The sequence below is a fragment of the Schistocerca americana genome, chromosome 10 (assembly GCF_021461395.2).
Source record: "Schistocerca americana isolate TAMUIC-IGC-003095 chromosome 10, iqSchAmer2.1, whole genome shotgun sequence".
In the NCBI taxonomy this organism is placed as follows: domain Eukaryota; kingdom Metazoa; phylum Arthropoda; class Insecta; order Orthoptera; family Acrididae; genus Schistocerca; species Schistocerca americana.
In genome coordinates, this window is record NC_060128.1 from 80,045,418 (window position 1) to 80,333,775 (window position 288,358).

At 40.3% G+C, this 288,358-nt stretch overlaps 3 protein-coding genes and 1 long non-coding RNA gene across 8 annotated transcripts; 2 read left to right on the forward strand and 2 right to left on the reverse strand.

The window, feature by feature from the left end:
* Positions 1 to 30,785: 30,785 nt before the first annotated feature.
* LOC124552723 (ras-related protein Rab-11A) lies at positions 30,786 to 75,415 on the reverse strand. 2 transcript variants are annotated; one of them, XM_047127064.1, is made up of 6 exons: positions 75,143 to 75,415; positions 74,419 to 74,540; positions 68,976 to 69,049; positions 58,358 to 58,632; positions 54,304 to 54,443; positions 32,043 to 32,174 (listed from the first exon to the last, which is right to left on the reverse strand). In XM_047127064.1, exons 1-5 carry the CDS (start codon positions 75,180 to 75,182, stop codon positions 54,307 to 54,309), a joined length of 648 nt encoding a protein of 215 aa, XP_046983020.1. In that variant the 5' UTR covers positions 75,183 to 75,415; the 3' UTR covers positions 32,043 to 32,174; positions 54,304 to 54,306. The 2 variants fall into 2 exon arrangements, with proteins under 2 accessions (XP_046983019.1, XP_046983020.1); XM_047127063.1 differs by lacking the exon at positions 54,304 to 54,443 and having other exon boundaries at positions 30,786 to 32,174.
* Positions 75,416 to 93,057: 17,642 nt separating this feature from the next.
* Positions 93,058 to 136,779, forward strand: LOC124552706 (haloacid dehalogenase-like hydrolase domain-containing protein 2). Of its 4 annotated transcripts, none has more exons than XM_047127048.1 (5): positions 93,076 to 93,213; positions 103,232 to 103,391; positions 105,233 to 105,535; positions 121,445 to 121,655; positions 136,188 to 136,779. In XM_047127048.1, the coding sequence occupies exons 2-5, from the start codon at positions 103,381 to 103,383 to the stop codon at positions 136,359 to 136,361; spliced, it is 699 nt and encodes a 232-aa protein (XP_046983004.1). In that variant the 5' UTR covers positions 93,076 to 93,213; positions 103,232 to 103,380; the 3' UTR covers positions 136,362 to 136,779. The 4 variants fall into 4 exon arrangements, with proteins under 4 accessions (XP_046983003.1, XP_046983004.1, XP_046983006.1 ...); XM_047127050.1 differs by lacking the exon at positions 93,076 to 93,213 and adding an exon at positions 93,343 to 93,514; XM_047127049.1 differs by lacking the exon at positions 93,076 to 93,213 and adding an exon at positions 93,977 to 94,258.
* Positions 124,473 to 198,295, reverse strand: LOC124552708. Its single transcript, XR_006967960.1, has 3 exons — positions 198,213 to 198,295; positions 163,087 to 163,241; positions 124,473 to 124,727 (listed from the first exon to the last, which is right to left on the reverse strand). It is a non-coding gene; the product is annotated as an uncharacterized LOC124552708 (long non-coding RNA).
* A 130-nt stretch (positions 198,296 to 198,425) lies between these two features.
* LOC124552705 (dnaJ homolog subfamily A member 1) lies at positions 198,426 to 223,152 on the forward strand. Its single transcript, XM_047127046.1, has 8 exons — positions 198,426 to 198,635; positions 198,903 to 199,057; positions 202,364 to 202,658; positions 210,562 to 210,746; positions 211,229 to 211,383; positions 215,700 to 215,818; positions 216,171 to 216,336; positions 221,739 to 223,152. The coding sequence occupies exons 2-8, from the start codon at positions 198,926 to 198,928 to the stop codon at positions 221,887 to 221,889; spliced, it is 1,203 nt and encodes a 400-aa protein (XP_046983002.1). The 5' UTR covers positions 198,426 to 198,635; positions 198,903 to 198,925; the 3' UTR covers positions 221,890 to 223,152.
* The last annotated feature ends 65,206 nt before the right edge of the window (positions 223,153 to 288,358 follow it).

The window sequence follows — 288,358 nt, forward strand, 5'->3', positions numbered from 1 at the left end:
AGTTGCTGGAAATGACTGACAATAAGCTCCATTTAGTCAAGCCCTCAACACGTGTGTGGTGTACTTCCTTCCAGCCACATCGATGGGACGAGGTTCTCCTCACTTGTCTTATGACACAAGACCTCCTGCTCCGGCGAGAAGACCTTCCGTGTCGTACTTGTGGCATCCAGATCACTGTGCACCATGTTTTATTGGATTGCATTTTATTTTCTGACCAACAGGCCGCGACTGACTTGCCAGCAGATCTGCCAACTCTTGTAGGAAATACTCAAACGAATGTGGTTAAAGTTTTGTCCAAGGTTTTTCCCAAAATTTTAGGGAGAAGGTCTTAATTTGTTCACAGGGTGACTGGCTCGTCCATATTTTACATAAGTGGCCAGCCAGTGTCAATTTCCTGTGGCGTCCCTGATGCTCCTTTCTTGTTTTCCTTAGGTTTTATTTTCTTATACAGCATTTTTCATCTTTTCCCACTTTCTTTGCATGTATGCTTCATTATACTAATTTTGTCCATATTCAATTCTTTTAATGTGAGCCAGGGCACTGATGACCTCAATGTTGAGTGCCCGTAAGCCCCAATGTGCTCCCCCCCCCCCCCCCCCCCACACACACACACACACACCGGTTTCTCCAGGTCTTTTCCACATATACAACCTTTTTTTATAATTCTTAAACAATGATTAAATTATGTGCTGTGCAAAATTCTGCCAAGTGGCTTCCTCTATTATTCCTTTCCCCCAGTCCACATTCAACTATTTTTTCTTCTCTTCCTTTTTCTACTATCAAATTCCAGTCCCCCATCACAATTAAATTTTCATCTCCTTTCCATTTATCTCATCATACATTTCTTCCAAACTCGTCATCATCTGCAGAGCTAGTTGGCATATAAACTGTGGTTGGTGTGGGTTTGTGTCTTATCTTGGCTACAATAATGTGTTCACTACGCTGTTAATATTAGCTTATCTGCTTTCTGATTTTTCATTAATTATTAAACCTATTGCTGCATTACCCCTATTTGATTTTGTATTATAACCCTGTATTTACCAAACCAGAAGTCCTGTTCCTCCTCCAAACAAACTTCACTAATTCCCACTATATCCAACTTGAACCTATCCATTTCCATTTTTAAAATTTTCTAAACCACCTTCCCAATTAAGGGCTCTGAACGCCAGTTTTGTTTCTCCTGATAATGATGTCCTCCTGAGTAGTCCCTGCCCAGAGATCCAAGTGGGAGACTACTTTACCTCCAGAATATTTAACCCAAGAGGACGCCATCATCATTTAACCATACAGTAGAGCTGCATGCACTCAGGAAAAATTATGGCTGTAGTTTCCCCTTGCTTTCAGCCATTTGCAGTTCCAGCATAGCAAGGCGGTTTTGGTTGCTGTTACAAAGCCAGATCAGTCAATCGTCCAGACTGTTGCCCCTGCAACTACTGAAAAGGCTGCTGCCCCTCTTCAGGAACCAACAGATACCCCTCCGTTGTGGTTACACCTACGGTACGGCTATCTGTATTGCTGCAGCAAACACGCCTACCCACAAATGGTAAGTTCCGTGGTTCATGGAGGGTAGACCAACTGAAGATGCAGCTTTAAACTTTTTCTTCAGAGGAGAAGTGATGTGGTTCCATAGATTGTCGTTTTGTTTCTGGTTCGAAGTGATGAACCCACGTTTCATCGCCTGTGATGATATTCGACAAAAAAAATTGTTATGATCTGCGTCCACACAGATGGCCCTTTGTTACTCCTCATGGTCTTCTGTTAGGCCTTGAGGAACCCAATGGGCACACACCTTCCAGTACCCAAACTGGTGAATGAGTGTCGCACTACCAACAGATGTCCAGTCAAACAGCAATATGTTTGATTGTGATCTGTCAGTCACCTCACCTGATTGTGTCTCCACATTCCAATATTGCAAGATTGACAGCTGTGTGTGGCTGGCTGCCACATGAAAGATGAGACAGGCTCACACAATCTTCTTACGATGGTGACAGACACCCCACCTAATGACTCAACATTCTTTTGTTCACCCCCAATCTCTAGAGGGATTCTGCAAACGCCTACAAATAACTGCAGTGCTTTGGTTTTTCTGCTGAAAGAAACTCAATGGTAGTTCTCTGCTTGGAATGCACCTCCATTACAGACTCCATTTTAAGGGCTAAGTATAGTGCTGCCACCTATCAGAACTTCATAAAACTATTGGGGCTGAAATGAGAATATCCCACTAAGTCCCACAAAAATTCTGCATTTTTTCAACCAATACAGGCCTACAAAAACAATGTGTTGCATACTTATCGAACGCTTGTTCTATCTTAAAACTTACGAAGTTTCCTTGTATAGGTAGTCCAGTGATACACGTTGTGTGGAGATGAATTATTATCAACATTCATAGAAGGCTGAAGTTCGAAATTGTAATTTTTTTACCGTTTTGTTTCTGCTGTGCTTAGCTCTCTCTTTTCAGTTTTCAAAATACACTGTTTCCATATTAACTTCCAGTAGATGATCCAGTAAATCAACTGAAAAAGTTGCCGTATACACAGCCATGTACAACTTCGTTTGAGACCGCAGTAGTCATGGCTAGTCAATGTGCAGTCTAACTAGATAGTGTAAGGACTATTCCCTAGGAGAGAAACTAACAGTACATTGACAGACCTGATGAGCAAAGGAAGCACACTTTTTTAACACTTTGAGATTATGTACAGTGAAGAGCCAAAGAAACTGGTACACATGCCTAACATCACGTAGGGCCCTCCGAGCATGCAAAAGTGCTGCAACACGACATGGCATCGACATGTCTAATGTCTGAAGTAGTGCTGGAGGGAATTTACACAATGAATCCTGCAGGGCTGTCCATAAATTCGTAACAGTGCGAGGGCATGGAGATCTCTTCTGAACAGCATGTTGCAAGGATTCCCAGATATGCTCAATAATGTTCATGTCTGGGAAGTTTGGTGGCCATCAGAAGTGTTTAAATTCAGAAGCGTGTTCCTGGAACCACTCTTGACATGTGGGATGTCGCATTGTCCTGCTGGAATTGCCGAAGTTCATTGGAATGCGCCATGGACACGAATGGATGTAGGTGATCAGACAGGATGCTTTTGTAAGTGTCGCCTGTCAGAGTCATATCTAGACATATTAGGTGTCCCATATCACTCAAATTGCACATACCCCACACAATTACAGAGCCACCACCAGTTTGAAAGACCCCTTCTGACATGAAGGGTCCATGGATTCATGAGGTTGTCTCCATATTCGTATGCGCCCATCCGCTTGATACAATTTGAACCGAGATTCGTCCATCCAGGCAACATGTTTCAGTCATCAACAGTCCAATGTCAGTGTTGACAGGCAGAGGTGAAGCATAAAAGCTTTGTGTCATTCAGGCATCAAGGGTACACGAGTTAGCCATTGGCTCCGAAAGCCCATACTGATGATGTTACGTTGAATGCTTCGCGCACCGACACTTGTCAATGGCATAGTCTTAGACTCCGTTGAAGTGCGGAAGGCCTTCAATCCTGCTTTGAAGCTGCCTTCGATGAAGCAGAACCCATGGTATGTAGCTTTGAAATAGGGAAAAGCTTCAAGCCAGCTGAACCTCTACGGCCGTACAATGCAGAGATTTGCGGAAGGGTTGCACTTCTGTCACACTGAACGATTCTCTTCGGTCCTTCATGGTCCCTTTCTTACAGGATCTTTTTCCGGTTGCAGCAATGTCAGAGATTTGATGTTTTACCTGATTCCTGGTATTCATGGTACACCCGTGAAATGGTCATAAGGGAAAATACCCACTTCATCACTACCTCGGAGATGCCGATTATTACACCACATTCAAACTCACTTAACTCTTGATAACCTGCTATTGTAGCAGCAGTAACTGCTCTAACAACTGCACTAGACACTTCTCTTTTAAAGGCGATGCTGACCGCAGTGCCGTATTCTGCCTTTTTACAACTACATGATTACTCTGTTATTCACAATAAAGTGCCCAGCAGAGGGTTCACTGGACCACCTTCAAGCTGTCTCTCCACCGCTCCACTCTCAAATGGCACGCGGGAAAAATAAGCACTTAAATTTCTCTGCGCAAGCCCTGAATTCTCTTATTTTATCGTGATGATCATTCCTCCCTATGTAGGTGGGTGCTGAAAGAATGTTTTTGCTGTTGGAGGTGAAAACTGGTCATTGAAATTTCATCATAAGATCCCATTGCAACGAAAAACAATGTTTGCTACTCCAATTCACTTATCTTGTCTGTGGCACTATCTCCCCTATTTCGCAATAATACAAAAATGAGCTGCCCTTCTTTGAACTTCTTAGATGTCATCTGTCAATCCCACCTGATGCGATTCCCCTATCCAGGATAGGCCGGATAAGCCTGGTGTAAGTAGTCTCTTTAGTAAACCAGTTGCACTCAAGTGTTCTGCCAATGAATCACAGTCTTTAGTTTGCTCTACCCACAACATTATGTATGTGATCTTTCCAAGCTAGATTATTAGTAATTGTAATCCCTAACTATTTAGTTGAATTTATAGCCTTCAGATTTGTGACTTATTGTGTAACTGAAATTTAGAGAATTTCTTTTAGCACTCGTGTGAATAACTTCACACTTTTCTTTATTCAGGGCCAATTGCCACTTTTTGCACCATACAGGTATCTTATATAAATCAATTTGCAATTCGTTTTGATCATCTGATGGCTTTACGAGATGGTAAATGACAGCATCATCAGCAAACAATCTAAGATGGCTACTCAGATTGTCTCCAGTGTTGTTAATATAGATCAGGAACAATAGAGGGCCTATAACACTTCCTTGTGGGAATGCCAGGTATTACTTCTGTTTTACTCAGTGGCTTTCCGTCTGTTGCTAAAAACTGTGACCTTTCTAACATGAAATCATGAATCCAGTTGCACAAGTGAGGCAATATTTCATAGGCACACTGTTTGGTTAGAAGACGCTTGTGATGAACGGTGTCAAAAGCCTTCTGGAAATCTAAAAATATGGAATCAATTTGACATCCCCTGTCGATAGCACTCATTACTTCATGAGTATAAAGATCTAGTTGTGTTTCACAAGAACAATATTTTCTGAATCCGTGCTGACTAAGTGTCAATAAATCATTTTCTTCATGGTAATTTATAATGTTCAAACACAGTAGATGTTACAAAACCCTACCGCATATCGACATTACTGATATGGGTGTATTGGTTAATAAAAAAAATGGGAGAAGAGAGACCGTGAAAAAGGGAAAGAATGAAAGAAATGCAGATCGGACTTTGTATTACGGAAAAGCCATCGGACTTCGTTATTCGGAAAAGCTATTGTTGGGGTGGTCCTTGTGGCGTTTTTGAGCAAGAGTTAAACCAATTTTCATTACAAAAGTTATTGAAAAGAAACAGAGAATAACAGAATGTAACTGACAGGGGGAAGTGGCGTAGACGAGAGATCATCCTTTACCAGATTAATTTATCTTCTTTCGGGCGGCGTCCACGTCTTCAAAAATCTCCTTCATTTCAGCGTGAAAAAATCTGCTCCGAAATCTTGTAATAGTCCAGGGATCACTAATTTATACCAATTAAAATCATCTTGATACTGTATGCAATTTAATTCACTTTGCTACTTCCATCCACCGAATTTCTTAATAATTTCCACAATGTCTACACATTACAATCAGATCAAGATTAGCCATTAAGTTTTTACGTCAGCATCCGATCACGCCTGCCTTAAGCTACGGCTAACAAGAGACAATTGAAACGGAATAAAAAAAAACAAAAAAGAGTTAACAATTTTAGTATTTTCTCTCTGCCGTCGAGCGCTCATACCGCTGCGACGGGATATTTTTATCTGAGGGAACGAGTGTAGCGCGGCGAAATTCAAAGTCCCGCTACATCGCCCCCTCGACTGTCACGCTAAAACATTTAGCGTGGCAGGCTAGCAAACAATAGAATAGATATACCTAAATGTCTATTATACATATTTTCCCAGGAAACGCCACGTGCATACTTAGAAGATTATCTTTGTCAATACTTGGTTTCTAAATCTATATACTACATACACTTGTTACAGTTTTGATCCTTTTTAGACAATTAATATATATATGTTTACATAGTGTGTGTTTGAGCAAGCTGCTCACCAGCGCAGTTAATGTTGTGCGCTTCCAGCAATCGTTGGCTTCCAGCGTTGGTTTCCCAATGCACCTCTGGCAGCACGTAGGCTTTGCGCATGCGCAATAGCATCACTGAATTTCGCGTGCGGCAGTTTCAAAATCGCTGTGTTATGACAATCTTGCACAGTATTCACTTTCACATAGTGTTCATTACAAGTTGTTATTCCAGCATAATTGGCGTGTTAAGTCCGGTGACACCATAAGATTGGGCGTGTGCGTGATCTGAAGCAACGTCCATGTCTTCTGTTATGACACAACACTCCAGGTCCTTGTGCGTTTTCATGACTATTGTTCCCGGGGCATATATGGTCGATGTAGTTTTTAGCCTCCACATCGCCTACGACAGGTGCTGAGTTTATTGTCTCCAAGCATCTGAAGGCCGGCCAGGAACAACGGCGTCGATGTTCGCAAAGGTAGGTGTTTCACCACATTGTTTACACTTGCCAACAAACGTTCATGTGCAGTGTGAAAATCCTCATTATCGTCGAAGTAAATTGCAGTTTATATCGATTTACAAACAGTTATTTGGTTTATGCAACATAAGTTTCACAAACAACACAAAATTCGTCGTTTATAACGTTCACAGTTTGCAACACTTTTTGCCACATTTACATTTTAACAGTTCACTTTGTCCAAGCATGTTTACATCGTTAATTATGAAAGCTTACATTTCGTGGTCACGTTTCAAAATACACTCCTGGAAATTGAAATAAGAACACCGTGAATTCATTGTCCCAGGAAGGGGAAACTTTATTGACACATTCCTGGGGTCAGATACATCACATTATCACACTGACAGAACCACAGGCACATAGACACAGGCAACAGAGCATGCACAATGTCGGCACTAGTACAGTGTATATCCACCTTTTGCAGCAATGCAGGTTGCTATTCTCCCATGGAGACGATCGTAGAGATGCTGGATGTAGTCCTGTGGAATGGCTTGCCATGCCATTTCCACCTGGCGGCTCAGTTGGACCAGCGTTCGTGCTGGACGTGCAGACCGCGTGAGACGACGCTTCATCCAGTCCCAAACATGCTCAATGGGGGACAGATCCGGAGATCTTGCTGGCCAGGGTAGTTGACTTACATCTTCTAGAGCACGTTGGGTGGCACGGGATACATGCGGACGTGCATTGTCCTGTTGGAACAGCAAGTTCCCTTGCCGGTCTAGGAATGGTAGAACGATGGGTTCGATGACGGTTTGGATGTACCGTGCACTATTCAGTGTCCCCTCGACGATCACCAGTGGTGTACGGCCAGTGTAGGAGATCGCTCCCCACACCATGATGCCGGGTGTTGGTCCTGTGTGCCTCGGTCGTATGCAGTCCTGATTGTGGCGCTCACCTGCACGGCGCCAAACACGCATACGACCATCATTGGCACCAAGGCAGAAGCGACTCTCATTGCTGAAGACGACACGTCTCCATTCGTACCTCCATTCACGCCTGTCGCGACACCACTGGAGGCGGGCTGCACAATGTTGGGGCGTGAGCGGAAGACGGCCTAACGGTGTGCGGGACCGTAGCCCAGCTTCATGGAGACGGTTGCGAATGGTCCTCGCCGATACCCCAGGAGCAACAGTGTCCCTAATTTGCTGGGAAGTGGCGGTGCGGTCCCCTACGGCACTGCGTAGGATCCTACGGTCTCGGCGTGCATCCGTGCGTCGCTGCGGTCCGGTACCAGGTCGACGGGCACGTGCACCTTCCGCCGACCACTGGCGACAACATCGATGTACTGTGGAGACCTCACGCCCCACGTGTTGAGCAATTCGGCGGTACGTCCACCCGGCCTCCCGCATGCCCACTATACGCCCTCGCTCAAAGTCCGTCAACTGCACATACGGTTCACGCCCACGCTGTCGCGGCATGCTACCAGTGTTAAAGACTGCGATGGAGCTCCGTATGCCACGGCAAACTGGCTGACACTGACGGCGGCGGTGCACAAATGCTGCGCAGCTAGCGCCATTCGATGGCCAACACCGCGGTTCCTGGTGTGTCCGCTGTGCAGTGCGTGTGATCATTGCTTGTACAGCCCTCTCGCAGTGTCCGGAGCAAGTATGGTGGGTCTGACACACCGGTGTCAATGTGTTCTTTTTTCCATTTCCAGGAGTGTATGTTGACAATATGCAAAGTTTTAACACATATACAAATACATATAAATTTACAAGAATCTACACGTGAAATATTTACACTAAAGAAAAATTATACTAAGTCCCATTGGCTTTCTTTTATTGGGGTTTATGGTCAGTTTGATTTTCTTTATTAAGGTTTTGACGTGCCAAGGGATATAAGACTTAATGTTTAAAGCACGGGCTTTCCTTCATTTATTATTTCTCTTTTTTTTTTTTATTCCATATCTTGGCTAGTGGTTGACCAGGCTTGTAATGCCATACTCAGTTTTCTTCATGTCTTTTTATTCATACCTGAAAGTTTACTGTCACACAATATATTCTTACATTCCATAAACAAACAATACCCAGCTGCAGGAGGTGGTGGGATAATGGAGAAAGAAAGAAAGATAGAATGGAAGAAACTATTCACTACCTAAAAACTACCTAATCCTATAGCTAATACATTAAAAAAAAGAACATAATACATTATAACGTTTGCATCACCTTCAAGGGGTGTGTGAAAGGGGGTGCTTACAATTTACCAAATCATGGGTAAATGTAAGTGTCCTTACGTCACGTCTGTGTAGTGTAACATCATGACAGATTCTCTGTTTGTGTTCTGACTGTTCATATGACTTAGTGTATTATACCTTAACAAATCCTTGCATGAGTAAATCACATATCTGCTCAGTACATCCTCAATATCTCCACTTCTTGTGGATACCGTCTATACAAATGGAAAATGTATCTCAGAGATTGTCTCTCTCATAATGTGCATTACATGATAACATATCAAATTTCCTCTCAAGAGTTCAACCATGAACTTTCTTCTACTTTAATGAAGGTTAAACATTATGTACGTTGTGTGCATATACATCATTTCCATCTATAAATCATAAATAAAGAACATATTATTATAATTGACAGTAAAATGTCTCTTTCTAACTGTCCGTTGCTCGACGTCGGTTGCACGGGTGGTCACTGCTCCTTTGCACTTACCTTGCATAGCCTGAAAAGTCAAATGTCTTCAACGTAGATGTAATTTTGTCATTTGTTCGCTTAAGTGGAGGTGTTGTACAAGTCGCAAAACGGCCTTAATAACTCTCCTATCTTTTGCTTCCTCAGGGTTTTCTGTCATGTGTAAGTAGAATAAAGGCTAACATGGCACTAAATTTCACTTTCGTAAAAAAATTTTTTATACAAATGCATTCACATGAGGGCTGTGTACAAAACAATATTTCAACTTAAGTTCCTTAAAATATCATTCTCCTGTCTGAACACGAACTATAAATGTTTTCTTCCACACAGTGGCTTAACAAAACTTAACAAAAGGTTACCAAGTTACACTTCTGCCATAAATTAAAGCTAATGTGTTTCCAAGTTACATTCTTATTACACTTCTTTCCACAGCTGTAATCACCGTTATGTTCACTCTGCTTTTCTTACATTCGTTCATTTTCAAGGGCACTGTAAATAGATTCACTTTTAACGTCTTGTACTCACGTGTTCTAACTCATCACAAATGTTTTCTTTCAAACTGAAATTCTTGTATAATCTTAAAGATGTTGACTGTTTACTCACTTCTCTATGTAGCACAATATTACCAAAACATTCTCACTCATTCCTTACTCACATATTCATCATAATGTATATATCCTTATACATTAAACATATTCCTCATCAAACATTAATATATCACATACATGGGGCCATTTGGCACTTCCATTCTCATAAAACTCCAATAATATTTTCCTCAAATAATCTCTTGTCTCCAACTACTTCACAGTAACTTACCTCCTTATATTAACTTAAATATTAACTCATTCACACTGATCATTCGTTCTTACATCCTCATTCATTCTGCTACATACCTATGTCATTACTGATGTCAATAGCTATTATTTCCTCTCATTATAGTGCCTTGAAATAACTAACTAGTTGTTGATTCACCTTATAATTTACAATTAACAACAAATGTGACCTGCGTAGATCTCATTCCTATATGAATATACTTTCTCATTCAGTAAGTGTACTCACCTGAGTTTACATTCTCTTCATAATTATGTGTACAAGTGTAACTGCAGTATATAATTTCCATAAATGAATGTTTGTGTTCTTAGGCTGTATAACTTAATGTTCGTGTATTCAATACAAATATTTATGATCTCGTTTTCACAGCAACTTGCTCATGTTCAACTTAGTTATCATTATATTATGTTGTTTTAGTGCACAAAGGGTTTCAAATGTCTGTGGGGATGCAGCCCCCTCGGCTTGTGAGATAACGGGTATTCTAGGGAGTAACAACCTGGGTGAGGTATGCTTGCTATTCTGAAAGGACCTGAATATAATAGCTGTCATTTTGTCGTTGTACCTGAGGAAACAAACCGTCTCAGCCGTTGCGCTCTTACAACACCTCACGACCGAAGCACGAGCACTTAGCTCGGTCGTCGACTGTTTCCGTCGTCTGCTGTGTTTGGCCGGGTTCATTGACCAGCTCCACTATGTTTACATTCCGGCCGGTTGGCGCCCACGCGTCAGCTGATGGCACGCCGCAATTGTTATTGCTACTTTGTGGTGGGGAGTGCATAACTGTATTGGGAAACGGCGGCGGTTTCCGTGGAGGGTTATGATTTGTCATGCGTGAATTTTGTGTGTTCCACATATTCTGTCGGTGATTGTTGGGATTGGTATTGTTTTGGTGGTAATTATGTCTGTTATATGTCATGTTCCTGTCAAAGTAGCCCGGGTTGTACCGGTTATTCTCACGTCTCCTATTGTTGTTGTTGTTGTTGTTGTTGTACTGTCTGTAATTTTCATTTTGCTTGTAGTTATCATTTTGATATGGGTGATAATTATTGTTATTATTCCACGAATTTCTGCGGTTGTTCCTACCATCATACACGTTTCCATTTGAGTACGTTTCGCGCGCAGGCACCGTATTGTGTCGCGGCGCGGACGGATGGTTCCACCAACCACCGTCACTACGGTTCCTTTGGGGTGGGTGCTGGTTTTGGTTATTAATATGAATAAAATTTGAATGGCGTGAATCGCCTCTGTAAACTACGTCCATTTGATCTAAGAAGTTTAAGAAAGTCTTAACGTCATTCTCCGGTACTCCTATTAATCTGTCTCGGTATGGAAAGGGTAAGTGGCTCTTTAAAGTGTCAATTATCGCTGACAAGTCGGCTGGTTTGGACCAGTACAGTGTCTTGTCTAAGTACCTCTCAAAGTATTGTCTTAATGTCTCTTTTTTAGGGTCATAGGTCTCGGGGTTGCACACTTCTCTCCTTAGACTCTGTTGCTCATTCTCGGACCAGAATTCGTCCAAGAAGGCTTATTCGAACTGTTCAAACGTAAGGCACCGCCGTTTCATAGCGGCACCCCACTTAGCTGCTCGTCCTCTCATGAGATTGGTGACGTATCTGATTTTATCGACTTCTGACCAACTACGTGGAAAAACACCGTCAAATGATCTAATAAACACAATAGGGTGGACTTTGTGCTTGTCCTCACTGGAAAATGTCTGGAAATACCCATGTCTTACAAACGTGTCATCGGCCATGCCGGTTGGCATAACTGTATTGATGTGATTTAGGTCACTTGCTACTCTAGGTGTGGTAACGTAATATTGCTCGTTCGGTGGAAAAGAAAGCGGCACATTGTAATTTTGATTTGAAATAGGTGATTCCACAATAGGTGGTGTTCTGTCTGTGTCATTAGCCATGGTTTTAGCTGTTTTGTCGTTTCCTGACGATGCGTTTGCACCTATCGCCAAACACGGCACAACATTGTCTCGTAATTTTGTCACTTCGTCTTGTATGTGTTTTGTCTCGTCTTTAACATGTGTCTTTGTTTTTGAAAGTATGTTCTGTGTAATTGTTTCAAGTTTTTTGTCCAGGTAGTCGTCACACAATTTACATTCATGTACAATTCTCTCGGCCATGTTTGTGTCGTTGTTTAGTGACGCGAGGTCCGCTCGATCTTCTAACTTTTATATCTTTTCTTTGAGGTGGGTTTGTTCAAGAACTACCATTGTAAGTTGTTGGGTAATATTTCCCACTTCTTCAGTCAGCTTTTCTTGGGTGGAGCTAGCTGAAGTGTGGGCCTGAGCTAACTCTTCCACACGGGTGTTCACTTCCTGCTGCACATTAACTATTTGAGTTAACTGATTCTCACATCGGGTGATATTGTTTTTTGTTTCGTGTGTGAATGTAACCAAAGTTTCTTCCTGTTTAGTGACTCGGTTGGACAAAGTTTCAAATCTCTGGCTGAGCTTTTGAGTGGTGTTATTTAATTCTGTCATCTGTTTTGTCGTTCGTTCAAAATTTTCGGTCACAGTACGGTTTAATACGTCAAATTTTTCGTCGCTTTTATCTAGCCTTTGTTTAAAGTCCTGACCAAGTGCGTCCAGTTTTGCGTCAATTTTCTGACTAACGTCTCGTTTCATGTCTGCAAATAACTCTAATAGTCGGTCCAGTTTGTCAGTTTCCTGTGTCCGATTTGTGTCACATTGCTGAATTTGTCTCATATTCGGTTCTGACATTGATGTTAACAATGGCGCTGACGGTCTAGTCTCGCGTCCATTCCACATTTCGTCATTTAAAGTCGCCATCTGTGTATTATCACAAGTGTTGCGAGTTTGAGGCAAAATCATTGCATTGATCTGTGAACTGGTCCATGGAGGGAAACGCGGACTTTCTTGTTGGTTGAAAGATGAATCTACTTCACTTAACTCATCTGCCGAAACTATCTCTACCTTACCGCGTTCCATTGTAATAGAATGTATAATCGTAAGTCAAAAAGGAAATAATATAAGTCTGATTAATAAAAATTTGACTCAAATTTAGGTTGAAATATTTTCTCGTCAATGTAAATGATTGCTCTATTGCAAACAATGATTGAGAAAGCTGCAGCAGGGCGGACAAAATTTTTCGTAACAAATGACTGTTTGGCTGTCAAATTCACGATCTTCATATGCTACAACAATACTATAATTACCACAAACTACAATAGAGATAGATAATTTTAGAAAAATCTAGAAGAAAACTACAGGATGTGTGGAAAGGGAAAAATGGATTCTGCAGTTGGCTATTGAATGCTTGAATGAAACATAATTGTGTGACTCATCATTAAATTTTCTGTCCTGCAGCGGCTGGTCAAACACTTCTGCGTAAATCGTATTCGTCAAAATATGGATTTTCTTAATACATCTCCATCGGATAATCACCAAAAGTCCTCAAAATAAGTTTCGCATCAATATATGCCATGAAAAGAAAAACAGATTGAATTAGTTACAAAAATTCTTTACAATATTGTGGTATCATTTGCTTAGGTACAATAAAGTTTGTGTTTTAGTTACCATTTAAAGTTCAGGATTTTTTTATATTCTCTGTTGGGAAAAAATACAAATTAAAGTTTCAAATTTGCTCAAAAACGACACATCCGAAAATTGCGTCCTGTCACGGTCGCCAGTTGTATTGGTTAATAAAAAAAATGGGAGAAGAGAGACCGTGAAAAAGGGAAAGAATGAAAGAAATGCTGATCGGACTTTGTATTACGGAAAAGCTATCGGACTTCGTTATTCGGAAAAGCTATTGTTGGGGTGGTCCTTGTGGCGTTTTTGAGCAAAAGTTAAATCAATTTTCACTACAAAAGTTATTGAAAAGAAACAGAGAATAACAGAATGTAACTGACAGGGGGAAGTGGCGTAGACGAGAGATCATCCTTTACCAGATTAACTTATCTTCTTTCGGGCGGCGTCCACGTCTTCAAAAATCTCCTTCATTTCAGCGTGAAAAAATCTGCTCCGAAATCTTGTAATAGTCCAGGGATCACTAATTTATACCAATTAAAATCATCTTGATACTGTATGCAATTTAATTCACTTTGCTACTTCCATCCACCGAATTTCTTAATAATTTCCACAATGTCTACACATTACAATCAGATCAAGATTAGCCATTAAGTTTTTACGTCAGCATCCGATCACGCCTGCCTTAAGCTACGGCTAACAAGAGACAATTGAAACGGAATAAAAAAAAAAAAACAAAAAAGAGTTAACAATTTTAGTATTTTCTCTCTGCCGTCGAGCGCTCATACCGCTGCGACGGGATATTTTTATCTGAGGGAACGAGTGTAGCGCGGCGAAATTCAAAGTCCCGCTACATGGGCCTGTAATTCAGCAGATTACTCCTATTTCCCTTTTTGGGTACTGGTGTGACTTGAGCACTTTTCCAGCCTTTAGGAACAAATCTTTCTATGAGCAAGCGGTTGTATATAATTGCTAATCATGGAGCTATTTCAGCATACTCAAAGGAACCTGAATGGTATACAATCTTGACCAGAGGCCTTGCCTTCATTAAGTGGTTTAAGCTGCTTTGCTACACTGAGGATATCTACTTCTAAGTTTCTAATTGTGGCAGTTTTTCTTGATCGGAATTCAGGACTATTTACTTCATCTTCTTTGGTGAAGGAGTTTCAGAAAACTGTGTTTGTTAACTCTGCATTAGTGGCACTGTCATCAGTTACTTCAGCATTGTTAAGGTGCAGTGTAGGTGCTGATTGCATCTTGCCACTGATGTGCTTTATGTAGACCAGAATCTCTCTGGGTTTTCTGCCAGATTTCGAGACAAGAGTTTCATTGTGGAAATTATTAAGAGCATCTTGCATTGAAGCACGCGCTATATTTCGAACTCTTGCAAAACTTTGCCAACCTTGGGGATTTTGCGTTCTTATAAATTTGGCATGCTTTTTTCATTGCTTCTGCAACATCAATCTGACCCATTTTTTGTACCATGGGGGATCAGTACCATCACTTACGAGGGTGAGTCAAATGAAAACCTTAAATATTTTTTTAAATATTATTTATTGTGCAGAAGTGGTACAAAGCTGAATCACTTTTCAATCTAATCTCCCCCACGCTCAATGCAAGTCCTCCAGCGCTTACAAAGTGCACAAATTCCTTTAGAAAAAAATTCTTTTGGTAGTCTGCGCAACCACTCATGCACTGCGTGGCGTACCTCTTCATCAGAACAGAACTTCTTTCGTCCCATTGCGTCTTTGAGTGGTCCAAACATGTGAAAATCACTTGGGGCAAGGTCGGGTGAGTATGGTGGATGGGGGTCTGTGATTGTTACAACTGTTGTACGGGCAGTGTGGGGCCTTGCATTGTCATGTCGCAAAAGGATACCTGCTAACAGCAATCCACATCGCTTTGATTTGATTGCAGGCCACAGATGATTTTTTAGGAGATCTGTGTATGATGCACTGGTGACAGTGGTCCTAGGCATGTAATGATCCAAAATGACGCCTTTTTCGTCCCAAAACAGAGTCAGCATAAGCTTCCCTGCTGATGGTTCTGTTCGAAACTTCTTTAGTTTTGGTGATGATGAATGGCGCCATTCCTTGCTCGCTCTCTTCATTTCCGGTTGGTGGAATTGAACCCAGGTTTCGTCCCAAGTAACAATTCTAGTAAGGAAACCATCACCTTCTCGTTCAAAGTGCCGAAGTAGTTCTTCACAAGCATCAACACATCATTGTCTCAGTTCAGGAGTCAGCTGCCGCGGCACCCATCTTGTAGACACTGTGAAACTGGAGTACATCATCCACACTGTGGTGTGCTGACCCGTGACTAATCTGTAAACATGCTGCAATGTCATTCAGTGTCACTCGGCGGTTTTCCTTCACTATGGCTTCAACTGCTGCAATGTTCTGTGGAGTCACAACTCATTGTGCCTGACCTGGACGAGGAGCATCTACCACTAAAGTCACACCATTTGCGAACTTCCTACTCCATTCGTAGACTTGCTGCTGTGACAAACATGCATCACCGTACTGAACCTTCATTCGTCGATGAATTTCAATAGGTTTCACACCTTCACTAAGCAAAAACCGAATAACAGAATGCTGTTCTTCCCTAGTGCAAGTCGCAAGTGGGATGGCCATCTTTATACTGATACTGCGACGATATGTGTGGATCTGCATTATGCTGCCTCCTACAGGTCATTCTGCACGCTGTTTGTAGCACGCTTACCAACTTACAGGATAATGGCACAAAATTTCGATTTGTTACTACAAATTTATGGCAACGGCTTTGCCGCAGTGGATACACCGGTTCCCGTGAGATCACCGAAGTTAAGCGCTGTTGGATGTGGCCGGCACTTGGATGGGTGACCATCCAGCTGCCATGCGCTGTTGCCATTTTTCGGGGTGCACTCAGCCTCGTGATGCCAATTGAGGAGCTACTCGACCAAATAGTAGTGGATTTGGTCAAGAATACCATCATAACAACCAGGAGAGTGGTGTGCTGACCCCAAGCCCCTCCTATCCGTATCCTCTTTTGAGGATGACACGGTGGTTGGATGGTCCCGGTTGGCCACTCGTGGCCTGAAGCCGGAGTGCTTTTTTATTACAAATTTAAGGTTTTCATTTGACTCACCCTCGTATTAATTTATGTGGTACATATATCTCTCAATTGCCGTTGATACTATCTCTCTGAAATCGTTTCCACATCTTTTTTATGCTTACATGATTAGATCAGAAGAAGTGGAGACTGTCTCTTAAAAAGGCGTTAAGAGCACTTTTATCAGTTGTTTTAAACAGATGTTTTTGATAGTTGTGGGTGTTACGGTATTCAGCGTAACAGCAACTGCCTTGTGGTCACTAATCCCTGCATCCGTCATGATAATCCCTATTTGTCCAGAATTGTTTGTTGCTAACAGGTCAAGTATGTTTTTGCAACCATTTACATTTCGTGTGGGCTCATGAACTAGTTGCTCAAAATAATTTCCTGTAAAGCATTCAGTACAATTTCAGATGATGTTTTATGCCTACTGCCGGCTTTAAACGTATAATTTTTCCAGCATATCGAGAGTAGATTGAAATAATCATCGACTATAATTGTATGAGTGGAGTACCTATTTGAAATGAGACTCAAGATTTCTTTGATATGTTCAGCAACTATATCTTCTGAGTCGGGGTGTCAGTAAAATGAACCCATTAATAGTTTTGTCCGATTGTCAAATATAAACTCTACCCATACTGTTTTGCACGAACTATCTACTTCAATTTCACTACAAGGTAAACTACTTCTGACATCATATCTCTGCATTAGATTCTTGAGAATTGTAATAGATTTCTCACGACTTAAGACAAATTCCCATCCTGAAGTACTATACTTCCTGTCCCTACAAGAACGTTCCATCTTTGCAAGTGTTAGTTATTTTATTATCAAATCACGTATTCACTGTGTTTAAATTGTAAGCTGTTAGTTACTCAGTTCGAACAATATAAACACTCTGAACACAATGGGAAGCAATCAATATGAGTAAGGCAGGCAAGTGGAGCAGAAATGGGTAGGTGAACACAATAAAATGATCACATGCCATTATTGGCTGGTGAACACAGTAAGTCACATGACTATAAATGGCAGAATTTTTCAGTTGATCTGCCTGACCGTTCACACACAGCAATATGACTGCACTCACTGTGTATTCGTAAGACAAAAATGACAATGTAATATTGTTACCAAATGCCAAAGCTGGAACTAATGTATTTCAAGTATGTTAAATTTGTTTTTGTGGTTTTGTAGCATGCTACAAGACCACACAGATTGTTGTTGCAGCATCTTAAATTTGTTTTTAGTACTTTTCATAACAATAACAACTTCAGTGTTTCAGGTTCCAGAGGGCCATTACTGGAAGCCAGTTGTTACAGGCTGAAAAATTTAATGAACCTTATATTTTGATCCTAATGCACTGCTAGGTGAACTCAATCAATTACACACAAAGTACTGCCCCCTTTCTTAAATCCTTTTCACATAACATTATTACACTTACCTTACCTGTAAGCTTTTTGATGTTTTCTCCTATGAAAACTCTTCCACAGAAATAACTTCATTGTACAAAGTCATACCAAGAGTGCAGAACTCTGATGCAGCTGCTAACTGGCTCAACACACCTGGAGTCACAACGAAATTCAGTAAACTTCCAGGGACTGTGGTTTGCCATCGCCTCAAGTTTCAAGGTGGATGAAACGTAAAGGGCCGGGAAAATATTAACAATGAATCCTGCTCTAGCTGGCCCTTGACCAGTGAGAGTTATGAGAACATGTCATATTCGTACTCTCTAACATTGATTGACATACGAGCGTACTGACAACAGCAGAGACTCAGTATTCGAAAAACCACTGTGCCAATCATTAGCAACAAATTGGGAACCAGCTCAGTATACACCTTCTGCATAGTGAAATTATTAAGCAACACAGTGGTAATCAACTGAATTTTTAGAATGTGTGCAAAATGAACCCCATTTTGAACAACGTTATTATTAATGACAAAATGTCAGTCTGACTATATGATCCTCACTCAATCTGACAATTCTGAAAAGCACACTTCCGAGTACTCATGAGAGTGCAGATTAGCAAGTATACTGTGCCATGTAGGCAATGACGCCACCTATTTTATATCTTCCTCCTCCTGTAAGGATGAAGCTCGTGGTCAGCGCTGCCCGATGTCATGTGACACTGCGTGTGCTAGAGGGTGCAGTGTGAGGTGGAGCAAGGTGTGGCAGCCAGAATGGAGATGGACAATACCGAATTTGGCCATACTGTGGCTTTTGGGCTGTGCCCATACTGCTGGTCTCTGGAATCATGTGTCCAATCTGTCTATATGTCTGGGTGCTTTGTCAAAACAGCTCCAACAACCGTTTGTAACAGATGTAGTCTGAGGTATGCATTAGCCCTGGCTGAATATTGTTTATCTTGTGGAGCAATTCATTGTTCTTCAGACTTGAGTGGAGTACACATGTCATAGCTTAAAGTAAGACATCTCTAAAGTTGAGTAACTTCCAATAGACACAACCGGTGCAGACATGTTGTGATTGTGAGAGGCACTTTGCCTCTTGTCACCATGCAGAGTGCAAGGGAAGATTTGTTTTGTTTTTTAAATCTTAGGGTGCTTGTATGCCTTTTTCTGAATGGTCTAATTCATAAAGTATTCAAGGTGACTGTATTTGACAGAATCATTTTAATGCACCCATGTTATTTGCCTGTCATGGATTTTTGAAGCCGACACATTTCAAAGCATTGGTTGCAATCTAAAATTATTTCGCCAAGACTGATTTGCCGAGTGCTTGACATGATGATTTTCCAAAAATAGTCTTTCTAATGCACTAATGTTAATTATTAGTTTTCCACTTTGAGAACTGTTACTTTTCAAAACTTTCATTAAATTGATTTCTCATGCTTATGAAAGTAATCCTGTAAGAGGAGGGTGTAATTCTGGGGCCTGTTGGCTAGTTTCTTGTTAATGTCAGTTGAATAATTTTCTGCTGCGTGTGTCTCTTCTTCAATTATTAGTGCGCTACTGAGAAAACTTACTATAGATACATTGACAAACTGTTTGGATCTGCTATATTATTGATTATTAGATTATGTTTTATAATGGCTCAGGTACTCACTCTAATGTACACTATGTGACCAAAAGTATCTGGACACCCCCAAAACATATGTTTTTCATATTAGATGTATTGCGCTGCCACCCACTGCCAGGTACTCGATATTAGCGACCTCAGTAGTTACATTATACATCGTGAGAGAGTAGAATGGTTAGCTCTACAGAACTCACAGACTTTGAACGAGGTAAGGTGATTGGGTGTCACTCGTGTCATGCATCTGTAAGTGAGATTTCCAAACTCCTAAGCATCCATTGGTCCACTGTTTCCGATGTGATAGTGAAGTGGAAATGTGAAGGGACACATACAGCACAAAAGCGTACAGACAACCTCATCTGTTGACTGACACAGACTGCCGACCGTTTAAGAGGGTCGTAATGTGTAACAGGCAGACATCTATCCAGACCATCACACGGGAATTCCAAACTGCATAAGGATCCACAGCATGTACTATGACAGTTAGGCGGGAGGCAAGAAAACTTGGATTTAATGGTCGAGCTGCTGCTCATAATCCACACATCATGCCGATAAATACCAAACGACACCTGACTTGGTGTAAGGAGCATAAACGTTGGACGATTTAACAGTGGAAAAATGTTGTGTGGACTGACAAATCACAGTACACAATGTGGCGATCCGATGGCAGTGTATGGATATGGCGAATGCGCAGTGAACGTCATCTGCCAGCGTGGGTAGTGCCAACAGTAAAATTTGGAGGCAGCTGTGTTCAGGTGTGGTCGTGTTTTTCACAGAGGGGCCTTGCACCCCTTGTTGTTTCGCTTGGCACTATCACAGCACAGGCCTACTTTGATGTTTTAAGCACCTTCTTGCTTCCCACTGTTGAAGAGCAATTTGAGGATGGCGATTGAATCTTACAATACGATCGAGCCCCTGTTCATAACGCACAGCCTGTGGGAGAGTGATTACATGACAATAACATCCCTGTATTGGACTGGCCTGCACAGAGTTCTGACCTGAATCCTATAGAACACCTTTTGGATGATTTGGAATGCTGATTTCATGCCAGGCCTCACCAGCCAACATTGATACCTCTCCTTAGTGCAGCACTGCGTGAAGAATGGGCTGCCATTCTCCAAGAAACCTTTCAGCACCTGACTGAACGTATGCCCGCGAAAGTGGAAGCTGTCATCAAGGCTAAGGGTAGGCCAACACCATACTGAATTCCAGCATTACCTATGGAGGACACCACGAACTTGTATGTCATTTTCAGCCACATGTCCAGATAATTTTTTCACATAGTGTATCAGTGTGTTCCAAGTCTGATCTGTATTTAGAAAGTGCTATTTTATTGTTGTTTTCTTAAGATTGTCTGAACTTGGTATATCTGAATAAATGTGTTTCAAAACTGTATCCCAACTCATGCTCAATCAATCACTCTGCATCTTTACATCCAAATTCCCATTACAATATAGAGAAACCCATGTTAATTGTATGTTTCTACAGGATATGAGTCACAAAAAGCCTGTATTCTAAGGGAAAATTCCTGACTAGTGCTCAAAAGATTAAGAAAATGGGCTGTCCAAAAGTGAAAGCAAATTAGAAACACCTTTCAGATGCATGATGACAATGCTTGCAGCCACACCAAGTGTTCCTGACCGAGTGAGAAACTTGGCAACATTGCCCCATCCCACACTACGTGGCTGACATGGCTCTGGTGGACTTTTCCCTGTTCTCAGAATCAAAATCAGCCTGAAAGATGTTAGTCTTGAAATCGCTTAAGTTATCCAAATTGCCATGACAGAGGTTCTAAACAAGGTTCCTGTCTATCTTCCAGGATGCATACAGTGCAGGACACTTACTGCAAAGTATGTAGATGGAAAGGGGAATACAAAGAGCAATTTTGAACATTTACATCATCATGATGCCAATTTTGTTTTGAGTTTAACTGAATCAGTTCTTGCACTGTATACGAATAAACACCAATATTGTACTACGCATTAAGTACTGCACACATTTCGTAACTACAACAACATAGGAAATTGTTTCTCAGCTATGTGTGTAACAAGTCACCAGCATGCTACAGTAAAACTGCACTTGCCAGATAAACATCTAAATAAAAGTGACAGTGTCCAATAGATTAACATAGTCTGAAAGTCCATGAAGACAAAAAGGTAAAAAGTCAAAGATAAATCAGCAAAGGGATAGTGCCTTAAACTTTTCGTAAGTAGTCTTTAATGGCTGCTTCTGCCTCTTCACTTACAATTTGACTATTTCCACATTCCTGAAGACTCTCTTACATGACATGTCAATGAATGATTACCATTTCAGAAAGTTTTTAAGTTTTTACAGTTGCCAAAAATATGCAACATTACTGACTGTACCCCAATTGGCCCAAGGGCACAAAATGTTTCTATACATTTCTAACACTTCTGTAGCATACAAAATCTTAAAGCCTTTTCAGCTCAATGCCACTGGTACATTCACTGACAGAGCAAAGAAACTGGTACATCAGCCTAATAACACATACGGCCCCCATGAGCATGCAGATGTGCCGCAACAAAATGTGGTATGCACTCAACTAGTGTCTGAAATAGTGCTGGAGGGAACTGATACCAGGAATCCATAAGAGTACAAGGAGGTGCGGATCTCTTCTGAACAGCACATTGCAAGGTATCCCTGATATGCTCAATAATGTTCATTTCTGGGGAGTTTGGTGGCCAGTAGAAGTGTTTAAATTCAGAAGAGTGTTCCTGGAGTCACACTGTAGCAATTCTGGACGTGTAGGGTGTCACACTGTCCTGCTGGAATTGCCCAAGTCCATCGGAATGCGCAATAGGATGAATGGATGCAGGTGATCAGACATAATGCTTGCAATGCTTACCTACGTGTCACCTGTCAAGAGTCGTATCTAGATGTATCATGGATCCCATATCACTTCAACTTCACATGCCCCACACCATTACAAGCCTCCACCAGGTTCAACTGTCCCCTGCAGACATGCAGGGTCCATGGACTCATGAGGTTGTCTCCATACCCATACATGTCCATCTGCCCGATACAATTTGAAACAAGACTCGTCTGACCAGGCAACATGTTTCCAGTTATCAACAGTCTGATGTCAGTGTTGATGGGTCCAGGTGAGGCATAAAGCTTTGTGTCACGCAGTCATCAAGGGAACACAAGTGGGCCTTCGGCTACAAAAGCCCATATCGATAATGTTCTGTTGTATGGTTCGCATGCTGACACTTGTTGATGGGCCAGCATTGAAATCTGCAGCAATTTGCAGAAGGGTTGCGCTTCTATCACACTGAATGATTCTCTTCAGTTGTAGTCGGTCCGATTCTTGCAGGATCTTTTTCTGGCTGCAGTGATCTCGGAGATTTGATGTTTTACCGGATTCCCGATATCCATGATACACTTGTGAAATGGTCTTACGGGAAAATACCCACTTCATCACTATCTCAGAGATGCTATGTCCCATTGTTCATGCACAGACTGTAACACCAGGTTCAAACTCACCTGATCTTGATAACCTTCCAGCAGTAACTGATCTACAGACGCTTGTTATCTTATGTAGACATTGCTGACCACAGTGCTGTATTTTGCCTGTTTACACATCTCTGTATTTGAATATGCATGTCTATATCCGTTGCTTTGGCACTTGAGTGTATAAGAATCGTGGAAAGTCTGGATCACAAACACAAAATAGCTCGTTTGTGACAATGAACGCTGGGCTACTGCCAAAAATGCTTCCATTATGTCACTCATGCACAATTTGTTAACTACATGCTAAACTCCTGAAGCACACCTGACACTGAAGTGAAGACTACATGAGCTTCCTAATAACAATAAGGATTCAACTCCAGTTCACAAGAGAATACAGCTTTACAGCTACTGGAAACTTGTGGTTAGATTAGGTCTGTATACACAAACCTCTGCACTGAGATGATGATACACACAACAGTATTGTATTTAAGAGAGCAACACTGTGAGCACAAAAGAAATACTGGTTGCCAGAGCTATTACTAACACAGAAATGATCCACTGTAGTGCCCCCAGAATTTTATGAAAGTCTGGAGACACTTGTGTTCCAGCTGTTTCGAATACACGTTATTTTAAAGCAGGGTGTAAGGATGAGCATGGGATACTGCACCCATTTATTGTTTGTGCAGGCAAAACTGGAAGGGAGATAATTCGTTGGCGCTGGCAAGTGTTCAGCGCAACCTGCCAAGAATAAGGAAATACGGCCCGGAAGCTCCGTGTAATGTGGCATTGTATTGTTAAAAAACAAATGGAGAGACTTGAATTAGTGACTGTTTATTAGACGTTGAACTGCAGTTGAGAGTACGTGGATAGTCAGTCACGATAAAAGCTTATGCATTAATTGTGTTCAAAAATGTGTAATTAACTGATTCTGGGTGCCCAGTAATGTGTGGGCCTATGTCATAAAGTTACAAAGTGGAAAGAAATATGTTCTGGTGCATTGAATGATATTCCAAGAGTAGCGTATTTTTTAAATAACAAGAGAGAGAGCGAGAGAGTAAAATTTCCCCTTTCCAGCAGTGAAATCTTCGGAGAAGCATCCGGTGCTAGCAGAAGACACCGGCGCTGCAAGAAAGCAGAACCAGCATTCTTCAACAAGTAAGTCCACGAAAACGCTTCAGCTGTATAGAGAGAGCTTAACATTACACCAGGCCACCGCACCACATCGATTGTGAATGACAGGGATCTTTAACAGAACAGCAAGAGGGAAGGGAACATACATTGGTGTGTAAGCCTTATGAATGAAAGTAGCTTTGGCATGATGTGTCACTGCCAAGTAACACAGTTTAGTGAAACATGGGCCATGCATAGAAAAAACTGCTACAGTATAGGACAGAAGGAACTGAAAGAAAAGGGCAATGAGACAAACAGAAATGACACTTTTATTCAAAGACAATAATTACATTGGAGTCTTGACTCATTATAGTTTCCTGGATATTAATAATGGCAGAATATGGTTCTTAACAGAGTGTGTGATCACTAATTATGGCAATGTAGGCTCTGCAATGTGCTCCCATGCTGGCCACATGGTTGGTAAGAAATTCTTGTGGAAGGGCATACCATTTCTCCACCGGCAGGGTTGACAATTGCTGGGTGGTCATTGGTGTATGTGGACATGCTGGAATACAGCTCCCTAACACAGCCACATGTATTCAATGGGATTATCATCTGGAGAACAGGCAGGCCAGTCCATTCAACAAATATCCCTTCACTGTGATATGTCTCCTAGCGCTTCTCACACATACTTCACGGAACTTAAGTGAGGAGAACAGGCAGGCCAGTCCAATAGCCAAATATCTTCCTGTTCCACGAGCTGCTGCACTTTCACTGTATGACGTGATTGTGCACTGTCATCCATAAAAATTCATCCTTAACACGATGCAAATGGGGAACGAGCAATAACTCAATGAAGTTGACTGGAGAGTGTACCATTTTCAAAGATTTACGATAGTGTCGAGCATAAGGAATGGACCAACAAGCAGTGGCACTGAACACACTTTTGGAGGACAGCAATTTCAGTCAACACAGGCATTCTGGACATACACTCATATGGTGAAAGGTGAGAACACCTAATGCACCGAGGAACATTGTCAAACATGACTGTTTTTGTTGTCCAGATACTATGGCGTGGGGATGCATATTGTCACATGGGTGTACTGACTTCCAAATCTACAAACATTGCACACTCATCGGACAATACAGGCCAACAACCTTCGTTTGGACTCACACCTTTGGTCACTGGTCACCACGAGCACTGCATTCCAGTGGTCATCCACAGCCAGGAGAGTTGGAGATTCTTCACACTGCAGACTTGGGACAGGATGATGGCCTGCCATCACAACAGACTTCGCACACAGGGGGAATGTGCCCCCCCCCCCCCCCCACACACACACATACAGAGAGAGAACTTGTCTGCCCCCCCCCCCCCCCTCCAGGCATCCAGATGCTCCCTTCTCCATATCATCAGAGCCTCCTTCCTCGTTTTTACCACCACTTCTTACACCGAGCACTATCTTGCCTACATCACTGGATGGTCAAGCAGGTGCTGTACCAGCTGGCTCCCAAATCTCCCCCTCACCCCAATCCTCCAAACACCCCCATGTATCACATTCTGGTGTCAATGCCAGCTGAAGCTAGTGCCTCATCTGCAGGTGCCCCCTGCGACAGCTATCACCGCCGAGGTCATTTCCAACCTTACCTTCTGGCACCAACCGACAGGGGACTTCTCTCTTCTCCAGGAGAGCCCGCTGATGGTGCTCAGAAGAGATGGTAGTCATTTTTCTAGGTGTCATGCACCATCCCATGCTATGGGGGAAGTACATCAGAAGCACACGGCCTCAGAGTTGCCCCGGCAAGGGGTTTGTACTGGTAACTTTTTGTTACCATATCTACCACACAGGCCATGAGAAAAAGACTTGTGGCGCCAACTCATTACAACTCGACACAGCGGCACCTGGTGGCATAGTTCCGGTCACCGGGCAATGGCAGCATTGCAACGAAGTTGGCGTGCGCAGACCACAGACAGCACCACCTCACGAATCTGACTAGCAACCTACCTATTATAATCCCAGAGAGAGGGCTCTCTTCCTCATTCTGCTATGGTTCCACTTTATGCTCACTTTACTTTGCTCTCAGGAAGCTTGCTAGTTGTTTGGATGCGGCCTAGCTATGTACATGAAATTTGGATGGTACTTAGATTGCTGTTCTCATTAAAATGGTGTGGTTACTCTACACATACTTATTTGCGTAAACTTCAGTTACTCAAAAGAATGTTACAATCTCTTTAAAAATTTGGGATTGAACAATACACAGGAACTTAAACACCTAATGCCATAAACAATAAACAGAAAGTAAATAATGAATACTTACAGAAGAAATTTTAAGAAGCTGAAGAACAATACCATAGGAAAAGTAATGAAGCAAATGCAATGGTAAGATCAGTACATAGTACATCTTGAGAAGCATTTATAAGCAGAGTAGAATACCATATCCGTGGCAGACAAGAAATACCATAAAAATTAATGAAACACGTTTACAAAGAAAGAGATACCATAAATCTAAACATCTGACTAGATTACCCATCATAAATAATCAAGATACTACCCAGAAATTCAAAGAAGTAGATAATAAAGAACAATTGCAAGGAACAGGTTATATAGAACTGACGAAATTGATAAAGTTTTTAAAAAATGGAAACCGAAATTCACCTGGACTAGACAGGATAAATACCCAATTAATTAAACACAAGAATTATCATAGAATTAAGAATGCTACATTTCCTTAACATGGGCTGGGTAAAATATGAGACACCAGAGGAAAATAAGAAAGATGAAAGTAATAATACATATAATTACGGAGATATAAGTATTCTGAATATTGCTTACAAAATCTACAGCAAAATATTACATGAAAGGCTATGAAATATCTTGAACTTCAAATAATGGTGGAACAAGTGGGTTTCTGAAAGGGAAGATCACACATAGACGATGTTTTCACACTAAAACAGGCAATCCACAAGAGATGAGAATTTACTGGTAACTCCTCTAGCATTTGTGGATGATAAAAAAGCATTTAAAGACATAAGGTATGGGCTATAATGGGTAAAAGAGAAATCCCTAAACATCCGATCCAAGTCACAAAAAGACTATGTATAAACACTATAATTAGAATTGGCAGGGGTGCAGATATACAAACAAATCAAGGCATTAAAAAAGGGTGTAGCTTGTCACCAACATTATTCAATATCCACATAGATGAAATGAACAGAATATGACAAGAGAACATCATCAGACATAAATACTGGGAGAAATTAACATATTAACACAATGTTAACTGCAGATGATCAAGTTATCGTACAAGAAAGTGAAGATGGATAAAAATCTACTCACCAAGAGGCGGCAGAAAATACACATAAAAGAAGGTTATAATAAGACAAGCTTTTGGAGCCAGTGGCTGCTCCTTTAGGCAGAACGGTTGACAGAGAAGGAAAAGGGGTAATGGAGAAGGATTGGAGACGTCTGGAAAAAGGGGTAGATTTCAGGAAAATCACCCAGAACCGCAGGGTCAGGTGCAACTTACCAGAGGCGGTGAGAAGAAAAGAGCGAATGTTGGGGACTGCATCGGACAAGGTTTGAAAACCTGAGAGCTTAAAGGTGGAAGACAGAGTAATATGCAAGACAGAGATTACTGCTTAAACATTGTGAACTGGTTAATATGAGTGAAAAGCTATATGCATTGTACATAACAGAGTTGGGAGGGAGGGTGGCGAAAAATAAACAGGCAAGAAAATGAAAGGTGTAGAAAATTGTGTGAAGGAAGGAGTAGTTATGTGAAGAAATGCTGGGACGGAAGAAATTAACGTAAAGAAAGATCAGGTGTGTGGTGAGAACCAAGGTCACATTGTAATGAGAGTTCTGAGGAATTTGAGTGGGGGGTGGGGGGGGGGGGGGGGGGAGGGGGGGAGAAGACTCCAGATGGCGCATATGGTGAAACAGGCACAGAGGTCATGACTGTCATTTTGTAGAGCATGCTCTGCAACAGGATATTGTGTGCTGCCAGTATACATCCTCTGCCTATGCCCATTCATCCTAACTGATAATGTGGTGGTACCTATGCTGATGTATAAGGCCGAGCAGTGTTTACATAACAACTGGTGTATGACATATTGCTACACAGGTAAGTATATGTTTTGCCAGCTACAGGGCTGGTATATGTGGTGGTTAGAGGCTGCATAGGGCAAGTTTAGTAGCATGGATTGTCATGGGGGTAGTAGTCATAGGGTAGGGAGATGGGTGCATTAGAACCATAGGGTCTGACAAGAATATTGCACAGATTTCTTGCCTGTCTATTTTTCACTGCCCTCTCCCACCTCTGTTACGTACAAAGATTTTCACTTATATTAACTTGTGCACAATATTTGAGCAGTAAACTCTGTTTTGCATATTACCCTGTCTTCCACATTTAAGCTCTCAGGTTTTCAAATCTCACCCGGTGCAGTTCCCAACAATCAGTCTTTCCTTCTCATCGCCTCTGGTAAGTCTCCCCTGACCTGCGGTTCTGGGTGACTTTTCCGAAATCTACCGCTTTTCCTAGACCTCTCCAGCCAGTCCTTTTCCTTCACCCCTCTCCCTTCCCCTTCAACCCTTCCGCCTAAAGAAGGAGCCACTGGCGCCGAAAACTGCCTAATTAGAACCTCCTTTCATGTGTGTTCTACCGCCACTTGGCATTACATAAAATAAATGGGGAGTGCACACTACAATCCAACTATATCTATAATTAAAACTCGAATCAAACCATTGCCTTTTTAAATATTCACCCAGTATGAACAAAAATAGTCCTCAATAATAAAACAGACTGAAAATGTAGCCCAATGAAGTATTTTAAGATGTAACACATCATATGATCAAGATATGAATAAACAGGAAAAACTAATACTTACAAGCGTATACGTGGCACAATAAGGAAAACACTTAAGGGTAAAACCAGGAAGGAAAGACAGCTGAAATTTAATAAACTCAACGCAGTAAACATTTCATAACATGGGGTGGAAAGTTGGGACACTGAGAAAGAATGATTTATGGCAAACAGAAATGGAATTTCTAATATCTGTGAAAGGCTGCACTAGTTAAGACAAAATAAGAAATGGAGTAATAAGGGAAGAATCAGGGATACAACCAATAATACAAAAGGCAATCATCTACAAAGAAAACTGAAGAGAACATGTAATTCATATGTTGTCACAAAGACTTCATAAATTAGCAATGGATTATAAACCATGGGGCAAAAGAAGTGTGAGAATACTGAGGATGAGATAGTGAGACCGGAACAGGCCCTATGCCTAACCTTGGAGTGGCTGAAGAAGAAGAAACTCTTGTTGAATGCTGTTTTTTAACGAAACTGGACTAGGATAAGGAACTGTATCAGTGAAATCTCCGGAGCCTAGTGACCAGAAGCAGGAGACTGTTCTGTGAAGTGAAGTGAAGGGAAGTACAGTGCGAACTTCAAGGGCACCTAGGCCGCTACAGTAACTGGAGGACCACACACAACTCTGCACTTACTCGGTTCCTCATTCCCATTTTCAAAGCAATGAAGCAAACTGAAAATTAATAAGATCAGTAAATTTAAAATAATTATGTGAACTTTAATTTTATTTTGTATTTAATATTCCTTTTTTTTTTTTTTTCAAATATTCAAAGTAAGAAATGAACTGTCAAGAGGACAAAGTTTATACGCTAGCTTAAATCACACCAAGCAAAATAAGACCGAAAATGCAGAATGGTGCAAGATGGAACATAACAAAGAACACAGGTGGTACAGAACAACCACCTAAAAGTCTAGAGAAAACTTCCTGAGCAGTAAAGATCTTTTAGATACCATATGCAGTGCATCTAGACTCTCATTATTGTGAGCTAGACTTCACAACCTACGTCTGCTGTCTGCCCAAAACAAGCCCTAGCACCTGGCAACAATCTGGAGTAGAAAATTGGGAAATCCTTTAGATTAAGGAGCATAGTGGGAAAAACAAAACCATCTGTGACAAGATGGAATCAATGCTTTCATTTTCAGGCATATTTGTTCCCTTATTTTTCCCCATATATTTCATCATGTACCAGCATAACCAGTCAAGGCAGTAACATATACTCTTACCTTCAAGAGTGGTCACATATTTGTTATTTACTTTCAGTATGTAGTGACAAACTGACCCATGACCTTTGGCAAAAAATGCTTTCTAGTTTAAAAAGATTAGGCAAAGTTTAAAACATTTGTTTTTAATTTGAAGTACTTAATCTGTTCCACAATTCAAGTTGGTATATGCAGTTCAAATTGAATCTTGTCCAATGTGATTTAAACATGCTGAAACTATTTGTCACTGCCTGTAATTGCTATTACAAAGTCAATCGTGCAAAAATAAGAACAGCATTAGTTGCCATACCCAGCTGAAAACAGTAAGATATTTTTATGTTTCAGGTACATACTATCTGATGATTATCCCACCCACAATGAGGGTCTGTGTAAGGAAACACACTTGACGGAGAAATAATTACCATTCAAACCACCAGATATGAAACACTACTGAATAAGTAAATTTATTATGGCCATACTTTCAAATTTACAACGTAAGGACACCTTCATAATATATCAGCAGTAACACTTCAGGAAAAAGTATATATATTTTTTCATATATAATGTATAGTAATAATAATAATAATTATAATAATAAAGAACGAGCACAGCACAGGTGTTTGAAAAAGCAGCTCACGTCGAGTAAAGCAACCAGTGCCACAGGGGTGATCAGTCACCCACGGGCGAGACAGACAAGTCAAGACAGCGGTGCAAGGTGCATTTGCAGCAGAAAGTACATGGCACCAGGCAAAACAAAATTCTCATCTAGGGGGAATGGCTCCTTCACTGGGTCACATCACGGTCTGGCACTTACAGGGTGCCACCCAAAGCTTAAAAAATAGCAAATTAATGTCTCTCTCTTTCCCCCTTCAAAATGTCATTTCTCAATATACAGTTCACCAATCCCCCCCCAAGTCTATTAGCAACCACAATAACTTTTTAAAAAATGGAATTCACATCATCTCAATTTACAATCATCAAACAACTTACGTGCCTTAGTATTATTTAGACTATTACCTCTTACAACCATTTATTTAATGTTGAAAGCTCTCAACTTTTGAAGTCCGACCTGTTCTCAGTTTCCTTGACCCACGTTTAAAGTACAGTGTTCAGCAATTCATTCTGCCGAAGTATTTTTTGCGGCTCTACTATTATTTTAATATCACACGAGAACAGAGGAAAAAAACGAGTGAATGACATGTAAAACTAAAAATGTCAGTTTGTCTGTTACTCTTTCCAATCTAAACTATAACAGTACGAGTAAATAATACAACTAACATAACTTTGTTCACATTACTCACATTTTTTAAAAGTAAAAGAAAGGGAAAATCAGTAGTTCCTGCAGAAATAGAAATTCAACAATACAGTAAATCTAAAATGAAAACCAGAAAGACCTCTAAATTACTCGGGTGCATCGATAAATAAGTTACGAGACCACCTAGCCGGACATCGGGCACACGAGCGGCTAAAGTGGGATTACGCTACGCAATTAGGAATGTCACCCTGACGAAGACTGGTGTTTTCTGCCCCAGCACTGTAGATCCCAAGCCCCCTCTCCCCCCCCCCCCCAAAAGTCTTCCACGTCTTCCCGCTCTCGTGTTGCGACAGAGAGAGAGGCACACTCGAGGTGGGAACCTGACTCCGACTGCACCTCGGGAGCCGGGCGAGGCGGGAGATACACCTACGGAGTGCAACAGGCACGCTTCGCACCCGCCGCACTACTCTCGTCCGTAGGCTCCACGTGGATCGGCTTCATGTTGCCCGAGGGAGTGTTGTCCTCATCGGGGCTGTCTGGGATCTGTTTCTGGGAAACAATGCGGTAGATTTCTGCAACAAAGTAACACTAAGGTAAGTAGAAATTAACATTTATGTGCAATAACTTAAACACATCAAGTTGCTACCTTGTTTTCATTCACGTTTTTAAGCAAATTCTGGAGACAAAATATTGCATGAAATATCCAATGCAAATGAGGATTTTCACTCGTACGCAAACTTATTTTTACACTTCTAACGAAGCACTGACATGCCGACACCATACAAATAAAAATGTTACATTATTTGGATTGAAGCTGATAGTATACTTTCTTGAAACTTTTAATAGTACTATGTATTTGTTCCAGATGCCAATTTTAATTAATTATCCGTTTCTAAAAGTCCATAGCAGACTGTCCAGAAGAGGTAATTTTTGTTATTGTTAGAACTTTCACTGTTACATCTGTGTGAATGTTAGCTCTCAAACATTTGTAAGATTCTTTAAAATTGAATTAACTATGAATATATTCAACAAAATGACCACTATACATATCCCAGAACTCAACAGCAATGACTGTAAGTAGAGCCCTACATGTCAATTTACTCGGACAGTTTCATTCATGTCAGATTACAAAGAACCCTTATTTCATAACCTATTACCTTTCTTTCCAGATACGGTTCTCATTGTGACAGCCAATCAGCAAACAATTTCACTCCACCCCCCCCCCCCCTTTGTGACAGCCAATCAGCATACAATTTCACTCCCCCCCCCCCCCCCCCCCCCGCCCCCGCCCGTCTCTCTCTCTCTCTCTCTCAAGTATAATGTATAATGCTAAAACTGGATACGAACAAAACAAAAAACTTTATAATAAATTCAATTATCTGAAAATCCAAAATTTATTGAACTACGCAAGTTAAAATTGCATAAAATATTAATACTAAGTGGTTTTTGGACACCTCTTCCTACCTTCCATAACACTGGTGAACTAACCAAAGGACATTTATGCTACTAGTCACGTCGATTGAAAGAAGTCTATCACAGCAACAAAAAATGTTCAAATAATTTGATATTGAAGATACATTAAAGATTGAGACAGCAAGGGGAATCACCAAGGAACAGTCGGAATTACAAGTCAAACCAGTAGTGATCACAGATACTAAAAAGAAGATATGGGTGTCAGAGTAATGTAAAGATTACTACATGTTTTGTAGCCAGGTTGATAAAGACAGGAGGTTGTCAGCTGAAATGCATAATGAAGGCATGGAAAAATAACTTTCATAACCATGCATTAGTGAAAGAATAACACAGTTTACATACATATTAAAACGGGGGTGGGGGTGGGGGTGTAGTAGGTGTTCACGCACTTCAACAAGGAAATGGCAGCAGTTTATGAAGAACTACAAACATAATACATAAAAACTAAATGATGTTTTTGGAAAAAAAACGGTAAACCTCAACTCTTGAAAGAATCACTTTACACATGAGTTAATGTGGTGAACATTTGTCACTAAGCATGTATGTAAGAAGAGGTATCTAAAGGTTGGAAATCGTGGGTGCCCTCAATACGAAACTATGGATGAATATAAACTGGGTAATTTGCGACCCATTTTAGCATAAGATGCATCTCAATGTTTATTACATAGTATTGTCTGAGATACGTGTCTTACAATGACACAAGTTTGCAGGTACATTCAGTGATGCAGCATGTGTTGTGAATAGAATTAGTAGTAGTGAAGAAGTAATAAATTAGACTCATGCCTGATGCTGAAGCTTTACTGCACAAACAGCAAAATGTAGTAAGTGGTAACTTTTTTTCCTTTGATCATTTGCAGAGCTATCAGTGAGAAAAAGTTTCATAAGGAATGGAATCTTTATTGGAAGTCCTTGAGTGCTCTCACTCTCAGGTACTGGATGGATGAGGGCTATGCATTTGTACGCCATCAGTTATGCTGCCTAATGACAAACAAGCGGATTCTAACTGTAATACTTGTCTTTTAGTATTAAACTTCTAACACAAAATTACATCTCTGAATGGGTAGATTTTGACAGCATTTTAAATTTCATAAATAATTACATTAAATATTGAAAAATCTATTTTTGTTGCCCCTGCTGCAACACGTACCAGGTTCCAGGACAGTGTTTTAGTAATATAGATGGTGAAACAATATGTAACAGCAACAGATATATCACACAGACTGAAGCTTACAACTTACTTTAGAACTGCCAATAACTTCTCTGTATACACAAACACTAATTCAATTCACATGGGCACAAAGAGAAACCAAATTCTTAACACAATATACTGTAGCAAATAAGTAAACTGCAGCTAATACTTGCATCTGGTGTCTTTCACTAATGTCAAAGACACCAGATGCAAGTATCAGAGCAAATAATTTTCTTTCACAAAATCAAAATTAATATGCCAACAACAATGGGATCTTCTCTTTAAGCCAAAACCTAATTCCACAAACAAAACCTTCAAAGTAAACCATGAAAGAGATAAAGCGTTAGATCTTGGTATAACAACTCCAATAGTTATCTGAGAAGTAGTATGAAACAGCATGTATACGGCATCTCCACCACATAAAGCATCTGGAAAGCAGGTAAAATTATGTATAAAGAACAGGCTAGGAATACTGAATGATGATGCCAAAAAGAAGCTTATCTGAAATATTTAAAAAGTTTAAGACTGAGGATAAACAGAATATCAAAGTGCAACAGTATAGAATAACGAAAATAGCGAGCTGGGGAAACATATCAGATAAACTGTGAATGATCTCATGTACATCAAGATAAAGCTAATTAAATAACTGAATTTCACAACAGAAACAAGGAAGGCAAGGTATTCCTTTGATAGTGCAATATCAATAAAAGCATGTGAAAAATACTATTAAGAAATTTGGAGAGCAACTACAGAAAGGGACATTATGACCATGGAGCATGCCCCTTGTGCGGATTTGAAAGCTAAATGCTAAGTTTTGTAAGTTTTGGAAGAGATGTCAGTACAGATTATTAATACAGGACAGAATAATGATGCAACTTCTCCGTTAAGAAGACAGAAGGCAGTGCTCCATAACTGGAATGAAGACCTTGCTATGCCAACATTTAAAAAAGGAAACAAATGTGTGCGACGATTACTGACATACCAGCTTACTTAACTTGTGGGTACAAATCTACATCAAAATATCAGCAACAGATTAAATGTTGTCTCGGAAATATGTTATTAAATAACCAAGATACTACCCCGGTTTTACATTTAGTACAATCGGAAAACCAAGAAATTCAACACACTTTAATCTTTATATGCTAAGGGAAACAATGGAAAAGAAAGGAGTTCCAACTTAGCTACTAAATGCTGTTAAAACATTGAAGTGTCAGTAAATAACCAAAAAGCAACCTACTAAACGTAGAACAATGGGGAAGACAATGACATCAATCACTTACATTATTTAACTTTTGTACAGACAATACCGTAACTACAAAAACTATTTGGCTTCAGAGCCTTCAATTGGTTATTGGCAAAGAGCATTATCTTTGGTAGGTGTTTGTTGTATTTCAAAATATAACAAACATCTACCAAAGATAATGCTCTCTGGCAATAACTAATTGAAAGGGTGAGAATGATATAGTCCAAAGCCACATTTTTCTGAAAATAGGTTATTGTGTTAGTTCAATTTCTGTTCAACAGAGGAAGCTACTCGAAAATATTTTAACTTTCACTCACTGGATGGCAGAGCAGTTCACACTTGTTGTTATACAGTGAGGAAGTAGTCTTTTTCATGTGTGACAACTCACAGTAAAATGGCACTTGCAAAGAATAGGTTATTTCCAAGCGTAACAAAAAAAAAGAAAATTCTGAAACAGAAATGACCAGTTCTGAAGAAGATTATTCGTCCAGTGTAAGCAGTTATTGTGCCCCTGATGAATATTCATCCGAAAATGGCATGGTAAGTCCAAATTACTTATTTTAAAAACATTGAGGCTTAGGACTGTATCAGTAAAATATTATTGCATAATTATAACTATTATATATTCACTAATTAAAATTTGTATGTGTGAATCATGAACAAATTATACTTCTATCAATTACTGCATTATCGGTAATTTTAATATTGTAAGGCTATTTGTATAACATATTCAGGTATGTTATACGTGTTAAAGTGGCTTTGGTCTTTCTCATTCTGAATATTTTGTTTGGCTTAGGATGCTGAAGAATGTAAAAGGTCTCCCGAAGTATCACCTACTAAAAGAACCTGAAGACAGGGAAAAAAATGTGCAGTTGGAAAAGGGAAAAATGTAAATGACCTAGAAATTCTGGCAGAGTGCATATCTGATAAAACAGGACGAACTGTTGGTGCTAAAATTTGAGGTTCTGGATGTACATATAAAAACAAGTGTTGCAGCAAAATTCATGAATGTGTAGAGCAGATAATCCATTCTTTTTGGGATATGGGGGATTTCAATTGCCCAATTAATTACCTTCTGAGTTATATTAAGACGAAACCAGTGCAAAGGAGATCACTATAATTAACGAAAATCTGAAATAAATTTTTTACATCATGTACCTTTTATAAACAAAATATTATTTTGATTAATATATATTAGTCTTTTAGGTACCCAGAGGAAAGGAAAAGCACAGTTTCATGGCAAATGGTTACTTTTTTGTACCAGGATAAGGTTAATGGCTATTATATTTTGGTACGCAGAGAAGCATTTTCAAGTGTGCATGGGCTTCAGAACAATCAAGGACGTCTTAAGAGCTTACAAAAACACTCATGTGATGGACAATCCACTTCTCCAAAAGAGAGAAGAGGTAGTTAAAGATTAATTTACTCTTGCTACCCAGAAAAACCATAATTGTTCTATTCTACTTATTTATTCAGTGTTTTTCCTTTGAGTATCATATTCAAACATAAATTTACTAAATTTCTCTGTCCTGGGCATTTATCTTTAAAATTACTTTTATTCTTTTCCTTTGTTTCCAGGAAAAATGGGGAATAAATCAAGGAACATTTCACCAGAAGCAGTTCAGACGGTTCACAACTTCACAAATAATATACCTAAGTATGCCACTCATTATAGCTGCTCACAGATCTCTCTCTGCCATGACATGTCTATTTCTTCATTGTATCAGTAGCACTATTGAAATATTGTGAAGAACAAATTCACCACAAGTAAAAGTTTCAAAATTGAGATTTTTTAACCTTAATTTTAATATTGGTTTTGAATCACCTCGTTCAGACATGTCATGTATGTGATGAATTTCAAATTGAAATACAAAATGCACAATTGACCAATTTTGAAGATATGATTAGAAGATTAAAAATTGAAAGGGACCTATATCATTCCAAAGCATCTGCTGGACAACTTAGCTAAGGAAAATCCTGAGGAACATCTTACAATAGCCTTTGATTTTAAACAAATGTTTCAACACCAAGGCTGACATGTGGGCCTGCATTCTATAAGAGGAAGTTGTAGCCATAATTTCGGTATTCATTATTGTGGGTCTGAGCTCCTGGAGGTATGCAGCTGACTTGCATCCACTTGTAGCAGGGTTATAGCACAGGCTCGCAAATACTGGGACAGTGTTAGAGGGGTCAAAGAAATTCACGTTAAGGACAATCTCAGTTGCTTAAAAAGACCTCTCCATCTTCTGTACAACTAAGGCATTTTGCTGAAGTGAGGAGTTTCCCAGAGCACTAGACTATCAGGGTCCCTTTAAAGAAATCTTGAAATTATTGAGTGTCAAATCCAATTGGACTGTGACAGGCGACATTAGGCAAACAAGAGTGAATACGTTTCACACTGTTTTGATAAGATGTGCAGACTATTCGATTTCCGCTTTATAGTATCACTTCATAACCTGAATGATCGCTTTCACCTGCGAGAGCACAGAATTGTAAACAACATCATTGGCTTGTTAGTGTTCCGTGATTTTTAACACACTTGGGTATTCTGTGACTTTACTAATGATTTTTTCCTTCCAATAGTAGGCTTGACTACAGACAGACGTATTTTCAAAGGTGGTGTACTATTGTTAAAAAAGAACAGCAGCCATTGCTGCGAGATATAAGAAAATATTAATTTTTTTGTCAGTATATGCTCTTGTAAGAAGCTAAATGTATACTGCAAGTGTTGAGAACTGAGAAAAATGTTTTTATGAAATAATTGTCATCTTAAAAGGTAAAATTTTTCCCATATCTGAAGTGAATATTATGCTCATCTTTCCTCTCCTAGTAATTATGATACAAAGTGAAGCAAGCAGAAGACTTGGGATTTTGAGTGCTAGGTAGTAGTGTGCAATCCCTGTTTAAAAACACTGTCTTCTGGAATGAACAGATTCTCTTTTGTGAAAAGTGAAAATTTGTGGCACTTGCCCTACCGGCACAGGCTATCAGCTGTTCAGAATCATTCATCTGACTTGCTCTTCAATAACAGCATCAAGAATTTTCCAAAGCTACATTACTACACAGGCTGTTTCTTATGCTGGCTGCTAAGAAACTTAATCTTTAGTGCACTCGACTGCACAACAGATGCCACGCATTACTGAAAAATCAATTACTCTTTTACAGCTATCAAGACGGTAACTAAAATCCACAGTAAAATCCACAACACTGAATATTTTTGATGAAAAGGTCAATTTCATTATATTCAAAAGTAACACCAAAGGAAAGATTTATGTAAATCATTTAATACTAGGAAGGAAAGAGGACCTGGTAAGAGTAGGGAACAGAAGTTACAATTTTGCAGCAAAAAGTTTCCAGGCTGTCTTAATTCTTTTTGCTCTTATCAGGAATACTCAAATTTTCTAGCAGCTAAGAGCTTCTATCTGCAAAACCCTCAAAGCAGCTAAGAGCTATCTGCAAAACCCTCAAAGCAGAAGAAGATACTCAGGTGAACTCTTGTCCAAGAATATGTCACAATACAAAATTTGCACCATTAATGTCCTGTAATGAGGAGAGATCATTTTGCTCTTATAAAAACATTTCTGATCGGCAGCATTTTACAAGTGCCGATAATTTGGAGAAGTACTTCATTGTTCTCTGCAATTCAGACTGGAGGGTAAGGTAGGGACCGAGTAGGGTAGGGTAGGGTAGGGTAGGGTAGATGCCTTAGTAATTTAAGTGAAGATGGACATTTCAGTAAACACACAACAGAAAATAATTCTTTTATTAGCACAGTTTAGACATATTTTTACAACATATCTTCTTTGTTAACGTGTTTCTAGTACATTTAAATGCATATTAAGATAAAGTAGGTTACGAAGTTGATTTCAATAAAAATAGTTGTGTTATACATTAAGTAATATTTTTGTGATATTACATATTTGCTCATTTTCTTTACATAAATACAAACACATTCTGTGTGCTGATATTGTATGAAAACTTGTGCCTTAGGCATCAGTGAATGAAAACATGCAAAATATTTTAACTGCCTTCTATATTTCCAAAGTTGGCAATTATGGCACAAGCAGCTGACACTAAACAGATCTACTATACGATTTTTCCATATCAAGTTTTCAACAATATGCATACTAGAAACTCAAAACTTTATGCTGCTAACAAAGCCACAGCTTATGACTTGTAATCTTCTGGGCATCTACCCAGAACAATTAATGAAAACTGTAGCTAAATCTGCCTGTCATCCCCTTGTCATCAAAACATTGTACAAAATTTTAATGAGTTCGCAAAGGTAAAAACACACTGTATAGACTGCATATGGTTGATTTTAGTTCATACATTGCAGTAAATGAAATTTAGATAATGTATTGAAATTTTATTAAAATTGAGAGCAGGAGGATACCTCTGTTCTCACGTTACTGGGTTTTTATGTCCAAAGGATGGTAGCACATGATGCACCCATTCATGTCTTTTGGCACTGTGAATCCTGTAGCCACAACAATTGTCTACCTCGACTAATTCAAGGTGTCAAAATGAGGTTTTTGCAAACTATAGCACGTAATGAGGCACATTAAGTTGTATGATGACTACTCTATAAACTTTTTTTTTCACTGAAACATGGAAATAGCTCATCCGCAGAAGTGAGAGGTTGTCTGTTCACGATGCATTCAGATGACGTTAGCATAGTAGAAAAACCCAAGTGGGCCACATACACACGCACCCAGAACACCTGAGGGCCACTGTAACAGGAAAGGCACACATACCAGCAAATGGGTTAAGAAGCAAACTATTGTGAACCAAGGGTAACTTTTCTCCAGAACACGATTTAGTACGTAATTCTATTTGACCTAACAATAATGCTGGTACCTGTATTATTTGCAGTGAATTTCAGAAAATTTGGTCTCCAAATTTTGACAGTAAACACACTGCAATGCACAATGCCTCTCAATGGCTGCCACTAAAGTTGGATGAGCATCTCCATAACACACATAGACAACTAACTCTCCCAGATAAATGAGCAATATTCTAGAATCTGTTAACTGAAATTTATATAAGCTTTTCCTTCAACTAGTTTTAGGTACCCCTGAACACATACTGCAAGAAATTTATAGTTACTTTTTCAAATTGTTATGAATTGTGTAACCTAACAGTAATGGATGCTTGTTTAAGTTCAGTATGTTAAATTTATTTACACCGAGGGCCAAGTACCAGTGCCTTCACTGAAGGTCAATCCTCAATGTTACTGCACTTCCCAGAGTTTCTTTCACAGTGGAACATTTCAGTACGTCAAGAATGTTGTATCTAACTCTACAAGGAAGTCATTAACCATAACATAACAATATCCAAGTTCAAAATTTATTCATTTGGTTTGTTTGTTTTTGTTTTAAGGTGCAGAAACAACTAGAGTCACAAGCACTGATGTCTAAACTGTAGAACACGAAGATAAAGAGAGGAGTTAAAAACCACTACACACCAATCCCAGCCAACGGAAGGAAAGACAGCTAAAAACAGGGATGTGGAGAAATGTCTATACAATATGCCATAAACAGAGGTCCTGAACTAAAAAGTGAATGGCTATTGCCATATTGCTACAATGAATAAAAAGTAAAATGTGGTCGACAGCCCACATGTCGTTCACTGTAACTGCCAAAATTCAGCCAGCAAACAAATAGGAACATAATTGGTTGAAAAAAAGGGTATTCCGTCAGGAAATGGTGGACAATTAAGAGTTGGACACAATGAGCACAGTGCTATGAGCACAAAGTGGTGGGGGACCACCACTTAAATAGCGATGGCTAAAAAGACAGTGCCCAATATGCAACCTAGTTAACATTATCTCCCTTGTGGCAGAGGGGCAACAGGTGGTGGTTTAACTTGTTGGGAGAGGCTCAATAATCCAGAGCTTGTTCCCATGAAGGGAGGACCATTGGTGACACCAAAGTGACACCACCTTCATACACATGGCAACAAAGAGATCATCAGAGGGAGTGTAAGAACTACCAGGCTGAGGTAAGCGTCAGCAGCAACCCACATAAACACCACAGTGCCTCCATCAAGAGTAAGCAAATACAGCTTTCCTGGACCCGTTGCACTAAGGGATGGACGATGTGCATCACACAGAGGTTTTGAAAGTCACAGATGGCGAGCAGACGATCCAATTGAGAAGCCTGTGTCGCCAGATGTACTGCATGGCCTAATACAGGGCAAAGAGCTCTGCTGTAAATACTGAGCAGTGTTCCAGAAGCCAATACCGAAAAACAATGACGAAGGCACACCCTACATTACGATCAGTATATACAACAGTACTATCGCGAAATTCCATGTGAAAGTTGTGAAACTGAAGGCAACAGAGTGAGGCTGGAGTAGAGTCCTTAGGAAGTGAATGAAGGCCACGGGGAACACAGACTGCTGCATGAAGTCAATGTGGTGAAGGATTCACACCTACCACGAAAGTGGCAGGTAGTGTGAAGCTAAGCTATCAGAGCAAGAGCTGAAAGCAAACTCCAAGTGGTAACAAAGAAGAGGGATGCACCACTAACTGGTGATCAGACGAGTCATCAAAGGAGGCATAGGTTGGGTGGACACACATGTCAGACAACAGGCACACATATCTGCCGAGGAGAAGGTAACGGCAGTAGTTCAGCAGCTTCTGCATACAGACACTCAACTGGGCTAGTGTACAAGTTGCCAGTGGCCAGACGGATGCCACGACAGAGGATAGTATTGATACTGTGTAAGAGGGACGTTCGTGCAGAAGCATAAACGAAACATCCATGGTCTAGTTTTGAACAGACAAGGGACTGGTACGAACAGAGGAGGGTGCTTCGATCTGCACCCCAGGAAGTACCAATGAGGATGCAGACATTGAGGGACCAGGTAAGACACGTCTGAGGACCAAGAAAGTTTGCAATTGAGCATGAGCCCCAGGAATTTTTAGTTTCAACAAATGGAAGAGCAACATGCCCAAAATGTAAAGACAGTGGAAGAAACCAATTCTGCCACCAGAAGTTCTCACAAACGGTTCTTCCAGTGGAAAAATGAAAGCCACTGTCGATGCTCCACGAGCAAAGACGATTGAGACATCACTGAAGACACTGCTCAAGGAGACAAGTCCATGGAGAACTGCAATAAATAGTAAAATCGTCAACAAGAAGGAAACCAGATATGCCTGCCAGGAGACAGGCCATTATAGGTTTAATGGCAATAGGAAAGAGGATGATGCTCAGGACAGAGCCCTGAGGCACACCGTTTTCCTGGATAATAGTGCCCGACAAGGCAGAACCCACACATACCTTGAAAACTGTCCTAAACATTCCTGAAGAAAACCACACGTGTAGAGTGTACGGAGGATACCAGTCCTCCAGCAAGTGTCTTGGGCTTTCTGCAAATCGAAAAACATGGCCAGTCAGGGATTTCTGCAGAAAACCATTCGTGACATGGGTGGACAAAGGGAGAAGACTCAACTGCAGAATGGCACACTCAAAAGCCACGCTGTGCAGTCATTATTAAATTGTGTAGTCATTATTAAATTGTGAATCTGAGCCACCACACTAGCTGGGCAAGAATCACGCATTCCATCACCTTGCAAACTCAGCTGGTGAGAGAAATGGGGCATTGGCTAAAAGGAAGGTGTTTATCCTTACCGGGCTTAAGTACGGGTATGACAGTGGCTACACTCCAGCATTTGCAAAACATGCCCTCTGCATATATGTGGTTGCACGTATTAAGCAGAAAGTGCCTGCCCAGAAAGGTGTTGCAACATCTGAATGTTAACAGTGTCTGGCCCTGGGGCAGAGGATCGTGGTGAAGTGAGAGCATGATCTAACTTCCCCATAGCCACACTAACACTCAATTCTGAGAAGCTCAAGCTGCCTCCACCCATTTCCAATGGATGAAGGCAGGGTGATAGTGGGAGGAGCTCGAAATTGCCGCAAAATGGGAGTCCAAGGTGTTGGAAATAGCAATGGGGTCCACAATGACATCTGCTACTATAATGCTGGAAATTGGGGAATAGATCTTGGTCCCAGAGAGCCGTCAGAGGTTGGCCCACACAACGGAAGAGGAAGTGGGACTGCTAAAAGAACTAGCAAACTAAATCCAGCTAGCTATTTGGCTTTCCCAAAGAACGCGACGACACCGTGCACCCATTTGTTTACAATGAATGCGGTTTGCCGTCATATGATGACAGTTAAAAACGAGGAGAGCACATCTCTGTGTGTGTGTGGTGGTACACCTCAATCCACCAAGCGATTAGGACACGGTGCGGTAAAGAAGAAGTGCAAAGAATGGAACATTCTGCTGGGGTAAGGATAATGTTTATAAGATATTCCACCTGGTCATCATAACTGGGGAAATCTTGTTCATTGAAGTTTGCCAGGGAGTAGTATAGCTTCCAATCGGCCTTAGCAAGCTGCCATCTGGGTGTGTACGGAGGTGGGGTAGGTGTCAGCAAGCAGAGAGCACACAGCAAATGACCACTCGAGTTGTGTCAGAACGGACCATTCGAGACTGATGGCTTGCACAGCTGAACAAGGAGACAGCAATGCAACCTTGACATTGGGCAATTTCACAACATCAGAGCTGAATTTGAGATCACATGTCTGCATGGCCATTTTCTTCATGGAGTGAGACATAGCAAGAACACAGTACTGTAAGTGCCAGACAGTAGAACGCAGGGTTTGCAACTCGTTAATAACTTGCAAGTGACTGGGTAAGGTACTTTTTCCTTTAATCTCTTTGACAGCCCACCATTGACATATGTGGGCCAATCTCGAGATGAGGCAGCTTGGTCGCCGTTGCTATTTATACAGTGGGGGAGAAGGAGGCGGACCTTTGCCCTCATGCGCATCCCTACCACAGGTTACTCTCATGTTGACAACACATGAACGAGGTTGCAAATGACACAGGTAGCAGGGCATCTGGTTCGGAATGTACTGTGACTGATAATTCATATCCAGATTTGATCTTTGACGGAAGTACCACTACCAAACGTGATAAGAAAGTTCTTGTGGGTGCTCAGGAAGCATCCACCCTTTTCATCAACCAATGGACAGCAATGACGCCCTGATCAGAGAGGTACATTTGGATTTCGGCCTCAGTCAGACCATCAAGCAGCCTAGTGTAAATAACACCACAGGAAGAATTCTACGGGCATCGAGACGAACAGGACAGCCATGGAGAAGTGAATTGGCATGCAGTTGCACTTCAGAATCAGAAGTAGTCTCCAAAAACAAAGTGCCATAGTGTAAACGAAAGCAGGATTTTACAGGGGCGGCAACTGCATCAACACCTTTCTGAATTAGGAACGGATTTACCATTGCAAAGGACCGACTGTCTTTAGTACGTGAAACCACATGGAACTGTGGTGCAGCTGAGAGGGTCTCTGGATCAGGAGCTTCATTCCATTTATATCTGGTTTGGTAGACAGACTGCAATAATGATGATTGGTCATTGTGAGAAAACCCCCATGATTGCCAGCTTCTACAATGCTACACACCTTCCAACTGAAGGCCCCATTCACAAGGAGGTGCACCCACCTTGCATGATTGTTCACACTTCAGATCACACCTCCTGAACACCTAACAGAGGGACCAAATCATCAATTTGGGAAGGTAGCAGCTCAGGCAATCACCACACACTGTGTGTGCTGTGCATGTCTGACCTATAGAGGGGACCCTACATTTCTCACCCAATAGCAGATGCCAAGACAAATCACAGAACTTTGCTGAATAGCTTGGGCATTCGGTTCAAGCCCTGCACTTGACCCAAACCAAGAGTACCACCATCAGTCCTTGGAACTGATATACCAAATATTAAGCTGTTTTTTCATCTCTCACACAATATTAGCTTCCATTAACAGTTCAGTCAGCCATTTAAAAGGAATTTAGAACAAGCTGTGTACTCTGACATCACTTATGCTGAAACCAGCTACAATTTGTGCATTCAATATTCATTAGCAGAACCTTCTAATCTAAAAAGGAACCCTGAAAAAGTTGATTGCAGATTTCTTTCTTCTTGACCTGCCAGCTATTTCTCCGAGGGGGCTCTTACCTAAGAATTCATCTATCAAAGGTCAGAACATCCACCCTATACCTGTGTCCAGACTTTCCAGGAAGATCACTCAAGGACACAACAGGTAAGGCATCACACGCTGACTCAGGTGTGCACAATAGAGGGAAATGCCAATTAGTAGCTACGGCATTAGTAGAAAGCTGTGCAGTCAGTAGCCACACGAAACCTCTGGCCAGAGAGACCCTCCCACTGTCAGCTCTAATGCACTAAAAAGCACAGCGACAGCATTTCCGCAGCATTTTAGGTGTACCTCAAATGCCACAGCATTTGTTCCATGTCCCAAATTGCTGCAGAGTCTGTCAACCACACCCAGTGTAACAAACATCAGTTTCAGGCAGCAGCCAAATCATCCTGCATACAAACTCAATGAGCAGTCCTACCATGTATGAAGTTCATAAATAATTTAAGAGTAAAGGCTGGTTTTATTTTGCTTTAGGGCGCAAAAACACCTGGGGTCATACGCGCCCAAGTCAAAACTATAGAACACAAAGACAGAGACAGCAACACAGAGCTCATCACAGGGAGTATAGGTATTCGCAAGCTGAGGTACAAGAACGGCAGCTTTGTAGGCAGTGTCAGCACCTTCATTTCCTGGCAGATCGACATGACCAGGAACCCACAGAAATATACTGGCACCACCAAGAGTGAAGTCAACAGTTTTCCTGGACCCACTGCATTAAGGTACGGGCAGTGTACAGTGCACACAGGCTTTGAAGGGCACTGAGAGTGAGCAGAGAATAATTGAAAAGGCTGTGTCACTGGATGTACTCCGTTGCTTGATACAAGGCGAAAAGCTCGGCTGTAAATACTGAGGAGTGTGCCGGAAGGTACTATCTAAAGACACGGGTGCCAATTACTAAGGCACACCTGACCCCATGGGCAGTCCGAGAGTCATCAGTGTATACAAAGGTACTATCGCGAAGTTCCACGCGAAGGTCATGAAACTGAAAGCGATAGACCGTGGCTGGAGTAGTGTCCTTCGCAAGCGAATGGAGGCCAAGATTAACATGGGCCACTTCACAAAGCCAAGGAGGTGAAGGGTTCACACCCACCGAGAAAGGTGCAGGTAGTAGAGTGAAAAGCCACCGCAGCAAGTGCTGGAAGTGGACTCCAGGAGGTAACAGAAGAAGGACGAGCCCCATAACGATGATCAAAGGAATCATCAAAGAAGGAGGCACAAGATGGGTAGCCACGCAAAGCAGATGAACAACATACATACCTGCTGAGGAGAAAGTCAGAGCAGTAAGAAAGTGGTAGTTCAGCATACAGACTCAACCGTGTAAAAGGCAAATGGATGCCACAATGGTGGACAGTGTTGAGATGGCTTAAGAGGCATGGGCTTGCAGACGCATAAACAAAGCACCCATAGTCTAGTTTCGAACGGACAAGGGACCAGAACAAACGGAGGAGGGGGGTTCGATCAGCACCCCAAGAAGTACCATTGAGGACATGTAGGACACTGAGGAACCGCGTACAGCAGGCTGCCAGGTAAGATACATGGGAGGACCAAGAGTGTTTCCTATCAAGCATGAGCCCCAAGAATTTCATAATGTCAACGAATGAAAGGACAGCAGGCCCAAGATGTAGAGATGGTGGTAGAAACCATTTGAACCACCAAAAAATTCATACAGACAGTTTTGTCAGTGGAAAAGCGAGAGCCATTATTGACACACCAGGAGTAAAGGCAATAAAGACACCACTGAAGACACTGCTCAGTGAGACAGGTCTGTGGCGAACTGCAATAGATGGCAAACTTGTCGACAAAAAGTGAGCCAGAGACACTAATGGGGTAATGGCGATAGCAAAGAAGGTGACACTCAGGACAGAACCCTGAGGCACACAGTTTCCCAGGATAAAGGTGTCCGACAAGGCAGAACCCACATGCACCTTGAAAACTAGATCTAAAAAATGCCTGAAGGAAACAGGGCAGGCAGCCATCAAAGCCCCACGTGTAGAGTACAGAGGATACCAATTCTCCAGCAGGTGTCTTAGGCCTTCTCCAAATCAAAAAACACGGCCACAGTGTGATTTCCACAGAAAACCATTCGTGACACAGGTGGACAAAGTAACGAGATGGTCAACTGCAGAATGCCGTGCTCAAAATCCACACTGTGCATTCGTCAGTAAATTGATGGACTCTAGCCACCATACCAGTCGGGCATGAATCATATGTTCCATCACATTGCAAACACAGGCGGTACGAGAGGTGGGGGAGGTAGCTAGAAGGAAGGTTTTTGTCCTTGCCAGACTTAGGTACGGGTACAACAGTGGCTTCATGCCAGCATCCAGGAAATTTGCCCTCTGTCCAGATGCGGTTGTAAATGTTAAGCAGAAAGTGCTTGCCCGCAAGATAAAGTTGCTGCAACATCTGAATGTTGTTGGCATCCAGCACTGGGGCCAAGGATCAGGATGAACTGAGACCACAGTCAAGCTCCTCCGTAGTAAAAGCGGCATTGTAGCACTCACCATTCAGGGAAGAAAACATTATTGCCCGAGCCTCCTCCACTCGTTTCCGAAGGAGGGAGGCAGGGTGATAGTACCAAGAGTTCAAAACTTCCGTAAAATGGTGGCCTAAGGTGTTGGAGACAGCAATAACATCGCCTGCTACTGTGAGGCCAGAAATGGGGGAATGGATTTCGGTCAGAGGGAGCCGTCCGAGTTTGGCCCACATGACAGAGGAAGGGGTGGAACTAGTAAAAGAACTAGTGAATGAATTCCAGATAGCTCATTTGCTATCCCAAAGAACACGATGACACACTGCACGCATCTCTTTACAATGAATGCAGTTTGCCTTTGTAGGATGATTGTTAAAAACGCAAAGAGCACGTCTCCGTGTGCAAATTGCATTGCAGCATGCCGCAATCCACCAAGGGACTGGGACACGATGCAGTAAAGAGGAAGAGTGAGGAATTGAACATTCTGCAGCAGTAAGGATAACACTGGTGAGATAGTCCACAGTGTCATCCTAACTGGGGAAATCACGTTCTTCGAAGGTCGCCTGGGAGGAGTAAAGCGGCCAGTCAGCCTTAGTAAGCTGCCATTTGAGCGTGCACACGGATGGGATAGGAGTCGGCAAACAGAGCACACGCGAAATGGTCACTCGAGTAGGTGTCAAAAAGAACAGACCACTCAAGATGGTGGGTAAGCTGGGAAGTGCAAAAGAATAGGTTCAAATGGGAATAGGTGTGCAAGAAGTCAGAAAAGAAAGTGAGTGCTCCGTTGTTAAGGTAGAAGAGAGTTGGTAAGGAGGTCAGCCAAGAGGGCACCTCTCTGACAGGCCCTGGGAGAACCCCACAAGGGATTATGCACATTAGTCACCAAGTAGCAAAAATGGGGGAGGTAGCTGCCTGATAAGCTGAAGGAAGACTGCCCTGGTGACATCAAATGACGGAGGTACATAAATGTTACAGAGGGAAAAGGCAAACTGCAATATCTTTAAGGTGGATAGTCAGGGAGGTGGGTTGGGTTGTTTGGGGAAGGAGACCAGACGGTGAGCTCATCGGATTAGGGAAGGACAGGGAAGGAAGTCGGCCATGCCCTTTCAAAGGAACCATCCCGGAATTTGCCTGGAGCAATTTAGGGAAATCACGGAAAACCTAAATCAGGATGGCCGGACGTTGGAGTGAACCGTCGTCTTCCAGAATGCGAGTCCAGTGTCTAACCACTGTGCCACCTCGCTCGGTGGAGATGGGTCGACTACAAATGTCATCCCATAAGATCAGCAAGACACCCCCACGAGGTGGGATGCTGATCTCAGGGGAGGCTCAAAACGAATCAGTAAGTAATGTGAAAGTTCAAGCCAGTTGTGAAGGTGCAATTTCATTTCCTGAAGGCCGAGTACAAGGGGATGCTGCAATGCTAAAAACAGCTGTAATCCTCTTTGTGGGACCGAAGGCCACAAACGTTCCATTGGACGACAGTCACGAGCAGGAAGAGCTGCAGGGTGTCAACTCGGCAGCCCCCGAGTGACAGCCAGTGTAGAATCTTTACCACAGGGCACAGAAGCAGGAGGATCCTGCTCCGTGGGTCCACAGAAGCAATGGCTTGTTTGTGCAGTTGGTCTGTGGAGTCCAACACTGAAAAACGGTTGGTGGTGCACACCGGTAAGACAGAGGCCGGCCGAGCTAAGATACCACATGGCGACACCGTCGAACAGGATCTTCAAGTCGGCAAAGGAGAAGACTGTTTGCCTTCGGTGGACTTCTTCGAGCCTTTCCGGTTAGAGGAAGACTCGGGTGTGAGACGGAGGAAGTCTTCATGGGAGTACTCCTCCTGTCCTTTCCTGCCTACTGTTTGTGTAGCTGATGGTGCAGTGGGAAGTGTGTTCAAATCATTAGCCTCATCACATTTACATTTCATAGATGTCGACTGGGAAGACGATTGACTCATTGCACGAAAATCCCCACGATTGCCAGCGTCTCCGACGGCGCACTCCTTCCAAACTGGGGGCTCCCTTCACAAGCAGGTGCACCCGCCTGAGGTGATTGTTCACACCTCACATCACACCTCCCGGGCATCTGACAAGAGGGACCAATTGGCAATTTGGGAAGGTTGCAGCCGAGGCAATCACCCCTCCCTGGGCCTCGCCTATACCAGGGGGTTCGTGCGAACCCTACCTGACAACCCGGGGCTGGGAATTACGCGTTACCGAGTCACCTGTTAAGCATCAAACGTGTGGGCCTGCCAACATCAAACGTGTGGGCCTGCCTTCAGAAGTGTACAGGGAGGAAGAAGAAGAGAAAGAGGAACCTCAAACGCCATAGCAGAGGAAGGAGAGGAGGAAGGAAAAGGGAGCGAAAAACAGTGGTGAGCCTGTTCCTACATCAGCAAGACAAGGCAGATATTCCCAGTAACATCCTAGACATGTTTCCAAGGGAGAGGAAAAAGAACAGCAAGAGGATAGACAGGCAGCAAGGAAGGGAAAAAACACTGCAAAGACTGGGGCCCTTGGTAGCCAAGCACGAACCTGCCAAAGAGTGACGAGCCCCCTGGGTGTCGGAGTAAAGGGGACTACTCACCAAATGACATAAGCACTGAGTTATCAACAGGCACACACAAAGAGAAAGCAACCTTGGGAGCTTTCATAACACACACACACACACACACACACACACACACACACACACACACACACAAACTGCCCCTGGATAGTTCCAGATGTGCTCCGTTCCAAATCAAGAAAGGCTTTATTCCACAAGCTAGTAAGTGTCGTCTCTCTGTCTGTGTGTGTGTGTGTGTGTGTGTGTGTGTGTGTGTGTGTGGAGACTGGCACACGCACACATGTTCCTGTCAATGACAACACTTCTATTTGGTGAATGGTGGTCTTTATTTCTTAGTTCTTTACATTCTACCAATTTTCACTATATTCCTGTTAAGTTCAGTTTTACAATTAACATGAAAGAAGCAAACGTACTGAAAATGGGGAGACTGCCATAACATGGGATCACACTACATGTGGCAGATTGGTGCCCTACTGATTTAACAAGAAAATAAAAGTTAGTTTTGGCATATATACGCTTATAACTGAATTAGTTGTTCTGTATTGCTACAAATACTGGAATTACTGTTTTGTTGAACAGAACATTTTTGACTGATTCTCATTACTTAATGGAAATTAAAAATTCCTCAAGAGAAGAGTTTGATAGCAGCATTCAGGATTGCATTTTTCATGTTATTACAAATTTCTTATCTGTAAACTCTCTCATAAAAAGAGAAATACAAGAGCTATATGAAGAGTATGTCTAGCAATCAGATGCTAGCAAATGATGCAAACACTGACAGGGAAAAACTGGTCAACCAGAAACATTTGAGTAGCTGACTTGATCCCAAACAATCACCAACACAACTTAGTAACACTGCCTCTTTTGATAATCTCCCTCAGATGTACACAATGTAATGGTTTTCAGGTCTCTAAGCCAACTCACTACTGAAAGTAATTTTTAGGCTGGTTTATTATCAGCAGCTTCCTACCATATCCCTACTTATACACTGCTCCAATATCTGACAGGACAAAATGAATTGCCAATATTATGTAGAAATGTTAATTCACTACAAATAGGACAATAATGATTGAGTTCACTTGACAGCAGTTCTGGTTCTGGGCTAGTGTGGGGTTGCATTCATTGTATCATTTCATTTCAGAATTAAATACATAAAGACAGATTGTACTATGAGGATTTTTGAGGAAGTTTATTGGAAATACTGGAAACAAGTATGACATTTCATGTATCAGTGCAAAGGAAATGATATTTCACACTGCAACAACAGTATGAAAATTTCTGTCAGGTTGTCCAAATTTATTAGATTTCTGTCCTACTGAATAATCCACTGTTACAATATACAGCTAGAATGATACACAGTATTCCTGGTATTGACTTTACACATATCTTGCATATTATAATAATCAGATGTAAACCTCACCAAAAACTGTTTGTTCCCTCAGCTGTATTTGGATAAAAATGTACTGATCATACTATACACAAAATATAAAGCATTTTTGCTTTATGTCATACTCCAAATGGAAATCATTTGTGGAAACACACAATATTTAAAAAAATTTCAAGTGATACAACTTATGTGACCAAAATGAAACGCCTTTAATTGAAACCCACTAACACCTTCTCTATCTTGCTACTGAATAAGGTATTCAAAAATACGAAAATACGAAAATTTATCCTCAATTTCAATCATGTGGAAGTACACAATACAACTATAGTCTGATATCTCCAACCACTGTGGCCAGATGGCTGCAGCAGCTGGAGGTAGCAGCCATGTGCATAAGGGGGGGACGGGGGTAGGTGTTATGCATTAGGTATGCACATGCACACACTTTTCTTCAGAAGGCTTTGGCCAAAAGTTCAATGTGTAACAGTTTCTTTGTTGTGTCCGTCTACAACTCAACATGTCTTTATAGTCATTAGCTATCTATCCTTTTCATGACGAAGATGATATTTCAACCTCTACTTTACATTGTTTAATGGCAATAAAATTATCATGCAAGGAGGAACTATTCAGATGTGAGAAGGACTGACTTGTTTATAAGAATTTAATTTATCTGCAATTGCATACATGAATTTACAGACACTGTATAATCACAATTGCTAGACCAAGATTTAAATAGCGAACAATTCATAGCTGACTTGTGAAGAGCAATATTACAATTCAGTCGAGCAAGGGAATTTGTAATGATTAGCTCAACTATTATGTTCTTTCAATCTGTTAATGTTTACAGGAAACTTCTTGTATCCCAGCACATTGTAATATACACAACACAGTATTATAATATTGATCCTTAAACTATAAACACTTACGTGCTAAATTTTTAAAATAATCAAGTGACTAGCTTACATTCCCTCACATGAAAACAGGCTCCTGTCATCTTAAAACTAAAGTATGTGTAATATAAGAATAATTACAAGAAGGAAGTATTTAAGGGAAGATTAGGAGAGTGGAAATGGCTTCACTGACAAAGGAAACAACAAGACTTGTCATCTGACTTCCATATAAAAGCTAGTGGGCAAGGGCAAAGGGGAGGAGGGAAGGGGGGAGAGTGGGGGAGGGGGAGAGAAAGATGAACAAGGAGCTCAGGCAGTTTAAAAGTCCAGGTTTGAGTAACGACAATACGGACTAGAGATAGCTACTCACCACAGAGGAGGTACTGAGTTGAGACAGGCACAATAAAGAAAAAAATACGCTCTCTGATTAAGTTCTCCTCCGGAAGCAGAAAACATGCACATTCACACCAACAAAACTAACACATACATGGCCACTGTCCCTGGGTACTAGGTCCCAGCTCCACAGATGGTGGCCATGTATGTGCAAGCTGTGGTTATGTAAACTATACATGTTCCTTTCTCAGAAGGACTTTGTCCAAAATTTGCAATATTTTTCAGTCTTTTCATTGTGCCTACCTGCAACACAATGCCACCTCTGTGCAATGAGTTCAGAGGTTTTCAGATGACAAAGGATTAAGTTAGGAAAGATGAAATTAATTGCAAAACAAAGGTAAAGACAATGTAAATAGGGTCAAACAAACGCCAACAGAATTCCTAAATATTGCTAGTGAAAGACATGTGAATAATGTTCACAACCCAGTCTTCACACCAGGGCACGGCCTCCCCAGAGTGAGTGACAAAACTGTTCACAGCAGTGCAATCAGCAAGCTCAAATGTAGGTGTCAATTATGAGACTGTTTTCAATGAACAAGCATAAAATAGTTTCAAAATTTCATGGAACTCCCATCGAATGAGTAAGTGGCACTGAACTGCAAATCTCATGTACATCAGAAATACATTAAAAATATAAATCCCTTCAAATTATTATGAACTAGTAACTTTTCATTTAACTTGAAACAAATGAATTCTTGTTTTCTTACAGACAAATTAATACACATGTTCATAACTGACCAGCTTAGTTAGTAAAGAAATTGGCAAATAAACATCTCAAACCATTAACACCAACCAGACCCCATCAGGAGAGCAAAAAAATTATGTGCTTGGCTATGCAGATATTTCAACAGACAAAGAAATCACAAATTCAACATCTCATAGTAGTATATTTAATTTTTATAATACTGTATACTTTCACAACATGATGCCACAGTGCATAACATGATACAAAAACAATAGCTCTAAACCACAAGTCAATGCAGGCACATGCACATAAATCATGCAAAATTAACTACAACTGACTGGCCAACACTTAACTAGCATTACAAAACCTGTCTACTGACTTTTCACTGGCAGCATTGCTTGCGCACACTGTCAGGGTTGACTGTCGGCTTCACATCAATCGGTTCCACATTTTGGGGCCGAATTGTGTCTCCTTCGGGAGGATCTCTGATTTGCTTCTGGGACACGATCCGATAGATCTCTGCCGGGAAAGAACGAATCCAAAAACAAAATAAAAATGAACTGGCACACAAAGAAGGGTCTAGGACTGATTATATTCGAACACAAGGATGGGCTTAAACTGAGACGTTTTTTCATTTTAAATTAGGAATTTTAACACAAACATAAAAGTACATTAAATTACTATCTTATAGAAAAAAAATCTTTATTAACTGAATGAGAATATGTAAAGAATATTGTAAAAACACATACTAAATACTGTGCCCTCAAAGTAACTCAGTTCTCTACAACTGCTTCCACTAGTCCAAACGAAACAATAATGGCAGTACCAAAAGTAAAGTGTCACGTGTTTATACGTGCCTATTGACAGAACCAACATTTCACCAAACATATCTCAATTCACCAAGTTCTTTCCACCCCTCCCACTACCTCTTTTCCAAATTGGCAACAAGTGTGAGGTCAACAATTGGCTGTGATAAGTCATGCATTTCTATCAAATCTAACAGCTACACATCACATCAGGGTTCGATCACCTCTTACCATGACCTGAAATGGGGTCAGACACTCCAAATAATCTCCCAACTTTTCCAAAATGGTTTACTGCCTTACCCTCAAACCAAGAAATATACTGGGCCGGTATTATGTCATTTCTACTTCAAACACTACCATAAAGGGCATACACGCATCAGAGAGCCATACACAAAACCTTCTGCACCCATCCAGAACAGCCTGTTGCAGCACCATTTGAGTACATGTCAAATCGACAATCATCCCCACATCCACAACAGCAACTGTGTCATACACCGACAACACTATCATCACACAGCCTTTTACGTCGGCACGACCACTGACCGACTATTGCCCACCCCACAACCTGTGCCATCTGGATTGTTCCTCCAACTACAGCTTCCCTGGTCCAACAATGATCCCAGCCATTATCTTATTCAGTACGCCACCTTTTTACATCTTTATTTCCATCCCTTTGCTCCCCGACTCCACCACTTTCTTAATCCTCTAATAGTCTCCACCACCTCATTTTAGTTCGAAACCAATTACAAATCTTTGTTCAAATTGTTCTGGTAATCTTCATTTACTCTGTCCTGATCTTCGAAAATCATTACACCCAACACACCACTACTGCCACCTGCAGTAAACCAGTTCCTCCAGGGCACCTTACTACTAATCCTTTGACCCCCTTTTTGCTCTCACCTCCCTCTCCATCTCCTCCTCCCCCACCACATTTTTCTTTCACCCCTTTAGTTAACCTCAGCTTCTCTACCCCTCCTTACCTTCTAGTTTCTGTCGATGCCACAGTGTAAGGAATGTCTCCTATGAAAACCTATTTATTAACCTTAGTTACTGAGTTTCGTGTTTTTATACATCTTAAGCCTAAGCAATATGCTATGTGGTCTTCTTTAGCGATTTCACTGCTACAAAAACAGTGGCTAAAGATCAACCCACAAGAAATATTAGTGTTTATTATCTTGCCAATGATGAAACCTCTAGACTGAGCGAGATCTCACAATGGGAAAGCACGGGGAATGACTTCCGACAACTTTATCTTGGGTAATGAATTCAGACCAGTTTCTTTCAAAGGAACCATCCTGAGATTTGGCTTCAGTGATTTTGGACACGTGCATACCCTAAATCTGTTTTGTGACCTGATGGAGATTTGGATCATCCATCATCTATAATCTGAGTCCGGTCTCTCACCACCGCACCACTTCACCTAGGATTTCATGAACATGATTATCTACCACTAGCCATATAGGGTCAAAGGCACACACACTATTGACTGGAAATCAATTTTGCACTTAGTTCAATAATTTAACTGTTCAGGAATCTACTCTGCAATATGTGGGAGTTGCCTGTTCATAGATTTACTTACAACTGTGTATTAATAATATATTATTTACTTCTTTCCAACTTTTATTTGCACAAACCAAACTTGTCTTATGATGTCACTCTTCTCAACTGACAACTGCAGTGTTATACAATCAGCCCACAGCCTTATCGAAGCAATTCCTCACTATGAAAACAGGGATACGATCCTGAAGAGATACTTATCTGATCCTTCCACTCAGCAGGATACATGCCTACTATAGGGTAGAGGCAAGACAGAATGCAACCTCTCACTGAAACTGATAGGGATGCTACAAGAGATCAATTGTGCCATTCTGAAGATCCCACCTCAACATTTACACTATACGATTTAGAGATCTAGAAAAACTAAACCTGAATAGCCACAATGGGGCTTAAGGTCCCCTAAGCACCAACCTACTCTGTACTGTGTGAAAGGAAACAGAACTTGTGCTCTTTATTAGTTGGCCACAATATTATGGCACCTGGGAGTGAGGATGCTTCAAATGGCTTATTTTAAGCCACCATGTAATCAGCATTGATAGCATATGCACAACTGACCTGAAAGCAATGACAGTGCAATGTGTTTTCTTTATTCACCACTGTCCTTTTTCCTGCATTGTCACCACGTGTTTCCGATAATGCTCAAGTGCAATAATATTGTGGTTGAGTAGTAACCTGCAGTCAATAGTGTGTGTAATGATGAAAGCCACAGGCAGGGCTACATTTTGTCTGTGCACCTTTTTCCAGCAAAAATTTTTGTACAATAGGCATACAGGCATCGACATTCCCTTCATCATCTGTGCCACTAACAATTTAATGTATTGGTGTTCTGTGACAATACCTGCACAGATCAAAAGTGTAAAGAGTGAAAAGGATATGGACTATACTTTCCACAGTCTGTCAAATCACATTCAAGACAATCTCCAATATATGAAGCAGACAGCACCTATAAGCTAGCTCAGTGCAAATCTGGAACTTTTGTGTACAGAACTGCCAAACTGGTATGCTCCAAAGTGCTGTTTGACTACTATAATAATGTGCAAACACGTATGTAATGTGCAATAATTCTTGCAAAAGTCAAATGCCACCACACACAATACAACCATCTTGAGGAGGATATGGCAACTGATATTTAACTTATTACTCTGCAGAACTTTCGAAGAATTTGCACATTATATTCCACTTCTGCATTTCTCTAACCCAACGTCAGTTACACTAGCTAATTTATTTTCACAAGCACTAACAGAAACTAGTTGTACATAATGCAAAATTTCACACACACAACATCTATAAATGCAATTTACTTTCTGGACAAAGGTTATCTTTCAACTGCCCCACAATGTATGCTGATACAACACTACACTGACAATATTTTAACATACTTAAAATTCAAATATAATTACAGAACTCCCATGAATTTACCATTATTACAAAATGCATTGCTATATTCTGAGCACAAGTTTCAGTTAAAGACTTGCACCAGACTGCATACAGTGGCATGAAGAAAATTCCAGTTTCCACTAAATAACCCAAAACAACACTATTCTACTACCATTAACAAAGAATTTAACAAATATGCATCAACTCAACACAGCACTGCAACAACTTAAAGGCTACCATGCATGAGTGTTTTTTTCTTCACAAAACCTCTGAGATATTTTTTCAAAACATGCACAAAAGAAATATGCAAAACTATTTTCAACATGAAGGTAACATACTAGTTAAAAAGTCTTCACATATCTTTGATGCTAGAAAACTATGCAACAGTCAAACAGCTACTCATTACCCTCAGAAAATGGATAAATATGGTGATCAGCAGATTTTTCAACCACATTTACATTTTACCAAACCCACAACCACTTACAGATCACAAAAGCCTGTAAACTATTTAGAAACATCTTACGGCTTAACGACACAGTTTACAAATAAAGGAGTCCTTAGTTGACAGCTTAATGCAAGTGAATTATCTATAATAAAAAAAATAAAAAATTGAAAGGTAGAATTACGAGTCTTGTATTGAAGCCCAATAACACAAATTTAACCGTCTATAATACTATATACTAAAAAACAAACCTGTCAAAATGTTCTGGAAGGCAGTTTCAACATTAGTCGAATCAAGCGCTGACGTTTCAATAAAGGAGAGGCCATTGCGTTCAGCGAACATCTTCGCCTCATCTGTCGGTACTGCCCGCAAATGCCTTAAATCCGACTTGTTGCCAACAAGCATAATAACTATATTCTGGTCAGCGTGGTCACGAAGTTCTCTCAGCCACCGCTCCACATTCTCGTATGTTAGGTGCTTTGCTATGTCATACACCAACAGTGCTCCTACTGCACCACGGTAATATCTGCACAAAAAAATTGAGGCACAATTAGACACCACATCTAGGGAAGTTACAAAGGAAGTTAATATTTCTAATTTATTTAAATTAATATATGTGAACAAATATTTTAAATATTTGTGCCAAAGCTACAAACTGGCAGTAACTTAACACTAGCCAATTTGGCATACTGTAATACTGTGCGTTTTAGGGATAAGGCAATTCCACTTTCACCGGCCAAGTACATTACCAATGAATTTCATGCTGTTTTTTTCTTTTTTTTTCTAGTTTAGCTACTGATTGTCTCTCATATCTTTGGCGGCAGCAAATACTGGAACTAACCAAGCTGCCAATGGCTGAGGAAATACGAAATCGAGAGCTCTTACATGCAACGAACAGTGTGTATAAAATATGGTATGCCATTTATATTCCTAACAAACTTTTTGTGCTTTAGGTACATCAGGAAATGAATGCGAGCATTAAGAGTCCAGTGAATGTAACATTGGACTGTTTATCTCCCATGTTTAATTTTTACCACACTGTACTTCACTATGAATGCGAAATTTTCCTCTGATCTTGTGCCTTGTGTGCTTCTTAAGATGTACATTGGCTGTAAAAGAAATATAGAGAGATCACGTTTTTGCTTACATATTTGAATACTAGCAATCTTTTTCATTTTTTCTGTGATAACTGTTAAATTGAAGTTTCATCTGCATCTACAAGATTTAATACCAGACATACTGGAGGAACATACGTATTTAAAGTCGAAAGTATTATAAATCTAAAATGTTTCGAAATTCCAACTATGCATTTGTACACACGAATTATTAATTTAAAATAAAGAAGAAAAGAAATTTTATCCAGCCCACAGGTAATGGCAGCTATCTACAAGACCAGTACCATAAGTGTTGAAGTTTTGAGCTGCTTCCATTACTTATATGTCCACTTAACAAGTGGTGATAATACAAAACACTATTAGAGAAAGTACACAAAACAGAGCCTATTTGTGCAAACTTACAGGTGTTCAAGAATTCTCTAATTACAAAACAACTACATTAAGAATATGCTGTTCCTCATGTGACCAGTGGTTAATATAGGTCAGAATGTGAACAATGACCGAAGCAGATTTGAACAATCTGAGGGCATTTCAAAGGGAAATCCTGCAAAAAATTTATGGGTCTGTGAGAGACAGAGGGTTGTACAGTAAGGCACAATGAAATACAACAGCTTATAAAAGGGAAAGAGTGAAATTCATTAAATCTGAGAACATGTAAGTTAGGACATATGGTGAGGATTACAGATGACAGGATGCCCAAGCAAATAATGAAAGATTTTATTCCACCAGAAGGACAGGCCAACCATTAGCCAGATGGTTGGACAATATTTTGGCTGACTTTACCATGATGGTGAAAGATGGATAACCGTGGGTTGAAGAGAAAAAGCAGAACAGAGATGTATGGAGGAAGATTGTTGAGGTGGTCAAGGCCCACCAAGAGGAATACTGATTCCTAAGAAACATTTGTGTACACACATTTATACACACTTTGCACATATTGGCTGCACTATGATGAGTTAAAGCTCCTCACCAACGTGACACAGCCATTATAGCCAAGGCCATCTGACTGCAGCAACAGCCAAATGGGAGCTACCACTGCTGGAAGGCCAGTGCAGGCTACTGTCAACATCTGTGATGTTAAGCTGATAAGAAGAGATTTTTTGGCCTCGAGTTAATGTTTAAAGGGTGTGAAATTTAGGGAAATATTACACAGAAAATGTGGCTCACACCAAACTAGCACCAGAGTTGGGCAGCTGTGAGCTCAGCTTGCAACTTCCATTATTGCCATGAGATGTCACTCCAATTGCCAATTAAATATGCAACAGGTAACATTCATGCCTCCTGAGAACTAACATAGGGTAAACTGTTTAAGTTACATGAAAGTGGCAATGTTCAGTTACCCAATGTCTTCTAAATTTTTATCATAACTATGCAGTGACCCACAAGCAAAACTTCAAAGTCATCCACCCATAGATTCTCAGTGTTACCTGTGCGAAAACAGGACAGGCTACTAGTATGAATTACATTTCATTGTTACCAATCAGCGACCCAGTTATACCTTACCTGGTTTAGGTCTCATTCCATTAGTACTGACTATCTACATTTCTTCATGCAAAGAGAATGGGTTATCCTTCAATCCCTATAGTTGGTACCCCTGCCTAAAAATAACCAAAACTACTCTGTATTATAAAAATCCTTCTACAAATCCTATAATCAATTAACATTTCACTGTTTCCCCTACATCTGCCTTCTGTTACTAAACAACGGGGCTAGAACTGCTTCTCTAGCACTTCACTCTTGCTTTCAAAATAAAGTGTAACTTCAATTTTCTCTTCAACCCTCTGTCTGAAGCAACATTACAAGTACTTTCTATACATTACAGTGTGCAGTATGTTTTAAATAGAGCCACTCCTATTTTACTCAAATGTAGTAATTATGAGCACTGATCGACAAAGACTAAGTGATTTTTTTTACAAATGTTTATTATTCCATTTCAATATTTACACGATCTTTTTCAAATCACTTCCTCCCACTTCAATTAACTTTTTATAGCATCTCTGTTTGTCAAACGCATGGTACAGGGCTTTCTTCATCACATCCTTGAGAATTTCTTTTCTTTAGCATTGCTTCAGAGTTCTCAAACTGAAGGCCCCAAAGCTTTGCCTGTAGCAATGGGAATAAAAAAGAATGCAGAGTGCAAGATCAGGGCTATAAGGCAGTGTGGCACACAGGTAATATTGAATGGATCAGAAATAGCACGATCTGATTTGCAATGTGGAGCCGTGCACTGTCAAGAAGTCGCCACCTACTCCGAGAATGTTTTAGTTGTTTCCTTGCAATGTGTTTCCTCAGTTTAGCCAATATTGGTGTGTAGTGTGCTGCCTTAACAATTGTGCAGGGGAGACCGCATGCTGGTAAATCATTCCCCGACAGTCAAAAATGTGATCACTTCCTCTGCAGACGGAACAACTTCCACACTATGATGGCTCATTTTCCTTCAAAATTATAATGATGCAGCCACGACTCGTCACTGTTGAGGGTCAATTATAGAAATGCAACCCCTCCATCAGCAAACAGACACAGCTTGTCTATTCGCACAGCCTTTAGTTCAGAGTCCACAGACGTGGCATCCAATGGCCTCAAACATGGGTCATACAGAGATGACCCTACATAATCATAAAGGCACTGCAGTATGAAATTCAGTCACTGAAGAAGTCTATAGAGGCCCACATTGCTTAATACAGACAAATCCGCCTTCTTTGAAGTCCCAGAACCTCCTGAACACTCCCCAGTACAAATATGAAACTATCACAAAAGTTACAGAGGGAAAAAAAGTCAATCTCAGTCTTTGTTGATCAGCCCTCTAACACACCATTAAAATCTGATGGAACTTTAGGAGTTTTATGTATTTCATTCTCAACTATTATGTCTACTCTACATTAATGGCAACATGAGTTTGGCAGGTATTTCGCTAGTAGCTGGACATTTGTTCCTTCATAGTTCAACGCCTTTTGGAATTCCATGAATAGGATTTAACCGCTTCAATCATCATGACACCTATCCTCCATCCATTCTTTGTTCTGCAGAGAAGAGAAAAGGCCTTGTTACTCTTACAGAGACAAAAACTGATTATTTTGAAGTTTTGTACACCGAACTTTCTTGAGTATTATGAAGTACGCACAAAAATTCTTAAATTTATCTGTACTATTCTAGATGAGATATCCTTTGCCTTAATTAAATCCATGAGTTTTAGGTTTATACGGTGTAAAAATGCAAGCGCATGATATTTTCATGCAATGAACTGCATATCTGAACACACAACCCTGTAAATAAAAACTGACCTCACAACATACATGGTCAAGTTAAAGCTTCATACACTACCCAAATCATAAATAATTGCTGGCAGCATCAGCATGAGACTGGCAGCTATTGTGAATGAAATTACTAAGAGTTATTTTAATGGATGAATGGCCTGACCTGAAGTTCTCTGAAAGGGGAGGAATTTGTTTACCACATGAAGTGTCAATCTGACTACTACCAGTATGAAATGAGCAGTACAAAATACATTCAGTGGTTTGTATCTTAATATGTGCATTGTTGTACTTTATAATGTTCCATCTACATAGTTCAAACAGTGGTCACTTCGCTTTCCTGAAAAAATGTTTTTTTGGGTAACACAGTAATCTCTGCAACAAAGGCATGATCAGTCAAGAACTGCTATAACATTTTAAGGCATATAAGTGTAAGCCAGTGTACAAGTATTTTAAAATAATTATAAAGGAGGCTTGGGTTCCAATTTATAATTACCTTTCTACAACTACAATACAGATGCGCCCAAAACAGATTTGTAATGTAATTAAAGAAAAAGTAAAAGCAAGGAAAAACTTAAGACACTCATGCAAAGCTGTACACAAGAAATAGTAGTGTAAGAGTGGACAAAAGTATGTGTACAAGTTACAGATACCGATATTTCATTAATCGAGTATCATAACTGCTTTATTACAAGCTGGACTTATATAATAACTGAAAATGTTACCAGGACAAATCCATCAAAGCAAGTAAGTAGAAGCAGTTACACAGATACAACAACAAAGACTACTCACAACTAAAGAAACCATAATTTGAAGCTCAAGATTTACTACAGAAATTGCTTCTGCATTGAGTACTCAAAAGATTAATAGATAAACAATTTGTTTCTTCTAACAGCTCATAAGCACGCCTTCCAATCAATGGGGACAAGTTATATCCTTTTGTGTCTTTTGCCCTTAGACCAATCCTTATGTCAGTTATACAGATATGCAATTCATTGAGAAATTTATTTTTTTAATTATGCTTTTCACTTTATTAGGAACCCTTCAGACCAAATATTTCCTCTGCTTTTTTCCCTGATGGCAAGTACAGTCAAAGTGACCACACAGCATCACATGGACTCTACATGTTGGCTACACAAACTTTACAAGCATGTTTGGGCTATATGGAGAAGGGGTGATTATTTGTGCACACTTGTGCAAACTGACAGCAGCAATAATGTGTACTACCTTTAGCCTCTTACAATGCTGCACACGAGTTTCAGCGCACCTTAAAATAACCAGACTGCTTTCAGCAGTGGGCCTGATTCTGGTCACAATATATTGGCCACTTGCACATAGAGGGTGGCACATGCACACACTTTTTTCTTAAATTTAAGCGCGTAGTGATAAGTAATGATTTATTGGGATTTTTGAGAAGTTACTTCTTGCAGTAATGTACATGAAGATGACTTGTCCATCTAATCAGTTATCCAAAGTATACACAGTTTTGTAGATTCCCCTCAATCATGTCTGTAGCAGCCAGTTTCCCAAAACTCCCACGGTCCACACCAATCATAGAAATATCACTTAATTTATTGGTTACATCAAAATCTAATGGCCCAGTCTAAATCCTATGAAAATACTATATTTAAAAAAATTGCTTAGTACAACACTGCTTATTGTGACTTTGCACATAAAATAACCTATCTTTATTATATTTTTGGAGAAATATATTGGTTATAGAATACAATGCTCATTTTTGTTTGTTACAAACCTGGGGAAAACTAACAATAATTTAACACTTATCGTCTAACTCTCGTTTTCTCTACAATGCTTGATTCAAATCAGTGTGTAGGTTAAGCAGTCAATGCTGGCATCACTTAAAACATCTTTAAAAAAAAGAGAAAAGCATTTAATATTTAAGAAAAGTCACACATAAGACGGCGATTAGAAAATGGGGAGACTTCAAACACCAGCATCGCAAAGGAATTTGGCATCTTGACACTCATTTTCCAGAATCTGAGGAGAGTGAGAAAACAGTCTTTAAGAAAATTCTTTAAAAACCAAGCAGGCAAGATCATCTGAGCACAAAGAGATTGAAGTAGCTTTATTTACACAGCTTAAGCGGCAAAGATCAAACAATGTGTCTATCCGTGGATCTATTCAAGCGAAAACCAATGAATTCGCAAATCCGTTTGAAAATCAGAACAGTTTTTTGTCTTTGATACATTTCCCAACTAGTCATGATATCGCTGGGAAAATTTCTAGCGCAACTGCCAGTGTATCTGGCAGTGTGACAAGTTGAGTGGTCATCTAAGAAGTGGCCTGTTTTGTGTGTAGGCTACAAGCCAGACGATATATTCAATGCAGATGAAGCTGGCTTGTTTTACTACATGACCCCAGATAAGACACTGAAAATTGAAAGTTAACTGCGTTCAGGTGGGAAGTTTAAGACAAGGATCACAGCTGTAGTGCAGCAAATACAATGAAAAGAAAAGCTTTTGCTGATTGAAAAATATAGATTACCTAGATGTTTTTAAAACTGTTACTCCCTACCCATAGTTTATGAAAACAATGAAAGATCTTGGATGACTTTTTTAAAAGTGGTTGCGTAACTGACTCTCTGCAGAAATCCAAGAAAAATTATTCTCCTCGTTGATAACTGCCCTACTCATTTAGTAATCAATCTACACTGAATAAAGTTAAGTGTTTTTACCTCCAAACGTCACATCAGTTCTACAACCTATGGATCAGTGAGTTACAGAATCTCTTAAAACTGAGTACAGAAACTTCAGGTGATGAACATGTTACAAAAACTCTTAAGAAGGTACAGAAACTTCTCAATATTCTTGATGCAATTTTAATGATATCTGAAGCATGGGAAAGATTCACTCGAAAGACAGTTGCCAATTGTTTTAAACATGCAGTATTCACAACTCTTTCCTCACCATCCCATGGTGAAGGTTATAGGTTTTCAACAACAATTGATGGTGCTGACAATCATGACTACATTACTCTGCCAGAATCTGTGCAAGAACTTCAGACAACTCTTGTCAACTTGAGAAATAGACTACTTCATCCAGATGCACAATCTTACACTGTACCCCTCAGTGAGTACGTGAGTGAAGAAATTTTAGCTGACACCCAAAGCCAGCACAATCATTATCCTACACAGTGTTCAACATTACAGAACATTCTACATTGTTGCTACTTCTTTCTTCAAATATTAAAGGTTTTTATATTTTGCTGGCATATTACTGCTGTACATACTGCATAAACATAAGAGAACTTCCCTCAGTCCCTCTCCACAAACAATGTATAGTACATAATACACGTGTACTGTATTTGCCACTTTCAGTAGTTTTAGCTCTGTGGCAGCCAAAATTTTTTAATCAAAAACACAAAAACCCAGTTTTTGCAGCTATCGTCTCCAAAGACCATAAATCATTGGTCCCTTCGACATCATTATAACCAGTCTGGGCTGTAATTATGAAAGCTATGCAACATTACCTGAAGGATTCCAGCTTCCTTCCATTTTCATGTAAAAACTATTTTAACACCCATGAAACACAATAGTAGTAGTTTACTCGGCAGATCTTGCATCAGCTCCCTAGCACGCACCATTATGAGTCAGACAGCTAACCTGGAGGTGTTTCATATGTTGACAGCTCCGGTGAAATTTCCTTTTAATATCCTTAGAACACTACCTGTGTTGGCCAATCAGGACTGCTGCAGCATCTGACGTCACAACATGCAACCCACTGCAAGCAAAGCCACACTAGAGATGCATTTGGCTGAAACTTTTATGAAATGTGCCTCTTAATTGTTTTGCATGAGGAGTAAAGGAAGCATTACTGCTTTAATTTCTGAATATAGGGAAAAGTCTTTCCCATAAACAGAGAAACTAGCTGCCCTTTAAACATACACTGTGCTACCAAATATGACCACATATTGTGTGATAACTATGGCAGACAAATTAGACACCGCTACTGCCTGCTAAACATCGGTTGAGCCAGACATCAAATACACTTGTTGGGAAACTTCAATCTGCATGAAAGGCTTAAGGAAGGGACTTTATAATGGAACAGATGACAGCTATCAAAACATTAGCTAAAGTTGGCACTGATATTAGCAGATGATTTTATGGAGGTCAGAGAGATAAATGTCCAGAAATTTAGTTTCTTCAAGGACACTGAACAAATGAAATAGGTTTGGAAAATAGTGTTACAATTCTGGAGAAAAGATTAAGGGGATAAGAAATTTAAGATTCAGGGAGAATAGGAAAGCTCTATCTAGCACAAATAGTTCATTATAGGGAGGTGTTTTGTGTACCTGCATCAGTTCTCCAGAAATAGCCTTTGAGAAGTAATTCAGAGGCAGAATGAGAATGGCTACTCAAAGGAAATTGTGAATTTGGTATCAGGAGGCTGAAAATTTTTGTGAGTACTTAGTTACAATATACTCCTGATATCGACACTGAACATCAGCTAGACAATGTTATCTATCAAGAACAAACCCTGTGCATTTAATTCAACTGAGCCGGCCATTTTACAATTCTGTTGACTGTACATGCCACACCGCATAGCCACATACTTCATGCACACCATCAAATACTTGTAAATTGGCTGACGTGGTATGCATCTTGTTTAATATTTCTTCATCTTTAAGCTTTTCAGAAACAGTGAGATTATGCTTTAGATTATTCTTTTTGAACTGCTGCTTTTTCTCAACAAAATTTTGCCTGCATGTCATTAAATACTCAACAGGAGAACCTGAAAACTTATGTCACAAAGTTTAAAGAGTTCTTTTACTGAATATCCATATATATTCTGCAAGTTTTTTAAAAGATTTCATCTTGCTTTCAGCTGTTACAATTTTATTTTTACCAGAAATAAAAATAGATTTTAGCTTTAACCTTCAGCTTGGTAATTTGATGCAAACTTAAGTCAGATGCCAAATCTGACAATGAAAAGTATGGCCGGATAGGCATGTGTTGTACATTGATACCTACGATTACAAAACCCAGTTGATAACCAACAGTGCTACTGTTTTAATGAAATGCTGTACACCAACTCACTCGTAAACTAATTCACGTACACAAATATCTTCAGTCAACACCAAGTAATTTCATTATGTTGTTATTAGCAAATACATATCCACAACTTTCTTAAATAAATGTGAATGGTGCATGAAACAAAAAACTACACAAATTTTGATGTTTCAAGCATATTAAATGTCCAGAAAGAACACATTCACCACAAAATTCTCAACCACTGCACACAAATTTTGAAGAATGGAACACTAAGGTTCCTAGTATGCATTCCTCTATCTTTGTGTTAGAACTACTCTTTGAACACATGGAACACACAAAGTTTTTCACATATGGAGAAAATGTCACATGCAAATATAACAAAGGCAGTCTTATAAAACTGTTACTGATCACAATATGCATATATACTCAAAGATCTTTGACAGCCAGTGTATAATGCTGCTGCAAATAGTGGAGTTCCAATGTCAGAAAATTGGTATAAATGCAGGAAGAGCAACAAGGACTGACACCAAGTTCAGAATTGCTATTGAGCTCAACAAATATACTTTGTTGGATATAAATGGGAAGAGTGACTCAACATTCAATTCCATTATTGGCAGATAATCACTGGAAACACTTAGGAGCACCTGTTTGTAAAAAACTGAAATTGAAAGAAGTCTTATCAAACAGCCTTGTTTGACTTATTCTTGAATATTGACAATTAGTTCAGAAACTTTACCATATAAGGGAATTAGAAGACACATCACAAAAAATTATGTTATCACATATTTGTGTGCGTTTTCTCTCTCTCTCTCTCTCTCTCTCTCTCTCTCTCTCTCTCTCTCTCACACACACACACACACACACACACACACACACACACACACACCAGTCAGTTGCAAAATTTCAGTAAGAGAAAAGTTTTGCAAACCACATCACAGAGGTTTGCCATTAAAACTGCAAGAACAAACATTTCCAAAATATTTCGGCAACGTATCACTTCTTCCCACACACTTCTCAGAAGTGTCCATAATGTAAAATCAGAGATTCAAGCTCATTTTACAATTTACCAACAATTTTTATTCCCAGTCACAAGCCTTAGAGCAGGAAATGGGAGAAATAATAACAGTTCACATATGAAACCAGCATGCAGACCATGAACATAGATGTAAAACAAATCTAGTTCTCAGTGCAATAGTTTTCTCAAATTTACTCCAAGCCAACTTTCTGTCCACTTCTAACAAGTCTGTTCCACTTCATTTTCCTTATACACATTTGGCAACAGCAATAAACATATAAGAAATATTGTTTTTAACCTGAAAAACTTAACAACTGCCATGAAGCCTGTTCTAAAACTGCCATTATTTGTTAAGTACCCAAACAGTACTTTGTATCTAAAAGTATTCCTAGAAGTTACTTGATATAAAAAGACCCAGAAGAACTAATCAATTTAATAACAGCAATTCAACTAATGAATAGGTAGCAGTATACTTACGCCGAAGTGATAGCTCTGTATCTTTCTTGGCCAGCTGTGTCCCATATCTGTGCTTTGATTGTTTTTCCGTCAACCTACAAAGCAAGTACAATGTAAGAAAAATCTAAAAATAAAAGTATTTACAAAAATATTTTAAGTGTTTATAATTCAAATGAGTAGCAGAATAAGCAAAAGAAATTTCACCTGGAATTTGTCAAACCATATAACTGTACACGTGATTCCCATGACTACGAATATTTAAGAAACATTTGACATTAAGATAATGTGGCGCATTAGCACTGTTTGCCAAAGTCTGAAATTGATCTCTGGGAGTATGTTTCAGATAAAAACTAGAAATTTTCAGAAGACAGTTCCTCATATGAGATGGGAGGTAACTTAGCTCCAAATAAAAAGAAAGAATGAAATGATTATGAATAACCTAATGTACAATCTGAATTATCTATATCTGAGGAAATGAGCTGAATGGGTTTCAGATAATACAATACAACATAATTACACACAGTTCTTATACTACAGAATAATATGCATATAGCTAATGATATTCCTCCTGAATTCTATAGTTAGAAAAATCAAATGAAACTTTGAAAGAAATGAATTGCAAAAAGTATAACCATTCTTATATCAGTTTTAAAGAACTGTAAAGTGAAACTGAGTTTAAGGCTCACTGTTTAGGTTTATAATTTGCTTCTTAGGTGATGCCAAGAGATTGTCATATGCATGATGCTGCATACAATGACAAGGTTCTATATGAACCTCAAAATTGCATAAAATGAGGTAAAATAGCTTTGTACCTACCAAACTAACAATGAGATCAGACCATAGATGAAGCAATTTGTCCTTTGAGGAGGAACTACACTCCAGGTATGAGAACACAATAGCCCTAACAAGGGATACAACTATTTTAACTAAAGCTAGAAATTTTGTACAGATGATTCCACTTCAGCTCCACATCTACTCGAACTTGTTTGAAGCTACATGCTAAGTAAGTTAACTGGAGCAGTAATTTCATGGAATTCTAAAGAGCAACAAGCACTAGCGTTAACAGAAGCCGAAAAGTGGTGTAAGGAGCTCCATACCTTCAATGATTACGTGGTGAAATGTGTTTTAAACACAGTGAAAACCTAAAAAATGTTTTCTGTGATAATAGAGGTGACACTGCACTGTGTCTCAGTGGAGAGCATCACACTATTCCAGGATCAGACAAACAGTGACATCTAGCTGATTGCAGGGCCACTACCCCATCAATAGCCAATCAGAAAGCACTTTGTTGCACCTTCTGCTCCACACCCCACAGTAAAATCTCTACTTTGGCAGGTAGCACTACTACAGTCACTTGCAGATGATACTTTCAGTTAGTAACCTGAACAATTGTGATGCATTTCGTTGTGTGCTTTGTTTCTCAGTGAGCAAGTTTATTTTTGCTACAAAATGTCTGAAGCTTCTAGTGGAAGCATACATAAACGTGTGGGTGCTAACCTGAAAGTTCAGCAATCTGCTCATGTTTTGCACCACACTGTGTGTGGGTGTATTTTGGAAAGAAGAGAGATAATGTTATGACTATTGCCAAATGGAGGCAGTTGAAATAACTGCAGAGGCTTTGAAGATACTTAAAAACATTGCAATCAAAGTTCTCATGAAAAAGTATTGTGCAGAGCCTACAAACACCTAATGAGGACAGAATTGTGAGAAACTTGGACACATTCCTACAAGGTATTGTTTGTCACCACATATATGAATATTACAAGTGGAAATAACATCCAACCACAAAAACCTGTTACTCTTCATTAGGCAGAATTGTTCACTGGCAGCACGACAAATTTGTTAACACTTGCCGGAGCCCTAGTTTCCTGCATAAAAAAATTAATGGACAAAAATCAGAATAGAGAGAGAGAGAGAGAGAGAGAGGTGACATCATAGCACAACAGTGTATTTTTAAAAAACACAGATAGACTCCAGTCATTCTGTCAGAAAAGGTTGTACAGCTTATAGTATATGCGGAAATTTTTATGTTTATGTGGGAAAGGACAATTCTAGTCTCGCAAGGTGGAACTTCATCTGGTTTCACACATAACTGTCTCGTTGTCGACAAATTGACGAGAAAAGCAAGAGAGCAACACCAGAGTGTTAACCACTATAGTTTTATGAAGTGGTTCAGGGTAACAAACAAACAGCCGTCTGTCACTGCAATGGATAGTGCCCCACACCATTCAGTTATTAAAGATCTGAAAAAGACAATGGAAAAAGCTGATGTCATTGAATGGTTGAAACAATAAAGTTCAGAATGATTCATGTAAGGCAGAGCTCAGAAATAGTGAAAAATATAAGCCACTGGTTCAGCAGAATGTTGCAGGCTGAGATGGGTCAAGAACACGGCCTCAGGGTCGCAAGCTTCCACCATACCACTGTTGCTTCAACACCATTGAAATGGTTTGGGCTCAGATCAAGCATTATGTGGCAACAGATGAGAAAAGCTTCACTGAAATAATTAGGAAAAGCTTCACTGCAGAAGAAATTGAAGAACTGTGAGGAACCAATGGCACAAATGATGCCAGATACATGGAGTAATGATGAACACTGTACAGAAATTTATCTTTAAGAAACATGAAAAAGGGAATGTAGAACATAATATTGAAAACAATTACATCCTTCAGAAATTCCAGTGACACCTCCACAGACCGGAGCACAGATAATGACACTGCCAAGGAAGAAAGCGACTTCATTTACACTTTGCCACAAATCATCTTAATTTTTGTAAATCTCACCTCATTACTAAATAACAGTAGAAGTATGATGTACTACATGCACAGCGATTGTTAAGTAACTAAGCAGTTTATATTATTATAATGTTTCAAGATACTTTATGTACAAGAACAATTTGGATCAATCTCAGTGTCCACTTCATTAGAAATATGGCAACCAATATGAATCATTTGTAAAAGACAGTGCACTTCCTGCTGCTGTTATTGAGATATAGAAGAAACAGGAACAACACACGAGTATTGTGTTACGTGACAAGGATATTATGAGTCTGTAAACGTAATCAATATTTCACATTAAAAGGCAGAATGAGGAGGTAATTCATACAGAGTCACAGCCATAATGCACAAACATACACCAGTGAACTGACATCGCCCCTTCCATGCTTAACTGCATTTCACTGACAATCACTTTGCAATTTTGACTCAGCATAACATGCATCAATATGAGGTAGCACTACACTCATGAGCTAATTAATAGAATAGAAGGGGGAACCGATAGAGGTAATCAAGGTACCCTGCTCCACACACCGTCAGGTGGCTTGCGGAGTATGGATGTAGATGTATGCAGGGCAATTAAGTCTCAAGTCTATCAATATTAATAAGCAGCAAGCTACCTTTTTCAATCAAGCCAAGCTGTGGGACTTCCAGTGTCTGCAAATACATACTCCACAAGCCACCGTAAGGTGCCGGGCAGAGGGCATATGCACAGGGATGTTGGGAACTGTTTCTGCACATACAACTTCTAAACATTTGTTGTCTTCGTCTTCGATCCCTACTTTAATCACAGAATAAATAGTTTCATACTTTTGCTTCTGACAAAATGGCATATGATAATTTAATTCTTTACCAAGTCTACTTTATAATCTCCTAAAAGGACCTAACAGAGTTTATCCAGTAGCACTATAGAGCCAAAATTAAAAGAATACTGAAGCTCCAATTAGTCTTAATTGTCAATATATATCCACATATCATGCAACTGCATTATGGAACCAAACCCCCACCAAACTGTCATTTCACTTGCATGTTTCTATTGTCAACGTACCACAAGTTTGAACTAGACAACACTTAAGACAAAAAGTGCACGATTTGTGTGGGATACTGTCCCCTTCGAATAGATCTGTAATGAACCCGGGATCTACATTAGGCAGGAGGTGACAACCTAGTTCCTTGCTGCTAAAACCCAAAAGGGTGACTACAAAACAATATTTTGATTAATAAAGGGATGTGTATCAGTCTGAGGTCTACATTTAATGTACTATTCATTATAAGTAATAAAATTCATCACAAATAAAAAGGCAGTAGGAGGTACTAATCTGTTTTGTTAGCACGCATAAACAGCAAACCTAATACAAAGCAGCATTTATCATATTTTTCTAGATTATCTAAAGCATGCAATAATTGTGCCCCTACTAAAAGGAAATGCAGAAAATACTGAACACTACACACCAGTTGCCCCACACATTTGGTTACCTGAATACAATCTTCTCACCTCACTTGAGGCTCTCAGAAGGAATAACTGTATTAAAGACATGTTTAGAACTGTCCCAGACTTCGACGACCATAAAATATTCCTAAATAAACTAGAAATATAACTATGATAGTTACTGGCTGGTTCTAATCATACCAGTAAAGTAGGGTGCAAATGTGAGCTCCACTTCAGGCCTTCAGGCCTTGCATGAAAGTTCCTCACGGAACTATTAGGACCAGCTCTGTTTGCCAATAAATTTCAATGACATGGCAGACACACAGAAAAAATTCTCTTTGCTGATAATGGCAACACTAAAGTCACCAATAAAACTCCATAGCTCCTTCCTGATAACGCAAATGAACTAAGTGTCATGACTTTCCTACAGTACTCAAAAAAATTTCAGACTTTTTCAACACTACCATAGTCAAACAGCTGCCATCCCCGCGAACATGCACATACATTCCAACGCCTGTGTATGTGACATATGGCTTCCCTTGTATTAAGCTGACATACATCACTGTAAAATTACCCTGGGACATAATTACGAAAAATTTGGTTGGGGGGGGGGGGGGGGGAGGGGGGAATCAGACACAAAACTTAGGTTTAATCAGTAAGTTATTAGGGTGTAAGACAATTTAATGTCAGTGAAGTATGCTCAGAGTACTAAGCAATTACTGTAAGTCACAAACAGTAGCACCTTATAAACAAGTTAATACACATTTAACTAACTGCTGGGACTAGTATTCGTAAATGGAAGGTTTAAAAGTATAATGTACTTGAGAACTTACCGACATGCCTTTGTAAATATTGTTTCTTCAAGTTAACACTTTAATTAAATGCTGATTACAAATAGCCTATAATAATGATTGTCATTAGACATTACATTTGCTGTCCAGTACAATTTACGTTTTTACTCTAATTGCATGAAAGTTCATTTTTGTGGATATTAAGAAACTCCTGGTAGGCCATATACTAAGCCTATGGGCAGAAGTGCATTTCATAAGCCTATTGAGATGTGCAAGATTATGAACTAAAAAGAAGCTGAGAAGCTTTTGACTTTATACTGGCACACATGAACGTCAATTCAGGACTGAAGAATTGTTAGTAACTGGTTCGGGATTTATAACATGGCAATTACTTCAATTAGCTCCTGATGAAAATTTCACTTGCATTTAAAATCTCTAATTTCAGTGCTATATAACGATCCTAGTCTTACCTGGATGCTTCTCGTTGCAAACTCTACTCCTATTGTGGACTTCGACTCGAGATTAAATTCATTTCTAGTAAATCTGGATAGGAGATTACTCTTTCCAACTCCCGAATCTCCAATGAGGACAACTGTAAGAGAGAAGGGTTACTCGTGAAAAATACTATGTCTTGTCTTCGATTCGTTCACTGCCTGAACAGAAAACTGAGAACAATAATGAGCATATATTCGAAACTTCATTTTCTAATTCATGAATTCGGTATTGCGACAAATATGCAACTTTTAGTGCAGATTTATGGTTTTTAAACATTCATAATCATCTAATTGTATCCTAATACAGTAAATAAATCGGTCGAATATAACCTTCGAAGACTCTTTTGATATTCACTATCCCTGAATCATGCCACGTTAACGCATAGACCCCAAGACAAAATTCACTGCCGCAGCTAGCACCATAGCACGATCACTTTCAACGTACTTTCGTTGGTTGTTTAAAGCCAACGTCAGTAATTGTCCCACAAATAACACAAACTGGCAACGTCAATCCATAAAACGATTGCCTACGACAATGACACTCCCGCACTGCACAAACGTCAAATCCTAGGTCAAAGGCGGAAAAAAGTCTGCAGGAACGTAATTACAATGCGTTATAATAGTTTCTAGACAGTATCAATTCAAGAACTTCCACGATTAGTAACACACAAATTCTGAATCGTCTCCCATTAATCTTTACCTTTGAACAAATAATCGTATTCATCGTCTCGGGTACCCATCTTACTGGAATTTGCACTCTATGTAGACTGGTAAAAATCAATAATATTCAAAGATAAGACACTATGTATCACAGCAGTCTTGAACCCGTAGGCAAGAGGTGTCACGACACGGCGGCGCGGTATAGAATCTAATAAATTAACAGAAGAGTTGTGATTTGACGATGTAAAACGCCTGATTAGTCTGAACTAACAGGACAATATTGCAATATGGCTGCCACTCTTCTCCGCCCCTTCCATTGCGCATGTACATGACGTAATTCTGCGCCTTCTAAATATTTCGTGTGACGATGACAAGTTGACAACTAACCCAGAACGTGACGCTTGCATGTGAAAGAAAATTATTTTTATTGTTTAAAAGATATTTAAGGAAGAATAAAAAAAGTCTCTATATACTGTTCAATCAAAATTGATATGATAGCCGTTTAAAGAATGAATACCCGTCTGCATAACAGCTTTCCTAAACGCTAAAAACGGACGAGAACATTTTTGTGTTCTGTTCGGATGCTAGCCTCATGACTCAAATGTTTCTACGTTTCGTACCAATGAATGTCAGAGGTTAACAATATTGGCTTCGGAATATACATATACCATGGCGCTCCTCTCGTCTATGGCTTCCTCACGTGTGACGACCAGATAATCTCCATTTGCTATGCACTTTACAGTAGTTCGCAGAGAACAGCTGTAATATAGATGTTATTGGCACATTCATTAACATCCACAGCCACTAGACTGTAGAACAAAGGCATTGGCTTACTAACTCAGTACAAGGTGATCAGAGTCCCTTACCCCATCATACTCAACCTGAAAGCAACGCCATCCCTGAAATCACATTTGCTTTACCCAGTCACCCTTGGACACACTCATGTCTCCAGACTCATTGGAAGTGATCATCTCACCATCATTCTCATAATCACCTACACCACACCCAATAGACACTACCCTCCAAATATTTTCCTGAAAATAAAAGAAGCCTACTCTCAAACCAATTGGAACACCTACCAAGGTTTCGTACATACCCAAATTCAACCCCCCCCCCCCCCGAATCTACCCTGCAAAGCAAAGGTTGACATTTTGCTCACCACATTCTTCCTTCAAGGTATCATGCCTTGTTTCAGGTCGCATCCACTATAATATCTACTCACGTAATTTACCCCCACGAGGCCACAGTTCTCCCAAGAGAATCTTGTCAACTACTCTGATCCTTCTTCTCCTAATCGCAGAACATTCCCTCATGTCACTGGCAACTACAGCAACATAATTGTAATCTCCTTCACACACACAAACACTGAGACTGTCAACAGAAAGTACCACATAACATACCAAATTAACCATAAACTCAACAAAGTATTGAAAAGCTATCCACCATATCACTAATACGAATCCTTCACCACATTATCCTCTCCTCCACAACAACCCACTATTACCAAGCAACCTCTAAAATGCTAACCTCTTTGCTTCATACCTTAAATATATCTGACAGTTCCCACTGATCCACACTTCATGCCCCGTGTCCACATGTTTTCCGAAGTATTCATTCTGCCTCTTGGTCGCAGCTTGCAATACTTTTGCATAACGTCACAACTCAAATTAAGCACACCAACTGCAGCACAAGACATTAGAACATCAGTCTCCAGAAAACACAATACCATCCATAGTCATGACTCCACTACATACCCCCAAGCATTGCTGTAAGATCCTATCTGATATGCCGGTTTCTATCTGGAGCTAAGGAAGACATCCAAAATACTCCTGTTTCTTAAATCTATCAAACCTCCCAGTGAACTAGAATGAAATTTTCACTCTACAGCGGAGTGTGCGCTGATATGAAACTTCCTGGCAGATTAAAACCGTGTGCCAGACTGAGACTCGAACTCGGGACCTTTACCATTCGTGGGCAAGTGCTCCTCCAACTGAGCTATCCAAGCACGACTCACACCCCATCCTCACAGTTTTAATTCCGCCAGTACCTCACCTCCTGTGAGGACGGGGCGTGAGTCGTGCTTGGGTAGCTCAGTTGGGAGAGCACTTGCCCGTGAAAGGCAAAGGTCCCGAGTTCGAGTCTCAGTCTGGCACACAGTTTTAATCTGCCAGGAAGTTTCATATCAGCGCACACTCCACCATAGAGTGAAAATTTCACTCTAGAAACAACCCCAGGCTGTGGCTAAGCCATGTCTCCGCAATATCCTTTCTTCCAGGAGTGCTAGTTCTGCAAGGTTTGCAGGAGAGCTTCTGTGATGTTTGGAAGGTAGGAGATGAGGTACTGGTGGAATTAAAGCTATGAGGATGGGGCGTGAGTTGTGCTTGGGTAGCTCAGTTGGTAGAGCACTTGCCCACAAAAGGTAAAGTTTCTGAGTTCGAGTCTAGGTCTGGCACACAGTTTTAATCTGCCAGGAAGTTTCCTCCCAGTGAACTATCTTCCTGTCAACCCATTAGGTTCTTACTTACATCTTCAGCAACATCCTTGAATCTGAAGTCACAAGACTTACTCTGAGGATGGTCGGATGATACGAAGCCAAAATATCAGTGGAAGAAATTTTATTTATACAACTTGGCAAACAAATGATAATCAGATGGGGAGCTATTAATATCAATGGGGGCTACTCTGGGAAGAAGGTAGAGCTGGCAGAGGCTGCAAGTAAGATGGGGCTAGATGTTTTAGCTGTTAGTGACATTCGGGTAAGGGGTGAGAAAGAAGAGGAAGTGGGAGAATACAAGGTCTACCTGTCAGGAGTCAAAGCAGGAATAGTACAATGGGGTGTAGGGCTTTACATCAGGAAAGAAATGGAACCCAGCGTAGTTGCAATAAGGTATGTAAATGAACGACTGATGTGGATAGATTTGACAGTGTCTAGCAAGAAAATTAGGATTGTGTCAGTATGTTCGCATTGTGAAGGGACAGATCAAGATAAGATGGATAGTTTTTATGAGGCACTCAGTGATGTAGTTGTTAGAGTAGTGGACAAGGACAGTGTTCTGCTCATGGGTGATTTTAATGCCAGGATTGGAAATCGAACAGAAGGGTATGAAAAGGTTATGGGTAAATTTGGAGAGGATATGGAGGCCAACAGGAACGGGAAACAACTCTTGGATTTCTGTGCCAGTATGGGTTTAGTAATCACAAACTCATTTTTTAAACATAAGAACATTCACCAGTATACTTGGGAAAGCAGGCGAACCAGATCTGTCATTGACTATATAATAACAGATCAGGAATTCAGGAAGGCTGTGAGGGACACACGTGTATTCAGGGGATTCTTTGATGACACTGATCATTATTTAATCTGCAGTGAAATTGGGATTGTGAGGCCGAAAGTGCAAGAGGTCAGGTCCATATGTAGGAGGATAAGAGTGGAGAAACTTCAGGATAAGGAAATCAGGCACAAGTACATAACAGCAATCTCAGAAAGGTACCAGTTAGTTGAATGTAGTCAGTTACAGTCATTGGAAAAGGAATGGACAAGGTACAGGGACACAGTACTAGAAGTGGCTAAAGAATGTCTTGGAACAGTAGTGTGTAAAAGTAGGATGAAGCAAACAGCTTGGTGGAATGACACAGTCAAGGCAGCCTGTAAAAGGAAAAAGAAGGCGTATCAAAAATGGCTACATACTAGAACTCAGGTAGACAGAGAAAGTTATGCTGAAGAAAGAAACGAAGCCAAACAGATAATTGCAGCATCCAAGAAGAAATCTTAGGAAGACTTTGGAAACAGGTTGGAGACTTTGGGTCAAGCTGCTGGAAAACCATTCTGGAGTGTAATTACCAGTCTTCGAAAGGGAGGTAAGAAGGAAATGACAAGTATTTTGGACAGGTCAGGAAAACTGCTGGTGAATCCTGTGGATTCCTTGGTCAGATGGAGGGAATATTTTGAAGAGTTGCTCAATGTAGGTGAAAATACGATCAGTAATGTTTCAGATTTCGAGGTACAATGGGATAGGAATGATGATGGAAATAGGATCACATTTGAGGAAGTGGAGAAAATGGTCAATAGATTGCAGTGCAATAAAGCAGCTGGGGTGAATGAAATTAAGTCAGAACTCATCAAATACAGTGGAATGTCAGGTTTTAAATGGCTACACAGGATAATTGAAATGGCCTGGGAGTCGGGACAGGTTCCATCAGACTGGACAAAAGCAGTAATCACATCAATCTTTAAACATGGAAACAGAAAAAATTGTAACAACTACAGAGGTATCTCTTTAATCAGCATTGTGGGTAAAATCTTCTCAGGTATTGTTGAAAGGAAAGTGTGGGTTTAGGCCTCTTAGAGGTTGTCAGGACCAGATCTTTAGCTTACGACAAATAATGGAGAAGTGTTATGAGTGGAACAGAGAATTGTATCTATGCTTTATAGATCTAGAAAAGGCATATGTCTGGGTTCCTAGGAGGAAGTTATTGTCTGTTCTACGAGATTATGGAATAGGAGGCAAAATTTTGCAAGCAATTAAAGGTCTTTACATGGATAGTCAGGCAGCAGTTAGAGTTGACGGTAAATTGAGTTCATGGTTCAGAGTAGTTTCAGGGGTAAGACAAGGCTGCAACCTGTCTCCACTGTTGTTCATATTATTTATGGATCATATGTTGAAAACAATAGACTGGATGGGTGAGATTAAGATATGTGAACACAAAATAAGCAGTCTTGCGTATGCAGATGACTTAGTTGTGATGGCAGATTCAATTGAAAGTTTGCAGAGTAATATTTCAGAGCTAGATCAGAAATGTAAGGACTATGGTATGAAGATTAGCATCTCCAAAATGAAAGTAATGTCAGTGGGAAAGAAATATAAACGGATTGAGTGCCAAATAGGAGAAACAAAGTTAGAACAGGTGGACGGTTTCAAGTACTTAGGATGCATATTCTCACAGGATGGCAACATAGTGAAAGAACTGGAAGCGAGGTGTAGCAAAGCTAATGCAGTGAGCGCTCAGCTACGATCTACTCTCTTCTGCAAGAAGGAAGTCAGTACCGAGACTAAGTTATCTGTGCACCGTTCAATCTTTCAACCAACTTTGTTGTATGGGAGCGAAAGCTGGGTGGATTCAGGTTACCTTATCAACAAGGTTGAGGTTACGGATATGAAAGTAGCTAGGATGATTGCAGGTACTAGTAGATGGGAACAATGGCAGGAGGGTGTCCACAATGAGGAAATCAAAGAAAAACTGGGAATGAACTCTACAGATGTAGCAGTCAGGGCAAACAGGCTTAGATGGTGGGGTCATGTTACACGCATGGGAGAAGCAAGGTTACCCAAGAGACTCATGGGTTCAGCAGTAGAGGGTAGGAGGAGTCGGGGCAGACCAAGGAGAAGGTACCTGGATTCGGTTAAGAATGATTTTGAAGTAATAGGTTTAACATCAGAAGAGGCACCAATGTTAGCACTGAATAGGGGATCATGGAGGAATTTTATAAGGGGGGCTATGCTCCAGACTGAACGCTGAAAGGCATAATCAGTCTTAAATGATGATGATGATGATGATGAGCTGCATGCATGAAATTTAATGGAGATTCAAGGATGTTGCTAAAGATGGGAGTAAGAACTTAATTGATTTATAGAAAGATAGTTCACTGGGAGGTTTGACAGATTTAAGAAACAGGAGTATTTTGGATGTCTCCATTAGGCCGCAAAAAGATGAAAATGCATCCTTGAATCTGTTTTAAACCAGCACTCCATATAATTAAGGAACACACCTACTCCCCAACACACAATATGGCTTCAATCCAAAACACTCAACAGACAATGAGCTCCTCATCTTCTTTTTGTAACAGATCAAATGCTGTTATGACATCTTTGTTTTTCTTGACCTTATAAATGTCCTTCAGTAGACATGACACATTGGTCCCCTCTTCAAACTGCAAACATATTCTCCTCCACTGAATTACACCCACTTTTTCGCTTCCTTTCTGACATGCTGCCCCTGTTTTGTTACCATCAGCCACACATAATACTGTATCTTTTAACCATCTCCAGTAGAGTCCCAAAGATCAGTCCAATCTTCTCTCTTCTACCTGCTCTACACAGTTAAGATGCCCCAGCCACCCATCTCCCTCCATTTGCTGCAGTATGCCGATGACAGCACCTTCCTTGTCAAGCGCCCAACCATACAAGCTCGTCAATGGTCCTTCCAGACCCATTTCAATTGCTTTATTTCCTGGTGTAATCCCTGGCACCTCAAAATTAATTCTAACAAAATCAGGCAATAATTATAGGATGTACTCCCCACCACTTCTTGTCTCCAACTTTCACTCATCATCCATAACCATGCTATATTTAGTAATAAAAAACTGCCTTATTTTCACTTTACTATTCTACTCAGCATACTTAGCAAAAGTTCAATATCACTAGGCCTGTGATGGCACAATGACCAAAGGAACACATCACGGTTCTGTGTTCCCGGCAGTAATTAAGTTCACACAGTGAACGACTGGCATGAAACAGAATCCAAAATACAGTAAGATCATTGTAAGTGTACAAGATCAGCCCAGAGCAAATAATAAAAGAACAGAACAAAAACATACAAGAAGAAGTAGTCAAAAACTTCAATTAGTGTGGTCCAAAGGCTTCAAGAGATAACAGCAAGTAGCTGTATGTGGCTATAACATGTATTTAAGCACAGAACTCTGCACAAAAATAGTATACCTACAAAACCAGAGCCATCCTCACCTTTCACAGTACAGCCAGAATCACTGAACCCCCAAAATCTTACCAGTCCTTGCAAGTGCTAGAATACCATGAGCTCAGTCTCATAGTCCACACCCATCTTCCCTATCCTACACATATCCTACACCAGTTTATAAAACTCCCCCTCTCATATTCCTCGGACATCTTTGAATATCCTATACAGTGAGAAAACTCAAAGCAAACACTAATTGTCTCTTCAATACTCTCAAATTATGGGTGGCTGCAACATTCATACCATACAGCCCACCCTCCATCCATCTCCCCACTTTCAATATCCTTTCCCAAGGCAACTCTAAAGGCTATTTCTGCTTGATCCAGAAGTCTACCCTAACATACACCTATTCAACCCAGCTCGCGCTATTTGTCCACAAGACTCAGAGGGCCATAGACACAGGTTCCCAGGTAGATGCCGTGTTTCTTGACTTCCGCAAGGTGTTTGATACAGTTCCCCACAGTCGTTTAATGAACAAAGTAAGAGCATATGGACTATCAGATCAATTGCGTGATTGGATAGAAGAGTTCCTAGATAATAGAATGCAGTATGTCATTCTCAATCGAGAGAAGTCTTCCGAAGTAAGAGTGATTTCAGGTGTGCCGCAGGGGAGTGTCGTAGGACCGTTGCTATTCACAATATACATGAATGACCTTGTGGATGACATCGGAAGTTCACTGAGGCTTTTTGCGGATGATGCTACAGTATATCGAGAGGTTGTAACAATTGAAAATTATACTGAAATGCAGGAGGATCTGCAGCGAATTTACGCATGGTGCAGAGAATGGCAATTGAATCTCAATGTAGACAAGTGTAATGTTCTGTGAATACATAGAAAGAAAGATCCCTTATCATTTAGCTACAATATAGCAGGTCAACAACTGGAAGCAGTTAATTCCATAAATTATTTGGGAGTACGCATTAGGAGTGATTTAAAATGAAATGATCATATAAAGTTGATCGTCGGTAAAGCAGATGCCACACTGAGATTCATTGGAAGAATCCTAAAGAAATGCAATCCAAAAACGAAGGAAGTAGGTTACAGTACGCTTGTTTGCCCACAGCTTGAATACTGCTCAGCAGTGTGGGATCCGTACCAGATGGGGTTGATAGAAGAGATAGAGAAGATCCAACAGAGAGCAGTGCGCTTCGTTACAGGATCATTTAGTAATCGCGAAAGCATTACAGAGATGATAGATAAACTCCAGTGAAAGACTGCAGAAGAGACGCTCAGTATCTCGGGCTTTTGTTGAAGTTTTGACAACATACCTTCACCGAGGAGTCAAGCAGTATATTGCTCCCTCCTACGTATATCTCGCAAAGAGACCATGAGAATAAAATCAGAGAGATTAGAGCCCACGCAGAGGCATACCGACAATCCTTCTTTCCACGAACAATACAAGACTGGAATAGAAGGGAGAACCGATAGAAGTACTCAAGGTACCCTCCGCCACACACCGTCAGGTGGCTTGCAGAGTATGGATGTAGATGTAGATGTACATGCAAATTCTGCAACCACCATGATCTGCATGACAGAGGCGTGGCCCCATGGTACTATGTATTAGGGTTTCTTCCCATTCATATAGTGCAGGAAAAAGGAGTACTTAAATGCTACTGTGCAGATAGCAATTTCTCTAATATTGTACTGACAGTTCCTTTGGAGAGAAATATGTAGGAGGTAATAGCACAATCCTAGATTTCTTACATACTACTGATCCTTGAAACTTTGTAAGTAGGCTTTTGCAGGATAGCTAGTTTTTTTTTTTTTTTTTTTTTTTTTTTTTTTTTTTTTTTTTTTTTTTTTAGGATTTCCATGACATTCTCTCATTTGGTCAAGCCAACCTGTCATCACCCACGCTGCACCTCTTTGTATATTTTTAATGTCCTATGTTACACCTTTTGGATATAGGTCCTACACATCCGTGCAATTTTTTAGGCTGGGTCACATAAGTGTTTTGTAAGCAATCTCTTTTGTAGATTGACTGCATTTTCCCAATATCCTACATATGAATTCAAATGTACCACTCTTTTCACATATGACTGGGCTTATGTGATCATTCCATTTCATATTGCCACAAATTGTTACAACCAAGAATCTGTATGAGTCAACTAAGTTGATTTTTGAGGCACTGATATTATAGTCACAGGATACTGAGATTTGCATTTTGAAAAGTGCAAAACTTTTTATATTTCTGAATATTTAAAGCAAGCTGCCAGTCTCTGGACAATTTTGAATCCTTTTCAACATCTGAATGAATATTTGGCCAGTTTTTTTGGTTAGTAATTAATTATAGATAACTGCCTCATCATCAAAAAGTCTGAGGTTGTTGTTGATATCGACACCCAGTGCATTAACTCACAATATGAATAGCAAGTGTACCAACACATTTCTCTGAGGCACACTTGTGGTTACTTCTACATCCACCAATGAACCTCTATCCAGGATGACTTACTGCATCCTCTCAACGAAGAAATACGCAACTCAGGCACACATTTCATTTGATACACCATATGATCGAACTTTTGTCAGTAAGTTTTGGTACCACACTCAGTCAAATGCTTTTCAAAATCAAGAAATTCTGCATCAACACGACTGCTCTGACCTGTAACCTTCAGGATGTCATGTGAGAAAAGTCCAAGTTAAGTCTTGCATGACTGATGTTTTTAGAATCTGTGCTGACTGGCCTAGAGGAAGTTGTTCTGTTTGACGTAATCTATATTATCTCCTTAAATCAAAGCTCCAAAACTTCTTCAAGCCTCCTGACCCATCTCTGCCACTTCCTGTGCCAGCCATCATTGTACACTGCCTTCCCATCCTGATATCATCCTCCCACATCTCAATGTAGCAACCCATTTATCTGTATTCTTCTATTGCCCCTCAGCTCACCATCTTTCCATTTACTGGGAACTGACTGTGAGGAACTTGTCAAATGCATCATTGTCATTATCATCATCAGGATCACCATCAACCTAGAACCAGATACACCATTGCTGACTGTGTTTTATAGTAACCCACAAGGAGATATTGTTTTTAATTTTTTTAATCCCATCATTTCAATATTCTTAACTGTAAAAACCTATTTCATATATATATATTTTAACATTATTTTGTTGAAGAGCAGCAATGTGGTTGCTGCCAGCTTGCACCCTCTCATAGGGGGGGGGGGGGGGGGGGGGGCTGGAAACAATTAACAACAACAATGACAACAACCAAATAATTCTCTTCTCTTCCATGCAATGTATGGACTTCTTTAACTCTCAGGTAGCAAATTGTTATGGATTATTTTTCTTTATTCACACACATATATGTGAAAATCTCTTGTTATCACAGTAATTTACAGAGATTTATCACATCATCTTCTCCTGCTGTGGACAGATCCTTTTTGCCATAGTCAAATTGCACAAATACCAACATATCCATAAGCAGACAGCACCTAATATATTTGCTTAAATGACAAGGGCTACTGTCCACACATTACATGGTTAGGTGGACAACACAGTGAACAATAACATGTCAGACACATGCATGGTGCAACCCAATACATGTAAATCTCCAGATGGCCCTCAGTCATTTAAAAAAATATCTCATGCAAAGATTTCATTATAACAAAGCCTCAAATACACAACTCCCACAATTTCATTCATCACACATTTTAAAGTCCTAGCAGAATATAAATAATTTAGGAGCAAAGGTGACAACTCATTGAATAGTGGAGACATTGAGTCATTAACAGACACCTAAAAAAAGAACGAAAAATAAGAATGAAAGTTTTAGAGCATTTAAACTGTAACACTACTCAGTAGACCACCACCAAACTAACCAGAACTCTCCTCCTTCTCCCCTCCCCCACTTTCTCTGACCACTCACCCTGCATTAGCCACTAATATAATTGATTTAAATGATCCAAATGAAGAAATTAAAAGTTATTTGAAATAATAATGGATCTACCTACCTAAAAAGGATTTTTGGCATCACCTAACACCACTGAAAATTTTGATGAATAGTGGACCATAATAAATCCACAGTTGGACCCTTACAGAGTCATTAAAGCAACCCCATAAGCATATTCATGTCAGTGATGCCCTTAATATAATTTCCATCTGGCTGAAGAAGTAAATACCCACCAACCCTTGTTACAGAGAACATCCTCAACGCAAAAAATTTGACAAACACATATATTGGCCAACCTGCAACAGCTGCAGGAAAGCAAAAGCTACCTAACATAAATGCAAATCAAAACTGCCTCCCCAAAAGTTGAAGTGATTACCCCTACACATACAATCCACTCCATGGTAATGACTCAATCTGGCCTTCACCCACAGCTCAAAGTATCATCTGTTTCACCACCCTAATCCTCACATGAGAGGCTCACGTCCTACAATACGTATCTACACATACCTATATACTCTGCAAACCACCATGAGGTGCATGTCAGAGGGTACACCCCACTGTACCAGTTATTCTGTTTTCTTCCTGTTCCATTCACATTTGAAGTGCGGGAAGAATGATTGTTTGAATGCCTATGTGCATGCAGTTATTATTCTAATTGTGTCCTCACGATCCCTATGTAAGCAATACATATGGGGGTGTCATATATTCCTAGAATAATTATTTAAAGCTGCTTCTTGAAACTGTTAATAGATAGTAAAAGGATATCTTATTAGCTGCTGCTTCCATCTTGCAGTAGGGTTTGATTTGGGGGTATTAATGCTAGTCAATATTCATGTTCATATTAAACTATTATTTAAATTGAATAGTATATATACAGCTGACAGTGTTCAGTGTAAAATTACATATATGCTCAATACGAGCAAGTGCTGAAAAGTAATACCTCCGAATTGTTTTTGGACACCTTCTGTCAGGTAAATACTTCCAAAATAACTGTAAACTTTCTCAGTATACATTTGCAAGTTTACAATTATTTTGAAAGTACTACATTATTGAGTAATAGCGAGTTTGGCTTTCAATTTCAGCTATCAATAACAAAAGCAGTAGACTGTCTCCTCAGTAATATATGTGAAGGATTTGAGAACAAGAAACTCACTTCTGCAACGCTGTTAGACTTAAGTAAAGCCGCTTATTCTGTCAGACATTACATGATAAAAAAGCTAGAGCTTTATGGTATGATATTGCAGCGGCTGTGTTGTCCAGAGGTACGGTGCGGTGATGAACAGGCATTGTAGCAAGCATATCTGTTATGAAATACATGAAATGTATTGGCAGTCGTGAATATGGACAACAATCAGTTGTATAATGGAGTGACAACAGTGAAAATTTGTGCTGGACCAGGACTCTAACCTGGATTTCCCATTTATTGTGAGCAGTCAGCTTGCCATTAGGAGATCATATTTATCTGCCAACACCAGGTGAGAGACTATCAATTAAAATGTCTCCCCTGTATGGGAATATACGTAAGGAACATACAAGTGCAAAAGGAAACTATAGTCCAACATTTATCCGAACAAGCTAAGAAAGTAGAACAGGAATTCCAAGAATTCCTAACGGAATTCCAGGAATTCCTAACGGAGAAGGAATGTCAGATCTCAGAACAAATAGAGAATAAAGTGAAGACTGCTTTGCAGCAAGTAACTAACGGCACAGCTGTTTGTAAACAGAGTGCAGTCGAAGCGTGTCAGCTCGCAGGTGAAAAACAGAAGCGAACTACAAATCTCCAATGCCACTGTGGCGCGATCTCCAAGAGGTTCAAGATCCCTGGACAAGACCGGAGTAGCAAGAAGGACCTGGAAAAATGGGAAGTTTTCTTAGGAGCAAGAAAGGAAGTGGCCCGAACAATAAGATGGACCAGAAGACGGAAGATGAAGTAGGAACTGGACGAGACTGAGACCAACTTCAGGAAAATCAACAGCAGACACTTTTTTGGGAAATTCAAAAAGAGTCCGAGTGGATACAAGGGTAGAGAACTGTTTATAAGAGATAAGAAAGGGGAGCTGGTTGTTAGTGCAAAGGAGAACTGTCGGATTTTTGCGGAGTACTTCCACGACCTGTTGAACTGTGAACCACATGAAGACAAGCTGGAACTAGGGACTGACACAGAAGAGAGAGAGCCTCACCCTCCAACCAGGGATGAAGTCGCACATGCCATAAGAAGGGGGGCAAGAGAGATGCAAAGAATTACAGGTGCTATCAAAACTATTGCTCGAGAGAGTAGAGGAACAGGTAGAAAGTACAGTTCGTGTGGGATTCAGAAAGGGAAGAGGTTGTATAGAACAGATATTTATCCTGAAGCAACTGATCGAACATAGGGCCTTAAAAAACAAAGAGATGGTAATAACCTTCTTGGACTTCACAAAGGCATATGACACCATCGACAGACAGACTCTTGTTAGGATCCTGAAGAACAGAGGACTGGATGGAACTACACAAGAACTCATAAAAGAAATTCTGACAGACAGAAAAGCAAGGGTGAGATTTAGAGGAGCACTGTCAGAAGAATTTGAGATCAAGACTGGTGTTAAACAGGGAGATGGATTGTCACGATTGTTGTTTAATATAGCACTGGACGAAGTGATCAGGCAGTGGAGAGCAATAAATGAGGAAATGAGAATACCAAAGACCCATGTGGGGGACAAAAAGGACAACAGGGATCAAGTGGACTACCTAGCCTTTGCAGACAACATAGCAACAGTAAGTGAGACGGAAGAAGATGCAAAGACACAACTCGACAACTTAAGTAAGGTAGCCAAAAAGGTGGGACTGAGGATCGCCTATAACAAGACAAAGACATTAAATACCACTGCAGACTGAGAAACACCAGAAGGCACTGTGCAAATGGTGGACAAATTTAAATACCTGGGAGGATTTATAACAAAAAGGAACAGGAGCAATGAGGGAATAACAGAGAGGATAAAGAAGATGAGGTCAGCCTTCTGTATGACAAGAGAAATATACAATAAAAAGAACATATCCACAGAGGCAAAGATAAGCCACTACAAGGTAACAGTGAGGAATGCAGTATTGCAGACGATGAAGAAATGGGGCAGAACCACTAGAGAAAGAAGAGAGAAAAATACTGAGAAAAGTACTAGAACCCAAAAGAGGTGGAGAGAGGTAGATGCAAAGAACTAGGGAAGAGTTGTACCAAAACATGAGAACAATATCTGGGGAAATCAGACTCAAAAGGGCAAGGTTTGCTGGACACGTAGTTAGGATGAGTATGGACAGAATGACGAAGAGAGTGTAGGAAACAACAGGGAGGACAAGGGGAAAGACAGGAACTAAGTGGGTTGTTGAACTTCGGAAGGACTGGTTGGAATTGGGGATCAAGGTCGAAGGAAAGGAAAATTGGAGGAACAAATGTACACCGACCAATGTGCCGGAGATCAATGACAAAGAAGAATACAGGAAAAGATTAGAGTGTCACCAGTGGAGCCGATAGGAGAAAAGGACACTGAAGATCTCGGGAGAGGAGCAGGAGAGAAGAAGAGAAAGGATGAAAAGGTTCTGGGAGAAGAAGAGGAAAATGCAGTCCACGAAGGAGCTACCCGTGGTCCTACAGAGGCCGTAATGCAAGAAGAATAAGAAGAAGTTCAAGTTGTAGACACATGGTTGACGGCATATGGAAGTTTGGGGCGGGCCATGAGTTGTGCTCAGATAGCCTAATGGGGGTAAAGGAGCCACTTGCAACAAGCGGGAAATTTGGGTTTGAGTCTTGGTCCGGCACAAATTTTCACTGTCATCCTTCCATTATACAGCTGGTAGTTGTCTACATTATTAGCTGTGAATATAGTTCATGTCGACCATTATGATGTCATAAATATGCCATTACAACTATCTCAGCCATACCAAATTCAACACCCTTGAAAATAAACAGAGGAATACCACGAGGTTCAGTGTTTAGGCCTTTCCTGTTCATTGTGTAAATCAGTGACTTCCAAAATTACATGCTATGTGACAATGTACTGGATGCAGATGACATGACACTAATTCCAGACGGAGAAAATCTGCAAAATTGCTTACGCTACAACAAAGTAGTAACTGAAATTGGCAGTGACTGGTGCATAACCAATCTTTTATCTGTAAAGATAATAAAAACTGAAGAAATTCACTTCACCCTGGAGACATTCAAACAAAATACAAAAAAATGTCAGATTGTTAGGATTGCATTTATATAAAAATTTACAAAACCTATATGGGGTAAACACGGTTATTATCTATGCGGCAAACTTGCTTGTACTCTCTTCCTACTGCACAAGATGAGACACATTATTAGTAAAAATTTACTAATTTCTGCACACTTTACATTCTTTCAATCACAACTACAGTATGGAGTACTACTTTGAGGTAATTAAGTTGGTTCAAGCACCATCTTCAAGTGGCAGGACAAATGTGCTAAGGATGAAGACGGAGATGAGTTCAGGGTCAAGTACTAGATGGGATATGGGACTGGAGGTCTTTCTATGGTTGTAGCATCCCTGAACAACCTCTATAATCTCTGTAAGGTGCTCTCATTCTATAATGTAGTTTAAGGTACTCTTATTATGAGATTCCAATTACCTAAACTGCATGTTCCTTACTGATGTTCTTGCTCCCCAACAACACTGTCATCCTACTCCTGCCTTAGGATATCACTGAACGACAGATCCATCTTACTGCAAGTGAAACACGATTGTTCCCTATTCACCAAGTAAACATGACATGGTGTAGAGGGCCTGTTGTGCTGACATCTTCCAAATGCCACATCCCCCAAAACTCCTTCCCAGCATCCCACAAAACCTAGAAATAGTTGTTAATGTATCCTCTCAAAACCTCAGTCTGACAGAGTTTTCAGTGCTTTTCAAGGGCCCCAGCTATGTTCAGTAATACTGAGCTGATCAAAAAGCTAATTTCCTTTTCTACAGTGGAGATTCTTGTCACAAAATGCACTGACCATAACAGTCAGAAAGGTAAAGCAGAACACTGCAGCTCCTATTTCACACCTCCATGCAATTGTGACCCCCCCCCCCTCCCTTTCATTCACACCCACTAACACTGGTCACCTTCCAGGAGTTGCTTGTCTTCACCTTACGCTCTCTTTCCTTTCCTATGCCCCTTCTAAAGAGTCAGTACTCTTAGCAGAAGAAAATGTGATGCCACCATCACGTATACTTGACTTATTGTCCACTGCATTCCTTACTTTCGGACATTTCAGAAGAACAAATTCAAAGAGCCTCTATGCCATTCTACTATACCCCATCAAATAAGATGTTACAGAACACATCCTCACACGTAAACACTTCAAAGATATGGAGAAAAGGCAGGAAGAAATATTGGCGTTGAGCCTTCTATCAACAAATGCAAAGAAACTAAAATTCTGGTTCAGATTGCCAGTTTCTGGCTCGTCGAGGAAGCTATGAAAATCATGCTGCTCAAGAATGAATGGAAACAATAACTTCAAAATTTGAGAAGCTGAATAAAAATTATTGCAGATGCAGACACTACCCATGTCCAAGAATATATCCACAGTGGTGTGATGAACACCAGATATGCCTCCTAGTCTTCAAGGAACTGGATAGTGGATAGACTATAAGTAAATGTCAGTATTTGAAAACATACTTTAACTCTCCACTCTGATTATGTGTGGAAATACGAGTTATTTAATGGGTAGGCAACAAGGCAATTCCTCAAACTGGCCTTCCATAACAACCTACTTACATTGACTGACCTCACTGGGTGCACAATCAAGTATTTAGATTCACTTTACATGTACTGAGAAATTTCATAATAGTGAAACTCCACCAAATAATCCATCTCTAGGAAAACTATTGAAGATTAGTACTGAAGATCAGAAGGAGACCTAAAGTGTCAAAGAACTTGTACATCTGCAACCCGGTAACCAGAATGCAGTACCAGTAAGTGGCCCTACCTACATGTGAGCTAAGTTTGTTCTTTCAGTGTGATAATTTCAGATTAATTTACTCTCCTGAAGACAGAAGAGAGAAAGCCACCAAATTTTCATTGCCTGGTAACTCTTACGAAGAGATCAATAGGTTCAGGAATGAATGTCAAGAATTCCCAAGAGAGGTTCCAGGCAACACTTATGAGCACGAAAATCTTTGATGGTAGCACATTCATCTGGTACCAAGTTTGTGTATCACTTCCACACTTCTGTGTAACAGCACACTCAAGAGTTCATTCTCATAGTAGACAATTTTTACCATTTACATACATGTAACATTAAGCAAGCAGCAGTAAATTTGCACCAGCTGCATATTACACCTCAGAATACAGCAATTTTGTTCTGTTCATTGTAAAGCTGCATGACAAGTCGTAATATATGATACTGAAAATGTGCTTCTATTGATTTTTGTTGCTTTTACTACCAATGTTGTGTCATCAGCAAACAGAATTGTTCTATGCAAATCAATAAGCACATCCAGATCATTGATATAAATCAGAAAAAGAAGATGTTCCATTACTGAACCTTGTGGAACACCATAGATGACTGAGCATTCATCTGACAAATACTCCGTGACATCTACAAATATTGTTCCTACTTATTTTTTTGTTTGCGGTTTGTAATACATCCAGATAAAGTTTCTACAATAAGTTTTTTGTTTATTAAGATACACCATGACCCTTTGAAGATTTCTTGATGGTATGTATGGGGCATAATAAACGGCAGGAAAGCTCTGAGGAAAGAGGCATTACATATGATCTAATAAGACATCTAGAAAGGTTTAGTTGTTCCATGATGAGTTTGAAATGTCGTCGGTTTTTCCATATAAGTCCGAATCCCGCTTGCGGTGAAGGAAATTTGAAATTCTGACACAATCGTATTAATTTAGGGCTGCAAAATGAAATATTACAGCTATAGCTAATATTATAGCTAATATTGTAGCTAATATTGCTACATAACTTCCAGAAACGTACTTACGGCATAAAACTCGTCAACTTTTTATGAAACATGCGTTCCGAATTTCGTCTATAATTTTATTTGCTACTCTATTATTCGAATTCATATTTCCGCCAACATCGAATTTGGCGGTCTTCCTGTGTTTGGTGCAGCCAATCATTGTAACCAACTTCCCATAGTCAATGTTACTGAACGAGGAATAAATGACCTGAATTGAAACAGTAGCAGATCATCAGTTATGTGATACTATCTATGCTTTACTGATTATTGCCGTATATAATTCTACTGAATATATTTTGTTAAATGATGACTCACATTTTTTGTCATGGATGAGTGTGTCAAGTTGGCGGAAATGCAGAACACATACATCATAGATAAGTGGATTATGTATGGCGAAGACAATAATTAGCAAAATGGGGAAACGAGTGAGATTAGTATTAATCGATCTTAGTGGCACTTTACATATAGAAGATGAGCCTACTCCAGGAGCTGTGGACGCTCTGAAGAGGTGTGACGCTGAACAAAAACGATAAAAAGATTACGTCTTATATTATTTGTTGCAGGTCCCGAAGAGCACTGACTGATGTCAGTGCGTTCAACCTCTTACCCACAGTTACACTTGCGACGCTAATGATTCTTAATAAGAAACATGAGATTCACTCTTTAATTTACATGTCGATAAACACGCCGTAAAAACTTGCCTTGACCCTGTGATGAAAACACTTCGTATGCCATAGAAGCAAAGAAACGTAGCATCTGCAACAGTGTGTTCAGTTTTCGGAAAGTCTCGTCCGTTCATCGCATCAGAGGTTTCTAGTTTTATTTGATACACAACGAAAACGTTGTCTATGCACTTAAACATTTTCTCGGGAGGAGTGATCCTGTGGTTGGCCTCGTCGAAAACATTTTGGATTTACGCCGTTTTGAGTCAGGATGCACATATTACTTTGTACTTCAGTACTTTTTTCCAGTATCCTAGGCGACTGATTACTGGCTGTTACTGTTAGAATTGCTTCTTAATCACCAATTTGGCCGTTGGATAGGTTACTGTTTTTCCATCACACTGACAACATTCTGCCAAAAGTGTAAACCAAGGACAACAAGTTTTTTTTGTACTTCTTACATTTAAGATTTCTGCTTCCATGCCTTTCAAGGCAGATTATGACAGACATTTGTCGCGTTGTTGTAGTCACAATGGATACTGATACTGTTGTTTACAACCTATAAGAATTGGTGCTTTTTTTTCCCCCCCATCGTCTAGTAATTCATATAGTTTCACACTGACTTCAACGAAAACGTGGTATTGGTACCCACTCCCTCACCAGAAATCTGTTTTGTGATGCCACACTAATTTGTAACAATCCCCAAGTTCTGTGTCCGATCAAAAAGTGAGAATTTGCTTGTGAGTTGGCATAGCCAGTAAGTGTGAATTGCAAATAATCTTGTGGGAACAGACTGACCTGTAGAGTGTAGCCTAATGTTTACATCCACGCCATCCTGAAATACACTTTACCATATTTAGTACTTTTCAACAGAAAAACGAAGACTGTAAGGTAAATTCAGAAAATATGTGTTAGATAATAGACATGTCTCTGAGGAGTACTTTGATGCATTTATTGTATGTAAACTTGGAAAAATGTGAGGGAGGGAAAGGGAAATGCGGAGTACACTATTTAATTTTTACCCCTATTTGTAGTATAACATGTCCATATTGTGTATTTCTAGTACACATTAAATTTTTGCTAGCATTTTTTACTGGCTCTACATTTACGAAATATTAAGGTTTTTTCTTGTGTGTTACTGTCACAGAAAAGTTTTTGGTTTTAATAGAACTGTATCTTTAGTTTCAGCTTTTCGTTTGGTAATGAATAGTCCAGATTGTCAAAGTGTGCAGAATTTTGTGCATGAACTGACCTCTTGATTATGTCCCATAAATGTTCGATGGGATTCGCGTCAGGCGATCTGGGTGTTCTTCAAACCAATTGAAAATAATTGTGGCTCAGTGACATTTCACACTGTCACCTATAAAAAATCCATTGTTGTTTGGGAACACAATATCCATAAATAGTTGTAAATGGTCTCCAAGTAGCCAAACATCCGAAGGAACCAGTCCATTCCATGTAAACACAGCCCACATCATTATAGAGCAACCACCAGCATGTACAGTGCCTCGATGATAACTTGGGTCCGTGACTTTGTGGGGTCTGAGCCACTCTCTAACCCTACCATCAGCTGTTACAAACATCTAGCGTCAAATTGGTGTGGTCACAAGCCCAGGAGAGGCGCTGCAGGTGATGTACTGTTGGCAAAGGCACACTTATTGGTTGCCTGCTGCCATAGCCCATTAACACCAAATTTTGTCACACTGTCTTAATGGATTCATTCATTGTACATTCCACATTGATTTCTGCTGTTATTTCATGTAGTGTTGCTTGTCTTTCAGCTCTGACAACTCTACGCAAACGCCCTTGCTCTCAATCGTTAAGTAAAGGCTATTGGCCGCTGCATCATCCGTGGTGGGAGGTAATGCTTGAAATTTGGTATTCTTGGCGCATTCTTGACACTGTGGACCTCAGAATATTGAATTCCAAAATGGAATGTCCTAGCTCCAACTAAACTTCCTTGTTCAGAGTCTGTTAATTCCTCTCACGTGGCCACAATCACATTGGACACCTTTTCATGTGAATCAGCTGAATATAAATGATAGATACGCCAATGCACTGCCTTTTCTACCTTGTGTACACAATACTACTGCCATTTGTATATGTGCATATCCATGATTTTTGTCACCTCAGTCTAAATTGGACAAAAGACAACGCTGCATTTTCTGGCCTAGATGGGGCAATTGGGACCGACCGACCGCCGTATCATCCTTTGCTAATGGGGTCATTTGGATGTGGTGCAGAGTAGCACAAGACTAGCATGCCACTCTCCCAGCCATTGTCAGCTTTATAGTCCATAGAGCTGCTATTTCTCACTGGAGTATGTCCTAAGTTGGATCACAAGGCTGAGTGCTCCCCATTCCAATCCTTCCACCAAGGAAAAACCTCTGACAGTCCCAGGAATGGCACCGGGGTCTTTTGCGTAGCAGCTACCCACACCGACCACTCAGCTGCAGAGGTGGACTGATCATAAATTAGGAAACAGTTAATTCCTATATACTGACAACATAAGTTAAGAACATGACATAATCTTTTATTTGAGGTCCCTTTTGTCATTTTGCAACATGGAATTGGTGTTTTGCCTGCTATGTTGCATGCTACCTTATGTGGCGTAGAATGTGTAAATAAGTGTATTGAATGATCAGATATTAGTAACAAGACTTTATTTATGTAGGCAAAATGTCTAGCTGATGGTAAATAGTCAAGCTAAACTTCCTCATTCTCGCAGCCCCCACCACTCCTGCCCACACTCAAGACAGAGAGTGAAGTGGGGATGGGACTAAACGTGAAAGTTCTACACAAACATAGTTCTGCAAGGTTCACAGGAGAGCTTCTGTAAAGTTTGGAAGGTAGGAGACGAGATACTGACAGGAGTAAAGCTGTGAGTACCAGGCATGAGTCGTGATTCGGTAGCTCAGTCGGTAGAGCACTTGCCCGCGAAAGGCAAAGGTCCCGAGTTCGAGTCTCGGTCGGGCACACAGTTTTAATCTGCCAGGAAGTTTCATAATGAAATGAAATGTGCACAAGAAGAAAAACTGTTGTTTTTCATTTTTGTATCTAACAATTAATTTTTTTGTCTAAATATAAAATGAAGAAGATTAACAAAGGGAAGCACTTGTCGTAAAGTATATTGAAATTGAGCATAAACTATTTGTTTATTCAATGAAAATTTAGCACAGTAAAATTGGCAGAAAAATGGATACTTTGAATGAAACTACTGCTTCCTCAGTTACATTACGTAGACTCTGCTTATTCTTGTTGCTAACTTAATATGTACACAATCAGTGTGATATCAGAATTAATGTGTTTATAGTCAGCATTGCTGTTATTCATACAGTTAATAAATATCTTCAATCCATAAATGTAGATAATCAGGTAATTGGTTCCCCCCCCCCCCCTCCCCCCTCCAGAAATTTCCAAGTCTGTGTAATAGGAACTTTTTAAAATTTGGAAGCCCATTGTGAGCCTTAAATAGTGAGACAGTCTACATAGAAATTATTTTTGTAGCTTGTACTGTGGTTGTGTCAATCACAATCACTGATTTGTTACTATAGGGAACAATACAAATAAGGAGTAAATGTAAAGTGATCGTAAAAATTCAAATTTCTGTATACATCATAGAATTCAGTCTTGGCCACATTTGGAGAGTATACTAATTTCTTCTGTACAGTCACTATCGATTTATAGTGAAAAAGAAAGTAAAAATAAAGGTATTTCAGAATTTGTGAATTGATCATGAACCAATAAGTACAAACGTGGAAAAAACAAGTAAGCTTATTACATCATAAGCTAGGGGCACGAAAGACATGTATTAACTGAACTGACTAACAGTGCAGCTAGTGACTAACTTGTTTTCCTGTTTGCACGTATTAGGTTCTGAAATAGCTGTATTTTTATCTTTCTTTTGTAGATCTGATGAGAGATGTAAAGCTGAAAACAGTTATATGTTCAGGTAAAACAAACTGTGACCAAGACTGGAATATCTAAGGTATCATCACCAGGATCCACCAACTGCAAAAGTGAACTTTTTCATGTGAGAGTTCTTTATAGAGACTTTACAATATGTGTAATTACTTACTACGCCTTTCTTTTGCCTTTGGCACTGTTTAAAATCTCACCTTCATCTACTTTTTCTTCCCTTTATATAATATTGTCTTATAGTTTGTTTCCCTTGTGTAGGACTTCCACATATTTCCTTTCACCTTCCAGCCTCCCTTTCTTTGCTCAGCACTAGCTTGCCATCTGAGCACAAAATTCCTATATAGTCTCTTCTCACTTCTCCAAAAGTCTCTTTAATTTAGCAATACGTGACAGCTGTTTTTCCCAAAATAATGAATGCTGCTTCAGCTTATCCTCTAGCCATTCTTGATAAGTCATTGTACAATTTTTGTCAATCTCATGATTGTAGATAAGTATATTCCCTTCATTTGATGTATTTTTTAGCTTAACAGATCCATAAATGAGAAGAGAATAAGCAAGTTATTTGTTTGCCATTCTGTTAGGCACAATTCAAACAGAAGAGTCATGGTGCAGACGTCTGTGCGGACATGTTGTTGTTTAAAGCCACCATCGTGTTAATAGACGAAGCAGTTCAGAGGTGGTATGGAGGAGTGTCGCTTGTTGTCTTCATCGTGTCCAGTTGTAACCACCAGAGGCACACCAATGTGATGTGAGGTGGACATGTTCAAGTGGTGCGCTGTTGTTTTCTTTAATGTGAAATGTCAAAATGCTAGACTATTTAGAGCTACATTCATCTCTGTAGTTAGTTCCCCAGTGAAGCTTTTACTTTTCACACAAAAAATGAAAACCACTATTTTGTTATTCACACATGATCTGTGTTATGCAGTCTTTCTCATTCAATTCTCAGGAAACTATTTAATTTTTTTTTTATTCTTTCACATCTTATAGTTTGTTATCATAGCTTGATAATGAACGGTTTCTCATTTTGAGGTCGCTTGGTTAATTTGATATTTCTGAGTTAAGTAAGTATCGCACATATTTCAAAACATTTGCAGTGTAAAATGTAGTCACTGGCCAGTTTACATTTAGTGCATTTTAGAGCCGTCATTACTGCTTGCAAAATGAAGTTAACATAGCAAGATTGTTTTTAACACTGGAAGGAGAGCCATATCTCTTTTCAGTCCCAAGTAAATAAGTTTTGAGATTTGGCCGCGATGAGATATGATGTGCCACACTCAACGACGTGGCTGCACGCTGTGCGGAGTTGTGGCTCATGCTTCTCTCATTTATGAAGTTAGTTACAATAACGTTTTGAGGTATTATTGCATTAAGGGTTATTCTAATTTTAAAACTAGAGATAGACAATTACAGATCCAGTGGCTGAGATATACACCGTTTGTCAATTTTTCTTGTCTCCACTAATAGTTTCATTCACAAAACAGTCAGTAAATGTTTTTGTTCTCATGTTGTAAAAAAAAAAAAAAGAGAGAAAAGAAAAAAAATGTGTGTTCCAGTGAGCAATGAATGTAAAATGGGATTTTGTAGCAGATCGATGCATGGAGCACAGTAACACACAACAGAAAACAGCATTCACACTAGCTTTGAAGCACTAGCTCTTTTTCCAGCAATACTATACACATTCATACGCAAAACCACAGACACATCCAAACGCACACTGTTGCTGGGAAGATAGCTAATGCCTGAAAGCTAGTGTGAATGCTTTTTTTTTTTTTTTTTCTGTCATGTGTTACTGTGCCCCCACACATTGATCCACTGTAGGTGAGCGGTTGCCTTTACATTATTTTACATATTGCTCCATCCAGAAATATTCAGCATTATTATATGAAATGGGATTTTGCTATTGATGTAACTAAAGTTCTGGATGTTTTATGTTCACCTATTTTACTCTTACCTATTTGATATTTCTTGATGCAGGCATTGTATGTGAGCTAAAACACCATTTTGCATATTTTTGTTAAAGTTATTACATATTTATTTATGTCATCTTTGAAAAAAAGCACTCTTTTGTTTTTCCTTCCATGGATGAAAAACAAATAAAGCTGTGAAGTTACAATATTGTGCCACTGAAACAGACTGGTTTTTCTGTGTTACTCATTTCAGAAACAGAAAGCATATTTTGAGACAGTGCAACAACACAAGTCAAAACGCATAATGCTTATTGAAGTTCAAATCTCTACAGGTGACAGCAGAAAATATGGAAAAATTTAACACTCTTCCTGTTGCAGTTACAATCAGCATTACATTTTCTGTGCTCAGGCAATGAGTTTTGTCAGTCAGACCTGAAAGTCCAATATTCATTTGGTACTTGCTCATAAAAATTCAATTTTTTAGCTGAAATGTGCTGTCACATGTCTAGTAAACCTTTCTTCTTGGCACTTTTTACTGGCAAAGTTTATCATACAAGATAGAAAAAACTGAGATGTTATTTAGCAGCAGATTTCTTTTCCCACCACCTCTTGTCTTCCTTGCAATGCTTTGGCAAATCCACAGTTGTTGGATGTCATGACTGTTTTTTCTTCTTAGTGTAGTAGGGTTGTCAGATGAAATGTGTAGCCTGACATATTCTGTTATTTTGAATTAGCCTCTATACAACCCTTGGTCTAGTGTGCTAACATTCCTGAAATCCTGCAGATGATGAATCCATTGTCTTTGGCACTGCCAATTACTGGAATCCAGTAGTCTGGGTGATTGGATCTTTTGTTCCTCTCTACAAGGACAAAATCTCTATCACATGGTAGGAAACTATACCCTGTAATGAGGAATTTCTGGTCTACAACAGTCAAATATTTACAGATAATCAGGTTTTGGAAAAGCACCCTAATAATTTGAGCATCTCTCATATAATCTGCAGTATTTCCGCTTACATTTAAATCAAAAACAGGAATTATGATCAAAAAAATTCCAGTTCCAGTGCTTATCTGTGAATGCTGTCATTCACTTTGTCTAGTACAGTTTAGAAACAGTCTTCAGACATACTGTAAAAATTTTGGAAATGGTCGGGATACATGTTCAGTTCTTTCATTAATTTGAATATAAATAGAGATCATGAGGCATGCACTGGATGTGGCTCTATGGGTGAAGTTGCTGGGAATCCAGGTGAATTACAAACTGAGATGGCATCGCTGTTTGCACGAATTAATCAAAAAGCTTAGTTCTGCCCGCTGTGGTCTTAGCAATCTCTCTGATTGTGTTGCCCTGCAGACACCATTGATACTGTACCATGCATACTTTGACTTGATTCTGTACTATGGAGTAATCTTCTGGGGCTTTGCAGATAAGCTGAAAAAAGTGTTTATTCTAAAGAAGCATGCTATAAGAATATTTTGTAAAATGTCTAACCAAACATCTCGCAGAGCTAGGGATTCTTACACTCGTATACCAATATGTATACTCCCTAATTGTGTTTGTGATTGATAACAAGAGTGAATTTAGGATGAACTCAGCAATTCACAATTACAATACTATGAGGGCAGTCTGAAAAGTAATACCTCCAAATTTTTTATTTTGTTCTCTATATTGTTTGAGGTATTATGCATCATACATATTTCAGGGTCAACTTTCTCACTTTGCTGATGCAACCTGCAAGCCTGTGGCACTAAAGGGATCTGAATTGTAGTGTGTAACAGGGCAGTGTGACATAACTGTCAGTGGATGAGAAACAGCATGCTGTAAATGAGTTTCTGACCAAAGAAAACGTGCCTCCAATTGAAATCCATACAAGAGTGAGAGCTGTTTATAGTGGTGATTGCAGTGAAATTAGTAACGTGCAATGTTGAGTAGTTTGTGTTCGTAATGAAGGAAACACTGATGCAAACCTCAATGTTTGTGACAGAGCTCGGAGTGACGACTGTGTACGTCAACTGATGAGACTCATTGGAATCAGGTTCATGAACTCATTAGATACACACACACACACACACACACATACACACAGCTCTCAGGTAAGTTTGGCATATCACAAGAGTGTACAGGCCATCATTGCAGAACTGCTGTACAGAAAACTGTGTGCACACTGCCTGCCTCGAATGCTAACTTGCAGCATGAAACAGAGGAGACTGGACATCTCTCAGCTATTTCTTTTCAATTTTGAGCATGAGGGTGGTGAGTTCTTTAACTACACTGTGACGGGTCACCGTTTTGGCCCCAAAACAAGAGAGCATCGATGGAACTCCACCAGAAAGGATCACCAGTGCCAAAAATGTTTAAGAATGTGCGATCATCAGGTAAAGGCATGCTCACCATGCTCTGATATGCTCATGGTGTGTTGTATTTGGAGTTCATGCCTAAAGGCACCACCACAAACTCTGCAAGGAACTGCAAAACCCTCGGAAAACTGAAAGCACAAATTCAGAGAGTTCGTCCACAGGAGAAGCACCGTCTCCTTCAGCATGACAATGCTAGACTACACACGATTGCTGTGACACATGCAACAATCCAATGCTTCAGGTTCACTGTCCTCAATCGTCCTCCGTACTGCTCGGACTTGACTCCATCTGATTTTTATCTGTTTCCAAAACCTAAAGAACATTTTTGAGGACTCCAGTTTGATAGTGATGAAGCAGTGCAAGCAGAGGTGAGGTTGTGGCTCCATCTACAAAGCGAAACATTCTACAGTGATGGTATCAACAAACTGGTCTTTTGTTGGTAGAAATGTCTTTGTCGCCATGGTCAATATATTGATAAATAAATATGTAGACACAAAGAATAAAGATCTAGAATGTTAATAAATTTTGTTCTTTATTGAAAGCTTTAAGAGTTTTCACTTAAGAAATTTGGAGGCATTTTTTTTCAGCAGCTCCTTGTAGAAGTAGGAATAATTTTCAGATTCATTCTCTCTCTCTCTCTCTCTCTCTCTCTCTCTCTCTCTCCCTCCCTCCCTCCCTCCCTCCCTCCCTCCCCCCTCTCCCCCCCCCTCTCTCTCACCCCCCCTCTCTCCCCTCTCTCATTCACAGTGGAGTTGCTGCTGTTTTATCAAAAAAGTTGGACTTGAGAAATTAAATTTCACGTAATTCTAATATCTCAATTATATACTGATTTTGCCAGTATATAGAAAGTTTAGACAGACTAAGAGTAAGATGAAAGTTATGAGAAATAGCAGAGATGAGATTAGTAAGAATCAACATAAAAATTGGGGACTGCAAAATAACACAGGTTACTAAGCAACAAAGACATAAACAGCTTATTACCACAGGTAAAGAGGGCATTCTGGGCAAAGTCAATCCTGCTAGTAACAAATATTCGGCTTAATCTGAAGAAGTAATTTCTGAGAAGGGAGCACAGCACAGGGATTAACTTCTATGGTACTAGAGAAAGCTGTAGAGGATAAAAACTATAGGGCAAGAAGAGATTGGAATGCACCCAAGAAATAAATGATTGTGTGGGGGCAAGTGCTACTCTGAGATGATGATGGCACAAGAGAGGCATTTGTGGCAGGTGACAACATACAAGTCGGAGGAAAAGTTGATGACATTAGTCTGTTTCAAGCATTACATAAAAACAGCAGTAGAATTGCATAGGAGGTGAAGCTCTGGCATTTTTCAAAGTAGTATGATGTAATCTAGCAGTAGTTACAGAAGACAGAATGAGCAGCAGTAACTGCACTTCTGTCTGAGTTAGGCAACCAAGTTAGTACCCTAATAGTAATTAGAATACAATACTACAGGATTTGTATCACTTGGTAGGGCAATACCCATGTTGAATAGGATGCAATAATAGTAAACATGTTCTAGCTGATACATGTATGGTAGGGGTATTGTCACTCAGACACCTCACAGAGAAATGTGTTTAACAGTGAATAAACGTGTGTAAATGTAATTAAGAGTTCATCATCTTGCTACTGTGGCAGATTACCATCCCTGTCAGACACCTTTCTCCATTCCACAGAATCAATCTTAAGCAACAGGCAGCTTTACTCCCTCTTGACTCCACTATAAGGGCTGATCAGGAGAAACCTTACTCACAACAGAACAGTATTTTCATCAACGTCCATGCCACACCATCTCTATACTGGCGGATAGGAGCTTTACTGGCGCATGACAATAAGGTAAATTGTATAGTTCTTCAGTTAAGAGGTATTAGTAATGCGAAATTTGTAAACTCTTAATTCTGCAAAATTTCATAACAATCTGTTGACACTGCGTTTATCCCAGAACTTGACCAGTGTCAATAAGTAAAATATTTGTGTAACTATGATATGTTTGTGATGACATCATTCAAGAAAGAACTTTCTACTGTCACTGGTAAGTTATTCAGGTGCTGTATTTATAAACAGATGATTCTTTTGACTAAAGCACCGGTGAGTTTTTACATTGATTGTCTCTAGTTCCAGTGACAATTCTGCCCATTCATTCACGCATCGTGTTTCACAAATCCCATCACAAATGAGAGACTTCAGGGATGTCTATCCATTTATACATTAATAGTCAGAAGCTGCCACTGTTGGTTACATGTGTTAAGTAAACTAACAACATATTATGACTAGCACTAATCTACTCAAACTGATAATTGAGGGAACTGACGGACTCTCTGGCTTAATTCACAGGAAACAAATGCTGTGCAGCTACCTGTTCCCACTAACAAATAACTACTGAGTACTATCTTCTTGAGACAAAGACCAACTGTTCTTGTGCAACGTCAACTATGAAAATTTATCAAGTACTTGTAACATACTTTCTACCTGTCTGTCAGCAGTGTCTCCTTCACAGAACTGATACTGTCTTGTCGTAGATGAATTTCTACCAAGTCAGCTGTTCTGTAGTTACAACTGTAGCTACTGATCTCCAATGCCACTGGTCACTGCTCAGTATTTACTGACTGTTCCAGTTATTGCCATTCTTTTATATGCCTTTTGAAGATCTTACTCTTTCGCTACATTACCACTTTATTTTTCAGAGCTTTGGAATATTCTATCTTTCCATGTCTGTGTTAACTTCTTTCTAGAAGTCAGAGTTCCTGGTCAAAATTTCCCTACAATAAGCAAGCAATGATCCAGATCTCTTCTTCTAATATCTCTTGATGTTTACCCTCAGTGCAGCTGTTATTCACAGACGTCACACTTTCCCTACACGTTCCGGCTGCCTGCGTGTTGTCATATAGAACATGTGGATGTGCCTGCCTAGAGGTTTTGGCTGGATATTTTCCCTCCACATTGGAACTGTGTGGCGGACCGAGACTCGCACTCGGGACCTTTGCCTTTTGTAAGCAAGTGCTGTACTGACTGAAGTACTCAAATGTGACTCCCTGCACTTCTGCCGGTGCCTCATCTCCTAACTTCCAAACTTCACATAAGTTTCCCTGTGTCACAGTCTTGCAAGTTTCACAGGAAAACTTCTGTGAAGTATGGAAGCTATAAGATGAGGTACTGGCAAAAGTGAAGCTGTGAGGCACATTTAGGTATCCCAAATCAGTACAGCACTAGCCCATGGAAAACAAAGTTCTCGCCTCCAAGTCTCGATCTGGCACACAGTTTTAATCTGCCAGGAAGTTTCATATAAACACACACAATGCTGCAAATTTAAAATTTCATTCTAAAATATTCTATGGCCAAGCCAACATATTTAACAATTTATGTATTTTCAGTAATTTGTATTGCAAGTGAAGTAAATTGCTGTCGTTAGGTTAGGTGCAGCTGTTATTCACAGACGCCACACTTTCCCTACATGTTCCGGCTGTCTACATCAAAGAGTGTATTAGCAAAACAAATTTTTTTATATGTTCTCAATAATATCACATAAAGTAGTTTGTATATAATAATAGTCCTCTGAACTTTACAGGTACAGTAAAAATATCGATTTAAGTAATAAATGGAAAGTGCTCTCTTTTGACAGAGAGTAATTAGATTGTGTAGTCTTTGTACTTCAGAAAATTCCTCACTGTTCAAAACAGGTTGCAACAGAGCAGTTTATCATTGCGCTTCGTCACAAACACAACCAAGGAGTCGCGGGCACGTCTCCACGCCCGGCTCACGAAGATCGGGTTCACAGTCCGGCCCGAGGATATCCTGTCCAGCCTGTGGGCAGCCAGAGAACTGGTGGAGCGGCGGGGACTGCGGCCACTGCTGCTGCTGGACGCGCAGGCCGAGGAGGACTTCACGGGACTCGGTGCATCTGGGGAGGACGAAGCGGACTCCGTTCTGGTCGGCCTCGCACCAGACAAGTTCAATTACAAGGAGCTCAACACAGCATTCAGGTGAAAACTGCACCAAAGCTTTAAGGCAGGTTGCCTCTTTTAAATTTAGTTGGTCAGTAAAAGCTCTGAACTATGTATTGATGTATAATTTGGTCATCTCTTTCTGTAACTGTGTTTATAAATGTTTAAATGGATAGAAATTTTTAATGAAGTACAGTGAAGCCAAAGTCTGCGTAGATCAAGAATGTTGTTACATACACTGAAGTTCATTTACGAGGGCATGCTGTAAAGTAATGCCTTCGAATCTTTTTAATGTGAAAACTCTTAAAGCTTTTTAAATAGAACAAATGTTATTAACATCCTACATTTTTGTTTCTCATGTCTACGTATTTACAGCCCTCTGCTGCTAGAGGACTCTGGATTGTAGCATGTAACATGGCGATGTATAGTGTAACTGTATCAGTCTACATCTACATCTACATCTACATTTATACTCCGCAAGCCACCCAACGGTGTGTGGCGGAGGGCACTTTACGTGCCACTGTCATTACCTCCTTTTCCTGTTCCAGTCGCGTATGGTTCGCGGGAAGAACGACTGTCTGAAAGCCTCCGTGCGCGCCCTAATCTCTCTAATTTTACATTCGTGATCTCCTCGGGAGGTATAAGTAGGGGGAAGCAATATATTCGATACCTCATCCAGAAACGCACCCTCTCGAAACCTGGCGAGCAAGCTACACCGCGATGCAGAGCGCCTCTCTTGCAGAGTCTGCCACTTGAGTTTATTAAACATCTCCGTAACGCTATCACGCTTACCAAATAACCCTGTGACAAAACGCGCCGCTCTTCTTTGGATCTTCTCTATCTCCTCCGTCAGACCGATCTGGTACGGATCCCACACTGATGAGCAATACTCAAGTATAGGTCGAACAAGTGTTTTGTAAGCCACCTCCTTTGTTGATGGACTACATTTCCTAAGCACTCTCCCAATGAATCTCAACCTGGTACCCGCCTTACCAACAATTAATTTTATATGATCATTCCACTTCAAATCGTTCGGCACGCATACTCCAAGATATTTTACAGAAGTAACTGCTACCAGTGTTTGTTCCGCTATCATATAATCATATAATAAAGGATCCTTCTTTCTATGTATTCGCAATACATTACATTTGTCTATGTTAAGGGTCAGTTGCCACTCCCTGCACCAAGTGCCTATCCGCTGCAGATCTTCCTGCATTTCGCTACAATTTTCTAATGCTGCAACTTCTCTGTATACTACAGCATCATCCGCAAAAAGCCGCATGGAACTTCCGACACTATCTACTAGGTCATTTATATGTATTGTGAAAAGCAATGGTCCCATAACACTCCCCTGTGGCACGCCAGAGGTTACTTTAACGTCTGTAGACGTCTCTCCATTGATAACAACATGCTGTGTTCTGTTTGCTAAAAACTCTTCAATCCAGCCACACAGCTGGTCTGATATTCCGTAGGCTCTTACTTTGTTTATCAGGCGACAGTGCGGAACTGTATCGAGCGCCTTCCGGAAGTCAAGAAAAAAAGCATCTACCTGGGAGCCTGTATCTAATATTTTCTGGGTCTCATGAGCAAATAAAGTGAGTTGGGTCTCACACGATCGCTGTTTCCGGAATCCATGTTGATTCCTACATAGTAGATTCTGGGTTTCCAAAAACGACATGATACTCGAGCAAAAAACATGTTCTAAAATTCTACAACAGATCGACATCAGAGATATAGGTCTATAGTTTTGCGCATCTGCTCGACGACCCTTCTTGAAGACTGGGACTATCTGTGCTCTTTTCCAATCATTTGGAATCCTCCGTTCCTCTAGAGACTTGCGGTACACGGCTGTTAGAAGGGGGCAAGTTCTTTCGCGTACTCTGTGTAGAATCGAATTGGTATCCCATCAGGTCCAGTGGACTTTCCTCTATTGAGTGATTCCAGTTGCTTTTCTATTCCTTGGACACTTATTTCGATGTCAGCCATTTTTTCGTTTGTGCGAGGATCTAGAGAAGGAACTGCAGTGCGGTCTTCCTCTGTGAAACAGCTTTGGAAAAAGGTGTTTAGTATTTCAGCTTTACGCGTGTCATCCTCTGTTTCAATGCCATCATCATCCCGTAGTGTCTGGATATGCTGTTTCGAGCCACTTACTGATTTAACGTAAGACCAGAACTTCCTAGGATTTTCTGTCAAGTCGGTACATAGAATTTTACTTTCGAATTCACTGAACGCTTCACGCATAGCCCTCCTTACGCTAACTTTGACATCGTTTAGCTTCTGTTTGTCTGAGAGGTTTTGGCTGCATTTAAACTTGGAGTGGAGCTCTCTTTGCTTTCGCAGTAGTTTCCTAACTTTGTTGTTGTACCACGGTGGGTTTTTCCCATCCCTCACAGTTTTACTCGGCACGTACCTGTCTAAAACGCATTTTACGATTGCCTTGAACTTTTTCCATAAACACTCAACATTGTGAGTGTCGGAACAGAAATTTTCGTTTTGATCTGTTAGGTAGTCTGAAATCTGCCTTCTATCACTCTTGCTAAACAGATAAACCTTCCTCCCTTTTTTTATATTCCTATTAACTTCCATATTCAGGGATGCTGCAACGGCCTTATGATCACTGATTCCCTGTTCTGTACATACAGAGTCGAAAAGTTCGGGTCTGTTTGTTATCAGTAGGTCCAAGATGTTATCTCCACGAGTCGTTTTGTTTAATTGCTCGAGGTAATTTTCGGATAGTGCACTCAGTATAATGTCACTCGGTGCTCTGTCCCTACCACCCATCCTAAACATCTGAGTGTCCCAGTGTATATCTGGTAAATTGAAATCTCCACCTAAGACTATAACATGCTGAGAAAATTTATGTGTAATGTATTCCAAATTTTCTCTGTTGTTCTGCTACTAATGCTGCTGAGTCGGGAGGTCGGTAAAAGGAGCCAATTATTAACCTAGTTCGGTTGTTGAGTGTAACCTCCACCCATGTGTGTGAGAAACAGTGTGTTGTGATTGGGTTTCGAATTTGAAGAGTTCGGCCTCACATGGAGGGGACCCTCTCCTCCAGCATAACTGAACTGGACCACACATGGGTGCTCTGACATCTGTAACAATCTGATGGCTCGGGTTCACAAGCATAGATCATCCTCCGTACTGTACCGACTTGGCCTCACCTTAATTTAACCTGTTTGCAAAACTTAAAGAACACCTTCAAGGACTTCACTCTGATATTGATGGAGTGTCAGCAGAGATGAGGTTACGGCAATGTCAACAAAGTCAAACATTCTACAGTGACGGTATCAATGAACTGGTCACTCGTTTGGAGAGCTGTGTCCATTTGCAGGGTGACTTTGTTGAGAAATAAATATGAAGATGTAAAGAATAATGGTGTAGAATGTTAACAACATTTCTTATATTTAAAAAGCATTAAGAGTTTTCACATAAAAAATTCGGAGACATTATTTTTCAGCATGCCCTCATAATGTATGCTGCCTAAAAATATTTGGGAACGAAGATTAGAATTTTACTGTCCGTTCGACAGTGAGACCATTATACACAGAGCACTTTCTCGGATGCTGAAAGGCTGCCGGAAGGAAATCGGCCATCTCCTTTTCAAAGGAACCATCCTGACATTTGTCTGGAGAAATTTAGGAAAATCTCAGTGGGTTGTAACACTTGTTTGTTAATTTTTTATTTTGGTCTGTGGTAATATTTAGTAATAGAAAAATCAGCTGACAACGTTCTAACTCATGAAGAATGGTAAAGAGCAATAGGCACCATCTAGAAATACTATCTTGGAGCTAAAAAACTGCATAGTTGGATTGTAAAAACAGAATTTTATTCTGTTTCTCTGTGGTTAAAAGATTATGATAACACGCTGTTTAATATTTTATGAACCCAAAGGCAGTATTTGTAAAAGTAAAATTAAATTATCAATATCCTGTTGGTTAGAAGGTTATGATGACACACTGTTCATCATTTTATGGGCCCATAGTCACTATTTGTCAAAGAAAAATTTAATTATCAATATCCTTAGCATGTCAAAAAGTATCTTAAGTGAATTAATAGAGGAAAACATTCCACATGGGAACAATATACCTAAAAACAAAGATGATGTGACTTACCAAATGAAAGCGCTGGCACGTCGATAGACACACAAACAAACACAAACATACACACAAAATTCAAGCTTTCGCAACAAACTGTTGCCTCATCAGGAAAGAGGGAAGGAGAGGGAAAGACGAAAGGATGTGGGTTTGAAGGGAGAGGGTAAGGAGTCATTCCAATCCCGGGAGCAGAAAGACTTACCTTAGGGGGAAGAAGGACAGGTATACACTCGCACACACACTCACATCCATCCGCACATACACAGACACAAGCAGACATTTGTAAAGGCAAAGAGTTTGGGCAGAGATGTCAGTCGAGGCGGAAGTGCAGAGGCAAAGATGTTGTTGAATGACAGGTGAGGTATGAGTGGCGGCAACTTGAAATTAGCGGAGATTGAGGCCTGGTGGATAACGGGAAGAGAGGATATATTGAAGAGTAAGTTCCCATCTCCGAAGTTCGGATAGGTTGGTGTTAGTGGGAAGTATCCAGATAACCCGGACGGTGTAACACTGTGCCAAGATGTGCTGGCCGTGCACCAAGGCATGTTTAGCCACAGGGTGATCCTCATTACCAACAAACACTGTCTGCCTGTGTCCATTCATGCGAATGGACAGTTTGTTGCTGGTCATTCCCGTATAGAATGCGTCACAGTGTAGGCAGGTCAGTTGGTAAATCACGTGGGTGCTTTCACACGTGGCTCTGCCTTTGATCGTGTACACCTTCCGGGTTACAGGACTGGAGTAGGTGGTGGTGGGAGGGTGCATGGGACAGGTTTTACACCGGGGGCGGTTACAAGGGTAGGAGCCAGAGGGTAGGGAAGGTGGTTTGGGGATTTCATAGGGATGAACTAAGAGGTTACGAAGGTTAGGTGGACGGCGGAAAGACACTCTTGGTGGAGTGGGGAGGATTTCATGAAGGATGGATCTCATTTCAGGGCAGGATTTGAGGAAGTCGTATCCCTGCTGGAGAGCCACATTCAGAGTCTGATCCAGTCCCGGAAAGTATCCTGTCACAAGTGGGGCACTTTTGTGTTTCTTCTGTGGGAGGTTCTGGGTTTGAGAGGATGAGGAAGTGGCTCTGGTTATTTGCTTCTGCACCAGGTCGGGAGGGTAGTTGCGGGATGCGAAAGCTGTTGTCAGGTTGTTGGTGTAATGGTTCAGGGATTCCGGACTGGAGCAGATTCGTTTGCCACGAAGACCTAGGCTGTAGGGAAGGGACCGTTTGATGTGGAATGGGTGGCAGCTGTCATAATGGAGGTACTGTTGCTTGTTGGTGGGTTTGATGTGGACGGATGTGTGAAGCTGGCCATTGGACAGGTGGAGGTCAACATCAAGGAAAGTGGCATGGGATTTGGAGTAGGACCAGGTGAATCTAATGGAACCAAAGGAGTTGAGGTTGGAGAGGAAAATCTGGAGTTCTTCTTCACTGTGAGTCCAGATCATGAAGATGTCATCAATAAATCTGTACCAAACTTTGGGTTGGCAGGCTTGGGTAACCAAGAAGGCTTCCTGTAAGCGATCCATGAATAGGTTGGCGTACGAGGGGGCCATCCTGGTACCCATGGCTGTTCCCTTTAATTGTTGGTATGTCTGGCCTTCAAAAGTGAAGAAGATGTGGGTCAGGATGAAGCTTTCGTTTGGTAAGTCACATCATCTTTGTTTTTAGGAATATCTTAAGTGACATAGATACCTCACCTTGTATGTGATATTCGAGGTAGCAGTGCTACTTATGAACGTGGAGGGTAACTGTTAGAAATTTCCTCACTCCCTATTTAACTAGAGAAAATCTGAGGCTCCCACTGATATGGAATAGAGTTTCAACTCTAGAGAAAAAAAAAAAAAAAACTGGCGGTACTTCGTAGAACAGTAGGACTTACAGAAACTCATCAAGAATCCAGTTTCACTACACTGAAAGATCAACACCTGTTCGCCACAAGCCAGTGTATAGTTATGATGAAGAGTGTACATTGCATCAATTTTGTTTCCCTCTTCTTAATCCATTTGTGGGTGTGCAGGGAGAAAGATTGTCAGTGCCCATCTATGCAAACCCAAATTTTTCAAACTTTAGTGACACATTCATTTTGCGAAATATGCACTGATGAGCCTAAACGTGATGGGCCACTGCCTGCAAAGGGATTGAATGCATTCTGGTGGTGTTGCATACGTGTAACACAGTAAGGTAAGTGTGCAAGCGGAAAAGAAGCATAGCTACAATACGAGCCACCAGTGGAATAATTGGCAGACATAACTGACTTTTACAAAGGGCAGTTTGTTATGGTCTGGCTTCTGGGAATGAGCGTCTCCAAAACATACAAGCTGGTCGGTTGTTCGTGTGAACTGTCTCGAGCATCTACGGGCGTTGGTCAAAGGACATTCTAATGACAAGTGGGCGACAAGCTGTCGGACGTCCACATCACGTCACAGAAGTTAAAGGTTGAATGAGTATCTGCTCTGTAAAGTAGGATAGGGGGCAATATGAAACAGAACTGTTAACAGTGCCAGTGCAGAAACAAGCATTTCAGAGCACTCTGTTTAGTGCACATTTTTGAACATGGGAGTCCACAGCTAGTGACTTCCACATGTTTAAGTCTTGGCGCAATGACACTGTCAGTTGTTATTTCGGTGGGGATGTGTTCAATGGAAGCATGTCACCTAGTCGGGTGAGTTACATTTCGTGCTACGCTAGGTCAGTGGTCGTGTCCAGATACACCGTCATTTGTGTAACACGGCTGCTGAAAGTGTGCATTGTGCCACAGATGTGGGCCAGTGGGAGCAGTATAATGGTGTGGAGGACATTCAACTTGGCTTCTGTAGGACGAATGTTAGTATTGTGAGGCACTGTGATATTTCGGACCACCTACGTGTCGTGGTTCTCAGTTTTTCTCCAGCAGCATTGACATCTTCCAGCAGGATAACTGTTTGTGTTGCAAGACCTTAATTACTCTGCAGTGGTTTGAACCAAACCTGTGTCGATGTCTTGGCCACCAGATTTGTATGATTTGAATCTTTTCTATCTTTTCTGTTAACCAACTTCGTGTAATTCTTAGACTGATAAACGGTACTCAAGCCTCCCGCACAGCTAGATTTATGTGGTCGTCTCCCCTGGACAGAAATACCTGGATGCTAGAAGGTGGTGACTGATTCCAGTGATAAATTGCAGACCTTTTTGCCCATTTTGGTGCATTATGTAACATTTATTTATGTACAGGATGAGCTGCCAATCTTTGCATCAGGCATAGGATGTCTGCAAGTGTCTACATTTTGTAACAAGTTTCTAAAGCCAGTAATCTCATAGAGCTACAGATTTTATCCTGTGTGTCATTTGTATGTATTGTGAACAATAGCAGCCGCTCTTTGAGGTATACCTCTACTTCTGATGATGTCTCTTCATAAACAGTGGAAACCTGAGCCCTGTTTTCTAGGAAGTTTTCAATCCATTTGTGTACCCGGTTGAGTATTCTGTACCCTCATATTTTGTTTACTCGTTGACAGTATGGAACTGTACTGAAGGCTTTAAGGAGGTCAAGAAACGTGAGACTGACCCCAGCTCTGCCATCTACTGCTGCATAGATCTCAGAAACGAGAAGACTAAACCGGGTTTCACATAATGTGTGAAAACAAATACTGTGTCAAAACCTACAGAGGACTCATCCATTCTCTACAAACGTTATCATCTGTGAGCACAGTATATGTTCCATAATAGTATAAGAAATTCATGGCAGTGAGATTGACAAATACGTTAATAATGGTTTGTCATTCTTTACATATAATTGAGCTCCTCATTCAGACAAAGCATACTCATCATGCCACTGATTACTTCCATGTGATGTACAAAGAACATAGGGAAAGATTGCAATGATGTGAAATTTGATGTGTCAGAAAGTGCAGGAGCACTTCCATCACAGAAGCCTCAACTTACAAGTCTGAGGGTTTTCACCTGTTTCATATATTGTCCACACAAGGTCTAATACTTTTGTCATATTTGTCTCTCCCAAGTATCTTTGAAATTCTTCCAATATCAGTTGAGATATGCATATTACCCTTCCCCATGAACCATGGACCTTGTCGTTGGTGGGGAGGCTTGCGTGCCTCAGCGATACAGATGGCCGTACCGTAGGTGCAACCACAACGGAGGGGTATCTGTTGAGAGGCCAGACAAACGTGTGGTTCCTGAAGAGGGGCAGCAGCCTTTTCAGTAGTTGCAGGGGCAACAGTCTGGATGATTGACTGACCTGGCCTTGCAACATTAACCAAAACGGCCTTGCTGTGCTGGTACTGCGAACGGCTGAAAGCAAGGGGAAACTACGGCCGTAATTTTTCTCGAGGGCATGCAGCTTTACTGTATGGATAAATGATGATGGCGTCCTCTTGGGTAAAATATTCCGGAGGTAAAATAGTCCCCCATTCAGATCTCCAGGCGGGCACTACTCAAGAGGACGTCATTATCAGGAAAAAGAAAACTGGCGTTCTACGGATCGGAGCGTGGAATGTGAGGTCCCTTAACCAGGCAGGTAGATTAGAAAATTTAAAAAGGGAAATGGATAGGTTAAAGTTAGATATAGTGGGAATTAGCGAAGTTCGGTGGCAGGAGGAACAAGACTTTTGGTCAGGTCAATACAGGGTTATAAACACAAAATCAAATGGGTGTAATGCAGGAGTAGGTTTAATAATGAATAAAAAAATAGGTTTGTGGGTAAGCTACTACAAACAGCATAGTGAACGCATTATTGTGGCCAAGATAGACATGAAGCCCACGCCTACTACAGTAGTACAAGTTTATATGCCAACTAGCTCTGCAGATGATGAAGAAATTGAAGAAGTGTATGATTAGATAAAAGAAATTATTCAGGTAGTGAAGGGAGATGAAAATTTAATAGTCATGGGTGACTGGAATTCGAGAGTATGAAAAGGGAGAGAAGGAAACATAGTAGGTGAATTTGGATTGGGGCTAGGAAATGAAAGAGGAAGCCGTCTGGTAGAATTTTGCACAGAGCATAAGTTAATCATAGCTAACACTTGGTTCAAGAATCATGAAAGAAGGTTGTATACATGGAAGAACCCTGGAGATACTAAAAGGTTTCAGATAGATTATATAATGGTAAGACAGAGATTTAGGAACCAGGTTTTAAATTGTAAGACATTTCCAGGGGCAGATGTGGACTCTGACCACAATCTATTGGTTATGAACTGTAGATTAAAACTGAAGAAACTGCAAAAAGGTGGGAATTTATGGAGATGGGACCTGGGTAAACTGACTAAACCAGAGGTTGTACAGAGTTTCAGGGAGAGCATAAGGGAACAATTGTCAGGAATGGGGGAAAGAAGTACAGTAGAAAAAGAATGGGTAGCTCTGGGGGATGAAGTAGTGAAGGCAGCAGAGGATCAAGTAGGTAAAAAGACGAGGGCTAGTAGAACTCCTTGGGTAACAGAAGAAATATTGAACTTAATTGATGAAAGGAGAAAATATAAAAATGCAGTAAATGAAGCAGGCAAAAAGGAATACAGACGTCTCAAAAATGAGATCGACAGGAAGTGCAAAATGGCAAAGCAGGGATGGCTAGAGGACAAATGTAAGGATGTAGAGGCTTATTTCACTAGGGGTAAGATAGATACTGCCTACAGGAAAATTAAAGAGACCTTTGGAGAAAAGAGAACCACTTGTATGAATATCAAGAGCTCAGATGGAAACCCAGTTCTGAGCAAAGAAGGGAAAGCAGAAAGGTGGAAGGAGTATATAGAGGGTCTATACAAGGGCGATGTACTTGAGGACAATTTTATGGAAATGGAGGAGGATGTAGATGAAGATGAAATGGGAGATATGATACTGCGTGAAGAGTTTGACAGAGCACTGAAAGACCTGAGTCGAAACAAGGCCCCGGGAGTAGACAACATTCCATTAGAACTACTGATGGCCTTGGGAGAGCCAGTCCTGACAAAACTCTACCATCTGGTGAGCAAGATGTATGAGACAGGCGAAATACCCTCAGACTTCAAGAAGAATATAATAATTCCAATCCCAAAGAAAGCAGGTGTTGACAGATGTGAAAATTACGGAACTATTAGTTTAATAAGTCACAGCTGCAAAATACTAACACAAATTCTTTACAGAGGAATGGAAAAACTGGTAGAAGCTGACCTCTGGGAAGATCAGTTTGGATTCCATAGAAATGTTGGAACACGTGAGGGAATACTGACCTTACAACTTATCTTAGAAGAAAGATTAAGGAAAGGCAAACCTACGTTTCTAGCATTTATAGACGTAGAGAAAGCTTTTGACAATGTTGACTGGAATACTCTCTTTCAAATTCTGAAGGTGGCAGGGGTAAAATACAGAGAGCGAAAGGCTATTTACAATTTGTACAGAAACCAGATGGCAGTTATAAGAGTCGAGGGGCATGGAAGGAAGGCAGTGGTTGGGAAGGGAGTGAGACAGGGTTGTAGCCTATCCCCGATGTTATTCAATCTGTATTTTGAGCAAGCAGTAAAGGAAACAAAAGAAAAATTCAGAGTAGGTATTAAACACTTAAAGTAGTAAAGGAGTTTTGGTATTTGGGGAGCAAAATAACTGATGATGGTCGAAGTAGAGAAGTTAAAGTAGTAAAGGAGTTTTGCTATTTGGGGAGCAAAATAACTGATGATGGTCGAAGTAGAGAAGATATAAAATGTAGACTGTCAATGGCAAGGAAAGCGTTTCTGAAGAAGAGAAATTTGTTAACATCGAGTATAGATTTAAGTGTCAGGAAGTCGTTTCTGAAAGTATTTGTATGGAGTGTAGCCATGTATGGAAGTGAAACATGGATGATAAATAGTTTAGACAAGAAGAGAATAGAAGCTTTTGGAATGTGGTGCTACAGAAGAATGCTGAAGATTAGATGGGTAGATCACATAACTAATGAGGAGGTGTTGAATAGGATTGGGGAGAAGAGAAGTGTGTGGCACAACTTGACTAGAAGAAGGGATCAGTTGGTAGGACATGTTCTGAGGCATCAAGGGATCACCAATTTAGTACTGGAGGCCAGCGTGGAGGGTAAAAATCGTAGAGGGAGACCAAGAGATGAATACACTAAGCAGATTCAGAAGGATGTAGGTTGCAGTAAGTACTGGGAGATGAAGAAGCTTGCACAGGATAGGGTAGCATGGAGAGCTGCATCAAACCAGTCTCAGGACTGAAGACCACAACAACAACAACAACATGCATATTACTCAGAAAAATTTCGCACTTTGCTGATGGAAATTGCAAACAGCTGCCACTAGAGTGCTCTGAATTGTAATGCGTAACATAACTGTGTGTAACATAACTATGTCAGTGAAAAAACAAAGCACTGTAATTGATTTTCCAACCACAGAAAATGTTCCTATAATTGAAATCCAAAAAAGAATGAAAGATGTGTACAGTGAAGATTGTATCAAAATCATTAATGTGCGCTGCTGGTTATTCGTGCTTGCAGGAAACGGTGGTGCTAACCTCAGTATGTGTGACAGAACTCGGAGTTGATGACAGCTTATGGCAGCTGGTGAGACTCATCAGAATCAGGTTCGTGAACCCATCAGAGAAAGTCTTGAGGTAATGCACACACAGTGTGGCATATCACAGTGGTGTTTACAGGCCATCATTGCAGAACACTGTGGGACATGAAACAGAGAAGACTCACATCTGTCAATAATTTCTTTTGCATTTTGAGGATGAGGATGATGGGTTCCTTAACAAAATTGCGACAGGTGATGAAATCTAGGTTCACCATTTTGACCCCAAAAGCAAGAGAGCATCAATGGATATCCACCACAAAGGATCACAGTTTGTGTCACTTTCGATAACATGCCGTCAGTAGGGCAAATTATCTCACAGTGTTCTGGAATGTTTGAGGTGTGGTGCAACTGGAAGTCATGCCTAAAGGCACCACCAGAAACTCTGCAAAGTACTGTGAGATCTGCAGGAAACTGAAAGGATGAATTTGAAGGGTTCGTCCACACGTGGAGTACCCACTCCTTCAGCGTGACAATGCCAGACCACACGAGTGCTGCGACATCCCGACACCTCAGGTTCACTGTCATCGATCGTCCTCCGTACAGTCCCGACTTGACCTCATCTCATTTTCATCTGTTTCTAAAACTTAAAGAACACTTTCGGGGACTTCACTCTGATAGTGATGAAGTGGTGCAAGCAGAGTCGAAATTGTGGTTCCGTCCAGAAAGCCAAACACTTTACAGTGACAGTGTCACCATTGGTCTCTAGTTGGGAGAAATGTGTTTGTCACCAGGGTGACTATGTTGAGAAATAAATATGTTGGCATGAAGAATAAAGAAGTAGAATGTTAATAAAGTTCATTTTATTTAAAAAGCTCTAAGAGTTTTCACATGAAAAATTTGGAGACATTAGTTTTCAGTATGCCCTTGTAGATTTTGAATTGTAACATGCCACATTGTTCCATTGATGACTGAGACGTGGTACACTCTACTGAACTTCACCAAAGATACAGATAGTTGCACGTTGCCATTTCCTGTGATAAAAGTGGTGAGCGTGGTGAGAAAAAGGTTTCAGGTCAGAAACACATGAGCTAAGCTACTCGTGATGGTAATACAAAACCTTTTTTTAGCTGTGAATACCAAAAGGGGAAGAAATTGAGAAAACTGTAATAACATTAAATAGAAACATCTTCCTGGTGTTCTGTAAAACTGTATTTATTTGCCATGATCCGGCTTTCTGCTTTTTAGGCTATCATTAGGTGTCACCTGACGGGCTGAGAACCTGAAAGCCAGCAGGTGACAAAAGAAATAATGTTGTTGTGGTCTTCAGTCCAGAGACTGGTTTGATGCAGCTCTCCATGCTACTCTATCCTGTGCAAGCTTCTTCATTTCCCAGTACCTACTGCAACCTACATCCTTCTGAATCTGTTTAGTGTATTCATCTCTTGGTCTCCCTCTAAGATTTTTACCCTCCGCGCTTCCCTCCAATACTAAATTGGTGATCCCTTGATGTCTCAGGACATGTCCTACCAACCAATCCCTTCTTCTAGTCAAGTTGTGCCACAAACTCCTCTTCCCTCCCATTCTATTCTATACCTCCTCATTAGTTATGTGATATACCCATCTAATCTTCAGCATTCTTCTGTAACATCACATGTCGAAAGCTTCTATTCTCTTCTTGTCTAAATTGTTTATCGTCCACGTTTCACTTCCTTATAAGGTTACATTCCATACAAATACTTTCAGAAACAACTCCTGACACTTAAATCTATACTCGATGTTAACAAATTTCTCTTCTTCAGAAACGCTTTCCTTGCCATTGACAGTCTACATTTTATATCCTCTCTACTTCGACAATCATCAGTTATTTGGCTCCCCAAATAGCAAAACTCATTTACTACTTTAAGCTTATCATTTCATAACCTAATTCCCACAACATCACCCGATTTAATTCAACTACATTCCATTATCCTCCTTTTGCTTTTGTTGATGTTCATCTTATATCCTCCTTTCGAGACATTGTCCATTCCATTCAACTGCTCTTCCAAGTCCTTTGCTGTCTCTGACAGAATTACAATGTCATCGGTGAACCTCAAAGTTTGTATTTCTTGTCCATGAATTTCAATAACTACTCTGAATTTTTCTTTTGTTTCCTTTACTGCTTGCTCAATATACAGATCGAATAACATCAGGGAGAGGCTGCAACCCTGTCTCACTCCCTTCCTAACCACTGCTTCCTTCTCATGTCCCTCGACTCTTATAACTGCCATCTGGTTTCTGTACAAATTGTAAATAGCCTTTCGCTCCCTGTATTTTACCCCTGCCACCTACAGAATTTGAAAGAGAGTATTTCAGTCAACATTGTCAAAAGCTTTCTCTAAGTCTACAAAAGATAGAAATGAAGGTTTGCCTTTTCTTAATCTATTTTCTAAGATAAGTTGCAGGGTCAGTATTGCCTCACGTGTTGCAACATTTGTACGGAATCCAAACGGATCTTCCCTGAGGTCGGCTTCCACCAGTTTTTCCATTCGTCTGTAAAGAATTTGTGTTAGTATTTTGCAGCCATGGCTTATTAAACTGATAGTTCGGTAATTTTCTCATCAGTCAACACCTGCTTTCTTTGGGATTGGAATTATTATATTCTTTTTGAAGTCTGAGGATATTTCACCTGTCTCATACATCTTGCTCACTAGATGATAGAGGTTTGTGAGGCCTGGCTCTCCCAAGGCTGTCAGCATTTCTAATGGAATGTTGTCTATTACCGGGGCCTTGTTTTGACTTAGGTCTTTCAGTGCTGTGTCAAACTCTTCACGCAGTATCATATCTCCTATTTTATCTTCATCTTCATCTACATTCCATAATATTGTCCTCAAGAACATCACACTTGTATAGACCCTCTATATACTCCTTCCACCTTTCTGCTTTCCCTTCTTTGCTTAGAACTGGGTTTCCATCTGAGCTTTTGATATTCATGCAAGTGGTTCTCTTTTCTCCAAAGGTCTCTTTAATTTTCCTGTAGGCAGTATATGCGCCTCTACATCCTTAACATTTGTCCACTAACCATCCATGCTTGGCTATTTTGCACTTCCTGTCGATCTCATTTTTGAGACGTTTGTATTCCTTTTTGCGTGCTTCATTTACTGCATTTTTATATTTTCTCATCAATTAAATTCAATATCTCTTCTGTTACCCAAGGATTACTATTAGCTCTCGTCTTTTTACCTACTTGATCATCTGCTACCTTCACTCTTTCATCTCTCAAAGCTACCCATTCTTCTTCTACTGAAAGAAATAATACTTTGCAGAAATCAGCAAAGTGTCTCCTGTGTAATATTATTGTCATGTTCTGTGTTGCATGGTTGGAAAATTCAGTTAAAACTGTAATATTACTGGGAGACAGACTAGCTGGCCATTACCTACCCTCAAGGTGCAAAATTAAAAAAAAAAAAAAAAAAACCTGTCAATCGATTCATTTCGAAGAAGAAAAATAAATTCTAATTTAAAAGTCTGTTGGTAATACAAGGGCCATTCAGAAACTTAGAAACAATTGGTCACAAATGGAAACCACAGTACAAATCTGAGGAAGTTTTTCACAGATGTGCTTGTCAGTGTCTCTAGTATGCCCGGAGGTAGCGTCATGTTGCTCATCTCAGTTCTGAGTGCATAAAGATGCCTAGAAAATAGTGTCTGTCACCAAGTATGGGTGTCTGCCATGAAATTTCACCTGATTTCACTCAACTCCGCATAACATAAATGTCGTGCAGCTCCTTCATGACAGTTCTCAACCGCACACTTCGAGGGCAATGAGGACGCTTGTATAGTATTTTCAATGGGACGTATTTGATCACCCATCGGACAGCTTAGACTTGGCTCTCTCTCATTTTCATCTCTGCTCAGATCAACTGTTTGCTATGAAGACAACATTTTTGCACAGAAAACGAGCTGCAGTCCAGCATAGAAAATTGTCAGAAAGTACAGGAGGCTGCTTTCTATGACAAGGGTATTGGAAAATTGGCACAACACTGCAACAGATGTATAAGTCAGAGCGGTGACTATGTAGAGCAGCAGCTGGAAGATGTAGCTAACTGTGGCAAATAAAATATTTTTTTTATTTTCACTTTGGTTTCCATTTTCTGACCGATTATTCCTTACTTTCTGAATACCCCTTGTATTACAAATTTTGCCTCCTGAAGGTCGGAGATAGGCAAGACATTCTGTCTCCTTTATTTATTATTATTGTCATTATTACTAATACCACTACTACTACAATATGTATATACTGGTATACGTATTGTGCAAACTTGTTATCTTTGTTGCTAAGATTGATTTAATTGTTTTAAAATTTTCACTTAATTGTCAGCATGTTTACTTTATTTGCACCATATAGAGTGTTAAACAAAGGAGGGCCACTGATTGCTATCCACCAGGGACGGTACTACAAACGCAGTGACGGCTTAGCTCTGGGTCCTGGGCCTTTCGTGAAGGGCTTGGAGTATGCAACGAACGTCAAACCTGAAGTAGTCGGAAAGCCGACCGAGCTGTTCTTCCGAACGGCACTGGGAGGAGTTCCTGCTGATGAAGCGGTCATGATCGGTGACGTGAGTAACTCTTTGTCTGTGTGCATTGTGGACATGTCTTACGGCAGAGGGTGTGAATTTGCCCAGAAAATCCGTGAAAATGGTGAATGGCCTCTGTCAAGTAACTCACATTAAGCTGCTCCTAGCATTTCCAGATACTTCCTTCACTTTGTGTCTTGTGCTTTACTGTACAGTCAAGTCTCATCACATTTGATTCACTACTTTTTTTTTTACTGTGGGTAACAAATCTCTGTCCAGTTATGTAGAAGAGAGGTTAGGTTTTAACATCCCATTAACAGTGATACAGATCTCGGTTTTACGTGTTTTGTTTGAATTTAATTTAACATAAGTAATTGGATGATTCCTTTGAAAAGGAGAGAGCTGATTTCTTTTTGCATTTTTTGTGAAAAATTACAGCTTTTAAAAATGTTTATGGGACAGGCCTCAATTCTGTGTCTGAATATTTGGTCCTTGTCATTAAACAAATATGATAAATCAAAAATACTCTCCTAGCTTTCCCATGTGGGCTATACTTCATTACATCAATTTAAAATAGCATAATGTACTCTCGGATGCCATTGGCCCAGTGATATTTTGTGAATCATTTAATTATGTCCCATACATCTAATCAAGAAGGAGGAATTTTTAAGCCTGTCGAACAAGCCGAGGTATACTTCAGCAATAACTGTGTATTGTATAACTGTAATCTGTGCACTATATTAACAATAAAATATCTCTTTTACTGCTTGGTACGTACTGGAGAATTGTAAGGCAACCATCATTGGGTTTGGCATGTGCTGCATGCAAGAAGTGGTTACTTAAGTAACAGAGGACATGGGGCTTTACAGGTTGCAACCCCTCCTTAGGATCAGTGTTGAATTATCTGCTATAATCAGAGAGGGATCAGCCATCTTGGAAAGAAAATGTAATTCCATCTTGCGTTCAGGAGTGTGGAACAGCAGCTGGTCTATGAAATGTAATTATACTGTACCAACAGCCATTATTTTGATATGTTTTATTAGGCAACCGGTTTCAATGTTCCAATCGCATTATCTACAGGACTTTTGCATGAATAGCACCAAGTACCGTTCATATGTATATAAGACCAAGGTATCAGTGATCACCTCTGGTTCTTTAGACATCTGAACTTTAAGAGCACGTGTGGTCTTCACACGTGTGATATGTCAATTGCCGTCACATGCGTGAAGAGCACACATGCTCTTGCAGTTCGAATATGTTCTGAACCAGATACAAATATTGGTACCTTGTCTTGTATGTGGATGAGTGGTACTTGCTGTCATTTTAACCTTCGGATGTCTATACATGAACACAATACAACTACTGTATAATCAACTGATATACTCTACAGTAGGTTAGCTAAGGTTCACAAATATCTAGGCCCCAGATTTTTCAACAGACTCCCAAACGCTTCCCATTCTGTTCTCTATAGTACATTTCACGCTGTTCTAGCAGAGTTATTTAAGAAGGAAGCATACTACTACATAAAAGAGTGTGAGGAATCAGCTTTAAGTGACACAAAGTTCTGATTACTGTCATACTAAGTTGTAATAAATCACTGGTTGAAAGGTTCCTATGTATATAATTTTCACATTATATGTAACGATGCATCACTGGTGTAAATGTCATGAAATTTTTATGTTCTTTGTGTCTCTTAGCTTTATATGTCAATAATTACACCAATGACGTGTAAAATGTTCGAAGGTGAATAAATTCTAAATTCATACAACGGGCCTGAAGGTGACGTGATTGAATGTTGTAACTGCTTGCCTAGTAAAATGATGTCAGAATATCGGCTGTCGGTAAAGGATTATACGTTTCATCTCGGAAAGAGGTTCCGAGACAAACGTGAACAAAAACTTAAAGCAAGAGCAACGGGGTGTAGTCAAATTAAGGACGCAATGCTGAGGGAATTATATTAGTAAATGACAAACTAAAAACAGTACATGATTTTTGCTGTTAAGACAGTGAAATAACCAACAGCAGAAGTAAAGAGTATAAAATGCAGACTGTGAACAGAGAAAAAGTATTCCTGAGGAAAGAAATATTTCAACATACTATATAAATTTAAGTATTTTATGAGGGTATTTATCTGGAACATAGCCTTGTACAAATGTGAAACATACATGATAAAGAGTTCAGGCAAGAAGAAAATAGCTTTTGAAATTTAATGTTACAGAAGAGTTGACTGGGTAGTTTGGTTAATTAAGGAAGAGGTACTGATCAAATTAGTGAGAAAAGAAATTTAATTAGAACTTGACTGAAAAAGAGGATCAGTTGATATTACACATCCTGAGACATGAAGGAATTTTCAGTTGGATAATAGAGAGAAGTGGATCAGGAGAGTAAAAGTGTAGAGGGAAGCCAACAAGCGATGATTACTGCAAGCAGGTTGAAATGGATGGTGGATGCAAAGCTTAGAGAGATGGAGAAGCTTGCGCTGGACAGACTAAGGTGGAGAGCTGCAGCAAACTAATCTTCAAACTGAGGAACACAACAACAACAACCATCACTAATTAATTCCTTAAATACACAGTAAGATTTGCTTTACACCATCCATTTAAAAGGGATTGGCCTTAATGCTTATACTTTAAGTTAAACATTGACTGGATGAGTGCAGTCTTCCTCAAAAATTACTGCATGTAAGATACAGTTAAACCCTAATAAGGAAGCTGACTAATTTCCGTGTAACAGGTTTGTCAACAGCTTTCAGTTAATCCCTTTCTGTTGATTTTGTCTTTCTTTTCCTCTATTTTTTTTTTTCAAAGTTAGTAAAGGATTTTTGCCCATTAAACATTGCTAAAATAGTCAAAACTCCAATTCAAGAACAACAATTTAACTCCAGGAAAGAATACAATTGTATGACACTAGCTCATCAAGTTCCTTTGGTTTCATCTTGACACACACTCTTTTACATTAGAATTTTCTATAACAGTTGGCTGGTTTGCATTCGCTGTTTGGCAGCTGCTGCTGCCCTTGTGAACACACTGAGGTGACAACGTGTGCCTGCTGCATTGCAAAACTTGGGATGTTACACAGCATACTTGGCAGACCCAAGTCACAGTCCAGCATCCCCTGCAAAAGAATAAATACAATTCGCAAAAGTATCTTCCCACCTACATGTAACTTAATATGAGTAGCATACCCCATAATTATTTCTTTATCACTGTAGAGTAGTAAGCACTAATCAGTTATACTTAATTGTGGGCTGTTACCACTTGCTTATAGTTAATTTTTATGACTTTACACAGTGTTTTTGTATTTGATTACTTGTTTGAACTGTAAACATAATGAAAATGTGGTGTGTGTGTGTGTGTGTGTGTGTGTGTGTGTGTGTGTGTTTTACATGTAATTCCCTGTTGTTGAATGAATTGTTCTCATATTAACTGAGATAAGGAAAGGAAATGCATTCTGTTTACAAGAGATCAAGCAGCGATATGGCCTTGCTACCACTCAAATTCTGTTAGTAAAAGGGCGCACAAATTTTAACACCAAAAGGCTTTTGTATTCAAACAAATGTCACATATAATTACAAACTATTTAGGAAAGTTAATCCAACAGCAATAGAGAGTTTTTTGAACCTCATTAGTGAACAGGAGTGGCAGGATATTTATAGTGTTGATAACATAGATGACAAATATAATGCTTTCCTTAACACACTTCTAATGCTCTTTGAGAGTTGCTTACCATTAGAAAGTTCTAAACGGGGTATGAGCAGTAAAAGGCAGCCCAGGTGGCTGACTAGTGGGATAACGATATCAGGTAGAACAAAGTGGGAATTATATAAAAATGTTAGAAGTAGTTACAATCAAGCTACAGTAGCCCATTCCAAACAGTACTATAAGGTGCTTAAAAATATTACTAGGGAGGCATGTGGTATGCAAATAGAATAGCTAATTCACAGGATAAAATTAAAACCATATGGTCAGTTGTGAAGGAAGTGTCTGGTCAGCAGCCGAAGGTCCACGATATAAAGTCAGTTTGTAGTAAAAATATTTCTGTCACTGATAAATCAGATATATGTACAGTATTTAACAATCATTTTCTGAGCATTGCTGATGAATTAAATAAAAATTTAGTTTCTATAGTGAATCATATAACCCTCTTGGCATATGCCTTTCCGAGATTGATGTCTGAAATACTCCTCTGTGATACAGAGTCAATAATTAATTACTGAAGGCTAAGAACTCTCCTGGTTATGATGGAGTGTCTAGCAGAATATTAAAGTACTTTGCTGCACCTGTTAGCCCTGTATTTAGCCATATTTGTAATTTTTCCTTTAGGAATGGTCAGTTTCCTGAGCGCTAAAGTACTCAGTAGTAAAGCTGCTTTATAAAAAGGGAGAAATGGGTAATGTAGACAATTTTAGACCTATTTCTATGCTATCAGTGTTTGCTGAAGTTATTCAGAAGGCTGTGTATGTTAGGATAATTGATCATTTTATATCACACGATTCGCTGTTAGATGTACAGTCCAGCTTTACAAGTCATTTAACAACTGAAACTGCTGTATTCTCTTTTCTCTGTGAGGTACTGGATGGGTTAAACAAAAGGTTTTGAACACTAGGCATATTTTTTTTTTATTTAACTAAGTCATTTGATTGCGTTGAACACAAAATATTGCTCCAGAATTTGGACTATTATGGAATACGGGGACTAGCTCACAATTGGTTCACCTATTACTTTAGCAACAGACAGCAAAAGGTCATTATTCGTAGTGTTGAGAATGGCTGTGATGTGGGGTCTGAGTGGGTTATGGTCAAGTGGGGGTGGGGTGGGGGGGGGGGGGGGGCAGGGATCAGTGTTGTGGCTACTCCTGTTTCTTATTTATGTAAATGATATGCCCTCTAGTATTATGGGTAACTCTAAAATATTTCTGTTTGCTGATAACACCAGTTTGCTAGTAAAGGATGTTGTGTGCAACATTGGCTCAGTTTCAAATAGGGCAGTTCATGGCTTGCAGAAAATAAACTAATGCTTAATCACAGTAAGACTCAGTTTTTACAGTTTCTGACACAAAATTCAACAAAAGTTGACATTTTAATTTCATAGAATGGGCATATGATTAGTGAAACTGAACAGTTCAAATTTCTAGTTGTTCAGATAGATAGTAAACTGCCGTGGAAAGCCCACACTCAGGATCTTGTTCAAAGACTTAATGCTGTCGTTTTCACTATTCGAACAGTCTCTGAAGTGAGTGATCATTCGACATGAAAATTGGTCTACTTTGCTTATTTTCATTTGCTTATATCAGAAGGTATTATGCTTTGGGGTAACTCTTCCCATTCTAAAAGGATATTTTTGGCACAGAAACGGGTGGTTTGGGCAATAAGTGGTGTAAGTTCAGAAACCTCTTGTTGACCCCTGTTCATGAGTCTGGCTATTTTGACATTGGCCTCTCAATATATATATTCCTTACTATCATTTTGTATTAACAATATTAGCATATTCCCAAGAATAAGCAGCTTTCACTCAGTTAATACTCGGCAGAAATCAAACCTGCATTTGGATCGAACTTCCTTAACTCTTGTGCAGAAAGATGTGCTGTATACTGCTGCATCCATTTTCAATAAGCTACCACCAGAATTAAAAAATCTGAGCAGTAATCAACACACTTTCAAATTGAAACTGAATATTTTCTTCATGGGTCACTCCTTCTATTCTGTCCAGGAGTTCTTTGAAAAATTAAGCTGATTCTTGTTGTATTGCTGCTTGTGTTTACTTAAACTTATGGCTCGACTTTTTCTGGGTTCATAAACATTTTATTTTTATCTGTTATTACTTTTATATTGTAATTTCATGTACTGACACGTTCCATGACCTTGGAGATTTGCTCCTCAATTTAGTCCTTTGGAACATGACGTGTAAATAAAATAAAATAAATCTTTAGGGTCTTGTACCTCAGCTGGTAAAAAAAAGAACCTTCATGGAGTCACTCTGTCGATGTGTCTGTTATGACCACGTTTGAGGAACTAGTAGAGGTATCTAGTTGCAATTTATGTTAAATACTGAGCTATGTAGTCCCTCAGCCAGTACAGTGAAAAGACGTGGCCATTTATGTCACACATTTTGATACTCACATACTCAATCATCATAACCTATAGATGATTTACTCATAAACGTAAGTGTGCAGGAACCCTTAGAGCACAATTCCTACTCGCACGTGTCCATTTTTTTCTTGCACTGTGCCTTAGTGTATATTAGTTTCAGCACAAGCAGTGGACTAGCCTCTTTTAAGGTCTGTGATTTCCTGCTTCAAGGGACAAACTGTTCTCTTTAGGAATGTGCTCAGTCATTCACTATTAACACTTACATTGTGGTGGATAGCTACAATAGTTCAGTTGTGACATGTGTGCTATGCAATCAATTCCTGTACAAGTTTTGAGATGTATCCTGGTTTATCATTTACCAGTTTTGGAATGCACATTTATTGCACTTCCCCTAGTGGGCACACACCATGCCTTAGTATTTGGTCCAAACCCAACATACGGTATTTCAAAGTACACTTCAGGACTTGAATGTCAACACCCTGGGGTCGATGCGCACGCTCTGTAGTTTGCTGCAAACGTAAAAGATGATACTCTGCAGTACATCCGAGATCTGCTGTTTGTTGCACCACCTCGAAGCTTCGAATCTGCATATTCTCTTCTTCAGATCTTTGCAATACCACAGTGCCACGGGGCTCATACAGTCAACAGAAACCCCTTCAGAGATGTGAGACAGTTCAAATTATAGATTGTCAAGCAGAAGCATCTGCTATAGCCAACTTCATTAAACTTCACTGATGATAAATCATGACTAGTGCTAATCTGCTTACAGAGATATTTATAAGAATTACTTTTGATTTTTGTATCTATACTAACCAGCCAAAACATTATTACCACCACCTGCTTAATAGCATATCGATCAACCTTCGAAATGCAATACAACAGCAATTCTCTGCGATGTAGTTTCAGAAACCCATTAGTAGGTTTTCAGAGGTATTTGGCACCAGATGCCTATGTGTGTCACTCAATTCCTGTAAACTACGGTCTGGTGGTTCATGTTGACAGAGCTGGTGCCCGATAGCATCACAGATGTGATCCATTGGTTCCAGATGAGGCAAATCTAGTAGCCAAGACGTCAATGTGAGATCACTGTGAGTCACTTCAAGCTAGTGTAGCACGATTCTGGCTTTGCGACACAAACAGTTACGCCGCCACTGTCGAGAAGTCATCGAGCACGAAGGGATACAGGTGGTCCACAATAATGTTCTCACAGTCTGCAGTTGTCACGGTGCCTTCGATTACAACCCTCGAGTCCCGTGGAAGCAGAGGGGACCCCGTAACACAGTACTGCCTCCACGGCGCAGTACACGTTTCGAGTGGCCATTCGCCTGGACGGTGACATACCTGGACACGACCGTCGACCCAGTGTAACGAGAAATGTGGTTTGTCTGATGAGGGAATACATTTCAATTGATCCAGTGTCCGATCACAGTGACCCTGTTGCCACTGAAGTCGTGACTGACAATGTTGTCAGATCAGTGTGGGAACATGTAGCGATCATCTGCTGCAGAACCCCCGTTCAACAGTGTGCAGTGAATGATGTGCTCTGGAACACTTATCCCTGCTCAACCATTATCCTCTACTGTCAGATTACCACAGATCACTGCCTAACCTGCTTCACAGAGTGAGCAAACCTCTAGCCTCCACATTCTGTGACGGAACTTGGACATCTGATGTCTTGTTGCCTTTTTCGGAGTTTCACCCTCCTTCGATCACTTTCTGCAGTAGCGTGCGAACAGCTGGCCAGTTGTTCCATTTTTTAGATGCTCCTCCCCAGGTTTCTGACCTTTTTGATCTGCACTTTGTGAAAGTGGGTTATGTCAGTGGCTTTCCCCATTTGCGGCCTGTATCATTGCTAAAATTATACTCCATTCATCACTGCTCCACTCGTATCCTTTCCTTACCGTGTCGCATTCTGGCAACACCACCAGGCACTGTTCAGCCTCGTGATAGTGTTTATAATATTAATATAATAGAGGGAAACATTCCACGTGGGAAAAATATGTCTAAAAACAAAGATGATGTAACTTACCAAACGAAAGCGTCGGTATATTGATAGAGACACTAACAAACTCAAACACACACACAAAATTCAAGCTTTCGCAACCCACGGTTGCTTCATCAGGAAAGAGGGAAGGAGAGGGAAAGACGAAAGGATGTGGGTTTTAAGGGAGAGGGTAAGGAGTCATTCCAATCCCGGGAGCGGAAAGACTTACCTTAGGGGAAAAAAGGACAGGTATACACTCGCGCGCAGACACACACACACACACACACACACACACACACACACACACACACACACACACACACATCCATCCATCCGCATATATACAGACACAAGCAGACATCTGGTGCACATATACAGACACAAGCAGACATCTGAGTTAGTATCTCTATCAACATACCAACGCTTTCATTTGGTAAGTTACATCATCTTTGTTTTTAGATATGTTTATAATATTAGAGTGGTGCATAAGCTCATAGTGTTTTTGTTTTACATGTTGGTATTCCTGTTCCTATGGGTTTATTTATTGATTGTCATTTTTTATTTGTAGTTCACCGTTGCTATTTGAGTTCACATATTGTCATTTCATCATTTGGAGATGATGGGTGGAGCTGTGGATGCTAGAAAATGGAGTGCCAACTGGAGAAATCAGAACATTTCCGGCATATTCTCCTGTTTGAGTTCAGTAGAGGAGTGACAGCAGTGGAGGCAGCCAGAAACATTTGCATCATGTATGGGGATAATGCCATTGGGTAGAGCACAGCAAGAAAATGTTTTAAGGAGGATTGTTTTTACATTAGTAACTATCCACTTTCAGGGAGGACATCTGGGTTCACTGAAGATCGACTAAACGCATTAATCCGCAATGATCCACATCAGAACCGTGACCATTCTGTCATCGTGTGACATTTGCACACAATGGACAAGGGTCAAAACTTGAGTGTATGCTCTAAACCAAAATCACAGAAATCAATGGGTGGCCATATGTGCATCTCTGCTTTGTCATTATCAATTGGCTCGTGAACAAAACCAGACCATTCTTATACTGTATCATTACTGGTGACCACAAATGGTGTCTTTATGCTTGAGCCCAAGCAAAACAGCAACCCCCATAAAAACAGCTGCCACGAAAGATAGTGTTATGCATTTGGTGAAACAGCGGCGATGTAGTGTACTACAAATTGCTTCCCTGTGGTGTAACTGTCACTGCTGACATGTACTGTCAACAGCAGAGATGTCTTGCAGATGCAGTTCAAGAACAACAATCAGGAAGACTATATGGAGTGATGCTACTCCACAATAACACTCGTCCACATTCTGCTAGACTGACAAAAAGCTCTATACAGGAGTTGGGTTGGGAAGTCATTCCACGCCCACCTTACTCAGCTGATATTGTGCCTAGATTTTCATCTTTTCTGCTCTCAATCGAACAACCTTCAAGGAACTTCCTTTCCGAATGCAAATGTGCTCCAAACAGAGTTCTTTGCCTAAAAACTGCGTGATTTCTAGAGTTGTGGAATTGAAAATTTACGCTAATGTTGGCAGATTGTTGTAAATAGTGAAGGAGAATATATTGTTGATGACTATAGCCTCTATTTTGTTTATTAAACTAACGGAAAAATGGTATGGACATGTGTACCAACCTAATATTTTGTCACAGTGTATGTATATTGGGAGGAAAGCAGCTAGTTTGAAAAAAGCCATTTCTCCTGCTCTTATCAACTCAGTCATTGTCTGTGTCTAAGCATTTCCATACCTTAAAAACAAAGATGATGTGACTTACCAAACGAAAGCGCTGGTAGGTCGATAGACACACAACCATACACACAAAATTTAAGCTTTCGCAACAAACTGTTGCCTCATCAGGAAAGAGGGAAGGAGAGGGAAAGACGAAAGGATGTGGGTTTTAAGGGAGAGGGTAAGGAGTCATTCCAATCCCGGGAGCGGAAAGACTTACCTTAGGGGGAAAAAAGGACGGGTATACACTCGCGCACACGCGCACACACACACACACACACACACACACACACACACACACACACACACACACACACACACATATATCCATCCACACATATACAGACACGAGCAGACATATTTAAAGACCGACAACGCTGTCAGCTACGGGCCAAACCTGAACTCCCCTAACTAAATTTTAGAGATTACTCATGGATATTATCTGATGTTTTGGCATGAGCTACCGGCGGCTTTTTGCAGAATCATTGCATTTTGTTTGATTTCTTGTTGCAATTAGTCTTTGTAGATACCGGGTGATCAAAAAGTCAGTATACATTTCAAAACTTAATAAACCATGGAATAATGTAGATAGAGAGGTAAAAATTGACACACATGCTTGGAATGACATGGGGTTTTATTAGAGCAAAAAAAAACAAAGCTCACAAAAGTCCGACAGATGACTCTGGACAGCAAAACTACTACCGTGACAGGTGAGAGGTACGCCGATATGTTACAGAATTGCATCATACCCAGCCTGGCTGATATACACCTGCTGGAACGTACAATGTTTATGCAGGATGGCGCTCCACCCCATATTGCTAGATGCGTGAAAGATCTCTTGCGCGCGTCGTTTGGTGATGATCGTGTGCTCAGCCGCCACTTTCATCATGCTTGGCCTCCCAGGTCCCCAGACCTCAGTCCGTGCGATTATTGGCTTTGGGGTTACCTGAAGTCGCAAGTGTATCGTGATCGACCGACATCTCTAGGGATGCTGAAAGACAACATCCGACGCCAACGCCTCATCATGCTTTACAGCGCTGTTCACAACATTATTCCTCAACTACAGTTATTGTTGAGGAATGATGGTGGACATATTGAGCATTTCCTGTAAAGAACATCATCTTTGCTTTGTCTTACTTTGTTATGCTAATTATTTCTATTCTGATCAGATGAAGTGCCACCTGTTGGACATTTTTTGAACTTTTGTATTTTTTTGGTTCTAATAAAACCCCATGTCATTCCAAGTATGTGTGTCAATTTGTACCTCTCTATCTACATTATTCCGTGATTTATTCAGTTTTCAAATTTATACTGAATTTTTGATCACCTGGTATATTGCATTGAAAATATCTGCACAGCAGTACAAATGTCAGTTGTATGCTGTACAGTTTTGTTTAGAAACATGTGTTTCATTTAGTAACAGTATTTGGCATTGACAAGAATAGTGTCCTCTTAACATTTTGCCATCGAGCTTACTTTTGGTACTATCTGTTTCTGTCTCAGATTTGTTTTTCCAGCAGTGTTAGTTGTATATTTACAGTGATACACAGTTGTACAAATAGATTTACTGATGAAGAGGTGATCAAAAAGTTTCCATTTGAGAGCATTCGTGTAGTGTATATGCAACGTAGCACAACTCTGATACGGTTATATAATTACCAACATGTAGGCAAGGGATTAGTGTGGCATTCGTGTTTTTCTGACTGCATGCAGTAAATGCAGAAGTGTGAACTATGGTGGAATTATTACCAAATGGGACCAGTGTGCTGTTATTCTTTTCGTGGCTGCTGAAAAGCAAACACACAGGCATTCATTGGAGAATGAAGAATGTGTACGAGGCAACATGTCTGTACTGTTGAGGACTAGGGGTGCTGCTGCTTCACGATAACACATGTCCTCACATTGCAAAAGTCATAACGCAGACGTGATAGCAATTCAAGTGGGATACACTCTAGCACACGCTCTTTAGTCCTGATCACTCCCCATGTGACTATCACACCTTTGATCTCTTAAAAAAGGCCTTCATGGGTCAATGATCCCACTCAGACGAGGTTATGCAGCGGGCAGTTATGGACTTCTTCATATAACAGGACATGGTGTTTTACCAAATGGGTATCTTCATTGTGATGCTTTGGTGGGATGATTGACTCAGTGCTCATGGCAATCTTGTCTGATGGGCATACCGATTCTGGACTGTATGGCCTCAGGACAGCAACTTTTTGCTTGCCCCTTATAGCTTGTGCACAGATTCATCAAATGCAATGGTAGTGTGGCACAATAAATAAACCAAATAATTTATAAATACATTACTATCTGCAGGAGTTGACATGTCCCTTATATCAAAATACTCAGTAAATATCTCTGAAAAATATCTGAAATTTCATCGATGAAATTCTGGTGCACCCTTTATCCTGTCAAATTCAAGATCTGTTTAATGCAAACATTATAGTTGTGGGGATGTTGCATCCCTGAGTCCAAATGTTCAGATAAATTGTAGAAGTAGTGGCACTGAGGTATTGTTTTACTTTGTTTGTCAATATCTGTCACCTGTAATATGTTGTACATCTGTGTACCAGTATACGAGGTGTGGCTAGAAAAAAACCGGACTAGTACTGGTGAAACAATAAAACGAATGCAATAAGGCTGAAAGTCGCGTGGCCTGTCACGTGACTCTCGCTCCCCCTACTGCTCGAGTTTCATCTGCCTCCTGCACTCAGTCTGCCCGTGGCGTCTGTTTTAAGTAGTTGACGTTTTGTCTGTGCGTCGGAAAATGTTGAGTGTACAGAAAGAACAGTGTGTTAACATCAAATTTTGTTTCAAACTAGGAAAATCTGCAAGTGAAACGTTTGTAATGTTACAACAAGTGTACGGCGATGATTGTTTATCACGAACACAAGTGTTTGAGTGGTTTAAACGATTTAAAGATGGCCGTGAAGACACCAGGGATGACACTTGCACTGGCAGACCATTGTCAGCAAGAACTGATGCAAACATTGAAAAAATCGGTAAACTTGTTCGACAAGATCACCGTTTAACAATCAGAACAGTGTCTGAGTTAACAGGAATTGACAAGGAAAGTGTTAGGCAGATTCTTCATGAAAGTTTCAACATTAACAAAGTGTGTTCAAAAATGGTTCCAAAGTGTCTCACAATTGAACAGAAGGAACGCCGAAGAATGATTTGTTCTGACATCCTGGAAAACATTGAAAGTGATCCCACCTTCTTACAAAATGTTATTACTTGCGATGAATCGTGGTTTTTTACTTACGATCCCGAAACTAAACGCCAATCGATGCATTGGAAAACTCCTGGTTCTCCATGACAAAAAAAAGCACGAATGTCAAAATCAAAATTCAAGGCAATGATGATTGTTTTTTTTTTGACATAAAAGGGATTGTGCACATTGATTGGGTACCAGAGGGACAAACAGTGAATCAGCATTACTACATTAGCGTCCTGGCTACCCTACATGAGCGAGTACAGAGAAAACGGAACGATTTGTGGAGAAAAAAGTCATGGATCCTTCACCAAGACAATGCCCCAGCTCACAGTGCGTTGTCAGTGAAGACGTTTTTGGCAAAACACAACATTCCCATCTTAGATCATCCACCCTACTCACCTGATTTGGCCCCCTGTGACTTTTTTCTTTTCCCTAAAGTCAAGTCAGCTTTGAAAGGAACTAGATTTGAGACTGTTGAAGCAGTAAAAGAAAAAGCGACGGAAGTAATGTATGGACTTACCGAAAATGATCTGCAGCATTGCTATGAACAGTGGAAAATTCGTATGGAGCGGTGTAGAGACCGAGGAGGAGAGTACGTTGAAGGAGATAACATGAAATTGTAAATAATTGTAAATAAATGTTTTTTCCAGCATCAGTCCGGTTTTTTTCTAGCCGCACCTCGTATAAAATTCCTGTCTCAACCTTACAAAGGAACACACAGTCTGTACGGAAATTATATATACTTCTAGTTGTGAAATGCACAATTCATTGTAAATTCACTCTTGGTATTAAACACAAATACCATTCTGCAAGATGTTTTGTTATCAGTTTTACACAATATCCTCTCTACCAGGCTTCCGTGGAAAATATGCTTTTTTCATTTTAATCAAACAATGGGAAATCCAGGATGAAATGTAACAATATTATGAAAAGGAAAGTTGCTACTCACCATATAGTGTAGATGCTGAGTTGCAGATAGGCACAACAAAAAGACTGTCACAAATAAAGCTTTTGGTCAGTAAGGCCTTTGTCAAAAATAGCCCCCCCCCCCCCCCCACACACACACACACAAACACACAAACACAACTCTCAGACACATGGCTGCAGTCTCAGGCAACTGAAGCCACACTCATGTTAGCTGCATTGCCCCAGAACATTATACCACATGACGGGAGTGAATGGGTATGCAAGGAATGCTCACAGTTCTGTCTGCAGATCAGTACACTCAACATATTATGCTCCTGGATTCCCAGGAACTTCACATGTTGAGATTCATCCAGTGCATGTATCTGCTGATCTTTCCTTCTGTAAACCATGGATGTAACAGAGGATGACTTAATATCAGCCTCACGGATTTTACTAAAATATTGAAACACCTTTGACTGCAGCTGTGTGACCTAGCGATAAAGAGACTAGATCTGTTATGAATTACAGAGGTATCTAGTTAAAATAGTTTTAACTTGTTACAGTCCTTCACTGCAGCATATACTTTACTAATAAGAAAAATATATTACTCTGTCTCCACAGGATGTCCGAGACGATATTGATGGTGCCCAGCAAGTCGGTATTCGTGGCTACCTCGTGCAGACAGGAAAATACCGCCCTGGAGACGAGACAACTATAAACCCACCACCACATTCTGTAGTGCCCAGTTTTGCAGAAGCTGTCGAGAAGATTCTGGCTGAAGCTGCTGCTTCTTAGCCACCTGAGAAACTGAAGACACGTCTCAAATGCATAACCTATAATTGCGTCTCAGGTGCATCACTATTGAAGCAGTTCAGTGAATATGATGATACCATAAGTAGTGGAAGATTGGTGTTAAGTGTGATATACCAGTGATTTTTGCTACAAGAAATAAATGCAAATGAGTGGAAGCACATGTGCTCTATTTTACCTCACACTCAGTACTGAATGTCTGGATAATGTTGTATATTCATCCTGTAGCAGAACTGTTATGTTGCCAATGAAAACATACTATTTCTTAAAAGCAATGTGTTAGTAAGAAATATGCAGATTATATTCTCTAAATGTGTTATAGCCTGTTGTTGATAAGAAAACTTGGAACCTAACTTCCTTGTAAATTACTCCTAAATAATAAGAAATATAAATCTATGACAAAGAACTCCAGCTCACAAAGTTTGTACCCCATTTTAAGGAACTGGCAAGAAAAATTGTAGAATATATTACTATTGAAAACTTGCAGCAATGTGCCAGTTGGTATGAACAGTACACGATGCTTCAGTTTCAGGAAAGCCTGCTCTCTGTTGTTCTCTGCTTTAAATATTTCAGCTTTCATTCATCATTTGAGGGGCAGTCATTTGCTATAGGAGTATGTACAATTCTGGAATTGATTCCTCTTCAGCCTAATGAACTGTGTTTCTGAAGATGCCTTCTCTCCCCACTGAGACAGCAGTGGTTTTAACGTATGGCCTTACAAATCCTTGATTCATTGTGCAGAATTGGCAAGAAAAGTAATACATGAAAAACAGTGACTGCTAGAAGGGAGAGGCTGGTGGGATATATGTTAAGGCATAAGGGAATAACTAGAGAGTCACGTAGAAGGTAAAAGCTGTAGGCAGGTGTACATGCTACTCTGAGATGAAGGAGTTTGCAATACACAGAGGAATAAAGCCTTTAGCTGGCAGTGAGCATTGCTTAAATCAATAGGGTAAGTTGTAAATTTGTGCCCTATCAGATTTTGAACCCGGGTTTCCTGCTTTCTAGACAGACGCGCTGACCGCTGTACTACCCAGATGCAGTGATCATCACAACTGTGTGGACTACCCAAGCACACCTCCCACGACACTCAAATTTTCAACTGATTCACACACTACTGATGTACGGGAATTGCCAAATGTTGTAAGCAATGAGGGCAATGTGTGAGGGGCACTACATCTGCAGAATGTGGTGTGCTAGGGTAGTCCATGCAGTTGCTATTACCACTGTGTCCAGATGGTGTAGTGCTCAGTGCATCTGCATAGTAAACAGGAGACCCGGCTTCAAATTCCAATTCCCAGTCTGGCAAAAAAATTTCAACTTTCCATGTTGATGCAATACCCACTGGCAGCAAATGTCATTAATTCCTGTGTGTTGATTCATAGTTGCTGCAGCATCAAAAATGGTGTTGTTCTTTTAAAGTGTCCAAAAGAATAGGTACCACATATAGAAGAGGTTGACATTGGAGAGAAAGTTGTGGTGGTCTACAACAGAGAACATCTGACACGTCTAATTTGATCTCTACTGGACCAGAACACCATAATATTCGTTTGGACATTAAGCTACATGGGAATGCTGGGAAATAAAATTACTGATAAATTTGGCTGCAGAAGCAACTACAGGAGAAAAACCAGAAGTACCTGATACATACTTACAGTTACAACTGAGGCACCAAATTTTGTAAACCGGGAATACACAATGGCAGTTGCGACTACCCTCAATTGAGTGAAGGCAATCGTGATGACCACTACTGCACTGTATCCTTTTCTCCAGGCCTCTCAGTAAGAAGCAATCATATTTTGTGTACTGTGTATCGGCTACTGATCCGCAAATTCCTTATACAGTGGGAGGACTGGCCCCAGTGGAACTGTGGTAACCTTTTGTCAGTAGTTTGTTTTGTTACTGGGTATTGCTCTTTGGCTATCTTGAGATGAACCATCCCCACCCCTGACACATGCAAACGATGGTATAGCCACTGAATGAGTGCTACATTTTATGAGGCAAAGTGGCCATTGTCACTCTTTGCCACTTGTGTCACTCCCAGAGGTGGCCTTAAGGGATCGCCTCTCACTGTAATGTACACCCCAGTTAGTCTCCACCTGTTTTTCGCTCTGTCATTGTACACTATGAACATTTTTTAATTTTATAAAGAAAACCGTTAAAACTAATAAAGCCTCTAGTTCTTAAAAGACTTTAGTTTCTCATCCCATTTTAGACAAAATGAATTTTGTACAGAGATATTTTTCCCCATGGCCTCCAGGTGTGACTGTTTCCGCACCAGCACCCTTATCTTTCGTTCCTCTTTCTATCTTTCTCAAACTGCTACCACTTCTACTTAGCTGTGTATTAATTACAAATTTTAGTCACAACAAAGAGGTCAGAGAACCTGTAGCAGACCAATTTTATTTTTCTAATTTCACATCAAAATTTTACCTGAAATTCCTGAGGAATGAGAGATTGATAACCATGCTGTTTAGTGACATTTAATTGATAATCATAATCAACATCATCATCGTCTGTCAGAACTACCGTCTCGTATGTTTCCAAGTCTGTCCCAGAAGCGCAGCACTTGAGAAGCTATCTGGTACAGTACGCAAACCATAGCGCAATCATTTCGTCGTCTTTAGTAATAAATTCTCCTGCCGTGCTCCAAAAAATAGTAGGCCTATCTACAAAAGATCAAATCGTGCACCATCTGAAAGAAAAGCCTGTTATTAAGCAAAATGTGGAACCTACACAACAGAGTCCGTGTAAAATAAAGTGTGCAGATATCGTAAATAGTGTTTCTTCTTCAGTAATAGCTTAAAAAAACAAATTCGATATCCTACTACAAAACGATGGTCATTGTGAAAAACAAACTTCTGCTGCATACAATAAATTTGCTCCCAAGACCGCAAAGTTAACACAGGTTCATAGTTATCAAAAAAGGTTACCGAATGTGCAAAAACAGAATATATCTACACAGCAAAAACACGTTTCAAAACCTTCTAGCCCCAAAACTGTGATGAACAAAAAAATTTGTGTGCTTGGTGACAGTCATGGACGTGGAATTTCAGCACTATTTAAAGATAAATGTAATTTAATGGTAACAGGTTTTGTGAAGCCAGGAGCGCAGTTTTGTGAGGTAAATAAACTAACAAACTCTACTGATGTATCTCACTTAAGTAATTGTGATTTTGTCGTGCTTCTAGGTGGTTCAAACGATATATATAGGAATGAAACAAAAGGGTTTGCAAAAGAAATGAAGGAATGCTTAAACAACCTATTACATACAAATGTACTCGTTGTTAACATTCCTCATCGTTATGATTTGCCCTCCTGGTCCTGTGTCAACCAAGAAATTTACATTGCAAACAAACTGATATCAGAAATATGTTCTACATTTCATAACGTAGAGATAATCGATACATACAATTTAGGAAGAAGATTTCATATAGCTCATGGACTACATTTAAATATGTTAGGAAAAGACCAAATAGTAGAAAAACTCCGAAATCATATCCTGAAGAAATCAGCCCCAAGTATCAAGATCACCAAACAACCACAAATTACAAAATGGTTTAGGCCAAAAACAGAAGCTTTGATGGAAGCAGAACTGTGTCAACCACTCAAAACCATCTCTGCTACTGAAAATTGCATGCAAGAAGCCACACACAAAATAAAATCTTGGCCAATTTTTTAGGGTAAGTGCTGTGTCAGAAATACCTTTAGAAAAGAAATTAATTAAACCCTTAACTGAAAAGTCACAAAGTCCATCATTTCTTGTATTACACCATAATGTCCAGTCATTCAGAAATAAGATTCAAATGCTGGAAGTGTTACTTCAGTCTCAAATAAATCCAGATGTAATATGTATTACCGAACACTGGCTGTCTAAAGAAGAAATTCAGTCAACCTCTATTCCAAGGTACTCATTAACAAGCTTTTATTGTAGGAATTTCTCCACACATGGCGGTACTGCTATATTTGGAAAGGACCAGATAAAATTCAGTGAGGTAGGTCTAAATGAACAGATTGCATTATCTGAAGACAAGGAATTTGAGCTTTCTATGGTTAAGCTGCCTGAACTAAACTATATGATTATAAATGTATACAGAGCACCAAGTAGTAATATTCCAAATTTTATGACCAAATTAGAAGTTCTGCTGAATAGTGTCAGCTCATTAAATATGAGAATAATACTTTGTGGCGATTTTAACATTGATTTATCAAAAAACAGTAATGCTAAACTTGATTTGTTAAACATGACCAAATCCTTTAATATGATCGCCGCAATACACTCTCCAACAAGATCAACAGAGCATACTGATTCAATAATTGATCAAATCTTCATAACTGATGCTGGTTACAAATTCACTGGCTAAGTATGAGCATGGGATACAGTGACCATGATGCTCAGCTACTTAGCGTTGACATCGAAAATAGTAAAATCAGCCCCAAAAAAGTATATCAAAGAAGAAACTTTTCAGATGGCAATATTAGGATTTTTAACTTCCTATTAGCTAAGGAAAATTGGGACAGTGTTTACATGCAAACAACTGTTGATAATATGTTCTTAAGCTTCCATAACACCTTCCTTTATTACTTTAATACAGCATTTCCTTTTGAAACAAAAACTTGAAGCAATCAAAATAGAAAGTCATGGGTAACAAAAGGAATCAAAATTTCTAGTGAGAGAGACAGATTTCTCCAATATTGCTCCAAAAAATACATAGTCACTGAAGAATTTTCTGACTATTGTAAAGCCTACAAAAAAACTTATCTTAGAGTGATTAGACAGGCAAAACTTTTATGGAATGACAATTTCATAAGAAACTCTTCAAACAAAATGGAAGCTATGTGGAAAGTTATTAAAAAAGAAACTTGTAGTTCAACACCTAAAAAGGAAAACATTTCTCTAACACTTAATGACTCTAAGATCACAGATCCATACACAGTTGCAAACAAGTTCAATGAATATTTCACCTCACTAGCAGAAGATCTCATTCAGGCAAACTGCAAGGTATCGTTCTTCAATTCCACCAATACGTCAAACAGCACTAATGCTACAATGTTTGTTTATGAAACAAACCCTGATGAAATTATGAACATAATAAAATTGTTATGCAATAAAATCTCTAGTGGCTATGATGAAGTACCTGACCTCATATTAAAGGTGTGTGCTCCCCATATAGTAAAGCCATTATCAGCCATCTACAACCAATCATTAAAAACTGGCATTTTTCCAGATGCTCTCAAAATAGCTTAAGTCTCACCATTACTAAAGAAAGGTTCCCCTGATTTAGTATCCAATTATAGACCATTATCCATATTAAGCATCTTTTCAAAAATCCTGGAAAAACTCTTTTATGACAGGCTTATAAATTTCATAAAAAACCACGCACCAATCAGCATTCAACAACATGGTTTTATTAAATCTTTATCCACCCAGACAGCAATTTTTGAACTGTTGGACCACATACTGAAATCAATTGACCAACATAATATAGCTGCCGGTAGATCATAAAATACTGCTTGCTAAATTGGAAAGAAGAGGAATAAGAGGTGTGGCTCACAACTGGCTATGCTCTTACCTACAAAACCACAGACAGAAGGTATCACTTCAATACGATATTAATGTACAGAATAAAATAAATAACACAGTTTTCCTCTCGGAGGAAAGAACAATAAGATATGGTGTTCCCCAGGGTTCTGTTCTAGGGCCATTACTTTTCCTCATTTACGTAGATGATCTTGTTGAACGTATGAGCCCACAAAAAACTATCCTGTTTGCTGATGATACAAGCATAGTGTTGACTGGATCTAGCCCTGAATCCCTTCAGACAATATCTGATAACTCTATGAAAAAACTTTCTGAGTGGTTTAACAAAAATGGCCTAATTGTTAATGGTGGGAAAACTGTATGTATCAACTTCCATCTAATTCCCACATCCAATCAAAAAACTATCCAAGTAAAGTTAAATAATGATAAAATTGAAAATGTAAATGCAACAAAATTTTTGGGTCTATGGGTCCAACAAAATTTAAAATGGGACACACATATAAACAACTTATCAAAGAAACTCTCATCATTGTGCTATGGACTAAGAATACTAAAATCTACTACAAGTAAATCCACACTAATGCAAGCATACCATGCGCAGTTCCACTCATTGCTCCGCTATGGAATCATCTTTTGGGGAAATTCAACTCACAGCACAAATATATTAAAACTACAAAAAAGAGCACTGAGGATAATCTGTGGCCTCAAAAAGCTGGAATCCTGTAAATGTCAATTTATATAACTTAATGTTCTAAGCATCCCATCCCTATTCATTCAAGAAACAATCCTATTCACCAGGGAATACCTCTCAAGAACAGGCAAATTAATCCAAAACAATGATATACACGCTCATTATACCAGAGGGCAATCTAATATCCATCAAATTTTTTCAAGGACATCATCATACCAAAAATATATAACTCATCTGGGTGTCGTATTACACAATAAAATTCCAGAACAGTTAAAAACTGCTCCAGATCCAATATTTAAAAATAAACTAAAGGCATTTCTGAAAAAGCACTGTTTCTATTCAGTACAAGAATTCCTGGAAATGAAAAATTATAAAGTTCCTTTGTAAAATACTGTGATTAGAGTAAAACATTCTGTAGGCAAAATAATAACCTAATTTCTACTATACACAACTATGTTTCAGTTTCACTTCCCAAAATTTTTTAACTCGCTTTTTGAATGTACAAGTACACATTCTATTGGTATTAAAACTTAATTGTCTGTGAAATCTCAATGTTAATTTCATGTTTAATGTAGTTTTTAAATGACATTGTCCTTCTGTTGTGTTTCCAGATGACATTTTCACTATTCTGTAATCTCAGTGATTATTTGTGTAAATTTAAAGTAGCACTGCATTGCCTACATGTTTCTTAGTTCCCCATGTAAATTGTTTGTATTCTCTGTATGTGAAGTTACTATATTCATCAATGAACAATTTTGTGTACATTTTTTTAAATGGCAGTCCATTGCCTATTTTTTTTCTCCAAACTACATATTTGTTAAGAAAAATGACTTGTCCTATATCATGTGTACTTTGTCCAATATGTGATCCACAGGATAAATAAATAAATACAAATACAAATACTTATTGAGGTCTGTGGCTTTGGCTTAATTACACTTCTGTGTGTGTGACCACTTCACCCTCTCGTTTTTAATTATGCTTACAGTAATGTGGTACTAACATGTGTTCATCTAGGTGTGAGTATTCAATTTCTGTGACTTCCAAACGATGTTCTTTTTGAGAGAATCATACATCACTCATACTGGAGAAGTCAGTGATTTTGAAATGCTTTTTAAACATTATTTGTTTTTGGGCACAATCACTTATAAGTTTTGGATGTTTCCAGATCATATGAAAGAAATATTAGTTCACTCCCAAACACTACTACTTCCTTCTTTTGACTTGAAACCAGTAATTTCTTGTTGAAATTATGTGTCCATTTGGTAGAAAATAAATTATTTGTAAATATTATATTTCATTATGCATAGCAAGTCTGTAGAAATATCTTTCAGTTTTTTCAGAAATCTATACTGATATGAGAAGGTCATCCATCTTATTTAACAGACTCCATAGGTGTAGCAAAACATTTTAAATGTATTATGATTGTTACTCTTTGTGCTGTCCAAACAGTCGTTTAGTTTTTCTCTATTTTGCTGATTGTGTTATTAAGAACCTCTGTCTTTGGAGAACATTTATGTTAAAAAATGCCTTGTAAAAATACTGGAAATCACAGGGATTGGATAGCTAGTGCTGTAGTTACAATGAATGCTTTTGACACAAGTAACTCTTACCAGTATCTGAGATATAGACCGTGCCATGTGTGATGCAACCATAAGTGGTGATCACCCTTGTGTGTGATTGCCCCACTCTTCTGGTGTTTGCGACTCAGTGTGTTCTGTGCTAGTTCACACTCCTCCTCCCCCATGACTGCTTCAAGCAATGGGGCGTTTGTGATCTTTTTAAACATCTGATTACTGCTAGGTGTAACTTGAAATTTCTTCCCTGAGTTGTCATGCTCTTCTTGAACTTCTTAGGTTTCCAGAAGAGGAGGAAATTGCTGGGTGCCAGTAACTATGGCAGGTGTGGTAAAACTTTGTGCCCTAAGTCTTAACAGATAACCAGAGATTCTCAAGCAGTGTGAGTAGGTGGATTGTAGTGTAGGAATCAAATACCTTTTGCAGTCATTTCTAATATCAGCTTCTCGGTTGAAGGTCACAGACTATTGAGAACATCCTACACTAATACTGACGTCTCAATCGTGGCTTCTAATCTGTTTCATTTGTTATTGTACAGCATGGCAGCTACTAACTCCGCAAAAATCCAATAACACAAATGTCCTGGCAGTTAGAATGTCTGAACAATGATATTAAGCATTGTGAGAATACACTCTAAAGGAGTTTATAGCCATCAGCAAATACACTTTCAAGTGACCTTATTGTGTTGAATGTAAATTTCCAAATAGACACACCATCTGAGCCAAGTAGAACAGAGCTAACACTGCCATTTTCATAATGAAGACGGGGGGAGGGGGGGGGGGGGGGAGGGACAAAGTTACACAGTGCTGTCTGATAGGATCAAAGTTTCCCACAACTCACTAGAAATCTTACTTCAAAAGTAAATCTACTCCACAACATAGTCAGGAGTGAATGTAGATGTGCTATGTGATGCTGCAGTTTCAGTTTTGTAGTCAGCTGCTGAACAGTGTAGCTGTGCAATGGAAAACAATACACATACAAATAAGATAGATGTACAGAGTGAAAAGAATGACCCAATTTTAAATATAATTATTTATTAAGAAGAAGGGCTTAACACTAACAAGTTGCATACTAAATTACTCAGAAAAGACAGAAGTTTATAAAAATCCATGATAAATGTTCAATACGTCCTCCATTGGCTGCACGGATGACATCTAGTCTATAGCCAAATTCATCCCAAACTGAGCGTAAGGTGTCTTCTGTCATTGAAGCTACAGCAGCTGATATTCTGGTTTTTAGTTCATCAATGTCACGAGGTAAGGGAGGAACGTAAACACATTGTTTAACATATCCCCACGTGAAGAAATCACATGGTGTTAAGTCAGGGGACCTAGGACGCAAAGAGTGTAAAGCTTGGTCTCACAGTCCTGCACACCCTATCCAACGTTGAGGCCCGTTGGCATTGAGGAAACTGCGCACATTGTTGTGCCAGTCTGGTGGTGCTCAATCTTGCTGATAGATGAAATTGTCAGAGTCAAGTTGTGGAAATAACCAGTTCTGTAGCATAGCAAGATATGATTGTCCTGTTATGGTTTCTTCCTTGAAAAAGTAGCGTCCATAAAACTTGCTTTGCTAAACAGCACAAAAAAACATTCACTTTTGGTGAATCACATTTATGTTCAATTGTTTCATGAGGATTTTCGAGCCCCCATATACGCACATTATGATGCTGAACCTTACCACTAATATGGAAAGTTGCCTCATCGCTGAATATTAACTGTGACATAAAAGTGTCACCTTCCAAGTCCTGTAGAATAGCACTGCTAAAGTCCAACTTGCTTCACTTTGTCAGTATCTCGAAAAGCTTGTACCAGTTGTAATTGGTATGGTTTGAGGGCTAAACAGCGCCGTAACACATGCCACACTGTCATGCGCAATAACGCAAGTTCTCGGCTAGCACGACGTGCAGACTTGCGGGGGCTCCGCTCAAATCCTCATCGGATTTGTTCCACTGTTTGTTCAGGAACGTGTAGCCGGCCAGTACTTTTGCCTTTACAGATGCACCCTGTTTCTTCAAACTGTTTATACCACCATTGAATGTTCTTTGGTGATGGTGGTTTAGCACGAAATCGAATATGAAATGCCTGCTGAACTGTGATCACTGATTGAGTACGACTAAATTCAATAACACAATACACCTTCTGGTGCGCAGACGCCATACTGCGTGAGACTGGCTGGCTGCTCCAGGTCAGCACTTGTAGTGATGTCTAGTGATATTTTCTGAAACTCTAGAGCATGCCGATTACATCTAGCGCTGTTTCGGTTACCTAGTGACATTTTTCTCAATATTATTACAAGTTAAAATCAGGTCATTCTTTTTGGGACACCCTGTATATCTGAATGAGGACCATTACTGGTCTGCCAGATCATCTCCCATTCAGTGACTGCCTGCTCTGTCCTGCCCTTTCAGATCTCAGAATAGAATCTGCCAAGGCATCAATAATTAAGAAGACAAGAGCCCTGCAAGAACTGAGTCCTAAAAGGCACTTTCTAGAATCCACCAGCTGTATGTCTGAAGTCATGCAAGCCATATTGGGTTGATCATTGGATCGCAGATGTTTTTATTGTTACTGACAAGTGGAGGAAATGCTGAAATGAACATCCACCTCCAGAATGTCCACCTAATCAAAAATTCCACAAAAAATGTTGCAGGATTTGATCTCCCCAACACAAATGGTCATACCTGAACCGTATTGGAACCGGTTGAGGGAGATGTGGGCATATCTCAAGGAAGTGCAGTTATTTTGAAAGTGCTGAGTGTTACTGTGGTTCAGAGGGATACACATATTGTGGAGAACTGCTTGTTTAGTGCTTTTAAGAGAGGTCTGAAAGATTTGCATAAAGTGAAAATAACATGAGACAAGAACATCATAGAAACTTAAACCGTATTCTGTATTAACAGTGAATTACTGCCATACTGCCTGCTGTTATTCATTTTTGTGCTATCTGAATTTAGTAGAGTAAATTAGAAAGGGAATTGCTAATTTGAAACAAAAATAGCTGCCTCCTCAGTTTTACTGTAATATAGTTGTGGTTTACCTGCTATTGGCAGCTTAATACTTGCCTTATTCCCATGGAATTTTTCAGAGAAAAAATTTTTTACATCTGTAAATACTGACTCCTATTGACAGTATGTTACTGTCATACAGCTTTATAACAGACACTGCTAATTATTGTTTAGCTAACAGGTCTTTTCAGTCCCTGAATCTAGATACTTACATAATTTGTAGAAAGAGTGGCTAATGAGGAATGTTTGTATTTTCTTTCGAATTGGTAGAGATTCCCAATTTTTGCTTTATGTTAAACTTGTTGAACTCCTTATGAGAACAGTACATAAATGTATTATGAATCCTAGACAAGGAGTTAAAATGTACCTGAAAATTATATTAGTGTCTTTTATTCTGACTGTGTATATCACAGATCAATTGAAACTGATTTTTATCTTCAGTAGCATTAACCATTAATGAGTAAATTGTGATCGGAATTCCTTAAAAAAGCTTCTCACCAAGCAGTGGCAGGAGAAAACACATACGAGGGTATTCCCATAAGTACCTGCCCTGACCAAGAGATGGCAGTCGTTGAAAAATATATCTGGATTAGAAAGTATATGATCTATGAAGCACATGCTTCAAGTTTGAAGACACCACATTGCTTAGTATTTGTTTGGCAGCCACCAACAGTGAAATTGTGATTGAACTTCTGAAAATGGAGAAAACTGGCCATTGTTATGTGATACTTTTTTTGTTTTTAAAGGCCTTGCACAACTAGTATTAAAGCTGAGCTAGATTCTACTTTGGGAGGGTTTGCTCCTTTATTAACAACAGTAAAATATTGGGTAGCTGAGTTTAAACGAGGCCGTATGATCTGCCAAGACGAGCATCACAGTGGTCGACGAAATGGGGTGCCGATTCCAATGGTGAAGAAAATCCATAAAGCAGTACCGGATGATCGTCGACTGAAAGTGCATGAGCTAGCAGACATAGTAGGCATTTCAAAAAGTGTGGTACATTGCATCTGCATATTACCTGAAAATTTGGACATGAGAAAACTATGTGCAAGGTTCGTGCCGCGTTTGCTCACACACAAGCAAAAACAGTGTCATGAAGATGTTCCAGTTGAGTGTTTAGTGAAGTTTCGCAGCAACAGAGCTCATTTTTTGTGCTGTTTCATAGCCATGGATGAAACATGGGCCCACCACTTCACTCCCAAGACAAATGAACAATTGAAACAATGGACATAAATTGGAGAACAGACTACAAAGAAGGCAAAGACCATTTCATCTGCAGACAAAGTCATGGCGTCGGTTTCTTGGGGTGTGCCTGGAATAATTTTCATTGACTACCTTGAAAGAGGAAAAACTATCAACAGTGAGTATTATGCGAGTTTATTGCAATGTTAGGGCAAAGAAATCAAGCAAAAACAGCCCAATTTGGCCAAGAAGAAAGTTTTGTCTCTTCAGGATAATGCACCGGCTCACAAGTCCGTTATTGCAAATGCCAAAATTAATGAATTAAAGTTCAAATTGCTACCTCATGCACCCTATTCGCCAGATTTAGCCCCCTTGGATTATTTTCTGTTCCCAAACTAGAAACAATGACTTGGCGGTTAAAGATTTTCAACAAATGAAGACGTAATGTCGGCACTTAATGGGCTATTTTGAGGAGTAAAGACAGTTCTCATTACCTTATTGATCATCGCTTGGAAAAGTGTATAGAGCTGAAAGGAGATTATGTTGAAAAACAAATATGTATATATTTTTTCCAAAATGTTTGTGTTTTCTTTGTTGGGTTGGGTACTAAACCAGGATATCTTCAGGGGGTGCCAAATTCATATTCTTAAGAGAAAAAAAAAAGCTTGTTTCACAAAGTGCCTAACATCCAATGCATGTCAGCCTGTCGGTTATTCGTATGATTTTGAGACACATCCCAATTGGTTTTTGAACATTTTCGAAAAAATTTTTAAGTTGATTTCTGAATCAGTCATCATCATCATTTAAGACTGATTATGCCTTTCAGCGTTCAGTCTGGAGCATAGTCCCCCTTATAAAATTCCTCCATGATGCCCTGTTCAGTGCTAACATTGGTGCCTCTTCTGATGTTAAGCCTATTACTTCAAACTCATTCTTAACCGAATCCAGGTACCTTCTCCTTGGTCTACCCCGACTCCTCCTACCCTCTACTGCTGAGCCCATGAGTCTCTTTGGTAACCTTGCATCTTCCATGCGTGTAACATGACCCCACCACCTAAGCCTGTTCGCCCTGACTGCTACATCTATAGAGTTCATTCCCAGTTTTTCTTTGATTTCCTCATTGTGGACACCCTCCTGCCATTGTCCCCATTTACTAGTACCTGCAATCATCCTAGCTACTTTCATATCCGTAACCTCGACCTTGTTGATAAGGTAACCTGAATCTACCCAGCTTTCACACCCATACAACAAAGTAGGTCGAAAGATTGAACGGTGCACAGATAACTTAGTCTTGGTACTGACTTCCTTCTTGCAGAAAAGAGTAGATCGTAGCTGAGCGCTCACTGCATTAGCTTTGCTACACCTCGCTTCCAGTTCTTTCACTATGTTGCCATCCTGTGAGAATATGCATCCTAATTCTGAATCAGTCTTAAGTTGATTTTTGAATGCATGCAAAGTGTACGTGGTGTCTCTGCCAGAAGAATCCGTGTCACATCTAGAGGTAAATACTTTCCTGCAGACAAAAGGGGAGGAGCTGTATGAGCTGAGCTGAATAAACCCAAATGGGTAAATGCCAATTGCTGTTTGTTTATGTGGTTGATCGGATGTGCAAATGATCAGTGTTGTTATAATTATTAGCAAAATCCATAGATTGAGACTACCAAGGTGGAAATAAAAGTCTGACAGGATTACCTATTATCTTCTCAGTGTCCAAGAAAATGGAATTTTGATGTATAATTTTTGTCACATCGCTATACTACCAGTTGTTAGCAGCCGCTTTAAGTTCTATTCTTGGAAGAGCACAGAAAACACGTTGTATGAACACCTAATAAAGCCTAACCGGAGAATAAATGCAGGATAACTGAACCGGTGATTCTGGCGGCGTTAGTGAAGTTAACCAGAGATAAAGTTTTGACAATGGCAGGAATAGTTACAGAATTAGTGATGACAAGACTGTTTGTTAAAATGATGAAGGAAAAGAAATGGGGACATCACACAAATTATATGGTAGGATATGAAGATTGCAAATTTATATAAAGATTTTGTACTATTATTTTTCGATCTCATTCTTGAGAAAGAGGAATGTATGAATGAAGTGTGAAACTAGTTCCTAACATAAAGCTTTTTGCTTGTAGTAAGCCTAATAGCCATTTTATACTGGTACTTTTTAATCATGTTCTGTGGTGTTATTTATGTAAATGAAGTACATCAAAACATTTGTGCCAAAACAGTCTCAATTATTTGGCATGTGTTACAGTTGCTGCAATATTACAGGATTACAGTTATTGCACTACATGAAAAAAATGCAGATTAGTTACAAACTAGGGCACACACTTTATCAACATTTAAATGTCAGTACAGATATTCGAATTTAGGTTATGACACATTCAACATGCCTGCCATCATTGGCGATGATGTGGCGCAGACAAATAGTGAAATTCTGCATGATCCGCTGAAGAGTCAGAATACTGATGCTGTTGATGGCTTCCGGAATGGCTGCTTTCAGCTCAGCAGTGGTTTTGGGGTTATTGCTGTGCACCTCGTCTTTAATATAGCCGCACAAAAATGAGTCCATTTTGTCAGATCTGGAGAATATGACAGCCAATCGAGGCCAATGGCAGTGGTCTCTGGGTACCCCACAGCCAGAACACGGTCACAAAATTGCTCCTGCAGGACACCAACACTCTCCTGTTTCGATGGGGTCAAGCTCCATCTTGCATGAACCACATTTTGTTGAAATCAGGGTCACTTTGGATAATGGGGATGAAATCATCTTCCAAAACCTTCATATACTGTTTGATAGTCACCATGCCATCAAGGAATATTGCACCAATTATTCTGTGACTGCACACCACATAGTCACCCTTTGAGCTGAAAAGACTACTCAGTCACTAAATGCAGATTCTCAGCCTACCAAATATGACAATTTTGCTTATTGACAAACCCACCCAAAAGAAAATAGGCTTTGTCGCTAAACCAGACCATACAATTCCGAGTGTTCTTCACAGCCAACCATGCAGTTTGAATGTCCTAACACAAACCATTCAGAATTACAATGATTTTATTTCATATACTTCAATAATTGTCACCCTGTAGAAAGGCCTATTTTGTTTTATCTAGCAGACAGTGACAAAACAGATGCAATCAAATCAAGAAACTACATTGGTCTTGGGTACTATTCATATCAACATCTTTTTCAGTACGTATTAGACATGATATTTCAATTTTTCATGTAACGAAACATTTGACAAACTTTGATGAGGTAATAGATTCTTTCACAGAAAGGAAAGCACGCCATGTTCAGCTGCAGCAAGATCAGAGAGAAAAAATGCTGGGACCTAAGGACTAAAGAAATGTGTACTCTATTGATTGCCTCTTGCCTTTAGTGGTTTTATGTTTCCTATATTTAATTTTATGTCACACAAAAGAGAAAGCTGTTAGCTAATAGGCAATATAGAGTGCAATTTTTCTGAAGAGTTCTTATTCTCCCAGTCATAAATCATTCTCCCGGTCACAAATAATCTCACCCAGTATTAAATGTGAGGTTCTTTTAAAAGGGAGTAGCATGTCAAACAAGCTGACTGGAAGCAGGAGAGGCACCACAGGACATTTTAATTTCCTCTGTCCTGAATATAGGTTTGATGGCTTCTATTATAAAATATACACGTTTGAATTCCACGGAGCGAAATACAGTGACGTGCGAAAGAAGAAACCTGTGTGAAGAGACGTAGCACTGCACTTTGGCACACTGAAGACTGAATAACATGTCTTACATTTTCGTGAACACATATGTTTTGTATATCAAATTCTTCAGATTTCTTTTTTCCAAAATTTTTGATGTCCTATCTCAAATGCTTGGGGGGAGGGCCTGCAGTTGGGGGGAGCGCCGCTATAAAGTTTTTGCCCCAGTTTGGAAATATCATAGATCTGGGACTGTATAAAAGATATGTAAATGCACAGGTGTTTGGAGCCTCCTGGCAGGAGGATTGAAGGGAAAGGAAGAGGAATGAAGGAAAGAGAATGATGAGGTAATGGGGAGAGGTACGGAAAAACTGCCCAGAACCCTGGGTCAGGAGATACTTATCAGATGGGATTAGAAGGAAAGACTGATTGTTGGCACCTGTTCCAGACTTTTGAAAACCTGGGAGCTGAAAGGTGAAAGAATGGGTAACTAGCAAAGTAGAGATTACTAAAAAAAAAACATTGTGCAAGAGTTACTAAGAGCAGAGAGCAAAATGCGTTGTGTGTGGTAGATAGATCAGGTGAGGGCGAGAGCAGGGGCAGGTGGGAAAATAAAAGATAGAGAGAAGTAAAAAGGAGTGAAGTAAAGGAATACTTACTGAAAATAAATGCTGAGACCAAATAAATTAACATAAATTTAGTCCAAGTAGGTGGCGAGGATCAAGCACATGTTGTGTAATGCCAATTCCCACCTGTAGAGTTTTGAGAAACTGGTAGGAGAGAGAAGCAAGATGGCATGTGTGGTGAAACAGGCCCTGAGGTTATGACTGTACAACTGTGGAGCTTGCTCTGTGACAGGATATTGAGTGTTGCAAATGTACACCCTCTGACTACAACCATTCATCCTAACTGATAACTGTGTTGGCAGTCATACACCCCCATACCCCTGTGATCCTGCCACAGGAAAGTGTGAAAAGGGCAGGATGATAAAGCAGCAAAACACTGTTATTTTTTGGATCACGTTCAGGTTTTGTGAATGGTGCCTAGTGGCTCTGCCCTGTATACTGGAGCAAAAATTACAGTTGCAGTATTCTTCAAAGTGGTCACACATTTTTAATTTGGTTGCAGCCCCATGATGTCCCTAGAATAGGATTAAAATGGCCAGCAGCTGGAAGCAATCTCAAGTTTGGTCAAAACATCATCCTGATGGTCATCGCACTCTGAACTCGTTTTCGTCTGCAACACGTGTGGCAGTCGATGCTCCAAGAGAAGGGTTGGTTTCATTGAGACCCTTTATGCCACCCCTGAGGCCTTTTCGTGTCAATTCTGAGTGACAGTGTGTCTGAAATATTTCCCTCGGTCACCCGTAAGAAAACTGTGTAACTTCTACAGTGGGTGTCGTTCTTCTGACCTCGATTGCAGAGGCGTCAAGAAAGGGGTAAAATGTAGGTAAAAGTGGGTATGATGACCTTCTCATCATGTGACACATCCCTCACAATGGTGTTGGGCATAATTTTGGTTAAATTTGGTACCAATGTGACATTATTAATACACCTTACAACTCACTTGAACTTCTGAGCTGTTGCTTTTTTTTTACATATATGTCAACAACTCAGTGTTTGAAGCGTCGTCAAGTCTGTGAATGGGAGGCCAACGTGTTTTTACACCAATACAGAGGAAGGCTGTAAGTGCCTCTGTGCCAAATATAAAATTTATGCATCAGAATAGAGAACAGTTACAGGATTTCAATAAAATGATCCTTTAATTTTGTTGCTCAGTGTACTTTATTTATGTACTTTATTTAGTCTAGAAGCACTGCCTCTGAAGATAACGCCATAAAACAACAGGGAATGGAAATATGCAAGGTAAGCCAACATACTTGTCTTCTAAGACAACACAATGAGGGATGTTTCTGAGGGTATAACTTGCTGTATTGAGCTTTTTGATTAGTTTATTCGTGCGATGACACCAGTTGGACGAACACCTTTCGTACGTGAAAAGCTTGGCTACACCTTCATGGATTGACAGCATTAAGTGTTCCAGTATGTTTTCCCACAGGGTAACAAAGAGAATATTTTTAAAGAATTTTGGTTTGGACAAAAATTAAAAATAATTAGTATAAGGTGGCGATTAGATCCAGGGGGTTGTTTGGAATGGCTGCCTAATCATCTGCTTGGAGTCTCACTGGAGATACGCCTCTCCTTCTCCCTTTAACAAATGCTGCTACTTCTCCTTCTAAGAGCTTTTTACACGACCTCACAAATCATACTGCTCATATGATAACATAGTTTTTTTGCAGTGACATTCATTAATAAATTTCATGTTGTACTCTTGTCACATTCGATTTGAGGCACATAGAGCCATAAAGTCACAAAGGTCAGAAACAAGGTTTTGAGGAAAACAGATGTTTGTGAAAATCAAATATATATGCAAACTTCCAGTCTCATATGTTTGAATTGTTTTTTAATCAAGACTCTACATCCTATGAAAAATAATTTACCCAATGTATGTTATGAAATATTAATTAATATTGAAGATTATATTTACTTTTAATGTTAATCCACAAAATTTCCACATATCTAGTCCAATACTGCATGGTCCTCGTTATCATTGTCTTTCAACTCATTATGAGGCTTGAGGTTCAAATAAAACTACCAATACAATTCCTATTATGAAATATTTGTGCTACATACATGATGTAGACACTACATTATGTTGTCAACCCTAGATAACAACTGAGCAGCACAGCACAACAAAATTAAGCTTTTCGCTTTGGAGGAGGAGGAGGAGGAGGATGAGGTGATTAGTGTTTAACATACTGTCGAGAACTAGGTCACTAGAGACAGGGCACAAGCTTGGATTAGGGAAGGATGGGGATGGAAATTGGCTGTGCCTTTTCAAAGGAAATATCCTGGAATTTGCCTGAAGCAATTTAGGGAAATCACAGAGAACCTGAATCAGGATGGCTGGACGTGGGTTTGAACCATTGTCATTCCAAATGTGAGTCCAGTGTGCCATTTTCATTTGGCCTCTTATGGAAATGATAATCAGAGAATTTGTTGAGAGAATATGTTCATACATACAGTGTGGGGCTACAGATACAGATAAAGCTGGTTCACTATAAGATCAGCAGATGTCAGGCGCATGCTTACATGCTGCAATCTCAGAAGCACAGTGTGTGCTTTAGGCCCTTATGGTTCTCCGCACCTCATTTGTATTCAGACTTGAGCTTTCAACGACTTCCTCCACACTTGTCATCAGGAGATTTTGGTAGACCACTAGGTACTTTACTTGGCTGAAATCTCCTCATGACGGAGGAAGCTCAAGATTCAATACAAATCTGATACAGCAAAAACTCTGCAAAGCATATATTCGATTTATTTGTCTTCCCTACGAGAAGAGAAAAAGTAATCTACCATATAATCATAAATTTTCTGAGCAAAGTGAATTTAATTTTTGGAAACCAAAGAGGTGATCAGTGGTAAGGAAATATAGAAACATACCACTGGTATATACCTTAATATTGAAAAACGTTTTTAATGCTATGAATATTTTGAGGTAAATTATGAAATATTGGGATTAGAGGCACTTCATGACTTGATAAAACCTTGGCTAATAAATAGCAAATAATTTGTAGTTTTGAGAACAGGAAGTGATGCTTGTAGGCCCAAAGCCTTTAATATTAGACATGATGTGCCTCCTGGTTAGTACTGGAGCCACTCCAGGTTTCATATACATATAATAATACTGAAGGCTGTTTCCTTTGCAAATATAAAATCATGATGATTTAGAGACCAGCTGCAATGATGTAGAAGTGAAATTGAGCAATAGTTTAAGGAAATTGGAAGCACCAGCAAAATGTCATTCAAGGAATTTTACATAAAATGGCAAAATGACATGTAGAAGTATACATTATCATCATCATCTCACGTGTTCTACAAATCTGTCTTTGGGCAGACCTCTGATGATGATGTATACTCCCACATATCATTTTGCCTTTTTATGTAAAATTCCTTCATTTTTCTGGTGCTTACACTGAGACGAATTTCACTAAACTATCGTCCAATTTCATTTCAGCTTTGTTGCAGCAAATCTGTAGTTTATCATTATCAGATATATACATAAGCAGCAGAATTGTAAATAAGGAATATACTGTAAAATTTCTGAAATTATTCGTTCAAGATAACCTAAAATTAGACATTAGTTTCATGCCTTAGTAAAAGAGCTACCCAAGAGAATACTTGTGATACACACGTTAGCTGAATACTGTAAAGCCTCTGTTGCACTAATGATTGCATATAATTTATTGTTGTCCTCAAACTTTAATTAACTTTTGAGTTTAAATACAGTATCCAAACACCCAAGGTAACCTAAATAGGCTACTAGTCCCAGCAAAAAGAACTCTGAGAATTGTTTATGGGACTAGACCTACAGAGTTTATTCCTAAAAACTGATATTCAGATACATGAGGGGCATTCAATAAGTAATCCAACACATTTTTTTCTGAAAGCAGGGCGATTTTATTCAGGATTTCAATGGATTATATTATTCCCACTCTTTTGGGCAAAAAACCCTAGTTTTCAATATAATCTCTGTTAGTTGTGATTGTCTTATGCCACCTTGCTAGGAGGGTCTGTATGCTCAAATGGTGTCACTGTACTTACTTGTTGCCAGAGCCAACGTCTTGCCGTACACACATTCCCATCAGCCGCGTACTGTTCCCCCAGAGTGCATTCTTCATTGAGACAAACAGGCAGAAGCTGGAGTGTGCAAGATCAGGGCTGTAAGGTGGATAAGGAACAACAGTCTAGTGAAGTTTTGTGATTTCCTATCAGGTGCGCAGACTTGTGCAACAGCTTGCATTGTCATGGAGAAGGAGAATCTGTTTGCACTTTTGTGGCAATGAACACATTGAAGTCATTTCTTCAATTTCCTGAGGGGAGCACACTCTCTTCAGAGTTGATTGTTCCACAGTGAGGGAGGGAGGGGGGGGGGGACTTCAAACAGGATACCTCTTCAGACTGCCAGAAGATCTTTGCCACGATTTTACTGGCAGGCTGCGGCCTTGAACTTTACCTTTGGAGGAGAGGTGGTCTGGTGCCACTCCATGGAGTGCCGTTTTGTTTGTGGTTTGAAGTAATGAACTCACATTTCAGTGTCTGTGATAATGTTCGACAGATACTTTAACGATCAGCTTTGCAGCATTGCTACATTGCTCTTTACGGTCTTCTGTTAGGTACCGAGGAGCCCAGTGGGCCTACACTTTTGAGTACCCCAGCTGGTGTGTCAGAACTACAACCAGATGGCCAGCTCAGCAATGAGGTGTTTGATTGTGATCCATTGATCACCTCGAATGAGACTGTCTGTACATTCCAACATCTCAGGAGCCACAGCTGTGTGCAGCCGCTCAGCACGTGGGAGACTAGACGGATTTGTACGACCTTGCAACGGAGACAGACGCCTCGTCCAATATTTCACAGTGCTTTTGTTCACTGCCACACATCCGTAGACATTCTGCAAGCACCTATGAATATCTGTGAAGCTCTGGTATTCCGCCAAAAGAAACTCGACGATAGCTCTCTGTTTGGAACGCACCTCTGTTACAGACCTCATTTTGAAGGCTATGTATAGTGCTGCCACCTACTGGAAATTCGTGAAGCTGAAGCAGGAGTATTCCCTGATGCCCCACAACAAATTATACATTTTGGCCAAGAAATAAATGTGTTGCATTACTTATTCAACATCCTGTGTCATTAATGCGCCTTCGTAGGTCAGTGTGTCCGGATGTTGTGCAGAAGAAATTCTGGAGCCTCGACTGGCCAGGGTGCACACCACCCTCGCCGTAGGCAGGGGGAGAGCGGTAGCATGGTAAAAGAAACGCACTTGCCTGGGGATGACTGAAGCAGGCGGATGGACTGAGGAAGTGGCGGAGCAAGAGTTTGTGGCACAACTTGACAAGAAGAAGGGACCGGTTGGTAGGACATGTTCTGAAGCATCAAGGAATCACAAATTTAGCATTGGAGGGCAGTGTGGAGGGTAAAAATCATAGAGGGAGACCAAGAGATGAATACTCTAAGCGGATTCAGAAGGACGTAGGTTGCAGTAAATACTGGGAGATGAAGAAGCTTGCACAGGATAGAGTAGCATGGAGAGCTGCATCAAACCAGTCTCAGGACTGAAGACCACAACAACAACAACATATACATTAAGAGTAGTTTTGTTGGTCATAACATCACAGTAAATCATAAACTCTAACCTACATTAACATAACACAAGAACAAAAGAGAAAAACTGTATAGTCACGTGCCAGCACTGTACGGAAAGAAGTTCCTACATACAGGAATCAAACGAGCAAATGCATTTCTCAGTGTTGTTTTGAGCCTTCCGACACTGAAGCTGAGAAGTTACCTTAAAAATCTATTTAGCAGTAACCTTTTTCACTTCCTTGAAGAGTGCCATTATTTCATGCAGAATAAAATCCCATGCAATTAAAAAAAATTGCCCTACTAAATGCTAAGTAAGATCTCTCACTCCCTCTTCCTGTACCATTCTCTTGCAACCTGCTAGATATAAAATAAGGTGTCTCTCTATTACTAGCTCTTAATATTTAAAAAAAATTTGCTATACTTTCAAGGTAGAAATAAAATGTGTGAGAATATTTATACAAAGTAAAAGGGATCGTAACTTCGACAGCCGTTGTGGCCAAGCGGTTGTAGGCACTTCAGTCTGGAATCACGCAACTGCTACGGTCGCAGGTTCGAATCCTGCCTGGGGCATGGATGTGTGTGATGTCCTTAGGTTAGTTAGGTTTAAGTAGTTCTAAGTTCTAGGGGACTGATGATCTCAGATGTTAAGTCCCATAATGCTCAGAGCCATTTGAACCATTTTGATCATAACTTTATTACATAGTCAGCAGAAATTAATATGCAATGCATTTAAATGGCAAAATTTATGATTTTTGGCATATACAGAACAATTTAATGTTAAATGAAGCACGATTATCATCATTATTATTAATGAAATCTCCCAATAAATGAAAGATGTCAAGCAAATGACTCAGTCAATTTTTCTTTGGTTTCTTCTTGTTGTTCCAGGCTTTCATTCTTTCTGAGGAAGCTTGTTTATCTTGTTCTGACCACTTCAGTCTGTGCAGGTTTTTGTTGTTGCTCTGATATAACTTCTCTCATTTGTCTACTTTTTTTCTGAAGGTCTCACTTTCTAAATTTTCATTTGGCCTTATATTTGGATTTTTGAGGTCCTTTCAGATTTTGTTCAGTCAATATGTTGAGTTCTTAAGTGATGTCACATAGTCTGTTGTCCCTTTTGTCAATTGCTTTGTTGGTAGTCTGTTGATACGACCAAAGAATTTCATTAGCCTTTTCTTAATGTCAGTTTCAATGTTTGAAAACTTTTCTGTTGTTTTGACTGAATCTAGCGCATAACTGTCTTGGGTATGTCTTGCTCCTAAAATTTTCCTAATGACTTTATTTCCCCATTTTTGATTTCTTCATGTTTTCAAGTGTCCTGCTTGTGTAGAGGACTGTAGGACTGTTGATTTTATGACTGTGTTGTAGTGCTGAATTTTTGTCTGTCTTGACATGGATTTTTAGTTTTAGAGATTTTTTACTTTTTGGAGGCAATTTTGCTGTGAGATTTTTTTAAGGCCTGTCAGTTTGGTGAATTCTCCAAGGTATTTAAAGTACTAGACCCTGTTGATTTTATTATCTTTTGTTTCAAGGCCTGTGATTTCTGCCTTTGAACATAGGAATTCAGTTTTCTCAGACAAGATTTGTAACTCATCTTTTTCTACACATTCTGTAAGTGTCACAAGCCAGTCTCTTTGTCCTTTGTAAGTATCACCAGGTAATCTGCAATGCGAGATATGGTATGTGGAGGTGGCTTTTTGGGCCTCGTATTTTGGAACCTAGTCCCTTCTCTTCTAAAATCTGAAACAGTGAGGACCTATTATTATTATTATTATTATTATTATTATTACAACAAGGAAAAAATTTTCTCTTGCTACACCATGGGTTGACCCTGAGTTTTGTATGTGACTCTCAAACAGGATGACATTGAAAGGAAAATCATGGATGGAGTAAAAGAAACTGAATAACATGATCAAAAGGTTGAATGAAGAGTTTGATATATGAGACTCCTGTAGAGACAGAAGAAGATCTGACGGCACAAGTTGTGGTCACTGCAGACACACAAGCTGCGGTAGTGTGTGTGTACCACAGTGTCATTCTTAGGTACAATGTATGCACCGAACTTGGTGATTGCCACATCGGACCTTACTTGAAGTGGATCAGAGTGCTATAACCCTCCTTTGAAAATGACAAAATGGCTTAACTGTAAACAGTAGTGTTTGGGAAAATGGATTAAGTTTGCTGTTTGTTTCTTTGGTTATTAACGAGTGGAATTGTAAAATGAGTGATATGCTGAACTATGTCTAATAAATTACTTGTAAAAGCTGTTGTGTTACCAACATTCCGTCTACAATTTCTAGAAGACTGTAAGGGGAGCTTTAGAGCACCCTATAAATTGTGCAATAGATGAGAGGATTTCAAGTTCTTTAAAAATATTTCTGCCTGTGGTTCTGGGGTGGATTTCACTCGTGGTTTTTATGGCTTTTCTATGCATATAGCACTTTTCTAGTCAATCGCTGATTTCCCTGAAAAGTGATTCTGTGTGTCATAATGGCATGAAAATAACCATAATAAGCTGATTTAATAGTTTTCATATCTCTATAAGAGCAGACAATGTGTAAAGCATAACCTGGAGCCTTTTGCACAGACCCAGGATACAGTTTGACAAGTTTAGTTTGCCATTAGCATGTAAGCCCACATATTTAGATGTATTCACTCTAACTGTCTGCTGATAACCTACTTTTTTCCTATTTATTCATCTGCAGAAGTTATGCAAAACTTAATAAAGCTTACAGCAGACTGATTTGTGGAGCACAGAAAAATGTAAAAAAAAAACAACATCCACACTAGCTTTCAAGCACTGGTTTGTTTTCTAGCAAAGGTACATGCATTCACACAAAGATACGTAAATGACCTCTCCTGTGGCCATGGCAAGAGTGTTAGATCAACACTGAACCTTTTTCAAGTTTATCTAAGAATCTGATAAGCTCAGCCTTGTTATTTAATACTGAATTGTGAGCATCAGACCTGTTAATCACAGATTCTGATGAGGCTTCAGTATTTTCTAGAGAGGCCTGTGCTGAGTACTTGGCTGGTGGGGTTTCATGCAATGGGCCCTAGTTTATGCGAATATCGATGCTGAAGTTACCTCCTATCCCTGCAATGTTTGTAAAGTTTTGATCAAACAAGCATAGCACAGTGGTTAAAGTTCGTGGCTACTGCTCTGGTGGTATGAGCGCAAACCTTTCCTGTGTACTTTCTTGTCCATCATTCAAAATATCAGTAAATAGTATATGTCATACAGAATTACTCAAAAGTTTTGCTGTAGTAATTTTATTAATAAATCAATCTGTACAGTAACTTTTCTGAACTGTGTATTATGTTTCTTGCAGAATAAATTACTGAATTATCTTACTCAGTATTTCTTGCTGTGCTAGAACAGTCTTTTTGGATGATCTTAGTTGTAGAAGCAACCAAAATACAAATTTGTAGAGTACCATGCACATTTAATGGAAGCTATTGTCTTGCTGGCACACAGATTTTTCAAAAGACTTACAGGAAACACTGTTTGTTTGGATTCAAAAATATTGTTCTTTTTTTAATCAACTTTGATGCAAACAATGCATATTTGATAATTCCTCTGAAAGCAGATGCATTAAACTGATACAGAATTAAAGAAAGTATTTTTATAGAATCTTCCCTCACAGAGATTTCTCCACTAGTCTTTGGAAAGTTGGCAGCATTTTGAATTTGTTTCAAGATAATTTTGATGTATCTGTAAAGGTGGACAGCACAGGGTTGGCTAATTGGCACCACCAGCATGGAGCCATGGAACTTACCTGCTGTTCTATGTTCCCTTGATTGAAACATGATTAATGTCAGAAGTATGCAAGGTGTTACGGCGTAAAGCCAAGCGCTAGCATGCCAGCTGGGAGCGAGAGAGAAGAGATGGCAGTGAGAAGACATCAGCCAATCACATGCTGACAGAACCTCCCTCCAGGATGACAACGCAACAGCGGTGGCCCCTATGTGAAGAGGACATAAGCACCGCACCCGACTGGCCATGGCCCAGTCAAATAGCAGCTTCAGGATTAGGCACTTCTATAGCAGTGACTTAGGATTGTCCATACTGAATAAGATTGCTTATTTTGTATGTCACCCTTTGCTTGTGACACATTTATGTAATTGCAAAACTCATTAATATGATTTGTTTGTCTAGTGAACTGAGTACATAGGATTCCTACAATGAGCAAGGAGACATAAAACTTCTACAAGGTACCCATAAAACTTTAAAACTGATTTCCTCCCAAATAATTAGGGGCCTTCACATGAAAATCCAGTAGCTATGTATCAGGACAGGCCCTTCTACAACATACAAAAGACTCATCAAAATCAGTGGTTAACAGGTCTGATGGTCTCCCATGTTAGATTATGTGACAGCCTGCCACTGGCCAAATCTTAAGTCAAAGAGTGTACATATTTTTTTTATCTTTGAAAGGACTGTCACTGAATTTTGATAACACACAGTACACAGAATTCAGGACTGCACAAGGCCTGACCACACCATTAGAAATAATGCATGAGGGTAGTTCAATAAATGATGCAGAATATTCTAAATAGGTGTTTATATTGATGAGAATCTGATCTAGAAGCCACATGTTACAGACCTTCCTAAACTTCTATGATCTGCAATTTTTATGTAACATGTAATATTAGATTTCTGAGACAAAAAGTAAAAAATTACATTTCCTATTTTCATTCACCAATGTCTTACGATTTTCATATTGTGTGGTAGCTCATCTGTGAGATAAAAGTGTCTGTCACAGAGCAGCATATAATAAGGATAATGTGTGATGTTGAGATGTGAACATTGCTGTGTTTACTTACCGTTGAGGATGCAATTGATCTTGAATGGTGGGTGTACATCAGTTCCCCAAAATCAACTGTTTCTTTACTCAAAATCAGGGGACCACCAGCAGTTCTTGTGACAATGCTGCAAATTGTGAGCTGAGGCTTTTCTTCTCATCCTCCTCTGCCAGCCACTGGAATGATCCAAATATGACCTCAGAGCCCAGACAACAACAGACATCATTCATTACAACATGAGCCACAATATGTGATTGGTTGCACTTTGCTGTACATCTACATACACTACTGGCCATTAAAATTACTACACCACGAAGATGACATGCTACACACGCGAAATTTAACCGACAGGAAGAAGATGCTGTGATATGCAAATGATTAGCTTTTCAGAGCATTCACATAAGGTTAGCGCCAGTGGCGGCACCTACAACTTGCTAACATGAGGAAGTTTCCAACCGATTTCTCATACATAAACAGCAGTTGACCAGCGTTGCCTGGTGAAATGTTGTTGTGATGCCTCATGTAAGGAGGAGAAATGCGTACCATCACGTTTCTGACTTTGATAAAGGTCAGATTGTAGCCTATCGCGATTGCGGTTTATCATATCGCAACATTGCTGCTCGCGTTGGTTGAGATCCAATGACTGTTAGCAGAATATGGAATTGGTGGTTCAGGAGGGTAATACGGAACACTGTGCTGGATCCCAATGGCCTCGTATCACTAGCAGTCGAGATGACAGGCATCTTATTCGCACGGCTGTAATGGATCGTGCAGCCATGTCTTGATCCCTGAGTCAACAGATGGGGACGTTTGCAAGTTAACAACCATCTGCACGAACAGTTCGACGACGTTTGCAGCAGCATGGACTATCAGCTCGGAGATCACAGCTGTGGTTACCCTTGACACTGCATCACAGACAGGAGCGCCTGTGATGGTGTACTCGACGACGTACCTGGGTGCACGAATGGCAAAACGTCATTTTTTCGGTGAATCCAGGTTCTGTTTACAGCATCACGATGGTCGCATTTGGCGACATTGCGGTGAACGCACATTGGAAGCGTGTATTCATCATCGCCATACTGGCGTATCACCTGGCATGATGGTATGGGGTGCCATTGGTTACACGTCTCGGTCACCTCTTGTTTGCATTGACAGCACTTTGAACAGTGGACGTTACATTTCAGATGTGTTACGACCCGTGGCTCTACCCTTCATTCGATCCCTGTGAAACCCTACATTTCAGCAGGATAATGCCTGACTGCATGTAGCAGGTCCTGTATGGGCCTTTCTGGATACAGAAAATGTTTGACTGCTGCCCTGGCCAGCACATTCTCCAGATCTCTCACCAATTGAAAACATCTGGTCAATGGTGGCCGAGCAACTGGCTCATCACAATACGCCAGTAACTACTCTTGATGAACTGTGGTATCGTGTTGAAGCTTCATGGGCAGCTGTACCTGTACACTCCATCCAAGCTCTGTTTGACTCAATGCCCAGGCATATCAAGGCCATTATTATGGCCAGAGGTGGTTGTTCTGGGTACTGGTTTCTCAGGATCTATGCACCCAAATTGCATGACAATGTAATCACATGTCAGTTCTAGTATAATATATTTGTCCAATGAATACCCATTTGTCATCTGCATTTCTTCTTGGTGTAGCAATTTTAACGGCCAGTAGTGTACATACTCCATGAGCCACTGTATGGTACATGGCACTACTAATTGTTGCATTTCCTATTCCATTCAAAGATAGAGTGAGGAAAAATTGGTGGCAGTAGAACCATTCTGAAGACAGCTTCAAATGCTGGTTCTCTAAATTTTCTCAATAGGGTTCCTCAGAAAGAACGCCACCATCTCTCCAGTGATTCCTATTTCAGTTCCCAAAGCATCTCTGTAATAGTTGTGTGTTGTTCAAACCTACTGGTAAGAAATCTAACAGCCCATATCCAAATTGCTTCAGTGTCTTCCTTTAATCCAACCTGTTATGCATCCCAAACACCTGAGCAGTACTGAAGAATACGTTGCACCAGCATCCTGTGTGTGGTCCCCTTTACAAATGATCCACATTTCCTTAAAATTTTCCCAGCAAGCCAAAGTTGACAGTTCACATTTCCTACCACAGTCCTCAGATGGTCATTCTATTTCATATTGCTTTGCATTGTTATGCCCAGATATTTAAATGAAGTGACTGTATCAAGCAGGACACTGCTAATGCTGCATCTGATCATGACAGGTTTGTTTTTCCTACTTGTCTGCATTAACATACATTTTTCTACATTCATCACACCATCTAGAAATTTTGCCTAAGTCAGCTCGTATCACCCAACACTCACTCATCTTCAACAGCTTCCCGCACATGACAACATCTTCAGCAAACAACTGCAGATTGCTGTCCAGCCAGTCCGCTAGATCATTTACGTATATAGCAAACTTCCCTGGGGCACCCCCGACAAATACTCTTATCTCTGGTGAACACTTGCTGCCGAGGACAATGCACTGGATTCTATTACTGGAGAAGTCTTTGAGCTACTCACGTGTCTGAGAACCTATTCCATATGCTCGTACGTTCGTTAACAGTCTGCAGTGGGGTACCACGTCAAACGCTTTTCAGAAGTCTAGAAATATGGAATGTGCCTGTTGCCCTCCATCCATAGTTCACAGTATATCATGTGAGAAAAGCACACATAAGCAATGCTTTCTAAAACCATGCTGATACATAGACATAAGCTTTTCATTCCCTACGAAATTTATTATATACAAACTCAGACTTCAGCCAACCAATGTTAAGGATATTGGTCTGTAATTTTGTTTGTCCATTCTTTCACCCTTCTTTTATACAGGAGTCACCCCACATTTTTCCAGTCACTTGGGACTTTGCGCTGGGTGAGAGAGTCACGGTAAGCGCAAGCTACATAAGGGGCCAATTCTGTAGAATACTTTTTGTGAAACTAAACTGGGATTCCATCTGGATCTGCAAACTTATTTTTTTTTGAACTGTTACAATTGTTTTTCTACACCAGAGACACCTATTACTATGTCATCCATACGAGACTTTGTGCGATGGTGTGTTTGTGTGATTCTCTTGCATGAATGATTTCTTAAATGTGGAATTTGGAGCTTCAACTTTCATTTTGCTGTCTTCAACTGCCACACCAGAATGGCCAATGAGGGGCTGGATGAAAGCCTTAGCCCCACTTAGAATTTTATATAGTACCAGAATTTTCTCGGATTCTCAGCTGTATATTTTGGTGTGGTGTGATGTCGGTAGTTGTTGTACGCTTTACGCAGTGATACATACTGTGTGCACTCAGTGTTCCCTCCTGTGCCTTCCTCCTAAAGTCCTAAGGTTACCATTATTCACCATACATGTGAACTGCTGGCAATTAATAGACTCCTACACTTTTGTGATTGTCTAATGTTGACACAGGACATGTAGTTTCCCAGCAGGTGAAGTGAATCTCAGTGGCTCTGTTTTGGTTTCAGTTAAAGACAGCATCTCAAACTTGTCAGTTACAGAGATCAGTAGAACACCCCGAGTTCTTCCTGCTCCTCGTCCCCTCTGTAGAGTGCGCTCGGCCCTGCCACATGCACGCCACTGACAGTAAAGTGGACTTCTATTGGTAAATATGTGCTTCCTGTTTAGGAGATAGGGTCCACAAGAGAGTATACACAGAGATGACAAAAGTCATGGGATATCTCCTAATATCATGCCCTTTTCCCTAGTGTAATGCAGCAAGTCAATGTGGCACAATCTCGACAAGTCGTTTGAAACAACTGCAGAAATATTGAGCCGTGCTGCCTGTGTGGTCATTCACAATTGCAGAAGTGTTGCTAGTGCAGGATTTTGTACACGAACTGACCTCACAATTATGTTCAATGGTATTCGTGTGGAGTGATCCGGGAGGCCAAATAATTTGCTGGAACTGTCAAGAATATTTTTCAAGCCAATGCAGACAATTGTGGCCTGGTGAGATGTTTGGGAGCATGAAGTGCATAAATGGCTGCAGATGGTCTCTTAATAATGAAACATAACCATCTCCAGTCAATGATCAGTTCAGTTGGGTCAGAGGACTCAGTCCCTTCCACGTAATTGCAGCCCACATCATTATGGAGCCATCACCAGCCTGCACAGTGCCTCTTTGACAACTTCGGCCCATGGCTTTGTGGGGTCTGTGCTGTGCCCAAACCCTACCGTCAGCCTTTACCAGCTGAAATCGGGACACATCTGACCAGGCCACAATTTTCCAGTCATCTAGGGTCCAACCAATATGTTCATGAGCCCAAGAGAGGCAATGTCATGATGTTAGCAAAGGCTAGGGTTGATCATCTGCTGCCATATCCCATTGGTGCCAAATTTCACCATACTGTCCTAATGAATATCTTTATTGTACATCCCACATTGAAATCTGTGGCTATTTCATGCATTGTTGAATGTCTCTTAGCAGTAACAACTCTACACAAATGTTGTTAATTGAAGGCCTTTGGCCTCTGTGTTGTCCGTGGTGAAAGGTAATGCCTGCAATTTGCTATTCTTGGCACACACTAGGCACTGTGGATCTTGGAATATTGAATTCCCTAACGATTTCCATAATGGAATGTTCCACGTGTATAGCTCCAACTACCACTCCACGTTCAAAGACCGTAAATTTCCATCGTGCGACCATATCCACGTTGGACACCTTTTCAAATGAATCCGCTGAGTACAAGTGACAGCTCCGCCAATGCACTACCATTTTACAGCTTGTGTATGTGATACTACTGCCATCTGTATACTTGCATATTCCTATCCCATCCTTTTGTCACCCCATTGTAGTACTTGAGATACCTTTGGTACCTCTGGTACACAACTCTTGGGAGCCCTCCTGACACACCATTTGCAGAAACTTCAAACTGTTTAACACTAATCAGAGAATGAGATTTCCACTCTGCAATGGAGTGTGCATTGATATGAAACTTCCTGGCAGATTAAAACTGTGTGTTGGACCGAAACTCGAAGTCGGGACCTTTGCCTTTTGCTTACTAATCAGAGTGATTTCCAGTAGCTGACAAATGTTAACTAACTCATCCCATGTTCAAGAACAGTTTTCACATTTGTTGCATGCCTGTAAAATAGAATCAATATACTGAAAGATTACTTACACAGTTAAAAAAAAACTTATATATGTTCAGCATGAAGCAATATTTACAAATTAATTTGTGAGATGAATGTAAAATGACTCATTCCACATCATTACGCTTTATAGTGCAAATGACGCATGGGATGTGAACCTAACTATAGTCTGTGACAGAGTTTATAACTGCTGGGCCAGGAATGTTCATCAGACAGCTATGCAGCTAGCCAGTTGGTGCTCAATCTGTTTCTGCATTCCATACTGTGTAAATTTCTGAACTATTTCAGCAGTCTATCATGTTTTATGTGTGCAAAACTACAACTGACTTCTTTACGAGCTGTTCTGTCAGTTTTCTCATAATGGCATAGAAGGTGCCAAATGTTTCATAAACAGGCAGGGGACCTTGTTTTTAAAGTGTACTCATTCTTCAAACGTGACGCAATTTCCTGTGAGCCAGTCTTTGATGCTGATGAGGTGCAGGAATGTAACCTAGTTGCTGTCTATACACTTCCAGTCCAGTTGACAACACAGCATTCCTTGTGGGCTGCACACATTAACAGTCACCAACTATTAGCTGCTACTGACATACCATGGCATACTGCTCAAGCATATGGGATCCATACCAAATCAAACCAGCAAACAGTACAAGGAGAAAGGCAGATTGCTACTCACTGTAAAGATGAGACCCTGAGATGCAGGCGAGGCGGGCACAATGAAAACACTCTTACACATTCAGCTTTTGGCCAAAACCCTTTCCAGAAAAATGAAATATATACACATTCATTTCTACAAGCAAGCACATGTCACACACATAACTGCCATCTCTGCAGTTCGGGCCAGAATTCTGACAGTTGTATGTGCATGAAGTGTGCTTGATCCTGTGGTGTGTGTGTAAGCTGAATGTGTAACAGTCTTTTCATTATGCCTGTCTGTAACTCAGTGTATCATCTTTTTGGTGAGTAGTTTGAGCTGTGGTGAGACCAGCTCCAGTTGTATCTCTGACACGAGTACGATCGATTCCTTGTACAGAGGTTTGTCTTCGGGCTGGGTCCGGCTCGAGATGTAAGCGAGTGCCGACCGCGAGTAACGGGAAGGATGCTTTGAGAACGGAAGGCGGCGGTGCGCGAGTCAGCGATTGGCTGGTGGGCAGAAGCAAAGATGGCGTGTCTGAGGCCGGGCGGTGGTTATCACGTGGATATACTGGAGGTGGCTGGAGTTGGCCGGCACTATGCTTTCTCCGGCAACTTCGTGAGCTGTGGATGTGCCCACTTCCTTGGAGGGATATGCTGTTAAGGTCTTGCAAAGTGATGGTCTGACATCTTCACAAAATCACCCCAGCATCAAGACACCCAGTTAAGTCTTGGCTATCCCAGATTTTAGTGCCACCTTTGTCCTTTAATCTAATACCTGTCATGGCGGGACAGCAGCAGTCTTACTGCAGGAATCCAAGGGAGAGAGGTGCCCTTTGGTGTTCGCATCTCATCGTTTATCGGGAGATGAGCTTAACTATTTGGTGTATGAGTGCAAAGTGTTGGCCGTTTTATTAACCCTCAAGAAGGTTAACTTCTACCTGGAACATAAAACATTCCTGGTAGAGACAGACAATCAGGCCCTGAGTTGCGTGTTGATCAGGCCTAGAAAGACCGGATGCATTGCCTATTGGGTGGTCCGCATTTCCGCCTATCAATTCAAAGTCAAGCACATTCTGGGTTCAGAGAACTCCGTGGCTGATGCTCTCAGCCGCATGTTTTTGGAAGGAAGTGAAGCTCCGAATGACTGCAGGGGAAGGCATCTCATCCACTAATGTTGTGTTGGTAGAACTGCCAGGCTTGTTCGCTGATTTAAGGGAGAAACAGGCTCAAGACACCTTGTGGGGTGCTATTAGAGAAAAATGGATTGTTGGGCAAACCATGAAAGATTATTGCCTTAAGGAGGGTGTCCTGTGCAAACAGGTGGGCGGGGGGTCCGGACTGCAAAATTTGTTTGCCTGCTGAATTTGTCCCGCTCATATTCAGATATTTCTATGATTCGGTGGTTGGGCAACTCTTTGGTCTATTTAAGACCTTGGACAAGATCCGCAAGAAATTCTACTGGCCGTCATTATACAGGGACATCCAACATCTTGTAGCACAATGTCACTTACATAGAAGGCTAAGCCTGATCCGGGGCCCAAAAAGACCTGCTCTAGTCATGTAGGGAAGAATACCCTTTATACAAGGTAATCATTGATTATATTGGTCCTTTGCCTCATACTAAGGAGGGCCATAGATCTATCCTGGTAATAGTCAATGCTTTCACTAGATTTTGTCGGTTATTCCTGACATGGGGTCACGGCGACATTACCATTCAGCAACTGCCCCGTATGGTATCTTGATTTGGTCCACCCAAGATCCTAGTCAGTGACAATGCCCCTGACTTTACTTTGAAAAGATTTAGGGGATTTTGCTTCGGGCAGAGAATCAGACATATTACAACCACCCCTTATTACTCCAAAGCCTCATTCACGGAGTGGGTGAATCGCAATTTGAAGTCAGCCCTTATAAAAATGGCTCTGAGCACTATGGGACTTAACAGCTGTGGTCATCAGTCCCCTAGAACTTAGAACTACTTAAACCTAACTAACCTAAGGACATCACACACATCCATGCCCGAGGCAGGATTCGAACCCGCGACCGTAGCAGTAGCGTGGTTCCGGACTGCGCACCTAGAACCGCGAGACCACCGCGGCCGGCCAGCCGTTATAATCTATCACGCGAACGCACCAGGCAAGTGGGACTCGATGTTGTCTTGGTTAAATCAGGCCTTCAATTCAGCCAAGCATGAAGCCACTCATGCGCCTCCTGTGGAGCTAATGTACGCTTACGAGCTGAATACCCTATTATCTAACTTTTGGGAGATTAATCACCTATTGCCTAGCTCCATAATACCTGAGACCATATGTGATAATTGGAGGCATGCCAGGAATAATATTCAGATTGTGCATAACCAACAGGCAGCACGTTATGACAGGAGGAGGAGACCTTTTACTGGCAAGGTGGGGGACCACACATACATTAAAGCTCTAGTGGGCAGTCTTGACAAGGTAGCTAGTCGCAAGCTGACACCACATTTTTGGAAACCTTGTGATTAATCAAGGTTTTAAGCCTGGTAAATTTAGAGGTTAAAGAGATATCCTCAGGCAAGCATTTCCAGGTTCACTTAAGTCAAATAAAGGCTGCCTGATCTCTCCCTCGGTTCATGGTTCCTTCCTTGTCTGTGCTGCTAGAAGGTGGTCTGGACGGAGGGAGGGGTGTATATTCGCATTTTGGGGGAGGAGATTGAGCCGTGGTGGTACCAGCACCAGTAGTATCTCTGACATGAGTGTGATTGATTTCCTAGTACAGAGGTTTGGCTTGGGGCTTGGGCCGGCTTGAGATATAAGCGACTGCCAACCACGAGTAACGGGAACAATGCTTTGAGAATGGGAGGCGGCGGTGCGTGAGTCGACGATTGGCTGCTGGGCAGAAGTGAAGATGGCATGCCTGAGGATGGGCGGTGGTTATCACGTGGTTATACTGGAGGCGGCGGGAGTTGGCTGGCACTGTGCATTCTCCGGCAACATCGTGAGTTGTGGATGTGCCCGCTTCCTTGGAGGGACATGCTGTTAAGGTCTTGCGAAGTGATGGTCTGACACCTTCACAAAATCACCTCAGCATCAAGACACGCAGTTAAGTACTCTAATTACTAAGAGCACTTAGTTAACTGTGATTGTGATTGCTCTTGGTACAGTAAGACATTGCAGGACGTGTGATGTTATGTGTGTTTGATTTCATTTGATGCCTCTTACTAAGCATGTGCTCTGCTTCTGCATAATATTGATGTATTTGCAGAATGTTAGTTCATTAGCTATTATTAGCAGGTGTTTAATTTGCTTATGATATCAGTTAATCCATGTCAATATGTCCTCTGCGGGCAATCTGAGTTTTTATTTCTAAAGGTTACCATGCTGAGCTTTGCATTCCCACTTAAGGTGGCCAATATGGGTGTCATTAAGTTCTAGTGAGTGTCGGTTCACATGAGCCAGTTCATTTCCCACTCTTAGCGTTTGATTATTGGGTGCTGTTTCAGTTTAATAAAGGACTCGCAAGTGAAATTAGTTGTTGTTTAGCCTTGATTTTATAGTCTTAATTTAATGCTCAATCTTGAATGTTAAAGCTAAGAAAAGTTTTTTGGCCTCCTGTTGTCAGGTGCGGTCTGTGTTTCAGTGAGCTGAGGCAGTGGGCAACTGAAGTTCAGGGCTTCCCTTTGGATTACAAGTTTGATTTACAGGCAGTGGACTTTGCCTGTGCTCATGTGTTCCTCTTTGGTAGTATTTGCTGGGTTCACATTTCAGTGGCCTACTCGATGTGGGGTTGCAAATGGAGTCACGTCTTGGTTCGAAGTTAAATATTACTTCCCTCAGTTGGTTCCACCGTTCTTGGTTAAACTTTGGCCTTACAAGCCTGGGCCTTACTTCTGTTGTTATACATTTATAATTGTACAGAGTTGTAACTTTCTATGCCCTGAAAGCCCATCTTGTAAGCCAATGGGCACTTGAATAATTTTGGGGTTCACTGTGCAAGACTCTCTAGTCTAGTAATTTGCAAGATTGCCCAAGTGACATTTTAATAAATATGTCCTAAGTATTTGTGTTAAAATTGAGGCAGTGTGTCCACTGTTATTTTACATGTAATGTTAAAGCATTGGAATTGAAAGGGTCTTAAATAATGTGTCTTAACTAGAGCTGTTTTGTTAGAGTTATGGTCAAATTCAGTCTTAGTGGCTTCTGTCAATTTTTATATGAGATCATTGTTAATGGTTTATTAGTTTAGTTTATTAATGATTTTATGCAATGAGAAAGTTTTTCAATATTTTGCCTGAGTGGTATTTCTCAATGTTTATGGGAGAGTGCTGGCTAATAATTTATTAACTTGCTTATGATTTTATTTAATGAGTGTTTTGTAAATAATCTTGCCTGAGTGGCATCTGTCAATTTTTATGTGAGATTGTTTTTGGTAGTTAATAAACACATTCGAATTGAAATGTTTACCTTATTGGGTCAGTCTTTCCACTCCCTTTAGATTTAAAGGTTAAACAAAGCAGGAGTTACGTAAAAACATTTGAATCCTATCTTTTTCTTTATATTGTTGATATTCCAACCTGTAGTTTCCATTGTTTGATGGAGCAGGTTATTGCATGATTGCAAAGGAAGCCAGTAGGAATGGTAACAGATTTCATTTTTATGAGTCAAATTCTGAAAATCCTGAACTGGTGTACTTTTGAAGTGTACAATGCATAATTATTGACAACTATTGTAACAGTCTCGTTAGTTTCAATACTTCCACTGAGGTCAGGGAAGGGAGGTGGGGCCCCACCTGCTGCTCTGCTGTCGCTGACACTACAAAATCAGTGCTGATCGTGCAACACTACCCAGGCAACCTCACGTCAGATCAGGTGAGTTTTATCTACAGCAAGCCTGAGAGGCTGCTCGGTCTCTATCTCTTGCTGTCTTCCATATGTGACCGACGGATTCTAAGAGACTGAAGTTTTCCGTTATCTCTCCAACTATATAAGTTCTCTGTAGCTCTTTCCAGTAAATTACTTTTCTATCAAGTATGCCTTCATATTACCTTTAAATACACAGACTATCCTGTCACCATCCCGTTGCCTACACATCTCAAGAAAGTTTGCTGTAATGATTGATTTATTAATTAAATTACTACAATGACACTTTTGTATAATTTTGCATGACAAACTATTTTGTGATATTTTGAATCCAATTCTCTAAAGCACTGATATGCCCAGTACTTACAAATGGTTCAGGAACATGGATGATTACAAAGCAGGGTGAAAGCAGACCGAGATCCCATGAAAGAAGTATATTGAGGAAAACTGGTGGACCTGTGCATGAAAATGGGACTTGGAGAAGGTGAAGGAATAACGAGCTTTATGGCTGCCACAAGGAGGATGATGTGGTCAAATTCATAAAGTTGTGTAGACTGAGGTGGGCTGGACATGTAGTACAACTCAATGAGACAGATTCTATAAGGAAAGCCTGCTGCAATGAACCTGCAGGAAGCTGGCTTAAGCCAGAGATAAATTCTGCCGAAATTTTTACAAAGGTACAGATGGTGTTTAGAAAGGATAGATTGCATGCAACCAGTGGTGGAGTGTTCGTCGCTGTTAGTAGTAGTTTATCCTGTAGTGAAGTAGAAGTGGATAGTTCCTGTGAATTATTATGGGTGGAGGTTACACTAAACAACCGAACTAGGTTAATAATTGGCTCCTTTTACCGACCTCCCGACTCAGCAGCATTAGTGGCAGAGCAACTGAGAGAAAATTTGGAATACATTTCACATAAATTTTCTCAGCATGTTATAGTCTTAGGTGGAGATTTCAATTTACCAGATATAGACTGGGACACTCAGATGTTTAGGACGGGTGGTAGGGACAGAGCATCGAGTGACATTATACTGAGTGCACTATCCGAAAATTACCTCGAGCAATTAAACAGAGAACCGACTCGTGGAGATAACATCTTGGACCTACTGATAACAAACAGACCCAAACTTTTTGACTCTGTATGTACAGAACAGGGAATCAGTGATCATAAGGCCGTTGCAGCATCCCTGAATATGGAAGTTAATAGGAATATAAAAAAAGGGAGGAAGGTTTATCTGTTTAGCAAGAGTAATAGAAGGCAGATTTCAGACTACCTAACAGATCAAAACGAAAATTTCTGTTCCGACACTGACAATGTTGAGTGTTTATGGAAAAAGTTTAAGGCAATCGTAAAATGCGTTTTAGACAGGTACGTGCCGAGTAAAACTGTGAGGGACGGGAAAAACCCACCGTGGTACAACAACAAAGTTAGGAAACTTCTGCGAAAGCAAAGAGAGCTCCACTCCAAGTTTAAACGCAGCCAAAACCTCTCAGACAAACAGAAGCTAAACGATGTCAAAGTTAGCGTAAGGAGGGCTATGCGTGAAGCGTTCATTGAATTCGAAAGTAAAATTCTATGTACCGACTTGACAGAAAATCCTAGGAAGTTCTGGTCTTACGTTAAATCAGTAAGTGGCTCGAAACAGCATATCCAGACACTACGGGATGATGATGGCATTGAAACAGAGGATGACACGCGTAAAGCTGAAATACTAAACACCTTTTTCCAACGCTGTTTCACAGAGGAAGACCGCACTGCAGTTCCTTCTCTAAATCCTCGCACAAACGAAAGAATGGCTGACATCGAAATAAGTGTCCAAGGAATAAAAAAGCAACTGGAATCACTCAACAGAGGAAAGTCCACTAGACCTGACGGGATTCCAATTCGATTCTACACAGAGTACGCGAAAGAACTTGCCCCCCTTCTAACAGCCGTGTACCGCAAGTCTCTAGAGGAACGGAGGGTTCCAAATGATTGGAAAAGAGCACAGATAGTCCCAGTCTTCAAGAAGGGTCGTCGAGCAGATGCGCAAAACTATAGACCTATATCTCTGATGTCGATCTGTTGTAGAATTTTAGAACATGTTTTTTGCTCGCGTATCATGTCATTTCTGGAAACCCAGAATCTACTATGTAGGAATCAACATGGATTCCGGAAACAGCGATCGTGTGAGACCCAACTCGCCTTATTTGTTCATGAGACCCAGAAAATATTAGATACAGGCTCCCAGGTAGATGCTATTTTTCTTGACTTCCGGAAGGCGCTCGATACAGTTCCGCACTGTCGCCTGATAAACAAAGTAAGAGCCTACGGAATATCAGATCAGCTGTGTGGCTGGATTGAAGAGTTTTTAGCAAACAGAACACAGCATGTTGTTATCAATGGAGAGACGTCTACAGACGTTAAAGTAACCTCTGGCGTGCCACAGGGGAGTGTTATGGGACCATTGCTTTTCACAATATATATAAATGACTTAGTAGATAGTGTCGGAAGTTCCATGCGGCTTTTCGCGGATGATGCTGTAGTATACAGAGAAGTTGCAGCATTAGAAAATTGTAGCGAAATGCAGGAAGATCTGCAGCGGATAGGCACTTGGTGCAGGGAGTGGCAACTGACCCTTAACATAGACAAATGTAATGTATTGCGAATACATAGAAAGAAGGATCCTTTATTGTATGATTATATGATAGCGGAACAAACACTGGTAGCAGTTACGTCTGTAAAATATCTGGGAGTATGCGTGCGGAATGATTTGAAGTGGAATGATCATATAAAATTAATTGTTGGTAAGGCGGGTACCAGGTTGAGATTCATTGGGAGAGTGCTTAGAAAATGTAGTCCATCAACAAAGGAGGTGGCTTACAAAACACTCGTTCGACCTATACTTGAGTATTGCTCATCAGTGTGAGATCCGTACCAGGTCGGGTTGACGGAAGAGATAGAGAAGATCCAAAGAAGAGCGGCGCGTTTCGTTATCGGGTTATTTGGTAACCGTGATAGCGTTACGGAGATGTTTAATAAACTCAAGTGGCAGACTCTGCAAGAGAGGCGCTCTGCATCGCGGTGTAGCTTGCTCGCCAGGTTTCGAGAGGGTGCGTTTCTGGATGAGGTATCGAATATATTGCTTCCCCCTACTTATACCTCCCGAGGAGATCACGAATGTAAAATTAGAGAGATTAGAGCGCGCACGGAGGCTTTCAGACAGTCGTTCTTCCCGCGAACCATACGCGACTGGAACAGGAAAGGGAGGTAATGACAGTGGCACGTAAAGTGCCCTCCGCCACACACCGTTGGGTGGCTTGCGGAGTATCAATGTAGATGTAGATGTAGATGTAGAAGAGCAAGAGGACAACTGAGATGGAGATGGAGTGTGAGGGTGGAGAAGACACTGCCGCTTGAGTTGTTTGCGGTAACTGGAGGTCTAGAGCGAAATCCAGAGAGAAGTGGTGGAAAATTATCGAGGAGGCCAAGTCCTATCCTGGGATGTAGTGCCAATTTAAGAAGAAGAATGTATTTTGAATGATGAAACTGAAGAAAAAGTACACAGGAAAGGTTTGAGTCATCATATGATAGCCGTAAACTTTAACCACTGCACTATGCTTGCTTGATCAAAACTTAACAAACACTGTGGGTGCAGGAAGTAATTCGAAAATTAATTTTTTCAAAACTGGGGTGAGAGGTGCCCAATCCGTAGCCCATGGGCCACATGTGGCCCAAAGCAAGTCTCACTGCAGCCTTTTTTTTTTTTTTTTTTGCTCAGTGGTTACTATTAGTGTTACTTATATTATGTGCAGCTCAAAAAAGCTTATCCTCTTCCAATGCGACCCAGGTAAGCTAAAAAGTTAGCTGCTGTAGAGCATACTGAAGACTCATCAGAACCTATGATTAAGAGGACTTGCCAGTCTGTTCCAGTCACAATATGGGTCAAATAACACGGCCAGGCTTCAAATACTATAAGTCCGTCTAACTGCACAAACTGGCGACATTGTAGGTTGCGACGTTCACGGAGGAAATTTTGTCTCCTGCTTGAGCCGTTATACTACATCTATGGTCTTGTAGTAAATTGTTTGTCATCTGAATGCAACGTCTTGAGGCTGAAACCACTCATTACCAACATTATTTCAGTGCCTTCCATATGAATGCTCAAGTCCTGAGTGTGTGATGGTAGCACAGCTACAATGTTTTTCACTTCCTGGCTCACCACTAATAATACTTTCATCCAATAAAATTTCTGCAAAAAATTACTTGCCAGACTGTCTTTCTTTGAATGCAGCATACACCAGAGCTCTCTGGGAATGGACAGCGGCGGTGGTGATAGTGCTGCGCCGCCTGGCTCTTTGTCCAAAGTGTCAGCTACCAATCACTGCTTAGGGAAGTATAAAATTCTTTACTGTTGTTAAGTGATGCACCACTAAAAAATTTCTACAATTTGCATTTCACGCTCGACAATAATGGAGGCAGATGACCCAGTTTAATATGATGAGCATTGTATTATACTAATATGAAAGAAATGAATATGGCTCAAAATTAATTTTGTAGTTCATGATCCAATCAGAGTACATTGTTACATTGTTCAATGTTATTATTGATGTTTTATATCTCATTTATTTTCCTTTAAAAGCAATTATTCGTGCAATTCTCTCGTCAGGAATACACATGTTTTTGTCAAGCCACAGTGAGTATCTGAGGTACTGTTTTTTGCCATCATTGTTTGATGTCTTAAGGTATATATATATGATAAACTTTGTTAATATCTTGTAGTGCATGCTGTATAGCAATTCAGGCACACTGTACATTTTTAGGTCCACTTATGGATTCATGGAGAATATGACGCTGATTGAAAGTGGAGTTGAAGGTATTCAATTAGATTCAAACCAACAAAGTTGCTCACTTTTGAGGCTACCCAGGGTGTAGGGAAGTTGTTAATTCCCATGTCAACAAATGTTTACAGGGATGCCTAAATGCTATTACACAGGTTTAGTACAGAGGAAATACATTCACATTATAACTATTCCACTCACATACCTGTTTGGCACAAAGGAATTACAGACATTGCATGTGAGTGGACATTAATTCAAATCAATAGAGAAAGTTGAAAATTTGTACCGGACCAGGAGTTGAACCTGGTCTGCTGCTTACTAGGCAAGTGTGCTGACCACTGCACCATCCAGACACAGTGGCCATCACAGCTGCACGGGCTACACTAGCATGCCTCCCATCAGTCCCAAATTCTCAACTAATAATGAACTGCTCCTTGGCCATCATCCTCATTACTTGTGGGATTGTGCTTATTCCCATAAAAGTTCAAGCCTAGTGTTCATCTGCACTGGAGAGATCATTGGCCATTCTCACTTTTTATATGTACACTATGTGATCAAAAGCATCTGGACAACTCCAAAAACATACATTTTTCATATTAGGTGTGTTGCACTACCATCTACTGCCAGGTACTCCATATCAGCGACTTCAGTAGGCGTTAGACATTGTGAGACAGCAGAATGGGGCACTCCGTGGAACTCGCGGACTGTGAACGTGGTCAGGTGATTTGGAGTCACTTGTGTTATATGTCTGTACACAAGATTTCCACACTCCTAAACATCCCTAGGTCCACTGTTTCCAGTGTGATAATGAAGTGGTATCATGAAGGGACATATACAGCACAAAAGTGTACAGGCCCACCTTGTTTGTTGACTGACAGAGACCGCCGACAGTTGAAGAGGATCGTAATGTGTAATAGGCAGGCATCTATTCAGAACATTCACAAAGGAATTCCAAACTGCATCAGGATCCACTGCAAGTACTACGACAGTTAGGCAGGAGGTGAGAAAACTAGAATTTCATGGTCAGGCAACTGCTCATAAGCCACACATCACACCTGTAAATGCCAAACGACGCCTCGCTTGGTTTAAGGAGCATGAACATTGGGCAATTGAACAGTGGAAAAACGTTTTCAGTGATAAATCATGGTACACAATGTGGCATCTGGTGGCAGGGTGTGAGTATGGCGAATGCTCAGTGGTCGTCATCTGCCAGCATGTGTAGTGCCAACAGGAAAATTCGGAGGCGGTGATGTTATGGTGTGGTCATGTTTTTCATGGAGGGGGCTTGCACCCCTCATTTTTTCGAGTGGCACTATCTCTGCACAGGCCTACATTGATGTTTTAAGCACCTTCGTGCTTCCCACTGTTGAAGAGCAGTTCAGGGATGGCGATTGCATCTTTCAACACGATCAAGCACCTGTTCATAACGCATGGCCTGTGGCAGAGTGGTTACACAACAATAAAATCCCTGTAATTGACTGGCTGCACAGAGTCCTGACCTGAATCCTAGAGAACACCTTCGGGATGTTTGGGATCGCCGACTTCGTGCCTGGCCTCATCGACTGACATTCATACCTCTCCACCGTGCAGCACTCTGTGAAAAAAGGCTGCCGTTCCACAAGAAACCTTCCAGCATTTGATTGAACATATGCCTACAAGAGTGAAAGCTGTCATCGAGGCTAAGAGTGGACCAACACCATACTGAATACTGGCATTACTAATGGAGGGCGCCATGAACTTGTAAGTCATTTTCAGCCAGGTGTCCAGATACTTTTGATCACTTAGTGGCTGCAGGATCAAAAGGTGTCTCTTCTTGCGGGCATGTCTGTTTATAGGTGCTACATGAGGAACAAAACTCAAATTTGTACCATTGATGGTCAAGTCGAAGCTCTACAGAGACATTTGTATAGTGAAGAAGCAGACACCTATGGCCATTAGCACAGCTTGCTGAGCCAAGCTTGTGAGAAGACTTAATGTGTAAAGGTTTTCTTCAGATTCCATTAAAGTATTTCTTCTAGCAATTTGGAGCTCCATTAAACAAAATGAAAACTAACAATCTAGATTGCACTGATCCACAGTGTCCTTGCAATACAAGAGATACGCGGAACCACTGAACTTGGCCTTTCTGTGCAATGGTTTGCGGAAGTGCATTCCAACCTGAAAACTTTTAGCCAGTTCATGGCTACTTACAGAATTCCAGAATAGTACATTATCACGGAACACACTGTTTCTTTATGGCACAATACCGTGTGGACAGCACTGACACGCTGTGCTTTCGTAGGTCCTCTGATTTCACTGTGTCCCACGTGCCAGTGTGTGCACTGACAGACAAGTAAGCTGTTCTAATTTCTGCACAACTGCATGCCAGCTGGCATGGTAATGTCTTGCAATCTGATTGAATTGGCTGAGACTGACACTGTGTATTTGGACATAACAGATATGTGCGCCTAGTGCGTACAGATATCTGTCTGCCTGGACAGCAGACTGGCTGCCTGTTCACCCTAGCAGAGGGTCACGGGATCAGTTCCTGCTCTGCCACGTGATGCTTACGTGTCACCGGAAGGTTGTGTTCCACTGCAACATTGTTCTCATCGCAGCCTAAAGATGCTGACTGTGAGTGTTGAACTGTATTGTCTATGGAGGATGTTCAGTAACTAATACAATACATTATTTTTCTGCAAACAGGTTGGTTTTATTCAAGATTCCAGTATACCGTATTATTCCCCACCCTTTTGGTTACAAAACCCTATTTTTTGACACAATCTCTGTTTCCAGAATGAGATTTTCACTCTGTAGTGTAGTGTATGCTGTTATGAAACTTCCAGGCAAATTAAAACTGTGTACCAGACCGTGACCCGACTTCGAGATTCGGTCCTACACACAGTTTTAATCTGCCAGGAAGTTTCATAACAGCGTACACTCCACTGCAGAGTTAAAATCTAATTCTGGAAACATCCCGTCAGCTGTGGCTAAGCCGTGTGTCTGTGATATCCTTTTTTTCCAGGAGTGCTAGTTCTGCAAGGTTCGCAGAAGAGCTTTGAGATCCCGTGCTATACCCACAGGGCATGATAGATAGTTTAATTTGTGGAAAGGGGCCAAAATGAGTGGCTGTCACTTGCACTCGAACAAACTACTTTACTCATTTGACAAACATTACAAGAGTAAAGAAAACATTAAAAACAGAGCAAGCCAAACATTAATTTTAGAACTTAATTCCCGGCCAAATTCACCATTCAATCTCACACCTCAAGTGCAAAACAACTTTAATTTAAAATCGGCTAGAAGCCATACATAATCAAACAACAAGGACAAATAAGAAAAGGCAGCACATCAAATGTTGCTCAGAAGTTTCTAAGGTTCGGCCAAGAATTCAAACACTAATGCTCGCTTAGGTGAGACAGGCAGTCAGCCCAACAATTCTCAATCCGACGGCAACCCAACCGACAGACAGTCAACGGAATAAGTGACAGGATAACTTCCGCTCCCCCCGACCAGCACACAACAGGGAGTTCAATGGAACAACGCAGAAGGTATTGGCGCCCACAACAAATTACACATTCAGCTGTCAAACTGCATACCGTGCTGGATAGCCACAACATGATGAGGAAAATACACTGCCTGAATTTATGGCAATGGCCATGGCAGGTAACCGGAACATTAATGGCCACAAGGCAGAAGATTCCGCTGGTGCACTTCAATTCCAAAATAATCATGTTAAACTTCACAGGAGGGCGGGTAGAATTTCGCCAACTTGAAAACACACATTGTTGCTCACGCGAATGTCCCAACAGCCCACAACAAAACTCAAATGACAAATGTGAACAGTTGTGGCTGGCCGGTAGATTAAGTAAAGACTCAACTTTCACGTCCAGGATCGGTGAGCCACGGACCTCGTAGCAACGGGAACGGCCCCTCGCACGCCGCCCGCACACAGATGCCGCCAGCGGCCCCGGCCAGACACGCGCCAGGCAGACTTCCTCACTGCTCCGTGTCAACTGACCGACTGCCTGCACACGGCACAGCTGGAAACTATAAGCACGAGGCCAAAGATGGTACAAGGGTGAGAATATTTATACACGCTGCTGCTGCGACTCATGGAGAGGGAGGATAACGGCATAATTGCGATAACAGTGGGAGACTAATCACAGAATAGCAACGAAGGTTTAATGCAAAGCATAACACGAGCCAGCCACAGCTCAAGCTTCTGTGAAGTTTGGAAGGTAGGAGATGAGGTATTGGCAGAATTGAAGCTGTTCGGACTGGTCGCGAGTCACACTCGGGTAGCTCAGTCGGTAGAGCACTTGCCGGCGAAAGGTAAAATTCCCGAGTTCGAGTCTCGGTCCGGCACACAGTTTTAATCTCCCAGGAAGTTTCATAATCTCTGTTCAATATGACGGCCTTTTGCCATCTTACTGGGAAGGCCAGCACGCTCGCACGCTACCACTCTACTGGTCGACATCAGAGCTGACGTCTTCCTTCATCGATAACCTCCCCATCGTCCACGTACTGCTTCCTGCAGAATGCATCCTTCATTGGGCCAAACAGATGGAAGTAGGATGATGTGAAATCTGGACTGTAGGGTTGATGAGGGCGACCAGTCCAATGAAGTTTTGTAAGCTCCTCTCAGGTGGGCAGTCTTGTGTGTGGCCCTGTGTTGTCATGGAGAAGGGGAAGATCATTTGCATTTTTGAGGTGATAAACACACTGAAGTCGTTTCTTCAATTTCCTGGGGGTAGACTATACATTTCAGCGCTGATCGTTGCACTGTGAGGGAGGTCACCAAACAGAATAATCCGTTCAAAGTCCCAGAAGACAGTCACCGTGACTTTACTGGTTCAGACTGTCGCTTTGAACTTTTTCTTCAGAGGAGGGGAGGTGTGGTGCCACTCTGCCATTTTGTTTCCAGTTCAACATGATGAACACACATTTTATTACCTGTGACAGTGTTTGACAAAAGATTGTCACAGTCAGTCTTATAACGTGCAGTTCTGCACAGACGGTCACAAGTGTCTGCACATTCCGACATTGCAGGAATCACAGGTTCGTGCAACTTCGTCATGACGATGACAGCCGCCTTGCTCCACTGTGCTTTTGTTCATTGTCAGGTCTCTGTGGACATTCTGCAACTGTGTATAAGTACCTGTGATGCTCTGGTTTTCTGCCAAAAGAAAGGCAATGACAGCTCTCTGCTTGGAATGCGCCTCCATTATAGACGTCACTTCAAAGGCTGCATATAGCGCTGCCACCTTTCAGAACTTTATGAAATTATAGGGGCCAAAATGGAATATTCTGCAATGTCCTGCAGCAAATTTTGCATTTCTTCAACCAAAACTGACCAAGGAAAAAAATGTATGGCACTATTTATTGAACATCCCTCATAGGTCAGTGTAAAGAGAAGACGCCATGAGAACAGCTGCTTTAAAATGTAGCTTTATCCACACCTTAACAGACACACAAGATGAAGCCTGAATATCTCCACTTTTGTAGTGGCATTTCTTGACAATATTTGTTTGTTATTATTCATTTTGTGCCTCATTCATTGAAGTGTGATACCATGCTATTTATTTTATTACTTACCCTTTGTGTGCAAGTCAGGAAATTTGTAGAACATAGATTGAGACAAAGGACTGTTAAGACTAGGGCCAGGGAAAGTTGCATGTAGTGAAATTATTTCAGCTGAAACTATTCTTAGTAATTGTGTTGTGAATAAGCTTAATATGGAGCAGTTAGAGAAACTATAGTGGTAAGTTGCAACTCTGTGTTGGAGAATCAGCAATTAAAGAAAAAGTTGAACACTGCCATTGTGGCAGTTTCCAGGGAAATGTGTTGATCATGGAGGCCCAGTGTTGTGGCCTCCACATTCCCCAGATATTAATCCACTAGATTTTTATTTGTGGAGACACTTAAAGGAATGAGGTTATAGTACTCCATCCATTGATGTAAGTGACCTAATAGTTCATATGCATTCCACATCAGCAATGGTGGATGCAGGTGTGTTGCGTATTTACAGTAAAGTATGATCCACTGAGTGGTGAAGTGTTTGCAGATGCATGGTGGTTGCTTTGAATATCTTTTGAAGAATATGTTCCGGCTCTGTGAAGATAAGCCTAGATGTCACATGTACAGAGTGGAATTATTGTGCATAGCATAATGTGCAATCTAGTGTCACTCCTCTGTTGTATTTTTGGTACATCATTGGACAAAGACAACAATACTGTATCCACTATCGTTTTCTGTTGGCTTTATTTGTGTCACAGCTGAAACAATGTGATCTTTTACCTCTGTAAGAAGTTCATGTTATGTCTCAATGTTTAAATAAACGTAACGGTAACAAAAAATACACAAGATACCACATTGTGTAGATGTAAATTGGATACAATTTGATGCTTTAAAGGGAAAAATATGTTTGACGTGAACACGACTTGAACATCAGAGAGTAAACATATCATTCCCCACAGCATTGCCTCATCTTAATGAGCTAAGGAGACTGCTCTGACACAGTGCAGAGTTGCTAATGCCAGTTCTTGACCATGCTGCACACACTTACAGCTTTGCTGAAGTCTAATTTTTTTTTCTTTAATCGCATTACTGTTAAACCGACGAAGAAATTGAAGAAGTGTATGACGAAATAAAAGAAATTATTCAGATAGTGAAGGGAGACGAAAATTTAATAGTCATGGTTGACTGGAATTCGGTAGCAGGAAAAGGGAGAGAAGGAAACGTAGTAGGCGAATATGGATTGGGGCTAAGAAATGAAAGAGGAAGCCGCCTGGTAGAATTTTGCACAGAGCACAACTTAATCATAGCTAACACTTGGTTCAAGAATCATAAAAGAAGGTTGTATACATGGAAGAAGCCTGGAGATACTGACAGATTTCAGATAGATTATATAATGGTAAGACAGAGATTTAGGAACCAGGTTTTAAATTGTAAGACATTTCCAGGGGCAGATTTGGACTCTGACCACAATCTATTGGTTATGAACTGTAGACTAAAACTGAAGAAACTGCAAAAAGGTGGGAATTTAAGGAGATGGGACCTGGATAAACTGACTAAACCAGAGGTTGTACAGAGTTTCAGGGAGAGCGTAAGGGAACAAATGGCAGGAATGGGGGAAAGAAATACAGTAGAAGAAGAATGGGTAGCTTTGAGGGATGAAGTAGTGAAGGCAGCAGAGGATCAAGTAGGTAAAAAGACGAGGGCTAGTAGAAATCCTTGGGTAACAGAAGAAATATTGAATTTAATTGATGAAAGGAGAAAATATAAAAATGCAGTAAATGAAGTAGGCAAAAAGGAATACAAACGTCTCAAAAATGAGATCGACAGGAAGTTGAAAATGGCTAAGCAGGGATGGCTAGAGGACAAATGTAAGGATGTAGAGGCTTATCTCACTAGGAGTAAGATAAATACTGCCTACAGGAAAATTAAAGAGACCTTTGGAGAAAAGAGATCCACTTGTATGAATAGCAAGAGCTCAGATGGAAACCCAGTTCTAAGCAGAGAAGGGAAAGCAGAAAGGTGGAAGGAGTATATAGAGGGTCTATACAAGGACGATGTACTTGAGGACAATGTTATAGAAATGGTAGAGGATGTAATGAAGATGAAATGGGAGATATGATACTACGTGAAGAGATTGACAGAGCACTGAAAGACCTAAGTCAAAACATGGCCCCGGGAGTAGACAACATTCCATTAGAACTACTGATGGCCGTGGGAGAGCCAGTCATGACACAACTCTACCATTTGGTGAGCAAGATGTATGAGACAGGCGAAATACCCTCAGACTTCAAGAAGAATATAATAATTCCAATCCCAAAGAAAGCTGGTGTTAACAGATGTGAAAATTACCGAACTATTAGTTTAATAAGTCACAGCTGCAAAATACTAACGCAAATTCTTTACAGATGAATGGAAAAACTAGTAGAAGCCGACCTAGGGGAAGATCAGTTTGGATTCCGTAGAAATATTGGAACACGTGAGGCAATACTGACCCTACGACTTATCTTAGAAGCTAGATCAAAGAAAGGCAAACCTACGTTTCTAGAATTTATAGACTTAGAGAAAGCTTTTGACAATGTTGACTGGAATACTCTCTTTCAAATTCTGAAGGTGGCAGGGGTAAAATATAGGGAGCGAAAGGCTATTTACAATTTGTATAGAAACCAAATGGCGGTTATAAGAGTTGAGGGGCATGAAAGGGAAGCAGTGGTTGGGAAGGGAGTGAGACAGGGTTGTAGCCTCTCCCCAATGTTATTCAATCTGTATATTGAGCAAGCAGTAAAGGAAACACAAGAAAAATTCGGAGTAGGTATTAAAATCCATGGAGAAGAAATAAAAACTTTGAGGTTCGCCGATGACATTGTAATTCTGTCAGAGACAGCAAAGGACTTGGAAGAGCAGTTGAACGGAATGGACAGTGTCTTGAAAGGAGGATATAAGATGAACATCAACAAAAGCAAAATTAGGATATTGGAATGTAGTTGAATTAAGTCGGGTGATGCCGAGGGAATTAGATTAGGAAATGAGACACTTAAGGTAGTAAAGGAGTTTTGCTATTTGGGGAGCAAAATAACTGATGATGGTCGAAGTAGGGAGGATATAAAATGTAGACTGGCAATGGGAAGGAAAGCGTTTCTGAAGGAGAGAAATTTGTTAACATCAAGTATAGATTTAAGTGTCAGGAAGTCGTTTCTGAAAGTATTTGTGTGGAGTACAGCCATGTATGGAAGTGAAATGTGGACGATAAATAGTTTAGACAAGAAGAGAATAGAAGCTTTCGAAATGTGGTGCTACAGAAGAATGCTGAAGATTAGATGGATAGATCACACAACTAATGAGGAGGTGTTGAATAGGATTGGGGAGAAGAGAAGTTTGTGGCACAACTTGACTAGAAGAAGGGATCGGTTGGTAGGTCATGTTCTGAGGCATCAAGGGATCAACAATTTAGTATTGGGGGGCAGTGTGGAGGATAAAAATCGTAGAGGGAGACCAAGAGATGAATACACCAAGCAGATTCAGAAAGATGTAGGTTGCAGTAGGTACTGGGAGATGAAGAAGCTTGCACAGGATAGAGTAGCATGGAGAGCTGCATCAAAACAGTCTCAGGACTGAAGACCACAACAACAACAACAACTGTTAAACCTATTGGCAGGACTAGGTTTCCTAGATACACTTTCGTCTTGAACTGGGCGATGAGGAATTCCAAGTCATCTGCCAAGTGCGGCTTTTTTCCTTCACTATGTATAATGTGTTTAAAATTAGACTGCACTATGATCTTGATTTTCTCCAAATTGAAATTTGCACTCTTATTACGAAGCTAACTATTGGCTAAGCATTACAAGTGATGTATTATAACATACATGTTGTTCAACTTCAACTCAGTTCTTTATCCACTTCTATATGAGTGGGCCACCAACAGAAATTAAGTGAAGTTCTTTTACCTCTCAGGGCCTTTTACATATGTTAAGTAACCTTACTATTCAAGTACACCCTCCACTTAAAATGCTACACCCAATATTCCTTCCATATCTACCCCAATATTATGAACTGATAAATGTACACTCTATATAAACTGGGAATCAACTAGGGGTATATCTGCACCAACTGTCAGTTGGAAGGCTATAAAATTCATACCTTTCTCGTTTTGTGGAAAATTTGAAAACAATATATAGTTTGTAAAATGTAAGGTTTTCTATTCATTACCAGTGACCAAGACTTCGCGCTATCCAGTCCAAAGATGCCTTACAGCAATGTGAATGGGTTTACACTTATTTTTCTATGGATCTGATGTGCACAGACCAGAATCAACGTAGAATCGCATTGTGCTCAAAAAAGTTGCAATCCTCCTTGTCACCAAGTGTTCTCCACTTTGATTCAACACATTTTTACTAAGATCGGTAATAGTTGGTTATACACCATTTCCTGCCACCTACAACTTTGACATACTTTTGTTATGATAAAGTGTTAATTGTGCGTACTTACCATTTGTCCTTAGTGACAGTGGACAGATTTTCAACAGTTCTAAACGTGAGATTGTCAGCCACAGCTTCAAATATTCTGTCTAGTAAGGATGCTCTCTGAATAGTAATCTGCAGCCATTCTTATTATATCCCCAACTCCCACAGTGAGCTTAGAATATCATGTCCTGTTGCCGGAACTGCTAATTCTACTACTGACGAATTAATTACATCTTCGGAACTGTTATTCCACAAAGAGAAGGAGCATTTCTTCCACGAAGAGAACAGGCCATTACCTGTACTGCAGGTTGTCATTATGACAATAAATAAATAAATGATGTGTGACAAGGGCCTCCCGTCGGGTAGACCATTCGTCAAGTGCAAGTCTTTCAATTTGACACCACTTTGGCAACTTGCACATAGATACGGATGAAATGATGACGATTATTACAACATAACACCCAGTCCCTGAGTGGGGAAAATCTCCGACACAGCCGGGAATCGAACCCGGGCCCTTAGGATTGACATTCTTTCGCACTGACCACTCAGCTACCAGGGGCACAAATACTTAAACCAACATTATATGGTACCTCATTTACAGTTTCAGTTTTATTAATCGTAGATGTCTACTTTGGAAGAAGGCCTTCTGACTGAAAGGTTACTTGTTTAGCTGTCTTTTTGTTGTGCCTGTCTGTGACTCAGCATCTCCACTATATAGTGAGTAGCAATCTGTCCCTTGCATAATACTGTCATTATTCCATTCTGGGTGTTTCACTAAATATTTGGATATTGTTTGTATAGAAAGGGGTGATGTAGAATGAGATATGTCTCGTCTCCTGATGCCTCCCTGCCCAGGAAGTTATAGCCCCCAAAGATCAGCAAATAGGGGTGTTTAACTACACAGACCCACACCCAATACGACTAACGAGGGATAATGAATGTATACAGAGAAAGTCTGAATAACTGGTCACAGGCTTGTTTGATCTGTGGGGGTGGGTTGCAGAGATGCTGAAGAAACTGAGCTGGCACTCTCAAAGACAGACACAAATTATCTCGACAAAGCCCACTTACAAAGTATCGAGAAACGGCTATAAATGATGACTCTAGGAATATACTACAACCTCCTATGAACTACTCCTGTAAGGTTTGAGAGGACAAGAATAGATCAGTTATAGCACACTTACACAATCTGCATCCACACCCCTACAGTGCACGGTGGACGGTACCCTGTAGCGCTACAAGTCATTTCCTTTCCTGTCCCATTTGCAAATAGAGCGAGGAGAAAATGACTGACTGAATGCCTCTGTATGAGCCTTAAACCCTCTAATCTTATCTTTGTTGGCTTTATGCAAAACATAAGTTGTTGGCAGTAGAATCGTTCTGCAGTCAGCCTCAAATGCTACACTCATGCTCATAAATTAAGGATAATTGCAGAATGTGGTGTCACACAATGTGGCACTACACAAAACTGGCGCTAATAGCATAGGCACACAGGGAACACATGACACAGATCTGTAAGTCCACGGTATTTGTGATAAGTTGAGATAACCGTCCCGAAACACGTGTGCTACAAAACGCCACTGTTTCCTGCGCACGTATCCCGACATCAATATGGGATACGATCACCACGTATACGTACACAGGCCACACAACGGGTTGGTATACACTGGATCAGGTGGTCGAGCAGATGCTGGAGTATAACCTCCCAATCTTGCACCAGTGCCTGTCAGAGCTCCTAAAGTGTCGTAGGGGTTTGAAGATGTGCAGCGATACGTCAACCGAGAGCATCCCAGCCGTGCTCGATGGGGTTTAGGTCTGGAGAACAACCAGGCCACTCCATTTGCCTGATATCTTCTGTCGCAAGGTACTCCTCCGTGATGGCAGCGTGCTGGGGCCGTGTGTTATCATCCATCAGGAGAAAGATGGGACCCCCTGCACTCCTGAAAAGGTGGACACACTGGTCCAAAACGACGTTCCGATACACCTGACCTGTTATAGTACCTTTGTCAAAGACATGCAGGGGTGTACGTGCACCAATCATAATCCCACCCCACCCCACACCATCAAGCCACGAACTCCATTCAGGTTCCTTTCAAGGACATTAGGGGGTTGGTATTTGGTTCCTGGTTCACACCAGATGAAAACTCGGTGAGAATCACTGTTCAAACTGTACCTAGATTTGTCCACGAACATAACCTGAGACGACTGTTCCAATGACCGTGTACTGTGTTGTTGACACCAGGATTTACGGGCTCTCCTGTGACAAGGCCTTGCAGGTCTCTGGGTGAATAAACCGTGTCTGCTGAGTCGTCTGTAGACTGTGTTTCTGGAGACAACTGTTCCAGTGCCTGCGGTAAGGTCCCGAGCAAGGCTACCTGCAGTACTCCGTGGCCCTCTGCAGGCACTGATGGTGAGATATCGGTCTTCTTGTGGTGTTGTTCACTGTGGATGTCCCGCACTGTAGTGCCTGGACACATTTCCTGTCTGCTGAAATCATTGCCTCAATCTTGAGATCACACTTTGTGGCACACGGAGGGCCCGTGCTACGACCTGCTGTTTTTGACCAGCCTCCAGTCGCCCTAGTATTCTACCCCTCATAACATCATCAATATGTGTTCTTTGACCGATTTTCAACACACAGTCATCATTAGCACATCTGAAAACGTCTGCACACTTATTCACTGCACCGTACTCTGACATGAACCAACACACCTCTGCGTATGTGGACTGCTGCCAGTGCCACAGTGTGATGACCACAGGTCAAATGCACCGCATGGTCATACCCTGAGGTGATTTAAATCAGCAAACTGCTCACCAGAGCATTGTTTCACTGTGTATCAGCATTATCCTTAATTTATGAGCATGAGTGTAGTTATCTAAATTTTCTCAGTACTGTTCCTCGAAAATAATGTTGCCTCCCATCAGGTGATTCCCATTTGAGTTCCTGTAATGTCACTGTAAAACCTGCAAGTTGTTCGAACCCACCAGTAACAAATTTACTTCGACGTCTTCCTTTTAATCTGACCTGGTGCGGTTCCCAAACACTCGAACAGTACTCAATAATGGATCACACTGGTGATTTTTTACAGAAGTGTATGTCAGTTGTTGTACTTCATGGATGAGCTTACCTAACTAACAGTGCCACAGCTGAATGCAAAACTTCTGCCATCATGCACATTGAACAGTTGTTTGTTGTTGTTGTGGTCTTCAGTTCTGAGGCTGGTTTCATGCAGCTCTCCATGCTACTCTATCCTGTGCAAGCTTCTTCATCTCCCAGTACCTACCGCAACCTATATCCTTCTGAATCTGTTTAGTGCATTCATCTCTTGGTCTCCCTCTACGATTTTTACCCTCCACACTGCTCTCCAATACTAAATTGGTGATCCCTTGATGCCTCAGAACATGTCCTACCAACCGATCCCTTCTTCTAGTCAAGTTGTGCCACAAACTTCTCTTCTCCCCAATCCTATTCAATACCTCCCCATTAGTTATATGATCTACCCATCCAATCTTCAGCATTAAACTAGTTATCGTCCATGTTTCACTTCCATACATGGCTACGCTCCATACAAATACTTTCAGAAATGACTTCCTGACACTTAAATCTATACTCGATGTTAACAAATTTCTCTTCTTCAGAAACGCTTTCCTTGCCACCATCATTTCATCCCCATCGACATGCAAGTCGCCGAAGTGGCGTCAAATCGAAAGGCTTGCACCAGGTGAACGGTCTACCCGACGGGAGGCCCTAGCCACACGACATTTCCATTTTACCCTGCAGGTGGTATGGAAAAAGTCTAAGTTAGCGTCATTTTATCTACTTCTCTTTATTCTCCATTTTTATTAGCTAAGTAATAAAGATAAAACAGACAATTTTGCCATGCTTGATCTGTCTAGTTCCTACTTATTTTTGTAAGTCTAGTTTGCAGTAAGTCATTTAGAATACTTAAGACAGGAAATATGTAGCTAGTTACGTGACCTTATGATAAAACCACTAGATTTAGTCAAAGGAAAAACATTTTTCCACCATTTCAAGAAAGGTTTTTGATTTTTTAAACTCAGAATTTTTCATTCCCATTCTTAACCCATGAAGATCATGTCTCATTCACAGAGGAAAACGAAGAAATTAGAATAATTACCCTAAACTTTTATCTTCTCTGTATCAACTGAAAGCTCATCTAAATGGATCTGGTGCAAGTTTTAAACTACAATGTTCTATAGCCTTCCTGTAGAGTGACGATAAAGTAATTCCTCGATCTATGTTAATACACGCTGTGCAGGTTTCGGCTCATCTTCGCTTATCCATTAGTAATCAGTCTTGGGCTGCTATTTTTCATCTACCATCTCAGTTGCATAGCCGAGCCACAATCACTGTTCATTGGAAGACCAGTTACATAATTGCTGTTGTTATTGTTGTTTTACTGATCTTCACAAATTGTATACTGCGAATGTAACGCCATCAAATTTTTCTATTGGTTACGAGCATCCATTAAGAGCAAAATTTGTCATGTGGGCATCTGTGAGGGGGAAGAATGTACTTTGTGTAATTATTAATAAATACTGTAACAGTCTCATTACTTTTGCTCCTTCTGACTGACCCAGGTCAGGGAGTGGGAGGGAACATTGCTGTACTGCCAGTGCCAATGCGGCTGGTCGTGCGGGACCGCAGGCAACCAGTGAGCTTCCCCCAAACCAGATCAGGCAAGTTTCACCTCTAGCAGGCCTGGGAGGCTGCTCCCTTTCTCAGTTGCTGGCCTCGACATACGACTGTCCGATCGTAAGAGGTTGAAGTTTCCCATTACGCCTCCACTCTATGCATAATATCTGTATCCCTTCCAAATAAAGCTCTTTTGTGTCAGATTGTAGATTGTATTTTATTGGTCCTGTTGTCTACATAGCAGCTTATGCATAAGACATTGGACAAGTCAAGTTATAAATATACAGGCTGAAAGTCATTTCAAGGCATACATATTTAAGCTCACAATAATACTCTTTACACATAAGTATTTATATAACACATTTCATAAATTTAAATATTCTTCAATGGAGTAAAAGCAGTGATGCTGTAAATATGACTTTAGAGATTGTCCAAATGTATTGACCTCAGCGATAGCTTTTATGTTTTCAGGAAGTTTGTTATAAAGCTTAACTCCCATGTGAAAAGTACCTTTTTGGCACAGTGCTGTGCTGATTTGAGTCATATGTAAGTTTCTGTTTTGTCTGGTAAAGTGCTCATGTATATCACAGTTTTTTTGCAGTCTCCGGTCCTTGCCTATTACATTTAATTTAAAGAACAAAAGGGTTTCCACAATGTATACACACGGTAATGGGGGAATACCAGATTTCTTAAACAGGGGTTTACAAGAGTCTCTAGGCTTGCACCCAAACAAGATTCTAATGGCCCTTTTTTGTAGTTTAAAAGTGCTATTAGTTATTTTAGAGTTTCCCCAGAAGGTGACCCCATATCTAAGACGAGAATGAAAGTACGCATGATATGCATTCAATACTGTTTTCTCACTACAGCGTGATTTTAGTGAACAAAGAAGGTAACATGTTTTGCTCAGTTCTGCATTGAGATATTCTATATGCTTATTCCATCTGATGTTACTCTGCAGCCAAAGTCCTAAGAATTTGGTTTCAGTACTGTTACCAACTGGTTCGTCATTGATAGGGACTGATGGGATAAACATGTCCTTGTTAGGAACATTGTGGAATTTTAGAGCAACGGTTTTCTTACTGTTTATTACAATCTGATTACTCAGTGCCCAGCTGCTAAGTTGTTTCGTGACCGTGTTTACTGTCTGCTGTAACTGTTCATCGTCGTCTCCTTTTAGTAGAATCGTGGTGTCATCTGCAAATATGATTGTTTTGTGTGCATCAACATTTAAGCTTAGATCATTTATGTACAGAAGAAACAGAAGGGGTCCCAATACGGATCCTTGGGGTACACCACATTTTATTTGTTTATAGTCAGATAAGTGATTAGATACCATTTTTAGTTCAATATTTGTGTGCTTGACGCACACTGCCTGCATACGATTTGTCAGGAAGGAACTGATCCACTTGTTGGACAGACCTCGAATACCATATCTTTCTAGCTTTGATAGCAGAATTTTATGGTCCACCATGTCAAAAGCTTTTGACAAGTCAATAAAGTCTCCTATTGTTTCCTGTTTTTTGTCCATCAGGTTCAGGATGGAGTTGTGTCTTATTATCATCTCTAAATAAACAGCCTATACTGCTGCCTATCCTCCTATGTTGGACATTCTGTACAGAAGATAGCTGTCAACTGTTATGTGAAATCCTAGTTACAAAGTTTCAAGAACCAGTATTGAGTGAGAATTTATTTATTTATTCATAAAAAAAAAAGGAGAAGAAGAAGAAGAAATCTCCAGGTTGTGGAACACAGAACAAACACAAAACAAAACAGTGTACACAACACAGTAAAAATACAGTATATTTCAGGAGATGCATAAATTTTAGCTTTATCAACAAAAGAGCTTGCACTACTTGCAGTAGCAATGCTGTCTTGTTTCAAATCTCTTTTATCTCAAGTATTCTAAAATTTTGATTCTGAATAGAAGCAATGATCTGATACGAATGTGTTTAGCGTTTTTCAAAAGACTGTGATTGATCATACGATTTTAGTTTATGTAGAATACTGTTGTAAATCTGTATACCACTGTTTGTTGTGGAAGTTTTGTAAGCCAATTTCCTTTACTGACTGGACATGAAGCCTTTTCTTTTGTCTTGTATCATGCTCATAGATATTAAAATTTTTGCTTATCTTTTAAATTCTTTCTAAGACACTTACAGAGTTCTAGTATGTACGCAGTAAAGTGGGAGGATTGACAACTTTTGAAAGAGGGGTTTGCAACAATCTATTTGTTGAGCTTGTTGCATTGATATTATAGTTCTTTCTGGTTAGGAAAATTAGTCAACTAGATGGGGTATTGCTCCAGAATATAATTCTGTACAGTAGCATGCTATGGAACATAGTTGGCAATTCAAACAGTGTTAAAACTTTCTTTAACAGAGAGTAATCATAGACCATAACTTATTTTATTTAGTGTTCCATTTATTTGTTTATAAGTGTATGCCATTTCAGTTATTCTGAGGTCATACGTCTAAAACCTCTGTTTCCAGTTTATACCACTCGTTTTCTTTTTAGGTGTGGTTCCACATTCATTTTCCCCCTTTTCCTTTAACAAACTTACTTTGGGAGTTGGTTTCCTCTAAGCCCTGTTTGCGTCTGAAACAAGGGCTGATGATCCTTGGTTTGGTCCCTTCATCCCTCAAACCAACCAACCAACCTTTGTTTCCAGAGAAGATGAACTTTTGTTGGAGATTATTGTCACACAGGTATTGTACGCATCCATCACCATCATCTTTTACACAGAAATTTGGGATTGCTGGTGTTTTTTTTTATCAGTAGTTTATCTATTTAGCTGTGTTGTAGTTTTATCTACAGCTGCTTGTAGCTGACTTGGGGTGTTTCCTATAACAAGGACGTGTGCGTCATCAGCAAAAGAAGTATTTGTTTGTAATTCACTGTTCAGGTCTAAATCATTTACATACAGGAGAAAGGCAACTGGTCCAAGAATGGATTCATGAGGGACTCCGTTTCTTACAATTTCTACAACTGAGAAACATATCCTAGTATTTTACTTTTGTTCATGTTTTATTTGTGTTTTCTGTTTCCTGTTTGTCAAGTTTGATACAAACCATTTTAGTGCAGTGCCTCTAACGCCATGTACTTGGAGGTTGTCCAGCAGTATGTCGTGGTCCAGTAAGGCAAAAACTTTACTTAAGCATAAAAAATGCTAGTGGCATTTTGTTTTTATTCATTGTTTGCAGGGCATTGTGTATAAAATCATAGCTGGCACTAGATGTCGATTTATTTTTCATGACTCCATGCTAAATATAAGTGAGAATTTTGTTTTTCTTCAACAAATTCATTAACATATTAAACATTACCTTTTCTATGATAACAATACATGTATGTGGTCTACAGTTTTCTGTATTTGATTTGTCTCCTTTCTTGTGAAGAGAGACCAGTTTAACAATTTTTAAACAGTCTGGAAATGTGCCTCTCAGAAAAGATGAAATGACCATAAATGCAGAACATAGTGCAGTCCTCTATGTATCCCTCTCATAGGGACCACAAACACAAGATTAGACACATTATAGTGTCCGTAGTTGCATTTAAGTAGAATGAAAAAAAAAAAATTTGGTAAATTGGAGTTGCCCTCTACCATGCACTTTACAGTAGTTTGCAGTGTGTGATTGTAATTACTTGATGTGATAGTTTCCGAATTGCATGCAAGTTGTTGTTCATGTACCTCAGAATCTTAACTCTACCATCCTTGTACATAACTGTCTGATGGGACTTGTGGTTAGTAATATGGACTGCAGCATTCACTCAGTGAACATCAGACAATACTTCATTATGCACTGTACAAATACATGCATACTAATCCGCAAGTTCCATTTTCAGTAGGCTTCAAATAAAACTAACAGACCTGACACGTAAACCTAAGATTCTGAAATCTGACTTGAAAGGCTTTCTTATGACAGATTCTCTTTTTCTGTCCTTGAGTGTCTCACAATTGATTAGAGCCTACAGTTCTATGGTGTTATTTATTTAGTTTTTAATTTTTACACTTTTATGAACATTCTGTGAACTATCTACTGGCTTATTCCATGACAATATCTTCAGATGACATGTTCCTTTGGAAACAAAACATATTAAATCTAATGACCCCATATCCTGCTGCTTGCCCAGATGCCAGGGACCTCCCTTAGAAGCAGCAATATGCTGCACACTGTCATGTTATTTCCTCACCTAATGTGATAAACCAGATTGTACTCAGATGCTAGGAGTAGATGAGAACTGAAGGCATTGGTAAAGCTGTAGTGTACATACAGTGAAGCACAGCGCTATCTACCTTCGAGGCTTTGATCTAGGTGCTGAAAAATCTGTCCTAGAAAGGACTGGAACAGAAGAAAGTTGTTCTTCCTTTTTTTAAAATATTTACAGTAACATTCCCTGGGTAAGAATCATGTACAATGACAGATTAATCGTTTTATTGCTCAATATAAGAGCAAAAAGGTACTGCGAAAATGCAAATGAGGCTTGGAGGAGCTATTTTATAAGCATATTGAGCAAACAGATTACATACAAACATATGTTGTTAAAATGACTAGCTATTATCCTCTTGTCCAAAATATGGAAACTGATTTCTGTACTGTTGGACGCAAGCAAAAAATGAACGGAATTTTTTGGCCTGTTGACACTCTCATCACTATTGCTGATGCTCAGTGACGAGGTAACGGGTAATCAGTCATAACTTTTATTCGGAGGGCCTCCTCATTATTTTTGCTTGCAAATACACTGCAGTCAAGTAAATTTATTAGGTGTTATCAACTGGCAATTTACCACACTACAAAACATATTAAAATTGGTAGTAAACTTATGATTCAATTTCTTAAACCTCCTGAATTTCATTACGTTAAAGTGCAAATTTCTTTCTGTTACGAAAAAAGGCGTTACAGTGTGGTGTCACTTGCTGATGCAGCAGGCTTTATTGATGTTCAGCTGCAAGCTTAAAGACAGATTAACAAGGGCTTCCCTTGATCTATGTTGTGGTCTGTCATGGAATCACTTTGGTTTCTTTTCTAAAAGTGCTATGTAATGAACCCGCTCTCCACTGTTAATTTCCGCTTCTTCACCCTGATAACGCACATTTTGTAATAGCTAAGAGCTTAATGTCAATTGTGACTGCAATCAGTGCTTACTGAGTCCATATTTGCTTCTCCGGCTACAAATGTTGACAGTTTATACTATATTCCCCGCGCAAGTAATGAAAACAAGAAAATCGTTCAACCCATAAAGACTTACTTTGTTTTTATTAAAACATCTCTCGATTTTTCCACATATCGAATTAGTAGCCCTAGTGTTAGTTCATTGCTTCGCCACCAGAGTATTCCGAGCTCGTCATGACGTAATGTCAAAGCAGCAGTGCTATTGGTGTGCACAGTTCGTGTTTGCCAGAAGGTCAGGAAATTTCGAGAAGTCCGTGCTATAATATCCTCGACGGAGAAGGCCGTGTGACTTAGTTGGATGTGTGGATCGATAGTGCTGTAAAATTTGTGCTCAAGTGAAGCTATTTCTCAGTAATTAGTTGTTCGCATAGTGTCAGTGCAATAAGCAAGAGCTTGGTGAGTTTCGTGTTGTAACTTCAATCTCGGATTCGTGTTTTGAAATTTCTATTCCTTTCGATCAGCTGGTTCTTTCCTTTATATTTTTTTAATGTGAATTTGCTTTACTTGTGTAATTGTGCAAGATTCTAATAGTAGCCAGTTAACCAAAATAGATAACATTTAATATTTCGTTCATGTACAGGCAATCGATTGTGTCAGGTAAAGAGATTTGTATCCGTGTAGTGTGTTCCACTGTTTTATTGAACTTTTTTCCACCCTTTTAAGGTTATTTACACCGTCCTGCAAATATGGTGAAAGAGACCACGTATTACGACGTCTTAGGTGTAAAACCAAATTGTACGCTTGATGAACTAAAGAAAGCGTACAGGAAGTTAGCCTTAAAGTACCATCCCGACAAGAACCCAAATGAGGGTGAAAAGGTAAGTCGGTCATTGTCTTTGTATTTAGGTGGAGACCATGATCGCTATTTTCACTCCTTGCGTTGGTATTTTTCACATAAAGTTCTAACTAATCATTTTCCAGGCGAGCGCTTGACCCTAGCAATGGAGCTTCGTATTGCTATTACGGACCATCTTTACGGTTATGTGCATAGATCTTGGAAATTCAGTGTTGATTAGTTATCTAAATGTTTTAAGTTACATTTTGATTTCTAAGTAAATCTCCGCTTGCGAGACATTTGTAAAAATGCTAGGCCCAAAAGTTGTGATGATAAGGTTTCTATTTATATTTGTTGATATAAACCTAGACGTGTATTGCGATGACCACCGTGTCCAGTTATTTGTTACGTTAAGTTGTGAAGCATTGCTTCAATTAATTTTGAAACAAATATCTAAAACCTCAATAGAAGAAATAAAACATGTTTTACCAGAATAGCAACATCTGGCCATGCTACAGTTGGAAATAGGAAAATTGAGATATGTTTATCAAAGTGTCGAAAATACAAGTGATCTGTGGCACTCACATTTTAACACTTCAACATTACTGGCCAGACAAGGTGGCTTTGCAGCACCAGTGTAGCATTTGAACAAGTTGTGTTCAAATATTTGTGATTCAGTAAATGTAAAAGTTGACTTTTCTCTATCATTGTCTAATCAGATGTTCTGAGCAGTCTGATTTCATCGCCTTATTAAACTCTACAAATCTTCCTTCATTCCTTTGTCCACAGGAGCAGAATATTGTTATTAACAAAGTGCCATAGGCAGTTACTTTGCAAATTACCTTCTCTCCCCCTCCAAGTACCCTTCCCCCACCAGAAAATGTGGTGGTGATAGGTGATATTTGTGTTAAAAGGTGCTTTTGTAATAGGCATTTTGGTTTGAAACCTTGTCATTCATTTTAATCTCCTAGATTTTCCTAAATTGTTACGTGTGGTGTGCTACACAATACGTTATGGTTTTAATATTCCTTCTTCCTTTGCCAAAGGAGGTCAGAATTTGTGTTCTGGAACTTAATTGGTTGAATATGTTCTCTGATGGGAGCTGGTTTGAACCCAAGCTTGAATGGCAAATGAATGCTAGAGACAGAATAGTTTCTACTGTCTTGCACTGCATCTGACAGCAGAGAGGTATGCAGTTATATTTTGTCTGTACATAACCTGTGTCTAAAAGTTTTCAGCCAATAGCCAAAGTTACACACGTCGTAGTAGTGTCCATGGTTTCTTTTTATTAAGCTTTTGTGTGAGATTTCTTGTTGGACAAACCAGTGTCACTAGAGTTGTCTAAATGCATATTGGTAAAGAGGTGTCATCAGATTATTGCAGTAACCAGTGTAGTCATCCAGTTTCAACACATTAGAGGATTAATGTGCACTGTTGCTGTTGAGTTGGCCAAGAGAAAGCCCAATTCAAAGTGAGGCTGAATCTGAGCCTGGCTTCAGAAGTCGGTCAAGGAGTGGAGGTAATTGGTCAGTCATTTGTCAGATTGTATTTTCGGTGCATGTTTAAAGAAATTACTTGAAGTATTCTGTAATTTTCAATAGATTAGTCTTCAGGAAGGGTTATTGCATATTTTATCATGAGGTCAAACTGTTGTTAGAGCCCACTTGGACTTCGCAGACTTCAGCAATAGTCATTCAGCTTGATATCCCATTGTAAGAAAATTCTCTGCTGCATTGCAATCAGTAGCCTGCTTTGTAAACAGAGGATGTGTGGCAGACATTTCTATCAGTTTCAGAAAGGCAGAGGAGACCTTGCAAGTGGCATTCAACAGTAGACTGTCTGTCATGGTTGCTGTGAGCTGTAAGAGCTGTCGAAGCCATATAGCTGGGCTTAGGTAGTGTATCAAATGTGGAAATTAATATAGGCCTAGTAGGAATGAATTTCCAAAACCTGTGACAGTTGAACTACAAACCCAAATACAGCAAAATGATCACAATAGTGAAAGTAGAAATACAAATCTGAAAACCATAACAGGCTATATGAAAATTTTTATAAATTGTTAAAAATGTAGGGCCTATTTTGAAAAAATTATAAAGTTCAAAAATTTAAGTGTTTGTGAGAATTTATTCAAACCAGTAGATGGCAAAAAAAGTGAAAACAAGATGACAGCAGATGGGCACAAACCCCATTAATGTGGAAACTGTACATTATGAAACAGCTAGAAAACTCTTAAGAGCTCCATGCAACATAGTGCGGTGCCACTCTTAGAGGAGGAGAAGGCAAAACTGATGGTGGAGGTGGCGGCAGTGGGAGAGGGAGGAGAGGGGAGAGAGGTGGTTGAGATGACAGTTTGGTTGAGATGTAGTTGTGAAAGCCAAATAAAGGTTGTGGTAATGAACTGACAGGAATACGGAAGTGTCAGATTCCACCTGTCTGCTTTTACCCATGACATCATCAAGATGGTGGAAATGGCTATTCTAAGAGTCTCCAATATTGCACCTATGATATCACTACATACACACGGCAGCAAACATGGAAATACTTATATATGACAATAACATCTCCCTCCAAAAATACAAACAGGGCACCCACGAGAAATTAGGGCTTTTAGGGAGGGGACAAGCTAAATATAACACTAAAAACACACCCAAGATGACGGGGAAAAAATTACAAAATCTATGGGAATTGGTCACTTCCCTTGACCCTGAACTGACAAATAGTGCAGCCTAACGTTTATGCCCATGCAATAAATAGCAAATGCAAATTAAGAAGCAACAAAGAACTGTATCAAATTCCGTAACTCTCAACACAATCTAGAAAAGGTGGACCAATTTCTTGGTACATGTGAAAGAAGAAATATGGAACAAAAAAGTTATAAGGTAAAGAAGTATGGGAAGAAAGACAGGACTCATTCAGAAATTAAGCTCGGGCATAATTGTTTCATGTGGTCTGCTCTTGGCAATATCTTGCAAAAGGAATGGGAAAAAAGATCGTAGCTGTTTAGCTGAGAATTCTCACACAGTCCAGCTCTCCAGACTTCTATAAAATCTACACACTTTTCTTTTAATTTATTATTTCGCTGAGGGAATCTGCATGCACATATGCCATGACTATGCAGTGTTACTAAGTGTTCTGTTCATTGTTTGTGGAACTAGTTCCGCTTCAACTCGAGGATTAAGTAATATTTTTAATACCAACATTTTTAATTTCTAATATACTAAAATTTCATGAACTATTCATATTCATAACTTGCATTTGATGACAATATTGAACTGGTGCTGTAAATATACTGAAAGAATGATTTATTTTATGATTAAAAAAATTTAAGATAATCTTTTTTTTTCTGTAGTTCAAACAGATTTCTCAAGCGTACGAGGTCCTATCAAATCCAGAGAAGCGGCGGATTTATGACCAAGGTGGTGAGCAAGCCTTAAAAGAGGGAGGTGGCAATGGCTTCTCAGCACCTATGGATATTTTCGATATGTTCTTTGGTCAAGCATTTGGTGGCCGCGGTCGTGGACGTGCACGTGAGCGTCGTGGAAAGGATGTTATTCATCAGTTGAGCGTTTCTTTGGAGGAACTGTACAAAGGAGCTGTTCGCAAACTTGCACTGCAGAAAAATGTTATCTGTGACAAGTGTGAAGGTAGGTTTGCTAGAGAGCTTTTTTTTGTAAAACAGTTTAATGTTTCCTTTTTTAAAAAAAGGCCATGAAAGTTGGTAGGTTCTCACTTGTTTATTATATCTAGAGCAGCAGGAAGTGACAAGTGTTTTAAATAGAGCACCAGTAATTACCAGTTCAATTTTCTATAGCAGTTAAATTCAAAGTATGCAATTCACCAAAAATATTTCATAATAAAGATACATGTAAACCAGTAAAGGTTTGTCATTAAGTTTTAATGAACTTATTGGGCTCAATTCATTCAGTTTTGTACTTGCCCAATCTTCACAAACAAAATTTTCCCACGGCATAAAATTGAAATCTTATCAGTACACTGCAGAAGAAATGTGTCCAGTCATCAATAGATATGTGTTTAGTTCAAAACAGAAAATTTTTGTAACAGATTACTGCTGTCATTTTAGTAAGAAATTGACACACACACACACACACACACACACACACACACACACACACACACACTAACCTTCAAAAGGTTAGTGGGAAACTACCTTGCTACATCAGTGCATTTAGGAAACACGAAATTGTATAATTTCTCAAAGGTTCGATGCTTTGTCAAGTTGTGCTATTGATTGAGTGGATAAACACATGTTGAAGGGCATCCTCCAAAAGATGAGCTACCGTTTTCACTCTTGCTTACATGCAAGTGCTAGTGTTTTTCAATACAGTCCAAAGACAGGTAGTGCTAGTTTTCATTGTTTTCTACAAGAAGTGTCTAGCAACCACAGTTCAGTCAACAATCAGCTGCCTTTAGTGAATTAGCAGTCTAGTTAAAAGTTGTTTAACTCTCTACAGTAAATTGATTTCTTAGGATGGATAGGATGTGTGACTGCTGTGTATGGACGCAGGAGGAGCTGGCCACTGTTCCCGAACAGCTGAACGTGTTGATGGCCGCAGTCAGCCGTCTTCGGGCTGCTGGCTCGGAGTGTAGCGGCAGTGGGGAGTCTGGTGCGTCGCATGGTACACCCCAGGTGTTGCATGCTTCACCCACTGTCCCTGCTGTCGAGACATCTTCGCGGGTACCGGGCGCGGTTGGACCACCCTCTCCCCCAAGGGGAATGGCGGGTTCAGCGGCGCGCAAGGCGGAGGGTCAATGTGGAGGCTGGCCGTGTGGCATCGCCCACTCTGCCTGTGAGTGGACATGTGGCCGCTCCTTCAGCAAGGTCCGAGCAGGCACACAGGGGGAGGGGTTTATTAGTTATTGGGAACTCCAACATTAGGCGGGAAGGTCAGTGTTCACTCTGTCTCCTTGCCGGGGGGGGGGGGGTCTCAGAGATGTGGAGGAGGCCCTGCCGCCAGCGATAGAGCACTGGGCGCACCCGAATGCAAATTGTTGCTCATGTTGGCACCAATGACTCCTGCCGTCTGGGTTCAGAGGTCATCCTCAGTTTGTACAGGCGGTTGGCAGAATTGGTGAAGGCGGAAAGCCTCGCTCGGGGGGGTTGGAAACTGAGCTAACTATTTGTAGTATCGTTCCCAGAACCGATCGCGGTCCTCTTGTTTGAAGCCGAGTAGAAGGCTTAAACCAGAGGCTCAGATAGATTCGGCGAAGATCAGGGGTGCAAATTTCTCGACCTCCACTATCGGGTGGAGAAATGTAGGGTCCCTCTGAATAGGTCAGGCGTGCACTACACGCTGGAAGCGGTTACAAGGGTAGCAGCCTACGTGTGGAGTGCACATGTGGGTTTTTTAGGTTAGAGAATTCCCTCCCTAGGCCCGACAAGATGCCTCCTGAGATGCGGCAAGGTAGGAGTAGGCAAAATGCAACAGGGAATAACAATATTAATGTGCTAATAGTAAACTGCAGGAGCGTCTATAGAAATGTCCCAGTACTGCTCTCATTAATAAACGGTCACAATGCCCCTGCAGTACTAGGGACAGAAAGTTCGCTGAAACCAGACGTAAACAGTAATGAAATCCTAAACTCAGATTGGAATGTACGAGGGCAGTTCAATAAGTAATGCAACACATTTTTTTCTCGGCCAATTTTGGTTGAAAAAACTGGAAATTTCTTGTGGAATATTTTCAAACATTGCCGCTTTGTCTCGTATAGTTTCATTGATTTCCGACAGGTGGCAGCGCTGTACGGAGCTGTTGAAATGGCGTCTGTAACGGATGTGCGTTGTAAACAACGGGCAGTGATGGAGTTTCTTTTTACATCTCTGTTGGTAGTGCTGTCACAATTGTTCACCAGTTGGGATATTCAAAGGTTGGTTCCCGCTGGGTCCCTCGTTGTCTAACCGAACACCATAAAGAGCAAAGGAGAACCATCTGTGCGGAATTGCTTGCTCGTCATGTGGCTGAGGGTGACAATTTCTTGTCAAAGATTGTTACAGGCGATGAAACATGGGTTCATCACTTCGAACCTGAAACAAAATGGCAATCAATGGAGTGGCGCCACATCACTCCCCTACCAAGAAAAAGTTTGAAGCCATACCCTCAGCCGGTAAAGTCATGGTTAGCGTCTTCTGGGACGCTGAAGGGGTTATTCTGTTCAATGTCCTTCCCCATGGTCAAACGATCAACTCTGAAGTGTATTGTGCTACTCTTCAGAAATTGAAGAAACGACTTCAGCATGTTCGTAGGCACAAAAATCTGAATGAACTTCTCCTTCTTCATGACAACGCAAGACCTCACACAAGTCTTCGCACCCGAGAGGAGCTCACAAAACTTCAGTGGACTGTTCTTCCTCATGCACCCTACAGACCCGATCTCGCACCGTCGGATTTCCATATGTTTGGCCCAATGAAGGACGCAATCCGTGGGAGGCACTATGCGGATGATGAAGTAGTTATTGATGCAGTACGACGTTGGCTCCGACATCGACCAGTGGAATGGTACCGTGCAGGCATACAGGCCCTCATTTCAAGGTGGTGTAAGGCCGTAGCATTGAATGGAGATCACGTTGAAAAATAGTGTTGTGTAGCTAAAAGATTGGGGAATAACCTGGTGTATTTCAATGCTGAATAAAACAACCCCTGTTTCAGAAAAAAATGTGTTGCATTACTTATTGAACTGCCCTCGTATACCGCAGAGACGGGCTGGACAGTGAAGGGTGAGGCGTGTTTATAGCGATAAGAAGTGCAATAGTATTGAAGGAAATTGATGGAGATCCGAAATGTGAAATAATTTGGGTGAAGGTCACGGTTAAAGCAGGCTCAGACATGGTAATTGGATGTTTCTATAGGCCCCCTGGCTCAGCAGCTGCTGTGGCTGAGCACCTGAAGGATAATTTGGAAAATATTTAGAGTGGATTTCCCCATCATGTTATAGTTCTGGGTGGAAATTTTAATGTGTTGGATATAGACTGGGAGACTCAAACGTTCATAATGGGTGGCAGGGACAAAGAATCCAATGAAATTTTTGAAGTGCTTTATCTGAAAACTACCTTGGGCAGTTAAACAGAGAATCGACTCGTGGCGATAACATATTAGACCTACTGGTGACAGACCCGAACTATTTGAAACAGTTAACGCAGAACAGGGAATCAGCGATCATAAAGCGGTTACTGCATCGATGATTTCAGCCGTCGAGAGAGATATTAAAAAAGGTAGGAAGATTTTTCTGTTTAGCAAAAGTGACAAAAAGCAGATTACAGTGTATCTGACGGCTCAACACAAAAGTTTTGTCTCAAGTACAGATATTGTTGAGGATCAGTGGACAAAGTTCAAAACCATCGTACAATATGCATTAGATGAGTATGTGCCAAGCAAGATTGTAAGAGATGGAAAAGAGCCACCATGGTACAACAACAGAGTTAGAAAACTGCTGCGGAAGCAAAGGGAACTTCAAAGCAAACATAAACATAGCCAAAGCCTTGCAGACAAACAAAAATTACGTGAAGCGAAATGTAGTGTGATGAGGGCTATGCGAGAGGCGTTCAGTGAATTCGAAAGTAAAGTTCTGTGTACTGACTTGACAGAAAATCCTAAGAAATTTTGGTCTTAAGTCAAAGCGGTAGATGGATCAAAAGTGTCCAGACACTCTGTGACCAAAATGGTACTGAAACAGAGGATGACAGACTAAAGGCCAAAATACTAACAGTCTTTTTGCAAAGCTGTTTCACAGAGGAAGACTGCACTGTAGTTCCTTCTCTAGATTGTCGTATAGATGACAAAATGGTAGATATTGAAATAGATGACAGGGGGATAGAGAAACAATTAAAATCGCTCAAAAGAGGAAAGGCCACTGGACTTGATGGGATACCAGTTCGATTTTACACAGAGTACGCGAAGGAACTTGCCCCCCTTCTTGCAGTGGTGTACCGTAGGTCTCTAGAAGAGCATAGCGTTCCAAAAGATTGGAAAAGGGCACAGGTCATCCCCGTTTTCAAAAAAGGACGTCGAACAGATGTGCAGAACTATAGACCTATATCTCTAACATCGATCAGTTGTAGAATTTTGGAACATGTATTATGTTCGAGTATAATGACTTTTCTCGAGACTAGAAATCTACTCTGTAGGAATCAGCATGGGTTTCGAAAAAGACAGTCGTGTGAAACCCAGCTCGCACTATTCGTCCACGAGACTCAGAGGGCCATAGATACGGGTTCACAGGTAGATGCCGTGTTTCTTGACTTCCGCAAGGCGTTCGATACAGTTCCCCACAGTCGTTTATTGAAGAGTGCTATCAGACCAATTGAGTGATTCTATTGAAGAGTTCGTAGATAACAGAATGCAGCATGTCATTCTCAGTGGAGAGAAGTCTTCCGAAGTAAGAGTGATTTCAGGTGTGCCGCAGGGGAGTGTCATAGGACCGTTGCTATTCACAATATACATAAATGACCTTGTGGATGACATCGGAAGTTCACTGAGGCTTTTTGCGGATGATGCTGTGGTATATCGAGAGGTTGGAGCAATGGAAAATTGTACTGAAATGCAGGAGGATCTGCAATGAATTGACGCGTGGTGCAGGGAATGGCAATTGAATCTCAGTGTAGACGAGTGTAATGTGCTGCAATACATAGAAAGATAGATCCCTTATCATTTAGCTACAATATAGCAGGCCAGCAACTGGAAGCAGTTAATTCCATAAATTATTTGGGAGTACGCATTAGGAGTGATTTAAAATGGAATGATCATATAATGTTGATCGTCGGTAAAGCAGATGCCAGACTGAGATTCATTGGAAGAATCCTAAGGAAATGCAATCCAAAAACAAAGGAAGTAGGTTACAGTACGCTTGTTCGCCCACAGCTTGAATACTGCACAGCAGTGTGTGATCTGTACCAGATAGGGTTGATGGAAGAGATAGAGAAGATCCAGAGGAGAGCAGCGCACTTCGTTACAGGATCATTTAGTAATCGCGAAAGTGTTACGGAGATGATAGGTAAACTCCAGTGGGAGACTCTGCTGGAGAGATGCTCAGTAGCTCGGTACGGGCTTTTGTTAAAGTTTCGAGAACATACCTTCACCGAAGAGTCAAGCAGTATATTGGTCCCTCCTATGTATATCTCGCGTAAAGACCATGAGGATAAAATCAGAGATTAGAGCCCACACAGAGGCATACCGACAGTCCTCCTTTAAATTAACAATACGAGACTGGAATAGAAGGGAGAACCGAGAGAGGTACTCAAGGTACCCTCCGCCACACACCGTCAGGTGGCTTGCTTGCGGAGTATGGATGTAGATGTAGATGCCTGTTAATCATGAACACCACAAATGTAAGGTGGGTATTTACCATTACACCAGCTTTTACTGTATTAACTGTGATCCTCACTTAGCAAACCTTCATGAAAGAGGCATACTATTCAGACCTTGCATTACACATCGCATTCAAACGACAGTGTTGTTTTAGTAACCACAAACACGTACACCACTTCTCAAATTACTTTCCCTTGCCCAATTCTTTCTGTCCAAAAATTAATATATTTCAGCAGTCGGTAGTTTTCTGCTCAACTTTCGTTTCACAAATTTATGAACTGTAAACTCTAAATTATTCAGAATCTAGTGCTGCATTAGATAATGCATTAGATGTACGTCTCAGCCACTTAATGTTGGAATATGTAGAAAGTTATGTATGTATGGATGAATCCCTTTCATCCTGAGCTGTAAAGAAGGGAATTTTAAATTAGTGTGGTTGTGACCAGTATGTTCCTTCCTATTCCCAGTTTCCATCCTTTCATGGTGTGTGCCTCTGTAGCAATGAGATTTTCTCTGCTTGGAGGTGGGTGTTGTTTTGTCCAACATAGTGTCAACTACAAAGACTTGCACTGGGTGGCCCCAGCTTGGGTTTTTCTGCAGTGCTGTGGAAGTGCGTATGCACCCTGAGCTGCATACTTCTTTGCTGGTGACAAGTTACTTCCATATCTCTGTGAATAAAAAAGTTTAGAGTCTTTAAAATCAAACATGTGTGCCTAATTGTGTGCTATTATTTGCAAAAATCTTGTTTAGATATCTTCAGTCGTTGGAGATGTGATTATTGTTATGACCGTGATTTGCAGTGCACAAGGCTGTGAATGGGCTTCTCGTGTGCAAATGTTGCTCAGGTATGAAACCCAGTAACTAAAGAACGAAATATTGTTCTGTTTTCAGTTTTAAGGGGGGGTAGGACGTCAAACGGGCCGACTTGGAGCAGGAGAGGCACCACAGGACATTTTATTTTCTACTGTCCATACTTTTATAAATAAATTCATAAAACTTTGTCAGCATGACCAGGAAGGATTCAGGATTCACGATTCACATACATAGCAGTGGAAGTGCGAAAACATAACAAAATAATTTTTTTTAGATATGAAATTTCATCATTTTTTCACTTACTGTTGGCTGCATTTGTTGCTATAGGTACATTTTTCTTCACAAGTAAGAGAGATTCTTTGAATTTTGTACAGCATACAAACCATGCTTACAGGTGTATGAAACTCTAGAATTTTCCAAATCTATTAAAAACTGTGGTAAAAATTGAGATAATTAACTACAAAATTTGATTTTCCTCTAAACATAACGTTTAAAACATAACAGAACATTCATTTTTTCAACAATTAAATAGATTCTAGACTTTGACACCTGTAAGTATGGTTTGTATGCTGTGCAAAATTCATCGAACAGTCTCTCTTACTTATGAAGAAAAGTGTACCTATAGCAACAAATGCAGCCAATAGTAAGTGGAAAAAATGATGAAATTTCACACGTAAAAAAAATTTTGTTATGTTTTTGAACTTCCGCTGCTGCGAGTGTGAATCCTGAGTCCTTCCTGGTCATGCTGACAAAGTTTTATGAATTTATAGACAGTGGAAATTAAAATGTCCTGTGGTGCCTCTCCTGCTCAAAGTCCTACCTCCTACCTCCCCCCCCCCCCCCCCCCCCTTAATGAAATTTTGATATTGTATCAACATTTCATTAACTGAAACGTATGAAGTAAAAATGACCATACACATAATTTATGAAGTGCCCTTTTAGCTCTGTGAATTCTTTAAAGCTTAGTGCAGTTTCTGCTTAACTTGAGACAGCTCAGCAAGAATGGTGTATAACAAAAAGAAATTCAGTTCTTTATAGAGTGAAGATACTAGGCTGTAAGAGGGACAAGAATCTAATTTTTCACCTAATAGTTTCCAAAAACCTCATACATGTTTCATATCAGCTGGTTTGATGTCACTCAACACAGGTACCAGCATTGGGCAAGCAGTAAAGTTATAACAAAAGCAGCTCTCAGCACAGAATGCAGAGAGCACATCTGTAGTGGTAAAAGGGTTAATAGTGCTGCTGTCCCAATCTGGCGAGCGGTTTGTGTGTATTGACTCTTATCTGATAAATTGTGTGCATTGTGGACATTATTAATGCATTACAACTGGGTGACAATTCTGAATTGTTTTGATTGCATTCCTTTTTATGGATTTCTCTCTTCAGAAGTTCAATGTGTGTCCTTTCCTCAGGCCGAGGTGGCAAGAAGGGAGCAGTAGAGACGTGCCCAGCGTGTCATGGCAATGGAATGCAGGTGCACATCCAGCAGCTGGGGCCTGGCATGATCCAGCAAATCCAGTCGATGTGTTCAGAATGCCGCGGGCAGGGGGAGCGGATCAATCCCAAGGACCGGTGTAAGCAGTGCCAGGGCAAGAAGGTATGTTTGTTAACCTGCACCAGGGGCTGGGTTGTTAAGAGTGGATTTCTGAGTAAGTAGGCTACTGGTGGCAAGTTAAAATAAACACTCCTGCCAGAACATTTATAATATTTGTAATTTAATGCAAATGCTGAGATATCCATAGCAAAATTTGTGGTACTCTGTTTGACAACCAGTTTACAGAAAAACTGCAGATATGAGAAGTTTGTCCTTGTCATTGGTATGCTGCATACCAGAATTCAACTATCAGTTAGAACAAGGTTTTGCAGCTTGAGTTGTCCACAGCAATGAAAGTCCTTCAAATTTATCAAGTATCAGTTCGTGGCTAATAACTGATATTGTTCCAAAACATACACATAATAACTTTCAGCGAGTAGTGACATTGACTGAAATTATTTGGTGATTATCATCTCTTATTTTGAATGTATTGTTAGTTAAGTGCTGGTAGTATTATTATACCTATTTATTTATTTATTTTTTAGACAATCCGTGACAGAAAAATTCTAGAGGTTCATGTAGATAAAGGCATGGTTGATGGTCAGAAAATAGTTTTCGGTGGTGAAGGAGATCAGGAGCCTGGGTTAGAGCCAGGTGACATCATCATAGTTCTGGATGAGAAAGAGCATGAAATGTTCAAGTAAGTGGTACACATTTTACAGTAGAAATGATCTTTCTTATAGTTTTCATAGCATGTCAAGCAATACTTAGTAGGTAGAATAACCATATCATACTAATTGCCGTTTTATTAGTGATATGAGTCAGGTATGTGTTATTGGTAGGGACGGTGGAAAAAATAGTTTTATTGCCAAATTACATTTTGCTAAATTACTTTTCATGCCAAAATAATTTTGCCAAATACAGTGTTATTTTTTCCTGATTACATTGTTAATATTTGCTATATTTGGTGCTTTTTTCCAATTTGATGTTGGTCTTTTGCCAAATTTGGTGTTTCTTCAAAGTACATAGTTGTTTCCAATTCAGGTTTTTTGCCAAATTTTTGTAATCAGATCAGAGTTTGTGTGAAATGATAGTCATTTTAAGATTATGCACAAACCTTAGCACTGAGGAGATAGGACCTCATAATGCAATTTTAACATGCAATAATTGATACAAATATTAAGTGCATTTGTAGATTTATAAAATTATCAGGAAAATACAACTTTGTAATATCTTTTAAGTCATATTTCTCATTTAGCAAAAACTGCTATTTTTTGCATCAATTTTGCAATATTTTCCTGTCTCTAGTTGTTGAAAATAGTGAAATATTGTATTGTGAGCATAAATTATTGGTCATTGAATCCACAAAACCTTGAATTTTCAGCACTATGGTTATGAAATTGAGAAACTGAGTTCTGTTTAACAGGGATTTGAAGTTTAGTTTTAGAATTAGCATTACTTTCCTGTGGACAATAGCATGGTTGACAAACAGTGCTGATACCCTAGCTGTCAAACAGTTGATGTACATAGACCCGAATCACATAGCTTTCATTGCTCATACCATTTTCGTAGCTTGCAATGTGTCAACTTGTGTACAAAGAGTGTACCATGCAAACGTCAACTTGGGGTACAGTGAGTGTACAAAATGACTGGAATATAAAGTTGGAATCCTTTGTGATGCTGTAATATTCTTCATTTGCTTTCCAAACATTGTAATACTATCCAGCTGGAAGTCATACTGAATTTCTTAATAGTGCAGTTGTAGGCTGGGTGACATAATTTTTGTGATAAGATTCTGTAGTTAGTTGTTAGGTTTTTTTACCAGTTGTGAATTTTTGTGGGCATGGAAGGATGGAGAAAATAGTTGCAAAATCTTTAGTATGCTTGTGGGCAGTACATGAGATTCCTTCATATTCGGAAGTTAATAAGAATCTTCCAGTTCGAAGATAGTTTTGTTAATATAAAGATGTAAAGACAGATAAGACACATATTGGAAAGAAGATACTCATTCAGTCTTAAGGAAAACTGCTGCTATTGGTTTTGCTTCCACAAAATAAATGCAGTTGTTATTTGTTAAGAACTAATTGTTCATTATGCAGTAGAGAGAAGCTTGTCTTTAACCACTAGGAGGCACACAAAAGTGAAAGAATTGATCAGGGAATAAGTCAGAACAAATAATTACTAAAACTGTAATGAGCATGGGTGGGACAGGTAGCCAGATGGACCAAGGAAGTTGTTAGCTGGATTCAAGGAGAAGGGAAAGAAAAAAGTTTATGTGCATACACATTACAAAACTTGCAGGAACTACATGGGTGTATGTTGCTGAAGACTGTAGGGCATGGGAAATTCCGGATGAAGTCTCTGTCCAGCATCTGGCATTTTTTACTGCCACTGGTGATTATCTTGTATTAATAAATTTGTTTTAAAATCAAAAATGGAAAATCCAGGATGGAATGACAACATTTTGAAAAGATAGCTTACTACTCGCCATATAGCAGAGATTTTGAGCTGCAGACAGGCACAACAAAAAGGTTGCTAAGCAAATAAGCCAAGACCTCCTGAATTACACACATACAATCAAACAAACGCAACCCATATACGTGTGACCACTATCACTGGCTACTGAGGCCAATTGGCCTTGGCACCCACAGTGTGAGTGTGTGTGTGTGTGTGTGTGTGTTTGTTTCAGGAGGCCTTTTGGCAGAGTGTACTTGTTTAGCAGTCTTTCTGTTGTACCTGTCTGTGACTAGAGATATTAATTTGTTTTAAATTTCCAGAACTTGGCTAACACAAAATATTAAAAATAACAAAATTCTGCTGAGCATCACTCATGTTCTTTTAGGTGAACCAAAGGTTTGGAATGTATTTATGGCTTTATCACTTGCTGTATATAGATCTATGGTGTAAGGATCATGCAGGTTTCTGCAAACCAGTAGATAGGGATCCTGCAGGTAACCTCATTTTCAGGACTCAACGTGAGTCATGAAGCCTCACTTCCTGAGGCTGGTCTTGCATCTTGACACTACCATCCTCAGTTGGTTTAGAGCATTCTGCATCACGTATGGCAGATGAAGGTCCGTAGCAGGTTTCTCTTTATTCTCACCAATCCTTTTGGTTAATGAATTTTGCCACAGTTCTGTTCGGTGAGTTCCAGGTGCTTATAAAATTGCTGATGTGCACGTCAACCTCCTGTTCGACCTCAACCTAGGTTTTAATATTTCACATCCAAAGAGGGATATCTGGGATCGATTTGTCCCCCACCCCATGCTGTTAGTGTGTGCTTCTGTGGTTGTCAGGTGGTGCTACACATAATTTGATAAATTTTGGTGACAGTAGTTGATCATAAGCAGCCAGTCATCGTGCACCTAGTCTCATTCAATGCTTTGTCCACCTGTTTGGTGTGTGTCGAGTTCCACCAAACTGGTGCTGCATATTCTAATGCAGGTAAGCATATTACCAGGGAAGATGTGTGGCTGAATGTGCCATGCGGTGCCAGTAAGTTTACAGGTGTTGTTCTGATCAGATATTTTTAGCTTTATTTCTTGCCCATGTTCTCTAAATGTGAGGCTGCAACCCGAACTTACTCACAACTATTTTGGAATATCTTAGTTGCATGATTATTCGCCCATCCAGATAATATTAACTTCCTCTTGGCTTCCTGGTTTCTCAGGTGGTAGGTGCAGACCTGTATTTTGGGGATTTGGCTTTAGACCTGTTGAGGTTTTAAAGAGCTGCTATCAGTTTATGTCCTCAAAGGTTTTGCCTTAAACTGCAGTTGTCATCTGTGCAATAAATGTCATTCCATGGTTGGTTGGTTGGTTGCCTGTATAGATGTTATACAGCAAGGGTATCGATACACTACTCAGGGGAAGACCATTCTGAAAGGTTCTCATTTCATTATTATTATGCAGAATGACAACCATCCTGTTTCACTGCAAGCACTGGATAAACTGTTAAACAGAAGTATTTTGTGATTGAATATATCATTGTAATAAACTTCCTTGGGTTTGATGGTGTCACACACTGCCCAGAATCTATGAATATCAGTTCTGTAACTTGTTCTCTTCCATTTTTATCTCCTGTGCATTCAGTAAGATTAAGGAGTTGACCACAGCATGGCTTTTCTCGGCAGAAACCTTACTGCTAAAATTTACAAGGTTTTTTTAATAGACATGCTACGAGATGTGGTTAAGGATCAACCTTGCCAATACTGACAAAGGGCAGAAAGTATTTCAGGCTTAAGGAATGATAAAATTCTGGCATTGTGCCAGAACTTAGGAATGTGTAATTCTGTAATACAGGTGTGCATTAAGTTTTGGATACTTTGCTTTGTTACACACACAAACATTGGAATATACTGTGTTGTTAAAGTGTCAAAACCCGCAGTTTTATTAACCTATCAAGGTGGTAAAATAATCACAATTGAGATAGCTGCATCTTTTAGGATATTTTCTTAATAAGTGTAGGGTTGATAGACAGTGCTTACCTTTCTCTACACTTAATTGGTCAGAGCCGTGCTTTACTCTTCATGTATCCCAAACCTTTTATCAATATTTTGAGACTGACTTTATGCTGAAAGACCTGATACTTTTGATCGCTTGTGGAAAGAATCTTTTGTATTGAGAATTTGTGTAAGAAATAAATAACCTAGGACTACTTTGTTACTTGTATGGTATTGACTTTGGCTTATCAACAAGAGTGGGATTGAAAACACTTTGCATGCATTGTGAATTAGATTTTGCTCAGTTTCCATAAATCCACACATGCTTTTATCCTATGCTAATATTTTCTTTGGCAGTTTACTTTTTCTTTCCCGTAGGAGTATTGAAGCCTTTGGGCAGTTAAATAAAATCTTTTCCTTTTTTTCTTTAGGAGCAATTATTAGACTAGTAAAAATGTTTGTGTGAGGTTAGAGTACTGCTGTGTTTTAAACATGTTAGAATTTATTCTTAGGTAGAACTTTGAAAGCGATGGTTTTGTACTTGTTTTGACAACATTGCTCTCTTTTTGTTGCAGGCGATCTGGATGTGATCTCATAATGAGAATGAATATTGAGCTAGTGGAAGCGTTGTGTGGATTCCAGAGAGTTATAAGGACATTAGATGATAGGGACTTAGTTATTACTTGCATCCCAGGTAAAGATACTGAAATGTCGCATAGAGTAATATAATATTGTGATTCTAATATGTTATATGGGAAAAAGTAAAGTATAAGCTGTATTCATAATGGATTTGCAGCTTGTTATTCATAGCAGTGTGCTTTTAAATCATTTTTCTTCTGCACCTAAAGCTTGTTGTGTGTTCTGGGTGCATTTTATGCATATACATTTTTTATCAGTCTGTTACTGAATTTTTCTTTCTGTGTGTGGAGATTATTCAGAAAAAATAATGTAGTTGGACAATTATCACACAAAATGAGTAGATAACAAATGTAAATCCTTATTGTAACTTCCAGTGTAAAGTGCAGTTTAACACATTAATTTTTCAGGTGAAGTTACCAAGCATGGTGATGTCAAGTGCATTTTGAACGAGGGAATGCCTCAGTACAAAAACCCATTTGAGAAGGGACGTCTTATTATTCAGTTCCTTGTGAATTTTCCAGCGACTATTCCACCGGAAGTTATACCACAGTTGGAAAACTGCCTGCCACCAAGGTATGTGACTTTGACATTGTTATTCTCACGTCCACAGTATAAACATGTGGAAATTATCTTAAAATTATAAGAGTAATTGAAATTTGTGGATGGAACAGTAAGTAAAAAAGGAAAGGCAACCACTCATCTCTATTGAACTGATGGGCGGAGCAAACACACACAAAACAGAGAACAATATTCACAACTGTGAATGTGTGCCCTTTTACTAGAAAAAGAGAAAGAGCTTGAAAGCTAGTGTGAAAACTGTTTTGTTACATGTTTGTATGCTCTTAACAGAAGAGTTTCCTGGAGAATTTCATGTTTTTTGCGTGCATATAATTTAAACAATTAACATTTTACAGCTGGTGTTTGAAAAACCTGTTTTATTGATCATAACTATTCACCAGTCACCAGAATTAGAAAATCATACAGTTATCAACCTTCCATCATCCATTCCGATTACAGTTTTTCAAAGATCTATCATCTGAATTCAAAAAAGATAAAATGTGATTTTTGCAGCAGGAAGGGGTAAGGAATGATAATGACCCTCCCTTCCAAGTGTGGAATGAGGAGAGGGGCCTACACAAAGCAAACTAGCATTCTACCCCACAACCCAAGAGATGTACCAATTCAGTATCAGTTGCCAGTCAGTTGTTACGAAATTTCATAAGTAATGCACCATCCATTGCTGTTCTTATCTCTACAGAAAATACCAGATGGCTCTGGGTTCTAAAAGCTCCCAATGGTGTTTGATCTTCAATTTGCAAATTTTTTCTCACCCTCCAGTAACCGGGCAACACCAAGCACTTTTATTAAGCTGGCTTTGAGAAGAATATTTATTGTGTAGTGTGTGGCAGCAGTTTCTCAATTGTCGGGATTATATCTGGTGTGAGGGAATAATGGGTTTCATAAAATGTACAAGGAGAGGACTAGAGGGATAAGCAATTGTGCCCTACCAGAGTTACTCACACACACACACACACACACACACACACACACACACACTCTCTCTCTCTCTCTCTCTCTCTCTCTCTCTCTCTCTCTCTCTCTCTCTCTGTGTGTGTGTGTGTGTGTGTGTGTGTGTGTGTGTGTGTGTGTGTGTGTGTGTGTGTGTGTGTGTGCTCTCTATGAATATATTAGTGGCTACAATCTCTTAACGAATTACTATACTAGACTACTGGGAGATTATTGAAATAATAAGTTTGATAGTTGAGTTTAAGTTTTTAGTGTATTGAAATACATGTGAAAAACTAGATCTGGGATTTAAATTTCATACAAATTACTCAATTACTACAGATACAATTGAGCTGTTTAGTGCATTGACATAAAAATTTGGTGTCCTTAAATAGTTGTGGTCATAAGCTTTTCTTGTCCATATTGAGACTTTGCATTTACGTACCAGTGCACACAATGAAATCTCAAATTATTCTAATAAAACTTCTCTCTCATCAATAACTTAAGATGCTTCACACTTCAAAATTCAAATCTTGTCAGTAGAACACCAAATTTTCACACTAAATCTGTATAATACCCATTCTTATTTGTATGTGTCCCAAATATCAGCCATTAAGCCACTATTCCATGATGCACCTAAGATGTGCAGCTAGCAGCAGCACCTCAAGCATACACGTTTGTAACTGCAGACCAGTTCGTGTTGCCGTATAACACGATGTACATGAAATAGTCTTTGCACAAATCCACAAATGTGCACTAATACTGCAAAAATCTAGACAGAAATGCCTGATTTCTGTAAAGTTGTTCACTCAGATTAACAATTTCTGAGAGCTCAAGGTTTCTTTTTATTAATTGCTCACATTTTTTGTTGTTGTTGTTACCACCACAATCCTCTTAAGTAACTGTTGTTGTTGTTGTTGTTGTTGTTGTGGTCTATCACAGAGTTATCTTATTCATTTCTGGAATTATGGGATCAGCTGATTGTTTTATATTAGGATACTTGCTAGCACAATAATGTTTACCTAAATTTAAGTTTGTAAAACATTTTTCACATGGAGGATGTGGTTGTTGTTGGTTTTTTTGCACTGGTAGTGTGTGTATTCCTTAGGATTAGGGCACAATATCAATGAAAAAAATCCAGATACTGTTCAGTTCAACCCTGGCTGGTAAGAAGAAAGGCAGTGGCATATATTCCCTGTTACTGAAGGAATTGAAGCCTGAAGATGCACAGGAATTCTGGGACATTGTGAGAATTGGTGTGGCTTAATCCAACAAACTGCTGTCAATGATGGAGTGAGTTTGCTCTAGTGACAGTAATGTAGGATGAAGTAAGGATTAAACCATTTGTTTGTTCATTTTGTGATCACACTTGGCCAACTATTGCCAGTTTCTCCCTCCTGGCATGCTGAACGAAAGCAAAAGATACAGTCAAATCGAACATGAGCTTCTGCCAGTTACGGGACTAAATATACAAATTGAAAATTGAACATATATTTACTCAAAAATTTTTAAAAAAAATCCAATGTATTATGATAGCTGCAGGTCATGATTGTACAGACACCTTTTGTCACTACACACCTAAATTACACTTAATGCTTTTTTGGTCCATACAATTTCTAGATTACGAAGCAGTCAGTAGAAAGAATGCTTCTTGCAAATAGCTTCCAAAACAAAAAGTTCATTGGCAAAAACTATTACTTCTGTTTAATTACTGCATTTATGAAAATTTAATCACTGAAAAATTCACAAAATCTCAAATACCGAAATGAAAAGTTAGCTGCTGGCCACAAATGCCAACCTATACAGTAAACAATAAACAATAATAAACAGAAAGCACTCATACTTGCAACTATAGTTATTCATTTTACTGTAGCATTTTGGACGCAGACTACAGTAGGAGACAGAATGATTGACCACTCACATTTAAAAGTGAAGAAACTGTTAAAAACTTCGGAACTAATTTCCCCAAGGAAAAAGGGATAGGTTGGGGAAGGCAAGGAAGAAGGGGTAGGTCGCTCAGGCCTTAGGATAAGGACCAACCTGTTGTGAAAACGTAGATGAAGTGGGAGACATCAGAGGAGATGGTCAAAGATAACAGGCCAGACATTCTCATTGTGGCTTCTGATTGTCCTGCCACTTCTTTTTCCTGAGGAAGAGACTTATTGTTGAGAAAGATAGGATTAGTATTTTCAATAGGGCCTGGATTTTAATTTCCTTAAAAAAACAGTGAAATATGCAAGCATTTGACCGAAAACTTGCATAAATATGACCTTAAAAAATAAAATATGACTTAATAGAAGTTTATTTAAAGCATTCTTGTTTATTTAATTATTTATTCACCATAAAGTAATGCAAAATTCACTTCTCAAAATATTGTAAGTATAGTTCTTTCTGTAGGGTTTGTGGCTAATTTGCACCTATTTTTTTGAATCTCTGAATGTTTTATTTTTTAAACACAAAGTGCAGTGAAAAGATGATCTATCGAAACAGTAAACCAATGTTTTTATTTCTACGTAGTATTTAAAGCATTTCACATTATTTAATACCGTATGTCAATCTTCAGTATCTGCAAAGTTGCACTGGATCACAAGCTGCATTTCAGGTTTTCCATTGTCGAAGATATACGGCTGTCGCTGAGGATAGTTTTGTACCTGGGAAAGCTCCTCTCCACTTCACAAGATGTCACTGGAGTTCAGCTTTGTTTCAGTATCTTCAAATTTTGCGTCATTCCCTGAAAGACTGTCACTAATGTTCTACAGTGTAGAATAACAAGGATTCCGTTGGAGAACACTTTGCAATTTGGTTTTCACTTTGTCAGCCACATGACCATGAGCTCGACCGAACTCACTCTGCACATGTTGCCCAATACTCAGGGCCTCACATAGCTGAGTGCCAACAGCTTCCAGTCGTTTGATGGCTTTTGATATAGTGAAAAATTGGCGTCGATGTATGCCAAGTTTAGAGACAATGTATCTGTAAAAACTTCTTTCACAATTTTGATAGCACTTAGTTCATCACTATCAGGCTCACAGAAGATTGTCTTTATTTGGGTGTAGTTCGTGTAAGAACAGGTTTTGGTGGGAGAAGCATTGAAGGTGCATGTTCCTTGAATTTCTGCACCTGTAGCGGAGCCTTCACATAGATTTTCTTGCCACAGGAAATTAACTTGTCCATGTCAGGGTAATTGGATCACACCTCTTCGGCAACTCTGTGCAACGCATGTAGCGTACACCATACTGAGGTAGAGAATCTGAAGACCTTTGGCTGGTTTAGCAATATATGAAGCACCATCAGGCCACAGTAGCTTTAGAGAGTTGTCAAACAAAATAGCAATCGTCGAATTGTTTACTCTATCAAGAGCTTCACACATTAGTAGGAACATCTCCAGGGCCATCGACTTTTAGAACACCAGCAACAACATTGGCAATATATCGCCCACTAATATCCGTAGTTTCATCTAACGACAGCCAGATCTTTTGCTCAGCAATGGTAATTCGTATTTTGTTGAGCACATCATTGTAGTATACAGATAAATAGTTCTTTCTCAGTGTAGATTCATCGGGAACTGGATGTGTTGTGTACTTCTCCAAGAACCGTCTGAATTGTGGATTCTTCAGCTTTTCCACCTTGCAGAATGATTGCACGGTTGACGATTGACCTGTCTGTTCAAATAACAGCATTTGCCTGCTGTTATTTTCATCACTCCATTTCACACAGCTGCTGTGTTTAGCAGCGTTATAGTGTTGTTGCACATTAAAGCACTTTTCTGCACTAGCTTTAACGTCACACAGTTTACAAAACAATGTTTTCCCATCAGTGCTAAAGAACTCTCTAAATTCTCGAACATATCCTCACAACTTCCCGCTGTTGGAGCACTTGGCTTTAGGACTGTTGAACAAGGCAAAAGCTGTATTCAAACTAGTTACTGGGAACACCTGTGCGACAGCAATGTTTTATGTTCGCGAAACGACTGTTGTGGCACACCGATTTTGTGCTACAGTCCTGAGAAATAAAGTTGTGTACTAATTTATCTGTTTATCTTTCATAAAAGCACATTAAATATTATCTCATGAGCAACATATTCATTTTCTTATTGATGTGTCCCGTAAGATACGGGAAAAACCGTATATGCATTTTTGGGAAAAGTTGATGGAAATATGACCTATTATATTAAAAGTTAGCTGCACTATGACCTATTACTAAAATTTGTTAAAATTTGACTCTATACGCACAATCAAAATACGTTTTTCGACACTAAAATGCCTAGATTTGTTCTAAAATTCACCCTATAGTTCAGAAAACAATGACTTGCCATTAAAATCCGGGCCCTAAATATCAACTTCAATGTGTCTTTCAGTAGCTATGGCCAGCTGTTTTTATAATTTTATCAATTGAACATCCCTTAACCTCATTAAGAATCACATCTGACAAGGATAAAAATTATTCTAATAAATGCTCTAATTTTGCAGACCAGAATCCATGATACCTGATGGAGCAGAAGAGTGCTTGCTGATGGAAATGGACCCAGAGCAGGAAGCACGGCGGCGTGAGTATAAGAATGCGTACGATGAAGATGAGTCTGGCACTGGTCCCAGTCGGGTTCAATGTGCTACACATTAATGGTGCACATTGTCGGACTTGCTCTTAAATTTATTCTGTGGGAGCCTCAGCTAATGTTATGTGGCTGTCCTTTTCCAATTCTTGTCTTTTACTGGAGCACTTGGCATGTGCAGATGTATCATTCTGACACTGTTCTCAATGTTGCAACTTATTCTATTCATTGCCCAGGTTCCATCGTCTGTTTAATTTACAGTATAGATTGTGAAAGAACTTTGTATACAATCAGTTCCTGTACATCATTGTTGACTTAATTAAAATTAAGAAACCAGAATTCATAGTTACACTCCTACTTTTTAGTAATTCAAATTGACCATGCACCTGTTGGAAAAATAGAAAAATTTAGTTGTTTATGCAGTTCCCATTTTATGGGTGTGTGCAACGTAAATTATCAGTATTATAGGTGTAGTGTAAGGATAACAGGAAGAAATCATTGAATGTGATCTCAACCTTGCCACAACTGCTTTATCTGTACGTGCTTCATATAACTATGAACATTGCACTATTATTTGTTGCTTTATTTTGTGTAACTATGAGTCTTCTGAGAATTTCAGTTGAATGAAATATTTGTCAGAAAGTGCTAAATCGTGTAGTTGACAATATGGTTTTGGTAAATTTATTTTATTCTCATTAGGCTCTGTCACGGAGTACCAGTTTTAAATGACAATTTAGTAGAAGACACAAATTTCCCTTCTGCCTAAAATTTGCAGAAATGTGAACATTCATAGATAATGAATTTGCAGTTGCTGTTTATACCAATTCTGCTGGAGGTAATTATTAAATTTGCTACTGGCATTGTTGTGAATTACAACAAATACAAAATGTTAGGTGCTCTGGAGTAATCATGGACTGCTGTTAAAACAATTTTCAAATTGTGAAATGAGCAAGTCTCAGTAATTAAAGCAAGTGTGAAGTGTGATATTTATGCCTTGTGGACTCTGAGAATATTCAGTTTTCTAATGTGAATGTTTTCTGATGCCATCTGGTGTCTTATCAAGCTATTCCATGTATGTGTTAAGTAAAGAGAGAACTTTTGTTATACAGTGACATAATTTATTTTCCTATGTTTAGTCAGTTATTTCTGCAAATTTGTTGCATTCCACAAAACAATGGTACAGCTGCATTTCTGCAGATTTACTCAGAGATCAGTTGCCTGAGTTTTTGAAAGCTTTATTTGTAATTTTTAACAACTGTTTGTTTCTAAGAGTTTGTAAGTGTACTATTTAATATGTGCTTTCCAATTATTAAATAAATACAATGATCAAACTTCGTATTTCATTCACCCCAAAGCCGTAACTTGCTGCCATAAAGGTTTACAGCTAGTGCTTAATCATGCTACGCTGTACAAAAATCTTAATGTTGAAATCACGAAGCCATCTAATCTGCTGTCACAGTTTGCGGCAGTATGAATATTTACCATCGCAATACTGAGGTGGGGGAGGGGGTATGTTGTGCCCACATTTTGTAAATATTGTAACCTAACTATGTACCTCATATTTTAAAATTTTGAAAAAAATTGGTTTTAATGGTTCCTTGTACCAGATTCTGTAATTGTTTTAAATTGACCAAAAAAATTGAAATGTTAGTAAGAATATGGCTTTTCTTAACAAATCGCATTCCTACACATTTATGTATATTTTTAAAAAGTATGTTGTGAATGTTGTAACAATTAATGAAATTTGTACTTAAAAAAAAAAAGTACACATTATGGAAAATGTATTGGTGGTAGTAAGGTGCTGAAAGATATTTTCAGGTTCTGAACAGTACTTACACATTAGTGCCTGTTGAAAATGGCTGTTGTCAATAAGTTAAAACCTAGATTTTTATTGTGTGCGCATCATGTGGGATGATGTGTATGGGTTGACAGGAAATGTAGCCGGTCTCCACATGTCATATTTGGCTGCCCGTTGTACCCTTTCCCTAAATGTCCTCCGTGTTCTCAGCGGTACGCTGTGGGGATCTGCTGAACCATCCTACTTCGCCTATATCGGTTGATCGTCCGCTCAAAGCTGGATAATGGGAGCTTTGTATACTCCTCTGCACGGCCGTCCATCTTACGCCGCCTCAACTCTATACAACATCGGGGGTTACGTCTTGCGATCAGAGCGTTCTATACTACTCCCGTCGAGTCTTCATACTGAAGCTGATGAATTGCCACTAACCTACTGGTGCGATATACTGCTTTGTCAGTATGCCTGTCGGCTATTATCAATGCCCGACCACCAGTCTTATCATTTCTTTTTTGACGACTCTCTCGACCGTCAATACGGGTTGGATGTATCTGCCCTGTTACCAACTTGGAGTTCGCTTTTATCGCCTCCTTCAGCAACTTGATTTTCCACTCCCTGCAACCTTTAGAGTGGGTGAGAGCCAAACACCACCTTGGCTCCAGGCTCCGGTTCGTATTCACCTTGATCTCAGCTCACTCCCAAAGGAGGTTACCCCAGCTTCGGTATACCGCTCGCCGTTTGTCGAATTTCGTTCGAAGTTCATTAATACGATCTTCATTTATACAGATGGCTCTAAGACCAATGACGGTGTCGGGTGTTCTTTTATTGTCGGGGCACACAGTTTCAAATACAGGCTCCATGGCCACTGTTTGGTCTTCACGGCTGAGCTATTTGCCCTCTATCAGGCTATTCTTTACATCCGCTGCCACCGACATTCTGCTTATGTCATCTGCTCTTATTCCCTGAGTGCCATGCAGAACCTCAGTGATCCGTATCCGGTTCACCCTTTCATGTACTGAATTCAACGCTCTCTTCAGCAGCTGGCGGACGACGTTCTACCTTTATATGGGTTCCTGGCCATGTCGGTATCCCTGGGAACGAAGCAGATGCCGCGGCCAAGGCTGCGGTCCTCCATCCTCGGACAGCTTCTTGTTCTGTGCCTTCATCTGATTTTAGCCGGGTCATTTGTCACTGCATTTTATCGCTGTGGCATGCCGATTGGTCTACACTTGCTGAAAACAAGCTTCGGGCCTCGAAGCCTCTCCCCACGGCTCGGACGACCTCTTCACGCCCTTCTCGGCGGGTAGAGGTCGTTTTGGCCCGGTTACGGATCAGACACTGCCGGTTCAGCCACCACCATCTGCTGACGGCTGCGCCGGCGCCGTTCTGCCCGTGTGGGCAATTGCTGATGGTACGCCACATTTTAACATCCTGTCCAAATTTTAATACACTGCGCATCTTGGCCTGCCATGTACTCTGGTTGAAATTTTGTCGGATGACCCAGGAGCAGCTGCTAGCGTTCTTCGTTTTATCCACTTGACAAACCTGTCTGACATTTGATTATGCTGTTTTCTTTTACTCCCTTGCCTGTTAATGTGCCTTTTATAGTGTTGTCCTTTTTAGTTGCTGTTTTAACATTGTGCCTCGCAGTGCATTCATAATTTAGTCTGGGCGCTAATGGCCACTGTAGTTGTGTGCCCTAAAACAACAAACAAACAAAAAAAATGTATGAGTGGCTGTGACACATTTGTCTAGGTGTCAAATTTTCTGGGTAACTTTTAGTTTGGTATGGAAACATGGTATAAGCACTTTGTCAGAAGTTAAGTCAATTTAAAGTATTCTTAAAAATCAAGCCAAAGCAGCAGTTGACAATTTCGTTTAACATGTTGACTGCCATTAGGGTGCCAGTGGACACAGCATAGCCTCATGCTTGACAAGCACAGAGGCAGTCCATTTTAACTTTTCTCTGTGATTTTCAGTGTTGTGTATTAATTTTCTCATCTTTGTTTATCTATGCTCCTTATAGACTAATATTTTTTAAAAAGCCTGCAGGTATGTCGCATCTAGCTGTAATGTAAACTAGATGTGCCACGATGCTGCAGGTGAGTTCTTACAGCAGGAATCAGAACAGACTGACTGTAAATAGTAAGTAAGCCATAAACAATGGAAGTGATCACACATATAACAAAAAATTTGAGTAGGCAAGTAAAATTGAGGACACAGGTACCTAGCAGTGAGTCTGTTAATAACATACTGGGCAGAGCCTTTTGTTCAGAGTTTTAACAGAATGCTTCTTGTTTCAAAGCTTCACACCTGCCACGAGTTTGAATCCTCAAGTAAGCTCCTAACATGTGTTTGGCACCTTTCTAATTTCTGTTCTTCTCCCCTCCTTTTGTGTGGGCCTTCTGTATTCCCTGAACTGGATCATGGGATTGTGGTAATCTTTATTGACTCTATATGCAAGACGGTATAATAAGCTCTCTGATAGCTCACAATGCTGTTGCTAGTGTTAAACTGCTAAGGCATGTGGCTGCAGGTGAAAACAATAGCCATCTGTCGAGTTGTGACAACACCGAGGCACTGCTATAGATGTTTACAAAATCGCATTATGTTCTTGGTTGAGATAGGCTTGTGAAGCTGCAGTGCTGAGTCCACTGCAACTGTCAGAAAATAGTCTTAACTCTAGACTCTTGCAATAATTCTTGATCTGTTGACATTCCAACTGAGTGTTTCCATCCTAAAGTTATTTGCATTATGTTTCCAGTTAGTGTCCTACACAAGATTGATGCGTTTACCACTAAGATGTATTCCAAAAATGAGTTAGTGGTACCATCAGATGGTTTTTCGGTAGAGTCGAGAAGTAACTAGCCATTGGATCAGCAATGTCTAGTTCTTGTATTCCTGTTTTTTGTACATGATCGTGACTGACTGGCCATTGCCTAATGGGAACCATATCCAGCAGAAAGAACACTTCCCCTTCGGTCTTTTCATTTTCCAGCGACAATGCCATCAGCTAACTCTTCAACTTACAACTTAAATGTAATAACTAGCTTAGTGCCTTCTGCTTCGTTCACATAGATTGTATGCTCTGCTTGTCCCCCCCCCCCCCCCCCCCCTCCCCTCCCAAATTAATTTCATAAATTTTCATCCCGCAGAATTTGCAAAAATGCTGAAGAAGCATTTTTTAAATTTCTGACTGAGAAAGTACCAATTTTCATACCTCTAACTTCAAAACTGCCTTAATAGTGACTTTTTAAGAAACTTTTCATCTCAGTTTCACACCCTTAGCTGTGAAATTTGGGAAAATCCTTGCTTAAACTATACCTAAAATATAAGTTCAACACTCTTCAAATTTCAAGTTCGCATCTTTAGCAGTTTTGGCTGGGCAATGAGTAGTCAGTGTATGTCAGGATATTGGTGTTTGCATCTATAAAATTCTTTTTCCCTCCACTGCCCTTTCATATGGTGGTATCTCAAATAACTTGCTGATGATCATGTTTCCAGGGAGGCCTCCCTGTTTACCTTTCCCTGTTGCTTCATAACCTGGGTTGTGAGTAACTGAACCCACTTTCCCTTCTTTCAACTAATCTGACGTCTCCAAAGAAGTTTGAATCAGAACATCTTGACATATTTACACTTTTTTTTTAGAGTTACCCCGCTTCCCCTGTGCTACGTGCACTTATAGACCAATAGACAAAAATAATTGATGTAGAATAATGAAATTTTGGGAATACATTGGTCTCTGTAACATATTTAAGAGATTAAAGTTGCAAGCACGAGATAAGCCATTGTAAATGTGAACTGCTAGTACAGTAATAACTGATGTAACTGCCTGAATGTTGAATGCAAGAATCCAAACTTGCATGCATTGTGTTGTACAGGTGACGAATTTCAGTTTGTGGGATGGAGTTCCACGCCTGTTGCACTTGGTCGGTCAATACAGGGACAGTTAATACTGTTGTAGGTGACACTGGAGTTGTCATCCAATAATTTCCCATACGTGCTCAATTGGAGAAAGACCTGGCGATCGAGCGAGTCGAGGCGACATGTCGACACACTGTAGAGCGTGTTGGGAAACAACAGTGGTATGTGGGCAAGTGGCATCCTGTTGGGAAACACCCCTGAAATGCTGTTCATGAACGGCAGCACAACCGGTCAAATCACCAGATTGATGTACAGATTTGTAGTCTGGTTGTGTGGGATAATCGTGAGAGTGCTCCTGCTCACATCCAAAATCACACCCCAGACTGAGAGTTTAGTTGTCAGTCCAGTGTGTCTAGCATGCAGACAGCCTGGTTGCAGGGCCTCAACTGGCTGACTCCTAAACAACACAGGGATTTACTGGAACCGAGGCAGAAGATGCAACAGACATCTCACTTTACACCACTGAAGTCTTAAATGACAGTGGTTTGAGGTCAGTGGGATGTGCGGTAAGTGCGTCTGGCTCACAAGGGGAGGCCACGACGTTCGGAACGCGGATTTACAGCAAACTTCATACGATCGTAGTACTCCATGAGGACAACAAAGTGTGTAAGCAGTAGCGCGTACTTCTCAAGCGTTACTGAGAAAATCGCAAGATAATTCCGGTCGTTGAATATGTATATGTGTGTGTGGCCATTTTAACCATGAAGCGGCTGCAGCCGAGTGGTGCCAGCACGGTAGCTCCACGTGTTTGGTCAGAGCGTTAGCTACCCTTTATAATAAAAAAACTGAGCGAACGGATCATTAACAAACAATGGGTGTTATTGGACGTCCGCCCTGAACAAATTCAACGAACAATATAGAACAATATATTTTTATATAAAACAAAGATGATGTGACTTACCAAATGAAAGTGCTGGCAGGTCGACATACACACAAAATTCAAGCTTTCGCAACAAACTGTTGCCTCATCAGGAAAGAGGGAAGGAGAGGGAAAGACGAAAGGATGTGGGTTTTAAGGGAGAGGGTAAGGAGTCATTCCAATCCCGGGTGCGGAAAGACTTACCTTAGGGGGAAAAAAGGACAGGTATACACTCTCGCGTGCGCCGTCTTTCCCTCTCCTTCCCTCTTTCCTGATGAGGCAACAGTTTGTTGCGAAAGCTTGAATTTTGCGTGTATGTTTGTGTTTGTTTGTTTGTGTGTCTATCGACCTGCCAGCACTTCTGTTCGGTAAGTCACATCATCTGTGTTTTTGGATATATTTTTCCCACATGGAATGTTTCCATATATAATTTTTTTTTTTTTTCAAGTGTTTGGCGTTCAAGCTGCTGGATCGAGTTGCGTTCGTCAGTTATTTTATTTTTATTTTTCAACACAGTCATTTTCTTTATTATTTATATTACAACTGATATAATGGGGAAAGTACGTGTAATCGGATGAAATTTTATTAAATTTACAATGTTATTTGGTAGTCTACTAATTTTTATTATCACAAATAATGTAATATTCATAACTATCAACTAGTAAATGACCAAATGCATAAAGTCATACTAAAAATGTGTGCTTGTCCGTGATTTGAGAAATCCCTTATACCTGGAAGGAGCCCGAAACGACTTGTTACCTCCAAGTTTTGACTGGCACAGACAGCTTTCGAAAGATGTACAGTTAATCGTCGCTTTCGACATAACAAGTACAAGTTGCAGGATGGTATTTTTCATAAAAACATGGAAAGCATAAAGTTAAACGGCACCAGCTCCATTGAATAAATGCTATGTTTCCACATACGCAAGGTCTTTTGACTTTTTCTGTGGAAAAACAAACCTTGTTAACATTTTCAGAAACCTCTCTTTCAGGCAGTAGTTTGGAAGTAAACCATGCATAAGACAATATTTCCTTAAAAATCTGTGCTGAAAATTGGTTATGCAGTATCGAGTGTATTTTAATAGCATCTTTTAAAAAAAAAAAAAAATTGTTTAAATTGTTCACCGAATGTGTTCAGGGCGGACGTCTGATGACACCTGTTGAGTTTGTTCGTTCATCTGTTCGCTCAGTTATTGTATTAGAAAGGGAAGCTAACGCTCTCACCGAACACACTGAGCTACCGTGCCGTCACCACTTGGCTGCAGTCGCTTCATGGTTAAAATGGCCACGTACATATATATATTTGACGACTGAAATTATCTTGCAATTTTCTCAGTAATGCTTGAGAAGTACGCGCTACTGCTTACCCATTTTGTTGTCCTCGTGGAGTACTACAAGTGTATGAAGTTTAAGGCAAATCCGCGTTCCAAACATCGTGGCCTCCCCTTGTTAGAGCTATTCTCAGAGTAACCAATTAGTAACAGTTCTTGCTGTGACTGGTGACAGCTGATGCTTGAATTGTTGCTACAGATGAAATGTGATGCACCAGAGTCATATGCCAAACATGATGATCCTCTCAGTAGTGCCACATGGCATCTGGAGCCCAGTCTCCTTTGAACCGTACATTTTCGCGATCACTGCAGTCGTACACAGTGGCTGTATTCCTGCCAAGTCTTTTCGCAGTATCGGAAAAGCAGTGGTGGCTACTGTGTAAAAGCATGTGAACACCATTTTACACCTTATCTTCCTTCGAATGCTATTAAATGTAACACAGATGTGGTAATCTAAAATACACGGCACTAGGTGTTGCTACTCCTCTAGACTTCATGAAACTTGGAATCAGAACCGTGAGCAAATCTTCAGTCGTGCAGATTTGAAAGAGCTTTTGTGATTGGGGCAACTGGCGTGACGGTTCAAATACATATGGATTTGATAAAAAACGTGCACAGTTCCCGGCGTGCGCAGCTAGCCCTTTCCACTATTCTACAAGTTTATGTCAATGTCACAATGTGGTCACACACTGCAGCAGACGTTACCCCATTCGCTTGATATAAATTGTGCTAGACACTAGCACACTCCTCAGATATGCCAATTCACTTACTATACTTTGTATAGTAAAATTAGATTAGACATCAATATACAGGGTGTTACAAAAAGGTACGGCCAAACTTTCAGGAAACATTCCTCACACACAAATAAAGAAAAGATGTTATATGGACATGTGTCTGGAAACGCTTACCTTCCATGTTAGAGCTCATTTTAATTTCGTCAGTATGTACTGTACTTCCTCAATTCACCGCCAGTTGGCCCAATTGAAGGAAGGTAATGTTGACTTCGGTGCTTGTGTTGACATGCGACTCATTGCTCTACATTACTAGCATCAAGCACATCAGTACGTAGCATCAACAGGTTAGTGTTCATCACGAACGTGGTTTTGCAGTCAGTGCAATGTTTACAAATGCGGAGTTGGCAGATGCCCATTTGATGTATGGATTAGCACAGGGCAATAGTCATGGCGCGGTACGTTTGTATCGGGACAGATTTCCAGGACGAAGGTGTCCCGACAGGAAGACGTTCGAAGTAATTGATCGGCGTCTTAGGGAGCACGAAACATTCCAGCCTGTGAATCGCGACTGGGGAAGACCTAGAACAACGAGGACACCTGCAATGGACGAGGCAATTCTTCGTGCAGTTGACGATAACCCTAATGTCAGCGTCAGAGAAGTTGCTGCTGTACAAGGTAATGTTGACCACGTCACTCTATGGAGAGTGCTACGGGAGAACCAGTTGTTTCCGTACCATGTACAGTGTGTGCAGGCACTGTCAGTAGCTGATTGGCCTCCACGGGTACACTTCTGCGAATGGTTCATCCGACAATGTGTCAATCCTCATTTCAGTGCAAATGTTCTCTTTACGAATGAGGTTTCATTCCAATGTGATCAAATTGTAAATTTTCACAATCAACATGTTTGGGCTGACGAGAATCTGCAAGCAATTGTGCAATCACGTCATCAACACAGATTTTCTGTGAACGTTTGGGCAGGCACTGTTGGTGATGTCTCGAGTGAGGCCCATGTTCTTCCACCTATGCTCAATGGAGCACGTTATCATGATTTCATCCAGGATACTCTACCCGTGCTGCTAGAACATGTGCCTTTACAAGTACGACACAACAAGTGGTTCATGCACGATGGAGCTCCTGTACATTTCAGTCGAAGTGTTCATACGCTTCTCAACAACAGATTCGGTGACCGATGAATTGGTAGAGGTGGACCAATTCTGTGGCCTCCATGCTCTCCTGACCTCAACCCTCTTGACTTTCATTTATGGGGGCATTTGAAAGCTCTTGTCAACGCAACCCCAGTACCAAATGTAGAGACTCTTCGTGCACGTATTGTGGACGGCTGTGATACAATACGCCATTCTCCAGGGCTGCATCAGCGCATCAGGGATTCCATGCGACGGAGGGTGGATGCATGTATCCTCGCTAACGGAGGACATTTTGAACATTTCCTGTAACAAAGTGTTTGGAGTCACGCTGATACGTTCTGTTGCTGTGTGTTTCCATTCCATGATTAATGTGATTTGAAGAGAAGTAATAAAATGAGCTCTAACATGGAAAGTAAGCGTTTCCGGACGCATGTCCACATAACATATTTTCTTTCTTTGTGTGTGAGGAATGTTTCCTGAAAGTTTGGCCGTACCTTTTTGTAACACCCTGTATGTTATAGTTCACTGATGGAAAAAGGTTTTTTGTGAGTTTGTGACTATGTCATAGTGAGTTATAGTATATTAAGGGTTTGTCACTATGTTATTGTGAGTTATAGTATATTAAGTTTTGGATTTTGTCATATAGTAATCCTTTCGAGGCAGTCAGAACCATAAGGGACCAAAGCACACCAGCATCAGTTGTGAGATTGTAGCATTTATTCATGCTTCTCACATCTGTTGATCTTCTGGCGAGTTGAGTTTATTTGTGCTGTAGGTCCACATTGTGTGTATAACATTCACAAAAAAACTGTCTCACTAATTTCACTTATGTTCACTTAATATGGGATCGACGATGGTGTGCTTTATGCCGTTATTGTTGCCGGTGCCTCATTTGCATTCTAGTTAAGTGTCCATGTTGGTAGTCATTACTACTTGAATTTAATCATTACCATAAATGGCTGTTTGTGTTCGGAGTTGGTTGTTTACTGTGCAGGAATCAGATTTTATGTGCAGTGTCAACATGAACTCTCTTGAATCTGCTTTTAAGTGCAAACGGGAAGGAAAATTACCACGAAAAGTTAGCCACAAAGGAACTAAAGCCTCTCAGACCAGACTCTTTGATGGAGAAAGTAGTGACATCAAATACGCCTCAGTAATGCGAACATTTAACAAAGAAGTGTACAATAGCATAAGTTGTTGTGTTGGTGCAAGGTAAAAATGTCTGAATTTCATCTCGGAAGTTAACTCCTTGTACAGTTGTCTGAAAAAAAAATAAAAAAACATGAAAACTACCAATTACAAAAAAATTCGAAACAGAGAGTAGTGAAAGCTTACGCATTATTTCTTTCCTTCCCTAAACTGTACTTCTTTATGTACTAAACAACAATATTTGACAAAAACAATTTCTTATTTTGCATATTAATATTATTATTACTGTTATTATTATTGTCATAGGCTGTGGCTGTAGTTGTATAAAAATTGTTGATAAACAAGCTTTTATACAGCAGATGCTATTAATTTCACAGTCTCAAATTTATCTGAATCTAAAAATTTGTGAACACCCAGAATGTGTACTCTCGAGCCAACAATGCGCAGAAGGGAACATCCAGCTTCTTGTAGCCCTATTAAATGACCTCGTTCAAACTAAATGAGATATTGATAATTGCATCTTTGTCACGTTAAACACATTTCTGACTTAGCATCAGCTCACCAGGTCCAGTCTCAAAGATGACTATCGCTCACGACCATTACAGTGTTTATTTAACCCTTAACCAGAATCGATATTTTGACAAACATAACTGGAATCGCGGGTCCAAATGGACCCTTGAATAAAAATTCAACACAATCCCCATAAAAGATATAATTCATATGTAAATATGTAATGATTGTATTAAAATAAGTTTTGTTTCAAACATAAATCAACTTTTATTGAGCAAAACTTTTTCATAGTATTATTTTTTAATCTTTAGGTCCTATGTCTTATATTTTACAAGAATTTTTAGTACCTGACTTTGGAATGCTACATGATTACAAAAAGGCTTAGATTAAAAAACCTAGATATAGCATGGGGTTTCTCATAACTTCCCCTTAACATAAATAGGAATTCTTTATGTCATCACTCAGAAACAAAAATAATTACAACAAAACTTGGAAGTGTCCAAATGTTATCTATATCAGTACCTGAAATAAGAATGGCACTTGGTACACAAAACTTTTTTTTCTGCATGTCGTTTACAGACGAATTTAAGACATCTGTCACATTTTTGTGATTGTTTGCTGTCAGTTTTAGGACCACATAAATAACATCTCCCTCATTTTCGTGAGCCACTTTGATTGCAAGGTGAATTTTCTAGTCATAGGTCATTTTGTGGTTCATCAGCTGCCCCTAGAAAATGATCAATTCTACTCTTCAAATATACTGAAAATGAAGAATACTCCATCTTCCTTTCTGTGATAAATGGCCTTATGAAATTCAATCCAATTTCTTTTATGTAATGATTACATTTCATACATTTTCCACCATTTGATGCCTTCCATAATACGAATCCATTTGCACTCGCAGTATTCAATATTGCTGAAAAAATGACACATGGCCATCGTTGAGTTCTTCTAGAGACTGAGTAATTGGCGCATTTCTGATCTAATGTATCAACACCACCTTTTGTTGTGTTGTAAAATTCAATTATCTCAGGTTTTCCACTGTTTTCATTGACTGAATTACCATGGTGCATTGATGAGATTACCACTACACTTCGATTCTTTTGTGGGACATAGGATGCCAATGTTTTATCCTTCACAAAACCAAATAACGTAGATCCTACTACCCGTTGTTTATTGGCTAAAAATTCTGGTGGTATTTCCCTTTTATTTTTGCGCATCGTCCCAACATAGGTCAAACCATTTTCAATCAGTTTGTCAGCCAACTCCACAGAAGAGAACCAGTTATCAGCAGTTATATTTATGTTTGTTCCAAATAAAGGTTCTGCAAGCTGCAGTACATTCTGTGTTGGAACTGACAGTTGGCTTGTTTTATTAGTGATAGCTTTGCCCGTATAGATAAAAGCATTGTATAGTGTGTTTTAGCATCGCAAAGGCACATAATCTTGATGTCGTATTTAGCAGGCTTCGATTTCATATAAACCCTGAAAAAACATTTCCCTCTAAAAGGCCAAAGCGTTTCATCAACTGTCAAATATTCTGAGCAGCTATAGTTTTTCTGACAGTTCTGAATGAAATTTCCAAATATTTCTGAGATGAGACCAGCGCGATCATTAGTTCTTCTTTCTTCCCTAGAATTCACATCATCAAATCTCAGAGCAGATAACAGGAACATAAATCGCTTTACCGACATTGTTATTCTGAATATATCTCGGCCAGTTCCATCAGTTGCTCATAAACTTTCTATATCTTCATGGCCAGATTTGAATACACCAGATAATAGCAACAACCCAAAGAATGCTTTCATCTCCATAATACTCACGTGGTTAGTGTAAGTAGCATTAGTTTTATACTTTTCTGAATATTCTGTTTTTTGTTATTAGTGTGAGTGCAAATAATTGCTATCATTTCATCTGATATCAGCAATTGCCATGATTCAATTCGTGGCATGTTACATTTTTCACGAGCTGTACCCATGAGACCAGGCAGGTAAGTGATGATGTTGTGGCTTCTGACTCTGGACCTAGCTGGTGGATGGGTAGACCACTTGAATCAGTTTTTGCCACGAAAATATGCACTACTTGACAGCCAGCTATCTCTCTCTACTGAATCATCAGATGGTGAATTACTTGAATCAGAAGAAATTTCTTGTTGTGTATTTTCATTGTCACTTATGTTCTCTTCATCACAAGGTTGAAAATCACTTAGAGATTCTGTGTCTGAATAATTTTCGTCTAATAATAGTTCACAGATTTCTTTTTCAGTGAGGCCCTGCTGCATTGCGGCAATAAAGTGCCTGAAACACCACAAAATAAATCAGTATACACTGACTTCAAAAATCCCGTATCTGGAATCGCGGGTCAAATTGGACCCAGCGATGGCACTTACCTCCACTTCTAGTAAATTTCAAGCAGCGCTCCCGGCCCCTGGTGCACCTCACAATGTACTGAGAGTACACTGGCACGCGAAACAGAAACTCCACACGTTTCCATTGTTAGACGGTTTTATTGTTGTCAGTGGGTCCAAAATGACCCACAATTCTGGTTAAGGGTTAATACAAATCTGACTTGCGTCCTAGTGCCACTATTTTGCAACGGATGTGAAATTTGAACAGACATCATTTTTCGCATGTAGAAACATGCCTACCACTTTCATTTATGTTGCACAACTCTTTCTTGGTGTTGTGATTCTTTTTCTGTCAGGTATAAATTAGCAGTCAACTTTTTAATGGATTAGCAACCTGTCCCAGTTTCGCAGAGGTAGCACTAAATATCTAAGGCCAGACAACATGCCTGGTGCAGCCGATTATATACACAAACATTCCTCATAAATACGTATTTCTGACAATATCAAAATCCCTACAGCAGTTCCTGAGATTAACCTTCACATATAGACAACAAAATATAACAGGAGACTTAAAGCTATAATACATATAGGCGTAAAGCAATGTTGAAATTTTGCAGTAATAAGTGATAAAAATATGTTGTTAACATTCCAAACAACAAATCTAAAAATTGAACAAAATATTGTACCCAATCTCCTGTAAATTGACATTCACCCGATCAAGAAATACAATACTGTGATAAATCTACAGCAAGTAGAACTGTAATAAGCTGCATCTCTGACCGCTGCTAAACCGATGCCTAGTGAACCGGAGATCACACTTATAAACCCTGTCCATCCACAGCATGTGTTACATCAATAAGCCACATGTTTGTGACTGTACTACAAACGTGCCATCCAAAGAAATGCTTCAGGAGGAATTTTCACGAGAATATGTAAGACCCAGCCTGGCTGCAGCAAGGGGTTTTCCGTGTGAACCTGAGGCAGCTGGCCATCCTGGGTAGAGCTCTGCTACAGCGAAGCACATCAAGCACATATGTGTTACTGTTAACAGGTGTCTTAACTTGGTGCCAACATCTGGGAGGACTGAGGAATAAATTGGTACGAAGCATGGAGGTGTAATAAGGGGATCTGTCATCGCAAACTTGATGCTGGTGTCTGCCATGTTAGTTGCCCCAAACATTGGCTTCTGGTGGAATTGTTTTGATCAAAAACACTAGCTCGCATTCTTTTCAGGTCTACTAGTCATTCTGATTATAGCATAAAGGAATCACATTTCATTCGTAAGTGAGCTCTTTCGAGCCGTATTTTCTTTTATATACATTAGTTTTAGTTGTACTGGTTACTTTTACTGAAGTGGTTGTATTTCTATCTTTTACTGCAGTGGTTGTATTTCTATATTTGACTATCAGTTTCCTATCAGTCTAACACAGAAAGCCCTTTGGATGAATGACTGTGATAGGTAATTTTTGAACCCAGTCAAATATAGCTCAACATGTTGTGAACAGTATTAGAATGGGATAGATTGTTACTGACCATAAAGATGACACATTAAGTTGCAGGCAGGCACAATGGAAACACTGTTAGCTATAAGCTTTCAGCCAAAGCCTTCTCCAGAAAAGAGAAAGGTATGCACATTCACACAAGCAAGCACACCTCACACATGCACATTAGATAAGCATGTGACAGGCATGGAAGTGCTGGGTGGGTGGATTGCTAGGTTTTGTATGTGGGGACATGGCACAGGAAATCTGTTTGCACACATTACCGCTACCTCTGGCCACACCGAAGCAGAAATGCGTTGAACAGGAGCAACAATCTGAGAGGGGGGGGGGGATAGCAGTGTATGGGTGAGGGAAGAGGAAATGGCTTTGCCTGGAGGAGCATGCAAGGGCCAGAGGTGACGGGACAGGGCTGTGGGGGAGCTAGAGGATGGGGAACAGTGGGGGCAGAAAGGAGAGGAGCGGGGGAGGGGAAAAGACTGGTGGATGCACTGGCAGAGAGCAGTGCACAATGAAGGTGACAGGAGTCGAATTGTGTGGAAATGACAGAACAGAGGAGATGGAAACAGTTAGGTGGAGGGTGCGGGGACACAAGGCTGAGGCTGGGATGATTTTGGGAGTGGAAAATGTATTGTAAAGATAACACCCATCTGCACAGTTCAGAAAATCTGGTGGTCTGTGGGAGGACTGAGATAGCCTGGATTGTGAAGCAGCCATTGAAATCAAGTAAGTAATATACAGTTGCATGTTGTGCCACAGGGTGATCCACTTTGCCCTTGGTCACAGTTTGGCAGTGGCCACTCATCCTAGTGGACGGCTGGTTGCTATTCGTGCCAATATAAAAATCTAAACATTGGTTGCAGCAAAGCTGGTATATAACACGGCTGCTTTCACAGGTAGCCCAGCCTCTTGACAGCTTAGATTAGCATGTGACAGGCATGGAATAGGAAGTGCTGGGTGGGTGGATTGGTAAGTTTTGTGTGTGGGGATATGGCACAGGAAATCTGTTTGCACACTGGGCCTGGAGGATAGTGTCCGTGAAGGCCTTTGTGAGACCTTCAACATACTGGGAAAGGAAGCTCCCATCACTGCAGGTACACCCTCCCCAGGTGGCTAGGCCGTGTAAGAGGGATGTTTTGGTGTGGAAGGGATGACAGTTGTTGAAATGCAGATACTGTTGGTGGTGGACATGATCCCCATGGCAAGGGGTTGGGATTGGGAGTAGCATAGTGATGGACTGGGATGTTGTGGAGGTCGGGTGGCCACAGGACACCCCTTTAGCAGGGCTGGAAAGGAACTGAGATAGGATGTCACTAAGTTCAGGGTATGATGATCAAAGCCCTGACTGGGGATAGTGCCTGTATGTGAAATCTATTGTGAGATATTCAGTGTACTGGACAAGGCAGCTCCTGTCACTGCAGATACATCATCCCGGCGTGACCAGACTGTAAGGGAGGGATGTTTTGGTGTGGAAGGGATGACAGCTGTCCAAATGGAGGTGCTCTTGGTGGTTGGTGGTTATACCTCCATGATGGGGAAGCTCTATCCACTGCTAGACATGATGTTGACACTCTCAAAGGATCATGGAGTCGTTCTGTACAATACACTTCTGCACCCAGTTGTGGAGTTTGCAACTGTCTATGGGGAAATGCAGCCACTGTACATTTACCATTTATTTTACAATGGTTCACTGAATTCAAATGTACAGAGAGTACAAAATTTTCCTCTCTCACACAGTTGTGCTTACCCCAGTATTTCCCAGTGGCGGAACTCCATCGGGTTGCAAAATATGATAGTTCCGGAAGAGTTTTAGGCAACTGGTTGCTGACTTCTGTAAAAACTGTAGAATGTCACAGGACTGACACTTCCACATCCTGGCCATCAGGGTGCAGCACCACAACATGTTCCTCGTAAAATATAACTTTAACATCCTTGTGTGTTGCAGACTGACAACAGATATAAAAAGTGAGAAGAAAAGACACTAGGATTTGAACAATGAACATGTGAAGAAACAGCTCAGAGGGCTAAGTCTTCATAGAACAGTGGCAGAAGGGAGCTTTTCCATTTGGAGCAGTAATTGTGCAGTTGAGTCAAGGGAATGGCTCAATTCGACATGTCAAAATCTATCTTGAAATTTTTCATGCAGGAAGAATACACGGAAAAAAATTTACTGTCAAAATTGTAACTGCTAAGGAACATTGCAGGTATTTAATAAAATTTTAAAATCACTCATTCTTGGCTCACAAAGAACTGCTTACAACAGTTACATGCCTAGCATGCAAATCAGTAGACAAGCAGACGCAGCCATGACAAAATCAAGTCCAAAGTGCACACATGATTTTAAGCACTTAAAACACACAAGTGCCAAAAATTTCCCAAATCATTAATTTTTTGAATAACTTGCAGTTCCTATCAACAACTGTTGCAGATGTAATCATTACACGAGTGACTATTGTGAGATATTCAGTGTACTGGACAAGGCAGCTCCTGTCACTGCAGATACATCATGACTTATGTGCATGTTTGTTGACGTTAAATAATTTATATCAACTCCTGCAGCATAACTGCTATTATAATTTTTGAGTAATGTATATTTCAATATCAATGAAATAATTCCTTGTTTATTCCTTGTTGTCACGGATGACAAAAAGTTCCCCTTACAGCAGGCATATACAACAAAAGAAAAATTAATGCATTCAGGCACTTCACTTCACAGTAATTACTAGTTTTATTTAGACAGAACTGGAATGAAGTAAGCAACGGTTGTGGCTGTTGTTCTGGATACTGTGCTGTGTACCAGACATACTTGATGAGATTCGTAAAATCTGGTGATCTAGGAATAACTGAAGTTCAACAATACTGTCCGACTGATAAACCTGAAACAACAAAGATCTGCTGGAAGTTTTGTTGTCCAACAATTTTCTGAAAAATGTTATTCACTGTTACAATTTTTTATGATGATGTCAAATCACACAAATTTGTTCTGGGTGAAATCTGAATTATATTAACAGTACATTCATTGTACTCCTAAAGAAAGAGGTGTCATTACGTCCAAGTTAGGACTCCAACAGAATCAATGCGTTACTGTCTACAAATGGTAAAAAGACATTTTGGATGTAACACTGAAAATTATTCTCTCCCATTTTTCCAGATTTTGCTATGTCGACTACAAGATTTTTGCAAGCAAACAGTCCTTTCTTTCATTTTTGGTCCTAATGTGCCTTGGTGTTCCGGAAGACAGACAGAAACCTGTGGAGACAGGAATGCGCTGGCACTTATCACTGCCATTGTTGTATATAAGTGTGTCACAGTATTCAACTGCGCAAGCAAATCAGTCTTTGTTTCACTTGAAATGATAAAGTGTTATTTCCATGCAGTCCTTGCACAAAACATGACTGAATGGCTTTATAGACAGCATTTTAGGGGACAACAAGAGCCTTCATCTTCATGACAGCTACAAATTTCTCTAAAGTATTATCAATAAATGACACTTCTACTTATTTGCTTTAGGTAAATTTCATAATTGTGCGACTTGTTTCTCCATGTTGTTTCCTCAATCTGTTTAACTGGATAAAAGAAGTCTGAAAATCAGTAATGTTAATGTCACTTGCAATTAAGCATACAGTCTCGTAAATCTCCATTGGTAATGGTGAATTGACTCTCAGGAGAAGTTGTAAATCTTTATTTCAGTCTTTGCGAGTTCTTTTTCGGCTGCTATTTCATACTTGGTGAAATATTTCTTCCATTTACATAAGTCTTGTTCAGATTTTATGAAACAAAACTAACTATGCACACAGCTTAAGTGTAACCATTTTCTCTCTCCTTTGTTTAACCAAAAAATTTACAGCCTTTTATTTGTCACTGTAAGCTACTACTCTATATGTTTTCTTTGGGCTTGGAAGGTACTCTATTTTTACTTCCTGGCAGATTAAAGCTGTGTGCCAGGACTCGAACTCGGGACCTTTGCCTTTCGCGGGCAAGTGCTTGTGTTTGTTAGTGTCTCTATCAAAATACCAATGCTTTCATTTGGTAAGTTACATCACAAACACACACACAAAATTCAAGCATTCGCAACCCACGGTTGCTTCATCAGGAAAGAGGGAAGGAGAGGGAAAGACGAAAGGATGCGGGTTTTAAGGGAGAGGGTAAGGAGTCATTCCAACCCCGAGAGCGGAAAGACTTACCTTAGGGGGAAAAAGGGACAGGTATACACTCGCACACACACACACACACACACATGTCCATCCGCACATATAAATGTGTATATGTTAGCCAAGGATTTCTACTAGCCCTCGTCTTTTTACCTTCTTGATCCTCTGCTGTCTTCACTATTTCATTCCTCAAAGCTACCCATTCTTCTTCTACTGTATTTCTTTCCCCCATTCCTGTGAATTGTTCCCTTATGCTCTCCCTGAAACTCTGTACAACCTCTGGTTCTTTCAGTATATATATATATGAAGTGGAGTGTATGTTTCTGCTGATAACGATGTCCTCCTGAGTAGTCCTCGCCTGGAGATCTGAATGGGACATTCTACAGATCAGAGTGTGGAATGTGAGATCCCTTAATCGGGCAGGTAGGTTATAAAATTTAAAAAGGGAAATAGACAGGTTAAAGCTAGATACGGTGGGAATTAGCGAAATTCGGTAGCAGGAGGAACAAGACTTCTGGTCAAGTGAATATAGGATTATAAATAATGCTGGAGTAGGTTTAATAATGAATTTAAAAAAAGTAGGAGTGCGGGTAAGCTACTGCGAACAGCATAGTGAATGCATTATTGTAGCCAAGATAGACAATATGCCCACGCCTACCAGAGTAGTACAAGTGTATATTCCGACTAGCTCTGTAGATGACAAAGAGATTGAAGAAATGAATGATGAGATAAAAGAAATTATTCAGATAGTGAAGGGAGATGAAAATTTGATAGTCATGGGGGAATGGAATTCAATAGTAGGAAAAGGAAGAAAAGGAAAAGTTGTAAGAGGATATGGAATGGGGGTAAACAATGAAAGAGGAAGCTGCCTGGTAGAATTTTGCACAGATCATAGCTAACACTTGGTTCAAGAATCATGAAAGAAGGTTTTATATATGGAAGAGGCCTGGAGACACTGAAAGGTTTCAGATAGATTATGTAATGGTAAGACAGAGATTCAGGAACCAGGTTTTAAACTGTTACACATTTCCAGGGGCTGATGTGGTTTCTGACCACAATCTATTGGTTATGAACTGTAGATTAAAACTGAAGAAACTGCAAAAAGGTGGGAATTTAAGGAGATGGGACCTGGATAAACAGAAAGAACCAGAGGTTGTAGGGAGTTTCAGAGAGAGCATTAGGAAATGATTGACAAGAATGGGAGAAAGAAATACAGTAGAAGAAGAATGTATAGTTTTCAGAGATGAAATAGTGTAGGTAGCACAGGATCAAGTAGGTAAAAAGACGAGGGCTAGCAGAAATCCTTGGGTAACAGAAGAGATATTGAATTTAATTGATGAAAGGAGAAAATATAAAAATGCAATAAATGAAGCAGGCAAAAAGGAATACATGGATGGCTAGAGGACAAATGTAAGGATGTAGAGACATATATCACTAGGGGTAAGATAGATACTGCCTACAGGAAAATTAAAGAGACCTTTGAAGACAAGAGAACCACTTATATGAATATCAAGGGTTCCAATGGAAAACCAGTTCTAAGCAAAGGGAAGGCAGAAAGGTGGAAAGAGTATGTAGAGAATCTATTTACGAGGGCGATGTAGTTGAGCGCAATATTATGGAAATGGAAGAGGACGTAGATGAAGATGAAATGGCAGATATGATACTGTGTGAAAAGTTTGACAGAGCATTGAAAGACCTAAAGAAAAAAGAACCCTGGGAGTAGACAACATTCCGTTAGAACTACTAATTGCCTTGGGAGAGCCAGCCCTGACAAGACTCTACCATCTGGTGAGCAAGATGTATGAGACAGGCAAAATACCTTCAGACTTCAAGAACAATATAATAATTCCAATCCTAAGTCATGGCTGCAAAATACTAACACGAATTCTTTACAGATGAATGGGAAAACTGGTAGAAGCCAACCTCGGGGAAGATCAGTTTGGATTTCTTAGAAATGTTGGAACACGTGAGGCAATTTTGACCCTGCGACTTATCTTAGAAGATAGATTAAGGAAAGGCAAACCTACATTTCTGGCATTTGTAGACTTAGAGAAAGCTTTTGACAATGACGATGAAGGTGGCAGGGATCAAATACAGGGAGCAAAAGGCTATTTACAATTTATACAGAAACCAGGTGGCAGTTATAAGAATCGAGGGACATAAAAGTGAAGTAGTGATTGGGAAGGGATTGAGATAGGGCTGTAGCATATCCCCAATGTTATTCAATGTGTGTATTGAGCAAGCAGTAAAGGAAACAAAAGAAAAATTTGGAGTAGGAATTAAAATCCATGGAGAAGAAATAAAAACTTTGTGGGAGGTTTGCCAATGACATTGTAATTCTGTCAGAGACAGCGAAGGACCTAGAAGAGCAGCTGAACGGAATGGACAGTGTCTTGAAAGGAGGGTATAAGATGAACTTCAACAAAAGCAAAACGAGGATAACGGAATGTAGTCGAATTAAGTCTGGTGATGCTGAGGGAATTAGATTAGGAAATGAGACACTTAAAGTAGTAAAGGGGTTTTGCTATTTGGGGAGCAAAATAACTGATGATGGTCGAAGTAGAGAGGATATAAAATATAGACTGGCAATGGCAAGGAAAGCGTTTCTGAAGAAGAGAAATTTGTTAACATCGAGTATAGATTTAAGTGTCAGGAAGTTTTTTCTGAAAGTATTTGTATGGAGTGTAGCCATATATGGAAGTGAAACATGGACAGTAAACAGTTTAGACAAGAAGAGAATAGAAGCTTTCGAAATGTGGTTCTACAGAAGAATTCTGAAGATTATATGGGTAGATCACGTAACTAATGCGGATGTACTGAACAGAACTGGGGAGAAGAGGAATTTGTTGCGCATCTTGACCAAAAAAAGGGATCAGTTGGTATGACACATTCTGAAGCATCAAGGGATCACCAATTTAGTATTGGAGGGCAGCATGGAGAGTAAAATCTTAAAGGGAGACCAAGAGATGAATACACTAAGCAGATTCAGAAGGAGTAGGTTGCAGTAGTTACTCGAAGATGAATAGGCTTGCACAGGATAGAGTAGCATGGAGAGCTGCATCAAACCAGTTTCTGGACTGAAGACCACAACAACAACATATGTGTATGTTTGGGATCTCCTCCCAAATCCCTGTATCGTTTTCAACCAAATTTGGCAAAGAAACAGCAGGCCTCATGAGTATATGCACTGTGGGATTTATAACAGGAGTGGAGATATGGGCAAAAGTGTGTTTTTTCCAGCCCATGGTATACAGGCTGCCCTGTATGATAAGACATGTAGGAAACAGTATTGGTCTGCCAAATCAACCTGCTTTGCAGGGCATCCTACATATCAGGGCAAAAGACAGTGTTCGGTGCCCTGATACGTAGGCTGCTCTGCACGGAAGGCATGTTGTGCTGGAGCACTACTGGCCTGCTTTATTGGCCTCCTCTGCACGGCGACATGTACATCAGGGGCAAATCAAATGATTTTCAAGCCTCTGATGGGCAGCCTGCCCTGCATGACAGGCGTGTTATGGGACTAGTATTGGTCTCCTTTATTACAGGGGCTACACCTGCCAATGAACATGGCTGGGAGCAAGTTGCGATGGACAGAGCAAGGAGGAGGAGGGGACGGACAGAGAGAGGAGGAAGTGGAGATGAAAGGACAGAGCGAGTACAAAGAGAAGATAGACAGAGGTGGGAGAATGAGGTGGACAGGCAGAGGAAGTGGGGCAGGAGGTGTGTCCAATATATGGGTCGAATGTAGATGCAGCGAAGCTGTGGGAAAAAAGTTAGTTACCTAACAAATGACACGTATTAGTCTTCAGGAGAAGTAGGTGATTTTGACTGCATACCACGTTCTTCATATCTCATCTTTGAACGGTTCAAAACATTAACTGGATTCCGCATTACTTTGAAACTCTGGAATCTGCACAGATGCAGATGCTATTAGCAAGCATATAAAAAGAAAGTTTTATCTCCATTGTTAACACTTAGTGATACCGCAGAGACAGTTGCTAACTACTATGGATATTAAATGCATTGCAAATTCAAGCAAATAGTAACTGTCAACAACTGTGTCAGAGAAACTGTCAGTGTAAACAGAAATTCGCTGTACAAATTATGATTACATTGTGCCATGTTATCTATTTACCAATGAGCCAAGAATATGTGTCCACTGTGGTGTGTATGTGCTATATGCTACAGCTGAGGCAGGGGTGTACATTTCTCCAGGTGGCTGGTGAGCTATGAATTTGGCAATTTTCAACATTTTCTAAAAAATACTTGCAGTGTGTCTTAGCAGATAAAACTTTGAAATTGTGTGTGTGTTTGTGTGTGTGTGTATTCTTCCCGTATAAAAAATGTCTGGCCAAATTTCAGACTGGGCTGTCCCCATTTCAGTTGAGCACAGCTGCAGTCAGTAGATGTGGGTATTTGCAACTGTCTCCTGCCCACTGGCTGACACAGTGTCTGCACTCACTTCAGATTTTGGTTCAAGTGAAGTGCATTAGTGTGATGTTTCAACTTCAATGTGGCGCGGTCTCGCAACAGGACACTAACTTACAAGTACTCTGTGGCTGATACCGCTCAAGTTAATGCTCTTGGATTTTTGATTTTTTATTGGTGTGCAATGATATTTTATGAGAACTTTAGCTCACATTTGGATGGTTTTAACTGCAAACTGGGAACAGTGTTTAAAATTTTCATGAATTTTATTTTGAGATCCACCCAATGAATTGACTTCTGTCAACATTTGTGAATTTTTCAATTTATGTGGGAGAAAGATTTGAATAATCCACACATTAATCAATTACATAATGTTATGGTATTCTGTTTCAGTGATTTAATTTGAATTAACTTGTTTTAATTTGTGCATGTTTTAAGCTGAACATTATTACTTTATTTATTGCTGAACTATGCTTACAGTGTTTCTCAAATTTTTGATCAAATTGAAAGAGTTGACAGTGGATCCACAGATGATTATACTGAGATAGCGAACCAATGGTGAGAAATGCATATTTATTGTGTTACGGACATACACAGTGTACATTGTATAATGGCAGAGTACCTCACAGTAATTGTCCAATATAATGACCACCAGTCTCAATGCACGCACGGCAACGGTGCGTGAAGTTCTGCCGCACTCTCTCAGATATCCCAGGTATCTGTTGTACAAGGAGACGGTAGCTTGGACCCTAGTAAGTAGGTCTTCATCCATTTCCAGGCGGTTGCATACACCAATATCATGACGTAACCCCTGAGGAAACCCAGTGAGACCCAGTGGTCATGCGGGCCATGCACGGATCCTCACCTTTCAATCCAAAGATGGGTAAAATCGAAGTGGACTGGTGCACTGTTGTGTTTTTGCAGACGACAAAGGGTACAGACTCCGAGAACTGTGGGAGCACAGCTCGCAGAAACGCTAGAGACTGCCAGTTGTCATTTTGAACCATTACTATGAGCTACACTGTTGTTATGCAGTGTATGTTATTTATATCCCTAAACAATAAATGTGCATTTCCAACCGTTGGTTCCTATCTCAGTGTAATCGGTTGTGGACCAAATTCCACCTGTTTCAATTAGCCCTGGAAGGTTTCAGACACCCTGTATAGTGTCTCATATTAAGGACATAATTGTTCCATTGTGCAACTCCCCACTGGATAGAATTACAAGCCAGTACTAATTCTATTGTCATATAGTAGCCCTGGCACCTTCAATGTTGAGTATGTGCCAGTTACTTGAATTTTTAGAGTTACAGGGAACTTGCAACAGATCCTTTGGTGCACTGTATGAAATTGATCATGCATACTAAGACCAGTCCTTGGTGAGCCTTGGCTTCTCCAACTATTTTCCTCCATGCTTCTCCATTGTTTGAAGCTCTGTTCCACGTCAGCCTGGTGAGATCTTCTACTACATCATCAGTCCATCATCTTACCATGTTACTGATAAATGTGCCTTGCCATCTATAGCAAGTTATACTTTAGTAACATACTACTGTAGGGAAAGTAAAGATAAAGGTGGAGTAGCAATTTATGTTAAGGATAGTGTAGCATACAAAGCTATAGATATTAAGAAATATTGTGTGGAACAACAATTTGAGGCATGTGCCACAGAAATAACAACTAAATTCTATCCAATAATAGTGTTGGCTGTCTACAGGGCTCCTTCAGGTGACATAAAAACTTTTCTGCATTCAATGGAACTCCTTCTGTCATGGTTACTTTCAAAAGCGAAGGATATTGTAGTATTAGGTGATTTTAATATAAACTTTTTGACAGAAAATAAGAATAAAATAGACTTTGAGATTGTGATGACCTTACTCAATCTGACTTCAGTAATAAATTTGCCAACAAGAATTACATCCGAGTGCCAAACTATGATAGACAACGTTTTTTTAGATGTAAATAGACATCAGAATTATATTGTCAGGCAGGTTATAAGTGGGCTTTCAGATCATGATGGACAAATTCTCACTATTTATGACGTTAATCTGTTCAAAAAAGAATTTCCTCGATGGAAAGTCATAAGAGTAATTAATGAAAAGGCGAAAGGAACTTTCAACCACAGGTTGCAGCAAATGGATTGGTCTTTAGTATATAGCCATGATGATGTTGATACTAAATTTAACTGTTTTATAAATGAATTCTGTGCTCTTTTTGAAGAAATATTTCCCAAGAAATGGGTCAGAAACAGTGCTTCCAATTCTGTAAGCAAGCCTTGGATTACAAAAGGTATAAAACAGTCATGTAAAACCAAAAGGGAAACTTATGCTGCAATAAGATTCTGTAAAGATGTAGAAAAATGGGAACACTATAGAATATACTGTAAAATTTTGAAGAAACTAATACAGAAATCAAAAGCCCTTTATTATGAGAAGAAAATAGATAATTCTAATAATAAAATAAAAGCAATTTGGAGCATTGTAAAAAAAGAAACAGGAAGAGATGCAACAAGTAAAGAAGATATAAATAATATCAGATATGAAGGTATCCTAATAGATAACCCCAAAAGGGTGGCTGAGATTTTTAATAAACACTTCCTATCAGTATCTCAACAGATTGGTTGCAAGCCCGATGTTGATGAAGCTGTAACTCTTTGTCAAGCTGTATATTCTAACACAATTTCAGAAATGCACCTTAATCCTGTCACTGTAGAATAAATTCAAAAAATCATCATGTCTCTAAAAAGTACGAATTCTGCAGGGGTTGATAATATATCTAGTAATTTATTGAAATATTCTTGTGTGTGGATAAGGGACATTCTCTGTCATATTTTCAATGCTTCCCTTCAGAAAGGTGTTGTTCCCAGTAGACTTAAGTATGCCATTGTGAAGCCCCTGTACAAAAAGGAGGATAAAGCTGAACTAACTAACTATCGACCTATCTCTTTGCTGACAGCTTTCTCCAAAATTCTAGAAAAGCTAATACATGTAAGAATTACTGATCATCTCATGAAGAATGGAGTTCTCAGCAAAAGCCAGTTTGGCTTTCAAAAGGGCCGTTCAACAGAAGACGCAGTCTACGCACTTGCAAATGAAGTTCTAGAAACCCTTAATGAAAAAATGCTAGCACTTGGTGTCTTCTGCGATTTATCCAAAGCGTTTGACTGTGTTGATCACCAGATTCTCTTGCAAAAAGCAAAATTAGTAGGAATAAGTGGTGTTGCAGGCAATTGGCTACAGTCGTACCTCCAAGACAGAAAACAAAAAGTTGTGTTGAATAGCTCGGGTGGAGTATGTGACACTTCCTCAGATTCTGAATGGAGTTCCATTACATGTGGAGTGCCCCAGGGCTCAATTCTTGGGCCACTATTATTCCTGATTTTTATAAATGATCTACCATCATGTACAAGCCTGCCGTGTAAATTTACATTATTTGCTGATGATACCACAATTTTTATGAGCAGTAGAACAGACAACAATCTTGAGGAACTCAGTAATCACATACTCTCAGATATGGTTAATTGGTTCAAGGTGAATGGTCTCTCATTAAATCCCAGTAAGACCAGCTTTATTCAATTCTGTACAAAAACAGAAAAAGAGAGAGAGATAAGTGTGACATGTGGTAATCAACCAATAGTCAGAATGGAAACAACAAAATTTCTTGGAGTGCACATTGACAAGAAAATGAACTGGTCTTCACATATTATTGATCTCTGTAAGAGGCTTAGCTCTGCTACCTATGCTTTACGGGTTGTCACTACATGTGTTGAACCTAACACTGCAAAAGTGGCCTATTATGGCTATTTTCATTGTCTCATTGAGTACGGAATTATTTTTTGGGGCAACCAGCCATTAGCAAGGAAAGTGTTCATTGCACAGAAGCGAGCTTTAAGAATTATATGTAGATTGCGCCCAAGAAACTCTTGTAGAAATAGTTTTCGTAATCTTAAAATATACACAACTACATGCCAATATATTTTTTCTCTCGTGTGTTTTGTTTGTAAAAATATAGATATATTTCAACCAAATAGTAATTATCATGAGCATAACACACGGAGGAAGAATGACATACACAGTGAACTCAGAAATTTGAGCTTGGCACAAAAGGGTGTCCATTACACTGGAGCAAAACTCTTCAATGCTCTTCCTCCCGAAATAAAGACAAAGATTCATAACAATAGCGAGTTTAAGAAAGCACTAAAAATATTTCTGCTAGAAAAAGCTTTTTACAGTCTAGATGAATTTTTAACTAAATAAATTGTAATATTTTAATATTATATAATACAAGTTGACATAATGCCACTACGAATTTTATTTAACCTGAGATCTGTATCTGTGTGTGCTCCGTATCTGTTTTCTGTAGTGTTTTAATAATTCTAAGAAAATATGTATTTTCTTTTTCTATATTGCTGCCCAAAGAATTTACTGTATAAGTTTTTTTATAATTATGTACTCAAATTTCTGTATATGCTATAAGATTATCAGACTGTATTTGTAAAAAACTGACTCGTTCCACGTCCTTGTGTATTCAACACAGTTGACCTATGGAACACGAAATAAATCAAATCAAATCAAATCATTCTACATCTAGTAACATGGATCAATGGGTCATACCTTTCATCATTTTCTTTTGTATTCTATCTTTGGCCATTCTCTCCATGCATCCTAAGCATTGTATTCCTTATGATTTGCAAATTTTACTGTGTCTCTTCCTTGCATAATGATTGTGGCTCAATAGTGTATCCACCAGCTTTCTTCATCCTTATCGGGCCGTAAGTTTTATGTAGGCCTTTTCACTCAAAGGTTCTTTGAGTGTTTTTGTCATCCTCTGACAAGAGTTCATACCTCTGATTCACATGTGACAACTGGTTGAGCTAGAGAGTTATACATTTGGGGCATGGTTCTTCTTGTAGAAATGCTATTTTGAGTTGTAAATTTGCAAAGTAAGCTCTGATCTCTGCTTGTATCCTTTCCCTCATAGCCTGTCCAATGCTGTTATCATTTGTTATTAAGGCTTCAAATTAAAAGAGGACACTCCTTTGAAATATTTCTCATTTATATTTAGATCTTTAGGGATTTTCTGGCCTCAGTGTGCGACATTACCGTATCTTTGTTTTATTTTCATTTGCTATTAGGCTGATTTTTAATGCTTCTGTTTCCATTGTCAGATACATCGAGCAACCAAAGAAACTGGTACACCTCTCTGATATCGTGTAGGGCTCCCGCGAGCATGCAGAAATGCCGCAACACGACATGGCGTGGACTCGAGTAATGACTGAAGTAGTGTTGGAGGGAATTGACACCATGAATCCTGCAGGGCTGTCCATAAATCCGTAAGAGTATGAGGGATGGAGATCTCTTGCACATTGCAAGGCATCCCAGGTATGGTCAATAAAATTCATATCTGGGGAGTTTGGTAGCCAGCAGAAGTATTTAAGCTTAGAAGAGTGTTCCTGGAGCCACTCTGTAGCAATTCTGGATGTGTGGGGTGTCGCATTGTCCTGCTGGAATTGCCCAAGTCTGTCAGAATGCACAATGGACATGAATGGATGCAGGTGATCAGACAGGATGCGTACGTATATGTCACCTGTCATAGTCGTATCTAGAGATATCAGGAGTCCAACATCACTCCAACTGCACGTGACCCACACCATTACAGAGCCTCCACCATCTTGAATAGACCCTGCTAACATGCAGGGTCCATGGATTCATGTGATTGTCTCGATACCCGTACATGTTCATCCGCTCGATACAATTCAAAACGAAATTCGTCTGATCAGGCAACATGTTTCCAGTCATCAACAGTCCAATGTTGGTGTTGACAGGCCCAAGTGAGGCGTAAAGCTTTGGGTGGTGGAGTCATCAAGGGTACACAAGTGGGCCTTCGGCTCCAAAAGCCCATATTGATGATGTTTCATTGAATTGTTCGCATGCTGCCACCTGTTGATGGCCCAGCATTCATATCTGCAGCAATTAGTGGAAGGGTTGCACTTCTGTTATGTTAAACAATTCTCTTCAGTTGTCATTGGTTCCGTTCTTGCAGGATCTTTTTACGGTCGTAGTGATGTCGGAGATTTGATGTTTTACCAGATTCTCGATGTTCACGATACACTCATGAAATTCGTACATGAAAATCCTTACTTCATCACTACCTCGGAGATGCTGTGTCCCATCACTTGTGCGCCGACTATAAGACCACGTTCAAACTCACTTAAATTTTGATAAGCTGCCATTGCAGCAGCTATAACTAATCTAACAACTGTCCCAGGCACTTGTTGTCTTATATAGGTGTTGCCAACCACAGCACCATATTCTGCCTTTTTACATATCTCTAAATTTGAATCACAGGTTTATTTGGCACTTCGGTGTATGTCTCTTTAATTGTCTTGGCACTTCTTCCTACTATTGCCATGTCATCACTACATGAACACATGTGGCTAGTTTACAACAAAGGTAACACCTGTTTTAATGACCTTATTTACTATGCTGAGCAGGGATATATTGGATAAGACAGTGCAGAGAATATTTCTTTGCTTCTCTTCTTTATTGAAAACAAAGCTTTCACTTGTCTCTGCCATTTATTAGTTTGGCACACTTCTATGAGAATTTTACAGAGCACTGAAAAACTGAAGTGGAAACAAAGCCCCTAGAGTAGTTGACATTCCTTCAGAATTATGAGGTCCTTAATACAGACAGCTATAACAAAACTATTCCACCTGGTGTGCGAAATATGTGAGACGGGCAAAATACCCTAGTTCAAGAACATTCCAAGTCCAAAGAAGGCAGGTGCTGACATTTGTGAATATCACGAAACCGTCACTTTAATGATTCATGGTTGCAAAATATTGACATGAATTAGACTATGTGACAATCAAAGTGAATGTCCATTACAATTATCTGGGCTGTTATGCCATGGTCGGTTGATGAATTCTGTGTCAATTCAATTCCCGTTTTGTCTCCGACTGCGGGAGACATCTTCGAGGGGCTCCGTAGCTCGATGGAAGGTCCAACACACCCACTGGCTCACTACTGAGCCAGAGGGCGTGTTGGACCTTCCATCGAGCTACGGATCCCCTCGAAGATGTCTCCCGCAGTCGGAGACAAAACGTTGGGAATTGACACAGAATTCATCAACTGACCACGGCATAACAGCCCGGATAATTATAATAGACATATTTCTGGCCGCGAAAGTCTACATTTTAGAATCAAAGTGAAACATCCATAAGACATGGTCAGATTTCCAGGTAACTTTGTACACACACACACACACACACACACACACACACACACACACCACCACCACCACCAGGAGGCAGGTAAATGATTTAAAGAGTTCCAGGTCGCTGTGACAGGGAGACCAACCATCAGAGTGCTTTAGTGTTGTTCTCAGGCCTGGTAGGGTATATACGAGGCGTGAACAGTACCAGACGTTGAGTGATTATTATGAAGGACATGGAAAGGCTGCATATTTGTGTGAAGCTGCATTATCAGCACCTGACAAAATTTGAAAGGGGTCTCTTTGTATGTCTCAATTTTCCTGGCCAGTGGAGTCGTGCAATATTCAGATTTGTGGTGGATTCAGATGCGACAGTCACCAGATGTAGGACTGCATAGGAACGTATACTCATCACCGAGGTTCGCCAGTCGACCTCGTCTGACCGCCACGTGCGAGGATCACCCTATTGTGCACCGAGAATATCACAACCCCTCCCTTCAACATTCTGTGTCATCCCATACCACTGTCAGAGACTAGCAGCAGACAGGCTAGGGAATTACCATCTCCTGCGTAGGCCGTCGTTAACACCACAACACAAATGGCTGCCTGTGGAGTGGTGCCGTGACTGGAGAGCGTGGACCGGCGATGAACGGCATGTAATTGTGTTCAGTGATGAATTGTGGCTTGACAGCATCCCGGATGATCATCATCAGTGAGTATGGTGGCAAACTGGGGATTGGTCTCATTTTTTCAATGTTTTGGAAAGGCACACCAGTGTTACTGTGTGTCCTCACATATTACCTCACATGTGACAGTATCATGGTGCCATTTTCAAACAGGACATTGCCTGTCCACACAAGGCACATGTACCTATGAGCTGTCTGCAAAATGTTGAGGTACTCCCACAGCCAGCAAGATCCCCAAAGCTGTCCCCAATAGAATACATGTGGGACCAGGTTGGACATCAACTTCAACCCAGTGCCACTATCCACGGTATCAATGACCAGTTGCAACCATGTGGTCCAGCTTGTATCAGAAGAGGACACAATGGCTTTACGGCACCCTTCTCAATTGATCAGTGTATGCAACCCAGTCAGAGGGGGTGGGCTCATGTTGCTAAGTGGTCTATAAATTTGACTCAATACTGTAATCACTGAAACATCACATAACCTCTCAACTCACGAAGTTTCATTTTGTTTCCTCCTCCCTTTCTCGGTGCTTAACTTTCTTTGTGAGGCAGTGTATTTACAGTGCCATATCCGCATTCAGTTCCAATTTCTGCTGAGGAGTTTTCCTCGGTGGAAAGACTGGTATGGCATGCACTCAGCTTTGTAATGCCAGCAGAGGAGCTACTTGACTGAGTAGTAGCAGCTCAACAGTCTAGAAAGGCTGCAAAATGGGGGAGCTGTGTGCTGACCATTTTGCTGTATTTAGAGAAGAATGGAAAAACTTCCAGAAGCCAACCTCGGGAAAAATTAGTTTGGGTTCCATATGAATGTAGGAACACACAATCCCGTACTGACCTTACACATTATCTTAGAAGATACAAAATTGTAAACCTAGGTTTATATATTGTAGATTTAGAAAACTCTTGATAATGTAATCTGCGATAAACACTTTTAAGTTCTGAACATAGGAGCTGTAAAATACAGGGAGCAAAAGAGTCAAAAGACATGAAAGGCCAACAGTGGTTGAACTGAGAGTGATACAGGTTTGTAGCTTACATCTGATGTTATTCAGTTTGTAAATGAACAAGCAATAAACAAAACCAGTAAAACTTTTAGAAGGGATTAAAATTCACTTAGAAGAAATAAAAACTGTAACATCTATTAGGGACGTCATTTTGTCAGAGAAGGAAAATGACTTGGAAGAGCAGTTGAATGGAATGGATAGTGTCTTGAAAAGCAGGTCATAAGAGAGACATTGACAAAGGTAAAATGAGGATAATGGAATGTAGATGAAATAGATTATCATATGAGACATTAATATTACTAAATGTGTTTTACTGTTTGAGCAGCTAAATAACATGATAGCCATGTGAAGACAATACAATATGCACACTGTCAAGAGCAAGAAAAGATTTTCTGAAAAAGAGGAATTTGTTAACATCGAATTGAGTGTAACAAAGTCTGTTTTGAGGGTACACGGGGCGTTCAGTAAGTAATGGTACATTTTTTTTCTCAGCCAATTTTGGTTGAAAAAATATGGAATTTGTTGTAGGACATTGTGGAATATTCTCACTTCAGCCCCTATAGTATCATGAAGTTCTGATAAGTGGTGATGGTAGCCTTCAAAATGGCACCTGTAACAGTTGCGCTTTTGAAGCAGAGAGTTGTCATTCTTTTGGCAGAAAACCAGAGCATTGTAGACACTCATAGGTGCTTGCAGAATGTTTTCAGAAACAAGGAAGTGAACAAAAGGCTCCACTCTTGCAGACGGCAGCTTGCAGTCCGCCGGACAACGGCACCTGGAGAGCGGAGGCAGGCCCCACCCTATTGTTCGCATCCGTACAGCGCCAAGTATCAGACCTGCCTCGCCACGGCTTTGGTGTGTCCATACCGCAGAGCTTGGCACTTGATTCAGTGGGCCAGTCGGCCACCGAAATTCATCACTATACGGTAGTGCAACTTAAACAATAGTCATTCTTTCCAGTTCCAGACATGGACAGGACAGTGACACAACTGCTTGCCTCGATCCCCTGGGCTCCCTTATTTATACTCCTTTTCTTATGTCTCTGACGTATTTGCTCTGGAGGGGATGAGTGAAGTCCTCCTTTCCCAGCCTGCTTCAACCCCCACATACAGGTGCTAGGCACTGTTGTCACTGTTACGTACAGGTCTTTTCATAGCATGTCAGCGCCCTGCGTCTCCACATTTATTTACAGTGCCCGCCAGGCCGTGCTTCCTCACCTGTGAGAATTGTTGTGAACCTACCTTGCAGAACTGTTTGCTTAATAACAACATTGGCAGTGCTCACTACCCGGTGTGTCCATTTTCAAGATTTCCCCAAATCCGAGCCCATACTTATTCGTGGCATAGCAAAATAGTAGTATGTTGTAATGTGTCACCAGTTAAGCAATTGCCCTTTGATGCTGCACAGAAATTTCTTAAAATGTGCACACTATTGAGCAAATTGTGCCAATTACATTCACTGATGAGCCGAGATACAACAATAACTATCTACCGTGAGACTGACTGCCATCTAGCGGCACTATAAGTGGAGCACAGAGAATGGGAAATCATTCCAGGGAAAATATGGATTACAAATGGGGAAGTCAACTAATATAAAAGTGTTTGACAAATGGCAGATTGTTATAACCTTTTGCTCCTTGTAATGAGCATTTTGGACACTGTAAAAAAAACTCGATACACCACATGACAGTATTCCTGGTAGATACCAAAAATTAGTCCGAGTCGTATCTCGGCAGCTGCCGGAGGCCAAACCACCTGTGTCAATGACCATTAGACTGCCATCTAGTGGGAAATTCTGAGTGAGTTGTGGCAGACACAGAAGCTATTGCAAAGTGGAGGAATGACCGAGTGGCCGAGTCTGCGAGCAAATCGTAACGACATCACGGAAACTGAGAGATACCGTCATACTGGTGACAAAGCAAAGTGTTGTAAGGAGGCCTCGGTACAACGCAACAATAACAATTCGGGTGCCGAACCAGCAGAAAAGTGCCCCCGAAAAGTGAAGTTTCAAAAGTCTGGAGTCACTAGGAGAGCTGACAGCAAGGGAAAACCAGGACACGTGATGTCATTGCCGTCCCCACCTCCACAGAGTGCACGAGAAGCACCAACATAAATATCCCACCCTTCTTAACAAATATCTCGTCACTGAATGCAGATTGCTGACTTCCCAGTGTGTAGTCTCAGATCTTGTGTCAGCTGCAGCTATCCAGTGAGAGGGAAGGCTACAGAAGCTGACCCTTGGCACTTCTACCTCTCTCCGATTGTTTACGGGATCGTGAGTCTGACCGGAAGGACGCTGCTGCTGCCAGCCGCACTAGCAACTTCCGAGGCGACGCAGACGGGGTGTGGATGCTGCCGTCACCCTGCAGGCCTGCTGGAGGCTTCACTCGGCCAACCCGAACACTGCCTGTGACCTGCCTCCGAGTGGATGAGCGCCACTGCTTCTCATCCTGTTCCCGAGGCCAACAGTGATGCTGCCAGCTCCTGTCTCCTAAAAGGGGGCCGAGAGCCGACCACTGTTAGTCAGCGAGTACTTCAGGTGGACCTCGTGGTGCGACTCCCGAGTGCAAATCTTTGACATTGATGAGGGCACTTTAGAAATAGACATACAGAGCCAGAGGTCGCAGGCACCCACAGGCCGAAGGCTACCCTGTGACGTAACCGCCGCCATCCTGCACTTTGCCGTGCCGGGGGAATCGCGAGCTGAGGGTGTACTGGCCATGGCGAGGCCTGGCTGTGGCACGATGCTCAGTGAGACAATCTTATATCGCTGCTTAATAAATGTGTTACTGTTGAGGAAGTTTTTTTAGCACTCTCGAGCACTGCATTCTACCCGGTTCTCTTGACGGCTGTAGGATTCTGGGAGTAATTATGGAAAGTATTTGAAGGGCGATGAAACTGCAAGTAGATCACAAGACGTTTGATGTCCACACCTCATATTGTGGAAATGAGAGACTTGCCACACGGTAAAGCAGTATATGTGGCAATCTGTGACACGAGGCAGTCTGATGACAGGAGCACACCATTTGGCGCACATTACTGAATGAGGGACACTGCAGCAGACGACTCCTGAGTGTTCCCGTGTTGACCCGACAACATCTCAATTACGACTGCAGTGGACACGGGGATTGTAGAGACTGGACAGTAGGTCGAAGGAAACTTGACACCTGACCGGACGATTCACTTTCTTGTTTGCGTCTGGACAGGCCACTGTACAGGCAAATGGCTGCTATAAATGCGCACTGCGCCATGGACTCAGGTCTGTGATGCCAGTATTATGCTGTTGGGGGGGGGGGGGGGGGGGGGGGTATTTGCCTGGACCTCTGTGGGACTTGTGGTAGTAATCCAAGATACCGTAGCACCTGTGAACTACGTGAACATTACCACACTATCACAGACATGCCTTTCTACTTGATGTCTTCTCCAATGGCAGTGGCATCTTCCAACAGGATATCTGTCGATGCCTTGACTACCAAATTTGCCCAATCCAGGGTGCCAGCGCACGCTCTCAAACCACCGACATGTAATTTATAGGAACTGCTCGACCTGTGCACAGACATCTGGTGCTACATACTTCCAGATGCCTGCCGAGGTCTTGTGGAATCCGTGCCATGCATAATCGTTTCTGTACTGAATTGCAACATGTTACTAAGCAGCCAGTCATAATATTATTTTTACTCAACAGCATAGCTTACTGTACTGCATTCAGAGTCTTCCTCACATTTTTTCCACTTCACTTATAATAATGATTTGCAAGACACTGAAGTCTTCTCAATGACAGCCCATAAAGCAAAAAAACTGACAATTAAAAAGATAAAGGAAACACCACAACCAATTTAATGTATCTACAGAGTAGTTATAATAATACTTTCACTACTTGAGAGCCCACCCCACCCATGAAAAATGAGCCATTGTAGGACAATGAAAGATTGTGGAAATATTTGTAAGGCCATGCAGAAGAGAATTAATGAACAAACCATTGAAAGCAACACATTTTAATTTCCACATAAAAGGGTAACATCTGTTAATTGCGTACCAGGTTACAAATGTACCTCAGTGAGCCAGCCATCTGCATCGATGACAGCCTGGAAACGCACTACAGATACCATTTCACAATTGTTTGCAACACTTTTCAAATGGTGGACCATTCACTGCTTGAAGATTGTACAATGCATCCAGAATAGCAACAGTAACTTCTTCAACAATTTGTAGTGCAATTGGCCATCGGCCTCTCCCAGGAGCAATTCCCAAATCTTCAGTTAATTTGAAATTCCACATCCTGTTCTTCAACCCTGGTGTGGAGAGAGGTCCTCTTCTTATTCCTTTAATGCACTGATACTCAGGAAGAGGAGCAGCATTATTGCTGTTGTTTTGACAAAACAGCTTTACAGGTAAAGCCCTGCTCACCTTGTCCTGACCCCTGTTAACTTTCTGCAACTGCAATCAACTCTGCTGCTCGTATTTCACCCTATGTCGCCGTACCAGTACTGGCGCCTAACAGAAAGTCGTGACACTAACACTACTAACAGAGCAAATGCTGCAGCTCACAGTCCGAACATGATTTCAGCCGTAAATAGAAATATTAAAAAAGGTAGGAAGATTTTTCTGTTTAGCAAAAGTGACAAAAAGCAGATTACAGAGTACCTGACGGCTCAACACAAAAGTTTTGTCTCAAGTACAGATAGTGTTGAGGATCAGTGGACAAAGTTCAAAACCATCGTACAATATGCGTTAGATGAGTACGTGCCAAGCAAGATCATAAGAGATGGAAAAGAGCCACCATGGTACAACAACCGAGTTAGAAAACTGCTGCGGAAGCAAAGGGAACTTCACAGCAAACATAAACATAGCCAAAGCCTTGCAGACAAACAAAAATTACGCGAAGCGAAATGTAGTGTGAGGAGTGCTATGCGAGAGGCGTTCAATGAATTCGAAAGTAAAGTTCTATGTACTGACTTGGAAGAAAATCCTAAGAAATTTGGTCTTATATCAAAACAAAATGTCCAGACACTCTGTGACCAAAATGGTACTGAAACAGAGGATGACAGACTAAAGGCCGAAATGACAAATGTCTATTTCCAAAGCTGTTTCACAGAGGAAGACTGCACTGTAGTTCCTTCTCTAGGTTGTCGTACAGATGACAAAATGGTAGATATCGAAATAGACGACAGAGGGATAGAGAAGCAATTAAAATCGCTCAAGAGAGGAAAGGCCGCTGGTCCTGATGGGATACCAGTTCGATTTTACACAGAGTATGCGAAGGAACTTGCCCCCCTTCTTGCAGCGGTGTACCGTAGGTCTCTAGAAGAGCGTAGCGTTCCAAAGGATTGGAAAATGGCCACAGGTCATCCCCGTTTTCAAAAAAGGACGTCGAACAGATGTGCAGAACTATAGACCTATATCTCTAACATCGATCAGTTGTAGAATTTTGGAACACGTATTATGTTAGAGTATAATGACTTTTCTCGAGACTAGAAATCTACTCTGTAGGAATCAGCAATCAGCAATCGAAAAAGACTGTCGTGTGAAACCCAGTTCGCGCTATTCGTCCACGAGACTCAGAGGGCCATAGACACGGGTTCACAGGTAGATGCCGTGTTTCTTGACTTCCGCAAGGCATTCGATACAGTTCTCCACAGTCGTTTAATGAACAAAGTAAGAGCATATGGACTATCAGACCAATGTGTGATTGGATTGAGGAGTTCCTAGATAACAGAACGCAGCATGTCATTCTCAATGGAGAGAAGTCTTTCGATGTAAGAGTGATTTCGGGTGTGCCACAGGGGAGTGTCATAGGACCGTTGCTATTCACAATATACGTAAATGACCTGGTGGATGACATCGGAAGTTCACTGAGGCTTTTTTCAGATGATGCTGTGGTGTATCGAGAGGTTGTAACAATGGAAAATTGTACTGAAATGAAGGAGGATCTGCAGCGAATTGGCACATGGTGCAGGGAACGACAATTGAATCTCAATGTAGACAAGTGTAATGTGCTGCGAATACATAGAAAGATAGATCCCTTATCATTTAGCTACAAAATAGCAGGTCAGCAACTGGAAGCAGTTAATTCCATAAATTATCTGGGAGTACGCATTAGGAGTGATTTAAAATGGAATGATCATATAAAGTTGATCGTCGGAAAAGCAGATGCCAGACTGAGATTCATTGGAAGAATCCTAAGGAAATGCAATCCGAAAACAAAGGAAGTAGGTTACAGTACGCTTGTTCGCCCACTGCTTGAATATTGCTCAACAGTGTGGGATCCGTACCAGATAGGGTTGATAGAGGAGATAGAGATGATCCAACGGAGAACAGCGCGCTTCGTTACAGGATCATTTAGAAATCGTGAAAGCATTACGGAGATGATAGGTAAACTCCAGTGGAAGACTCTGCAGGAGAGACGCTCAGTAGCTCGGTACGGGCTTTTGTTAAAGTTTCGAGAACATACCTTCACCGAAGACTCAAGCAGTATATTGCTCCCTCCTACGTATATCTCGTGAAGAGACCATGAGGATAAAATCAGAGAGATTAGAGCCCACACAGAAGTATGTCAACAATCCTTCTTTCCACGAACAATACGAGACTGGAATAGAAGGGAGAACCGATAGAAGTACTCAAGGTACCCTCCACCACACACCATCAGGTGGCTTGCGGAGTATGGATGTAGATGTAGATGTAGATTCCTATAAAGTTATATATTCATATGGTAAATAGTTTTCCTTCTACACTGGCCCAAGCAGCACAAGTTCAGTTGTAACCACATCATGACACTCAGCAATGAGTAACATTACTAATGATGATGATGTATAGTAAGGGATTGGAAATTTCTTTCAAAGAGTCATCCAAACATGCCCCTGTATTGACTCTGGCAGCAAAAGCCTAAGCTCTTATATACTGAGAACAATTTATAATGCAAGTGTAAATGTTGCAACAGGAATAAATCTGGAAAATAGATCGATCCTTACGGAGCATACTTGAATGTTGTTACCAACTGGACAGTTACATGAAATTAGTTGTCATAATTCACATAAATGTTTAGGAAAGACACAGAAGGAAAGAAAATGTAACTGACACTGCGACTGAGAGTTGCGGAGTTACTAAATACAGTTGTCTGTAATTCCTTCACGAAAGAAGATGAAGTAAATATTCCAGAATTCGAAACCAGAACAGCTGTTAGCATGAGTGACATAAAAGTAGATATCTTAGGTGTTGCGAAACAACTCAAATCACTTAAGAAAGGCAAGTCTTCCAGTCCAGATGGTATACCAATCAGGTTCCTTTCAGAGTATGCAGACACAATAGCGCCTTTCTTAGCAATCGTATACAACCACTCACTTGACGAAAGGTCTGCGCCTAAAGACTGGAAAGAAGCAGAGGTCACACCAATATTCAAGAAAGGAAATAGGAGTAGCCCATTGAATTACAGACCCATATCACTGACCTCAATTTGCAATAGGATTTTGGAGCATATACTGTACTCGAATATTATGAATCATCTTGAAGAAAATGACTTATTGATACATAACCAACACGGATTCAGAAAATATTGTTCTTGTGCAACACAGCTAGCTCTTTATTCCCATGAAGTAATGAGTGCTGTTGACAAGGGATCTCAGATTGATTCTATATTCCTAGATTTCCAGAAGGCTTTTGATACTGTTCTTCACAAGGGACTATTAATCAAATTGTGTGCATATAGAGTATCGTCTCAGTTGTGTGACTGGATTCGTGATTTCCTCTCAGAGAGGTCATAGTTCGTAGTGATAGACGGTAAATCATCGAGTAGAACAGAAGTGATATCTGGCGTTCTGCAAGGTAGTGTCATAGGCCCTCTGCTGTTCCTGATTTACATAAATGATCTAGGTGATAATCTGAGCAGCCCCCTTAGATTGTTTGCAGATGGTGCTGTAATTTACCATCTAGTAAAATCATCAGATGATCAATTCCAGTTACAAAATGATCTAGAGAGAATTTATGTATGGTGCAAAAAGTGGCAATTGGCACTAAACAAAGAAAAGTGCGAGGTCATCCACATGGGTACTAAAAGAAATCCAATAAATTTTGAGTATACGATAAATCGCACAAATCTAAGGGCTGTCAATTTGACTAAATACCTAGGAATTTCAATTACGAGGAACTTAAATTGGAAAGGCCACATAGATAATATGGTGGGGAAGGCAAAACAAAGACTGCAATTTGTTGGCAGAACGCTTAGAAGATGCGACAAACCCACTAAAGAGACAGCCTACATTACACTTGTCTGTCCTCTGCTGGAATATTGCTGCATGGTGTGGGATCCTTACCAGGTAGGATTGACAGAGGACATCGAAAAAGTGCAAAGAAGGGCGACTCGTTTCGAGTTATCGCGCAATAGGGGTGAGAGTGTCACTGATATGATACGCGAGTTGGGGTGGCAGTCACTGAAACAAAGGCGGTTTTCTTTGTGGCGAGATCTATTTACAAAATTTCAGTCACCAACTTTCTCTTCTGAATGGGAAAATATTTTGTTGACACCCACCTACGTAGGGAGAAATGATCAACATAATAAAATAAGAGAAATCAGAGCTCGAATGGAAAGATTTAGGTGTTCCTTTTTCCTACGCACCATTCGACAGTGGAACGGCAGAGAAATAGTATGAAAATGGTTCGATGAACCCTCTGTCAGGCACTTATGTGTGAATTGCAAAGTAACCATGCAGATGTAGATGTAGACCATGATCTCAGTCCTACTGGTGAAAGGATCTTCTGCTAGGATTCCTCCTAACATTGCTCAGGGTACGCCACTGTTTGAGGTTTCATACTTCAAGCACAATCTTCTTAGAGGCTCCTTCCTTGTGCCCCAATTAATACGTAACAGATAGATGAATATCATGGAGTATGTTCTTTGTTGGTGTGCCTAGAAATCAAATAGACATGGGCCATTGGAGATCTTGCAGTTGTGGAACTGCATTACAATTTATTAGAAGATTTTTTTAAATGTGCAGTTGGAAACATAAATGCAATTTGAGGCTTGTCAGTATACCACAGCCAACTAATAATAGCTGGTGAGAAGAGAATGAGAAGAATTGATGGCTTAGAAGACAGCAGCAATTTCCAGTGAGCATTGCAGTATATGCATAAGTGTGACTTACAGCTGGCTGAGACAACTAGGGGTACAGTGCACCACGACAAAGAGCCATATTGCCTGTAAATGAGGAGTGGCTTGCCTAAAGAATGCAAGCAAAAGTTTCAGTAGCAGCTGGATTTGCCAGGGCAGCCACCTTTGAGAGCAAACTGCACCTTTCCAAGGATCACTATCCTGTTCCAATTGGTAGACTTGTATGTTTGCTAAATCATTTGCATGAGTTTTACTGAACAAAGAAAGTGGCCCAGGAAATACAATTTAAAATTTACATTGCTGTCTATCGAACAAATGGTCACATATTTTTGTGGTTGCATTTGAACTTTTTCTGAGCCACTAACAACTTTATTAGTGAGTAGTAAATGTAATTTTTCCATCACATGTTGTAGCTGTAGATCTTATTGTAATTCTCACACTGTGATTGATTATTTACAATGAACTGCATTAGTGAATATACATATCGTGAAGTAGCAGTTTAAGTGTCCCGCTCCTTGAAGGCACGTCTGCAAGGTTATTATCACTGCAGTTTTCTGTGCTATCAGTACTTTCTTTTCAGCCTCCAACATGAAATTTAAAAAAAAAATTCTAGAGAAATGTGTAGAAATATACTCAAGGTGAAAGTCATGTTAATAAATAGTTAAACTAATAATTTTTGCAGCAGAAGGAAAGTTTCAAGAATGTTCAGAGTTACAAAAGTTAAGCGCAGTTTGACAATTCAAACTTCCCTCCACACAACCCAAAAAAATCTATCTAAACTCACACATACACATCAGCAAATACAGTGATGAGGAAATTCAAATTATCAGCAACATAGCTAGTGACTTACTTTCATTTGTGTGGCACTATTGGGAACCTGAGCAGTTTCACTGTGCTGTGGTTGTATACAAAAAACTTTTGAACAAATCAGTTTTCTGAAGAATACTAAAATATAAATATGATTTCTCAAATAACATGCAGCAAGTTGCTCAAGTGTACTTTGTGTGTTTTCTGGTGTAGGTAGGGAGATTAAAGATTACCATTCCACTGACGACATGGTCATAAGGCTCGATGCACAAGCCGAGTGAGGAGGGTAGGAAAGGAAATCAACTGTTTCCTTTTCAGAGGAACTGCCCTGGCATTTGCCTTGAGCGATTTGGAAATACTATTGACAACCTGACTCACAATGACTGGACAGGAGTTTGAAATGTGGTCCTCTCAAATGCAAATCCCGTATCTTAATCATTGTACCACTAACTTGGTTCCTGTTCTAGGGTTTTCATTAATTTCCACTTCCCTTGAGCATATCTGTATATTCATTTTATTTCTCCAATTGCTCACCAGTTGTTCCTAGTCCAGGAACGGTTAAATGGATGCTTGTCTTCTAGCAAAAATATTAATAGCTATATGTGTACTAGTGTGTAGACTCCCATAGTTATTGTCTCCTCGGATAAGTGCTACTTGAAGGAAGTGTCGCACCTTACTTTAAAATGAAAGGAATCACTAATTGTCAACTTTTCACTTGTCATGCTGCAATCACGAAAGAAGTGAAGCAGTATTCCAGGAGGCTGTTATTCATACTAGACTTCCTGAAAGCATTACCCCTGACTGAGATCAGATATGAGCCAATAAGGCCCATCGAGTTTAGGAACAATCTAAACTTTAGGGAGGAGATGGGAGGGGGGGGGGGGGGATGAATGTTGGATATTAACATTTATATTTTTAAAGTGGCAAAATTAAAGTGCAACAAATACAACCCTTGTACTCGGAAGGGATAAATCGAGTAATAATGAATCAGTGAGACAGCTGATGCAGACCTTTCTTATATATGGATTGGTATCGATCAATGCACTTTGTAAGTCACGCTCTGACGTCATTCACTCTTTTACATTCAATATTTTGTGGAGGAATTACGACGTGACCCATCCGAACTCATAATAATTCTATACATCAGAAATCGTCAGGAAAACATTGGATTGTGCAAGGTTCAGTATGGTGTGTGTGTGTGTGTGTGTGTGTGTGTGTGTGTGTGTGTGTGTGTGTGTGTGTGTGCGCGCGCGCGCGCGCATGCGCAGGGGGACGAAGGGTTGCAGGGGAGGGGGGGGGGGTGTAGGTGCACATACTCCAGCTCTTTAAAGGATTCGTACAAGAACTAGCGAAGTTCACATTCTGTTTGTTGTGACTGTCAATGACTCAACATTTCTACTATTTGGTGACTTCTCTCTTTTACTCCTACATTATTTATGTAAGTTATCTGATCCAAATTGTATGTAAATCAAACCTTTCTGTGTATGATGTGACCAAATGAAGGGTGATGCATCTGCATTGAAACCGATTCCATCAAACGCTTCATCCATGACTTATCACACCACGCAGATAGTGAGAGGAGCAATCTCAGCTATGTGCCTCATGTCATTCCCTATCGTATAACTAAGGTTACAGTCCAAAATGTTGCTTGCACCCCAAACTACTACTACATTATCTTCTTTTCTAAGATCCTGACATGTAACATTGCTGAGCCCTGCACTTGGCTTAAAAACACTATTAATCCAGTAACCACTTCCCATAGAGTTCTGAACCACTGCTGCAATTCCCCTCCTGTGACTATTATCAATTAATAACACCTTCTTGGTCTTCTTAAAACGAGGAATTTGTTGTAACTGCGACCAGGACAGTCACGGGGTAGCACTGACGGAAGGCGCGGTGGGACCCGCACAGAAGCCCGCGAACAACACAACGGAAAAGGATGGACACGACCAACGTAGGACAGAACGAATATGACAAGACCGAACAACAGAGTCACAAGGAAACAAATTCGTGCACCAACCAGGAAGAAAGCAGTCTAGCGCAAGCGAGGGGTAAACCGACGTAAGCGAGATTAGACTGACTGGATGAGCGAGTGGCTGGCACTTAAGTACGCTCTCGGGGGCGCAGCTATTGGCCGCAGGGACCATGTGTTCCACTGTGGTGCCCCCACACTAAAAGTGGGCCAGGAGGCGCATGCCGCCACAGCTTACAGTGCAGAGACCTCTATGGGTCTTCGACGTCCATGACGTCTGGCGCAGATTCAAACTCCGCGCCGCGTGGTACCAGAGAATTATTTCCACACTTATCTTGCACCTTATTCCCTGTACAGATAGACATTTTCTGAACTTGTTGAGTTGTCTGTATGCTTTTGTCAACCATCTCCAAAGCACTGAATCTATAAGAGACAGTTAGTCTGAAGCTATCAGATGTACAATTTTTCCTGTATCTTCGCTAGCATTTGGCAGGCTTGACTCTAATCCGATCTTCTAGTCTAGATCAAATATTTCTAAAAAAAACTCTTGGTAGCAAAAGTGCTAACTCTTCTTGCACTACTGCCAAATAAACTTGAAATATGAAGGCAATGAACTCTTTGTTTCATCTATTATATAAAATCATGATCGGGCAGGTAGGTTAGAAAATTTAAAAAGGGAAATGTATAGGTTAAAGTTAGATATAGTGGGAATTAGTGAAGTTCGGTGGCAGGAGGAACAAGACTTTTGGTCAGGCGAATACAGGGTTATAAATACAAAGTCAAATAGGGGTAATGCAGGAGTGGGTTTAATAATGAATAAAGAAATAGGAATGCGGGTAAGCTACTACAAACAGCATTGTGAACGCGTTATTGTGGCCAAGATAGACACGAAGCCCATGCCTACTACAGTAGTACAAGTTTATATGCCAACTAGCTCAGCAGATGATGAAGAAATTGAAGAAATGTATGATGAAATAAAAGAAATTATTCAGATAGTGAAGGGAGACGAAAATTTAATAGTCATGGGTGACTGGAATTCGGTGGTAGGAAAAGGGAGAGAAGGAAACGTAGTAGGTGAATATGGATTGGGGGTAAGAAATGAAAGAGGAAGCCGCCTGGTAGAATTTTGCACAGAGCACAACTTAATCATAGCTAACACTTGGTTCAAGAATCATAAAAGAAGGTTGTATACATGGAAGAAGCCTGGAGATACTGGCAGATTTCAGATAGATTATATAATGGTAAGACAGAGATTTAGGAACCAGGTTTTAAATTGTAAGACATTTCCAGGGGCAGATATGGACTCTGACCACAACTATTGGTTATGAACTGTAGATTAAAACTGAAGAAACTGCAAAAAGGTGGGAATTTAATGAGATGGGACCTGGACAAACTGAAAGAACCAGAGGTTGTAGAGAGTTTCAGGGAGAGCGTAAGGGAACAAATGGCAGGAATGGGGGAAAGAAATACAGTAGAAGCAGAATGGGTAGCTTTGAGGGATGAAGTAGTGAAGGCAGCCAAGGATCAATTAGGTAAAAAGACGAGGGCTAGTAAAAATCCTTGGGTAACAGAAGAAATATTGAATTTAATTGATGAAAGGAGAAAATATAAAAATGCACTAAATGAAGCAGGCAAAAAGGAATACAAACGTCTCTAAAATGAGATCGACAGGAAGTGCAAAATGGCTAAGCAGGGATGGCTAGAGGACAAATGTAAGGATGTAGAGGCTTATCTCACTAGGGGTAAGATAGCTACTGCCTACAGGAAAATTAAAGAGACCTTTGGAGAAAAGAGATCCACTTGTATGAATATCAAGAGCTCAGATGGAAACCCAGTTCTAAGCAGAGAAGGGAAAGCAGAAAGGTGGAAGGAGTATATAGAGGGTCTATACAAGGGCGATGTACTTGAGGACAATGTTATAGAAATGGTAGAGGATGTAGATGAAGATGAAATGGGAGATATGATACTACGTGAAGAGTTTGACAGAGCACTGAAAGACCTAAGTCAAGACAAGGCCCCGGGAGTAGACAACATTCCATTAGAACTACTGACGGCCTTGGGAGAGCCAGTCGTGACACAACTCTACCATCTGGTGAGCAAGATGTATGAGACAGGCGAAATACCCTCAGATGTCAAGAAGAATATAATAATTCCAATCCCAAAGAAAGCAGGTGTTGACAGATGTGAAAATTACCGAACTATCAGTTTAATAAGTCACGGCTGCAAAATACTAACGCGAATTCTTTATAGACGAATGGAAAAACTAGTAGAAGCTGACGTTTGGGAAGGTCAGTTTGGATTCCGTGGAAATATTGGATCATGTGAGGCAATATTGACCCTACGCCGTATCTTAGAAGCTAGATTAAGGAAAGGCAAACCTACGTTTCTGGCATTTGTAGACTCAGACAAAGCTTTTGACAATGTTGACTGGAATACTCTCTTTCAAATTCTGAAGGTGGCAGGGGTAAAATATAGGGAGCGAAAGGCTATTTACAATTTTTATAGAAACCAAATGGCAGTTATAAGAGTTGAGGGGCATGAAAGGGAAGCAGTGGTTGGGAAGGGAGTGAGACAGGATTGTAGCCTCTCCCAGACGTTATTCAATCTGTATATTGAGCAAGCAGTGAAGGAAACAAAAGAAAAATTCGGAGTAGGTATTGAAATCAATGGAGAAGAAATAAAAACTTTGAGGTTCGCCGATGACATTGTAATTCTGTCAGAGACAGCAAAGGACTTGGAAGAGCAGTTGAACGAAATGGATAGTGTCTTGAAAGGAGGATATAAGATGAACATCAACAAAAGCAAAACGAGGATAATGGAATGTAGTCGAATTAAGTCGGGTGATGCTGAGGGAATTAGATTAGGAAATGAGACACTTAAAGTAGTAAAGGAGTTTTGCTATTTGGGGAGCAAAATAAATGATGATGGTCGAAGTAGAGAGGATATAAAATGTAGACTGGCAACAGGAAGGAAAGTGTTTCTGAAGAAGAGAAATTTGTTAACATCGAGTATAGATTTAAGTGTCAGGAAGTCGTTTCTGAAAGTATTTGTATGGAGTGTAGTCATGTATGGAAGTGAAACATGGACAAGAAGAGAATAGAAGATTTCGAAATGTGGTGCTACAGAAAAATGGTGAAGATTAGACGGGTAGATCACATAACTAATGAGGAGATGTTGAATAGGATTGGGGAGAAGAGAAGCTTGTGGCACAACTTGACTAGAAGAAGGGATTGGTTGGTAGGACATGTTCTGAGGCATCACGGGATCACCAGTTTAGTATTGGAGGGCAGCGTGGAGGGTAAAAATCGTAGAGGGAGACCAAGAGATGAATACACCAAGCAGATTCAGAAGGATGTAAGTTACAGTAGGTACTGGGATATGAAGAAGCTTGCACAGGATAGAGTAGCATGGAGAGCTGTGTGGTGTCACCGCCAGACACCACACTTGCTAGGTGGTAGCTTTTAAATTGGCCGCGGTCCGGTAGTATGCTTCGGACCCGCGTGTCGACACTGTCAGTGATTGCAGACCGAGCGCCACCACACGGCAGGTCTAGAGAGACGTACTAGCACTCACCCCAGTTGTACAGACGACTTTGCCAGAAGGGGATCACTGACAAATACGCTCTCATTTGCCGAGACGATAGTTAGCATAGCCTTCAGCTAAGTCAATTGCTACGACCTAGCAAGGCGCCATCACCAAGTTATATTGAGATGATAATACTGTATCAACAAGACCAATGTTCACCAATTATGGATTAAAGTTAAGTATTATATCAACTACGTACTTTATTTGCAATTCTCAAGATATTGTCCTGTTCCAGACCTCACGCCGGTCTGCGTGAGTTTAAGCGCGTGCCTTTCGGCTTCCTCTCATTGTGTCTAGGCTGTCTTGTCTAGACACAACAAGCTGCATCAAACCAGTCTCAGGAATGAAGACCACAACAACAAACATAAAATCATGAACTGATTTGTATAAGAGAACGCGCTGCGTCTTTTTTCCAAAGAGCCTTATTCTTCCTAATGTACATACACTATTGAACAAAAACATTATGATCACTGCCCACCATAAGACTGAATGCTGTTTGGTGGCATTGGGATCAAGTGATGCTGTACGGAAAGCATAAAAGTGGGGAGAGGTGAAGGGAGACTCATTCTAGTGATGTTACGGGCCACAAATGGGAAAGCCCACTGACACAAGTAACTTGGACAAAGTATATATTGCTATGGCTTAGTTGTAAAAACCCCATTCTCATTCCAAATATATAGATCACATTCAGACGGTGCCACAGGAAGATTATTTGTAGTATCTGTCACATGACTTTCCAGGACTCATTGGTCAAGTACCAACAGAAGCACTGTGATACAACTAAACCTCATTTTTTCGCCCACAATTCTATATAATGTGCCACTAAGCAACTGCTTAAGAGAAAAGCAACTTTCCTATGAATATTTGAAAAAAAAAATGCACTTCATGCTGGGCTGAAGCTAGCCAATGCCCTACCAAAAAGTTTCACAGTTCTTTCTCTACTAACAAATTAAAAGGTCAGCTAGAAAGAATTCTAATTGAAAACCCTTTTTATTCTCTATATGAATGTTTTATCTTTATGAAAAGTGCTTTTTAAATATGTCAAGTTCATGTTTTAAGTAACTCACCACTGACCTAATGTTGAAAACAATGTTTGTAACATTATTATTTGTATATTAAAATATGTAATACACATAAAAATGTAAAATTTATTAATAAAAACAAATCTTTAGTTTGTAACTCTATAAACTGATGTATCCAGAAGTATAATCTGTATGATGACCTGAAACTGTATTATTTCTAAGGATTGTACAATAATAATAATAATAATTATTATTATTATTATTATTATTATTATTATTATTTATAAGGAACATGCTACACTTGACAGAATCCCACACAAGAGCGCAAGAGAGCTCGAATAAGAGTGACACTTGAATGCAGCACTAGTTGCCACCTGTATACTCTTGCATTGTTGACAAAGCAACTTGCTCCTATATTGTTGACAGACATGACTATGCTTTCCTGTGGTACAATATGATTATGGAAATTAAACTTCATAACTTACATGGTGACTGTGAACGAGTATCTCAGAAATGGCATAAAGCTGGTTAGTTGAGAGAATGATTTGATTTATTTATTTATCCAGGGGTCCTCACAATGACATAGGATTAGTTATCAAAAAGTAATGAAAATTAATAGCTATTACACATATGCATAGAATATACAGGGCAGTGAGAAACAGTCTGTAAAGTTTGTAAGGGTGTTGCAGGGTAGGTTGTGTTGAGAAATAATTGTTAAGACAAAAATTCAATATACTGCATCATTTCCAATTTACCTACCACAGAAGTTAGCCTATCAGGATGTTTTCACACAAAATCAAGCAGCCTATCAGAGACAGTGTCACCAGATGTGTTCTTCATTTGGTTTCCTAAAACTGAACAAGAGAGTAATACAAAAATTGGACAAGGGACAGTAGTAAGAATCAAATCCGAGTCATAGGCTGAGCAGTCTCATGTGCTGCCATCTATGCTATAAGGACAACTGACAGATATTGTATCTGGCAGGCCATTTGAATGTGCACACATAACAACCTGATCTACTAACTTCAGCGCTAATTAAATCACAAATTTGAATTTTCTCTTAACAGTTATTTCTCTGTGTCACATACCCTGCAACACCCTTGCAAGCTTTTCAGACTGTTTCTGATCACAATGTATATGTCTTTCTGAGGATAAGACAGGCAGTTTGCTGTGGTCTTGCTGAAGGAACCTCTTGGAATTGCCTGAAATGATTTAGAAAAACCAGAAACCGAATCAAATGAAATTTTTATCATCACATAACATGAATAATACAATCAAAGATTGAGAGATAGGTGACTTGTCAAAATATCTGCAGTCTTTTACTTTTTCTATATGGTTCCCTACTAAATGGCTATACTGTAGCTGATATTCAGCTAACTCTGCAAAAAATACAGATTGATATACAACTCTTTACTGTGTTCATCTCTGATTGATATAATACAAGAATAGAAGTGGCCTTAATACAGAACCTTGTGGAACATCTAATTGTGTGTGTTTCTAACCAGGGAGGAATGATGAGATCCAATTGAGAGGTTTTCTTGAAAACTATAGCTTGTCATTTTTCAGAGAAGTAAGCTATGATTTACATTATTGACAACTTTGGCAAGATCACAAAAAATACTGGATACGTACATAGGTGGGGGAATACTGGATACAGACATAAGTGGGGGAAAAGGGGACACTTCCCCTACCTGAAATCTAGGATAGAGATTTTTTTATTCGTGGTATAATTCTTATGAATTTCTGGCAACAACTGTCTGTAACTGTACTAAACTGCTGGATTTAACATTCCAAGTATGACAGGTAATATTGTAACTTTAGCTATCACTATACATCTTAGCTTTTTACGACTGTCACACACTGTTCACGTGTGGTTTCTGTTCTGCAGTCAAGATGGATGCCAATGTTAAAGAAAAATTTTTAAAAAAAGATGAAACAGAGTCCTCAATCTTTTTTCCATTGTTTCCATGCACAACTTATATCAAGTTGCAGAAAAGGATCGATCCAACTTCCAGGAGCACCGATTCCAATGCCAATTCCCAGCACGACATGGAAAGGGCAGCAGTGTGTGTGCACCTGATCCGTCCACAATTCCCAAAAGCCGGCCCATCCCTTTGTTCTACAATGGAATCACAACAGTAGTTCCCTGATTGTCTGTAGACAAAGAAGACATATTCTGAGTTGATGAGTCTACATTCAGTTTTATGGGACAGAGCTATTGTTGTGGACACAGAGGAACACCGTTGATTACCAGTAGGTGTGTACTTCCACATTTAACCTATGATGCCAAACATGTCAGTTGAAAAACGAAAATCGCTGTTTCTTTGCTAGGAGAAAAGAAAAAGTGCAAAATATCAGGTCAAAAAGACATTCATTTAACGAATTTGGATCTTTCCAAACAGCACTGGACGTAGCACATTGCCATATGCAGCTATATCGCTGCAAATACTGCACTTCAAATGGCACGGCTGCACATTACAGGACAAACTGGAGAGATGAAGACAACCAATTTGTAACTGGTTTTGGGAGATTTCTCACATTCCTCTAGTAGTGTACTGGCCCTTAGTTACACTTTATCCAAACAGACTGAGAAAATGTAACTTATAAAACACATTGTGTTTACCTTTTATCACATTTTAGCTGTCTACGATGAAAAACATAAATGATGAAAGCCATGCAGTAAATACATTGATACAATCAGCTGCAAAGTTCTTTATGTAAACAAACTGCTATCACCACAGTTCGTTAACGTGTTTTAAACTTTACTTCCTGTTTCTCCACTTTTGAGGACCATTAGTGTATTTTTTGTTGGTTATTTTTGTTGAGATTCAACAGGAGTTTCTCAATTCTTCTGACTTTTTTTAAATTTCAGACTTTTAAATTGTAAATTTTTAGAAATGTGGTTTTAGGAAATGTCAGAGTTCATAAAATACTATTAAAATTTGATAATAACAATCCAGAGTAAGTAAAATATTTTACTTTAAAAAACGGTGACTGTTTTCAACCAATATATGATCATCTTCCGACCACTGCATGCTCCTTACTGACTACTGGAGCTTATCGCAGAAACAGTCAGTTTGACTGTTCAGAGATGTCACTAAACCCACCCAAAGATGTAAACAACCATGCATAAGCAGCGCCTATTAGACAGAGGGGGTCCGACAGCTGATCAGTTCCAGTCATTCCACCAGGAAGGAGGTACACGGTTGGTGTTGTCTGTAGTTCAACCATGCCTAGATGGTTAATATCTCAGTTTGATTGTGTCTCCATTGTTACTTTGTGCCAGGAAGGGCTCTCAACAAGGGAAGTGTCCAGGCATCTCAGAGTGAACCAAAGCGATGTTGTTCGACGTAGATGAGATACAGAGAGAGGCAGGAACTGTCGATGACATGTTTCGCTCAGGCTGCCCGAGGGCTACTACTGCAGTGGATGACCACTACCTGTAGATTATGGTTCAGAGGAACCCTCACAGCAACACCACCATGTTGAATAATGCTTTTCGTGCAGCCACAGGAAGTCATGTTATGACTCAAACTGTGTGCAATAGGCTGCATGATGCACAACTTCACTCCCAACATCCATGATGAGGTCCATCTTTGCAGCCACGACACCATGCAGTGCAATACCGATGGACACAACAACATGCTGAATGGACTGCTCAGGATTGGCATCACGTTCTCTTCACTGATGAGTGTCACATACGCCTTAAACCAGACAATCATCACAGACGTGTTTGGAGGCAACCCATTCAGTCTGAATGCCTTAGATACACTGTCCAGCGAGTGCAGCAAGGTGGAGGTTCCCTGCTGTTTTGGGGTAGCATTATGTGGGGCCGACGTATGCTGCTGGTGGTCATGTAAGTTGTCATAACGGCTCTATGATACGTGAATGCCATCCTCCGACCGATAGTGCAACTGTATCGGCAGCATATGGTGAGGCATTTGTCTTCATGGACAACAATTTGCTCCCGCATCGTGCACATCTTGTGAACGACTTCCTTCAGGATAACGACATCCCTCGACTAGAGTGGTCAGCATGTTCTCCAGACGTGAACCCTATCAAACATGCCTGGGATAGATTGAAAAGGGCTGGATGACATGATACACCAACCACTCTGAGGGATCTATGCTGAATCGTCGATGAGGCGTGGGACAATCTGGCCCAACAGTGCCTTGGTGAACATGTGGACAATAGACACGATGAACACATGCATGTATCAATGCAAGAAGATGTGCTACTGGATAGTAGAGGTACCGGTGTGTACAGCCACTGCCCGCACCAAAACCGGGTTTATTGTGCGGTATCGCTCCCTGTATATCTAGCAAAGCAAACCGATACCCTTAAATAGAGCAAGGAGTCCCTTTACCAGGTTTTTGCTAGACACAGTTTCTTCAGGTCTAGTTGACCTGAAAACTCTGTATCTCTTGCTCTCCAATGCCGTGCATTTGTAGATTAGGTGTGATGAAGTTTCTTCGCCCTCAACACAGATCCTACATTTAGGGTCTTCTTCCTTTATACCCATTGTATGTAGGTGTTTTTTGAAATTCCCATGGCCAGTCACGAGTTTAATCTATTTCCTGTTCAATCCCAGGAGCTTCTTTTAAAACACAGCTTAGGCATTATTACCTTACCATGTTTTTGTTTATAGGCCTTGGTCCACTATTCTATGTCCTGTTTCCTAAGTCAGTTCCGCAGTTCTAGTGTGATCATAGCCTTGGTGATTGTCAGGACAGGTTCCGGTCCAATAAATGGAGTCATTCTCTCCATCCTGGCCAATCTGTCGGCTCGTTCATTGCCACAGATCCCTTAGTGGCCAGGGACCCACACTAGGTTTACCCTATTGCCTCCCCCAAGCTCCACCAGAGCCCTGTGGCATTCTGCAACAATCTTAGATCTCATTGCAGGAGCTGCCAGTGATTTCAGCGTTGCCTGGCTGTCTGAGTAGATGTAGATGCTACAGTCCTTGTAGAACCTACACGTATTCTCCTCCACCACACACCCTGATTGCAGTAATTTCAGATTGGAATACCGAGGCCAGTTTTCCTAGAGAGATGACGCCCTCCAGTCTCAGCCGAATCCCGTACACCCCTGCCCCAGCACCTTGGTCTGACTTCGACCCATCGGTGAACCAAACCGTGTCCCACATACGGTTTCGAACTGTTTTTTCCCACTGCTCCCTGCTTCCAATTATTATATTGTAAGGCTTGTTGAAGCAGTTGAGAGTTATTATATAGTCAGCTGGAATGTCCCCAGCCATTCCTATATTTACCTCACTCACTATCTTGTTAGTGTGTGATTCTGGATATCCCAATCAGATCCAGTTTTTACCGGTTTTAAGTTTGTATGCACCAGCTGCTGCCTCCATCTTGACCCAAAGGTGTAGTGGAGGTATGTTCAGCATGGCTTCCATCCCAGTGGTTGGTGTGCTGCTAATTCTGCCTGTTATGGCTAAGCAAGCCAGTCTCTGCACCTTAGCAAGTTCCTTAGCTGCAACCTGCTGTTCCACCTTCTTCCACCTCACTATGGACCCATAGGAAATCCTAGGTCCACTGTGGTGTATATCCAGTGCATACCTCTGAGGCTAAGGCCCCAATTTTTACCACAAGCACTTCTGGTACTCACTAGAGTACCTTCTGCCTTGGAGCAGATGCTCTTAATGTGAGGGGTCCGTGTTAGTTTCTCATCTAAGGTTACCCCTAGATATTTCACTATCCCCTTCACGGATAGATTGAAGAGCTTTAGATTCCAACTTGAGTATTGGACATGGCTCTGAGCACTATGGGACTCAACTGCTGAGGTCATTAGTCCCCTAGAACTTAGAACTAGTTAAACCTAACTAACCTAAGGACATCACAAACATCCATGCCCGAGGCAGGATTCGAACCTGCGACCGTAGCGGTCTTGCGGTTCCAGACTGCAGCGCCTTTAACCGCACGGCCACTTCGGCTGGCTATTGGACATGCCCCTTCATGAATGGCACCACAACAGTCTTCTTAGGATTAACCCTTAGATCCTGTTTAATGCACCAGTCCTGCACAATGTCCAATGCACCTTGTGCCATATTTTTAACTGTCAGTAAATTTGCCAAGTATTACTATGACAAGATCATCTGCGTATTCTTGGCAAAAGCATTGTCTGGAATTTAGCTCCTCAGTGAGTTCGTTCACCACTAGATTCCACAATAACGGGAACAGAACTCCTCCTTATGGAGAACCTCTAGTGGTGCTAATTACCATCTCTTCATTCGTCATGGTAGCCTCTGCCTTTTTGCACTAAGCACGGTCCTAGTCCACTTACACAGAGTAGTCCCTAGGTCACATACCTCTGCTGCCCTTGCCACGGAATCGAAGGTCGTGTTACAGAAGGTCCCCTCGATGTCCAGAAAGATGCAGATAGCTATTTCTTGAAAGTGAAGTGCTTTCTCCACCCTGAGTTGACGGAGAGCTGTCTCGCACGATTTACCTGGTCGATATGCGTGATTTTTTGAATGTAGAGGGGCCCTAATTAGCCCCCTCTCCCCAACATATACATTAACCAGTTTTTCCAATGCATTAAGAATGAAGGACAGACTGATTGGTCTCATAACCTTGGCCTTGGTATGATCAATTTTCCCTGCCTTTGGAATGAAGAGAACCTTCATTGCCCTCCAAGCACTGGGAATGATTCCTACTGCTAAGCTAACCCTGAATAACCTTCATAGGACTCTTATGAGATTCTCTCCTGCCTGTTGTAGGACAGCTGGGAAGATTCCATCTTGGCCAGGTTACTTGAACAGATGGAATGTTCCCACCACTCATCGAATTTTCTTCTCGGCCAATTCCCAGTCTTCTCTTCGAGTGACTGAGAACCGTTGTCTCTCTGGGATCACATTCTGCTCTGCGTTAACCGCCAGAGCACATTGAGGAAAGTGAGTTTTGAGGAGCAGTTCCAGACTCTCATGTGCTGTCTTTGTATATTCTTCATCCTCCTTTCTCAGCGCACCTCCTGGATTGGTTGGTACTCTAGTGAGGGTTCTGTGAAGTCTGGCTCGAGCAGTCGTGCTGTCCACTTCCTCACAGAATGCCTTCCAGAATGCTTCCTTTGCTTGTCTAATTGCAAGCCTGTAGTTGACAAGAGCCTCACGATATTTTGCCCTTTGTCCTATACGTCTCGCAAGGTTAAACAGTCGTCGTACATGTTTTCCAAGTTATTGTTCCACCGAGGTACACTCCTATTTGTGCACTTCTTGGTGATTGTGCAGTTGTCCTTGTATCAGGTCACTATGGCATAGGTAATAGCCTCTGCTACTTCCGCAAACTCTACTGGATTCCTTATCGAGGTTTTAATTTCTGATAAGTTTAAGTCAAGGACCCTACTATATGTCTCTCAGTCTGTTTTCCTGGGATTCCTATAGGTCACGGTCTGTCTGATTCCCATTTCAACCTTGAATTTAATTCAGTATTCAGTTTATTCACCATTGACCACTTACAGCGGAATAGGTCAGAACATTAAATATACAATTAACAACAACTTTACAGTAAAGTTTTTACAATTTAATTCCTTTTCTTTTAGGAATATTCTTATATACTAATGTCAATGCTTATTTCAAAATATTCTGTTATCTTATAAAATGGGTGTTTGAGAAGCCAGTCATAAACCTTACGTTTGAAAATATTATTGGTCAGTGACCGAGCAGATGCTGGAAGTTTATTGAAGAGTTTTAAACTCATTATTTTGTGTGAGTTTGCAGTCTTTGTGAGTCTGTGTCTTGTTATGTCAAAGTCCAGTTTGCCTCTGGTGTTGTGGGGATGTATGTTCTCTCTGGTCTCGAACTCATTTAAGTTGCTTTTGACATAAAGCAGGCCAGTTTAATTTTGAGTCAATGTGGAATCCTAATAATTTTATTGATTTTCTTTCAACAGCTGTAGTTAAACCCAGAATTAGCTCTTGTGTTTTATCAGGATTACACAGGAGTTCATGTCAATTACTGCTTCCCTTCTGCTATTCCTGAATGTAGGTTCATTGCCCCTATTCAGGACCTCTAAGTTGTTAGCCAAGAGAAATTCAAGAAGGTACTCACCTCTACTGTTAGTGTCCTTGCAGCCCTACACTAGGTTGTAGGCATTGACTCCACATCCACCCAACAGTTGGTCGCCCAGCCAATGGCATGCTTCTATCAGTCTCCTCACCTCCAAAGGAGGAGGAGAGCTGTCTTTGTGAGGAAGGTGTGCTGAGGCCAAAACAATTTCCCTCGTGATACCTTCCTCACTTTGCTGCATCCTGATGGTCCCTCAAGCAGAAATCCATCATTGGCATGAAAGAAATTCCATTTCTCACAGAAATGCATGTTCTGGAGTTTCTTAGATTTCTAGCATAAATCAGCTTACCTCCATTGCCACCAAGGCCCGATACACCCCATTTATATAAGTAGGGTTCTTGTATCAGGGCCACGTCCCCTTCCTGTCTTCCCAGGCAGCAGCCCCTCGACTGTGACCCAGATTAATCTGCAGCACCTCCAGTCTGCATCTTGCTGCCATCATTGCCTTTGAGGTCTTTGATAACCTTGACAGTGACCTACGTCGCCTCCACCACCAGGGTTCATCCTTCCGGTACGACCTTCTGGTTGATTACTCTCTAGTCCTCTGTTGAGACGTTTGGGTTCTGGACCCCTATTTTCTTGAACGGTGTCTTTGGAGAGACATCCTTAAGGATCTTTGGTGCCCATATTGATACCTTTGCGGTCTTAAGAAACTCTGCTGCTGTCTTGACCAGCAGCTAAGCATCCTCCCATGGGGGTATCAAGAGCACCTTGTGCTTAAGCCATTCCACTGTACACAGCTCCTCACAGACAGAAATGAAGTTGGGTCCTGGACCAGTGTCCCCCCCAATCTTTCTAAAGAGGGCCATCTGTACAACTTCCTCCTGCTGTGAAGTGGTGGCCACCAGTGGATAGCCTTCCTGGATAACTGCCATCTTAAAAACTGAGACTGCAGTACTATAGGTCTGTTACCCTATTTCTTGCCTCGGTTTTTTCTGAGCTCGCTTATCCAGGGAGGAGGGAGTCTTAGATTCCTCCCTAATCCTCTTGCTGCCTGTCTTCGACGTCGTGGGGATCTGCGTATCCCCAACCTGAGACCCTTTTTTCTTGGGGGTCTTGGGTTCAAATGGCTCTAAGCACTGTGGTGGGGGGGGGGGGGGGGGGGAGGGGGGTCTTGGGCTCAAGCCCTTTTAATTCGCTCCACTTGTGTTTGGGAAGCCATTCTCTCTGTTCCTTTTGTCTCTGTTCCCTGAGAGGAGTATCCTCTTCTGGGCCCTAAACAAGGTTTTAACCTTGATCTGGTCCAACTTGTCAGTTACAGTTCTCGCTTCTGGCTCAGGTCTAGACCCTGATTCAGTAGTGGGAGTGCATTCCCTCAGTTCTGATCCCAGTGTTTGGGTATCTGAGGTCTCAGTTTGCCCCTCAGTTTGTTTTGATTTATTTTCTTTTGTCGTGTCCGTCTCAATACCACGAGATTTGGGGATCTACACAGTCCACACCATGAATACCCCACGTCGTGTAAGGCTACTAACTCAAGGAGGTCACCCATATCCCTGAGGCTCCGTTTGCGACATGTCTTCCCGTGTGGCACACAGCCCTCAACACGGATCGCATCACACCTTGGGTTGGGAAAGGGAACTGGGTAAGGACTAGGAGTGGATAAGGAAGACAGGAGATTGTGGGACACTCTTAGTCTGATCCATCAGCTAAGGCCTTTCCAGCAGTAGGTCCTCTACCTTCGGCATAGCCCTCAGCATCACGCCGATACGCAAGCCTCTGCATCTGCACCGACAGTGCTTCATCAAGGTGGTGACCCCCGGAGAGGACCACCTCTGTAGGTCTCGCTGTATGGTGGTACAACATGCAATGAAATAATCTGGCTTAAGTTAAGTATCAAAGGTGGGTCAGATATGATAGTCGGATGCTTCTATAGACCACCTGCATCAGCAACCGTAGTAGTTGAGCGCCTCAGAGAGAACCTGCAGAACGTCGTGAAGAAGTTTCGTGATCATACTATTGTAATAGGGGGAGACTTCAATCTACCAGGTATAGAATGGGATAGTCACACAATCAGAACTGGAGCCAGGGACAGAGACTCTTGTGACATTATCCTGACTGCCTTGTCCGAGAATTACTTCGAGCAGATAGTTAGAGAACCAACTCGTGAAGCTAACGTTTTAGACCTCATAGCAACAAATAGACCGGAACTTTTCGACTCCGTGAATGTAGAAGAGGGTATCAGTGATCATAAGTCAGTGGTTGCATCAATGACTACAAGTGTAATAAGAAATGCCAAGAAAGGAAGGAAAATATATTTGCTTAACAAGAGTGATAGGGCACAAATCGCAGAATATCTGAGTGACCACCATCAAACGTTCATTTCTGAGGAAGAGGATGTGGAACAAAAATGGAAAAAATTCAGAAACATCGTCCAGTACGCCTTAGATAAGTTCGTACCGACTAAGGTCCAAAGCGAGGGGAAAGATCCACCGTGGTATAACAATCATGTACGAAAGGTACTACGGAAACAAAGAAAGCTTCATCATAGGTTTAAGAGTAGTCGAATCATAGCTGATAAGGAAAAGCTGAACGAAGCGAAAAAGAGCGTAAAGAGAGCAATGAGAGAAGCATTCAACGAATTCGAACATAAAACATTGGCAAACAATCTAAACAAGAACCCTAAAAAGTTTTGGTCATATGTAAAATCGGTAAGCGGATCTAAATCCCCTATTCAGTCACTCGTTGACCACGATGGCACCGAAACAGAGGACGACCGAAGAAAGGCCAATAATACTGAATTCAGTGTTCCGAAACTGTTTCACTGCGGAAAATCGTAACACGGTCCCTGACTTCAGCCGTCGCACGGACGCCAAAATGGAAAATATTGAAATAAACAATATCGGAATTGAAAAACAACTGCTATCACTTAGTAGCGGAAAAGCATCCGGACCAGACGAGATACCCTTAAGATTCTACAGTGATTATGCTAAAGAACTTGCCCCCTTTCTATCAGCAATTTATCGTAGATCGCTGGAAGAACGTAAAGTACCTAGCGACTGGAAGAAAGCGCAGGTCGTTCCCATTTTCAAGAAGGGTCATAAATCAGATGCGAATAATTATAGGCCTATTTCGCTTACGTCAATCTGTTGTAGAATAATGGAACATGTTTTGTGTTCTCGTATTATGACATTCTTAGATAATACAAATCTCCTTCATCATAACCAACATGGATTCCGCAAACAGAGATCATGTGAAACTCAGCTCGCCCTATTTGCCCAAGAAATTCACAGTGCCGTAGACACTGGCGAGCAGATTGATGCCGTATTCCTGGACTTCAGGGAGGCATTTGATACGGTTCCGCACTTACGTTTAGTGAAAAAAATACGAGCTTACGGAATATCGGACCAGGTTTGTGATTGGATTCAGGAAGAACACAACATGTCATTCTTAACGGTTCAAAATCTGCAGATGTAGAGGTAATTTCGGGAGTACCGCAGGGAAGCGTGATAGGACCTTTATTGTTTACAATATACATAAATGACTTAGTTGACAACATCGGTAGCTCCGTGAGGCTATTTGCAGATGACACGGTTGTCTACAAGAAAGTAGCAACATCAGAAGACTCGTACGTACTCCAGGAGGACCTGCAGAGGATTAATGCATGGTGCGACAGCTGGCAGCTTTCCCTAAACGTAGATAAATGTAATATAATGCGCATACATAGGGCCAGAAATCCATTCCAGTACGATTATGCCATAGGTGGTAAATCATTGGAAGCGGTAACGACCGTAAAATACTTAGGAGTTACTATCCGGAGCGATCTGAAGTGGAATGATCACATAAAACAAATAGTGGGAAAAGCAGGCGCCAGGTTGAGATTCATAGGAAGAATTCTAAGAAAATGTGACTCATCGACGAAAGAAGTAGCTTACAAAACGCTTGTTCGTCCGATTCTTGAGTATTGCTCATCAGTATGGGACCCTTACCAGGTTGGATTAATAGAAGAGATAGACATGATCCAGCGAAAAGCAGCGCGATTCGTCATTGGGACATTTAGTCAGCGCGAGAGCATTACGGAGATGCTGAACAAGCTCCAGTGGCGGACACTTCAAGAAAGGCGTTACGCAATACGGAGAGGTTTATTATCGAAATTACGAGAGAGCACATTCCGGGAAGAGATGGGCAACATATTACTACCGCCCACATATATCTCGCGTAATGATCACAACGAAAAGATCCGAGAAATTAGAGCAAATACGGAGACTTACAAGCAGTCGTTCTTCCCACGCACAATTCGTGAATGGAACAGGGAAGGGGGGATCAGATAGTGGTACAATAAGTACCCTCCGCCACACACCGTAAGGTGGCTCGCGGAGTATAGATGTAGATATAGATATGTGATTTTCAATAAAAATGGCGGATATGATGTTAATGTTGATCTCTATTCCAGTTTTCTGTACAGGTTCTGGAACTCTCGGAACCGAGGTGACGTTTTGAGCCTTTGTCCCCAGAAAAGAAACCTGTAGCTAATAACTGAGTGTACATAGGAATAATATATCACCACAAGGCAATGGCTGCAACAAACTGATGGTAGGACACTATGAGCATAACATGCTGATGATATTTTTGCCAATATGTTTTTGTGTGCTCATTTTACATTAATTAACAATCACTGTTTATCCCTAAAAACTTTTATTTGTAAACAATCTATATGTTTGCCATCTATTTTTACTGTGACTGAGTTGTTTTCCTTCTTTGTTCTGAAGTGCACGCTGTTTGTTTTCTTTTATGTGAAAAGTTAGCCGGCCGCTGTGGCCGAGCGGTTCTAGGCACTTCAGTCTGGAACCACACTGCTGCTACCGTCACAGGTTCGAATCCTGCCTCGGGCATGGATGTGTGTGATGTCCTTAGGTTAGTTAGGTTTAAGTAGTTCTAAGTCTAAGGGACTGATGACCTCAGATGTTAAGTCCCATGGTGCTTAAAGCCATTTGAACCATTTTTGTGCAAAGCTAGTTTATTACACAGTGCCCAATTGCAAACATCCTCATAGGTTTCATTTACTTTCTCTAATAGGAGTGCTGGTGTTCAGTCATTGACTACGATGTTGCTTTTATCAGCAACAAGAACTTTCCATCATGAGTGAGCTTTTAAATTATCTTTTATCCATTCTAGGTAGTTTTCAGGCAACAATATATTATTGTTTTGCAGGATGTCTTTTTCTGCCTACAGACAACAAAAGTATAGTTAATATTAAATAGGAAACACTTCCTGATGTGTTTTCTATTCTTTATAATCAAGCACTGCCAAGTACCAATGGGAAATTTAATTAAAGTTAAAAAGAGTTATTATTCCAGCTGATTGCTGAATGATTACAGTCTCCCTTTATGATGACAGTATGGTTGCAGAACATACGTAATAGTGAACTGAAATTTCTCTAATGTTGTCAGTTACATTAGAGAGTTTTTCTGGAGGTCAATAGAAGGAAGTGATTACATGTTTATAGCCTCCCTTAATATGAAGTCTTGCCAGAACAATCTCGCAAAAAAATTTGATTTCACTGCAACTTAGTTTCATGTCTACTGTGACAAATACATTAACTCCATTTCCTGTTAGCCTACTCTTCCGGGTAGAGTTAAATTTTCCCCTTAAATCTCACTGCTGGCAATTTCATCTCTTCGTCACCTTTCTGTACGTGATTTTTTTGTAAGAACTTGATGACCACTAGTATTTGAATACTGTCAACTGTGGGAGGACAGGGAGGAGCAGCCAGAGGTAGCACCTCAAACTTGTGAGTTAGGCAGACAGCAGACAGATGTAATACGTTGAGTTCTCACTATGCCCTGTCTCTCTTTTTCAGTGCTACCAATCCTACCATTGACAAACTACTCACACTCGAATGGATGAGTGATGGCAGATCTTGTACTTTCTGCCAGAGAGACAGTAACCACAGGAGAGAATGGCACTTGTATATTTGGTATCTCTGGTACAAGTCTTTCAGTACCCATCCAAACACACTCATTTGGAGCAGCTTCCAACCATGTGACAGTAGCCTGGGTGATTTATAGCTGCATTCGAACAGCAACTAACTCTTCCCATCCCCAACAACAGCATTTACAGTGTGGATGCATTGTGCATAGTGCAATAATGCACAGGACAGTGAACAAAAACTTTGAACTAAGCTCATCGATCTCATTTAATTCCTGAATCTGTTATTCTACTATTATTAATAGTTCCCTTCAACAAATTAAGCAATTAACACTCAATAAAGATTTTTAAAATACATACATTTACACTAAAATTTCAGGTGAACAGTTTTTTTGAAATGGGTATTACTACCAAAATTATACGAAAGCACACTTGTAGATTACAAATGATCTCTAGTGTATAATAAGTTTTTTGTGGTAGTAAATGTTCAAATATACACAGTACATGCCAACTGCAATACAATTAAAATGAAAATCAGGTTTGAATTTTATCTGAAATTTAGAACCTAGCTTTCTCAACCAAATTCATGAGATAAAAATATGAACTTACATGATACACATGATTTTACCCATACAGAATCAAAACACCAGAAGTCAGTTTTTACCTTCAATATATGTTAATAAATGTGCAAAGTGCACAAATTTACCAAAGTATCCCCTGTGATGTCTCCCCCTCATCCCTGTCTAATTCCTCTCCTCCATCCCTCCTCACTACAGGTGTGTCCATCACAAACTGGTATCTGTGTGATTTGCAATTCCTTTTCGCACATCGCTAATATAACCGTTTCTTCTCTGTGAGGAATGCACTATTAATTGTATTAGTTCTTGTAGTCCTAGATTTTAGTCTTATAAATGCTAGTTAAAAGTTATCCAAATGCACCCTAGTGCCAAACTAGTTTCTTTTGATGTTAGTAACTTACTCACTAACATATGTGTTCTGAAGTGCCTAAACAATCACACAGATTTATCTGACAAATAAGGAGTTATGTCAGTTGTCAGAGGTGACATAAGGTTAGCAACACACACTCACCTAACACAAAATTATTTCCATTCCGTGGTAAGATACACAAACAGTTAGAGATGGTCTTCATGGAAGATACAGAAAAACATTTCTTGGAAAAAAAAACAGTTTCTTCCAAGGATGTATACTGGTTTAGGCATCTTGATGATGTGGTTATGGACAGGTGCTACTCAACAACTTCAAACATTCATCAAGCGGCTAAACTATAAGAACAAAAATATCAAATTGAATTTTGAAGTAAAGACTGATCCAGTTGCAATCGGACATCGAAATAATTTAGTGGTGAAAGTTGAAAATTTGTACTGAACTGGGACTTGAAACTGAAACTCCCACTTGATATGAGCAGTTGCCTTAACTGCCTCAGCCATCTGGACACGCTTCCTGTCTGACCCAAATTCTCAACCTGTCACATGCTAACAGTGTGCACTGTCCATTCACTTAGTTGCCTGTAGCGAGTACTGTATTTCCACAGTAGAACAGACACCACACTGTTGATACAGGGACCATAAATATCAAATTACGAAGGAAAGACCACTGCTAGCTGCAATTGGACATCGAAATAATTCAATAGCGAAGACTGACAATTTATATCGGACGGGATTAGAACCCAGATGTCCCACTTAATGTGGATGGTTGCCTTAACAGCCTCGGCTGTACGGATGTGCTTCCCGTCGGATCTAAATTCTCAACCGATAACACACTGTGCCTATTAGAATCCACCGTCCATTCACCTACCTGTTCACAGGGTGTCCTGCATTCCCGCAAAAGGCTCGGACTCTGTTGTGCATCCACATTGAAGTTATCAAGATAGTCATGCCTACAGACATACTAGATAAATGTGTGGAGTCTGTTCTGCCAAACATGCCTAATATTCGTCCCCATAAGTGAGGACATCTTCCAAACTGAGTTAAATACAATCAAACAAACAGCATCAAGTAAACACTACACTCCAGCATTTGTGGACTGCATTATTCATAAAAAATAAAAACTCAGCCCACCATCTCAAGGTCTTTATAATGGTGCCCAATTCTATATTTAGGAAAAGTCTCTCTCAACATAGCCAGAAAGCTAAAATACAGGAATCCTGAAATATCATTTTACGTGCACGATGCCATTGGACACATTTTGCCCAATGGTAAATACAGCACTTCAGCTCTGAAAGAGTGGAATATACAATATCTCTTGTAATTGTGGGAAATCCTACATAGGCCAGTCTGGCAGGCCAACATCCACCACTTAAAGGAACACAATGGAAGGTGGAAACTTATAAAAGAAGATTCCCTTTTTGCAGACCACCTACTTAAAAAAGGTCACCGTTATAATATGGAACATAAAATCTTACATAACAGCCACAAAGGGAGAAAGATGAACTAACTTGAAACAATGGAATTAATAAAGACACATCCTTTTGCCAAATCTTAGTCCTGAACGATAAGACATTACTTGCTCCTTCTAACTGCACATACTGTTAACCCCCTCCTCTTACCCACAACCCCATTTTCTTCCTTTATTTCAATTACTGTAGTTTCATTTTTCCTATTGTATACTTACAGTTGTTTCACTTACCTATTTAGTCCCATTTGTAATAGTGGATCTGTTTAAGAATATGTCCCAAAGTTTACTGTAGATTGTTCAACATATTTTTATTCTCAGAACAATTGTTGTTAACGTGTCATGTAGTTCATTATTTAATGTATCACATTTTTTGTGTCTGTTTGGATACTTGGTAGATGCACTCAATTTAAAATCTTTGATAATACAAAAATTTCATAGTTACACATATTTAGTTTTCTACCTGACGATGGCGTGATCCCACATAATATTACTGTTCGGCAATTTTATAACATAACACAAGCAAAGTCCTTTTGAGCATTGTTCCTTGCTTAAAGTCAAGGCTTTTACCTTTCCTTTATGGATTGTTCCTGACTTGTGATGTGCATTCTTCTAAAATGGTCCAGTGAGTTATGAGCTCATATCCGAATTTTCAGTTACTATGTAACTCACACTCCATTGCTATTTGCTCTACGGAATGCTGGATGCAAAATTCATAGGTAAATGTGCAAATTAGTTTTGAAAATCACAGATTTAATCAACTGCTACACATAACAAAGAAAGTAATGTAACCTTTTCAATGAACTACACCATCCTCTATACATTTATCTATCCATGGGCTCAGAAGGTTGACAATCCGTCACGCCAACCGGATTGTCCATTGATGATTTATAAAGAAGTATTTATCATGTGTCAATATTCTTCT

Bases quoted from the DNA above. Each gene is read 5' to 3' on its own strand.
- LOC124552723 (XM_047127063.1), bottom strand. From the start codon at position 75,182: ATGGGTACCCGAGACGATGAATACGATTATTTGTTCAAAG. The intron at 74,541-75,142 runs GTAAAGATTAAT...TCTCTCTTACAG, and splicing joins ATACGATTATTTGTTCAAAG to TTGTCCTCATTGGAGATTCG. The intron at 32,175-58,357 runs GTTTGTTTTTTA...ACTTTGTTGCAG, and splicing joins CTTCCAGAACATTTTGACAG to AAATCTACCGCATTGTTTCC.
- LOC124552706 (XM_047127047.1), top strand. From the start codon at position 93,095: ATGGCGAAGACAATAATTAGCAAAATGGGGAAACGAGTGAGATTAGTA. The intron at 93,214-105,232 runs GTGTGACGCTGA...TGTTCAAAACAG, and splicing joins GCTGTGGACGCTCTGAAGAG to GTTGCAACAGAGCAGTTTAT. The intron at 121,656-136,187 runs GTGAGTAACTCT...CTGTCTCCACAG, and splicing joins AAGCGGTCATGATCGGTGAC to GATGTCCGAGACGATATTGA.
- LOC124552705 (XM_047127046.1), top strand. From the start codon at position 198,926: ATGGTGAAAGAGACCACGTATTACGACGTCTTAGGTGTAAAACCAAAT. The intron at 199,058-202,363 runs GTAAGTCGGTCA...TTTTTTCTGTAG, and splicing joins ACCCAAATGAGGGTGAAAAG to TTCAAACAGATTTCTCAAGC. The intron at 210,747-211,228 runs GTATGTTTGTTA...TTTATTTTTTAG, and splicing joins AGCAGTGCCAGGGCAAGAAG to ACAATCCGTGACAGAAAAAT.